The sequence below is a fragment of the Corvus moneduloides genome, chromosome 12, assembly GCF_009650955.1.
Source record: "Corvus moneduloides isolate bCorMon1 chromosome 12, bCorMon1.pri, whole genome shotgun sequence".
Classification (NCBI taxonomy): Eukaryota; Metazoa; Chordata; class Aves; order Passeriformes; family Corvidae; genus Corvus; species Corvus moneduloides.
In genome coordinates this window covers 13,708,837-13,969,929 of record NC_045487.1, presented here as the reverse complement: position 1 = coordinate 13,969,929, position 261,093 = coordinate 13,708,837, and the positions used below count along the sequence as shown (strand labels likewise).

At 37.9% G+C, this 261,093-nt stretch overlaps 3 protein-coding genes and 1 long non-coding RNA gene across 10 annotated transcripts; 1 reads left to right on the top strand and 3 right to left on the bottom strand.

Moving 5' to 3' along the window:
- Positions 1-24,463: 24,463 nt before the first annotated feature.
- On the bottom strand, positions 24,464-54,826 carry NETO2 (neuropilin and tolloid like 2). Its single transcript, XM_032121879.1, has 9 exons — positions 54,514-54,826; positions 42,539-42,595; positions 40,952-41,092; positions 38,874-39,122; positions 36,754-36,798; positions 36,537-36,664; positions 33,046-33,274; positions 29,121-29,234; positions 24,464-26,173 (listed from the first exon to the last, which is right to left on the bottom strand). The coding sequence occupies exons 1-9, from the start codon at positions 54,545-54,547 to the stop codon at positions 25,593-25,595; spliced, it is 1,578 nt and encodes a 525-aa protein (XP_031977770.1). The 5' UTR covers positions 54,548-54,826; the 3' UTR covers positions 24,464-25,592.
- A 6,972-nt stretch (positions 54,827-61,798) lies between these two features.
- Positions 61,799-133,896, bottom strand: ITFG1 (integrin alpha FG-GAP repeat containing 1). Its single transcript, XM_032121920.1, has 18 exons — positions 133,680-133,896; positions 130,221-130,293; positions 128,654-128,799; positions 126,822-126,879; positions 126,140-126,214; positions 124,525-124,619; positions 112,505-112,566; positions 110,547-110,631; positions 98,071-98,165; positions 89,993-90,165; positions 82,680-82,830; positions 82,322-82,430; positions 79,703-79,746; positions 77,756-77,834; positions 68,438-68,562; positions 67,485-67,567; positions 65,754-65,871; positions 61,799-62,347 (listed from the first exon to the last, which is right to left on the bottom strand). Exons 1-18 carry the CDS (start codon positions 133,867-133,869, stop codon positions 62,288-62,290), a joined length of 1,821 nt encoding a protein of 606 aa, XP_031977811.1. The 5' UTR covers positions 133,870-133,896; the 3' UTR covers positions 61,799-62,287.
- A 60-nt stretch (positions 133,897-133,956) lies between these two features.
- On the top strand, positions 133,957-204,165 carry PHKB (phosphorylase kinase regulatory subunit beta). Of its 7 annotated transcripts, XM_032121918.1 has the most exons (34): positions 133,994-134,109; positions 136,543-136,637; positions 137,488-137,609; positions 140,596-140,613; positions 142,712-142,801; positions 144,613-144,751; positions 145,403-145,502; positions 147,272-147,379; positions 149,296-149,376; positions 152,678-152,793; positions 158,725-158,788; positions 161,394-161,489; positions 163,115-163,312; positions 163,906-163,963; positions 165,854-165,931; positions 167,763-167,921; positions 171,843-171,937; positions 178,618-178,673; positions 178,839-178,932; positions 182,416-182,499; positions 182,688-182,792; positions 183,598-183,680; positions 183,761-183,851; positions 186,215-186,276; positions 186,363-186,525; positions 187,332-187,413; positions 189,526-189,583; positions 191,332-191,422; positions 193,012-193,214; positions 195,340-195,474; positions 198,817-198,946; positions 199,331-199,438; positions 200,767-200,907; positions 203,152-204,165. In XM_032121918.1, the coding sequence occupies exons 7-34, from the start codon at positions 145,461-145,463 to the stop codon at positions 203,287-203,289; spliced, it is 2,919 nt and encodes a 972-aa protein (XP_031977809.1). In that variant the 5' UTR covers positions 133,994-134,109; positions 136,543-136,637; positions 137,488-137,609; positions 140,596-140,613; positions 142,712-142,801; positions 144,613-144,751; positions 145,403-145,460; the 3' UTR covers positions 203,290-204,165. The 7 variants fall into 7 exon arrangements, with proteins under 7 accessions (XP_031977810.1, XP_031977809.1, XP_031977806.1 ...); XM_032121915.1 differs by lacking the exon at positions 137,488-137,609 and having other exon boundaries at positions 134,021-134,109; XM_032121913.1 differs by lacking the exon at positions 137,488-137,609 and having other exon boundaries at positions 134,022-134,109; positions 136,525-136,637.
- Positions 204,166-205,473: 1,308 nt separating this feature from the next.
- LOC116449941 lies at positions 205,474-228,580 on the bottom strand. Its single transcript, XR_004242595.1, has 3 exons — positions 228,498-228,580; positions 227,849-227,924; positions 205,474-205,714 (listed from the first exon to the last, which is right to left on the bottom strand). It is a non-coding gene; the product is annotated as an uncharacterized LOC116449941 (long non-coding RNA).
- Between the last annotated feature and the right edge of the window lie 32,513 nt (positions 228,581-261,093).

Below are 261,093 nucleotides of genomic sequence, written 5' to 3'. Positions count from 1 at the left end.
CCTGCAACCCCAACTGAGCATAGCTGAGAGAAAATCAGAAAGTTACTTACTTTTATCTGAGTGCTGGGTGTGTTTTCCTTACAAAATTAAAGCAGACATCAGTGAGGATGGGAATGCTAGCAGGTAGTGCTAAACAAGCTAAAAAGCCTGCACTGTGGGGATCTGTAAGAGAGAGTGGGGAGGGAGATAGCTTAAGGGATTTTCCTTCTGAGTTAGCAAGAAGAATTTAGGAGTTCTGCATTTTTAAATGCCAAGTTATCAAGGCACTTGGGCTTTACTACATTTTTTCCATCTGAAGGGTGGGTGGTAAATCCTTTTTTTCTTGTAAAGAGAGTGTTTTGAATTAAGATTTAGGTTTTGGAGTTTTTGGGTGTAGAGTCAGAGATCACAGAGCAACATGGATTGGGGAGAAAGGGATTTAATTTCTTCCTCACTGAAAGAGATTTCTGTGTGATGAACAGTGTTAGGTGTTAAGTATAGACCTTTTTCAAGGTTGGGAATGATCAAAAAAATATACCAATTAAATTTATTAGCCTTATCTCTTCCTAATAAACTCTTGGTCACAGACCTTCCTCTGTGAGCCAGAGCAAGATAAATTGAAAGTTTCAGCAGAGTTTGGCATATGGTGTCTGAGCTGAAGTTATGAAGTGCTAAGTTAGATTATCAGGCTGAATTTATAATGGTCTTTAGCAAGATGAAAAGCCTTTTTTCCTAAGCTCAGGAGAAAGCTCAAAAGGATTGTTATTTTATCTTATAAGTAAGAGCTAGATGAGTAAGGAAAAAAGTGTGTATGCATATAAAAAGCTAAAAAGTGTGTGCATGCATATTGAAAAGTTGACATTGCCAGTACCTTCCTTCTCCATTTAAGTTGCAGGTGATTGGAACCCATATCATTGATTTCCCTGAAAGCTTTGTGCTAAGCAGTGTTTGAGAACAGTCTGTGCATTTGTATCTGTGCTTTGTCTTAACTCTGGATAAGCATCAACACACTATTATTTTGTTCTAAACACAATTTTTGTTATTATTTGACAGGTTCACCTTATGTAATTGTTTGGCTTGTCTGTTATTCCTGATGTGCTAAAACTGTGCTTTGGGGGATTCTTATGGAATGCAGAGCTTATTGCAGTAGAAGTGTGATACAGGTATGTTATACAGATGTCAATAGTGAAAAAAGGTGGTGTGAAAATTAGTTTCTGTAAGGAATCAATACTTTCTAAAAAAACCACTTCTTTTCGTTTAAGGTAATTTTTTCTAAATACCTTTTAAAGACCCTAATTTAAGACTTGAGAATGTTTGTGAGAAGTTTATACATTTCAAACCCATAATTTGTATAAAAAAACCCAGCAAAACCAAAACATCTTTGCTGAAATACAATTTTGGAGGAAAAGGGAAAAATATCAAAATCAATGCTGAAAATAAATCAGCCAGCCCTGTTGCAGTCTCTATTATATAAGTTCCTGAATAAAGTCCAGTTTCCTTATTTTCCTAATGTAAATATCTCACTGCTACTGTAATAATAGTAGACAAAATGTTTTTAATAAGGTTTGTGTTTGGAAAAAGTGTTTCAATTGATTAAGATGTAATAGTGCATGTAACAGCTCAGATGTAAGAAGTGGCCTTGCTGTTGTTTGTTTTAGTTACCATGGCTTGTAGTATACCTGTGTTATACTTGCATTCACTGCTTTATATAAGAATTTTCTTTTTTCCAGTGTGCAGAAAGTCCCTGAGCTGTAAGCATGTAATCTTTTAACTTTACTAGCAGTTCAAGTTCACTTACTCAAGGATCTCTTCATGTGCATTACTCTGAAGCCCTGGTGGTTGTGTGCACTTCGGCCCGTAACTCTGTGTGAAGTCAGAACAAAAGACATTCTTAAGATAAAGGCTGCATTTGGTAAAAACACCTGCAAACCCATCATCTCTGTATGCAAACAGATTTACACAGGTTTTGTATTTTCGTGCTTAAAACTTGGATTCAGCAAAGGTTAACATCTTTTTGAGCTATATGCTTTTAACAGTCTCTCCTCTCAGGGCCTGTTTTTTGTAATGGGTGGAACCATTCTCTGAAAATAACATTCTCTTATTTACTACTTTGTGTTGTGTCTGTTCTTTGTGTGAAGGCTTGTTCTCAATAAAAGAAGAGTAACAAGGACATTTTCATGTCACATAAATGTAAAGATCCTGTTGCTGTACCTTTAGATGTATCTAAATTTTCCTGAAGTATGTTGCAGCTGTTACAGGTAAACCAGGCCCTCTAAAAGTAGGGTGTGTGGGGAATGGCTGAAGAATGGTAGTAAGGTAGTGCTGGGTAGACTGTATGAAGATTTAAGCCAGGATGAAAGAAACCATTAGAGAAGGTAACTAGGGACAAACAGCAGTAGTTTAATGTTTACTTATTTTAAGAATGCTTTAGCAAAAACCCAAAACCAACAGTAATATGGCTTCTGGAGGTAATATGCTGCCTCTAAAGGTCCATCTGCTATGCAACCTACCTTTTGAGAAGGAAGGAGACAGCAGTGGTGCATAATATTTCGGGGCTGGGACATGTATCAACTACAACGAAAGTATTCTGTAGAAACAATTCACTGAATAACTTATTTATTCTATAGAGGAAACCGCACCTGCTCATTAGCCTACCCATAATCCCTCTTAAATGCAGCCAGTCCAGCTTTTGACAGAATCTTGTTCTTCAACAGGGTAAACAGATTCCTGAAAGTTGTTACAGAATTACAGCTGGTGATGAATTGTAACTCTTTCCTCTATGCTTTAAGCTTATATTTGTAATTTTGTTATAGTTAAGAGTCAAATTATTCCTAGACCAACGCATAATCAGTGTTTAGGAAATACATAAGGAATTTATTAGAAACTGCTGAATATCAGATTTCTACATTTCCATTTTCTATTGCACATGCTCTCTCCAGTTTACATTGTCTCAGATAAATTAGTTTACACAAAATATTTCACTATTTTCATGAGTGCAAAGACTACAAAAAATAAAAAAGAATAACGTTTCATTTGAAGTTATGAAGGTATCTGCATTTTCTCTCTTCCCTTATATAGCCAAAATATTGATGTCTAGAGTTATGTGTTACTTTGGAGAAAGTGCATCTGATAAAAGTTTTATATACAAGACAGATCTTTCTGCTCAGAAAAAACGCAGAGGATTGTCACATTTGGAACTTCCCAAAATGAAACACTTTTACAAGTTGGACCAGTATTTCTTGACCAGTTCAAGAGTGCTGTTTCAGAGCTGTGTACTAAAGGGCACATCTATCCTTATATAGAGATTTTTATGAGTTTGTTTAAGTATGCACCAATACCTATTGCATTATTTGTTGTAGTTCTAAAGGTTACTTCATAACTTTAGCTTCCGACTTGTTCCAGTTGATCTGACATTTACTGTTGATTTCAGCATAAGTGCAAGTCTGGAGCTTTACCCAATGTCTGTCTGATCTTTTCCAATTTGAAACATGTTTGCATAACAAGTTGAAATTTGAATATTTTTTTTATCTGTCCTGAACTAATAATGTGGACAGAGTATCTGAAAGTGAGATTTTTACCTTTCAGCTACCACCTCTTTTAGCCTTCAGGAATAACATGTGACTTAGGGGAGAGAAATAATAAAATTGGTTTGCAGATCTTCTCTAGCACTAAAAGCAGGAATTGTTTATTCATGCATCTGCTACCTTTGTACTCTGTGAAAATGTGAAAAATAACTGTTAGCTTGTCATCATACTCCTCTTGAATTTGTGACTCATTTCTGACTTCTGAGAAGTCTGGGAAGGGGGAAAGGGGAGGAAATAGAATCTCTTCCTGTGTTATTTAATGACATACTTTTTTTTTTTTTAATTCAAAGTGGGGAAAAAAGGCCTGAATAAAAAAATAATGAAAGGGTTTGTGAGAAACAGTAATACTCACAGTCCTCAAAGATGGCTCTCCTGATTTGGTCACAGGATTCGCATAGAAGATTGGGAGTTTTAAGATCATCTGATAAAAATTCCCCCAAAATAAAGGCCAGCCTGCTTCATTCTCAGCTAAGACTATTTGTGATATTAAGATGTTATTCTAAAGAAATTGCCCCAGTGATGCATTGTGGTTAATGCTTCTAATAGAGCACAGTAGTTACCCCTTTCATGAGATAAATGCAGCATCTCCAGCTAAAATCTGATTTGCAAATTAATCAGGAAACAGGAAGTGTCCAGACAAAAGAAGACTGTGAAGGGAATCTGGCTTTTTTTTGTGTGCAATTTTCCCACCTTTTAAATGTCATTGAAATAGTCTGTATTATGCTGGACATGCAAGTTAGCGTATCAGACAAGTATTGGAGATTTCTTCCTTTTTTTTCCTTCTTTCATCTCTGTAAGGAATGAAGGAATTTGGCATCTGCTGCCTGTGAAAGAAATGCCAAGAGAAACTACAGCTATGCTTAGTTCCACTTTGTCTGTGCAAGTGGATACCCACTGCAACCCCCTTCAAGTCTACATCCACCTCCCTGCCGGTGTCCTGCACACAGCTGTGGCCAGGGAAGTTCCTGCAGCAGGGTTGTGGCTGAGCTCTGTTGAACTGGAGGTGGCAGTCACTGACAAAATGCTTCTCAGCTAGAGGTCTGAGGCTTGAGAAACCTAGGCTTTTCTCAAGGCCAGAGCTCTCCCTGGATGGAATGCTTTCGACCATCTCTGATTAAAGCTGGGAACAGTTCTTTAAGATCATGTGCCAAACGACTGCTGTCTTCAGGGTGTGCTTTGTGCTGTGTTACATGCTAGCGGCTCCCTCTAGGAAAAGTCGGTGGTAAAGGGCTTAAACTCGTTTCTCTTGCTGCTTATTTGCGTTTTTCCTGCGTCTCAGAAATTTTCCATGTGGCAGTGCAGCAGAGGCAGACTGGCTCTGTGATAAAGATTGTGAATATTCCTAGTGCTGTGGGAATGTACTGCTGAAAGCAGTGTAGGGTGGCCATGCTGCCTTGCTGAAGTCTTCCTCTTCTGCCTTGATCGTCAGAGAAGCAGGCACACTAGGAGAAGACCAGTCACAGTGGTTCATCTTGGGTATCTTCAGATAAACTTGAACTTTGAAATCTTATTTCTATCTGGAAAGAAATTAGTCCCCCTCAAGTAAGATGAAATGCATGTACTTGATTTCTGATAAAAGCTGAAGCATGCAGTTCAAAGAACATTCTTGTGTCTTTCTCATTTTTATCAGCAAATCTTGAACAAAAAAAAGTGAAAGGGAGAAAAGTATTTAAATTGTGGCAGTTTTCCAAATCTAAATAATGTGGCTGGTGATTTTTTAAAAAAAAATATACTCTGTGCGTTGTGACAGTTGGGGATGCAGCTGACCGGAGTTGAATTCAATTACCTTAAGGTTATGAACTTCCTTATCTTCTGGGTGTTATTTTTCCTTCTTAATTGTCTCCTATCATTAAAGGAATGATTTTTCGTGGGCAGCCGGGGAGCTGAGCCCGTGTGTCCCCTGCTCACTCCGGAGCCCCCGGCCGCCGCTCTCGCCGCTCGAGGGAGCTCTTGCTCGGGAAATGACTCCGGTCCCACCTGAGCCTGCCTCTACCGTGCCCACACCTAAAAACCTGCTTAAGGCCCCCCCCCTCCCCTCCCCCCACTTCACTTTGACACACTAAACATTTTACGTTAGAATTGCTCATCCTAAATGTTCAGCTAGGACAGCAGTATCAGGAATTGTTTCCATAGTAACTTGAAAATAGATGCTTAGAAACACAATCTACTAAACTGACAGTAAATTTGGAATAATTTTGCTAATGGGACTTCTGTAAATTTAACAAACTGTCATTTTCAGCAAAATCTGGTCCATATTGCCCAGTCAGATAGCTCTGGCAGTTGGTTATATTCTATTATGGGGGAAACCAATTTGAATACAACCCAGTGCTTCCAGTTTGGGTTTGGTAACAGAAACAGCAGTGAGAAGAATAAGGTCATACTTTCAAAAAGAAAGGAAAACTATAGGTAACAGCAGAAGGGGGGAGGGGGGGAAGGGGGAAGATTTGTAAAAGGCAGACAAACTGAAAGCAGAGGATGACTTATGTTTGCAATAGATCTTGCAGTAACAGGGCAGTGCAGGGAAGTGCTGTATCATGGAGAGTGGCAGCCAAAGCTGCTTTTCTGTTTCATTTCATGGGAAGTGCAACCACCTCTCGTGAGTGTCTCATGATCATAGCTAGGAATTGTAACACCCCATGTTGTCTTCCAGTAGACATCTAGCTTTGTTAAGGGAATTCTTCACTTCCTGATCTTTCACTTTTGAGGAAAAAAGAGGAAAAACTCACTCTTCTAAGAAGTTTAGAGATTATTTCCTAGGTATCCAGGTTATGACAAGGCCTGTATCTCCTTGCCCTTTTTAATGTTACTTCAGTGATTTTTAACGAAATAGTTAATCAGAAAATAATCTTGAAATTAAACAGTCAAAATTAAATTTTCTATTTTCCTACTGATTGCTAAGAGCTAGTGAAGACAACCTTTTCCTCTTTTTAAGTCTGTAAACTGTGAATGAATATTTTTTGGAGCCTTCAGCTTGACTCAGAAAATGAAACTAAAGAACTAAATGGTAGACAGGAAGCCTTTGCCTGGTATCCAAGAAACACACATTTGGAAATAATCCTGGCGCTTCTGATTACAAGTTGAAAGGGAAAACTTCATTATTTAAAGTATAGAAGACACCGAGAGAAGCTTTTTCTGTAGTATTCTTGGTTGTAGGAATATAGTCTGTCATTTAACAGAGATAAAACAGTCTGCTGCCAAATCACCGGATGGCAGAAACCAGAAATTGTAAAGTAAAAGTCTAAGGACAAAACAGGGTGATGCAGATTGTTAAATTCTAGGGTGTGTTTTTTGTGTGTGTGCATTTTAAAAAAGGGACATAGTAACAATATCAATAATATTTTAAAACACCCTGCAGAAACCATCTTGCTTATTTCTGGCTATTAATGTCAGCATATGTTTAAGGTAGCATCCTGAGTGAGTTATGCATATATAGTTCACTATATTATATATATATATATATATATATATATTTGTAATAGTGATTTGCTGTGAAAATTTTTATTTCTAGGTAAGTAGGTTAGCATCACCTCCAGTATAATTTCAAGGGATTTCAGGTTTCAGGACAGACTTTTAAAAATACATCCTTTTAAGAGGCTCAGATTTGCTCTTTCATCATTTATAACCTATATAAAAATGAAGCTAAGATTTGTGGCTTTTTACTTCGATATTCCAGCATAGAACTAGTGTAGTAGTGGTGCAGACTTGCTCCCTAACTGCATTCACTGAACAGTGGAGAAGAGCTTTTTTGAACTACATATGGGAAAACAGTCTGTGTGTTGCCAAGAGGTTGTTGCCTTATTAAGCTTTAAAACAATTTGGTTTATATAGGGGAAAAAAATCTGAAACCTTGGGGGTCTTTAATTCATTCAATTCTATTGGCTAAACCCGAGAACAATCACAGTTAATCAAACAAGCTGATTTGGCTCAGGTAATGAAATTACAGTACCTGGTTTTGACATGCTGACAATTAAGTAAGCAGCTGACTTAGGCTGAGTATATTGATAATCTCGGAGCTGAGGTGCCCTGGTGGGGTAAGGTTTCAGAACAATTCTCTCTGTTTCCAGCTGGAGAAATGAGTAATGAACCCAGCTGCCCTCTAGCATTGCTCCAGCTCACAAGCACTTTACCTTCAGCGTTGCCTGTTCCTGTCAAGTGAGGGAACATGTGGGCAATAACAGCTCAGTGCTCCTGACAGGAAGCATCTTGGCTAATGCCCTGTGACAAAGGGGGAGAGCCAAGCACTGCCTAACAGTGGGAGCAGGAGAGTTCAGTACTGGTTCTGAGCTGACAGAGGGCACAGAGCCTGCCGACACCACAGCAGCGTGAGCTAAATCAAATAATAGTTTCCTCCTACTACTGGCAGAGCTGTATCAAAAGAAGTGTGATATGGCTAGAGGAGATCAATAGAGGAGGGAGTCATCCCTTACAAAATGGTTTAGACATCCTTTGGAAAGGGAATATGCTGCATTAATTCTGAGAGACAAGTATTGGGTATAAACCAGAAATAATTACATGAGCTTTGAGAATCTTTTTTATATTCTATAATGCATGCATGCAGTCTTGCAAAGTTAAAGAGCATGCTCAGAGTGCCTATATACGTTTTTTTGGTTTTGTCCCCCTGCTAGTTGGCCAGCAGTGCCTTTTCTTAGTTCTGTATCTGTGCTGAACAGACATGAAATTACTCAGCTGAACTGAATGTTGGGTAACTACACTGGACTATCACATGTGAGGCAAACTGTATGAGAACCTTGGTAAGGAACTATGAATTAGCCAACTGTTCAAAGCAGAGGGTGGCAATGTGGGCTTTAGAGTACTTTACACGGAAATGAAGATTAAGGAGTTTCTAAATTTGTAGTAAACACCTTTCTCAAAGGGTTGTGGTGTCCTAAAGAGAAGAGAAATCAAACCAGACTGCTTTTTTAAAAGTAAATTAGGATTTTGGTGTCTGCTGCTTTTCCGAACAATATAAGCTCCTTAGATTTATGCGGCAAGATTCCAAACACTTCTACCCAAGTAGTAAATAACTTGTTTTTCAGAACAACCAGATTTACTTCATTCTCCGCTCTGACCCAATATCACCATGGATAGTAATAGCAAGATTTACATTGTGTGTATTTGTTCTGTCTCAATATACTCCAATTTTCCTTCCAGTACAAATAAATCTAATAATTTATACTCTCTAGGTGTATACAGCTGATATAAATTTATACTAACACTGTTCAGATTAAAATTTTGCTGGACATAATAATGGGGAAGGGAGGACTGAGCTATTTTGCATTTCTATATTAAGTATGAGAAAGGTACTGGCCTGGCCACTAACTCCTCCTCCGGCCCTTTGGCTCTTATTGCTATATTGGACTGCTGAATTTTATGTGCATTGGTGAAGAGCCTTCAGCTGGTTTGGTGCACACCTGTATTAGCAGTCAAAACTCAATGTAATTTAAAGTAGCTCATTAGCTGGTTGATTCTTTGCCTTCATTTCATGTTGTCAGTCTGAGCAATGAAAAAATGTCTGAAATCTTACAGTCATTTCCAGCATCTGAAGATTCTACTGGCTTGGTGTTTCTGGAGGGGTGTGTTGGGAGGAAGATTGTTCTAGAATATTTTTTCCATTTTTTTCTTTCATTATGCTTGCAACAAAGAAAGATGGATGTGATCTGGGATTGTATTTAGAACTTCTTTGTGTAGAAAATCTGGATTTCGTATAAAAATAAGTGTAATTGTGTACCTGTTTTAAGTGTATTATGCAGACTTCTCTTGAGTGAACTGATAGCTATCCTATTCAGTTTCAGCTTAGTGAGGAGGTGAAGACTATAGGGATTATGATGATATTTACTTTTTTCTGAATGTCATATTTTCTTTTAAATATTATGCTATAACCTTTCTCTCACTGTAGTTTTCTTTGTATGTTAAGGCAAAATTGATTCCTGAGCAGGAATTTGACACAAGACTTGTGTTCTTCTTAAATTTTGTGTAAACTCCAGCCGGTGCATGGAATTTAAACTGGTATTTTGTAGAGCTGAACTTCACCTTTATGACCTGGTTAAAGCATTTTAAACTTGATATCAGCAGGTCACTTGTGAGGAGAGACAACTAATAAGAATTGATTCAAGCTTCACTTTTTTCACACTGAATTTCCAGAAGCTTTGAATAACAGCTGTAAAGAGTAATCCCTGTTTCCTCATTGTCACAAGACTTTTAAACATCTGTTACCTCATACCTACCTACTGGTGCCAAGAAGCTGTCACTTTTATGCCCCAGACTGTCAGTACACCAGATCAGCCCACCATTTTATCTGTTCCTATGGCCAGTTTGACATGATGCTCATAAATGAAAAAATTCCTGAAAAATGCCTATCCTTAAAGGCTGATTTCAGAAAGATATAATTTGAGGGTTTAATTACAATTTGAAATTGAAGTTGTCATATACTTTACAATCCACTTACATTGGTGAGTATTTTAATTTTGACTCTATCAGTGCTGTCAGTCAGACATGCTTGATGTACTTATCTGTTTGTCTCAAGTTCCACAGCTAAACTATTGCATTCCTTATGAATATTGACCAATTCTTAAACTTTTTAAGGAGCTTCTCAGTTTTCACATGTGCTTTGACAGTGATGAATCAGGACATGTTTCTCTGCTGTTGCACTTGCTGTTATTTATTAGGCTGGGGATCTTTGGTTTCATTGTTTGTTAGTCCTTGTACCTGAGGCCAGAATTTAGGGCAATGCTATATTAGTATTAGTTTCAGTTAAAAATATTCTGTAAAAAGTCATGTTCTAGTTGACTTAAGGACTCCAGTAATATCCCTTACTTTATTGTACTGTCATTATTTAGTGCAGGGATTAAATTTTTTGTTATCCTTAAAAATGCTAGCACAATAGATCATATAACAGTGGATGAATTGTAGCTGGCATGGCCTTCGATTCTCCAAAAACATACATTTACAGATTTCTTTATTCTGCAGTCATGAACCAGTATAAACACTGGAAGAAAGGAGCATGTTCCTTTCATCCTCTCTGTAAGCCCCAGGGAACACCAAAGAAAGTAAACTCGTAGCTAAAATGGATCACAGAGCACTGAGAATTGGAGCAGAGCATAGAGGTGGAGTACACATAGTAGTTTTGCAGTCAAGGAGTTTAATTAGGGCTGGGTTTCAGCAGCTTTGATGTGCACCTGTACAAATGTATACTTACATGTCTCATGTCATTATAATCAAAACTGCCTTTAATAGATCTTAAACCAGCAGTGATGATTTGTCCTTTGGTAAATTTGGACAAATGCATGAGGATTTATGAGTATTTGCAGAGAATAATTATTTGAAAAAAACCCTGAATTTGTGGTTCCAATTATGCTTTCAAAATTTAAAAAACATTTCTATAAGACTGTACTGTTTGATTTAACATTGTCTGAATTACAGTCTTGCAGTCTTCCTTGTTCAACACAGCTCTAGGGCAGCCTCATTACTTCTTTTCTGACCTTTGTCCGGGAGTTGGTTCTGAGATAATGTCCTGGAAGACTCCAAGGCTAATACATCTTTCTGATTGAACAGGATTCCCTTGGTGTTCCAGGCTTTTTGGTTTTTTCTCTGGGCTATCCCAGTGACATGTACTCAACACAGCACTACATTCATTAGTGCTGGAAGTGTCCTGCTGATCTCATAGCTGAACAACTGAAATAAAAATTATTGAAAAAGGGCCAATCATCCTCTCTAACTTTCTATGTAAAAACTAGTGCAGAAGGTGCATCAGTGGTTTGTGTCTGTATCCTTTTAAGACTCTATGGCAGCACAAAACAAGAGCTGTTTCTCTAACCAAAATTTATGTTGGTTATTATAGGAATAGCTTCAGACTATAAATCTAATGCATTTAGAAATTGATTAATGCTTAATAAATCTCTATTGTCTTGACAATTTTATATGCTAAAAGGCAATTTTTCTTTGTATAAATATTGGTGTTTCAGAATTCAAACTTCTTGAAGTGAGTGTTTCAGGGGATCAGCAAGATCAATTGTTTAGTAGAGGGCTTTTGTTTTAGCAGAGGTTAACAAAAATCCAATGTACTGAAAGTTACTCATAGGATTGCATCATCCAAGTCTGAGATATCTATGGATAAAAGTTACAATTACCTCCTAGTGTATGTCTTTTCTGTCTCTTCTAAATCTGAGGCCATATTCTATAGGAGGAAAGCAGCTTGACCCAAAAATCTGTGATGTGTTATTTTCTATGGTGCTGTCAGTCGCTGCTACGTCAGCTGGGAAAGCTGGGGCAGAAAGGTCTGCAGCAAGCTGACTTTGCAGCCCTGTCTTTTCTCACTGCACACTTTTGAGGAGTTTTATTCAGCTGAGTTGCACAGATAATGATTGTTCATATCTTTCTGCCCTTATGTGGACTTTGGCAAGTGTCGCATTCTTCCTGTGTCTGCTTCAAATCTCTAAAGTGTGTTTACCAGCACCCTATAAATTCTAGATCTCCTTTAACTTGAAGGAGACAGGCAATGAGATGATACAGCTCTTGCTGATAAGCTGTTTACTGTCATGTGCTTTGTTAGTTCAGCTTTCTTTTTATCGACTTTCTATAGTTTGTAGCTTATCTGTAAATAATGTTGAGTCAAGAAAAAGAAAACACCGACAAATAGAAAAAGGACTGGTTTTATCCACTTTTGCTTAAAAACATAAGATCTGTATTTTGGTGCTTCTAGTGCTTAGGATATATAGTTTCACAGTACACAACTTGGACAGATGTGATATATGGTGCTTTGCCAAAACAAAGACTATAATATTCAACTGTCATCTCTAAACCCTATGTTTTAAGGTTGGATAAAGTAGCATTGAGACGGACTTGTTTTGTCAGGGCTGTCTGGAAATAAAATCTTCAAAGGAATAGTGATGGGAAATGTTATATTGTAACTGTATTAGAGCAGCATTGGTAAGCATTTTTCGCAGGAAAAAGAATGCAAAATCCTATGACAGAAACACATGAGCAAAGCATCACTGATACGCCTCAAAAGACAGAAATCATGTGAGCTCTTGCTTGCTGGTGGAGATATGAGCAGAATACGGCAATGTGAGCCCAAAATGTGGGCCTTACTGACAAGAGAATGAAGACTTGTCTTGTGCCAATCTTCCTTCTGCTCTCTCTAGAACCTCCTGCTGAATTTCCTAGAAGCAGACAGATGTGGATGAAAAGTTTGGGGGTTTTTGTTTGAGTTTTTTTGTTTGTTTTAATAGTACACTTTTGCCTAAAGGAGCCATGTTATTCCGTGGTCCTGTGGCAAGAAAGCAAGCAGGCTTTTACAGCTTATTTTCCTTATGGAGGTAGAGGCATTCTATAGAATCACTGCTCAGTCTCTAACTTTAAACGCTGAGACCCTGGAGGAGCAAAGACCCTCTAAGCTATAAAAAGCCCACAAACTCAGCTGTCAGGATCTCTATAGAGTTGATCACTTGTAGGAATAGCAGGTGGCAGCACTATTGCAGGTTTGCTGCCTCCAACAGCTTCCATGTTGGGCAGCCACCTGCTTTGCCTGTGTCTAGAGCTCCTTCTCCTTTTTGGCTAGAACATGAGTTTGATGAGCACCTGAAAGTAAGGATTTCATTTATCATAAAAACTACTCGTTTCTACACAGTTATTACTTATGTGACTAGATTTATCAAAGATAGTAGGCTGCTTACACAAATAACTGCTCAGCTGAGTGAGTCAAAATATATCCTTTATCTCTTTTCAAGCAGTCAGTTTCTTCAGTTGAAAGAAACTTAATTACCATAATTAATTGCTATATTATTTACTAAACTGTCTTGTATTTGAGTGTTGTCACTAGCAATAAATGTAAAAGGGCTTGAGGATCATTAAGAAATTATTTATACTAGACTTGATATGCTTCTTAGGTTGCTCTTAAAAAAGTACCAATCCACAAATATTTCCAGTACTAGAGCAGTTTAAAATCTATTATATATTTAGTTTGTTCTCTTGATAATTACCTTTTTTTAAAAAAACCCTCTGTTATTGAGGTATGTCTTGAAAGGATAGGGATCATCTCTGGAGTTTACAATTTCTATTCTAGTCCTCTCTTTCCCTGGGAGAGCAAAAATATGTTCATAGCCTTTTGAGCCTGTTGTGGCTCAGGATATGCAGGAGTGGAACCTGCAGCCTTTCATCTTTTTTTTAATCTGCTTTCATAGCCATGGGTATAAATGAAGTATTTGTTTCCATTTTCTCTAATTTTGTGCTTAGTTTCTACAAAAGCAGACTCTTCTTGAAGACTTTAAATATTCCATTACTAAGATGCTTTTTTTCTTGCAATGTTATGGGCTTTTTTTCAACAGGGAATGGACTATTTTGTACAGTATTGTAATCTAAAACTTCCCTTCTTGCTGGAAAGGCTGCTTTTACTTTCTACCTGAGAGATGTTTGAGCACTAGATACAGAGAAGTGCTGAGCATAAGTTAAAAAACAATAGATTTTAAAAAAAACAGTTAATAGATCTAAGCCAGTGAATGGAGACATTTCAATTTAATATCAAGTATAGTCACTAACCCTTGCTGCCATTCACTGTGACCATTCCAACCTTTATAGAATTGTGTTGATTTAAATTGAATCAAAATTCAAAGTTACTACAAAGTCAGAATTTTTGATGATGCTGTAGAGAAAATGAGTTTGTTCTTTTTCCCACCCTTTTCTGTTTTTTGCTAGGTTTTTGGTTTTGTTTTGCTGGCTTTTTTTCTTCTGAAAGACAAAGAGAACACAATTCACCTGGCTTTGTTAGCTGCCTCTGGTGCAGAGTTTGGTCATTCTTATTATGCTTCTTTCTGTGTCAAAACAGTTGAATCTATTTTGTGACTTCTTTTTTCTTTTGCACTTCTTGTATCCTCTCTGTTAGAAGTGGGAGGAACTGTGCCCAAAACCAGATGACATGAGTGTACTGTTGGCCAGGAAATGGCAATTTAATCAGTAATTTGTTTACAAATGTTTACTCTAGAAGAACATGACCTAAATAATGAATGTCACCTGTTCCTATGCTGCCAAAAGCTACTGTCAGCATAATCCCTATAGCAACAACAAGGCCAGTATTCTGGGTGCAGAAAATGGAAAAGATTTATCACTAATGCTCCTGTGTATTTGCAAGTTTGTATGGATGCTTACTTCTGATTTTTAAAAAATATAAATATAATTTATTCACTAATAAATACACTCCAATTGCTCATATTTCAGGACCCAGATAAAAGAAAAAGTAGAGAGAATTTGGGCAAGGTGTGATAGCTGTGTAGTCAGGATCCTGACAATGTCTTCAGATAGCTTAACATTTTGGCAAAAAGTTATATTTACCTTCTTGCTGTTCTGGTTGTTCACTTTGGATGGTTTTAAATCTAATTTTAAAGAGATCTTGTGATTGAGACTTGTGAGAAGCATCATGCCCTACATCATGAAAGGGACATTGTGGTCAGATTTTGTTTTGCTCTTTGTTGCTTATATATCATAACACAGTTTTATTGGTTTTTAAGCACAAATGAGAGTAGTGGTTCCACTTTGTCCAGAGACAGCAGGAAGTAGTCATATGTATGGAAGTGGAAGATGGTTAAGCTGTTTGGGAACTGGATAACTTCTGTGTGTTGCTGGTTTTTTTTTTCCCTCTAGCTTGGATAAAGCACTTATTTGTATGTGGTTTTTTAATACTCCTCTTTCTTCATTGTTGTTTTGGGTTTTTTCTATGCTGGGAAAATAGCTCTGGAAAATTGCCAGAGCTTGTTTTGGAGGAAAATATAATGAGGAGAATGCAGATTCCTGTTAGTGATGTGCATGCTGTCTTGTTTCAGGAGCACACAACAGTGTAAAGTTGAAGAGCCTAAGGTGAATATTTCATGTCTGCTGTAACATTTAGAAGCAAAACTGAATTTTATAGAGAACTGGTATTGGTAACACCATTGGTAATATTTAGGGCAGACAGTTGCATTTTATTACTGCATAAATTAAATTAATAGAAAAATTGGATCATTTGATCTCCAGCGTCTCAACCAAGAAAACACAGTTAACAATCGCAGAATTGGGAAGAAAAACCATGACTCCAGAGAGGAAAGTTATTGTTCTGTATTTTGGAACTTGTCTCCGTTCATATCCTTATCCAATCAGTATTATTTTGTGATAAGATTGTAGTACAGTTGTGTACTTAAAATTACAGTCCACAGCTGCAGACAAAACCTTGAAATGGTTGGAATACTTGATGCACCTTTATAGATAGGTGAATAGATGCACCTTTACTCACAAGCTTTACTGAATGATTTCGGAGTCTGCAAGTGAAGTGGGCACAGGAATTAGGTACTTGACCCCTGAGATTCTTCTTCCATGGCAATGTTGTGACTTAGTTATTACCAGAATATCTCATCACTGCAAGTAGGTTTTTCCTTTCTGTTCATTACTTATTTATTTTGCCCCCAGGGTGCTTTGGTTGGCCTTAATGGAGGAGCAGAAGCCTTTCAGTCGTATGCTTATCAGGATGTAAAGAGAATTTTGCTCTTACTTTCACCACTGTAAGTCGTGACAAATCTAATGAAATAAGTGAGCTATACAAGTTCTGTAAATGAAATAAAAAGTATTTATCTTGTCTCCCCACTCAGTCTTGCTAGGATACTGGATACAGTAAGTAACCTTTCCACAGAGATGGGAAAAATAATTAATGTAATTGTAAAAGGGGCATGGCATGCCTTTTCTTCTTGATCCATTTCTGCTTTGGCCCCCTGACTTCAAAGCCTCAAATGTACATTAATGTAGCAATTCAATGAACAGCTGTCTAGTGAAAGAATTTTCTAAAAGCTTCTGTTTTGGTAGGGGTGTAATTGAGGCATCATTCCTTCTTCCAGAGTAAGTCCGAATTTAGAGAAATATATATTTTTTTTGTTCTTTTTCCCTCTGTATGAGCTATGTATCCAGCTTAAAGGATTTATTAAAAGACTTTTCACTTGTTTGTGCTCAGGAGCAGGGGGGGGAAGTTGTTTCTTTGATGTTCCTAAGGCTTTCCACATAACTGGATTAAAATCTGACTCCATGTCAAGCAAAACCTGTGACAGTAACGTACCCTAATTTGTTTCCCTGAAGATTGATGTGATAGGTTATTCAAGCTTACCTCTCTCTTCAGTTGTTTGAGCACCTAACTTCTAGATAGTCATGCATTATTGATCTTTAATGCTGATAGTAAGGTGCTAATAAAACAAGAAATGTCTAACTCTTCTGTTACATTTTCCACAATATCCTTCTTTCATTCCTGTATACATACTTATTTAAATTTAGGTTGTCCAAGATGAACATATACATATTTTAAATCATATGTGTGCATTCTTATAGGGCTGCTGGATAACTGTTTAGCAGATCGTCTCTCCTATTCGTGACAGATATTAATGGGTCAGTATTTTAAATTACTGCTATGTGAACATAACATTGTACTTTCTTATGTTTATTTGCATTGGAATATGAATTATTATCTGCATACAGACAGCAGAGAGCAGTAGTCTGGGCTTGGTCAGATGGTGTGAAGGACAGGGATAGAAAGTAATTTCACAATCAACAGCTTTAACGGATGATAATACTGTAGGAAAAAGCAGAGCTGGCTGGCTTTGGCAGCATATTCAATCTGAGGGTACTTTTGTTATTATTTGAGCTAACGCTGACATGAAACTAATGAAGATATATTTATTTGTATGTGCTGTGTGCAGATATTACTGGACACATGGCCCCATCTGATGAAAAAATAGGTTTAGCCATTTTTTAAAATGTTTGCTGCTGGAGCAGGCTAAAGAGGACAATACTCTTGAATAATCAGATTTGTCTGTGCTTAAGAGGTTTTTTGCACTAGAAACGAGGAACTTGGTCATTTATCTACTTTATGCCCCGTCAGGACCATGAGAGATGCATCTCTGCAGCCAACTGCTACAGTGTAAAGAGTTCAGGGGTGTCAGGAAAATTAGACCCATAGATGAGGGAAAAACTTCACTGGTAACAAATGAAACAAACTGTGCACTAAAAGACTGGGGTGTTTCAATGATGCTGTAGTGTTTCTGAGTTCCAGAAAAGTAAACCTATTTTCAATTTTCAGCTTTATATTGGTGCTGGAGAGACACATGAGTTATGCCTCGGGCTACATCCACAACTCAGTTTTTCAGCCCTTTTTGGGCTGTGGTTGTGTAGTATCTATTCTCATACTTTTGTAACCTAACCTTTCTATGTTTATACTTTACTACCTTTTTTCCCTTTCTGTAAGAGGTTGTGACAAAGATTTTCTTCCAAAACCCTTTTAAAAATAGTAAAAATAAGCATTAGATCAGATGTGGCATTTTGCTAATGTAGCTTGCTGCTGGGAATGGAGAACCTGGTTTCATTTAATTTGCTAAATCTTCTTTCAGTTTGTCAATTTTAGGCATTATCCATTAATATTCATACAAAGTCTTCCTTATAAAGAAAAAAATCAATATGCACATCTAACCTTAATAAGAGGGGTTTGCTGTTAATCAATAGGATCATTAACATAGTGAATTACCCTTCAAAATAGCACTCTAGATGTTTGGCTGTCTTGAAATCTTTTAGCTTGAGTGTGCTTTTGTGTTGAAAAGTATTCCAGTACTATCAGTGAAACTAATGTCTATTATTCATAGGGCATCCAGATCTTGCTCCTTAAGAGAGTGTATGATTTTTTTTGGATGCTTTTACACTGAATCTGGTGGACTTTATATTAGACCCTAGAATTTGACTCCTGTCTGAAAGTAAATCAAAGCCATTTACTTCTTCTCCCTGGATATATCATACTGGGTATTTCTGTTAAGATTGGCCTGGGGCCCACAGGCAAGATTGTCATTCATTTCAAATATTCTCCCATCACTCCTGGAAGTGCTTCCATGATGAAAGAATGGAAGGTAGCCCCATGGTTAGGCAAGCAGGAGACAGGTTATTACATCTGCAAATATACAGCAGACAAGTGTTTCTGCTTTGAGATAGGCTTGGCTTTCTGCCACTTCCTTCAGTTGGTGTCAGCTGTTCTTTGTAACTCAACAAGGCAACCAAACAAGTTGCAGTTTCTTGCAGTTTTACAGAAATAATTTTTTATTATACTCGAAGTCTGACATGATTGTTCCTTATCTTTCGGGTTTTTGGCAAGATGAATTTCTGTGCGGTCCTATGGCAAGGATAAGCCATGACCTCCAGTTCTGATTCACATAAAACTAAATTCAATTACATCCATTTCCCTCAGTAATTGTGGTCCTTGTATGATCACCCTGCATATTTTTGTTTGTTTTTAAATGATGCACAAGCTATTTAGGAATAGGAAAATTAATGTAGAAATAACTTTTATTTTTTCTACTTTTTGTTGATGTTCCCCTAAGCCTTGAGGGGTGCTTCTTACCTTGAGCTCCTTGTTTGGTACTGTTGCTAAAGAACAGTTGGTAGCCTTTACTTATTTTCCTGAGGGGAAGAGAGAGTACTGAAAAAGGAATGCATTTATGCTTTTTATTTCTTTTGTTGAGCATTAGTATTTTTCAGCTGCAGTAGTGTTAGAGGTGGTGCTAAAATGTTGTCATTAAATCCTGATGTTAAACATCTGGCAACTTGTAATGGAAACTATTTTCTGAATGTATGTAATGCAGCTTTTTATACTTTATAAATTGGCATTTAAACCAGATATTTCTTAATTTTAAACACCGTCATGCAATATTTAAATCTACTTCTTATAGCTCTTTGTGGGCAAAATTCTACATTTGCTTTAGAGAGCATTTTATCTTATGATGTTAATAATAGAAGGAAATTAAAAAACAACCAAACACACCAAACTTGTATGTTCTGACAATTCATAAGTAAAGTTTGTATTCTGATAGTTCAAGTAAAGGATGTCTTTTCCTTATGCTAATGTCTGTCTTTTCTTCTAGTCTGACGAGGAAAGTGCAGTACAGTAAAGCTTTCCAAGTCTGAAGCTTTATTAGTTCTGGATCTTAAAGGCAAAGAACTTAGTTTTCTTTATTCCTACTTCTCTTGCACAGATATGAGAGCTTGTGTTCAAATGTATTGAAACAGACAAAATACAGAAGTGTCTGGGGGAATGTGATAACCTTAGGAGTCATACAGAGCTCTAAAAATTACCTAATATATGAGATTATTTTAAGTATCTGTTACTTTTGGTTTGTTTACTATACACTTGAATTATACATAGATATTTTGTGCTGGTTTTTTATATTCCAGAATTCCCTTTACTGTTAAAGATAACATTTAATGATGACAGAAAATTAAATGGCCTGTGCAGAATCTTTTGCCTCTGGTAAGTGAAAAGCAAACATCTTCACTCTACTAGGTCTCTTTGTTTTTCATTACTACAGAAAAATTAAAATTATTTGACTTGGCCTCAGGCCTTCAATTGCTCTATTGGGTTATTAAAAATACAGTGAAGAGCCAGTAATGAGTGGTATTCCTTATGTACCTTGGCTATTTGTTCTTTACAAATAGAAGATTGATTACAATGGTGAAGAGACTTGGGATTTATTGACTTGTCTTCCTAGGAATTTTTTATCTTACAATTGCTTTCAAGAGTATTTTCCTGCTTTTTTCACCCCCATTAACCACTGAATCATCTTTTTCTATAATAATCAGTAGTAGCTGAGAATGCTAGCCAGTAAACTCAGGCCTAACAGCTGGATTTTTCCAAATTATTAGAAGTATTTGAGGGTGCTTACTGAAGTGAGGGAACCTAAAATATTGCTTAGGTAGAATTATGGACTTTATTATCTTGAGAGTAATTCAACTGCATTGGAGGGCGAGTTAAATATTGTATCAGAAATATCCAGTGGTTAATATTTGATTGTTTCCCCTTTTGTATTTTAAACCAAGAATTCTTTAATTATCAACTCCTCTCCTCTCTCTGCAAATAGCTTAAACCCTGGATTCTTGTGTTACTCACAGGTGAATGCAGTAGTTGTTACAGGCGTGTTATGAGCAAACCAGGGGCAAACTAAATCCTCTCACAAAAAGCCACGGGCTCTTTTAATGCTGATATTACTTCCCCATGAAATACTAAACCTTGAATATTAGAACACTGATGTACTTTGTTCCAGTTTAGCCATATTCATTTGAGGTTAAGCAGATAATCCTGTGAGCTTTGAGTTTTCTTTGTAGTCTCTTACTTCTCTGGTGGAAAATAAGCTGCAGTACAGTCTTAGAAATTAACATAATGCTTAAACGCTCAGATGCTGTGGTTTAATGATAAATACTTCGCAGTATAATCCTTGCTCCTAAATAACATTTCGAAGGAAGACAGAAGCAACTTTATGTAGGTGATAATGAACTTTGAGGCTAATTATAAGCTGTAATATGCATATATTTCTATATATGAATTAATAAATTATTGAAATAAGTTTTAGCACATTAAAGATGTCTAGGAAACCTGTGTTTGGGATGAGAAGTAATTATTTGGGGAAAATGATGTGATATGCATCTTTTAAGAGCACTAACGGTTGACATCATTCCATCCTTCAGAAGGAATGATACAGATTTCAAATCAGGAAATTATTTTGCATTTTTGAGGTGTGTAGGTCTTAGGTATCTATTATTTGATTTATCATAATATTTTGTTTTTTCTTGAACAGAATTTGGCATAAAGTTTTTAGGGGTTTCTCCAGTACACAAGTTATTACCATAAATTATGAGATGGCAGTGGAGAGGGGTACAAAGACATCAAGTTCTTTGTTTCTCCCTGAGCCTGGCTCTGTAAGAACAGACTTATAAAAACTAAGCTGTTTTATCTGGTATATGGTAGATTATCTTCAATAGTGAGATAAGAGGGAACAAGTTGACCATTCAGAAATTACTGTTCTTGATCTATAAAACAGATGGGAAAAGATTTTTGTTAAGCTGATTGTGGAAAATGGAGTGTAGCAAAGGAATTTGAATATGAAAATAAACTTGCAGTTCCATGGTGACACAGAACCACATATTACAGTATATTGACATGTGATTTGTGCATTTACAAGGGGGATTTATGCTGTACAGAGATGCTTATTAGATATCAGATGACTGACTTTTTCAGTTGCAAAAATAGTAGCTTTTATATTGTTAGGTTGAGATAGGTGCTGTAAATACTAATTTTTAAAGCATGAATCAACTCATCCAGGTTTTTGATTTTAAAATCCTTTCTCCCATTATAATGAATATTCAGTGTGATCTCAGTGTAAAATCAGCTTATCTTTCAGGCTGACATGGATTAGGAATCTTGTTTTGATAAACAGTCTACAGACCTAAGCAATCATAGGACTTATACGTCAACTTTGAAATAAGGACATGTAAAAGTAAATGGACTTGACAGAGTTTTGCTGTGGACAGATACATAGAGCCTGACCATACAGGAAGCTCAGACTGTAGCTGTGGTTTCATACATCCACATGAATTCAGTTGTTCCATTTCAAGCAGTAATTTACTCATCTTCCTAGGTATATGTGCTAAGATATTTTTAAATTTTTTAGATTTTTTTTTTTAATTACTTGTGCTGTTGGTATCCTTTCAGATAAAGGACTGTACTTAAAATAATTTGGAAAATTAAATGTCATGATCAATGATATAAGAACCTTATTTAGGGACAAATTTGTTTTACAAATAAGACATGCCTTTTTCCCTCATTCAGCAGATTTGCTGCTAATGCACAGAATTCTTTGTACCAAGTGAAAAACAAAGCAGTGTATTTTAAGGACATAAAGATTCTGTGTTCACATGACAAACACCTTTTCTTGTAAATCAGTGACAGTTCTTTTCATAACCCTTCTTTGTATTGGTTTAGTAAAAATACACAGTCATTATTGCAATATGCCATTGTAATTTGTAGATGCTATGAGGTCATCTTGTCTATAGCAGACAAGAGAATCCAGTGCATTTTAAGTACACATTGGTATTTCTGTGATCACCAAGGAGTCAGGAACAGCATTAAGCCCGAGCTTCCTGTGCCACTGTCATTATCTCTGTAAATGCAGATGTCTGTTCACAGAACTCACACGAGTTCTGTGTAAACCACAGCCACTTTTATTTTCATGTTGGCTGTAGGTTTACTTATACAGTTTTCATCACAAATCATTCTTCATAGATAGTTTGCTTAGATAGTCTAAGCTACTATGCTAAAAGGAAAAATTAATTAGAAATACCAAAAAGTAGTCAATGCTGTCGGTATTTTCCTGGTCAGTGTGTGTCTAGTGAGTGTGTCTTTGCTAAGGAGCATTCAGTGCTAGCACAGGGTATTGCAGATATGGGTACAATGGAGTGCAAATCAGGATGCTCCTAGAAATGTATCAATTTAGGATGGAGACAATGGAAGTAGACTAATGGTACTCAGATATTGCATTAGTATGAAATGTGGTATTCTTCACCAATTCCCCAAAAAAGTTTAAAGACCACAACATCAGCTTCAACTGGATTGACACTGCAAAACCAATACTAGATTCTTTCACTAAAAGCCTAAGCTTTTTGTACTGTGATACCCAGCAGTTTATCCAGTTAGTTTTTCTCTACAGTGAAGGGAAGTTGATTATACTGAAAGTGGAAGTATGGCTGTAATAGTTAGGACTTATTTCTCAAAGCACAGCTCAGTAACTGAACCCCACCCTGTCATGGGCTGTGTAGGCAGATTGGTTTTCAAACACACCACAGGATATTGGAAACAGTTATGCTCAAAAGCCAGGACTGGTTGTGGGAGCTCCCCTGTATGCTCTGGGGTAGCCAGAAGGCAACTGTGTTCTGATCATGTAATCACAAGGCTGCGACAGAGACTGAAGTATTACTCAAGCCATTTGGGAAGTTCTTCAATTTCCCTCTTCTCCACAGACTTGGGCTCTGCAGGTTTCCTATTTGTTTTATTAGTACAGGTTTAATGTTCAAGGACAACATAAGTTGGGAAAGAGTAGGGGTCACATTATTTTTAGCACATGGATAAATATACCTTAAAAAGAAAATAAAACTTAAGTCATGCAAACCTAGCATTTACAACAGTTGTATGGATAAGAATGACCTGTGTAAAACTATGTATTACCTGTTGAAAGAATCTGGAAATAACAGACTGTCACAAATAGCATTGTGTGTCCTATAGGTCATGGTGAGATATTTTATCTTGAGATCAATGAGAAGTAAGTAAAATCTGCGAAATGTTTTGATTAAATATTCAAAAAATTTCAAGTAAAAATTAGCTATATTTTTAAAATATTTATTTTCTGCATTTTGTGCATCTAAAAATAAAGTCCATTTTCATTCTTTCAAATTGAAATACATTCTGGGACCAGCACAAAAACTGGTACCAGGATATAGCCTCATGGGGCTAAGATATGAGCTGATTAAGCTCTTTTTAGATAGGAGACAAGGTTAATTTTCAAGCTGGGGAGTGTTGAAGAAACTCAGTTCCCCTTTCTTTTTTCCCCTTCAATGTTGTACATTTTAAGCATTAAAAAAAAAAATCTTTATCATTCTAATGCAAATCTGTGATTACACCTGTTGTTCATATTTTATTTCAAAGAAATTATTTTTCAGTTGCAAGGGTCATATGTTAAGATGTTTTTGGTTTTTTTTTATACTACAGTCAGCACAACAAACACTATGGTTTGACATACATTTGTAAATAAAGGCTATGCCCAGTGCAAGCTGGGGGGGTCAGCTTTAGTCAAAGGTTTCCTGTAAACAAAATACCCAAATAAGCTCAAAGTACCCAGGGAAGAAAGTGTAGGCTAATGCAGAAGTTATGATAAGTATTCTTGGCAAATTGTGGTGTGTGCAGCAGCCACTGCAGGTTATTCAGAGCTGCTAAGAGGACACTGAAAGAAGCCTGCTGTACAGGTGCTAGGTTTGGATATAAGAAATAGTCTGTACAGTATCAAAGTATATCAAAAGCTTAAAAACCACAATGAGAATATATTTTAAAAATTTTTTCTATATTGTAAAAATTTTTAAATTAGGTCCAAACTACCATTTAAAAAGATATGAAATGTGCAGTTTTCCAAGTGGAAACAAGGGGCACAAGAAGAATTCCATAGGGGTTAATCAGAGTTGCTTTGTGATTTGTTTCCAGTACCTTCATATACCCAGTAATCACACAGACCTCAGAGCAGTTCTCTTCAGGCAAGTAGGACATGAGCTAAAAGTACCATCACTGATTTCAGTAGGGAAGATTGGCTGCAACAAGGAGTAAAACGCTATTTTAAGAGACAAATGTACAGTACAATCTATTTATGTAAATACTTGGAAAACTCAGGAACAAAATTGTTTCCTAAGTACAGAGCTGTGAAATCAGTGCGCCATATGGAGCTATAATATATGGCAGAATATTTTAAAATCCTAAACCTTCTTGAAAGAAAACTGTTGTAAAAGTCTGCATCTAGAATAAAATGACTACTCACTTGTGTTTTAACTGAAAACTGGAAAGCTATTTCCAAATGTACTAAAATTAATATAACTTGATGTTGTTTAAAGGCAGTAACCCTTTTCACTTATTTCTCACAAAGCATAGAGTGTGGAAATGATAACAAGGCAAGTGAAACAGATGGCTATAACATAATTCATGAGTCTTAACCGGCACTTAATACTAACTCTACTTTCAATTTGACAAATACAATAAGACACCTATGATGACATACACGTGGTGCACTTAACTACTTTTATTTAGGCAAGTGAGGTATTAAAATTGTCTTGAAAAGCAGACATCTAAAGAAGAGAAAATGGTATGAAGAAGAGAATAGTAGTCATCGTTTTCAGTGTTCAGTGATTAGTAGTTGTAAGGTTTTTTCTTCCAATATCCTATCTTATAATTTCCATGCACAAGTCTCTGTCTTACTCCTCCACTAGACAGCTAGCTTGGGAAGATGGGAGGAAATCCACCATTTTTTCAGTAAGAACTAATTATGAAGACTGGTTTTGTTTTTTGAAATGAATAAGCTAAAAGTGTGTGCATCTCACACGCTGCATATGGTACACTTTTAATATATACACTGTCATTGTACACGAGCATTTTGTATATACACCGATACCACCTTCAGCAGGAAGTTAAAAGTCAATAGATAATGAACCTTGTGCTGTATCTTCCCTTCCTCTAACATAAATTTCACATGGAATCTCCTCCATCACCCTGTCTTCTATGACCTGCTCGGGGCAGTCGTGAGCTTGCTTGAAAGTGTAAGTGCTTTTCTTGAATGTGCTGTTAAATGTTTTCATGGGCTGGGGCTGCGCAAAGTCATTGCGGAAGGGCAGTTCCATGGAGCTCAGGTTGGTCCTGCTCTGCTTGATATTGGAGGCCTGGGAGCCACAGTGGTGGTCGTGAATGCATCTGGAAGCTGTTGAAGGGCGGCGCAGTTTCTGATAGTTTTCAAGTTCCTCTGATAAATCTGCCAAATCTGCAGAAATTTCTTTGTCCCTTAGTGAAAAGAGTTCATAATGTGGAGGATCAAATACTTCCTGGAAACCAGTTTTATTGAAGGCAGTCTTGCAAGCCATAACCTTTTTGCGAGGTTGCTTTACTTGCACTAGAATTGAAATTATGAGAAGAACTAAAACTATCCCTGTTGTGATGCCAATGATTGTCCCATGGGTTTTGGTGATTTGTTCAAACAATCCAGCTTTTTTCTTTTCTGCAAAGAAAAAAACGATTATGACAAGACATTTATTAATTTCTACACTTTTGATAATGTATTTAAACAAAGCAAAACTGTATTGTGATTACCATGCAAGTGATAAAATTACTTAATAGGACTGGAGACTAGACCTGTATGTCAATGGGATTTGTCTAATTCCCTGTCATTAGTGGCTACCATATGATAATTCAGTGGCAGGTGCAACTCTGTGAACCAGTGCATGCTGACGCAGCTGGGGTGTGCCTTCCATCCTGAACCTTTACTGATGGTCTGCATTCTTAAATCTGTGAGTTAAATAGGCTTAAATTAACCTTAAATAAGCTAAATCCAGCTACAGATGATGTTTCTCTTACCATGGTTTGCTCCTGCTGGTAACATTCCCAGTGATGTCAGTAGAAGAAAAGCTAGATTTAAAATTGTCTAGTTCTTCTTTAAAAGTGAAATATTATCAGATATAACAAAGACTGTACTGTTTGTTTTCACATCTCTTGGAAATTTAATGGCTGTGTTTTTGTGTAAGTCTGTTATACCTAATTCATCACAGGGAGCTTTAGCAAAGCTATATTCCAGTTCTAAGAGTCCAAAGATCAAGTTACTTAAAAAAAAAAAAAAGGCAGGGGGACACACCAACCAACCCAAATCATATGGCAATTTTGGCTAGTACTTCATGTGAAAACACACAAGATGGCATCATCAGAACAAGATGGTTTTCCATATTTAAAATTCTTAGTTGAAGACTAAAGTTTTCCAGTTGGATTTCAGTTCCATAAACGTTCTTACCCTAGGGGACTGAAAGATTTGTACACAGCAACACTGGTTAGTGGAAGAAAAGCATTTAAGACTATGTAAAAGAAAATGTAGTAGCCTAAATCTTGCACGATATTTTCAGATATCTGGCTCCTGGCATCTGAATATGTGTGTTGTGCACCTAAGTACCACACAGTGCATGGGGAGAGCAATACACCATCACGTGTTATTTGAAACAACCCTTACACTAAGCAGAGACTCCCAAGGAGTTGGCTAATAAGAAATTACATTTCTGCTTCAGAGCTTGGCCTATTTACTTTGAGCTTCTTTCTACCTTTGTATTGAAGGAGGATATTGTGCCTTGTCCTGCCTAGCTTAGATCTCAGTGGTACCATCCATGGTGGGAGGTATGAATTTCAGTGCCGTGGAAGTTCTCTTGTCTGCATCTAGGTTTCTTAATTCTTGACAGAAATTTTAATCAGAAAGTTGTTTTGCAAAAGGCGATGTCTTCTCCAGTCTCTTAAAATAAATTGCACACAACTGACTTCTCTATCAATTTTTGTCTTACAGGGCTTAGGCATAAGTAGGTCACAATATGCTCAGATTTATGTAGCTATTGATACGGACTAAATGAGAACTCTGGGTGCCTGCAGGAACTGAGCACAATTGTGAGCAGCTCTCTTTTTAAGGCTAAGTATTGCTTATTTGGTTGCCTCAGTCTCCCTTAGCTGGCAATGTGGATCTAGTCTTCAGCTGCCTCTTAATTTTTGCTGTGCAAGTATTACAGCAGAATTTAGATTGCATTCAACATAAAACGTGACAGGTTGTTCAGCACCAGATACAGCAATTTACAAATATTGGGGAAGGCACGGTTTTTATGGAATTAATCTTTATAATACTGCAGTACATAAGTGAAGTGTGGATTCTAGGGGAGAGTCTAGAAAGCAGCTGGTAAAGATGGGAAAGAGATTTGGAAATTGAACTTAAGAGGGAATGATGAATATTATGAAAGGCAAGGATTATTTAGAGGAAGCTTAGTTTTACATTGCAAACTTGGGAATTAAGGATCAGTTTTGTTAACTGGAAAACTTCCACAATATGTCTTACATTAGAACATCTATTAGTGGTGTGAATTCCTTTGTTTACCTAAAACACAATTAAAAAGCAGGGTTTTTAAAATGTTTATTTACTTAAAAAATTCAAGCAGGATTTGTGCATTGAAAAGACATTTTCTTTCAAGACTTTCTGTAGAGAAGGTTTTGACCCTTTCTGCAGGGTCAGTTTCCCTTTGAAATGGAATACATATTTAAGTGTTCTGGAGTTTTGTGTTCAGAGCTATTGATGCCATTCTATTTGTCAAAAAACCCTAAGCAAACAAGCTCAAGTGGTTTTGTTCTATTGTTTTCTTTAGAAAGAAAAACTGTTAACCTTAGACTGGTTTTGCTCTAACTCTGACAACTGAGCTGTTCTTGAAGCACGGGAGAATGTTTGTGCTTTAACAGAATAACAATTTCTTCAAATTACAAGAATTTTTCCTACAAAGCCTGATGATTGAAGCAAATCTTTACTGTAGTTGTGATAATAATACTCCACAATCCATGTTCTAGAAGCAGCAATTTACACGTCTGTTTTCAGTAAGTGTTTATTTCATGCTTCCTAACAATTCCTCCTTTCTTCCATCCTTTTCCACATCATATACAGCAGTTGAATTTATCCTGAAATAGCCTATGATTTACAACTCTAAACAAATGTTTTGTAATTGTCTCTGAGGATCATTGCTTCTATTTCAGCCCTGAGAAAGGCTTTTTGTGCTTGAAAATTTTTCTGTGTTTTTTCAGCTCTTTATTTTTATCTCTAAAAGGTATTACTTGTCCCTACAATCCCTGCTTCAGTTAAAGTTTAGAAATTGATAGGATGCAGCCTCAAAAATACTAAATTCTATTTCTTATCAAGCTGATATCCTTTTAAAATAGAGAGTATATGCTGAAGAAGAAGAAATTTAGTTAAAAGCAGTAAGATCAATATTCAGAATGCTTTCATGTATCCTGAGTTTAAATAAAAAATTTGGAACACCTTCCTGAGATTAGCAGAATAGCTATCTTCAGCATATTTCCAGGAAAAAGACATTTCATTTATTTCTTGAAAGGCAAACTGACCAGCCTAGCTCATAAAAGGCTGTGATTTGCACTATATTCACCTCTGCAGTGATTCTCATCCCAAGGGTATGCACAGTTCTGAATGCCATTGCAGACTAAAGAATTATTGATGCACATGTTGCTATGGCAGAAGTAAGTGCTGCCTGAGCAGGGAGCTGCAAGAGAGAAGAGAGAGAAAACATTCAGAATTTTCAGTAATTGACACCTTACAATAAAACTAGTAAGCTCCTGTGTTTGGGGTTTTTAACATGCATTCTTCCGCTCTGTTTAAAACACAATCACTTCTCTTGCACAGCACTAATTATTATGATGCTCTTCTCTCTCTTCATGTGATTGCCTTCAGCATATTATCAATGCTACAAAACCAATTCTTGCTCCAAAGGGGTAGGTAGCAAATAGAGACAGTCACAAAACACAGGTAACGGAAGAAGGCTTTAATATGTGTCTTTCAAAACGTAATACTTAAAAATCGCATGCTCACTATCAATTATATATTTATTCTGCAGAGCATCTTCTGTGTAGATGTTGTGAAGCACTCCCTGAACATCTGCATTTTAGAGCCCATTAATATCTTAAGGCAAATCAGATTTCTGTGTGTGGAGGACTGTTTCAGTAATTGCAAGAGATTTCAATAACTAGAGGCATCTAAGTAAATCCTGCTTGTGAATCAAAAGCTCCCAAATCCTCCTATTAGAGCTAATGCAGGGATTGAGACAGTACAGTTTAGCTTTTTATATATCTATCTATATATAGTCAGAAATTTGAAGAAAGAATTTAACTAGAAAGCTGCCCTATGTTTTTGTGAGTATTTGTTACAGCTCCTTGACATTAGAAAAAAGATATTAAAAAATAGTAATAATTCTTTTCAGGATGTTATATAATATACATAAGGTATTATTTATGAATTCAGTGCATTGGACAAGAAATTGGTTTTCCCTTTGTTTCAGTAATGCGGTATTTTAATGATGGAAACCTCTGTTATTAGTGGAGTCAGTTATATATTCAACAGCAAAGATGTGTGATAGACATTCTACTATTTGGTTTCACAGAAAGAATGTGTTCTTGAGCCTTCTGGATTCTCTGAAACATAACAGGAAACCCAAAGGGTAGAGCAGAGGGAATGACTGCTCCTGAACACTGCGTTTCTCACTCGGTCCTTCTGTTAGGCTTGAGAATCTCAATGACAAAAAGAGGAATTATGCCTAAGAAAAAGAACATTCAAACCTTTCATTCTGATTTTGCATTCTTAAATTAAATATGTATTGTTTTCCCATTGCTTACTCCACTGAAGTTCAGTAACCTAGACTCATTGGTTTTAAGCTTTTGTATTTGCTGTTACCGCTTAACCCTGGCAATCTGGCAAGAAGTCCCATACAAGAACTTACTTTAATTGTAGTGCAAGTATGAATACAGAATATACTTAGAGTGTTATTCTGGAACAGTTTATCTATGTAATTTCAGTGCTTAAAAATGTCATGGTAGCTATCACATCACTTCCTTGCTCAAGTGAGTTGGGAATTTAATTGTTTGGAAAGTAGATCTAGTCTGAAGAACACTGCTTTAAAACAGGATCAGTCCTTTGGAAGGTTGAGATCAGGCCCACTGTCAGTTATGGCATAATGTAAGACATTTCCTTTTTTATTTCCCTGAACAGGTGAATTTTTTTACAGTTCTGTATGTTTGGATGATGCATTCTGCTGTTGCTTTTCCATCTGCCAGCATAGTCTCTATTTTATGTCTGTGTAGCCTCTTTAACTTTTTGTAGGCGTGGCTTTTGTTCACAATTCATGAAGATGGGAGAAATGGACTTATTCTCCTTTTGTCTGTTATTTGGGGAGTTTGAAGTCTAAAAGTCACAATAATTTATCAGTTCCAGCCTAGGACTTCAAGGACATAGCTGGACTCTTCCCATAACAGCTGCCCAAAAGTGGTGCAATGCTCACAGTGCTCTTTGTATCCAGCATTTCTTATGTATTGAATCAAGCCAGGAATCAAATACATTGATTTTTCCCATTGCTGTTAGCTGAATTACTTAGTCAAATCTGCAAGCAGCACTAGGTGTGTGTTAGGTGACTGTCATGCACTATTTCATTTATGGAAATCTTTCCAGAAATATTGATCGTTTTCAGGGTTGGCTTCATATAATTACAAATCATTAGCAAGGTAGAAGAGAAAAATATCTTAACAATCTGAAAATAAGATAAGCTCAGATTCACTTTTTTCAGTTAGAAAAGTTGCTTATGACTAGATTATATAAAAATACTTGAAACACTTTTCAGCCACATACTTTTCAATGACCCAATCCAAGAAAGGCAGTATCTCAAGTAAATAACAATAACCACATACCTTTGCAGATGTTTTTCTGCCAATGACTTTTGAGTTGTTTTAAACTCATAAATTTGGAAAGTTAGCTACCTTTAGGAGTACTTAGTGTTTCAACTTCTTGCATTAAAAAACCCCCCATAACCCCCCCAAAAACCCCAAAGTCAACAACAAAAAACCAACTCCAATATTTGTAATATAAATAGATCATTTCCCTGGCAAAGTTCATAGCAACTGAAAGCTGGAATAACTTGCATTATCACCAATGTTAATAATTGTATTGAAATAAAAGCTACTGGAAAAGCAGTTATCAATTTTTGCAAGTTGCACTTAAAACTGACATTTACTTAAATTCTCAATATCTAAAGCTTATTAAATGCCTCTTGTAGGTTAAGCAGTAGACTATCTTGAAACATGCAATTGCTCCTTATTACCCTGTATTCAAAGTAAGCTAGAAGCTATTTCTCTTCTACATATCTGTTACTTTAGAAAGATTGTTTTACAAAAAGCAGCTTTTCTCCTATGTTAAAATTTACTGTTTTATGGAACAGAACATAAAATCTACCTATTGCCTGTAACCTGAACTTTCTTGCAAGGTAGCAACCAGGATCTCTTTCAGGACTGGCTACAGATATGTTATCTTAGAAAAGGGTTTTTTTGTCAGCAAATCTGTACTATTTATTCTTCAAGCAAAACTTTTTGAAAACCTTTAGCACAAGCATAGGTCTGATTTCCTAAAATGGGAACATTTAAGAGCTCTCCCCATGTATCTCAGATCTGCTCTGCAGTTCTGAACTTAGTCTGCTTTAGTGCCATTTATTTCCAGGTTCTGCAATGTGGACAGTATTGTCCTCTCTAAATATGTGAGGCAACAAAATTCCATTCAAGGAGAACACCCTTAGAAGAAAAAAAATCTCACAAAAAACCTGCTTTCAAGAAACATCTTAATTTACAATGAGAATAAAGACTATGTCTAACCCAGGCTATAGAATCCAAGCAAAAACCCAGATGGCATTTACAACTCTGCTTTAGTTATAGCCATCTTGAAAAGCTTGAATTTAACTGCTTATTCATGGTTGTGCAACACCACAGGGCTTTGCTAAGGGAGCACCTGTGGCATCCTTTAGAGCCAAATGCGGCTGAGGGTAAGGGAGCAGCTTGACTGGACGGGGTGTAGTTCCAGACCCACAACTGAAGATAGAGCTGTGGATAGGAAGGAGAGTGAGACTTTAAAGGATCAGGCTTGTCTTCTACTCTTCTGAACAGCCAGAGTGGGCTGTCGTGGTGTCTGGCAGGGAACTGGGAGCTAATGGGAGAGCACACTTCAGTCCCACTGTTGTCTTTTTGAAGTACATTCGTGCTCATTTGTAGAGAAGGACATCTCTTTGTGAGAAGAAGGTAGACTAGGGCAGTACTGCTGAATTCAAATGGAAAATAAATCTTTTAAGAACAGAGGAAAGCTTTTCTGCAGGAACCATGTTAGAACGGTAATGAAGCAATTATCTAATTTACCTGCTACTATATGAAGGAAACAGATACAACCTTTTTCATGTATTCCTGCTGCCTAGCATTCAGCTGATGCTTTTCCTAAAATACTTGAAATACCCTGATACCAGGAGAATTGGCACTTTCAGATCTACTTACGATCCACAAAGGAGGTGAAGAGCATTCTGAACCTGCTCAGTCTGCTGCCTTCATCTGCCCACATCCGCACCACCCCTGTCCCTGTCTGCAGTGTGACATCGTTGGCCACTGTGCTGCAGAACTTGGCCTTCAGGTTTTCAATGGAACTGCTCCCATCATACACAGCAACGAAGTTCCTTTTGCATTCATTAGAGTGCTCCATTTGATAGTCCAGAAATCGCATATAGATCTGTTAGGAAAGAGGAATCAATATCTTTAGGAGAAGAAATACAGAGAGGAGAACTTTCTTTCTTAGCAAATCCTGAATGTTTTGTTCCCTTACACATACATATATATGTAATTCCCAATTCACAACTCTTTTAAACTTCCATTTTCTTATTAGACGTCCATGTGGAGTATTACCTGAAATTTGTCTTGGGTATCTGTTTCACTTCTCCCTGCTCTGCAAAACGTTCTTTATTTAAAAATTTACTTTGATTTATTTCTGCTCCCTTTGGAAAAACAGTACAAAGCAACATACTTGGTGAAGAAACCCCCAAGAAGTTCTGCTAAATTTCTCTGAAAGAGACACACAAGGAATGCATAAATGTACTGAAATAATTTTAAAAGTACTTTGCCTGTTCTCTTTCTTTTCTTTTGAATTCATAAAAACAATGTTAAAATATAAGGGAAGGAGTCTAGCCAGAAAAGCTCTGAAGTAAAAGAAAGAAATTAAAATTTATTGCTTCATAATGAAAGCTAATTACTGAACCATAGCTGTGTTATAGAAGACACAAACCATGAAGTCAGGAGTAATTTGAATAAAAATGGAAATGAGAGAAAAGTAAGCTGTCTGTGTAGGAAGAATTAATGAATTTAAGCTAATCTTAATACTTCTAAAAGCAGAAATTTAATCCAAGAGAAGGCAGCATATGTGTTAGAACACGTGCAGCAAGGAAATTAGAAGATTGAGATGGTATTTAAAGAGTAAGTAAATAATTTATTTTGCTGGGGCAGGAAACTCATGCAAGACTGTAATTCAGTTAAAATTACATGAACACATCAAAAGGTTTTTTAATCTCTTCAACGGCTGTATTGGAATTCTCAAAATTCTTCTGAAAGTTTTGAGATGTGAAGCCAAGTCACCTAAGCATGGTACAAAGGCCATTTTAAACTTAAAAAATTCCTAGATAGCCATTGTGTTGACAGAGAAGAAATGTGTCCAGGTGGAGGCTGAGATGCTCCTCCCCTATCCATGCAATCTCCCGTGTGTTCCTCACCTCAGCCCGCTCCAGCCTGGAGCTGTTTGAGCACTGCTCCCAACCACCTCTCTGGCCCATACCAGGGCTGCTGCAGAGCTTCTGCACATCAGGGCTTTTATGTGTCTGCCTAAGGACTCTGGGACTCCTGCTCAGGTGGGAAGCAGGAGGTCAGGGCAGATGAATCCCATACTTGTGCTCTATTACCCAGTTTGCTGCTCCTTTGCCATAGCTCGATTTTAGTCCCACTGAGTGCCAAAGCCTTTTATAACTGAGTTAGAAAGAATTTGCTAAAACAAAACCAACCACCTGTGAGAGACAAAAAAAGATATGCCCCCACCCCCTTCCTACACCTATCAGGCTTTATTGAAGACATGGTAAAAGAGCACAGGGAAAGACAGGTGACACTTGTACCCCTTGGCTTTTCCTTCCCAGTGCTTCCTGAGGCAGGTTGGCCAGCACTGCCTTCCCTTGCACCTTCTGTCTGAAGATGCAGCCTGTGCTGTATTAGCTCATGCTTCACCTCACTGTTCTGTGATTTTCAGCGTATTTTTTCTTTTTTTCTATTTTCTTTTTTTCCCCCCTGCCCTGCTGTTTTTGTTAGATTTACTGCTGGAAATTCTCAGCTACATTGAGAACCTGTCTTCCACTGATGACTTATCTCAAAAACATGGATGTGAGCTGCAATTGCTAGTATTTGGCCTGAGAGATGGTATTTTCTTTTAATGATTGACTTTATCTATGTGCTACAAAATTACAATGGAAACTAAAAATAATTTAGCACACTTTTAGTAGAGCTATTATTTGTATGATAACAAAGGAATAATCCCATTAAAAGTGCTCACCTCTCCACAAGATTCTTTGGATTAATGTGTTAGGCAAGTATAAAAGGTCCTTACTCTTACATTACACTGATTATTCTGGTAATTTTATGAAATATGGAGGTAATTTATTAAGTATCTGCTATACACATTTTAAAAGTACTTTCATTGCCGCACTTGTGTCAGTTTTAGAAGTTTATTTTTATTACAAAATTGAGGAAATTAAAAATGTCTGTGCTTTTTTTTTCTCAAGAGACTGCACATTATGAGATCTAATGGATTTTATCATAATTCTGCCTGAATTGGAGCTTGTGAAACCACTGTCAGAATACTAAGAATTATTTTTATGTAATGTTTTAAATCGATAATTTAGGATGATGATCTATTTTCAGGACTCACCCAACTATAACTCTGCATTCTGGCAACATTCAGTAATTTATTAAAATACTTAAGCACAAGACCTGGTGCATTCAAGTGGCAATGTAGAGAGAAAATGGGTTTGTTATTGTTTCTGGAAGAACTGCTTCTATTACTTAGACTAGTATAGGGCTCTTGGGAGTTGACTCACTTCCTCAAAGGCTCAAATATATTAATGGACTTTTAATTTCTTTCTTGTCTTGTCCTCTTATTATCATCTTTTTGGATGCTGTTTCAGAATGCACTTGCAAGGTGGTTAACTGGGTTGGTCAGTTAACTATTAGGAGTGTGTTAGAAGGCAGAGGGAAGGTTTGTCATCTTGGCAGCTACTTAAAAATATTTTTTAATTTTTATGCATGTGCAAGAAGAAGCAAAATTAAAGATATGTATGCTATATGGAGAAAAGTATGTGCTCTTCTGTGCAATTAATATTTGACAAATATGATTCTGAAACTAATATGATTCAGGTTGTAGTTATTGTATTTTGGGGTTGTGAATAGGATTTTATCCTTCTTTCTGCCTAACAAAGCCTTTCCATTTAGCTCAGACTGCTGATGAAAGTGGGTTTTAAGGTGCTGGTTGTGAATTAGATGGGAGAAGCAGGCCCATGTTCTGCTGACTTTGAACAGAAACAAATTCACCAATAGAACCACTGAAGGCAAAATGTTAAGCTTTGGCAGTGAGATTTACTGGAAATTACTGAAGATGTCAGCCAGAATTTCTGCCTGCAGTCTTCCAATAAAACCAGAGTCCAAGTCAAATGCCCCTGAAAATTGTTGCTTAAATAGCTCTCACAGTTATTTGGTGTTTGAAACTTCAAATAATAGGAAGCCAGCACTGTGGACTTGTATAAGTTTATTTTCAGAAACAATTCTCTCTCTGGATTTCCTAAGCCACTGCTACATGACTCATTTCAGTGGAAGTACAACATTATGCAAATCACAGTTAGTGACCATTGCCTGTTGCTAATGTCATGGAAACCCATTATATATTGAATTATATGAACAAAACCCACCTTAGCATTTGGAGTAGCTTTAATTGTCCATATACAGTCAACTGCTTGTCCTGGTTTTGTTTTTCCTTCTTGTTCTACTTGACTGGAACGTACTATTCCATCAGCTCCTGAGAGCTCAAATTGGCAGTCTAGGGAGAAGATATACCTTGCTGTCAAATGCAACATGACATTAATTTAAAATTTAATGTATAAAGAAAATGTTACTGTAACACTGTACCTGGGATGGGATTTAAAATACCTCCTAGATAAGTGAAGTCAGGATCTGTAATAGAAAGAAGTCATGAATCACAAGGGCTATCAGTGCTTGAGAATCACTTCAAGCTTTAGTATTATCTGCAGATTATGCCCATTTTTTATTATGTCACAATAAAAACTGCCAGAAAGTTTACTGAGCCAATTGGTGCATATAGAGACAAAGTTTTTTTAGATGAGAACATTATTCCACAAAGATTGACCTTATCTGAAAAAGGTAATTCTATCCTGACAGCTGAGATTTCTAGCATAACACCAAAAATTACTACTCGGTATTTTGTTCCTACATTATATTCTGAATTTAACTATGTCAGTTTTCACCGAAATCACTGGAGCTCCACAAGAGTATGGGGGATCTTTCTCTGTGCAAAAAGCTTATTTAGATTTATTTTATCAGACTGCTGTCTGTGTAGTTCTGAACAATTTGAACTGAGCTCAGCAGAATATATCAACACTTTGAAATTGCTAACTGTTCTTCAAAAAGTATGTGAAGAAGATCAGTTCAATCCTAAAGGTACTTTTTCCTGGGGTATCTGTGTCTCTTGTATTAGACCACGTAAAACAGTTCAAGACACGGTTTACGAAATGTTGTTCTATGCAAAGAAAGCACTAGTTCATGCAAAAGTGCACACCTGTTTGGTACAAATTTCTTTTCCAAATGAAGGTCCAGAGTTTGGATCCTGCTGTGATCCTATGAATGTTTTTTTTCTGTATAGGAAATTTATCACTGCCCCTACAATGCCTCAGTTCTGAGCTTAAGACTCAGCACAGTTTGGAAATGCCTTCTTTGCCCTCCTCTTTTTATTTACCTATGGTGAAATCTATGATCACTATATGCAAAATTCTGCAAGGTTTTCAACCTTCTTTGTAAACTGATTTTTTTATAAAGCAGGAGTATCCCTTTCATTTTCATAACTGTGAAATATTTTACCACACTTCATATAAATGTAGAGGAAGGAAAATACCAGTCCTTCAGTTGTTGCAATCTATTGTGAAAATAATATACAATTTATATGTATATTTAAAGTTCCAGCCTGCAACTATCATAATTTAGTTTTGAAAGTGATGTTGATGAAATGGCTTTGGAAACGGACTTAGCAAAATGCTAAGTATTGTCCCTTTGAAAACATTTTATCATGTTATTCCCGATGCTCTGGTCAACATGTTAATCTGAAGTTTCCAAGTTTAAATCCCTAAGCAGTAATACCATAATCATGAATTGTGTTTTCATGTGCTCTAGGGGTAGAGATAACATTAAGTTATGTTTGTGTATACATTTATCGAAATGGTAGAGCTGACACTTGTATATTTTCTTTTGTCCCAAAGGACAATAAAATGCTGATAACTACATGTGTAGTATCTATGAAGTACAGTAGTAGTCAAGCACTGCACAAGGACATCAGGTCAAATTTTCATGTAAGAAGGATGCCCTGCCAGGTTTAAGTAGCTCCACAGAGCAGATGTAATTTTTGTTTGTCTAAAGGCACTGTCAGCACATTGTCCTCTCCTTCGTACCTGTGAACTGCACAGCACTTGGAGCAAAGAGCAGCTCTGTTGCCTGAGCCCAAGGGTTGAGGGAATCCAGATACACTGAGAGTTTGACCTTAGACTGTGCAGATATTTGCTCTGGATTTTCAGAATGGTGATTCAAATGTTTTGAATCTGGCTGGAATGCTATTGTAAAGCTGCTTTGGGTGTTTTTATCCAGTGTCTTGTACTCCTAGAAGAGACACTGGTGAAAAGGCAGCTCTTTGTCTGCACAAATGCTCTTTCCCACCACTGGTGAAACTCGTATAAGTTAGAGCAATAAAGAGGGGTGCTGCTGAAGACTTCAGCATGAACAAGCTCAACTGTCTTCTTCACTAGCAAACTACAGACCTGTAATTTGCTTCAGTCAAGATTCCCCAAGTGTTTTTAGCCAAGTACCCTGTAGGATTAGCAGGACTGACACTGTGGCTATCACTTTGTCACTGTGCCTCCCTAAGTGCTTATGCTGAAATGCAGCTCTAGGCTTGTAGAATAAACACACCCACAGAGTTCAACGGGAGCAGATGGTCATTAATTCAGAATTTTAGACATCTTTACCTGGTATAAATGAGTACTTTGCTTGAAATCCTTTTCCTTCCAGCTCTTCATCAGAAATGAACTTGATCCACATAAATCTCCCTGTTGATCTAATTAGTGCAGGACTTTTCAGACCACAGTAACGATTAATTAGAGGGGAGAACCCAAAAGGTCCATCTCGAACCTCCAGATGATCAAACCGACATTCAAATGAGGGTTCTATGTAATAGGGTTCATCAAAGGTCAACTCAATTCTTTGTCGTGGAGCAGCTAGACATAAAAAAATTGAGCAAAATATTAAACATAGATCTGGGTAAAAAACACAAAGAGATGAAGAAATGAAGAGACAGGCCTTCAAAACAGCAAGATGAAAAAGAAACTGGAAACTTCTCAAAACACATCTGCAGTCTGCTACAAAAATTTTAAAAATTATTTTCCAAAAGATACTTTTGACTAGAATCATACAAAATTTTTTGCTTGCTGATCTTAATTGTTGAAAATTCAGAAATCACATTGATTTAATGCAGCACATATAACAGATATTAACATATATGCAAAGGTATTCAAACAAGGTTTAATATTAAGATATAAATTAAAGCAAGTGTTCTGTGAAAGCAAAATACATAAAAAAGGACAAAACACTGAGCTATGCAGGAAAGAATGGAAAAGAGAAAGGTATGAAGAACTACTCATTATTTCTTAAACATGAAGTCCAGCTCTGTAGATTCTTTTACAGAAGGCATCTTTTATTATTCTTTCAGAGAAGTGTAAGTGCTTCATGTATGTCAATAATATGCAGGTGACTACAGATGTTGGTGAGTCTGAGCCAGTGGCAGCCTAATATCAGGATTTGGATCAGAGCCCTAAATCCAGACTCTCACATCCGTGGTTTGGATCCCAAGACTTTCTCCTGTATGAATGGCTTTAGTGTTCCTTGTTCTTGGCATCGGCTGTGCTACATGAACTTCCCGATCCTCGCTGGGACGTGGAGTGACAGCACTGAGGCATCACACGCTGCCTGCTTTTCCTGAATGCGGAAAGGATTTACTCACACGGCTCCAGCACTCCCATCAGACCTTCTGCCTCACTCACACGAGCTACACACATTTGTAGCTGCTGTGAATGTTGGCAGTGGTCTGCACAAAGGAGCAGATCTTGGCTAGAAATTCCGGAGGACCTTGGCCCCACTCAGGCACCCACAATGCTCCTGTGGAAGGACTGAGGAGAGCTGAAAGCTGCCTGTGCCCCAGCCCTGCAGCAGGACAGGCTGCCTGCTCTCTGGGGCACTCCCAGGCACACAAGGTGCAAAACCAAGATGTGCATGTGAACAAGCCAAAGTGAGGGGTCTGTGAACCACTACTGTACTGTACAAATAAAAACTCACCAAACCTCATTACTTGAAATATTTCAATTAATTGATATGAATCTGATGAATAGGCTGACTAATATTTTTAGCTGACTTGAGTGGGTTTTGGGTGCACTCTAATAAGAGGAAAAATAATTGGAGTGTCTCAAGTCTTGCAGCCTTTATTTAAGATATTCTCATTGGAATATGGTTTTATTCTAGCTAATGACATTTTTTGTCCTCATCACATTATTTTAATAGTGACCTCAGCAGTGCTAACAAATCTCTGTATTTTTAGTACAGTGCTATGGCAGCCAGATATACCTTTTTTATTAATGAAGGACAGCGTAAAGGTTTTCTGCTGGTGAGACAGAACAATACAGCATAGTATGAAATAGTCTTCATCTTTTGCAATCTATTATCAGTGATATTAAGATAACCAGCTACAATTTTTATCTTAATAATTCTGTACCCTCACAGATTACAGTAGATATGCTGCTGCTTTTCCTGGCTGTGAGGGTATGTCTTATTCTACATAGCTAGTTTCTTAATGTTTGCATTTCTTATTTATTTGTTATTATTTCTTGAGAGAGCAAATTTTGCTTCTTGTTCAAGTGAATGACTGCAGAATTCATTATATTACCAGTATGGCCATGCAATACTTTACAGCAGTGTAAGATGACAGCTTTAATAGTTCAAGATTTTCCATTTAACAGTAAGATTACAGCAAAGCTAAACAAAATACAGCATGTACCTTCTAAGATATAGATGCACTCTTGATTGGGTGGGTACATGTTTGGGTAGTTTGGTGAAGCAAAATGTCCTCCATTACTGGTCCGGACCCAGTTGTCACACTGGGCGGGAGGAATGCGATTCACTCCTATATTTTGCCCACCTTAAGAAAAAAAAAAGAAGTGATCAAATAAGTTTGTTCTGCAAGCATGACACATAGCCTATAAAGAGGTAACTAATTTATTTTGGTTTTTATTTTGGTTGCCAGCCATCTTGTAAGCTGTTCATTAATATCTATCTAAGAAAATCCTATGTTTAATTTTGGGGTATATCCTAAAGATATCACAGTTTTTGAATACCAAATATGTCCAGAGATCCTTGGAAAGGAAAGAGAAGGAGTAATTTTTTTTTTTTTTACCCAACTCAGTTCAGGTTTTTGATACTCTTCTTTCTAGGTGAAATAGTCACAGTGGCTGCCAATACCATTATTTTATGGCTTATGTCATTTCTGTTCCAATGTAAATATAATCGGAAATACTTGTCAGCTTTCACTGGTTTTGACCCTGATTCCAGAATATGCTATACTTAGGTGGGATACCTATTTACAGTAATTTGTTGGAATACAGAGTGTTTATAACAGAATGAATTACAATATGCAAATACACTAAATCCAGCAATGGTAGTTAATAAAATTACTAGCAATAGATAGATTGCCCTGGTAGCTAAGGGTCTCATTTATGATCAAAGCTCCTCTTCTGGATGTACAGGGAAATGTGTTCTGTGACTGAGATTATGCAGTTTAGTAAGATAATTCTTCATGCTGGACCATTCACAGAAGCTTGGTTCAGATTTCCTCATCCATGGAGAAGAGGTTGGGAATAGTATGATCTCTGACATTCTTAAATACCTTTGACCCTTCTCCTTGGTATCAGCAGAAATGGAGAGAGTAAGACAGGATATGTGGTTTCTGCTAGATATTTCCTAAATCTCACAGTGTGCCCTCATAGTGTTATTTATATTTACACAGTTTTAATTTGCTGTGAGAGGACATCCATGCTGGTACAGGTCTTAGATGCCTCCAGTAAATTACATCACCTTCCACTGGTATCTTGACAGCTTTTTGATTTATGGGGGTGAAAACTCTCTCTCCTGCAGAGATTTTTCAAGGAAATTCTGTAGGTGGCAGTTCAAGGAATTCTTCTCCCTTAAGTGTAGGTAATCCCACATATGAAAAAAAATGGTTTGTGAAATTGATTCCTTCCCCACTCAGCAGGCTTCAAAAATGTTTGTGGGTGGACTATTTGAAAAGCTTGTTGTCAGATACAGAAAACATGAATTTCCGTGGTAGTTTCTTTCTCACCTCTAACATCTAAAACTGTAGAACATTACCTGGGAAAGTGAAACTTTCACGTTCTTTGTGACTGGATGGCTTTGTTCATTTGGGAGAAAATGCAGCAGATGGGGGGAAATGGAAAATACTACAATTCATGTTCGTAATTCAAGAGCTATTAAAATCTGAATGCAAACACTTCCTTTCACTTATAATGCTCAATTAGAAGTTAAAAAACTGTTACATTTTTTGAGAGAAAATCATTAAACTAAAATGTACCTTGTGTCTTCTGCGCAATGGCAATGCCTTCCACTACCAGGATTGTTACAAGCAACACTGATGAAAGAAGTTAGACAGGAAAAACATCAGTAATTCTTCGAAGTTACAGAATTTTCTGCAGTCACAACTCATGCAAATCCTGGCATCACTGACCAAAACAACTCAGAACATACAAAAATATGTAATTAATTAATGTGTTTTCATTAAAATTTCAACTTATGAAACCAGTGCAGTCTATATGCACTGCTGGTCCTTCTTCCAGGTTCCTCAAGAAAGTGTGTATGAGAACAGCAATTAATTGTTTGAGAGGACTTTAAGAGTATTTTCTAGAGTTTGCATGGTATCTGTTGTCTATAAAACTTTTATATTCTCAAACAAGATGTTTCACTGCTATAATAAATCATACTTATCTTAAAACTCTATTTGCATAATGTGTGTAAAAGACTTCTCCAGCTTCCAAGAAATTAATCCAGACCACAGGAGACACTGCATGGTCTTAACCCCTGCATAGATTTCACAGAACTGTGCTTGCAAGACTCATTGTTGTGATGTTGCCACACAATACCAGCAATTTCTGCAAATGATGGGGCAGTAGAAAATGGGCAGATGCAAGTTCTGGAGATGGAGAGCCTCCCTCCTCCCTTGCTTCCTTCCTGGCTGCTTTACTTTTGGCCTTTCCCTTGCATTTACACATTCCCTGCACTCAAGAAGCATCAGTATGAACAGCACATATGAAAGATTCCATATTCCACAGTCCATCAGCAATTTTAAAGCAGGCTTAATGTTCAGATTTTCCTAAAATGCTTTGTCACCTCAAATTGTTTGGGATTACCAGGAGGGGGAAAGAGAATGAAATAAGAGTATATTGATATGCCACTCTTCAAATGTTTCATTTGCATCCATCTGGAGTATCCCAGAAATTCTGGACACATTTCTTACAGAACTAGCTAAGCAGGCCTGGACTGCGCTGGACAAAAGCTGGCTGAGGGGAGATAGGATACAAGTTACAAAATCTCAAGTATCATTGAGAACTCAGCAACTACTACTTGTCTCTTCCATCAGAGAACCAGGGCGTCAGACAAAGCGAGCAGGTGGCTAAAAAAGACTTCTTTTTCTTCGTTAGTTTTTTGTTGGCCTTTTTTTTTTTGGCCTTTTTTTTTTGTTTTGTTTTTTTTTAATGCACATGCTTCATAATGCATCCTTCAGGTAGAAAATTCTGTTTCAGAAACACCTTAAGCCATAAATTGTTGGAAGTCTGGGATGTATTTGAGGCAAATATAATTTGCTCTTTTTATACTCTTTCTGCTTCTGTATCTCTGTAAAAGAAGATACCAGGCTAGATGGACCTTTGATGTAACCTGATTTGGCCTTTCCCATGTTCTTAATCTACTTGTCAGGCAGGCATGGCCTTAGCACTGCAGGGCAAAGAAGAGATTTCAACAGGAATTTTATTGTCACATTCAAGAAGTTAATTTTATTTTCCCAGCTTTTCTGCCTTGTTGCTCAGGCAATTTAGTGCTCAGTTGAAATGGCATTTTCTCCATCTGTGGTTTTCCCTGTGTTGCTGTTGGACTTTGAGCCCTTTAGAGCTCCAGAATGAGCATGCACTGACTGCAAACTACAGTGATCTTGACTCAACTCATCCAGATGCTCCTCTAACAGTGGCATGGATATATTATCTTGGGAAAAGATAAAAGGAATCAAAGTCTGCTCCTGAAAGTGTCCATCTAGAATTTATGTTTTATTATGTATGTTTCTGCTGGCCTTTCTTCTCTCTATCCATATTGAAGCAGACTGGGTTTCATTCTGAAACTCTCCTCACCAACAAGTGCTTTTTCTGTGTAAGTCAGGTTCATAACTGTGGGTGTTTTCTAAAATACCATATGGGTCTTGCAAACAAGTGCTATGTTCTTAGAAGCTTACTTGATTTTTAGGGATGGATTATGTTAGAGTAGGTGAAGATTTAAGTAGTTTTTCAATTTCCATCTTTGCAATAATTCTGCATTTTCATCAATATTAATATACTTAAAAATATACTATCTGTCATTATCCAAATACAAAGTATCTGCTGCTAATCATTGCTGACTCATCCTAGACTGAAAATTCCTCCTTCAGAAGAAAGTATCTAGCACCCATTACTGGTATTCAGGTTATGGACGTTCACTAGAGCCTTAAAGCAAATAAACAAATATCCCATCTTTATTAACATATGATTGACATTAGTATTCAGCTGGTTTTAGTTTTTACTATTTCTTATATAGATTATATTATTTCAAAATTATTTGCAGTTTATTTTTTCAGCTTCTCTGTTTAAACTCTACACTGAAAAATCTGAGTTTATGAGTTGCATGAATTACAATGCATTAGTACTCCTGAGATCATTTGTCCCTAACAGAGAATCTTGACAGTGGTTATGAAGTTGTCAGTTTCTTTTCTTTGGGTTTTTTCTACACTGGTTTTGGTGCAACACTTCAAAGCTGGCCTTTACTGTTAAAGTAAAGGCAGTTTCCCCAATCCTGTGTAAATCATGTGTCAGTATGTTCTATTGAATTCACCTTTCTTAAAGATGTGCTGTGCCCACTCTCTGTTTTGCAAGGAGAGAGAAAGCTCTGTATAACTTACGTCGCTTCTTAAAATGCAAAATGAGCTTTGACTTTTTTTCTTAAAACAAACACACAGAGAAACAGGAGTGAAATAAACATGTGACTAACAAAATTAATGCAAATAGTCACTTTCAAGTAACAGTGAAAAATTGAGGGTTTGTTGGTTTGCTTTGGTTTTTATTTAGTACAGCTCTTTACTATGGCTACCACTGTTACAGTATCCATTTTTTTAAAAATATCAATATGCATCTATGTTTATTTCAGTGTTGTACTGATGGAAACAACATAAGAATAGGTGTTCTGTTATACTAACCATTGATTTCCCTTCTTGATGATGTGGATAAAGAAACAAGCCCCCTAAAAGGACTTCAGAAAGCCTGATTGGCTTTCACTAAAGCTGTGCTGTTTCTATAAATAGTCCAGCACTTGTATGCATGTAAATGCAAACAAACAGTGCATATTCCATGCAGAGCTGCATGGTTATGCAGGCAACTGCAGAAGATTTGGGCTGAATATTTGTCTTACTGTCTTCCTTTTGTCATATTATATGGATGACTGGGAATAGTACGGGGCATCTTCTCTCTGTTCCCTGCCCTTTTCATCCTCTTCAGTTTTAATCTCTTCTACCTCATTCTTGCCCTTCCCTGGCAATGCCCATCCTTCTCATACTCTCAACAACCCTTAAGATGTATTCGGAGTAGGCCAAGTAGCAAATGTTCCAGGGTTTTCCTTTGCTACTACTGTTATCCAGGGTGACAGTATGATAAAGAAAAGGGGTGTCTCCAGCTAATGCTCTGGATGTGTGCTGTCCTTATCTGTGTGACATTGCTGGCACAAAGGTGGAGAGGACTTACCTGTTCTTCCTGAGTACTGGGCAGGATTGACTGAGGTAGTATTGCCTTAAACTGAGTGCATTGACATGACACAGTACAATGTGGGAAAGCAAACAGGAGTTTAGGGGCTGAAAACAAGGTCTATCAATATTCAGGATGAAGAGAAAAGGAAAAAAAATCAGGATATTTTTAGACCTTTCAGACTGTTTCCATTAACCCATTTTTGTGCGCATTTAAACAACAACAAAGCACTCTCCTGGTGTCCTGAATCCATACTACTTCCTGGAAAAATAATTTTGACTCTCAAAGACTAATTTGGACAGTACAAATCCATAAGAAGGAAGCTGTCTAGGGAAGAGACAAATCCTGGAAGATGATGTAGTAGAGAGCTAGTGCTGAACCACTGTCCTGGTAGTGCAGCAGGGACACAGACACAGCAATTAGGACATAAGAGACTGAACCACTTTCACTAAGAGTCTTGTAGCACTTCCAGAAGAATGAAGAATGATCTTGTTATTTCTAATAAACTGCAATTCAAATACTTGTACCACCCCTGAACTTACAATGGGACACAGTATTCCTCTGTTCCTTTTTTCTCTTTTAAAGTCTCTTACAGCTCTCTCTGACATGACTGTTCTTCAGTGTGGATGAAAGATAAGTCTAAGCTTAGCTCTACAGTCGATTATGGTACAGGGAACAGAAGCAGTGAATAAAAATGCCACTTGAACACGCCTAGCTGATGTAAGCAACAGCACACACAGTGCAGGACTGCACTGAATATCAAAGGGATGCAAGGGGAGAGCTGAGTGTTTTGTTTTTACTGGAGGAATATGGTGAGAATTCTACCAAAGGATACTGAGCTATGGGACACTGACCTGATGAATTTAGAGATACTTAAGCGATAAATGTAGTAAAAGTTCGTGCTTCTGCACCTTACATTGAGCTTCCACTTCATGATCTGTACCCTGCAGAAGAGGCCATCATTAAGCTATCATCAAGCAGCATGGACACTGAGGCAGAGATTGAGGAGCTTCTTTTATTCATGAATCTGGTATTTGCTACAGACTTGTATTTCATGAATTATGGTGCACAGTTTTGTACTACCATTTAAAGCTCTAATAGTTTTTACCTGTGTGAGCATGAACGAGGAATACAGAAAAAGCAGCAAGCTTCTGTCTCTGTTTTTTAAAAGAATGGATTTTTCATTTTCTTCCCTTCTTTGCATGAAATATTTTATATCACATAGCCTGCAGACAGCTATATAAATTTTGAAAAGTGAAGACACTAAACATACAGTGCAAGTTCTTACTATTCTGTTGTTGAAGTAGGCTTATGGCATAATATAAAAGAAGCCTCTGAACTGGTGTAATAAACTCTGCATTGTTTGCAGGAGTCAAGATGCTCTCTGTTGGCATTTTAAAAATTTTTTAAAATAAATCTAAGCTTAAAAAAAAACGTCAATTACTGCATTGGAGTATATATAGAGAGGTTCACAAATGTGTGGCTCCTACTTCTCTTTAAAAATGAGAATAATATAGTTAGTTTTGCAGTAAATGGGTGCTCAGCCCAATACTGAGAAATCAGCATGTTGCATAGAAAAACAAGTGCTTCAGGCTGCGAATCTGACATCTGCTTGTACTTTCTAGCAAAACACATTCTTCAGATTTCATGGGATACAGTACAGCTCTGAGCTCCCTATGATATGTCTTTCCTTTGCTCTTTCTGCATGCTCTAGGGATCTTCACACAGAGACAACAGACTAGATTTGCTGTGTGGCTCTGAGAGCAGTGTCTGTCTTCAGCGATGACAATGGGGGATCTATGCATGCAGGGCAAGCTGAATATCAAACTGGTGAGCAGTCAGGCACAACTGAGAAACACAGTGAAAAATTCCACCGTTTTTTAAAATAAAGGCTTAATCATTTAGAGTATTACGCATTCTTAGCATAGTGGTAGCCAGAATCCTAGGGATAAAGATGACACACTTTGCTTAAAGCAGGATTCATTGGATCTCTGTGCTCTGCTCCCTGGATTAGGCAGCACCTTGTACACACATAGTCCAGAGAGATGGTAATTGGCAACACACAGGTCATGCATGTTGGAAAGTCTTGCCAGGATGCCTGCTTCTTTCTGGCAGATACAGCCTAGAGTAACAAATGCTTGATCTTAATCATATACTCTGTTTTGCCTTATGGGAATGATTCCTTTTCTGTGTATTCTTCTTAAACCTAGCTCCTCATTTGCCCTGTGTGCTAAAATTAACATTACTTTCAGCAACTGCTCATCACAGTTATTTCAGCTTTTATATCCATTTTTTACTCACAGGTGTCTAAACATTAATATTCGCTATTAATGTGCTGGGGACATTTATGATGTCATATCCTATCCTATCCTCTGGCCAACATAAATTACATATGTTTTGGTTGCTTTTAAGGACTCTGCTCAAGGATTAGTTGCTGCACAAATTCAAAGTGACTGACTGACTGATAGGTGGTCTTGTAAAGAACTTGTGCAATTCAGACAGACAGGTAAAGTGTCCAGACACTTTGGATGTCATGCAATTCTGTGTGGATGGTCACCTCCTCTTCTTTCAAAGAGCTTATTAACCGCTTTTGGATTAAAGCCATTTTTAGCTCAGAAACACAAACTGTAAATTTCAAGGAATGAGATTTGTCTCTCTCTTCCTAGCATTCACTATGTTTGTTAATTGACAAAAGGAATTGCATCTGTTGCTGCTATATTTTAGGCTAACAATTCTATTGCTGAGGATGAAAACAGCAGTTTTTGAATCCCAAACATTTTTACAGTTCATAGTCTGTACACATTCTTTAATCTACTATGGTCTCAACAGAACATTTGCAGATAGGTAAAATGAGTATCAAGGAGCAGTTAAGGTGGCTGCCTACAACTTATGCTCCAGTGATTTCCTCATACTGGAACATACAGCACGATCACCACAGAATAAAGTACAGAGATGAAGGTGTGCATCAGGCAAGACATATTTTAGCTGGTTTTAAGTCTAACCCAGAGCATGCTAGTGGAGCTGCCAACACATTTTTAATCCTTCTCACAAAAGCTTGATAGCAGAAGTGGGCTTCACCAGCTATTAACAGTGACTTTGGCGCATTCTAAGATCCAAATCTTGTTAGCCATTAGCTGCCAGCAGGATATCTGAATGCACTCAGGTCTATTCTCAGATATAACAGTTTCATCTCACTCCAGCTGTTTCCAGTAGGGATTCCTTTCTTTAAGATTGCCAGAGGAACAAATTGGGTCTCTATCTCTGCAGAGAAACCAGGTTAACTGATTCAGGAAGTAAGTGCAGTTCTCCCACGTCCCTTTGATAAAAATCATCTCCAGAAAAATTCATGCTTGGATGGATCTGTGACAGAGTCCCCTCTAGGTTTGCTCAGAACATTTAACATTTCTGATCCTGTCCTCTATTAGAAATGTATAAGCAGCTGTGAGCTGCTTCATTTTACCAGTTGCTCCACATCCTGTTACTTACAATCCATCCCTGGGTGTGTCTGCCAGCAAAACTTCTGCCAGAAGAATGATAGCTTTCATTTTTAAAACAGAAACTTTCCTTTTTATATGGAAGAGCCTTTTTTCTCATCTCCAAGCTGTGTGCAGCAAGAGCCTGATGAAAAGCCTGCATGTGCAAACCATATTGATGAGCGGTTTCAAAGACCTTATTAAAATATATACACTGACTTCAAGTTCAGATGATTTCCCTCTAGCTGATAGAGCTGATCCTGCTGCACATGACTATTCTGAATACATCTTTCCCAGAGATAACTTATTCCTAGAGAAATTGGATAGTGATACTTTCAACTTAAAAATCGATCTGATTATACCAGACTTCTTTATCTTCTCTTATTTATTAGCAATATACTATGTTTTTCAGTGGAAATCTTTTCTGGAATGTCTGTTATGCAATTAATATTAAAAGTCCTTTTCTGCTATCTTCTGTCATGTCTGGCAAAAATTTATGTACAATTTTTTCTTTCCCAGCTCCTCACACTCAGTCCCTTAAAAAGAGACTTAACTTTGTGTTCATCAATTTTACCATATGATAAATAAGAAGGTTTTGTGAAATGATTTGTTAACATATTGGCCATCCTTTCCTGCTGCATAGTGGGGTCAGCTTTGTACTAACAGAAACCTGAGTGAAGCACAAAGATAATCTAAAAGAAATATGGATTTTTTAAATTAAAAGTTATCTGCTGATTTTTGTTGTAGAATTTACGCTCCCCCAACTCCCTATCTTGTGGTATTTGAGATGGCAGTTGCCAGTCATATACTGACAGAGGCAGCAAGCTGTTTAAATGTAGCATGCTGTTTAAATTGTCCTATACTGTAAGTGCTTCATTAATTAAAAAAACAAATTGGAGTATATAAGGCAGAAAAGAAGCATGCTTGTTTGCATTGCTAGAACCCCAACTTGAATCCAAGACACTAAAATTTTGCTTCAGTCCAGACCCTAGTGATGGGTTTGTTTTGTATGTAAACTACACGTATAAGAGTATGTGCAATTAGCAGCTCTCTTCATTTCTGCAATGAATTAAATTGTGACTTTCTGACAGGTTCATAAATGATAAATAGCTTGTAAAGTTTTACTTCAGGGGTGATTTTTTTCTGTCTAATCTCTCCCTGTGAATTAAACCTTAAGGAAGATGCTGAAAATCTTAACTTTTTCATTATACAGGGATACATAATTCAGTGGCTCCTCAAGCTTCAATCCAGTGTTATTCTGTACACTGGCTACAGCCACATATCTCATTTATACACTGAAATCTGCTATTAATATCAATGTAATTGTAACCAACTTGTTCTGTAAAAATTTTAGTGGTCATGGTCAACTATGTCTTAGGAAAGGGAGGGAGTTAATGTTTTTCAAGTTATGTTGCAGAGTGCTGCATTTTGAATACTAGATTTGTATGTGTATTAAGAGCAAGGTATAATACACACTACCAAATACTTGCCTTCTTTTTAACACTGCAGTTTTTTGAAACCTGTTCCGCAGTTACTTGAGTTACTTCTGCTGAACTGCTTAGCACTGCAAGGAGTTTGGGGCTTCACTTTTTTTCAGTGCAGCAGAAAAGGTTGCAAGTAGATACTGCTTATTAAGTAAAAAATAATATTCTGACTTCACTTGATACTGCCTTCATTAGGGTCACTGTAGCTTCTACAGTCAGTACTTTGTTTTTGGCTTCAATGAACAAATTATGAAACTATTAGGAGATTTTTTAATTACCTTTTTTCTGCTTGTTTTCAGCTTTTTGTAGCATTATTACACCTTTTGGTTTTGGAAACAGGCAGCCATAATTTCTAGCTTTTGTGTGGAAGGAAGCATTACTTCCTAACACTACTTGTGAGAAATTAACTGTTAAAATCACGCCAAAATGCAAATGGGAAGCCTGAGTAGAATGGCAGAAAGTTAAATCACAGCAGTCCACATTCTTGCAACCTGACAGAGTTGGAAATAATTCTGTAGTCCACTGGAAGGTTGGGAATGTAGCAGTGATTTGTTCTAGCCCTGGCTGCTTGTTGAATTATTGGGTCAGAAGCTTTCTTCTGAATTCTCTTTTTGGCTTTCTAAATTACACCAATGTATTAACTGAAATAGACCAAAACTAATATACGGGATGGATTTAAGTGATGGCTTGTACAGTTTTTTTAAGCAAATAACAGCATATGGAAACGAAAGAGGGAGCATATTTGAAGCATGGGAACAAGCTTTTAGCAAACGCATTTTGGGGGAATACCAGATAAGAGGAAATTCAAAATAGGTATATTTACTTCCTAAGCAGAACAGGGTCATGACTTTATTATGAAAGCAGCTGCTTTTCTCTCTCATGAAGTAGAGAGTTATGGTGCTTTATTGTTGCAGAGCAGTTGCATTTTGCAAGCTGTGCCAGGCTCAGGGAATGATTCTAGTGTGTTTAAGATGTCACTGGGAACTGGAGGCAGGAGGAAAAGGCTTTGTCTTCCAACAGCCCAAATGCAGCAAGCTTTTGGCCTCTGAGAGGTTACAGACCCCACTGAGAAAGCAGGTGGGCATTGGCTGGGCTCAACTTGAGCAAAAGCTGCAGCCACTGCAATCCCAGGGCTGTTGTGCTCCACCAGCGCTACCACTCAGCACTGCTGCCTGGGAGAGCTGGAGGAGAGCAAAGAATCCATGCAGGATGATGGGTCTCAGGATGAGACTTTCAAAAGTTTTGCTGAACACTATGGACAGAGACAGAAATAATTACATTAAGATGTTTATTTAAATCAGCCCTTGTTATTAATAGCTGAGGAAGAACAGAAGAATAGTTCTGAACAAGGTTAATATAAGAAATATCAACTGCCACGAAGTATGATGGGCTCTTTTCTGCCATGAGGTAACACAACCACACACAAAATAGAACCTTTGTGGATGACAGAAATGTACACATGTATTCCCTGTTAAGAACAGAAGACTAAACTGTTTCTAAGAAGTATTAAATAAAATATGATTTGTCACGATACACTGAGCTTCATGGTACTTCGTTTACGGTTTAGCAGAACTCCCCCAGTTCTGCACATGAAGCTATTTGTATGGAGGAAAAAAAAATTACTGCCACTGTAGGTAGAGCTTCCATGCAGAATTTAAGATGCAATTTGTAAAACATGGAGGGTTTATTTGCATTTTATTCCCAGCAGTTTCCTTCTGGAACTAAATCTATATGTCTATCTACAGGCATATACTTTTTTGTTTCTGATTAGGTGTAATAATGGGACTGTGTAATGACTTCAAGTGAAGCAGAGATAAAAGGGAGTGTATGATGCTAAGTAATGAAAGGTTGTTTCTGTAGTCATGGCAAGGGATGCATTTAGAATACTAACAGCTTATTGACTAATGGCTTTGTGCAATTTATGGATTATGAGTAATACAAAAAACTTCCTGTAGAGGGACTTTTTGCCCGGACACTAGTGTGATTATAAAAAATGTATAGGTCTGTTCAGTGGAAAACCTGTACAGTCAATTTTGCAGCAATCCCTTATTTCTGAAATGTAATTAAATCTGCATGTGTATAAAGTATTTAAGTAGTAGATACATCAGTTGTAGTTTATGGTTGTTTTATAGTGGCTTGTGATATTTAGATATGTTACTTAAAAGAGGCAGTAGAAAAAAAAATCTAAATGCCTTGTCTTCCCCATGTAAGCCATATGTTCCTATGTTGTCTAAACTCAGTGGATGGTTAACTATATAGAGAGAGACAGACATTTATTTAGAACAAGTTATCTTCTGTCTCTCAGTTATTATGCTAATAAATGAAAAATATTTACTGAAATCCTAAGGACATGAAGTCCTTCATGCCAGGAACATGGGATTTTATGGCACATGGAGTCATTCTGGATTTAAACCAGACTTCTTTACAACTTTCATACTGTGGGAAGACATCAATGTATACACAACAGTTCTCCACTCTGCAGTAATGCCTTGTTGGCTTCAATAATGCATGCAGTCACACCAACATCTCCTCACAGAATAATTTAAAATAATAATAATCATAAAAAAAATAGACTGGAATCCCCATCAAGTCTGCTATTGCTGAAGAAGATACAGAATGCTAGAAATAATCTCTTGAGGCACAAGGTTAAGTGCCACATCGAGCTTTATTTTCTAACAGAAAACCCTCGCCCATTATCGAGCTGTGTAAGTAATAGCATAGACAAAGAAATGGTCGGATGAGGAGCCTTGCTCAGTTGTTTACCTCCGAACAAAAAAATAAGTTAGAAACAAGATTTAAAAGCCTCAAGAAAAAAAGCACCGGTAAACACCGTCAGGGTGTAGCTTGTGACTCAGGTGACTGATTTTGTGAAAACCTTACTGAAAACAAATCTTGTTCCCGATAACAAGTGTGATAAGCTGAACAGTGTTGAGCTCGTCAGCAGAGTCCCGAAAGCAAAGAGTATTTTTACTGTGAAAAGACGAGCGTAGGGTATTGTCGCTGTGTCTCGGGAATATAAGGGGCACTAGGGTAGAGTCGCTGCTACTGTGACCCACGTTTCTGCACGCTGCGACCTCCCCCGAACCCGAGGTGTCCCTGCCGCTGGGACCCCCAAACCCGAGGTGCCTGCGCCGCCCGCCCGCGGGACCGGGAGCAGCCCGGGACGGGTGCGGGCCCCCGGCCCGGCCCCGCGCTGGGCTCCGGCAGCGCCCGCCCCGCAGCCCCGAGCCGGCGCCGCAGCGCTGTGTCTCGCGTGGGGCAGAGTGGAGCCGGGGAGCGGTGGCCGCTGGGCAGGGACGCGGGGCCGTGGGGCGGTGCAATGGGGAGGTGCGGGGCGCCGGCAGCTGCCCGGGAGGAGTAGCCCCGGCAGCTGCCCGGGAGGAGTAGCCCCGGCAGCAGCAGGGCGGCCGCCCCTGCACAGTCCCCGCGTTCCCCGCTCCGAAGTTTCCGCCGGCGCTGGGAGGGCATCGGGGGGCAGCACGGGGCAGCCGAAGGGGGGGCGCCGCCGGGGGTACCGCGGTCCCCTCTCCGGCGGGGCGCTGTGCCGCCCGCGGCTCCTACCTTCCAGCACCGAGCAGAGTTTGTGCAGGGCCATTGTCTCCCGGCGGCGGCGGCGATCAGCGGCGCTCCATGGCCGCGGCGGTGCCCCCCGCGAGGGCGCTGTGCCCGCGGCTACGGCTCGGCCCCCGCCCGCCCGCGGCCATGCCCGGCGCCCCCGCGGGGCGCGCTCAGCCTCCGCCGCCCGAGCGCGGAGCCGCCGCCGCGCTCAGTCCCATTGAGAGCGGGGCGCGGCGGGCTCCGTCGAGGCTGGCCTACCCCGGGGGGCTCCCCGCGCAGCGCTGCAAACGCAGCCAGGCAGCTCCCAGCCCGACTGAAGCGGCTGCTGCTAAATGAAGCTCATTTAAGATGTGAGGGGTGTTTGCCTGGATGAGCTGCTTGTACGCATGTGCCCGCCCCCGACGGAGCCCCGCAAGCAGCCACAGCCGCAGCCGGCGGGGCCGCTGTGCTCCTCCCGCTCGGCCGGGCACCGAGGCGGGGGCGACGGCGCTGGGGCAGCAGCTGTCCTCACCCCGTCCCCACGGGGAGCCGGGGCTGGCCCCGTTGAAGCGCCCCACCTCGGTGCCCCGCCGTGCCTCACGCCACAGGCCCATCCTGCCCCCCGTCTGCCGGGGTTTTCCCTTGCGCGGTGCTGGCCGCCCGGAGAGCGTCCCCCGCGGCGGAGGGGGCGAGCCTTGCGGCCCCTCTCCAGGACACGGTAGCTCGGATAAGCCTGAATCCCGGCTGCCCGGCTTTGTTTGGCATCTGAGTGGGTCCCGATGGGGTAAAAGGGACCCGGTGCTTCCCTTGGTCTTCTTTTGCTCCCCTTCGCCCCCTCGCTGGTGGCAGGCAGCCCGCGCGGCTCCGGCAGTGCGGCGTGCCCATCTGCCTGCCTGGCTGCAGTGTGCTCCCTGCAGCTCCGGCGCCGGGAAGAGCCCATCACAGCTAGTGTGCGGCTGTTGTTTGACAGGAGTGACAGCTAAAATGGAGCTATTACTTTACAAGAAGTTAATAAAAAGGCGCACTTAGCCTGCTGCCTGCCCTGGCTCCTGTCCCTCTGGTTATCCATCACATCGTGTTAGCTTGTGAGGGGAGATGTTACTTAGGGAAAGGGCCTGAGGTGGAGGCAGGTGGCGGTGTCGGGGGAAGGGCAGGGAGGGAGAGACCCCGGCCAGCAGATCCCGCCGCGGGAAGTCCCGTCCTGACAGACCCCTCCGAGCTGCCGAAGGAGGTGCGTGAGGGCGAGAGCCGCGGCTGTGCCGGACAGCCGGGGGCATGGCCGCGGAAGGGCGTAGTGCCCATAGGTTACGTGTAAAATGATAGCAACACGGTAGTCCCTTAGAGATGCTTTCAAATTTCCCATAGGCAACACGGGTTGAAGAATCGCTGGGCATTTCCTACAGGATGTCTCCTCCCTGGAACTGCCGATCAGACGAGGCTGAGATCTTTCGCTCAGGCTCCAGAAGTACTGAAACACGGAGGTGTTTAGACCTGTGCATGTTGCAAAGCTTTGCGCAAAGGGCAGGAGCCGTCCGGGCGCCCCCGGCCCGGGCCCGCAGGAGCTGCTGCGGTGCTGCTGTGTCCGGGAGCTGCCTCGGCCCCGCTCCCAGGACGGAGGAGGAGGTCGCGGTCTCCACTTCATTCAGGTCCTGCGCAGACGTGCACGGCTGCACCTCCACGTGCCCCACGCGGAACTCCGCTGTCCGAGCGCAGGCACTTCGTGGCAGCAATTTGGAACCAACCCACTCGCTAGACCCAACAGATTTTGCAAACTGTAAATTATATGCGTAATTGCCACTTGCGAGTCCGTCTGCTTAAGGAGTAGAGCAGCTCAGTAGAGTGTCTAACACGAGCGTGCCAGGTGAAGCTCTGATTTCCTTGTGGTTTAGTGCTGTGTATTTGAATGTTAAATTCTTTCTACAATGTTCAAAGGTCAGCCTATCCTGTTAGAAAAGGTCATTCTCTTGCTTTCAGATTATCTGTTAAATATTTCAGGCGCTTCAAGTCAGTGTGACTGTCAGTGAGGGCGAATTAAATGGAGAAGGCAGCAGAGAGCAGCGGGAGGGAGCGAGCGCGGGGCTCCGCGGGGCTGCGGGGCGGGGGACGGCAGCTCCTCCCGGACCCCCGGCGAGACCTCGCAGCAAAGGTCCTGAGCTTTACTGGGTATTAAAGATCCATTTCAGTGTTGCAAGAAGCTTCATGAAGTATTAAGCTTGATGGTCTGGCAAAATCCCAAGTTACATAATTATATTATTCTACTTACTTGAATTGTCCTTTCAGTTTCAAATAGAGATGATACAGTCCTCCTCAAAGCGTAGTTTTTCCATGAATTATGAAATAGCTGCTACATTCCAGCAGTGGATAAAGCGATTCCTCTGTTCCCCTCTTAACCATGTATTTATAGCTGTGTGATGAAATGTTAAGTTCTGTAGTGAAAACTCCTATACATAAAGAAGTCCTCAATAGGTGTATCTACTTGGCATTATTTTCTTTACTAACAAAAATGTTTACTGTAGTAATGCAAAAAAAATCAAAGACTACTGTATCTGGGCATCATCCACAATTTTTTATCCTCTCTGCAAGTACATAATTAAAATCTGACTGTGCTGTTGTGCAGATTGTTAGGAAACAGGGGGTTGCCGGCTTTTTTTAAATTTTTTTGGAATGCACAGCATAGCTGATGGCAAAATTTGACTTGGATATTTTTATTACTTGTGATGATATAAGAAATGAGAACCGGCCTGATTCTCAGATCTCAGGCTGAATTTGCATTCAAGAGAACTATTTGTGGTCAATTGTCTCTCACCAAAGAGACAGGAGAAAACCTTTGTAATGCCATGTGCTCAGTACAAGTTTGAGTAGCAACTGCAAAGACGCAATCCGCTACAGTCAGTTTAACTGAAGAGCTGAACTTCTGGTTTGTCCATTAGAAGGTTGAACAGAGCTATTACAAACTTGGGGAAGTGAGCAGCTTTTCCATCCTGTTCTCTTTCCAGGGCTGTGTCAAGCTGTCAGCGCGGGAGAGGCAGGGAGTAGCACCAATTTGTAGATTTGGGGCACACTTTGCCACTCTTTACTGCTGTTTTCAGAGACATTTCTCCTGTGGACATCCCTGTTGCTTTGTTTTTGCTGGAGTTCTCATTACAGGTGGTGCTTTCACTGGTGACAGGTCTGAAGACGCTTTCAGTTCCCATCTCATGAGCCTGCAGAGTGTAGGTTTCCAGGGAGGAAAAAACGCTTTGCCACCGGGTCAAACTGGCAGTAAGCTTGACTTAATTAAACTTGAGTTTGGGAGCCAAGAAAGGTTGAAGACAGCTTTTGGACAGCCAGCTGTGTATTGTTCTGATGCTCTATCGAGTCCTCATGATTATTTTTGAATAGCAGTAGCTCAAGGAAGGCAGTGGGACTCATTCTGATGGAGGTAAACATCTGCCTGAGCAGCTGATGAATGAGTCAGTTACAACAGTGCTCTGCTGCTGCTAAAGGCTTACATTTGTATTATTAGAACTGGGTTTGCCTCCTTCTTAAAACTTCCTTTGATTTGCTGTTCTGTGAGAAGTTTTAACTTTAATGTTACCTAAAATATTTTCTGCTCTTGAGTAGCAAACTGTACAACACAAACAGCCTTAGACCAACAGCTATTTGGACATTATTTTTAAAAGAGGTTGCAAAAATGTAGACATCAATAGTGAATAACTATGAAAGGGGACGAGGAGTTATGTTTTAACTGTTCTGGTACTTGGTTTTGTCAGTACAATTTAGGTGCTTTTGAGAAATCCTAATTTCATTATATTATTTCTAATTAGATAATTATAGAAGGTGCAAGTGCCTCAGTATTGTATTATAATACAACTGTAATTGTATTACAATATGTAATACATAATCATACATAAGTATGTACAGTTGGCTTTGTTATTTACTACTGAGTAATAAACACTGCAAACTTTTGAATAGTCAGGAAGAAAACTGATAGCCTTCAGAAAGCTTACAGTGCACTTCTCTATTTGCGAGGCAATATAATTAGATCTGACTGTTAGAATATACCTACAAACTTTTTTGGCATATGTTGAAAAATTCATTAATTTCAAAATTAGGTTATAACTGTTATGGAATGTATCATAGATGGGATCACATTTTTCACTGAAGTCAGGAATTATAAAAATAGTGCTGTGTAGCTGATTATTTTCCAAGTGACAGGGAGGCCAATATTACCAGTGCCTCAGGAACTAGATCCTGTCCCCAGAATGGATAGTACGGTTACTAAAGCAGCATAGCAATGTTTTACTCCTCTACTGCTCTTGATTTCTTAACATACTTCTTTGAAAAAACATTTCCCCATTCCTTTAGGATTGGTACTAAGTATTTGCAAAGTATGAGATTATTTTAAGAATAATTTTATTGTCTAAATTTAAAAAAAAATATTTTGGGTATTAATACCTTCAAAACAGAGATAGCTAATGTTTTTACACTGTTGATTATAATATAGCAGAAGCTTATGGATTGACTTCTCCTGCTCTATTTTGGTGTCATTGATTTGAAAGAAGTTATATATATGTATCAATTACAATATATTGGTATCTATTCAGGTATGAATATCAAATACTGGTACAGGCTGGGGATCAATAGGTCAAGAGCAAACCTGCAGAGAAGGACTGGGGCGGGGGGGCAGTAAGGGAGTGGGGATTCTGTCCCTCTGCCCCACACAGGTGAGACCCCACCTGAAGAACTGCCCCAGCCCTGGGGCCAGCCCAGGAAGGACCTGGAGCTGCTGGAGCCAGGCCAGAGGAGGCACCAGGATGATCAGAGGGATGGAGCAGCTTTGCTGGGAGGAAAGGCTGAGAGAATTGGGATTGTTCAGCCTGGAGAGGAGAAGGCTTTGGGGTGACCTAATTGTGGCCTTCCAGTGCATGAAAGGAGCCTACAAAGAAACATATACAAGGGATGGAATGACAGGACAAGGGGGAATGGCTTCATACTGGCAGTGAGGAGGTTTAGATTAGGTGTTAGGAATAAATTCTTCCCTTTGAGGGTGGGGGGAGACCCTGGCACAGGTTCCCAGAGAAGCTGTGGATGCGAAGTGTTCAAGGCCAGGCTGAATGGGGCTTGGAGCAACCTGGGAGAGCGGAAGGTGTCCCTGCCCATGGCAGGGGGGCTGGAACTGAATGATCTTTAAAGTTCTTTCCAACCGAAACCATTCTGTGATTCTATAGAAGTCCTGAATTGACTCGGTGCATGTGTAGTGATTACTTCTCAATTAACTGTAGTAAATGTTTTTAATGTCTCTGTTAAGCAGGATGGCCTCAGCACAGGAGGAATATCATACTATATAGAACATGCCTGTTAATCTGCAGCACAAAAGTTGGTTCTTTTGTTGGGGGATTATAGTGCATTAATGATAAATCTGGTAGGAAGATTCAGTCTTAAAGCTTCTCATGGAAAATGAGAACAAAGAAAGATGGTATTTCAACAGCCATCTGTCAGTTGGCCTGTCAACAGTATTTTTATATAGGTGAAATTTCACACCAAGGAAGCTTCCAATAGCATTTCTCACCAGGGCTGTGTTAGAGTGGCTGCAGTTTGAAAATTTATGTAGCTCGAACTATTTCTCACTTCTCAGTTACTGTGACAATCACCTGGAACTACAACTTTCTAATTGATGCTGCTTTCTTAAACTTCCTGGTAGAAGGGCAATAACCTTCCCAAACATATGTTTAATGCTTATAGAAGAGAGAAGCAAAGTACAACATGAAACCTCTGACATCAGGTTTTACAATATTTAATGCCTTAATTCAAAACAGTATGCACAGACTGTGTGAGCCATGCTACAAGTACTTAGAACCTGGGGTAAACTTTATTATATTGTATATAGCGATGCAATGATGCATTACTGAGCATGCAAAATACCTCAGAGCAAAAGATACCAAGTTCATTGTTTCATACAACAGCTTAAATGTCAGCATGAGGTTATTTTATTCCTAATTGCTTTTTCAAAAAACATAAGGAAGCTAATCTATGTGTATTATATTGTGATAGAGGGCTACAGACAACTTTGCTGCCACAGTGCATTATGCATTTAGCATTATTCTCCAACCATCTGAAAATGACAGGAAAATGTACTGAACTGTGCATCCTCCTAATCATGAAATTGTTCTTTCTTTTGCTGGTGGGAACCAATTCTATCAATGTGGTTTAAAAAGTCCAAAAGCATTAAGTATTTACCTATGAAAAAAACAACTTACCTTTTCATGAGAAAAATTGAAGGTGTGCATTAAGGAAATACTCTGTCCTGAATAATAACAGTAATGTGATATGAGAGTCTCCTCTGCTGGCATCTGATCAGTGCATATTGGAAATACCCAGTGAAACTTCAGAGCTCAGGACACTGCTGCTCTGCCTTTTGGCTTGGTGCTGCTGCATGAATGGGGTCAGTGTTCAGCATTGCCATGGTAACCCAGGGTCTGACTGGTACTCAGGGTGGGCACCACTAGCCCAGCTTTGGACCTGCTCCCTCTTGTCTGGGGCTGCACTGCCAGGCACAGGGAGCATTCCAGGCAAGTGCCAGACGTGAGCAGGGACCCACAGCACACGTGAGTGCCTTGAACACCAACACTTTCAGTTTGTTGAGAAAGGATGTTCTAGTTTATCAAATGGTGTAAGAAATGCAAAGTAACTGATGTAAATGCAAAATTAATCATGTAAACTCATGTAAAATAAAAGCATGATTATTCTCAGAGATTCTTCCAGGATCCCAAGTACACTGAGCAACTGTAACTTCATCACCACTTAAAATACTTGAAGTTGAGCGACTCGTCTTCTGTCATTATTACAGCCTTATGAAATTTGGGCATAGCAGTGTACATAGAAAATGTGCATTGATTATTCTGAGTGTCCTATTACACTCTTAATTTAATCTTTGTGTATCTCATCACCTAGCAATACATTTTAGGGTGTCAATTCTCAATCTCTACTCAAAAATGTTTCTTTTAACATCTTGAAAAACAAAACGAAATAAAAAATCCCATACCTTTCTTATGTTAAAAAAATAGTTACTTTCATAATGACTTTGTTCCTTTCTAAAATAAATGTGGTTATAGTTTAATTATAAAAGCAGTTTATGTAATGCTGATACATTTTTATGATTTTAATTTTTTAATGCGTTGTCTTCTCCCTAGAACTAGCACACATAAATACTGCATTTATCCCAGGATGACTGAACTAGCATTACACTGCAGGTTGCTTTTGGTTCCCTACTTCCTAAGTTCTTTAACGATTGCACATATAGATTTAAACAAAGAAAAATACAGAATACTTTAGGTTAAGCACCATTTAATACGATCAAAATAATTAACGATTAAGTCATCTGAGAAATTGCACAAGTTTAATTTTCAGAAACCAGGTTGTTTTGCAGGAATGAATAAAGGACAAGACCAATTCAAGCGGTACAAGGTATTCTGCTCGCTGAAATGCTACACTTAATTTACACAGCTTTCTTTCTATCAAATATTACTAAAGAATTGGTACATAAACAATGATACATGCAACTTGATCCCTTTACTAAGAAAAATAAATTTACAGTTCTGTTAAATAAAGGCCAAATTCTATTATATACAGTCTCTTAACTGAAAGGCCTTGTGAGACATTCAGGTCTAATTTTAATACTTTCCAAATAAATACCAGATAATGCAACATTTACAAATAACACACCAACAGTACTTTCATGGTAATAATTAAAAAAATCAGAATTTAGTCTTTCAATTAAGCAAATGAGTAGCAGCTCCTTCATAAATATTAAGGCATGTCACATAGCATCAAAATGGAACCGATGAGCCTCCTGTCGCTTCTCTCTGTCATCTGCTTTCTGAAAAATAATAATAAAAAAACACTTTGTGGAATCTAGAGCAATACTTTACAGAAATGAGCCATCAAGTGTCAGAGAACGGTTGATTTTTTTCAAGCCATTTGACAAAAGGCAAAAAAGCTTAGTAAAAGCCCCAACAATTAACTTTTAAATGATATCAGCTTGAAATAGCAATAATCTACGCAAAATTAGCTTCTGCTGTTAATGCTCACTGTTTTAGTATTTATGACCCATTATTTTCTGTTATTTCTAATAATGCTTTTCAGAAGGAATAATTCAAATCTGAAGACTGTTTCCTGGTACGCATTTTGTCTGCATTATAGATATAAGATGAAAGTACTTTGGACTAACTGTAAATGTAATTTATGTTACAGGTACAAAGAACCTCATTTAACAAACATTCTGTTAAATACAACTTTAGAGCAAGATGGCAGTTCAACCAACAATTAACAGCACCAAGTATGTGACAAATGTTCTGTGTTTTTTGTTTGTATTATGAAAATGTGAAGTAGGATGCATTTCCCTGCTTATTTATGCAGAACACACATTGACCTGCTGATAGAGTAAATTGGGTGGTGCTGGGGAAAAAAGAAGCATATTTAAATTGTACCTATAATCCATGTCATGTGTAAAAACATGTCCTCTCCCACATGTCTCCTCTTGTGTGCTAAAGCACTTAAGAGAGGATGGAAGCATTTCTTCAAGGATTCTTGAACACACAGTGCAAACTTCTTTAGAAAACAGTGCTTTTGTCATGACAGACAGTATGTGTAAATCCCAGCATGAGAGAATTTGGCAAAGCAGACTGAAATGCTTTTTAGCTTGCACAGACCCAACTTCTTTCTTTCTTTTTTGTTTTTTTAAGGAGTAAAATGAAGAGAAGCCTCTCCAGTAGGTGCTGTGTGGGCATTCACATTTGTGTCTCAGTTGATAAAAATACACAATTGTGGCAGAAATCGGTGCCCGTCTTCTGCCATGAGAGCTCGTCATCTGCTTTGGCTCAAGGCCAAAGATTTCCTCATTATACAATGTTTATGTGTGATAGCAACTCCATTGGATTAAATATGGATTTTACTGCATTTTGTAGCAGCAGCGGAGCTGTCAGTGAGGTTTAAGATATATCAGCCTGGCTTTTTTGGCAGGGACTTTATCAGTGTCAGTAGTATTCTGGATGTCAAAAAAGGGGTGGGAAGGGGGGAGTGGCACACTCTTTCCTACACTGAAATGCTTGTCACATTCCGCAAAATTTCATCGTCTCACTCAGAAAACAATTTCCACTCCACTTCTTGTATGCTTCCTGAAAAAATTACTGCTTCAAATTTGACAGTAACTGATACTCTGCTGGATCCAGCAAACCCTCTCTAGCAGTATTCCATCACTGTGCAGTGTTTCCAAAACCGGCCTCACGACCCCAAAGCAAGTTATCAAGAATGAGAATAAGGACTAATGATGGCTGCAAATGTAGCAAGATGTTATTTGTTGTAAGACGGAGAATGGTGTCAATTCTTCACTTTCTCTTTCATTTGATGTATCAAAACTAAAATCTAGTAACTGAGATTTCAAAGCTTTTTTTTCTTCAATGCATTCAAAATTTCTAAGGCAGGACAGACCAACACCTACCCCTAAATCCTACTGTTATTTCAGTACTCCAATACTTAACTGGCAGATGAGTGTATAAGAACTACTGTGGACAAAGGGCTCCTGTTACTACTTATCTGCAGAGGTCAGAGTACAGGGTTTATTTAAACTGCTGAATAAAACACTGCATCTTACAGACACATTCATCCTCTGGGGGAAAGAAAAATATTTTAAGTGCCAGTTCATTTCCCCTTCCTTTCTTTGTTACACGTACTCCAGAGAACTGCAAGGGAAAGTGGCATTTAGCCTGGACAGTATTTTTATGAGAGAATTGCTGAGAGACAGTAAACTAGAACAAGCTTAGAAACAAGGAACTTTGGAGTTTAACTTTACACATGTCAGTGATGCACAATACAGCCTTGGTGAACATTCTTACTGGTTCAGTATCTCAACCACTTCTAAAAATTGGGAAGGTAAAAATCCATCAGAAAAGTATAGGAATTAATGCATGTTTATACAGTGGTCTGAAAATACACATAATTTGTCCATATATTTGTGCCTACTTTGTGCTGCAGAGTTGGAAATGAAATTACAATATAACCAACACCACTTAATTCACACACCTGGGGCTTAAAACAGCTCTAAAAGCACTCACTCTGGGCTGAGTCCTTCCTTACACTACAATGCTTGAATTGCTGTATAAAAACTGTTCAGAACGTTGCCATTAAATCTCCATTTCTCCAGACAGAATTAGGCATAGTTAATCCTTCCCCAACTCAAAGTCCAAGTACCTTTACTGCTACTCTTGCTTGCTAAAGATATGTTGGAGAGAGAATTAAACCCAGGCAGTGCCCAGCCCTGAGCTACCAGTAAGCAGTGCTTTCTTGGTACAGCAGAACATGCTAACGACAGCCATCATAAACTTTGTATTTCTTTCCTTTGTGTGTCTTATTCCCAGCTTTATTATTAGTTGGAGACTGTATTTAACATTTTGAAGGGTGAAGATTGACAGACAAATAACATTTAAATATGAAGCATGCACAAAGCTTATCTGAATGTTTAACAAGGTCATTTTATTTCCATGAGCACAAAATAACAAACAGTGCTACCGTGCCAGAATGTGCAGTAATTTTATCTGACAGCTAAGATTATGGTTTGGGTATGTAGTAACATTTATTGGCAACTCTGCCAGTTGGGTATGATTGTGAACTGAGCATAGTTAAGAAAAGTGGGAATGTATTTCTTTTGTGACATGAAAGGCCCCTTTCAAAATGCTTCTTCAAATCAATGGATTTCTATACCCTGCAAGTATAATTCAGACCCACAGAGCAAAGCAGGCAATATGCACGATTGACTCCCTATACATTCCTGAATGCTAATTTCAGTGCAACCAGTAGAGAGAGATACACAAAAAAGACTTTCTCCTTATTTTTAGATTGCCAGTGGAACTCAAGGTAAGTAAATGAGTTTATGTTCCATTTCCCAAAACAGTTCTCCTTAAAGCTGCAAAATGGAAAGCTTAGATATGAAACAAAGATGTCTCATTTAAGTTGAAAATAACAGCTTAATGGAAAAAGGAAATGAAGAGCAACATGGACAAGCTTAAGTGTCTTAGAGCTTAAATAAAAATAATGCCAATTTTTAAACGTGTAGTAAATATTTAATTAATAATAACACCTTTTGGGACTTAATTCAGACTGTGTCAGAAATTATTATACTGTAGAAAAATAGTGAAAAAAACCCAAACCAATGTACAGGTCTTTAAAATATTAGGGAGTGCTAAATAGTATAGAAAATACACAGAAAATATTCTAGTAAATTAGCTTACCTTTTCTTGCCAGTGTAATATGCCAATTATTGCCAGGATGAAAACGCAGACACCAATTAAGGCTATAGCTGTTAGCAGTACAATGTTACTTGGGGTCAAATACAGCTTGGCACTCCAGCTACACAAAAGAAGAAAATCCAAGGAAACATTAATACCCTTCATTAAGAAGCAGAAAACAGATTTAACTTACAAAGATGAAAAGAACCTGTTAGGGTAAGACAGGTGACAACTCGGTCTTACAGAAACAAGCAGCTCTACTTAAGAGACTGAAGCTTAATGATGTTTACTTGGAAATATATGGCTTAATATAACTATTTTTGAGTAATACCATGTCTAAGTACAATCTCTGTTTAACTTTTCATGAATGCTATGGATATCCTCAGGGAATGAGTTTTTTCTCATTAGGAGATTTATTTTCTGCCCTTGCCTAGGCCGAAGTAAAATGCATAAGGAAACCTTTCACAGGAATGCCTGGGGCCTGGGGCCATGGAGCAGCAGGAGGAAGTAAGCCTGAAAGATTTTTCCTCCACATAAGAAGCTCCTCTTGGACAGGCTCATGGGTCCAGTTCTCTTTGTCTGAAGTTTACAGGGACAACTGCAGTTCTAGACAACAAAACCAGTTGATTATAGCTGAAGATCAACAAAATTAAGCACTTTAAGGCTCCTGGAAAACATCCCTCAAATCACGTGGGGTTCTGAGGCCCAAGGAATCCCCTTTTTGTACTACAGGTTTCCTATCATGGGAAAGCTGTCAGCAGCAGGTTCTGTGTTGAGGCCTCTCAGAAAAACACTTACCTATATTAAAAAAAAAAAACAAAACCAAAAACTTTTATTATGAAATCTGATTTCTTCTGGGGATTCCATCCTCTGTTATTCTACAAGGTCCACAAACCCACTTTATACAAAAGTAAAAATAGTTTAAAGATACAATAACAGAAATTGTTTTGCATAGCACATACCTCAAGACTGTAACTTACTTTAAGACTGTTAATTTTCATCTGGCAGATGTTATTTCTGTGGTTGTTAATTAGCAACTCAAGCAGCACATCACTTCTCCACTGTTATTTGTTCTATAGTAAAATTAACTGCTGAACTGATGTCAGAATCATTTCTGCATGATAAATGCAACTGACCTCACTGGTAGATCAAGCGGCAAAACGCAGCTGGAATATTTGACTAATGTTTTCTCTAAAAGCAAAAAGAGAAACGTGCTCTCTTTCTGGGAGAAACATTTTAATTGCAAAGCGGATTCTGTGTTCAAGCTCTCGTGCAACCAACCCATTCACCTTCCCTTAAAGGAAAACATTCATTCCTGTAGCAACAGCTACTGCATTCAGAAGGGCTGAAGCAAAGCTTTTCTATGGAACCAGACTGAAATTGCATGTTTGGTGAAACAAAAATGCTTAATTCAACCATTACCATGCTTGTAATTTGTCACTGAGGATGTTGTTAAATCTAGCAAGTATGTTATTATTTACAGGAGTGGAGCTGGTAATACTTTTTGATTGTTTGTCTGAGCTGGTAATAGGTTTTGATTGTTTACGGGCACCATCTGAGAGGCTGTGTAAATACCTCAGCAGCATTCTCAGCTTCAGCTCAGAACTGACCCCCTGCTCTTGTTCTTCAGTAACTTTCTATACAAATAACTATTTCTAAACCTACACGTAATGCCTAATGTAAACTGTGTATTAATGTAATTTTGGGAAGTGCAAATGCAAATGATGACATTACCTTCGAGGAACATTGTGAGGATAGGGAATGACTATAAGCTGGGAGTTTGGTATGATAGCTGTCCATTCTTGTTTTCTTATGGACTGAAAGAAAAACAAAGGCTGTGTCAATTCTTAACAAACCAACATACCTAAAAGCAAAGAAATTCTTTGTTGAAACGTACAAAAGGAGAAATAAAGAGTTGTAAGGTTTTTTTAAAATTTTAAATATAAGTGATTAATCCCTTATCTTTTTATAAACCTGTTATTCTGAAAGCTCCAAAATGCTTTAAAACCCACCCCCCAAAATTAAAAAGCAGAATAACTATTGCTGACATGAAACACAGCATCTGCTTTAAAAGTACAAAGCAACAACATAACAGGGAAAGAAGAAAAGAACTGATTCTACAAAGGAGGCAGGCAAAGCAATTACCTAAATCAGAATTTGGCCAATTTGAGTACCTCACTTTTCAAAGTGGTACCATCAGATCTTTAAAGACTGAAAATGGTGAGGACCCCACTTTTATGTTTCACGTGAAGATTAGAGAATCACAGTAATCTCCCCCTTCCATGACACTGACCATGGTTTTATCACCAAGGCAGAAGGGACTACGTGAGTCCCAGCCTGGCCAGAGCGACCCCGGGAAAGCCCTACAGCTACTGCAGCCCAGAATAACTGAACCCTCAGACCTAATACCGATTTGCCCTACAAACAAGCACTACATACCTGTGCTAACATTTACAGACAGTTTCAGTCTTCTTTTGGTTTTATTTTGGCTTCAGAGCTTATACACTCCCCAAAAAACTGGGCAAACTGGTTCTTTTGGACAAACCTTTCTGTATGCAAACTTACTTCTTTGATATTCTTACTTCAGAAAATGAAAAAAGAAGTGTCCCAGCAGTATTCCCATCCAAAGTCTCTAAGGAAAGGTAGCACCATAAATATTAGCTTGACAATCTTAAATGTCAACCAACCTTTTCTCCTAAGGGACGAGGAATGCCAACGTACAAGTGGTCGAGGAAATTGGCGCTGCGGCCCAAGCCCAGCACGTTGTAGGGCAGCTGGAGAGCGTAATGTGCTGACTGGCTGAGCTGGCCAGCTGGAAGGAAAGCAGAAAGGAAGCACAAATAGGTATTTTAGGGGGAAAAAACCCTCAATGAATGAATGAATGAATGAATCAATCTCCAAACTACCAACTTGTTACACAAATACACATTCCTCAGTAACAAAAATGTTTAAAAAATTTTAACCAATTGCATGAGTATGTAATTCTTAAAGGCTCAATCCCACATTTCCAAACTACCTGTGAGCACTCACCTGGAGAAGAGCTTAAATGCTTTACATTTCTAGGTAGATAATTCTTTTGAGCATCATTCCTGTGTTAAACCGAATCTCCATTATTCGTTACAGGTTGAGAAGAAATCAACTATCTGCATTTATTTTTATATGATTAGTCTCAAGTCTCTCGCCCCACTGATTTACAAGATCAGACTCAACATGTGAAGGTTCACTTTAATTCTTGTCAATGTTAATCAGTAATTACTGTGTCACCAAATTAGCTAAGTAAATTCTCATGAACAAATTTTCAAAGAATAAATTAATTTAATGAAAACAGGATTGCAGTGATTGCAAGTTAATAATAACAATTAAAGGAGAAACTGTCGGTGGAAAATAAGACTCTTGGTTTCCTGAAAAGGCAGTGAGGAAACAGACAAGTGCTGCAGTTATCAACAAGTTCACTGGCATGCCACTTCCAAAGTATCCAGTATTCCATTTATATAAAAAAATCTTGTAATCTTTTAATTTCTGGCCAACAGATTCAGATTCTGTGTGGGTTCTTTGTTCTCTAGAAGCCACTTAGCAAGTGAGCAGGTTCCTCAGCAGGAATGGTATCAGCACCTCAAGAAGCACTGCAGTGAATGCAGCCTTCACCAGATTAACAGGAATGAGTTCAAGGGACACTTGACAACCACAAGTGGGTTTCTGTGACCAACAGAGACAGCTTTTCACAAGGATGTGGTTTAGTCAGTATTTTTAGAGCTTCTCTCTCTGCTTTGACCCCTAATATATTATGCCTGAAACTGGAAATTATAAGTTAAACACCAAAATGCAACAGAATGTGAATTAAAGAACAGGAATCCAGGTTTTGTAATGAATTTACAGACAACCCTTTTTACCTCTCCACACTCCCATCCAAGGCTCAATTCAGGAGGCAGCACTTTACCTCAGCCTACCAGCTGTGGGCCAGACTGGTGACACCACATCCTGCACAGCTGTGGTGAACAGAGGGGCAGCAAAAACTCTTAACTGACCACCACCACTTCTTTGGCAAAGCCAAATACCCTTTCAAGAAAACCCAAACCCAACCTCCCATTCCTGGGTCCTGGAGATGGCCAGAAAGTGCAAGCATTGGTGACAATACAGCAGCACTTCACCAAGGGACAAAGACACGACACCCACTTCCAGAAGCAGCTCTTCAGCTCTTGTATGCTCCTCTGGGGACAAACTACTCCCTGTATTGCAGGCTGGTAATTCTGAACCCCTGCTCATTACAATGATTACTTCATGGTTCTGTTTTTTGTGATCCTCCCTGCCCCTACCAGCTTTTGAGGAAGCCACTTGCCATATGCTGTCAGGGATGTTTTGAAACAGGCCCGTTTAATCAGGAGGTAAATATTCTGTATTACTGTGGGTTTAGAATTATAATAATTTATTTTAAAAAGCAAGATAAATGTCAACTGATATCTGAAAAATCAGCTCGATGCAGTTACCTTTTTATTAAGCTAAAATGCTATTAGTAAAAAGAAACAGTAACAGTCTTCCTAAAGATTATACACATTTTAGATTTACTTTTTCCCCACCCAGAACCATGTAATGAGCAAGCAGATGAGGAAATATTTAAGTTGGGTTTGTACTTTCAGGTCTCTATTGTGAGAAGAAGGTGTACTGTCCACATTGTTAGGTAAATTTCTGGATTACAGATGATGTGGCACAAAGCACTGACTGAGCAGCTTTTCTCTTTAACAACAGGGATTTTTCCAGTAACTTGAGATAACACAGAATAGGACAGCATAGGATTTGAGTCCTGAATCGGTTCCTGCCTTGCCACTGACTTCCCTAACATGATCTTGGCTAAACTGCTCAATCTCTAGGTGTCAACATTCAAATCTAAAATGGGAGTAATTCTCAAATTACGTACTATCTGCAACCTCCAGTTACCAATATACAAGTAGTTGGCAAAGGTGGGTTTATTTAATTTGACTTCATTATAGAAACAAACCAGATGTGTTACTTGATCATGCTGCAACATAAAAAAGATTTTCTTTTAGAATTTGTTTCACTAATGCTGAATGCTGAAGGACTTTCCCCAAAAGAACAAGGTACTGTTGTAACATCAAAAAGCTTTTAGAATTACTTTTGAGTGAAATACTTAGGATCATGAGAAGACTGCAACTAAGATATTGCTTTTTTCTTTCATCTTACAAATGAAATGAATGTCAACTAAATTAAAGGGAATAAAAGAAAATGTCATATACTGTGTGCAGTCAGCCTTAAAGAGGTTAGAGAGTCACATAATGCAGCTAGAATTCTTAAAGCACTGCATAATTTCATGGCTACTAATGCTGGTTCTTGTGCCTACTAAGATAAGGATAATGAAATCTTACCTTCAGGATGTAAACAGATCATTTGCAAAGGTCAGAAAGGAATGTTTTCTTCTACACAGCAGGCAGAAAGTGTGCACATACTTATTTTTTTATTTGCCTTTAAAATGGGGATGTGTTAGCTAAGCAGGATGATAGCATGTAGAAGGTTCCAGTTTACACTAAAGCTGACTAAGCACACGAGAACTTTGAGACTCTTGCTTTCCTCACCCTATATCTATCATAAATTCTGTTTGATGCTTACTGAAAAGTTCCGTTTAGAATTGCAACCAAATAATTAAGAATGACAACTGCTCACCTGAGAAACATAAAAGCCCCGGACCAAGATGAAAAATAAAAAGAGAAATTACAGAGAGTACTGTCAACAGTTTATTGACATTATCTGAAGTTCCCAGTCACCAGTAAGTAATTTACCTAAGAAAATAATTCAAATTTAATTTCAATAGCAACCATAGCAATTTGCCCTCTTGTGAAACTACTCGTAACAGCTTTCTACTTGTTCTAAGAAAACTTGAAAATAGTTTTGCATCTTCCAGGCGGAAAGTGGGATTTATTTCTTACATTAAAATTGTTCTTTAGGTTTTTTGAAGTCAGTGTAGGCAAGATGGAAGAAGTGGCTGTTGCTTCACAGTTTGTTTTACTTCCTCAGTAGAACTGTTACTATAAACAAGAATTAAAAAACCTTCTCCTGACCATGCTACACATGGTTTCTTTTTAATGCTGCTTTTAAGACTATTCAATACTATTGTCTTTTGCCTTAAGCTTCTCATTTCAAAAATGCTATTTAGAAGCACACAGATATCATGGGCTATGGTATTGGTACCAGTGGTGGTGTTCATATTCTCGTTTTAGATCGTAAGTCATTAAGTTTATTGCTTCAAAACACCTTGGGCAGAGTAAAATCCTCAACACTTTAGGACATGCTTTTCCATGGTTTCAGCCTGTCAGATATCAAATTTGTAAGAAAAAGCTAATGATGTTGGGCAGCTAACCTCAGAAGATTTTGCAGAGTTTGATATTCAGAATCCATTCTGGACCTTTTGGAATCAATCTCCTTACCTCTGAAGTCTGGCATATAAAATTGGAAGCAATTTGTATCATTAACCTTTCTAAAGTGTTGTCTGAAAACCAGAGCCATGTATTGTCTCTGACACATCCAGTACTTGTTCTTTTATACCTGAATTAAGTAATTTTCCTTCTGTTTCCATTATCCTGATATAAACTTGCTGAAAACCCAAGGGTAGCCTGTTCTACCCTGAGCTGAACTGAAATGTCCTCAACAGCTTATTTCAGGCTGAAGAGTTTAACTTTATGGGGAAAGTGGTTGCATTTACATGTAAAAGCAATGCTTTCTCTTGTTTAAACAGCACTGACAACATGTAATATTGGATTTAGGAACAGCCTCATTGAGCCTACAGAAATAGATGTACAATACTGATAGTGGTCAATCAGGTTAAATAAACTTATTTTGTGAAATAATAGAGCAGAACATGTGAGATCACACAGAACTGAAATATTAATGGAAAATCTGATTTCAACTCGTGGTTTTCTGAAGCATTCCTTGTAAGTTTTTTTATTATGCTTTTCTTAACAAAATATTATTTGCATTTAATTAGTCAATTAAAAGCTATTCTGAGCAATTCAAAATTCAGTAATACTATTTAGGATTCCAAAGTGTATCCTTTAGTCTCAGACTTGCATGTAAGTACCATCACCTACTTGAATACTGAGGTCAGCACATCAATGACTTTTTTTTATATAGATTAAACAAACATATGCATCCTAGAAAAAGTAAAAATTAGTCCAAAGCCTGCTATGCAGAAGTTGCATCGATTGCTGCATACCTGGGAACAACACACAGGCAACAGCTGGAACAAGACAAAGGCAGTTCAAGATTTTGGTACAATCTCACAGTGACCGTGTGTCACTTCCCTGCACAGCTGAGACACTGCAGTGATGTCCACTCTGCAGCCATTACCAGTATTGGACTAAACTGCACTGAGTATTTCCCCAATTTTTGAAACTGGCAGCTCCTTATTTTATTTGAAAATATGCCAGAACCACTTACTGCAAGAGAAAGGGAAAATTTAACTGATAGTAATGAAAAACCCACGGACTATGCCTAAGAATTTATGAAGAAGCTTTCAGGAAAAGAACCCAAACTAACAAAAATGCAACAACTTCAAACTTGGAACCTTCATAGAAAGTTGGAGAAATTGATTTGCTTGGCTTCAGTTGAAAGCTTTACTCCAGTTCCTTTATTACTGCCTTTGGAGGTCACTGGTTGGAAAAAAATGTAGTGGTCAAAGAATTCTTTTTCTGCTTAAAATATGCAATGGTAACTTGAGTGTTCTAAGGGCTGGGGGTGTCTCCCTGCTTTCCCCAGCTGGCTGCCTCTTTTCCTTAGTCCACCTAATAGGAAATTCCAGATTAATGCAGTACACAGCTTCACCTTGCAACCTTTTCCGCAATACCTGGTTCTGGCGTACCAGCAGTAACGTGGGAAAGGCAGTTCAAAGTGCACTCTTGGGACTTGGGACATCGATGATTGCTGTGCTGAAAACACTTGGGATACTTCTGCAAGCCCAAACTCCAAACCTGATGCATTTATATGAGAATATGTATTTTTATGAAAAATACCTTTACACCATAAAATTATAGAAGTAAAATTGGTAACTCTTTAAAACTCCTCAAACAATGAAATTATCATATTGCTGATAGGCAGAAGCTGTGTCATTTGTAATGCCCAAATATCCAAGGTTTGGTAATATTGCAAGCAATATTACAAGTTAAAGTAAGATTTTTAAACAAAAGAGAGTTATACAGAAAAACATACTAGCAGGCAATTCCCACCTATAGCAACCAGAAAATCCCTCTTAATAGAATCCAGCTATTCAATTATTAAATTATTCCAGCTTGTTCCATGAATACACTTCTTTCTGTATAGTGGAATTCTACACAATGAACCTTGCAGTGTCAAATGGCCATTGAACATAAGCTTATTTTGCTTTTTTTTGGGTACATATTGCAATGTTTATGTTTAAATTCACGACTATAATAGCTGCTAGACATTTGTGTTCACCTCACAATTCAATTTAGTTAAACAGCAGGAGAACTCAATGCAACAACAGGGAAGAGTAAGCAGATTTCAAAAAACCAGAAGGGCACTAATTCACAGCATGTGAAAGGTCATTCTGCCATGGAAGGTTTAAAACAAAACAAAGCAAAACCAGCAAAATGAAAGGGCTCTGTAACGAGAACTGCAAAGGCCATCAGTCTACACAGCTTCACTCACACAAATGCTTAAACAAATTATGACTTGATCCATATGAGCCATTCAGGGAAGCTACTCTTGTCATCTTCCTATGGATATGGAGCTTTGAAGAAACCTGAAATATTTACTGCCCCTTGTTCCTGGCCCACAGAATGCATATGTTTGGTAGACACAAGCTGCAAGTATGAGCCTATTTATTTCAAACTCTATCAGCATATTTTTACTTCAGAAGAGACAATTCAGATGTGCATAGCACAGGCTGAAACACAGAAGGTATTCTCCCAATAAAAGCCTGGAAATGTCTATGTAGAGCTGAAAATCCTGGCTGACACTCATACTTAACTGTGGGAACTCCCTAAAAATAACAACTCCAAAAGAAAAGGGAGAAAGCAGTTTGCAGGACATGGATCAGAAAGCATGACTTAAATTTGAGTTTGTGTACTTCTCCCAGATTTACACTGGACCTGGTCTGATCTCAAGCATGAAATTCCTTAAATATTTGAAGAAGCTGTTGCAGTTGATTTTCCGCTCAGGAAGAGAAGGTCTGAGGAGATATTAACTGCAGATGTAAGGCCCAGAACTTCTCCATTCTAATGCCCATGTTGGCAATTGCTATTCCTTGTAGCTAATTTAACAGTATTTCTTGTAAGATTACAAGCGAATTGAACAATGTGAAAAAAAGAGCACAGAATACATGCTAATTGTTATTCTGCTATCTTTTAACAACATACTGGAATGTTAATAGGAGACAGAACAATTCTAACAATGTTTTTAAGAAAACCCTCATAATTATGCAAATTTCCTGTAATTAAGGCTTGGCAGATCAAAGAACCTTTAAATGAATTAGATAAGGACAGCCATATGGGCCTTTTTATTTTACTATTTGCACAAATATTGCCTACATGAAAGATGCCATAACTCACAACTAAAGTCCTGCAGAATTTAGGAGATCAGAAGCAGAGTGAGGGCCATGGCTTTGAGTACTTAGTGATTTACTTAAGCCCAGGGCTGGAGGGATAACTTCACGTGACTGGTTGCAGTGGTCCAGCCAACAACTGTTCCCCCACTGAGAGCAGCCATAAAGGCAACAAATAATAGCAGCTGGCTTTGGAGGGGGACACGAAAAGGGGATGGTGAATTTTGTTTTCATCAGAAAAAGAACTATGTTTTTACTCAGGTTACCTCTTGGGAAAGGGATTAATTCTTTTAAAATTTTGATTAGCTCATTACACCTTTCAGATAATGAAAAGCTTCAAGTATGGATTGTCCCATAATACTATATAAGGAAGGCAAATAAGTTGATGAAAATTTGTTTTAAAATAGCATATTGATGCTAAATAAATAAAAACTTAATGCGGAAAAGATGTTTTGTAGGTTTATACATGGCCCAAAAATACCATGTGGGTTTGGTATTCCCTACCAGTACATAAGAAGTATGGCTTGATGATTTCTTGATAGTCAAATAGAAGAGGATTGTGATGTAATGGGCTGTTTTTCAAGACAACAATCTGTAGGCCAGTAATTCTAGTTAGAACATTTACTGAATCTTACACGTAACACTTGCAAGATAAGAAAATCTAGCTACAAACTTAATGTAATACCCTCAGAAAACATGACTTTGAAAAGTTCTTGCAGGAATTATACAGACTCAAAAAAATCTATTAACTTAGTGTTGAGAAACTGATCAAAGACAGCATTAGAAAATTCCATGTTGCAACACTGCTGGGGTCATAAATGCACTTGGAATTCATTACTGATATTTCATAATGTCAGAACAGAAAGGGAAATTCATCATGCCTGGACTCTGTTAGGTTTTTATTATGGTAAATATGGTAGCTGTGAAGGGAATATAGCAGTATTAAATCACATTTGATAACAGTTTCTTAGAGTAAGTTGTAAAAACACTGCATTTCTAGAAGAACTGCCCCCCCAAACCCAAACAAACAAACAAACAAACAAAGCCACAACCAACCAACCTCAGCAAACCCTAAAAAAAATGTTTAAGAAAAATGCATTTGCTTTTGTTCTTGGAAGAGAGAGAAAAAAAAAGGAAAATGATACATGAAATAGGTCCAAATTTTAAGCTTGTTTTATTCCACACAGTTGTAAGATGTGAGCACTGTTCCATGACACAGAAGAAGAAAAATATCTTTATTTAAGCATGTACAAGTACAGAAGTGCTAGGGTATCGAGATATGTTTTTGCAGCTATCTGGTTTGTATTTCAGGACATCTTCTTTCTCTTTAATTTTTTTCAGATGAAATTAAGTCCTGAGTACACTATTCATGGTGAGAGCATTGCTAGTGATTCAGACTGACCCAGGACCTTAACATGTTGGCATTTTCCCCCCTAAATTACTGCTTTTATGTAAGTTAGTGTTATACAGAATACTGTCTTCCCAGTGAACTACTGGAACGTTTTTCTTTTAAATCTGAGACTGGAGGGACAGATGCAGATGACTGCACTTACGGACCTTCATACTCTGATCATGTTCAGCTTTTGAGTTTCGGATTTTTTGCCTAAGCAAGAAGTGAGTCTATTATAAGTCCTAAGATTAACAGTCATAAATGAGACTAATAAACCACTTTGTACAGTCTCCTGCTTTTTCTAGGAGCCACTAGTACACACCTAGGAAGGCAGCATAAACCCCAGGATATTCTAACATCAGGCACTGCTTGTACCATGGCCTAATGGATTATTCTCTCTTTGGCTGCTTTGTTTTTGGACTCCTGCAAACTGTGGCATCTGCGCCATCTCAGGCCATTAAATCTTTAGTTACAATACAAGTTGCACCAAGCACTCCTTCCCCTTGATTTTGACCCTGTTACCTAATGATTGAGAACCTGTAGCTCCTGTATTACCTGAAAGGACACAGGCATTTCCTCTCCAGCTTCCTCAGGCTACTCAGAATTTGATTTTGTTAGCCACCAGTTGTAGTGAACAACTCCAGACAAATTGTAGTGTTACCCTGATCCTTTGTCATTTGGCTACTAGGATTGTATACAGGTATTTCAAGACCACTGCAGTCTCTTAAAACATAATTGCTTAGGAAGAAATTAGAAGCTTATGCTATTTCACAAACTGATGATATTTTACCCAAAAATTTTTCAGATACAGCCAACTGTTCAAACCTAACTGACACAGGACAAATGAAAAAATAATGCAATTGCAATGTTTGTAATAAAAATGCAATCTGTAAAGAAGGAAGAGAACGGCAGGGGGTTTGGCACTGTAAACTGAAGGCACCATTGAAACCATTCCCATTTCCCTCTGTCACCTTTCCAACTCTTCAGGTTGCTGAGAAGCACATACACAGACAGACTGCCTTGGGTATTCTCACAGTGAGTTTCTCTTACCTGACCCATTTTTCAGGTACCCATTTGCATCTACAGTGGTGTACATGATGTAAGGACCAGGCTGATTAACTCCAAAGGGCTGCAAGAGATAAAAACCAAAGAAAAAGGAAGGCAAAATTTTAGGAACAGACAAAGCTATAGTAATTAAACAGTAAACTGAAGAAAAATGTTTTTACATTAATAATTTATTTTTTATGTTTTAACTTCAGAATCTTGCAACTGTTTTGGTCATAGCATTATGTGGAAATCAGTTTTCAAAACCAGGGTAATCAGTTGGCTAAGTAATGTTTAGTTTCCCATGAAGAAAGCAATACTATTCAGTCATCTGGCAAAAGGTTTCCTTGGAAGCTACAGCTAAAATAAAAAACCCCTAAAAATTCAAAGAAATGACTGCATGTTCTGAAAAAGCAGAACTCATTCATACCGAGAAAATGCACTATCTTGATGGTATTTCTGAATTGAAAAATACTACACAAGTTCCATCTTTTTTATCATTATTTAGCTGTGTTTCATTTAATTCATGAAAGTGAACAGTTATGTGTTGAGTATTGGTATCTAATTTAAGCAGATTTTCTTGAGGAAGGAAATGTACATAAACATCAATATACAGTCATGAGGAAAAATAATAAAACCAAACATCCAAGGAAGTTGCGCATTACTGAGTGACGAACCATAACAAATGCACCTAAGTAGGAAGGGGTGGGGAAGGGAGAGGATGAGACACAACTACAAGAATAGATTTTAAAGAAATTTTTTGTTGTTTTTTTTTTTCCTAGCGCTGAATTCAAGATGATATTAAGGCATCAAATCCAGCAGAGAGCTTTCAACTAAGTTACAGAAGAACACTAAAAGAGATGATGACATGTTTCACACCATGCCTCAAAAAATAGTAAGTTTAAACCACAAGAGTAAGTGATAATGATGACAGATGAGATCAAAGCCTGAAAACAATAACTGATTAGAATGAAAAGTAAGGAGACCACAAAGGTGATGCTAATGCAGATCCATGAAAGGTGAGTGAATAAGGTGAAATTTAGATTTTTTTTTTTTCCTACCACATAGCTGTCCTCTGGCATAATGTACCTTATGTTACTTTCTGACAGAGAACTCCTATTACAATGGAGGCAATAGTGTTTCAGTGATCTCAATAATGAAATGTTCACCAACATCTGCTGTGAAGATTTGCTTTTTAAACCCTCCATTTTTGTAATAAAGTTAATGATGCTACCAAACCTCATTATTTTATAACAGAAATTAAACCCCATGTCTTCAAAATAGTCTTGAAGCGAAGGTTAGCCCCATTTGAAGCAGTTTTTCTATTTTCAAGTCAAAATTAAATGTGAAATTTTTGCAGAGCTGAAGTGCTACTGCTGCCACTGATTCCTCTAAGTTCTTCTCTCAGGCCAACTTTCACTGTGAACATTGCTAAACAATTTGCTAATTGGAAGTTTGGTGGGTGAGTTGCAGGATCTCTGGAGATAAATAAAGTAATCTAAACAGAAAACAGCACATGTGTATGGACCTGTCCGCAGAACCATCAGAGCCCAGTGCACTTCCTTCCTTGGCTGTGCCCACTGCTGGAATTTAGCCAGAAGTGGCTCCATGGCTGGATCTGCCCCACTGTCAGTTTTGCCTGGACTTTCTAAGTGCCCACCAAGACATGGCACAATTCACAGTTTGGGCACCCAAGTTCCTCTTGTCTCTGGTATATCCCGGCCCCCAGTGCCAGGTAACAAAGCTCCTGCACAATCACTCAGTTGATTCCAGCTCTAAGCAGCAGCTGCCCAAAGTTATGGGTCACACAGCAGCAGAAGTTGGCCAGTCATGATTTGGATTACACATTCTTCCAGTTGATAACTCTTTTAATATGCTGAAAGCTTTTGGTATAATTAGACTTCAGCTTATTTGAAGCTAAATACCAAACAAAGCCATAGTTATTACACTTACTGTTATTTTCCGAGGACAGTCATTAGAACAGAGGCCACTGAGAACTGCAAGAACAAAAAGTGAGCTTGTTGTGTTTATGTTCCCAAACCATCTTAGAAGTACCACCTTTGAAATCTGGTGAAGTCTAGTGATAGTGTCAGGTAGCCATTAAAACACAAAGAAAACAAGTATCTTCTCTGTGATTTATGTTAATACATCTCCTAATCTGTTGGAAGCATACTTGGCAGAAATTCATCAGTCACTGTTTTATCCCACCTTACTGGTTAACCATCTGCAAAAGGACAGATTTGCCACTTAGAAAAATTCCAAATTAAAACATTTTTAAAATAGTGATCTATACATTTTATTCATTAGTCTTAATTTATAACCATTTAAAACACTGGCAGAGATTCAGCTTTACTGTTTTAAATGATAAAAACATAAAGGCTTTTCCTTCTATACAAGGCAAAATTTTGGAACTTGATTTAAAGCAATTCACAAAAGCTGTAACAAGCAAAAATCCCATTACCCACTTACTCTATTAATTCAAAAGTATTATAAGCAGATGTATATAATGCTAATTAATACCTAAAGCCCGTGACAGTTGTTCCAATTACTTGTTTAAAACTTACTAGTTCGAAAAATCAGTTATATTCAGAAATCTCTGTTGAAAACCTACACGAGGGACAGTGAAAGCCATCTGTTCTGTAAGCCAGGACATCCTGTCACACTGAGTATTAGAACAAAACAACAAAACCCACACACATACAATAATCTAAGGTCCATTCTGATGCAAAATCTGGGCTTCTAATGACAACAGTTTGGTTGAGCAGCAGGCCAGTAATGGGTATGGGCAGGGAAGAGAATACATACCAGGTACACAAGCCAGGGAAAAACATTACTTCTCCATGAATTATAGTATCCCAAAGCAAGTGTGGCAGACAAACAAGGAAGATTTGGACCAGATTTAAGGGCAGGTCATCCTAACCACCAGGAGTTTTTAAAAGCATTTTCCGTCTTCTTTGAGGGTCCATAGAATTAAGGGTACAAAATGTTTGGGACTAGGGAAATACCGAAAGGCGCATGTAAGATGTTCACAGTCTGATTAGGAATCATTCCCTATGTGAGTCAGAAATGGCACTGCTCTAGCCAAGGAATTTTTCTAATAATTTGTGTGTGAATATCAACAACTGTCAAGATTCCTAAATTATCATTCTTCACTTGTGATTTAAAAATGTTGAAATTTCTAAATACAGTAAGAGCTAATATTTTATACAGTCCAAATCCCCCCAAGATCCGGACAGTTAAGATGAACATGTGGCAAAGTAGAATTTGAAGACTATATGTATCTACAATCAGACTTTTAAAGCTACAAGCTTATTTTATCTGTTACACATAGGTGAGTATGCAAATGAAACCAACTCTCCTCATTTTGATGCAAAAGGCCACACTGAAATTTGCTGTTCAGTTTCACTCCTGGAACAAATTACCTGACCAAGTACATTTGACATCAGTTATAATGAACAAAGCTGCTCTCATTTGCCAAATAAGTGAACACAATGCATTTATTGATACACTAACTCACACAAAGCACATTTTGTTAGAAATACCTTCCCCTGTATCACAGTAAAAATATTTTTAGACACTCATTAATTCCCATTTCCTGGGGTTTCTATGCAAAAATACTCACACCCTAAAAGGGTGCTAAAAAAAGGCTTGCCCCAGTTTTTAAGATAGATTTACACAGAGTGAATCAAAAAGCATGTTGCAAATTACTCCCTTCCCCATTAAAATATCACACAATTATTATTCTGATATGGCTTTGTGAAGTGTAAGATTTTTCCAGAGGATCTTCTGCATCCTTTTGTGAATTACTCTACAGATACATGGTATTATTTAAAAGAAGGCTTCCATCAACATGATAAATTATTAAACACTATCACGATGAGAACAGAGCTCAAGCTGTGGACAAAGTAATAACTCCATCAGCCCCCAGCAGTAGCTGCAGTTCTGTTCTCTTATGGTGTGCAGAATGTATGCTCCAGAGGATTGGATGCATTTAAGTAACGTGAAGGCAAATACAATTTTTGAAGGTGAACCTCTGGTTGTTGCTATTGAGCTTTGTCTTCATAGGCTCCCATACAGCCTCATTTTTCACTCATTCGCGAAGAGTCAAGGAAGACAGACAAGGAATGAGCTCAAAGCTCAACACCTTTGCAGTTGAAGAGCACAGTAGGGCATGCAGTTTAAAAACCTAATTATGAACATCCTAATCTAACTCAAGCCTTTTAAACCAACTCTCATTAATTCACATACCCTGGCCGTGTTTATGGCCACTCTGTGCTCTCAGGGTAAGATTTGGGCTGGAAACACAGAACTGACTCCCACAGGGGTGCAAAGTGACCCTCAGAACAGACCATGCAGTGTAAGCAAATCACACTACACCAGAGGCTCTGAAATTAAACCAGCCTGTTTTGAAGGCGATTCTGCATCATTCCCACATGACACATGCACCAACTCCAGCAAAGCAGGCTCAATATGGCAGAGGTACAGAACTTTACCATAATGTTTTCATATGCAAAGGTTCAAATATTCACATTCTTCTCAACATCCCATTTTGATTACGTATTGATAACTTACCAATAACCTTAACAAAATAGGCATCTGCTTCGAAGTTATTTTTCAATGTATGGATAGCAAAGTCCTTGTTGGAGTAGCCTTTGCTTAGCACAATGATATCCAAGATTCCCTAGAGGGAAAAAAATCCCAAGTTTACATTAGAATACTTATTTACTCTTGAAAAAAAATGCTGTGCAGCAAAGTTTACACTTTCACTATTTATTTTAATATCTTCCAAACATTATGAATATAATCCTAATCAATTTGGGACAGAAAGGGCCATCCACAGCTAAGCAGGGATGCCAAGGTTTGTGCAGGGCACAGGCACAGGTACAGGCACACTCAGACCCTGTTTGCTGGGGTGAGGAGCTGCACTTACATCCTCATAGATGTCAAAGAAGGTCGCTACCACGGCATCTTTGATCTGATTGAGATCCGAGAGCTCCCAGAACACCTTGAACATGCGCCGCACGCTCTTGCAGCTCACGTTATTGCACGGGACATTTTCTAGTAAAAATGCTTGTTGATTGCTGTAAAACATATATATAAAAATATATAAACTAACTTACTCGAGACAAAGTCTAAATTATAGATATTTTAAAAATATTGTAATTAAATAGTTTAAGTGTTCTAGAGTTTAATGTAATAAAAACAAAGATAGCAGCCACTGGGTGCTTGAAAAATCCGTAAGTACTTACAGGAACATTACAGATAGAATTACAATCATTGTCATGACTGACTTAAAACAATGAATCCACTAAATAAATAGATTGAAATCAACAGGAATAACTTAATTAACCATCCAGTCAAGGACTGAACATATCCTTACATTATTCTGAAAAAAGTACAAGTGAATTTATCTGCCATTTTTCTTAATCCCCTTCACAGTCCTTCAGCTTAAACACTATTTAAAACATGTCCATGCTTTTCCATTATTTCATGACAGCTTCTTCCCATCCCAGCTCCATTAATACTTTTTCGTACACACTGCATATTTTACATATATTTAATATTAAATCAAATCTCTATTTGTATGTTTTCCACTGTTACAAGCAAAATATAAAACACAAACCTCAACCTAGTAGTGCAGTAAAAATAGAGCAAGACAAACCAAATTGGGCACTTGCTGACATCTAACACAAAGACAGGCTGCAATACTAAGCAAGAAACATAGAAACTACGCAGAGTACCAGAGCTAGTGTAGAAAAATCTCCCTTCTGAAGAGTATCCAATAGGTGCCTGTGGGTCAGTGGGAGACTGACACTTTATTGCACTCTGAGTTCCTACAGGAGACACAAGGTTCCCACTCTCCCTGATAATGTATCAATGCTTCTGGAATGGGAAAACCTCACACTTTGCCAACCTGAGTCCAACTCTTCAGGCAGGTTTGTATCCTGGGAGCCTGCTAGAATCCTTCACTGCCTCGGCAATGGAAACAGATGAAGTTTCCTCCTCTCCTTCTGTGGGCAGAGCCAGGAGCCAGAGCAGTGTTCTGTAAAGGCAGCTCAGCTGTCAGAGCCCAGGGCAACAGCCAGAACCACGTCCTCAGTGTGACCCTGAACACGCTGCTGGCTGTGTGGGGACAGAGAGGTGCTTTCTGTGTCTCAGCAGCATCCAGGATGCACAGGCACACAAAGGCACTTCTCCTTAGGGAAACCACTGAATTAACGTATGGCCAAAAGGAAATGAGGTCATCTGCAATATTTAATGTGTTGCATTATCTGTATCTGAGAACTCATAATCACAACGTGAAATTCTTAAGTGCTCACATTCATTTCATGTACTACCTAAGTATCATATCAGAACAGCCAACTACAAGACAAGGTGACAAGCTGAGCTAAGCAGATTGTTTCAATTTCTCTTTTTCCTCATCTCAACATAGCTATTTAAAATTTGGACAAACTTTTACAAAGATTCTTTCAGTTCAGATTTTTTTAATTGTCAGAAGTTACTTAGATGATAATTATTTAAAAGACAAATGTCAGGTTTGCATTACACTCTGCACACTGCTCAAGTCTAAACTAGAAGCCTTGTTAATGAATAGACAAAAGAAGTTTATTTACTACAGGAACCTTTTTTATTTTCTTTCCTTGCAACTGAGAAAAAAGGAAAACATTAATCAAAGTGCCACTGAGTATGGAAATGCCACGTTCCTTCACTCTTCTGTATCTACAAGAGAAACATAAGACAAACAGCAGGAAGAAAAAAGCAAACTCAAACCCTAAACAGATGCTGAAAACCCAAGAAGTGCACTGTAGGAGAGGTCTCTTGTAGAGGAAATTAATTAATTCATAGATGTAGCATCCCCCGTCCCATGTGCTGCACCTCAGCCTGCGAGGAAGAAATGTTGCTGCGCAGGCCATGCTGCAGCAACAGGGAGTTCGAGGCCCTGACTGTCATCAGACGGGAGAGAATGAGCTGTTCTCTGCCTCCTCAGCTGCTCAGGTAGTTCCTGGGAGACATCTGGATTTGGCCTGTGAGCTGCCAGTTGAATCCTTACATGATTTAGGCCTGTCATACAAAAGCAGCTCTAGAATCCAAGTATCTACTTCCATGTTTCATTTCTGCTAGATAAATAAGTGCAAGCTTATGACCTGTTATTTTGAACCAAATTTTGAAGATTTCCCATTAGAAAGAATCTCCCTGTAACAAAGATAATCATCCGCATCCTTAAAATGACAAAGCAATGTCCTTGAAAGCCTATAAAGGAAGACATTTCGGTAATGGTAAAATGTAAAAAATCAATGCTGAAGTGCTCTACAAACGTGTAACAGTCAATACCAAACAATTCAGCTTCAATGCTACAAGAGACAGAGCACAACAACTCTGAACTAAAACCAGCCTATTGCCCCTAACATACCATTTGCAGCACTTCAAATATTGAGCTATATGCACCAATACACAGCTGCAGCTTAATCATTCACTACCTACGTAACTTTATTCCAAGTATGTTATATGCCAATTTGGAACCTTCTGACCAAAGTCATCTGTGCAGGAAAGGTAGATTTAATAAGGCTGAATAACTATAAGTAAGGCTTAACACCAAAAAAGACTGAAGACTTATCTCAGTTTTAATTTAACACATTCCTTTGCAATTAGAATTAATTATTTACTGCTAATTTCATACATCTCTCATGCTGTCAGTTTTAGGCTAGTTCATTTACAGTAATACCAGGGACATCTAAATTATCAATATCTTACTCCAGACATTCAGAATAACTGAATTTGCCTCTGGTTTTTTTAGATTTTCTCAATTACAAGGTGCTCATCAATCCTTCCTTTAAAAGAAGTTCTCTAGCCAGCCTTCCTTTTGACAAGTGGCAACTAATAATGATTTAGGAAGAGATAATTTGGTCAAATAAGTCCTTCCATATAAAGGATTAATACATATACATTAATTTCAAACTGAGCATGAACACCTAGAAAACTTTCTAGAAGTCTATCGTACTTAAAAGTTTTTTATTCAACTTTCCATATCCAGCTGTTTATATCCAAGTTTCAGTCTTTACTGCTATCACCAGCGTCAGAGAGAAAAGTATTGCCAACTTGACCATGAAAAACATTCCCTTTGAATAAAAATGGATTTGAAAGACTTAAGATTACATATTTGCAATGCAAGATGCCAATTACTAGCACCTAATTGGAAACAACGGTTAAACAAAATTTGTTTCATCTAATTAGATGGGAGAAAGATAGATGTTTATAAACTCACATGCAGTACTTACACTTCCAATGTCACCAGAGTCAATTTAAAATCAGCATGTGAAAAAATGAATTCATTTAGGTAAGATAGGAGGTATAGCTGAACCAATTACTAACTATTGATAAAATCCCTTCACCTATTATTATTCTATATACACACACAATTTCTAATACAGAATTCATGTATGTATCTACCCTGAAGAAAAACCTGTGGACTTGAATTCTAATGTGCAGGTTTCTAACTAAAGTCAAAAGTTAAAAGAATTCAGACTGAACAGACAAATATGTGAGGACCTACAGTGCATTTAGCACCTTCACCTGCTGGAATTCATTGAGTCTTAATAAAGGCTCAAAAGGTTCAAACCCCCACAACACCTGCAACCACAAATGACATTCCTTTTTTGCTGTTGGTAAGGAATGGCTCCACACTGTCGGAATAGTACACACTGTAATTTGAAATCAAGGGGTTATGGTGATGCCATGATGATTTTTACCTTTTCTTTTATACCCCTTTTATATACCTTTTTATAACTTTTTAATCTTTAGTGGTTTTTAGCTTACATTCTTAAGCTTATTTGTCAAGCTAGGAGACTAAACATCTTAGAAGCTTCATAGTTAGGGATCTGAAAGCCCCAGACCCCAAGGTCCTCTCCAGAACACATTTTGTAAACTAAGATAGAACCATCCAGGGGAAGGTTCTTTGGGGAGGGGGGCTCACTCAAGCCTCTCATTGGGGAATTTTTCATAGATATGCTAATTAGTAAGACCTATAATGTTACACCTGATCTATCAGGAGTGTGCATTGCAGTGTGCATTTTGGCACGTTCCACCTGGATGTAGTGGACCTAAGGATCCTTAAAATAAATACAGAGGTAAAATCCCTTTTTCCCTTCTAACCATGTTTGATTCTTGATTTTAAGACCAGGAAAAGGCATCAATAGCAGGAGATGAAACAGCAGAGTCTTACAACAGTTCTGACAATACTTGAAGCTATTGACCATTTTCCTGGCGTGCCCACTGGGCAGGACAGTCAATCAACCTTATACCCAACTATGGTATCTTTATTTCAGTCTTTTGTAGGGATTTGTAAGGATTTGATCTGAAAGTACTTTCCTGAATTGTGATGGAAGCATATAATTTATTTTAATCCTTTTCTTCCATTTTCATGTATTGGTATACTTTCAGATGAACAAAATTGTTTCTGCCTGCTTTAATTTCTTTATGTTACAGGCAGCAAGTAAAAACCAGGCTTCCTAAATGATAGCACAGATTGAGGTCAAGAGTTTACAAAAATGCTTTTATCATTTAATCACAGTAATCAATCACTGAAATTAGATCTCTAGATATAGCATGAAAGGCTTCAGAGAAAGAAATAAACAGCTTGATCCAGAAGTGTTTAAAATCGATTAAATAAGGTTTTCATTTTAATTTGCTCTAATTTAAGGACAGCTTTTAATTTAATTCCCACACTGTTTTAATTCTCTCCAATCAGTGATCCAGTTGCACATTTTAAAAGGAAGTATTTGCTTAAGTCTCTCAGAACCAATGAATTAATATTGAATGGAACATTTCATAGTGAGTGCAAAAAAAAGTGACTTTCGTTCCCATCCCAAACTACAAAGCATGTTTCCATTACTTTTCTGTAAATACTGGATATATACAATGTTAACATGCAATGTATTTCTTCATTTTTAGGTTACTTACTTTGTTTTTGCCAGAATTCCTCAATTTTCTGAACCTCCTTTTTTTAATAGCTTGTCACATCATCTGCCAGTACCTTCGGTCCTTATGCCCTACTGTGTCACTCAACTTTGATGTCGAGTTTAAAAATAGTTTTGAATGCACTCAATTGAATAAGCAAACAAATTCAGAAGCAAGGAGAATAAAAGTGTATCACAGTAGTTCATTGCAACAAGACATATGTGACTTCTGAGCTTCTACTGGAGTAACTATTTACAAACACGTTAATGATTTTACATGATACTACATTGCAGTAAATTATACACCAGCCAGAGGACAGAAGCTCCTAAGACCCTTAAAAGTCAAAACAGCTTCAAGTACATTTCTGAACTCCATAAATCTTCATGCAGCCCTTCTGAAGTGCACCAGCTATCAGCATACACGATAGTACAGCTCAAAACACAGGATTTCTGAGGCTTAAGCAAAAGCAAAGACAGCAACTTTACAGTTTCTATGTCACCGTGTTCCTTTGGCAAAAGGAAGGCTGGTTCTAGTTTGCTCTCTAGACTGTCTGCAGTCTTTATTCAATGACTGCTGAACAGAAGATGCGAAGTCCTAGCTGAGGAAAGTCTGGAGTCAAACACCTGACATTCAGGGCCTGAGTGCTTTAACTTTGCCTGGCAAGTTCTGGGCAGTAACAGCATCACCTCCTTCTTGTCTGCCGTGTCTGAATAGAAACAGCTGCTCTGCTGTTATTTTAAGGCTCAGAGGTACAGACAGAGCTCAGCTGCTCACAGCCTTGTCATGAATCACATCACGTAGGCTGAATACAGGCACGCTACTCTTCAAACTGGGTCATTTTTAGGTGTGTCACTATCTGAAGAACTCTAACACAAAAATGTCAGTGGGTGACTCATGTTTAGGCAACCACTAGAAGACCTGAATTGACTTCTTGGACTTCAGCACCAAATTCTCTTACTGTCTGAAGCATCAAAGTGAGCTCCTCACTTGTTTTCCTTATTGAGTATTCATTCGAATTGTGAACCGGCACCCAAGCTCATCCAAAACACCACGTAAAGGAAGATAACAAATACATCTGTATGAGACACTTACTCTGCTTTGTAATGCATTAGTGCAAGTATTTGTCAAGTAAGGAAGACATTAAGACTCCACAAAGTATGCGTTAAAATACCTCTTACAAGTGATGACATGAAGAAAAAGGGAATAGCACAGATAATCTTCCATCTCTGCAGATGCTGGCAGAGTCAGTTGTGCAGCACAGACAGACTGCAGGATACGTGCACATATCCTGTCTGTACTGAGGTTCACTGACACCATGGTCTCTAGGGCTCTCCGTTTTTCTCCGAAGTGAACAAGCCTATTCATCATCCCTACTGTCAAGCAAAAGCATGTTCACATGCAAACGTGCTGTACACTTCAAGGTAAAGATAAGGACATGCCAGCAGCAGCATCCCCAGGTGCCAGGTGAGAGCTGCCCACAGGCTGCTCCGTTGCGATCAGCCGGCTGCGTTTATCCGGCAGCACGTGTGGAACAGCTCGGGAATGCACCTACTCAGGTCAGCTCTTACATGGATCACTGACTCCTCTGTGTACAACAGTCTCCCTGTGAGCATCCCCACATGCCCTCTCCTACCTAGCACCAGATGGTAGCAATAGAAAGTATTGGGAAAGCAAGCAAGGAGGAAAAAAAATTTAAAAAAGGAGGATGAGAAGATTATGCTGAAAAATTTAATACGAAGGGTTAGAAGTTTCTTTTTTAGGGGGGTTGGGGTGCGTGTGTTATTTATTTTCAGTTAGACTTGGACAGTAAAAAAATCACTGGTAAATTCCTGGTTCTCAAAAAGGGCAAACCACTATTGCATTTTTCAGCAGAGTCACCAGTCAGTGCTCACTCCATGTGACAGCACGGAACAGGTTCCCCAGCTCTCAGCAGCCTGGTGTGACTAGTCAGAACTGACAGCTGAAGTCAGGAATTTACAGAAGATTATTTGGGAAAGGAAAGGGAGAGAATCAGCCCCTGAGCTCTGGGAGGAGTGCCTAAAATGCTGCCTCATACTCCAGTCCCTGATGCAATTCCACACCCAGAGTCCCAGTTTAAGCCTATGTAATTATGCATTCTGAATGTAGCATGAAAAATGCACACTTTTGTTCAAAGGGAAACAGTTAGCAGAGATCAAAAGTCTTGTTCACTGGATAAAATGGATGAGATGCACTGAAGTTAGTAATTTCTATGACTGATGATTGAACATTAATCTGATAGCTTTATTTCTAAGTTTGCATATACTCTACCTTCCAGAAGTGTTCTTTAGTATAGCAAGTGCATCTGGGTATCCATCCATATTGTAATCTCCAATATGAAGTGTAATTGGAAATGAAATTTCTGTTGAAGATTTGTCATTTTGATATGGTACAAAGCCCCAGACAGTGTCTTTATTTCTGAAGTCTTGCAAGACTGGAATCCACTGTAAAACAAAACAAAAAAACCCCAGCAAGGTAAATAAATCCATTTTACTTACTTAAACAATGTAATTCTATTTAAAACAGCTGCCACTTCTTCACTTCATCAGGATTCTTAACCACTTACAAATAAGGATTATTTCCTAACTCTGTCACCAAATGAAAAAAATAATTTGAAGTATTTCTTATGCACTCAGTTATTCCAGAACAGGAAAATATAGTTAAGGTTGTAAGAATACAACCAGCATGTGGGGACATTCACGAACCCCTTAACTGAAATTCACGCTTGCCTGGAATTTATACAAATCTTTAAGTGTAGGTAGACCCAAACCATCAGGGCCATGAGATCCTGAGTCTCATTTTTTCCCCTGGAATTGCAAGGCAATGCAATAGACATTGTAACACTGGAGGATGGATGCAGCCTCTTTAGGTTTGTGGCCAACACCAAACTGCTGGATACTGTCAGTATGCTGCAGGACAGGATGGCCATTCAGAGGGGACCTAGAAGGGCAAGAATAGGCAAAACCGACACTCAGCTACAGACACCCTGCACCAGCAGTAAAGCCCTGCACTGGCACAGGCTGGGCAGTGCTCAGCTGGGTACCAGCCCTCCTGAGGGAGGGGAGGGTCCTGCTGAGCAGGAAGGTAAAGCTGGGCACAGCAGCTTGGGCAGCAAACCAGCTCTGCACCAGAGCTGCTGCCTGTGCTCCTGCTCATCAGGATGACCCAGGATTTCTCTTTATTCAGCACTTGTTCATCTGCATCTGCATTCTGTGTCCAGTTTTATGCCCCACAGTTCAAGAAGGATTTGAGAATACTGAGTGTGTTCAGAGAAGGGTCAACAAGATAGTCGGGCACTGAGTACTTCCTCAGAGGACAGGCTGAGGGCACGGGGATTATTTGGAGAACAGAAGATTAAGGCAGGATCTTGCAGTGTCTGCAAGGAACCAGCTGACGAGATGGAGCCAGGCTCTCTACTGTGATATATGGCAGAAGAGCAAGAGAAAATGGTCAGACTGACACAAGGGAGGTTCTGACTAGAGATAAACAACCAAATTAAACTACAAATGAGGCCCTGAGAAGTTGCAGGGACTTTGTCCTTGGGGGTTTTCAAAGTCTGACTGGACAAAGCTCTAAACAACAGGGTCTGAATTCAGTTTGTTCCTGCTTAAAGCTGGAGGCTGGATCTCCCAAGGTTCATTTCAACTTGAACAATTCTATTATTCATGGATATTTAGAAGGTCAAGATTAATTCCCCTCCTATCTCCCCCGAAGCACCAGATACTGAACTGTTTGATAAGAAATTAAGAATAAAGTATCAAACTGAAAGTACGAAAGAAATGAGAAGTATAATTTCTCCAGGACAAGAAATAGAACGCATCTGCACTTACTTTCCAAAATGCTGCAGAGGTGCTAAATAGGAATTTATCTTAATTAAAATCAAGGTAATTTTGCAAGTTAGTATGAAGCTGAAGTGCCAGGGTTAATATTTCAATGCTACAGAAAAAATCAGTGTCATTTTAAAAGTCAGAAGTAATTTTATACGTCAACTAACTGACAATGCCTTCAAAAGGACAGAGGGGTGCCATCTTAAAGGATCACTATCAGCAACATCAAAAGCACTTAACAGATCTTACATGTCTCTCACCCAAGCCTTAATTTAGCTATTTCAGGAACCAGAACGAGATCCATGACAGTTCATATCCTGCCATGGAAAGATTCCCTCGCTAGCACAATCCAGTAATCAACAACATTCCTGCCACATGGCAATCATGTCTGACACTTGACTGCTCCCTTGGGATTACAAAAAAGCACAGGCAGTTTAGAGAAGCTCCCAAAATGTCTGCAGAAGTGCAGTGAGGTTGGTGTTGTGTGGATCCCAGAGATGGCTGAGAAGCCTGGGGCAGTCCTGCCTGTCACTGCACACACCCAGCGCGTGCTGCCCGCGTAGGCCATGGCTTTGAACTAAATCATCATCTGCAGCACCTGCTGCTAACTCAAACCTGAAATGAAACACACTTGGACCCTCACACCAAACAACATGCATATGTCTAGTTAGTTACTCTTACTTGCTGAAGGTTTGGAAAAGTCTAAGAAACAGAAAATAAGGGAAAGACTCTTACCCTGAGGGAAATTTTTCAAAGGGTTGGATTTCTTAGTACTTACTTGTCATGCAGAAGACAGATGAAATAATATTATTGCAAAATAGTCTAATTTTGAAAAACAGTGATTGAAACCAGAACCATGAAATATAATATAGCTTTTACTTTACACGGTATCGTTCACACAGTCGTTGCAGTAAAATCCAATTATATCCATCATATACTTTCTAAATGTTCCCAGGTAACACTATCTTAAAGAGACAAAATTAAAAATGAATTTTTAGGCACAAATACAAATTTGTTTCTCTTTTTACTCTATTCAGAATGGTTCATAGAAGGCAATTTCACATTCCTAAGGTCTATAACAAGAGACAAAAAACAACAGGTGAGCAAAACATCACCTGTTACTACCAAGCACCAGCACCATTGATGCACAGAGTAAATCCATCCATGCCACTGAAGCAGCTGTGGGACTTTTCCTAAGAGCAGCTGTGTCACAGTTCAAGAACATCAGCCTTGTTTGATGCACAACCAGATCCCATTCCAGCACTAGATGTAACTTGCTCTGACAGTTTAAATTCAGAGTAATCCACGCTTTTGGCGAAACTCCTTCTGTAGATTTCTATTACGAACTGCACTACTATGTAATGTAATGCAAGATTAATTGTTCGAGTGCCTCGGGACATATAGTTCAGTACAAAAGGCAAAAAACTGAAAATGTGTTTGTCAACAATACAAATCCTCTGCTTATTTTGTATTTGATAATCCAGACAATTACTTTAAGCTTCCTGTTTCCTGTTACTATTTTAAAAGGAAAAGACCAGAACTAATTTTTAAATTTCTATCTAAGATGGAAATAGGTGGGTATAATGAGGACACATGAAGCTATTTTTTCCAGTTTTCTGATCATATGATTTCTCCTACACAGCTCAGATGAGAAAAGACTGAAAAATTGAGTAAGTGTATTTTTAAAAGAAATTTTAGATGAACACATAAAATCCAGTCAGAGAAATGAGATTTACTTCTTCCTTTTCTGTTAAATTCCATTGCACAGCATCACTAATATCATTACTTAAAACATTTATATAGATATTTTGGATGCTTCAATTAATGATTTGTAGGCTACAATATAAAAAATATTTAAATGCTTGAATATTTGTTTTTAAACTCTTCAAACATTTGTTTTTCAAGAAGTAGAAAAAAGAATGTTTTCTTGCCCTGTGGAAACAGCACAATTTTCATTTTGAAAAAGATCTAGGGATTTGAGAAAAATGTAAAGCTCCTTGCAGTCACTGTAAAAGGGCTCATTTCTTACAGAGCCCACATTCTTCTATACATTAGGGAAGGGACTTCTTTTGCTCGAAAGCTTGTGAGCAGGTCTTTGAGCCCAAACTATGGGATTAACACATCTCCATTTTTAAATTATGGCCAGAAACCCATGAAGCACAAAACCCACCCCCAGCCAGCTGCTGCTTCCAGGCCACAGAACACAGGCAGGGAGCCAGCTGCAAGTCGCAAAGTTTGGAAATTGGTAGCCCATTCCTGGCCAACACATTTTCTGGGAATGCCAAAGATGAGCATCAGGAGTGGGCTAAAAGAGCTATCACAGCACCAGAAGTAACACAAGCCCTTTCCCGGGGCTCCCTCTCTCAGTCCCCATACGCTGCGGTTCAGCTGCACACAACAAATAACCGGCAGGATTTCAGCAAGCTTTAGGCTTTCAGTGCATACAGCGGTCACCTGAATCCCTTAGACAGCTGAGGAAATGACTGTACTTTACACCACTAACTTCTGGTGTTCAAAGCCCAGAAGCTGACAATCCACAGCAGTGGTTTAGAATCATAGAAAAAAACTAACCAAAGCAGTAAAAGTCATGTTTTCAATGGTCACAGCCCCACAGCTGCTTTCAGAAAGACAAGCAACTTAAAAATGATGAGAAGATCTTGTAGAACATGACATTTATGAAAACTACAGCAGCTGAATCCATTCCCCCCCTTTAAACTGTTACACAGGAATGAAGAAAAACTTCTGACATTGACTGACTGCAGGTGATAATCAATGCTGTCACCTCCCTCTCTGGCCTAGAGAACGACACCACAAAGACCTGGGGTTTGCAGTAGGATGCACTGCTGTGTTCTACTTCAGACCTGCTAGATTTCCAAGAGGAATAAAGCTATAACCTTTCTATTGCACAGAGAAAGGTTGTAAGAATCATCAAGCCCACAAAGAAACTCTCAGATGAAGGGACTGAAATAATAGTGTTTGCCTCAGGAAACAAATGAAAAATCAAACTGAATACTTGGCAAAATTAAAGAAAGATTAGTCATCTCTAAGAATATCACAGTATCTAGAGTTCCTATATTAAACAGTACCAACGACTTTAAAACATTTCCCAGATTAGACTGTAGCTATTGCAGGTGAATGTGAAGAAGTCTGAGGTGTCCTAACTCCTGCCACAATCTGAAACAGTGTATAGGATTCTACTTGGATCTGACAGCAATTCTGCTGTTGCTATGGAAATCATTCACATTCCATTAAAACCTTAGGAGGTCTGTATCTCCTTAAGTCACTCGTGCGTATTTTGTTGGCCTTTACTTCTGCTCCACCATCCGAAAGAAGAAAATCTGAGACATTTCTAATACTTAAACCCCCCCAATCAACATTACATAAATTAAAACCTATGATGAAGGGTTATCCTTGAAACAATTCTCCTAGCTTGGCCTGGCTTTCCAGTAGCCATCCAGTTGGGCCAAAGACATCATGAGAAATATACTGACAGACAGGATCTTACTGGAACAACTGCAAAGCCTGACATGCCATTGCCTGCCTCTCCTCACTATAGGCTTTAGAGCCACTAATTGTACAGATGTGCATTTCTTATTGTCATGCATTTCATCTCAAAGCATCATATTTATCATGGAACTGCATTAACTGTTTCTCATTGGGTTTCATCAAACGCAACAGCAAACAAGCAGGAAGGACAGAACCAGGCCCAGTAGGCAAAGTATTTTTTTACAAGACTGTCATCTCATTTGAGATTTTTCAGATTTGAGATCAGTTTCTCTAAAAAAATAATTAGATTCTGAGAAGAAGAATTTGTTGCTACAGCCTCAACTAAAAAAAATAAGCCACAAAACCCTGCAGCAAAAACTGAACTAAGACAATGGAGATACAGAGTCTTCTATTTTTTCAATAATAGACTTGCAATTTCTCAGTTTCCCACAGACTCCCTATAATTACCTACCTGCTCCACAAGGGATACCACACCCTCGTTGAAACACATTCTGCACAACAAGGGCTCCTTATTATTTCCCTCAAATTGTAAAGTGATTAGTAAACAGAATTTATTCCAGTCCGTTGCCACAAAGTTTAACATTTCTCATGAAGATTAACCTTAGTCAAAGCTTGTCATATGACCTCACAATGACCAAATGCAGTGAAATGAAACATTTTACTTTCAAATAAATGTAAGAATTGATATGAATGAAGCATGCAACGCATGGGAAAAGCCGCAGACATATGAATGAAGACACTGATACTTTTCACTGTTTCAGAACAGAAAAGAGAAAAAATTTCCAAAGAAAAAGCTCCATCACCTCCAGATAAGTGCAAGAAAGGAGTATTCTAGATAGAATTCTTTAAAAAGGTTAGGCCAGAACAAGTCATTATTGCATGCCATTTGATACTGTCATTTTTAATTAAAGTCATTCTAAAAATAGGGAGGGATAATTGCTTTACAGTTTCTAGGCAAGTCTAAATTAAATACTATTTAATACTTTTTTTCTAGCAGGCTGAGAATCTCCTGGATTCTTTGTTGTTTAAAATAAAGTGACAATATTTAACTGCTAATTTTGATGTCGAAAGTCATTATCTTGGAAAGTATTCTCAAATTGAAACTACACAGTGAAATTCCTAAATTGAGTAAACAAATTAAATATAGGTTAACTATCTGATGTATTTGTGACTAAACAAATGAAGTAATGAAGCAAGATGAAAACTGGCTGCATGCAATGTTACTTCAGAGCAGGTTACAAAAACAGACTCTAACTTGGAAAAGTTCTGATATTAGGCAAATTGACCCACACTTTCCTCTGCCACCACTGCACCACTTCCTTTTGGGAACATATCCTGAACAACAGCTACCAGAACTGGTCCTCAGACCCCACTACTCTCAGTGGTTCCAACTGTTTGTGTGGGGGTTCACTTTCTACAGTGAAATTACTTTAATTTAGAATATTTGCCTCAAATTTACTTGAGCAACAAAACTCAAACGCCTTTTAATTCTTGTATTATCAAGAGTAAGGAACTAAACTGAGAGCTGAAGTGCAGCTGTCCTTTGCCAAAGAGCATCCCAGCTACTCCCCCATTCCAGCATGTGGCTGCAGCCTGAGCTCTCCCCGGAGCAGAAGCAACGCAAGGATCCCAAACTGAGCATCCACTTGCTTTGTACAAAGGCTCTGACCCATACCTCAAACTCTGCTGTACCCCTGTGCATCCAGCAGTGCTACAATCTACTGTCTGTGTTCTGTGTTTACAGGGGATCAATGTAAAAAAAAAAATCCAAATCAAAACAAGAAACCAGCAACCACAACCAACCAAACAGCGTGCACAGCAGAACGTGACTTCTGAGAACAGAGCTGCCAAGCTCAGAAAGCTAAAAGATACAAAGTACCAAATTTAGAGTTACTCTTTCTTACTCTGATGGCATGCTCCATCCCAGTCATTCCTCCTGCACTGACTAGGAGCTGTGTGCTTTCCTTTCCTACACAGAGTGATTTTCCTCACTAGTAAGCTACAGCCTGTGTTCTATAAATTTTGATTCCTTAAATGAGAAAATCTATGCTCTAAACTTAGGCTACAGACTGTAACAAGTTCAGCTATAAATTCCGAATTATAGATCAGAGAGTATACTATCAGCACAAAATTAAACTTTCAATTTTTCAGTGAGGGAATAATCAGTAATTCATATCATGGTAGCAACATGTATGGCACACATTGTAATTTTCTCTGAGTACCCTACAGTGGGTTTTGCTGTCAGCTACAAGCACTTTATAGGTCACATTGGCCTTTAGGTTCACATCGCTAAATATGAATTTAGTAGAACATTTATTAAGCCATCCAACAAACATCTGGTTAATTTACTGTATGCTGCAACTTTATTATAAATCAGGGTACTGTAAATACTTCAACCAGACGATCACACACTTAAACCATGTCTCTGAAAGCCAGTAGTGTCATGAACAAATGAACCTCCAACAGTTTAACAGAAACCCAGCCCTGAAGATACATAGCCTAAGAAAGTGTTCTATACCACCTGGAAATTTACTTCATTAATAACAAACAAAGTAGAAATTAGGGGTAAGAGGTGTGGGCTGGTTCAACTTGATGTATGTGTGTGTGTATATATATATATTTATACTCTAAAATAACACCCTAAGTTAAACTAAACAAGCTCATCATTTGAATTAGATTTCTTTCCAACTCTTAACACAAACCTTGCTTTTCATCTTATGCTGGGACAGTTATGGTGCTTTGAATACAGTGTTTTGCAACCAAGAAAGCGACTCTTCAGGAGTGTCCATCATTTTCTTGAGTAGAATTATCCATTATAAAGAATTCTAGGTTTGCAACCTCTTCCACTAAACCCGTATTTTTTCAGATAAGGAACACAAGTGAATAAATACAAGTCCCTCGTATTTCATAATTACAGGTGAGGAGGTTTCATTTCCTTCCTGAAAAATTTCTATTTCATATAATTTCATAAAGCACAGTATTTTGCTTTGTCTTTGCTATTCAAATTTGCATTACCTGATCCAATCCCAGCTTGGTTAGGTAGATGGCACTTCTTTGACATGTTTCATCCTCACAGACTGGTAATAAATGTTCACTTTGTCCATCCCCATCTGTCAAAGAGAAAAAAAAAAAGCCTGTCAGCTTTGTTTCTGTAATCAGAAACCCTGTTTACATGAAATAATCAGCTGTGAATAACTTACTATTTTTTTAAATCTGAAAAATTACATGGGATAAACTAGACCTACTCAAAATCCTCAACCTAATAATCTAATTTGGGTCTTTTGTTTGAAGATTGCCTTCGCTATTGTATTTTTACCTTGACCCATAATATTGAGGAAATTTTAAATTTTACTGAGAAGAGTAAGTCCTTAGTAATTTAATCGATCCCTATGTTCAGTTGGGAAGAAAATTACTTTTAATACAAATCCACCATTACAAGTCCACCATAAAAACTTATTTAATTTTCTGAAGTAGTTTTAAACTCTTCTGCTGTCAGCAAGACTAAGAAGAGTCATGAGTTTACATGTAATATCTTAATCTGTACTTAACGCAAAAAACAACACTGGAGAGTTGATTAACACAATGCCTAATAAATCCCAGGCTTACAGAATTAGGTAAATTTGAGTAAATTACAGGTTTTCAGAAATGTTCTTTAAGTGCCTTTAATCCATGTATTTCCAAAACCTTTAGCAGAATAATGACCTTTTAATATTTAAACAAGCAATGACTATTTGCATCTAGAGTTCTGACACACAGAGCATATAGTGAGGAAAAAAGTAATAATTTACTGTCCATTATCTGCTCCAGGAGAAATCTCTATGTTGCCATTCTGACCTTGCAGCCCTCCCAGGGGCCAGGTGAGCACTGGAAGCTCCCTGTCTGGGCTGGGAAGGAGAACACAGAGGGGGAGTGGAACACGAGCACCAAGAAGCAGCAGCAACAACCACGGCTGTAAGATCTCGACCACAACCAAACCTGGCTTGCCACAGAGATGGTATCCCCAGCTCAGGCAGACTTTAGGTAATCTACTTTTCCAGGCTATGAAATCAAAGCTCACAGTGTAATAAAAAAAATTCACCCTTTCAACTTGCCCCTTAGCCCTTACAGTTCTGAGGAGCTGGATATTTCATTCTGAGATAACCACTGTTCACTGTGAACACTGAAATAAAGAGAGGTCCTCATCTGGCACGTTAATTACTTGAATCATTTCCACTACTGGATTCTATCTTATATCTATCAAATATTGCAGGTTACAGTCACAAACATCCTCTCAGCCTGGCTCCCTGACAGCTGCTCAGCTATCCCACAATAAATTACATTTTCACTGGTTTGATGTTTCAGAAATGCAGCTTATGAACATGCTACAAAACGGATTTCTGTATGAACCACAAAGGTGCTCAGGGCATCAAGGGGCTTCAGGCATACCTATTGCTTGGGTTTGCAGAAATCCAAACCAGCTTATTTAGGCAAGTGGAAAAATTGCTTCATGAAATCTCCTTAGCCAATATGCAAAAACTGGATCATCTGCCAAAGTCACTGAACCCCTTATTCATTTTTCAGTACAGTACTGGCCACAGCCTAGAGGTCCTGTCGTAATTTACCTGTACCGTAAGAAAGGCTTTCTCAGCCTGCCAGCTTGTACTTCCATGAAGCTGAACCTCCTTTTGGGGGTGTGTTTACATCTATATCTGTGCACAGCTACATTTTCTGGGTCCCTCCCTTATTTCATCAGGAAGTTGGGAGATGGAAAGGAGGGTTATAAGGGGAGGAGGAGTGATGAAAATATCAGACTTCCCCAAATATCTCCAAGTGATAAAGCCAAACTTTTAGTGGCTTCCTACATCCCATCTGCCTCATGAATTACTTTACCTCACCACCAAACCTCTCCAAAATCCTCATGGCAGCTCTGTTCTCAAGGATAGAGAAGTTAGGATGTGAAGTAGCCTAGGTGACAGAAATCCAGTAAGTTCACATCCAAAGAGATGGGAAAGAGAATTCCCACTGGACAGAGAGAAATCAACATAGCAATTATTGAATCTGACCATCTGAAATCAGCACCAACTTTTGAAAGTGTTTGCTTTCCTTCTGCATCATTCAAAAACAACAATTAAAATGTTACTGTCTTGAATCTTTGCTTACATGAACTAGATTAAAATGCTGTTGGACTACCGTTTTTTTCTAAACTTAAATGGAAAAAAGTGTTCAATTTGCAAATTATAAACCATAGGAATATTGAAGGGTTTGCTAAAATTGAATTAAGTTGCAGAGATACGTTTCTGAATATAAAATGTAAGTTAAGCCCTAATATTTTAATTGCATTTCTACAAAAGTTTTCATCTGAAGCGATTTTAGAAGATTTTCAGTAACATGCAAGGACAAAGAACCACCTTCCTCTGTTTTAGAAAGGGATAAGAACAAGGATGTTCTCATTTTAAATTATGCTATGGAGCAGAGAGGAATATAAAATGTTTGATTCTACTTATACTGCAAACATTCATCTTGTTATGCCAATAACTCAGTTTGACGGTGTGGGTAGTTAATGTTCAGAGCGGAGCAGGACATTGATGAAAACACCCTTGTAGCTTTGAGGAATAACCAATCCTAGGACAGTAAGGACAGAACTGGCATATAATTACACATGTAGCCATCACCTTACAGATGCAGGTGTTCTGGATAAATTGCTTAAGACTTGATTAAAAAATTCAGTATGATCAACAAATGAACAGAAGGCAAATATGCATCAAGCAACAAGCCTTTGTCCCTGCAAAGAAAATACTACAAAATACATTCTATATTGGAAGGCCAGAGTTTCCTCAATTCCTTTGACCAGAAGATAAACCCCCATTTACATAATTTCTTTTACAGGATCATGTTTTTAGTTGCAATTTCTCTTCAATTCTGCGTAACATATATTTAAGAATCCAGTAGTTAAAAAAATAAAGTTCAAGATATGAGAAAAATCTGTTGAAAATTTACAGCACAGTTTTGAAAAAAAGATTTATTTTAAAAATAAATTTTGTCAAAAAACATCTTGAACACAAGATGAGAGGCCATTCTTAAGCTCACATATCTCAAATTATTGTTGTATCCACCTCATGAAAGTTTTTCAGACAGAGATATCCATCCTATGGATACCGGACTGGTTTGCTTGGATTTTGTTTGGTTGGTTTTTATTCTCCTCTTCTACACTCTGTGCTCAGCTGAATTTAAAGATCACAAAGATGAGATATAAAAACATTAATTCAGTATTTAGAGCAGACAGAACAAATGTTGAACTTAAAAGGCTTCAAGTAAAGCTCCAGCATTGAGAATGTAGCTGGAAATAGGACATAAATGAAACAAGAATATCTTCTGAGTTGTAGCAAAATAGTTTAAGAAAATCCACAATTAGTCAAATTACAGAAAAGTAGAAATCAAAAGAAGAAAAGCCCAACATTTTTCATCTCTATCATAATATTGTATCTTATTTCTTCTCCAGTTTTTATTTCTAAAGCACATCTTACAATGCACAGATTCATCTTTTATAACCAGAAATGTTTCCTGCATTTCTGAAGCTTTTTCAAAGACACTGTGAAACCAACAAATCGATGCAGCAGCTTTTCCAGTTTTGAAAGCAAGTATTTCATTCTTCATCTTTACATGATTCCACCTTGGAAGCACCTGCTGGAATGCAAACTACTGACATTGAAGACCACACAAAAAACACCCCCAGCAGTTGCTCACTTAACAGCTCAAACTCAATGACAATAAATTCACCTTTGACCTGAGTAACTCTTCTCATCTTCATGCCTGGTTTCAATCTCAATGTAAATAAACATCCTTCAATTTTAAACTCTGATCTTGAAGTCAAATTTCTCCACAAAGGAAAAGGAAGACAAACATTCAAAGGAGTATCATTAGCACAACTGATCAGTGCAATTAGGTGTTCACAGGTGACAAAACATGCACTGGTGACAATGGCTGGATGAACCTCTAAGACCTACACTGGTTTCAAGTATTTATAAAAAATACCTTGCATAACATGTCTTTAATAATCTCCTTCAGCCTAGGTCTACTTAGGAAACCTATTTCTGGAGACCCTCTGTAGCCTGCACTTAGTTTCTGGGGTCTACTAGTCTCTCTTTCTATCACTGTATGGATTTAAAAATGAAATCTCAGTCCAAAGTGGTGGAAATTGTGTTTGTAATTTCAATGTAATTTGTAGCAGTAGGTGTGCCCAAACACTCCAGGCTCCAAATGTCTGCGCTAGCACCACTCAGCTTGGAGCACCTTTGACATAGAAACAGAAACTCAACTGTTAATGAGCACGTTCTCAACTCATGACTCTGTCTTGACTGTGATACAGCGTAACTCCATGATTAGTAAAGATCAAGTTTTGTAGGCAGTGGAACAGGCTAGAAAAAGAACAGTCCCACGTACTCATCACCTGCAAACCTGTAGTTATGTCTAAATATGTAAAGACAAAATTAGAAGTCTTATTCCATCTAGGAATCATGTGAGAATCATTACTTACAACTGCCTGCTTGCTGTATTTCAAACAAAGACCATGGATACAGCGCCTTCTTTCCAATACTTTGCCCATGTTTGCCAAGTGCAGGCAGCCCAATCCAAGTACTCCAAAGCCACTGCCTGTGCAGGTCCCTGAGAGCACACCTTGCAGAGAGATTTTGTGAGAGACACTGCTGAGCTTTAACACTGATTGTGAATGTTCACACTTGCATAAACCACAGCTCAAGTATTTTCAATCTGTTCTAAAAGTAAATTTGAATGGGAGAGAGCAGAAAACATCTTGTCAATCAGATTAAACCCAACATAATGTTATTAGAATTGTTAGATGCTCCAAAAGCAATACTGAGGTACTGCAGCCTGAGAACACATTTTAAACTGAATTCACAAAGAGCAAATGGGTAAAGGAGTTCCACACAACAAACTTCTTCCCAAACCCAGAGGTATCAGAGAGGTGCTTGTAAAGCAAACACACCCGTACTTTATGTAGCATGAGTAAACCTAGGCAAAAGATTCTCAATCCCAATGTTCAAATTCCTTTACAAACATAGAAAAAGGTGTCACAAAAGTGCTCCTTTACAAGCAGGTTCATGGGTTATTAGATTAATGCTTGTGCAATGTACTTTCCAAAATGGGCTCTGAAAAGAAAATGGAACCTGGGGAAATGACAACTTCTGTGATCACTCACTCCAAAACTGTTTCATAATCCAGCAAGATAAAGTTGTAGCTATGAAGAGCAAGACAGCTTTTGGTGGGTGTATGATCTAAACCTTTTTAATTTAAATGCTCTGTACTTCTGCTGCAGCGTAATCTTACTTACTGCTCCTTTAAAAACAAAAATAGAATCAACTTTTTGGGGTTATTCTGAGATCATAGACTGATTATGGTAACTTATTATGGTTCTGTTAAATAAAAAGAAATTGTTTTCTAGCAAGTTGGGGGTTGGAGTTGATGATCTGTCGAGGTCCTTTCCAACCTTAACTATTCAGTGAAATAGAAATATGGTAACTATACAGGCTAAGAAAGTCAGCTTTCATAATTCTGAACATAAAAACAAGACCCTTCATATACCACAAAGTTCTCACTCATACATCTCTCCCTCTTGTCTTTGCCCAGTTCTCATTCTCCTCTCTCATGAGTCTTTAATTCACAGTTCTGAAGAACAGTAAGAGGATAAAGAAGAAAGAAGCCCTGTAGGGTTATACTGTAGCAGTACCCTTCTGGCGCAGGCAAGAAGCCTACACTAAGTAAAACTGAGTTTGATATTCAAACAAAATAAAGGTATGTTTGAAAGCTCATTATCTTAAATTTATCTTCTCAAGTAATTAAATCATTAGAACTCTTGTCACTCTGTGCCTTTAGGTGCTCAATGAGATGGTCATGACAGAGACAGTTATAATAAATTACTAAGATAATTACACATTACTAAAACAATCAGTGTCAGCTGCTTTTAGAAAATGTGAATCATAACTTCAAAAAACAGATGCCAAGAGATTTTACAGATGATTTAAAGTACTGTGGACATTAAAGAAATCCTCATCATCCTCTCCTTCACACTAAATCAATTCTGATTTTAAGTCCTTCCAAAGAATCCATATTCACAGCTCCACTGCACAGAAGCACTTAAACACAGCATGCCAGCAAACTGCACACAGAGACTTCCAGGCTGCACCGGAGCCAACAGTGCGGCCTTCTGCCTCAAATGTGATCCAAGCAGGGAAAAGAAACTGCATTAAATACAGTGTGAACCCCCCCTCCACACGAAACAAAATCATCACTGAAACTCCTGTTGCAGTTTATGCTGAAAGCTGCTTGTTTCACCTGTTTCATTTCAAAACAAACTCCCAAGCCTTGCTGTACGTTTGGAGCTCTGTGATATTACACATGTTCAAAGCTCCCATGGCAACAAACCTCTGGGTGCTGCCAAACCAAGGGATAACAGTAACCAAGGCAAGCCACTGGTATAACTGCCTTGGGTCAGCTCAACCCAGGTCGAGAGCTCCTCTTACACCAACCATGAATTCAATCCTGTGATGAAGCTGTTCGACAAGGAATGAATAAACAAGTGACACAAGCAGCACTCCACCAATTTTATTGTTGGGAAGAAAGCAAAGTAATTCTTAATTTACAAGCCCCTTTGACAAAAATCAACATGAAGCAACAGCAATTCTTTTTCCCAGGAGATACTAGCATTTGTCAGCACATGTGAAAGACCTTGGCGAAATATGGGAACCTGATTTCCCCCCCTCAGAAACGGACACAGTTTGGGAACTACATGTAAAACACTGAGGCATCACTGAAGAGCATTACTGGTTACCAATTAAAAAATAAGACAGACTTAGCTCCTAAATACGCTTTCATGGACTCAAAACACAAGTTAACTTGGTATGGCTCTATATACTGCTGTTTCAGAAGTGGATCTGGTACTAAAAGAATCTCTTCCACATCTAAAGTCACTCGGAAGGCTTCACTTCCATCAACTTTCGTATCTTTTTCATCCAAACTGATCACAGTAAACCCAGCTTTCCTCATATGCAGAGCATTTCACACACAGAAGTATTGTCATCCTGCACCTTAAGGTTCCTACAGAATCCTTTCTACAGGAGCACTAAATATTTTCACAACACAGTTCTCAAAGGAGAATGGTTTTCTTAAGGGGTTATTTACCAGATGTACCATTAAAATTTCCCTTTGATACATTGCTACTGCATCTGAGGATGCAACATTCTGAAGGAAAAAAGAAATTCAGATGCTAAAATGAAGTTGACAGACAAAATTAAAAGGTAAAAAATCAAAATGCAACTGCAGGCAGAAAAGCAGTGCATTTAAAGTATATTCAGCTGCAGGATAATTAAGGTCTACTTTAAATAAAAATCTTTCAACAAAATGCATTTGGCACAGTGCAGTGAAAGGCTGAAAAACCCCCAAAGGTTAGGCACTATGTTATCCTGTTTAAACATAATTAACTGGCAATAATGAGCTATCATTTCTTACAAGGAAAGTGATAATTACTACCACATGTCATACAAGTAGTTAACATACATGAAGTAGTTCGATTACTAGGTAGGGGGGAGAACAGAGAAGATTCTCTTAGGATTATTAGTTGCATAACTGGATTTCAAATACAAGAAAAAATTGAGTTCAGGTCTCTAAAAGACTTTGACAGAACTTTAACAAACCCAACCCATGTTTTGTCAAAAAGCAAGCAAGTGTGCATAGTAGGGGTGAACGCAAACTTATTAAATTAGAGACGGGAAAGGGCAGTAGCTAAGAAATCCAAGTGGTAACTAAAAAATAAAGGACTGAGTTAACTAAATGCTACCAAGAGAAAGGAAGAGTTGTGCTGTATTTACTTATGAGGACACCATGACGAAGTTTGATTTCAAAAAGCTATTTTTACTCTCATTTAAATACAGGCCACAACAAAGTTCTTTGCCCTAACTAAGCAAAATCAATGACTGATTAATCAAAAGTTTGATTAATCAAACTTTTACAATCTCAGATACCAACGGATGATCTATCAATCTCGCTATCCAACTGAACCAATCATAGTTAAATAGCAATTATGACACCAATTTCCTATAGAAATGAATTAATGGACTGTATAATCAGCACAATGCTAATCATTTCTGACTCACTACTTGAAAAACATATGTCATTAATCTTTAAATTAACAAGAAAATAGCAGGTTTGTGTGTCCGAAAGATGGTTCACATTCATCTCATCCCAAAAAAATCACTCATTTTCAGATTGTCCCATTGAAATCCTTCAATTTCTTTAAAAATACATTTTCCTAGTCCTTTTAGTGACAATTAATAAAACTCTCTATATACTTGCAAGTATTTATCAGAATTCTAGACAACATCTATGATTTCCTCTAAAGACAGTACAAGCAGATCTTATAAAAATCCTCTGCTGGCTCACAGATAACAACAGTGCAGGATTAATCATTTTTGCTATAGCAACCACTGCACTGCAATTACCATAGTGACATGAAAAGAATAGAAAAAGTAATAATGAAGAGCTCTTACTTGTTTGGAGCAATGTGGCAGCTAAATAAGTGCAGAATCCTCTAGCGCCCAACTCTGCTCACCTTAATCAATTGAAATGCCATTTGTAAGAGACGTCAAAAAGCATTTCTGATTCATTTTTAAAAGGGCAATACAAATCTGTCAATTGTTCCCTGTCCTTTGGCCAGATTAATGTACGAATCACTGCTATCATGTAAAAGAGGGGAGTGCTACTTATTACAGAGGTTCCAACTTAGACATAAAGTGTAAAGTCTACTCCATTACCATAAATGTATTGATATATACACACATTCTTCTATGTAATTTTCCATTAAAATATACGCACATACATATATATATATATAATTGTAGTAGACTTTCAGATATATACAAACATACATTTGCATATTCTTTTAATGAAAAAATATATCTTTATTTTTTCAGTACTTCAGGAACACTTGGTACTAATATTATACCAACATCTGTGACAGTTTCTCATGAGTCACCTAATTGCTGTTTTTTCCAACTCCACTTATCCAAATAATTTATACTTGATAGCTGTTGTTCAACCTGCGTAGCTCAAGAAAGGAAATCTTACCCCAAATTAGTTGTTTTTGGAAGTTCTCAGTCAGAATATTATACAAAGCTCTCCCCTTTTTTCAAATGACAGGTAAATATTCATGGCTGGAAAGGGTACTTCAAATAAAATTTTCAGAAGCAGGAAAGAATGTTAGACAAAGTGACCTTTTGAAACAATGCTTATTTTGCTAAGATGCAGGTGTGATCAGTAAACCAGAATCTTGCACTGCAGGAGTGCAACAGAGCACAAGCAGAAAGGTGGGTGTAAGAGGGAAGGCAGCAGCCCAAGTGGCACAGCCCCAAGCTCACATCTGGACCTGACAACACTGCAGAGTCAACATACACAAGGTTAAGTTCATGAGAAGTGGCAGAGAGAAAGCACAGAGATACAGAACCCTTTGAGACCTGTAGCAAATGGCAAAGCTGGCATATCAGCTGTGAGGTACAGAAAATGTCAAGGAAGGGGAAGAAAAACAGAGGCAGGCAACCCAGAAGTAAGAATGTCAGAGGCTTGTGCCTGTATTTCGAACATTTCTAGTGCCAGTGGCTGCATCCCAGTGCCAAGAGGAGGATGCCTGTGGCAGAGCAGAGTGGGAGTGTACAGCACATTCCACATCACACACAGCTTGGCAAAACCTGCCTAGGTAGAAGGCAGCACAACCTTCTAACACATCTCATTTTCCATTTCATTGTGGTATTTTGATTTGTTGTGCAACCAATCAGGCCCCACTACAGATAGACAAATTATTCCAAACTGGAAACCATCATACCTTAACTTCCTTTGACTTACAACAATCATTATTCTGTCATTTTTGAAATGGAAAACTGAAAACAGGAGAGGTTAAAGTCTGACAATCCATTTCTAATACTGCATTGTCTTTTAACTCCAGCTCAGTACATGCAGCTGTACGCTCAAAGCCAGCTTTTTGAAGTACTTAAGCAGACACAGCACAGTGGGTAAATAAATGCAGTTACTGTGATAGAGCATTATAGTCATAATGTGAGATTTTTCCCCTTTGTTGTTGGACTGGTGCAGAACAAAAAATACCAGAATGAAAATTAAAGCTTTTTATCTTCCTACCACCATTTACTGTACAGCCACTCTCACAACCAATTATTATGGTCTAAGTATGATTTTTGGATGGCGGGATATTATTCAACTTTCTTCAGACTGCCTTTCATAAAGAACATGGAGTTTAGGATTATATCCCTTCATTACTCATATGCTGCTTTAGTACCATATTCACTTCAACATCCTCAACTTTGTTCAGTGAGAAAGTAACTATTTGTTGCATTAAGTGTCATAAATTAATGCTAAGAAGATGGAAGGGAAAAAAAATTGATGCTCTTCTTCAATTTGTACCCTGGTTTGAAATCATAGTTCTAAGTATTTCCATAGTTGTCAGGATGAATTCTGTTCCTTTATCAAAGCACACATTTATAGCAATCTTCTCACTCACTTAGAAAAATTCATGGGCAAGAAACACCATGAGACCTTTCCTTCCCTCTGGCTAAGGTGGAGTGATCTGGAATGAAGATGAAGGTGTGTACGTAGTTGTTCATGACGAGGAAGCGGGACCCTCACATGGCAAGATCTGAGTGTTCTCAGAGGTGAAGGGGCTGAGAGCTTTCAGAGTAACCAGTTCAGAAGGTCAGTGTCTCCTCCATGGTGACACTGGTGGTCCCTGGCCTCTCCCTGCTCTGGCAGATGTGCTGCCCCACTACACTGATTTACAGGTATTTTTCACATCCCTGCACACACTTGCTCTCTGATATTCACCCTTACTAGAGAGGTTGCTCCACCTTGCCTCACAGCAGTGCTCTGCCTATGAATTTGATGATAATTAGCAGAGCAGGGCATTAAACAAGTGGTGCTGGAACTCCAGCCCAGCAGCCCCTGGGATGCTGCCGTTTCTCCCAACCTCAGCCCTGCCATAATGCTGCACACTCCATTTAGCTGCATGTTCAAAATTTCAACTTTAGCACTGGAACAGTTCCACTTCTCTTTGCAAACCTATCCCAGGGTTTATTAAAATTCCATTAATTACTATAACTTTCTAAAATTATGATGTATCATTTGGGCTCACTAGCCACCTAACATAAAATTATCCTACATTAAGATAGCTTTTCACATTGCCATTGTTAAAAAATTATAAAAAAATTTCTATTTAGTACCTATTAAGACACATTATTCAGAACATCAGCTTGGAAAATGATTACAAAAGACCCAGCACACTTAGTTTTTTTTTAACTGCAAAAACTGTATTATTCTATTCTTTCCTTCATATACCATATAGATAAGTATTCAAACTTGAAGATAAATAGTAAAATATTGTATTAAAACTTTGTCAAAGATTTTAGAAAATGGGGTAAACATTTCACAGAAGAGCCTAGGGCACAGTTCAGGTTCTACCTTACTTCATTCCCTGTAGATCTGATCTAAGGACCATTACCCATCCAGCAGAGGTGTCTTGCATTCACATGTCATCCTCAAAACACTTGTAAGTGGCAGCATAGAGTGAGTCACACCCTGGGTCTAAGAAGTTTAAAAACTGTCATTTTCTTTAAAATAAATTTTTAAGAAAATGCTGAAACAAGGCTACCATTTGACAACATTTAAAGACAGGCTCAGTCTCTGTTAACAAGTGTGTTGAATAAATACAGAAAATTACATTTCCAAGCAGTTATTTACAGTCAATTATGTCAGCAGAATCAGGCCTGCAACACTTTGCTTCTGGTTGGAAAATTGTTAGTGCACAGAAAAATAGTATTTTTTGCATTACAAAACTAACATGCCCCATTCTCTGTAACATGACACACATTGATAAGCCACAATTGACTGGAAAGGTACATTCTAATAGAAAAACATAGGCTTTCACTAACCCTTGCAAAAATAGATTTACATATAAATTAAATTTTTCTCCTGTCCAAAGGCCTTCCAGAAATTTCAGTTACAACCATTAAGATTTTACCGTGTTCCAGCAATCTTTCTTCAAGTAATTTTATTTCATTTATATTTTGTCTTTATTAGTTCATACAAGTGAAGAATTTAGAAACATTTAGTCAGATAATGTTTTCTGAACAAGATTAGAGAAAAAACCAAAAATCATGACAAATGTTTGATAAAATTAAGTTTAAAGCAACAAAGCATCTCAAAGCAACAAAAATTAGCTACGTGAGGCAGAATGCACTGGGAAAACCAAAGCTGAATTTGTTAATAATTTTTCCCAGACACTTCAAGAGTTACAAATAGACATAACACATTAAAGCAGAAAAAGTAGAGAAACATAAAAACTCCATTTAGAGCTAAACACCTTTATTTGTTCTCCAGTGTAGAGTACCTAACCAAAACATGAGAAAGCAACACTCAGGTCAGTGTAAAAGAAGAAAACTCACCAAAATCTGCAAACACGGACTGTCCAACGACTTTGGCACCACTGGGCATTTCCTTACTTCTTCCAGTTTTAGAGAAGTTCCCATCCTAGCAAACAGGACAAAGATGATGGAAAGACTGAATTGCAGACTAAGTGATAAAAACTGACTTTTGAACCAAAGAAAAAACAGATTACTAATGAAGGGCTTTAGCAGATAAGAGACATCTCAGCTATGGAAAAAACTGCACTTTTCAAAAATTAGGACTGAGCTTTTGCATTTCTAAGCCTTCCTGTATTCTTACGGAAATCCAGCAATAGTAATATTCAGATACGATTTCCATATATTTTGCTGTGCTATGAGGAAGAGATTGGATTATTTCAGCAACATTATCTAAATGATAATTAAGTGATTATGAATACTACTGTGCATTTTTGCATATTGACATGTGAATTTATAGACATATGTAATATATAACAACACACCTACACACCTGTTAAAAATAGGGTCCTGATTTGCCTTCTATTAGGAAATAAACTGATTTAATATTAGGTTTGGCTTAGAACTTGTTTTACTTATCTGTTATTAAAATCCAGGCCTACAGAAAGTAATAGTCCATTATACCATCAGAAAGATGAAAAGTGCTGGATCACTGTTTATCACAGAACTGGATCACAGCTGAACAAACCCATTTAAGATGTTGAGTTTTCATAGCCATGTCAGATGACCCAAGGCCCATGTCCCCAGTCACTGCCATCAGCTCCTGCACAGTGCTCTGCCACAAATGCCCAGGAAGGCACGGAGCCAAAGGCTTGGGAACGGAGCACCGTTATCCATATCCAACATGACTCATGTCATATTTAGTTTGTAGACTTCCATGCAACTCTGGACACAGTTAGTACTGTTTGTACTGGATGTCTGACTATGTATCTTTACCTTGACATATAATTTATAATGACTCTGATAAGAAAAATTAAAATGGATGCATTTCCATGCAGTGAAATAGAAGAGGCCCTGCTCTTAGTTGGCCCCAAAAGCATATCTTGTATAGGCAAATATCAGTGAAGGGAACTACTTTTTTCTACAAAGAGCAATTTAACAGCTTTTAATGGATCAGTTAAGGTATTTGTAGGTTCATACACATGTACAAGCATTTCACATGTATGACCTATTTTACTGGGTTGATTGATTCCAAAGAACAGAATTCTTTCTAAAGATAAGCAAATCTATCAATACAAAATATATAATGCAGTCTAGTATTTGCAAGAAAATCAAAAAAGACCCCCACTAACGGGAGACAGGACAAACACCTTGTGTACTTACAAACACTTAATAGCCGGTGATTTTTAAAGTCTACCTAAAGCTGTAAGAGCAAGATCCATGACTCACTGCTTTCATTACTCCTTCCTACACGTTATCTCAGACAAGACTCTGTTCTACAGTGACTCACTGTGATAGGATGGATGCATTTTCAGGTAAACCCTCAAAAACTCATTCCTTAGCTAATAAGAAACACATTAAGCACTTTCTATTATCATAAAATAGTGAACTTTTAGCTATAGTCATTTTGGATAACAAGGTACAAAGGATGCCCCTGGCCAGGTCAGGCAATACAAAAGCAGAATCTCAATAAATAAATAAATAAATGTTAATCCATTGATCTGTTACTCCTCAACCTGAATTTCAGTTATGATATTTAGTTAACACAAAGGAATTTCCCCAAATGTAACTTGCACATGTATTGTAATAGTCAGAAGCAACATTTGAGCCTCTGTCCCAGAAAATCTTACCCAAGACCTGGAGTCAGAAAAAAGCTTACTTTAAAAAAAAAAAAAAAAAAAAAAATCTTTCAGACATTAAGAATAAAACCAAACTGATCAGTCTCTTAGCTGTAAATCACTATAAATGTCACAAAATGACTCTTTGGGGTTTGTAACTTGTCTGTGTTTCAACAGAATGGTTATTTGTGTTTTTTCTCTTACCTTGTTTACCCAAGTCTCAAACTGAATGGTTTTGGAATTTGGTGATGTGGTAAGGAACAAATCTGTAAGAAAATTTAAGAGAAATAAAATATTTAACAGTAGACTACATACAAAAATATTTGATCAATTAGTAAACAGATTTAATTTTAAAAATATTACCTATCTTTTAGAAGTTACAAATATATTCCAGTGATGTTTAGAAGTAAATATATACAATAAGAAAGATTAAAAACACACCCCTCAAAACTATTTTCCTGTCTTGTACTCTTCTGTTTAAATAAATATCAATAAATATAAACTAGCCTTTTATTTGGGATATGTCGAATTAAGCAACAGATACACTACTGACAGGAGAAGAAAAGCAGATGGAGAAATATTTCTGGCTTCCTATACACTAAAATTTTCTCAAACATCAAAACAGTGCAAAATAGAGCTTCAAAGGATTTATCTGGCAAGGCCTAAACAGAAGCTTATTCACCACCATTTAGAAAAGTCCCCAAATTAGGAAAATGGAAAGAAAAAGCCTTTATTTAAAACAAAAAAAAAAGTGGAGGTTGAGGAATAAGAAAAAATTAAGTCTAGTATCAAGAAATCCAGATTTAAGAAAACTACTCTTTTAAAAGCTTGTTTTTCATTGTCTCCTTCCTCCCGGCAATTTCAATTGCCATTCTTTGAGCTAGAACACAATGGTTACTTTGCAGGGGAAAAAAAAAAAAAAAGAAAAGAGAATATTAATGCTTTACCCTAAACTGTTTTACGGAATAAGCAGGTAGATGGCTGGCCGTACAGGGAACTTCAAATGGCACAATAAGGGATATTGTGTTCCAGGGAAAAAAACCCAGCAACAAACAACAACCACAAAACTATAAACCTCCCCACACCTAACAAGCAAAACCCAAACAAAAATCCCACATACACACAAAAACCAACAAAGATTTTGCTTATAGACTTCTCTCCCACAGCTTAAAAGCTCTACCATTTAATTTTATTCCTCCGAATATGTGAAATGGGCATTTCCTTTACAGCACACACATGAAAAGCATGATAGCGCACTTGGAATGAATTACAGTGATACTTAAGGACTTCTTGAAGGAGAGTCAAAAATAATGAAAATAATCTGAAGACAGCACAAATGTAAGTTAGAAAACTTATATACACTTTCAAATATTAACTTTGCATCTAGAAGGAAACTTGTGCAATACTGTTGATTACTATCAGATATAAACCAGAAAAATATTAAAATATCCAAAACATTCATGGAGGGTAAAAGAGGAACATGGAATAACAGAAGCTTTAACTAATTTTCCTACAGGCCAAAATGCCACTACATCTTAGAAAAATGTTTTTGAGGTTTAAATAATTATTTCAAATAGGGTTGTCCTTGCTGTACTTGGTATTGAAATATTCCATGCTGCATATGGGTTATGCCACAACATGCTCTGAAGTGTTCTATTGAAATACCCAGCAAAGGATGAGCATTTGATCCCCAGCTGGGGCTGGCTGGGTGACCCCCACAGCCATTCTGTCTGCAGTGTAACCTTTCCCTAGCATCTCTCTGACACTGTCTCACACTGCAGAGCTGACCTCCCACCTTCACTGCTGAGTCAATCCTCTCTCTGCTCAGTCCTTGGTGCAAGAGGAGATCTTGGGGAGCAGTAACTCAGCACTCCCACTGTTTATACATACTTTGGGACTCTATCCCAGACTGAGACTAAGTGGCATGGCTACCAACACCAGACACAACTCACCCAGTGTCACCATGCTAGATCAAGGCTTGACACTGAACAGGCTCAGCTCCCTCAGCCTTTCCTCATCAGAGAGATGCTCCAGTCCCTTCATCATCTTGGTCACCTTCCACTGGCCCCACTCCCTGACCTGCTCCAATGCTCTTCCTAAAGGCCCCCACGATCCCATTGGCCTTATGGTCACAAGGACACGGTGCTGGCTCATGGACAGCATGGCTGTCACCAGGACCCCCAGGCCCTTCTCCTCAGAGCTGTTCCAGGTCACCCCCAGCTCGTGCAGGTGCTGGGGTTGTTCCTCCCAGGTGCAGGACCCTGCACTGCCTTTCTCTCCAGCAGCTTAAGGATGATTACATTCAGCAATGTTCCTGTTTTGCACCAAACTCTTTCCCCCAAACCAGTTTCTCTCCAAAGTCAGTAAATTACTTTTGCACTCTGTTCCTCTCCGTGTCTCCTTTTTCCTAACTCAAGGCACACAACATTATATAGAATGAATGGAACCAACACAGCAGAGACGTTCCAAGGCTGCTGCAATATCACACTGCACTGGCAAAATGCAAAGGCAGGCAAAGAGAGCAAATAATCTAAAAATAGTGCAGAGGAGCTGGTGCCACGCTGCTCTTACATAAAGAAACAAGCTGTGATTTCCCATAGGACAACTTAATACAGGTACAGCAACACCACCTCTAGCTCTAGAGCCCTCTGAACCAATCCCACTGGTACCTTATTGCCAATTGTCCTCCTTTTTATCCTTAAGCCTTCTTAGAAGCTACATGTTTGAAATGCTCATGCATGATTCTGGGATTAAACTCTCTTGCACTGCAACCAAATCAAATTGTTACTATTTACAAGTAATTTTCCATTTTGATCAAGAGTGTCAGAGATGTCAAACCAAACCAAACAAAAACATTTCTTTGCAGCAGCAGTATAAAAAAGGTAATGCAATTTAGACACTCCAAGGAACTATTCACAGATTTGTATAATTCAGAATTACAAGTGTTTTCTCCCAAGTTTGTGAAAGAAATGTGTAAGAAAAAACAAGTCCTGTCTGGACCAGTGTTCTAGACCAGTTAATTCCCAAATGTTACTTTCAATCTACCTTACTTTATGATTCTTTCTGGTTTGACTATGTAAGTTTTTAACTCCAAGATTATCTCAGAGAGGAAACAAGAATCTGTGCAATCTATAAATATCTAACAGCCATAGCAAAGCGAGCCTTTCCTTTCCAAAGGAATGGGGTCCATGACATATCTCCCACCTCACTGCTATGGCTTTCCATATCTATTGTAACTAAATTCTTAAATATCTAAGAGCTGCAGGAGAACAGATGGAGCCAACAAATGCATTAATATCCGTATGATCAGTACTGGGGCTACACAATAATGAAGACACAGATCTTTTCTACACTTTTTGCTTCTGGCTATACCAAGAATACTCAGTCCCTTTTTCCTACAAGGAATGCCTATCATATTACATATGCTCAGCAAAAGTCACTTGTGCATAGATATGCTGCACATTGCCTTTGGAAGGCAGTTCAGGTTGCAATTTCAGCTGTAAGAAACAAAATCTATTCCATAAAGATCTCTACATTTAAAAAGCACAGACAAGGTATTGAGGGGTGTTCAAATTCTTATGAACCTAACAACAGCACAGTGAGAGGTATTTCCAATCTGAAGTTATAAAATCAACTAATCTGGAGCTCAACAAGCAATTAGTAACAGAATACAAAGGTGATGGTTTTACTAGACAACAGGTACATGAAGGGATGCTAAAAACAAGGGGGTACCTTTAACAGCTCTACAGTAATTGTAGATTCTGTAGATATACAAATGGAAATATTAAACAGGAAGAGGAAAAAAATCCACTTCCCCGCTGCTACTGTCAGAGAAAGAATTGAGCTAGTTGGATGGACGACTAGACTAAGCCTGCAGGGCATTTCTTGCGTCCTTAATTTGTGACATGATGGAGCAAAGATAAGGAAAATACTCAATAGTTGGGATGGCGGAAGATCTCGATGCCAGATTCAGGCAGATTTCCTGAGATGTAGCACCCACAGCCGAAGTGAATGGTTTTTTGCTAAGTAGTAGCAAAAAACCAATACTGCCTGAGAGAAAACCTCTCTCTTAAACAAATGCAAAGCAAAGTGTGTTCACATTTAAATACACTATCCTATTTAGGATTTAACAGCCAGTGATTAACATAAATACAACATAAGTAATTTGAATATTCATCAACAAAATTCAACAGCCTGGGAATACAATAAGGAAGCATGGAGGTTACCTGGCATTTTAGATCTACAATAATGAAAATCAGACTAAATATATACCAAACACTTAATACAGAAGGTATCTGATAATGCTGCAACACAAAACCACTGTGTACTAGCATTTTACTTACCCTAAAAAGTGAGTTGGTGAGTGAATTTGGCTATAATTTAATTTAACTGGCTTAGTAATAAGATGCTGCTATCCAAGTTCTGCTACATCTGGTCACCAGCTAACATATATATGGAAAAACACTGAATTCACCATTCATTCTTACAAAAAAAGGAAAGAGATTATTAGAATGTATGTTCCTGCCTGTAAAAGGGAACTTATTCAAGTACTGTGTTCCAAGCTCTAACCTAAAGCTCGTTATAGAGGAACCACAGCACTTCATCCATCTTTACATGATAGGATCAGAGAATTTCAACATTGTATCAACATATGGTCCACTGAAGACTGAAAAATTTCTCCCAAAAGCTACATAAAACTTGACTGGCTAGACTGCATTGAGTTTATTTAGTGCATTTAGAACTATCCTGTATCAATGTCCAAGTCACCCCAGACACAGCCATAAATACTAACACTGTAATTTGAATACAGCACACCCCATCTTGAACTAGCCACATTTCTGGCAATGCTTGTGCACTATATCTAAAGGAGCTTTACCTACCTACTAATGCCTACAGTGGCCCAGCTCGGGCACCAAGAGCATGGGATTTGTGCCATGGGGCTCAGGAACCACCGATCTGCACTAAAGATAATCAGCTACTGGGAACCCAGCACCTGGAGAAGGGCAACCACACTGGATCCAAGGGCAGGAGCACCGCTCCTGGGGAGATGGGCTGGGAGTTGGAGCTGTTCTGGAGAGGAGAAACCTTAGAGCCCCTTCCAGAACATAAAGAGAGCTGGGAAGGGGCTTTGGACAAGGACATGCAGAGATAGAGCAAGGGGGAATGGCCTTAAACTGAAAGGGCGCAGGTTTAGGTTAGAGGTAAGGAAGAAATTCTTCCCTGTGAGGATGGTGACGCCCTGCACAGGTTGCCCAGAGAAGCTGTGGCTGCCCCATCCCTGGCAGGCTGCTAGTTTTGATGAATCTTTTAATCAGAACAGTAAATAAAACTGATACTATTACAAACTCACCCTACTTCCACTGATTTTACTTACTAGAACTAGAAATTGCAATAAAACCGAACTATACAGAACCTGCTCCAAGTTTACTTCTCATGATCCTTGTTATTTTCTGTCACTTTTGAGTGTTATAAAAAATGGTACTATTTTTAGATGGAGCATTCATTTCACTAATGACTGATTTGACCTTTCTGTTTAATGTCAGAGGGCTTTATTTCAGAATAAAAACCCTCAGCATCTGACTGTCTTGAGAAGCCACGAGGGTACAAGCAACATTAAATTACTGCTTGATTTCAAATTCACTTCAGAAGTTTAAGTTAATAAAGGAGTGGGAGAAAGTGCCCTTATTATAAACACTATCACCATGGACAAGGCAAGTAGTCAATTACAACATACATGTGTACACTCCCAACATGCCTAAAAATGTTTTCATTAATGTGGAAGAACAGGGGTGTCTGTGCATATTCTCTAACCAGAAGTTACTTTTGGAGATGAACGTGCCTGCTTGTATCTACATGTAAATAATGTGCTGAATTAAAAATCTCTGCTTTGCAGTGTGTTGACAGAATGGTAATGTAGCAACTGTATTAAAAACATTAAATGCTATAAAACCTAAGGCAAAGTAAGAGAGAACTTTCCTCTATTTATATTACAGATTGAACACTGGTAGGAAAAAAAGTATTTAAAACCAAAATTAAAAACATTATTTACAATTTTTTTAGTTGTAATTATACAGTTTTAGCTGTAGAATACTCCTAGTATGCACAAACCTAATTTTATACAAAAAAGTTGGATATAGTCAGCTTTATTTCTCTACTACGTGGAAAAAGAAAACAAAATCTTACATGTTTCATGCTTCTGCCCATAAGTTTTTCATTCAGGTAGAGAAGCCCTCTACATGAGGTATTCAGATTTGTCAAACTGGGATCAGGACTGTCCTAGAGCAAATGGAATAATCTACTGCCCAGCTGTATGATTTAGCTATTATAACACAGACATGGCTACAAGTACCAGTGCTAAGGAGCCTGCAGTTCACTTTCACAAATTTTTGGTGCTAGTTACATGAAATAGTAACTTCCTCCTCTGAAAAACTTAAGCAAAACAAAAGGACTTCATACGTTCCAAACAAGCTAATTTGTGTTGGTAAATTTTTAAGAAATATGCATATAATAAGAGATTGTGACTTTATTCTGTTCAAATGGGTCTTTCAAAATTTATTAAGTTTTTACTGGAACTATTTAGTAAAACAGGTGATAAACAATGATAAACAACATAACTAAGCACTAAAATCCCTTTCATTATTAAAAATTACAATGGAAAGAATTCATATATATTAATTCAAAAGCTTTGCTTAATCGGAGAACTTTAAATTAGATTTCAGCTTTAGATTTATGCTTCTGAACACACAGAACAGGTGGGACTATCCTTTTGGTTTTTAGCACTTCAAACATGAGCTTTCAGACAGAAAATGCTCTTTATTTTCAGAATAAGGGCAACAACATTGTTTCAAGGAACAGAAAATGACAACTCTCAAGAGTGTTTTCAGAACCCATTTTTACATTCATGTTTTCTCAACAAAATGCTATTTGGGGCAGAACCAATTTACTTCTCACCTGTGTTAAGTTATTGATGCCCATAAAAATATACTATTATAACTCCCTGGTGTATATAGTTATATCAGTATATAATTAAAAATTGCAAAAGGAATAGCTTCTGAGACAGTTCATAATGGCATTAAAACTGCTAAGCAGATAGCAGAGATTATGGGCTCCTTTAGAAAGATTAGGAAAAAGAAGTTAAACCTAAAACTCTTTCTTTTCTCTAACAATCTCTACCCATCCTTTGGTTCTCTTTGTAAGGAACGCGATGAGTAAAGCCATTGGCAAAAGCAGCCCAGCCCCAGCAGCAGCAGGAGATGCAGCTAATTCCAGCTCTGGTTTGATTTTATGAGCAGGAACTTTCTATGGTATTGAACACTGTGAAGGAACAAGTGGAGGAATGGAGGTGACAGGAGATCATATCACCCAGAGCATTTTTAATTAGAGATAACAAACATGTAAAGAGTTGAAGTAATGAAAAACAAACAAAACTTTACAGACTGAAGTCCTCTGAAATATATCCTATCTTATATGATACATTTTTTCCCTCCATTATTTGCTGTAAACTCTGCTATCAGAGCTAAAACACTTAAGAAATTTAAAAAATTGTAGCTCTTCAAGGAATGACACACAGTGACATGGCTTTACTGAATATTTGCTCTGGGAGAAATGTAGGGGAGGGGGCAAAACCAGAGAGAACAGTTTGACTTCAAATATATACACACAACCCCCACACCCCACCCAAGTTTTAAAATGCCACTCAGATACTTTGTTTGCCAGCTATTTTAATAGCGAATAAATGCTGATCTACTGCAGAAAATAAGCTTAGCTGGTAATATGAGCTGCAGAGAGGCTGCCAGCTTCCATGAAGAGGAAACTCACTGAAAATAAGACCAGAGAATCTGACACTGAGCATTACAATATCTTCGGAATCCAGGTTTAAATGACTACAACAGAAATATCACCTATGATTTGAGTGATTGATTTTCAAGAAGAAAACTATCTACATTTATGCATTTAAACTAAGTGGGAATCAAAAAGAAAACACATTGTTAACGTTCTGGTACATTAGGTTTCTGAATTCCCAAAGCAAAACAACATAAGAAAATTAACCACCAGAAATCAGTAAAGAGACTAACAATTAGCTTACAGCAAGCTGTTTCTGACTAATGATTTTTCCACTTTAGTTTTCCCAAACCCAAATCTGTGATTTTTCCTTCATTTTATATAAACAGCTCCAGAAAAATCTCCAATTATATACACCATGTGCTAGTGTTTAACACAAGATCAGTTGTAAAACCAGCATTTCCAAACTGTGGAATCACATAACCAAGTGACACAGTATTTAATACATCAGCTATTTTTCATAGCATTCAAGGATACATTGACAGATGTACAGTATGAAGTTACAGTGTGATTCACAGTCCAAGGCAGCTCGTCTCATGCCTTTGAGCACTTTAGAACTATGCATAGGGCCTGACTTCTTGGTAGAAGACTTGTAACTTTGAATGCAAACAAATTTATTGTTTAATAATCCTGGTTTTTTTTCCCCCAAGCAATTAGGAACTATATTTTTGGCCTAGAAAGACGGCATTAGCCCTAAGTGAACATCTGACATTTTAGGACGCTTACAATAAAAGTAACAAAGTTGGCTAATTAGAAAAAAAAAAAAAAAAGACACAGCAAAATAATCACTATCCTAAAAATTTCAACGGTGACATTTTAAAGACAGGCCTCTTACTTAGGATCCTGCTTTGGAAATGCTCTCCTGGACTGTTTGCTTTATAAAATACACTTGACATTAATCTGTTCAGCCAAGCCTATTATTATCAGCTTCAAGATTATTTTCCTAAGCCAGCTGTTAAAAGGTATTAATGACAAGTGTGAGTATGAATTACTAGACACCCAGTAGCCCTGATGTAACAAGGACCACCACATTTGCTCCTCATCTTGCAGCCTCTCTCAGCGCATGTACCAGCAGTAACAGTGATGGGAGGCTGCTTGACCAGACCATTTCCAGACATCTCTTCCCAACTCAGCCACTCTACAAACCAGATACTCCTCCCTGGAGCAACATGTGCTTAATATGCATGCAGAAGACACTTAGAAGTTTTGTACTTAGTTTATCCATTAAGCACATACAGACCCTTTGGTAAAAGGTTTTGTACTGCAAATTTTTGAATGTTTTTTATGAAATTCCTGGTGTAACTCAGAATTACTTACTGAGTTAATCATTATAGGGAGCTGAGACTTTTGCATGAGGATGCTTTTCTTTAAGAACAGCAGCAGCATTACCCTCCAAAACAGCCCAGTTTATCTCTCACCAAGAAAGATTAGTATTATCTTTGTTGTGGTTAGAGGATTTTTGGATTATAAAATCCTTACACTGTTAGCCTTTCATGAAGCACTGTTAGGGATTAAACACATCTTTATGAGCAAGTGCTCATATAATGAAATCATAACAATTCAACTTCTTTTCACCCAGAGCATGAGAAGTGTGGCAATTAAAAGCTCCGTTCTGAGTGTTTAATATCAGCAGGTTGAAAACGGGTTAGGCAATAAACTAGCAAAAAGCTTCTCAGCCCAGAGAGGATTGTTTTTTTAATGTCAAGCACACTTTAAATCTCCTAAGCTGTTTATAATGATAGAGTTGCCAAAAATAGCCCAGCTAAAAATCATCAAATTGGCTGCATCTGTTACAGAATACAAAGAGCCCCAAAATATTGCAGAATATTAGAAAAATATTTTTAAAAATCTGCAAAAAATCCACCAAGAACAAGTAAAATGCCATGTCCTGGTGATCTATTTGTAAAAAAAAAAACCACTGCATCCTTTATTAGGTGCAACTCTATAATCATGAATAGTAGCATTGCCTGCAAGTAAACAGCCTGAATTTTTCAGTCCAGAAGTCCCACAGCAGCATCAAATGCCATGATTATTAAGTGTTTCAGACCACATGATTTCAGCAGGCAGTTTATTCCCCTGCATCTCGTCAATGCCTCCCTTTTAATTAATACAATTCTAATGTGCACCAAGCCCTGTTCTTAATGAGGCTTTGTTCCAACTGAAGAATGGCTGTGTGGGTGAATACTGAGTCACAGGAATGCTCTCCTCCTCACCAGCTCTCTGTGACCCAAGCAGTGCCAGGCTCCATGGAAAAACACTCTGCTTGTGGGCACACACTGGTAACCCAGTACTGCCTCTGCCCTGCCTGGTAGAGTGCATTTACCACCACAGTCCCACCAGTACAGCACACACACTTACAGCTTTTGTTGTTTTGCCCTTTTTTCCCCTTAATTTCTATCACCTGACTACTCTGATGACTACCTATGAGTCACTTGCCCAGCTCTGTACAGACACATAAATTAGAGCACACATGGTGAGAACACTGCACAGGTATTTCTTGGAAGAGGCACAGTGAGACTCAAGGTACAATTTCATGCTTGGTTAAAGACAGGCTACAACTGCTGCTACTAGAAGAGGAGTCAACCTTTTCCCTCTGTTTACATTGGCTCTGACAATCCTGCACGGCGAGTAGGATCAACTTAATAACCCCAGCGACAATGAACTGTGTTCCTCAGCAGCCCCAGTTCCAAGTAGTTACTAGAGCTGATGTCAGAAAACTGCCATAAATGTGCAGGCAGGACCAGATGATTGGTGACTTTTCATTCTGGCAGGAAGCACTCTTGGAAAAACACATCAGTCATGAAATATCAGATTTACTGATACTACTTTTCAGCAACATATGTCTTATTCCCAGTTAGTCCCATCTTGATAGGGACAGTAAAAAAAATGTATCATTCCCACCTTAGAAGTAAAACATTACTTTAAAAAATAATAATACTGTAATATTTTCTCCAGTTTTCTTGTGAGAATGAATTATTTTCCTTACAACTTTCCCCAGGTTCCTGTAACATAACACTTCCCACAGCACTCTACATAACACTGTAATGTAGTACCTCAGCCTGAGGAGTCACAGCCTTGCTGCTACAAGCAAGTAAAAGTCAGGATCTTTATGGGAAGAGCTTCACAGAAGCTTCGACTCACATCTTGAGATATAAAAATAGATGTGAATCCATAAAAGCTCCCAGCACTACCCACACAAAGATACTGACTCTCATTTCTTTTTAATAGAGGAGCTTCCACATACCAGCAGTACTACCTAGAACTCTCGGAACATTCTTTAGCCTGGCAACTGTCAACAACCTTGAAAATTTGATCAATCTCTGACCGATCAATGTAAGAAACTCAGACTTCCTACTTTTACTCACCTTGGTGTTTAGATTTCAATGTACTCAACTTAAAATGCTACCTGGAATACTCATCTATGCTGCTTATGCCACTAAAACAAAATTCCAAAATGCTTCTAGAGCTAAGTGTGTTAGAACTGGTTATTACATGACACTGATTATGGTAAGCAACCATATATTTAATTTTCCAGCTGGAATTTCCACTTGACAGCTTCACATAGCAATGTGCCAGAACTGAATATTAAGGTTTGACTGCATGCTAAAGCAATTAACTTAATCCCCAATGTTTATAAGCATCTTAATTAAATTTATGGACTCATTCCTCTCTCATTCCCATGCAATAAACAGGAAAAAGATAAGCTCTCTTTCCAAAATTACCATATATGAATTGATGTACATTGCACACCTAGCAGAAGATAAAGCACTTCAGAATTAATTTAGTGTGTGAAGAAATTAAGTTTAGCACAATATTTAAATGTGCTTGGAAGTATGAGCCAGGTATGTAAGTGATAAATAGATTCATCATGGTAACTGAATTGCATTGACAAAATACCTGAAACAAAATAAAGGAAGAATACAGTTAATTCTATCAGTGATAGAGCTGCACTAAAATAAAAGCAGTGTCATAACGAAATCTTGAAAAAAAAATTTAAGTCCAGTCTTAAAAACATTCTGCTGAATCAAATTATCAAATTATTTTCAGACTCAAGATGAAAAACTGCAGCCCTGATGCAGTTGCCAGCTGAATACTAGAGTACAGCATTGTGAAGAGCAGGAAACAACACTTTAAGGATGAACACAACATTCAGAACAAGCAATAGTTATGATTATCATCAAGAAGCAGAATATGCTATTTATTTTAAAAGTTGTTTTTTAAAACCCAGAATTTTCAGATTTCAGATATTAGAATTAAGTAATTAAAATACTCAAATCAGAAGTAGCAGTATCATATAATTACTGAAGGAAGCTGCAATACATGACATTGTATACTTAGTGATAATTATTTTTAGGATGGCATTTACCACTTCTATGACTTACCAGCAGTGAAATCATTATTTAAATCTATAAAGGCATGAGAGTGTGGTATATACATTTTACTTTGAGTTTCCAACGCAGGGTGCCATGACAAGTTCCTACAGACAGGAATAGAAAGCAATACATTTCACCAATGTGTAGGGACTGTTAATCATAATAATACAGCTTTAAAAATTGTGAAACTTTAAATAAAATTGGGCAGAAATCATATTCTCCTAATGCTAAGATAAAATTACTACTTAGCTTACAACATACTAAGTAATTCAAGTAATTGCTTGAAAAGTTCCATGGAGGATGATTCACAGCACAGGGGCTTCAGTTCCATTTCATGAACTTTCTAAAGCAATTTTTTTTTTGCACAGAACATTATCACTACCCACAAAGTTATAGTTAGTGCCGAGGCTCCAATTGTAATGCAAATCCTGAGACACTGATCCCTGTCTTTCCCAGTTTCCTCAAGCAGCTTGACTTCTGGAGTACTTCTGGAATCTATTTTCTGATTAATAAACCTGAGCAGAAGCGACCACATGCTGTTAGAGCAACTTGTGCCTGCTGCATGTAAATACACTTTATTTCAGCTCACTAAAAAATCAACACATGAATTAAACCCTCACATTATGATGGACTACTAGCTAATTATGTAATTTCCCAAGCAGGTGATACTTCTATTTATTTATTAATATACATGCCCTGCTGGTTTCTGTTCTAAAAATGGCTGAACTTCCAGCAAACCTCCCTATTAGCAGTGATTTCAAGTGCAAAAAAATCCTTCAAAAGTCACAGTGGCTGAATCATCAGATATGTAACTTTCAGAACCCTTAGCTAAAACACTCAGGAAAATCTCAATGTGCACTGTACAACAGCAGGCACAAATACTACTACTACTAGTCTGGAATTGCTTTATTTATTCCAGTGACATTACATACCTATTATTGAAGCCCTCATCTTCCTTGACTAATTTTATGGTAAAAAAAGAAATAATATTCTGATTACTTCCCAGAGATCATAACTGTCTTAGAAATGTTAAAATGCATCAGTTAATCTTAAAGAAATAATTAAATATTTTCTCTAGGTTTTTCTGTGTATTGAGTCTTGAAGATTGCCAATTAAATTTGTCATACAGATCTAGAAAATATTTTAAAACATTTTAGATTAAAATAGAAAAGTGCTTTTCTAAGCAGATGACAAAGCTGTTTTCCATGTACAAGACATGGCTTATGCTGTTACCTACAGCACTCAGTCTTATTTTGAGCTATGATGAGTAAGTTTATTTGTGTCTTGATGCAGATTGTAATACTAAATATCAAAAGTGTACTAAACAAATGAGACTGTAACTTCTTGGAACTAATTGTTCCAAGAAACAACTTTCCTATTTCTGATGTCAAATATCAGGGGTTCTGTTGTCTCAGCTCTCACAGAATGTCTACTTAAAATGCCCTATAAAATAACACTTTAAAGATCAGATGCACAGTGTCACTGACTGTTTGACGATACATGGACAGAAAGAAGATTCCCATTTGCACAGATGAGTTGAACATGAATCTTACACTTTAATGACAAGTGGATGCACAATGCCCAAGTTACCAAGCCCATGCTGACACTGAAGCCCTCAGCTTACCCGCCTAGCAGGATCTGCGGCTTATTTGAATCACTTGTGACACCAAACACATCAGGAATCAAGTCTCCATTAAAGCTGAAAATAGAAAACAATGTCAGTACCACTTCAGTAACTACAGGAGTTCAAACCATCTGTTCTTAAATTTTTCAATACTTGTACATTTTCCCACTGAGTCACGACGAACTCTCAGCTGTGAGTCTGATCTGAATTTTGGCTCTTGTCCGAGTTGCTGGTAGCAGCAAAGGTCTATCAGTATTTCACACTCTCTGCCTGTACTTTGGCTTTCCAGATCTACTTCCCCCCCCCCTCTGGTTCAGCATTCCACACAGAGGCAAGCACATTGTGAAAGGGATATTTGCTCATTTTGGTAAGCCAGTAAGGTTTTTGCTTTACAAAATTCACTGAGAAATGAGTAGCTTTTTTTCCGAATAACGCAGAGTACTGAAATTAAAGAAATTATAAGATCATGTTGTTACTATTGCCAGGATAACATAATATACAAGACTTGTAAAGATAACTGTTTTGGTTCATCATCTTTTGTTAGATCAGTTAACATTACACAAAACACCCTGTCCTTAAAAGATAAAGAGCATGTGTTTCAAATTCTAGCATTAAAACATATTTAAGTTGCTCTTAGTCACCACTTTAAATATGGTTTTCTAAAAAAGTAGGTCATACTTACTCCATTACTAGAGGCTCATCATGAAAAGTCTTATTTAACATAGTTTTATGGTTAAGATCTGAAAACAGAAAACATTAACTTGATTCGGTTACCAATATATTCTGATATTTGCATTTTCAACTAAGACACCATTCTTCTATTCATTTAAAACCACCAGTTTTATGATTTTAAAAAAGGCACCACTTAAAATACAAACAACTAAATGGCTTCCTGAAATTTTGCAGGAAAGATGAGTTATAGTTAAAATACTGAAGGCTTTTTCCCTCTCCACTAAACTCCTCAACAAATTATTCTAAGTAGATCTTAGTGAAACTTACTTCTGTGTATGAATGCAATCACACAGATACAGGAAATCTGAAACAGCTGGGATGATGACAGGCTAAAAGTTTAACATTTTATGTTAGACTTCTGTTTAATGTTTTGTCACTGTAAAAAACACTCTTAATTATACACACCGAGTATCTGAAATAAGCATTAAAGGTAGACTTTCTAACTGGGAAATGAGGACTAAGTTCCAGTCAGATTATCACCTTAGACTTCACTCTACTTGTAATCCAAACTCCTTGCCAGATTATTCCCATTTCCCTCCTCTCTCCATAATGTTTTGTCTTTAAAATTTCCACATTTTATACAACAGTCCCCTCCTATTGACTTGTCTGTCATACTTCTATTACCCAAGGAGACACCCCATACCTTCCCAGTAGCCTCAGCACATACCAACCACTGCCTGAATTTTTAACCTCTGACTCCTCTTCCAGGCCTCATATTTGTGCTTCCGCCAATATCTGGGGTTTTTTTGTGAAGCAAGACAGATTAACTTAATCCGAGTCCTCATAGTCTTCCCAGTACTAGAGATATCTGCTATTCTCTTAATATTTCATCCATTGCACTTCTCCAGGTTGCTTGGTTCAGCTCTGATTAAAGCCAGAAGCAATGGTATCCAAGGCAAAAGTGCCTCACCTGTAACTATGCCTTAACACAGTTGTTTACAATAGTGATTATTCTTCAGTGGTTTTGTGGACTCAAATAGTATCTTCTTTTGCTTATCTGTCCTTGTTCAAACCATAAATTCTTCCTGAAACCCTTTCCTACCAAAGTCAACAGAAAACAAAACAGACCTCAAGAGTTCACACAGTCCATGACTCTACCCCAAGACAGGATCAGCTATACCAGGAACACTGCTAATAGACTCCTGAAAACTTCATTCCAAGGTTCTTGAAAACTTGCAGCAATAGAGACTCTAGAAACCTCTCTTCCAACACCCACTTAAGTGTGTCACTGTCTTTGAAGAATTTGGTTTAACATAAATAAGCGTTACTCATAGTAACTTTTATTACTGATAGTAATATAAGTTACTTATTATGGTATCACTGATATTACTGATAGTAGTATATGTTACTTATATAATAACTTATATTACTGATAGTAGGTTTAGGAATGCTACTTGCAAATCGATGCACTGAAGTTCACACCAGGCTCTCCGTGCATTCTAAACTGAAGATAAATCTTTTAAGATAGTCTTTGTGAAGCAGACATGCATGATGGGGAGCTGTGAGAAGCAGCTCTTCAGTTAATAGGTACTGCCGAATTAGAATAATGTTTGGTTATATCTGTTACATAATATAGTGCAAACATTTTAGCATTGTTCTCTTTCATTAATTATTGAACACAGTTTAACAGCAAGATAATATATGGGTGTGAAGCTGAATAGCTGCTAATCCCTATTTTAATTGTAATAAAAATCACGACACTGTAAAAATGAGTTGTAACTTGACAATACTTTGAATTAAGAAGTTTAACAGTCTTATTAAGAACCAGTCTCAGCAACTCACCTAACGTTTGGTTGTGTCCCCAGAAAATAAACACTGAAAGTTCATCTTTGCCATGACTTGGGGCCTGGGTAGTGAGGAGGACATCCATTTGGGAATCTCCATCATAATCTCCAGGAACCACACTGGTTATGGTGACACCGAGAGATCTGGAATTAAAAACAAAAGCCCCTACATGCAAATAATTGTAAAAAGGTGTGCCTGAAAAAAGCACTTGTGTGGCCAAAGGCTTGCCCAATTATAATTAGTTGATCCAATACAATACTACCCTTCCACAACCTTATTTATGATAAAGTCCTTATCCATTGCAAAAGTATCTCAAAATCAGGCACCTGACAGGCTGTCATTGTCTAAGGAAAATGACATTTTAACTCTAAACTTCAGCTATCAGGCATTCTTCAGCCATATCCTGTTTGTTAATGCTATCTACACGTCATTAAATCCTTGCATTTGTTGTAGAACCAGTCCTCTAAAATGTGTTTCAGTGAGCAGGATCTTTTGGTTTCATTCCAAGAGCACGAACATAAAGCAACAGCAGCTGTTTAAACAGCAGGCGTCAGGCACAAGTAGATTTTTTAAAAGACAATGCCATTTCCTCCTATCTTCTGCCAGGTCTTACCACTCCTTCCTACCTTTGATTGTTCTTCCTATCTTTTTTTAATTGCTTACCTACTCAGACTCTGCTTTACACACACAAACACAGATCACTGTTAAGGATTAAAAGCAGGTAATTTCTAATGCATTAAACAAATTAGTTCCTTCCACGACAGGAGGGAATAAGGAAAAATAAAAATATGTAGAATACAGAAGATGAAGCTGAGCTGTAAAAGCAATTTAACTTTTAACAAACATAATACTTTTGGTAAGCATTATTCATAAGCAATAACTGTAATAGCATTACAGGATATTAAAGCTAGACATATATACGCACATAAACAGATTGGTTTACATTTATTAAAAACTGATGTTTTTTTAAAGGCCACATGTAAATTTGAGAAAGGAACAGATCTCTACATAGAAATACCAGAACACCAATCTTCATATCTCTTCTAAAGCAGATGGTATTGGCTGGATTCCATTAGTAACTACAACAACTGCATGAATTTCCCTGAAAACATGTCTTGGGATTGAGACTAAAGATACCCACCACAGAGACCTATGTATGGTATGGAATGACAGTTTGCTTCACTCAGAAATAAAATTATAAAGATCCAAATCAACAGCAAAAATATTTCAATATATGGGTATTTTAAATACTAATTTGAGGACAAAACCTAAACCATAAAAATTCCATAAGGGGTGGGAAGTCACACTTACTAGTTAACAACATGAATGACAAAACTCATCTCCACAAATTCTGTCATCTGACCCACAAAATCAAAACAAAACAAAAATGTATCAGGAAATGAATCAGGAAGTTGTTCAAAGAACTAGAGCTCTAAGGGCAAACTGAACAAGTCAAAGAGGTAACAAGAGCACAGACAATTGCAGTCAGTTCCCACTGAGTGCAGAGAGGCACTTTCAAGGAAAACAGCCTTAGGTTCTTTCAGCATTGAATATCCATACTTACTTCATTGGTAGCTTAACACGGGGCTTGAAGTAGGGTTCCTTCTGGTCAGCCAAGAAGATAACCAACTCATTTCCTGCCAAAGCAAGCAAGACCATGAGCAACAGAGGAAGACTGTAAATGGCTTATATACAAACCCAACCTTGAAACAACTGTGCCCCAAATGACCATTCCCCACAACAGCAAAAGCTTTGTGGTTATGCCCCATACCACTACTTCCTTCTCATTCAAAAGGAAGGAAAAGGAGCACTTCTTTAACCCAATTTAAAGCCAGTTGCATCTCAAAGGAATGCTAATATCACTAATCTTCTTTGGGGGTTTAGTGTTAGAACTTCTCTCTGTCATTTTTATCACATCACTTAAAATAAAACTTTCTGTAATGAGTTAAGAAATATTACACTTGGAAAAGTAATAGGCAGCAGTTCCACAAAACTAATTAAAGCTTAAAAGCTAACTCAAATTAATTCTTTTAATACTTGACGATAGCAGGATCTGATACTGCTTTCCCATGTCAGCTGCCAAAAGCACTTTAAAGGAAACTCAGAAGTTACCTGGTTCCCTGCAGCATCTCCTCACTTAGAGGCAATGATACAAGCAAGTATCATTTCATTATTTCAGGACAATCTAAATAAAAGCCCATATTTTATGTTGCAGAAATAACTGAAATTTAGGCAAGAGAAAGAAGAACTTTAACCTCAATGATGAAATAAAATTTTCAGTCAGTAAATCACAATACACATGCACTTACTTCTGTAAGTAAAACAATAGCTCACAGTGAAACAACTGCATTTTTTCTTTCTTTCCTTCACTCTCTGATAAACCTACCTGCAGCATCACAAACCTATTACCTATAAAAGAACAATTCTAAGGCTCCAAACTTGAGCTACCACAGTACTTTTTAAGAGCATTGTTCTGTAGCAGAGTTCACAGCTGTGAAATAGCAGACTACAAGGTTCCTCACTAGGAAGAAAAGACACCTGCCAGAAACCTGTTGAAGAGAAGGAGAATACACCACCACACGAGTAACTGAAAAGGAGCCCTTTCAGAGAGGCCAGGGGAGACCAGCTCAGTCCCACCCGGCAGGGATGGGACACATTCCTGGATGGGGGAAAAGCCTGGCACACGATGAGGGGCAGGAGTGTGCTGGCTGCCTCAGCTTTGGACAGCATATCTGGGGGCTGACTGGTAGAACAGTCCAGGTATTCCCATTTCACACCTCAGACTCTCACCTGCCTTTTTATTGGCTATTTGGTAAAGTAATGATGAGGATGAAGAAGCAAATGGGTTTTTACGCATACCAGGTTCCAAGTTAGTTGCAACACTGAGAAATGAGATTTTTTTGGTCATTAAAGATAGATATATGAAAATTCCAGCTCAGTGCTTACCAATAGTCAAAACAAATTAACTATTAAAAATTATTACATGAACAGAAGAAAGAATTACTACACCACTACATCAATCCTAAATGCTGTTTGCAGTTCTGTATTCTTTCTGATATGAGAGGACAGTAAGAAAGAAAAAAAGTGCATTGGAGGGTGTGAAAAAACAGGAACAGTTTCCATACAAACAACAATTATGTAGATTAGAGGTCTTCAGGATGAATATCTGTGTGATATATAGCAGATATATATATCACACACACACACACACACACATATATATATATATCAGAGATAAATACCACGGAAGTTTCCCAAATTCCCCAAGGAAATGCAGCGGGTGATTAGGGGAATGATCACTCATTGCCCAGAACTACCAGCAGAGGCATCAAACATAACCAGGAGATGGTACAAGCAACCAGCAAGAGCTTCCCCACTTACCTGTCACATGCATAGACTCACAAAACAGGTGAGTGTATGCACAATTCCATTTATTTGTATATTCTGAGTTTCAAAAAGTGACTAAACCCAGAGTCCACTGGTACTTTTGAATTGGTCTTGCAACAGGATACTTCTGGATCTAGATTACCCCATACATTCAGCGACTTTATCATTTCTTACATGAGCACAACCTGATTTTCTTTTATGCATCTGAGCACATGGAACATTACTCTCATTCAACTGAAGTAATGCAAGATCAGAACAATAATATATATCCAGCAAAAGGCCCAAGACATCATTCCCATTTCCTTATTAAGGGTCAGGATGCTTAGAACTGGGCAGCTTTACATACCCCTCTTCCCCAAACTCTCATGTCATCTCCAGTGCTCATTTCCTCACTCTGTTTACGATTGGCTGCCATTTATCCCACCATTTAGAACTGTCTATTACCTTTTGTTTTGAAGGCATTCTATAGTTACTTCTTATCAAGACTTAGGTTATGAAAAATAATGTTTTCAGTTAGGTTATTTCAAGCTGATTTTTACAGTAAGTATCACATAGGAAAATGATTTATCAAGTGCTGCTATGGAGACAGAAATAAATAATGAATCTCCTTTCTGAAACTTCCATGTTTTTATATGAAAGATAAGAAAGTAAAAACTAAATCTCTTATCATGGACATTCATTTTAATTCTGACCATTTTTTCAGTAGATGAGCCAGTGGAGCATTTTCAGGGAGCCATGCATTTCAATACCTCAGCTAGATGGGAAAGTCACTCATGCTTTACCAAAGCTACTTAGAGAAACATTTCTGAGATTGAAGGAATAAAAAGGTGAATTTGAGAATAAATTTATTATCTTAATGTGCAACTTCAAGAAAATAACATAATCCAAGATTAATGTCTGCAAATAACACTGACCACTGAAAATAAGCCCTGATTTGAGGTCTTTCCATATCTGAAGCCTTAAGAGAAACTTGTGGCAGGTGGTAGCTGTGTGTAACAAATTTCTCTACCCTGACACTTTAACATAACATTCAAAGTAGGATAATGTGCAATTTATCCTCCTCACATCCGCAAAACGTTTCCAAAAACATTGTGAAAGCAGGAGCAAAAAACCAATGTATGACCATTCCACTTGTAGGAATTATTTCACGACCATAAATTCAACTTTAAAGAAATATATGCCCTATATGAACCCTTACTCCAGTGCAAATTGAATACATCGTATTCCACATAGGAAATACCTCAGGAGCAAAGCAGCTGTCAGTTTCATCCTGCAAACAGTGTAGTGCTCACTGCGCCGGCCCTCGGCGACACAGCCCCGGGCACTCAGGCCGTGCTCGGGGAGACAGCGAGCAGCCGGTAACCCACAGATCCACAGGGATCGTAGGGCTCAGCGAGCCCACCTGCTGCTCCTCGCCGGGCAGCTCGCCCCGGGAGCGCCGTCCCGCACCCCCAGCCCCGCGGCAGCCGCTGTCACCCCCTCCCCCCGGGGCTGCCGGGGCAGAGGGGAGGCGATCCCCGGGGCTGTCCGCGCCCCGCGGGCCCCGGCTGCGCTGCGAGAGGACGAGGAGCCCAGCTCACAGCGGCTGTGCCCCCAGAGCCCACGGGCCTGCCGCCGGTCCCGGCCGCGCACTCACCGCCGCGCAGCACGAACAGGTCCGTCTGCTTGTCCGAGTTGAAGTCGCCGAAGGCCGCCAGGGTCCCTCGGGCCTCGGGCCCGAAGAGCTGAGCGGTCACATTCTGCAGGGCGCGGGCGGGCCCCGCCAGGGCCAGCAGGACCAGGGCCAGCAGCGGGGCCAGCGGCGGGCACGGCCCGCGGGCCCCCATCGCGTACGGCCTCGCCCCGCCCGCGCTCTGACGGCAGCGCGGGGCGGGCCCGGCCCGCGGTTTGCGGCAGCGGCGGCGGAGCCTGCGCGAGCCGCTTTACGGCGGGAGCCAGGCAGGGCCCGGCCCGCGCCCTGCACCCAGCGCCGGGGGCGCTCCGGGATCGCTCCGCGATGGCGGCGACTCACATGGCTGATGTGAGCTGGAAGATGCTGGAGTTGCGCGCTCGCTCCAAACGCTCAGGTCTGACCTCTTGGCTAGCCCGGAGGAGCTCCGGGGATCCCTCTGCCTCCTGTTGCTCACCGCCCCGTTCCCGCACTCCCTGCCCCGCTCCCGGCCCGGCCCGGGGCTGTTTCCCCGTCCCCGCCGTGTCTCTCGCCGGTGGCGGTGCCCGGGTGGTCCCGGCCGTGAGGGGCACAGGGGACGCCTTGGCGGGCACAGCCCCAGGTGCCGCTCAGGTGTCATTTGTGCCCACGGGTGCAAAGGCAGCTGCTCGTGGCGTGTTTAGTACCGCAGTTGTATAAAGTGTTGCAGCTGTGGAACAGATGAAGTGTTTAGAGGAATGCACCAGCTTTTGCCAGGTTTCTTTTAGGTAAACGTAACCTTTTTACAGCATGGGAGTTTCTTGTTCTGAACGTGGACTGTGTGGCAGCTACGTTCTGGCCTAAACCAAAGGGTGATGTTTGCCCAGTTAGCCTGAATTTCTGAACTTCAAAAAACTCGGAGTTTGAATTTTTATTTTTTTTAAAGTAAAATACAGTCCTAATAGGGCTTAATTGTTCTAATGAAAAAAGTTTTCGAGAAGATCCCAGTGTTTATTTATATGCCATACATGCTTGTAAAACTCAATTGTTTCTTATTTGCATGTTTGGTTGGTTTTGTTGTGCTAATGACTGATCAGACAGTGTGGGAGGAAAATGGGGCTTTATGAGGGCTCTAAAGAATTGGTTGTTTAAAGACTGGCCTGATTAATTTGGCTTCAAAAGTTCCTTTTAGGTATAGATTGATTGGCAAATCCCACGATTAAGACTGCCCACTAAAGGAGGTGTTACTTTGCGGCCGGTTACGATTACACGGTGCTGTCATCTGAAGGTTGATTGACAAATGTAGCCACAGAGCTGTACAAAACGAAGGCTGGCAGCTGCATGCTCGGAGTGTGTGAATCCCAAGTCTCAGGGCAGCGCACGAACTTTGGGAATCCCCTGCAGCAGAGTCAGGCCTGCGTTTGCAGAAGGCATTTGGGTGGTTGCAAACTCTTGACCTTTTCTTAACTGCTGCTGCCCATTACATTTTTGTTAAATGTATAAAGAATTGTCTTCTGTGCAATGACAGATTGTTACTATAGTTCACTTCTTTCTTTCCCAGTTCATACAGATTTTGTCCAGAGATTGTCTAGAGATTTGTTCATGGCATTTTATATAATAACTGAAGAAATTTACTCAAGAAATAAACATTATTTTAGTTGAAAAGTTCTTCTGATAAAAGAGCTTATTTAAAAATCAAATTTTATTTAATATCTTTCAGGTAACATTCATATCTAAAAATAAAAATAATGTTATTCTATTTCAAGCTTACTGCTGCATCTTTATGTTGAAATTTGTATAACTTCAGGGCTTTTTACTTCCTTTCTGGCCCTGTCAGAAGGCAACGTGGTTGGGATTATCGTAGAAAGTGACTGAAACTCCCCCATGTGTTTCTGGTTTGGCTGAGGCCTGTGCTGGAGTCCCAGCTCACAAACAGCACTCTTTGGTTTGGTTTTGGTTTTTCTTTACTAGTGTGCTGCTTGGAGTAAGTGTAGTAAACATGGAGTACAGGCACATGTGCCTGAAATGCACAAGTGATTCATGTTTTATAGCCTGCAGCAATTTATCTTGTAAGACTCAATCCTGTGGGAGGTAATTTGTATCCTCATGTTTATGTGTATTAAATTATGACTTACTTTTTTTTCCAGTAAAACCAAATTTTATTTAGAAATTTTCATTTCCCTTCCTGAAACAATAAAATACTGTTTCATTTGTTGCTAGTCTGATTAGGAGCAGATTATAAAGGTATTCAGTAGTTGACTAATCTAAAGCCCCTGAAATTTTGGTTACTTAAAAACATGTAAACTTTGAAGATTTGGAAAAACTTGTCATCATAATTGCAAACACTTTTTTTCTTATTGTGTATTCCAGAGTGGAAGATGTCCTACCTCAAATAGCTGAGATATTCAGTGCCATAAGTAATATATAAGACTGCAAGAAACATCCTGGTGTAGATTTCACATGGGATGAAAGCAGCACTATGCATAAGCAGAGTTTCAGCTTCTTGTCATTAATGTTGCTTCACACTTTCTTATGTGCTAGTTAAATCAGTATTTTTATTTCGTCTTGAATATATCAGATTGCATTCATCACCTTTTGGTGTTTATAGCAAATTTTCTATTGAATAACAAAGCTCACATCAAATATCCAAAAGATGGATTTTTTGTAAACTGTGTCCTTTTACTCAGATAAGTTTCATGGAAGTAAAAGCAAAATAAAACTGAGAGGTCAGTGTAGAAGAAGGAAACATTAGATGTAATGAAAGTTTGTGCTGTGCACTCTGTCATGTTAATAACTCCACTAACATTGCTTTCACTTAATTTAATGCTGATTGCCTTTAACATTTACTAAACAGTTTTGAAACCTACTGTAGCTTAGCCTGAGACGTTTGTGATTAGCTGCACCAATTTGAAATGGCCAATTTGGATGATGACAGAGCCTCCTCTGCGCATGCTTTTTTAAAATTTGGTAAGTGTGCAGTTCTGTGTTTTGTTTTTGTTTGTGGCTATTTAATTCAACAAAAAATAATTGTGTGTTTTGTTTCAAGCAGTGTTTTGTGCTAGTAGATTTTTAGCACTGTACAGTTGAACTTAAACTGTAAGTTTAAGTTAAAAATTTGAACTCTTTTTCAGTGTAAATTTCTTGAAATTGTAATCTACTTAGATTGAAATCTGCTGTCAAATCTTCCTGTTTTGTTTGTGTTTTGTGTTCCTGTCAGCATCCCTTAGTGCAACCATCTCTGAACTCAAATTTCTCTTTTAAGATGACAGTCACGTGAAAGATGCCTTAAGAATGGTGTTTACAATTGGCTCCTAAAAAGCCCCAACGTGACTGGTTTAGAGATAAGTAAAATTTCCGGTCAGTCAGTCATCATTGGTTACAAAGTTTGACTTGTGGAAATTAAGTGGAAGCAAAGTAAAGGCCCTTGGCACAGCTTCTCCTCAGGTACAGCAGAAGCTAGTGAAGTCAAGACTATTACTGTGTATTTTGAAAGGAGTTTGACTGGGATCAGATATATCCATATGTGAAACTGTGATTGGGGAAGACTCTTGTGTAGTCCTTGTTGAAGCACAGTAGTAGTCCAAGTGCTAGTGAGACTAACCAAGTAAGGGGATACAACTGGGTGATTTGGACTCCCCTGCCTTGCCCGTGGCTTTTCAGTTTTGCTTCTCTCTACATCAAAGAACATATGATGAATTTACAGTGTAAAAAAAAATAACTCTTTCCTAATTATTATATAGATACTTGATGTTTCTCTTGTTATGATGCAAAATAAACATTTTTAGTAGTTTTAACACTTACTGTTTTGAATTCTCAGAAATGGCAATGCCTGCCTTGAATATCCTGAATGGTTTCCTGCCTTGGTTGTAGCATTTGCAAGGCTTGTGTGGTAGACTTTGGCATTTTGGTTATGTGAAGTTCCTGTATACTGGCACAATGGTCAGTATTTTATTTCTGGTGTTCAGTAGCTTTTGTGAGTTGTTAGTTACTGTAAATCCTGAAATCAGTAGTTTGCATTAAGTGTAATACATGGCACAGAGAACTACCTTTAGATGATTAGGAAACAGAGAAAGGACAAAATAAATTGGTAGATATTTTTTTCTTTTTCCTCTCTGGTGACCTGTGACAGGACCTGAGGGAATGGCTGGAGCTGTGTCAGGGGAGGTTTAAGTTGGGTATTAGAAGGAAGTTCTTCAGCCAGAGGGTGTTGGGCACTGGAACAGGCTCCCCAGGACAGGCCACAGCACCAAGCCTGACAGAGCTCAGAAAGAATTTGGACAATGCTCTCAGGCACAGGGTGGCATTCTGGGCTTGTTCTGTGCAGGGCCAGGAGCTGGACTTCGACAATTCTTGTGGGTCCCTTCCAACTCAGGATATTCTGTGATTCTGTGAAATACTAATTGAATTACTTGCACAGTGTAACACATGATTTTTGCTTTGTAAATGATAGTTTAAAAGCTTTGGCACTTCAGTCCTATTTTAATGAGACTATTGCAAGATTTTACTCATTTTTACCTGTGTTATCATCACTCAACCTAGGTAACAATTCATACCTTTTGTTTACTTCTACTATGTATTCAGGTAGAGGAAAACTTTAATACCTTTTGCATCTTCTTCTCCAAGCCCTTCTCCTGGTGTTTCCTTACCCTTTTTTCATTGAATTGTAGAACAGTTCAGTCTGGAAGGGTTGTCAGGATGGCACCTACTCCAGCCTCTTGCTCAAAGCAGGGTCATCAACTATGAAATCATAGTTTCCTCCTGTATGTAGTCATTAAAAATCCCCATGTGATATCATTTCTTAAACTTTGCTGTGAGTAGAAATAAAATCCTCTTTGGTCCCAATGACTTCTGTAATGTGAAGATGTCATTGCCCTTACTAATGCTGGGTAATGAAAGTTACAGTGTTCTGAGGTCCAGAGCTTGTTCCTGGCTCAAGAGTTTGATTATGTCCAGACCTAGTGTCACATTAAAGGCTGTGGTCAGCTTTCATTCTTATCAAATCTAGAAAGAAATCTTGTATTCTCAGCTTTTTTCTTTTGGTCTGTCCTGATTTAATTATGCAATTCAACATTTTCTTGTGTTCTTCTGGCATGTGAAATGTTGGGAATAAAGTTCTTGCCATGTTGCTTCCATTTGTTTGGGATTAACTTTGTGCAAGTGTTTGCTTATATTAATTCTGTACTTTGAAAAAATTGAATAAACCGTGCTTGTTGAAATCTTTGCTTCTTGAAAGCAAATCTTTATCCATAGACTCAGTACAGAATTCCATTCTAATCCCTATTTTTCTTTAATATCCACAATTCCTGCCATCTTCAAGGAGGTGTGTGTGTGTTCAAAGCTTCTGTATATACAAATTTGGGAGCAGAGTTGTTTTAAAGTCATTTTGGTCATAGCTTCTGAGTTGAAACATTTGGACAGTTTATATCTCTTCCCTTAAAGAGCAGTTAATGCTAATCTCAGGTATAACTGGAATAAAAATGAGGTGGATGGGAAAGTACTTTAACTTCAGGATGACATAATATTTTCAGCCTCCAGAGCTTGTGTATACAAAGGATTGAAGTTTCTTCCTGTTCTTTAATACTTTGAAAGCAATGTCTATCATTTTTAGTAATCATTCAACTTGAAGAGTGGCAAAATCATATTACTCTGGAACCTGTAAATGGTAGGAAATGAAAGGGGATTAGTTTTCCTTCAGATTATGAATATAGGATGTTTAGTCAGTGCAATGTCTAAAGGCAAACAGGGTTTAATTGGACTTGGGATCAAGACTTTGAGTGTTCTCTTATCAGACATTAATTATACTAATGCAGGAAGTGACACTTTGATTTTCTATCAGTTTTTTACTGATCTTGAAGTAGGTGCTGCCTGCAGCAATGCACTTGTGGTGTAAGGAAATAATGGGCACACTTCATTCTTTGTGGAAAAAAAGCTGAACTCCCATATAACCCTATTTAAATATTGGATAGTTACACCACTAGACAGCAGAAGAAACAGTAAATCAACAAAATGGGTTTTTATGTTCTTCCTAGCACACCTACTTATTTACCCAAAATAAAACTCACACTGTATGGCTACAACAAAGTGATGTATTTATGAAAAACAGTATTTAAAATTAATGTCCTCATTCTGTTCCTTCCAAATGCTAACATACAAACTGAGACCTCCAGGGTACTATTTGCATATGTCATTCTGTTATGTTTAGAGTGCTGCAGTCTTGCTGTTGTCATTTTTTAAATTTTTTTTTTTTTTCAGTTTGAAAACCTATTTTAAATATGTAATTGAAAATAGCTTTCAATGACAGGTTTTTATATTGCTGAACTCTTAAATAGATTTTGGATGAGACTGTAGACAGGCTTTTTTTCCAGCCATCCTAAAAATAGCTTCCTCTGTGTTACAGGCTCACTCCAAAAGCACAAGGAAGGAGCAGCTTCGTGTTTGTCCTGACTGTTCCTTGCTTTGATTAAGTTGTGATAGTAATGAAATGTAATTTACCACATCATTTCTCCAGGAGAATGCTGTAGACACCCAAGCAAAACATAAACTATATAGATGCTAATGAGGAATTAATGAAGAATATGTGGAAAACTTTGATTAAAGCAAGTTCTCCTCCTTGTAGTAGGAGTAATTTTAGGGAATACTTCCAAAGCATAAAACTTTCCTTTTTGTCAGTTTTTCAAACTTAGAATTCATTTCACCTTTCTGTTCCATCAACAGTCTACTCTGACTGTTTTACTATATTTCTATTAAAGTTTCGAACATCTAGAATAATGTAATTTGTAGATGGTGGTGTTTTGACATTTTCATGCTCTCTATTCTGTTTAATCTTCTTTCTGCACAAAGTTGAAACCTTTGAATGCTCTGAAATAGAAGAATATGTTTGCTTTTTGTTCTTGATAACTTTGTTTTGTTTCTCTGTTGGCCACAGAGGGTCACAGTTTGTCTGGTAAGTATTTGAATTAGAACAATTTTAGTTCAGGAACTTTTGACTTGTGTGTGTGTGTGTGCCTGTGGATGCTCAGGTGTGTTAGCAGCCTGCAGGAAGTGGGCATTCTGAACCTGTTTCACACACAGATATGGTGGTGGATATGCATATGATATATAATTTGCTAATCTAAGAGGTAGAATCTTAATTTTGCCTTTGAAAATCTAGTAAGTGAATTTCTCATAAATTTGCTGCTTTTTATGCACTGACTTCCTGAAGATTTTTTTTCCTTTGTGTATTCTGTCCTTTCACTACAACACTGTACAAAATTACAGTTACTGCAGCTCACTGTGTTGTGTGCTTTTGCAAGATAACTGAATTAATTGTATAACACTATAAATTATGAATCATCTCATGGACAGGGATTTGTAGGCTAAAAGTAGAAAAACGAAATTGCTTTGAAAAATGGATTTAAATTGGTTCAGAATGTTCATTATTTATTTATTTATTGTAATAGAAGAGACAAAAGCTGTGGTATGTTACAAGTTTTTCTTTTCCATTGCAGAACAATTTCATTCTTTTGACTTTGTTTTTTTAGGCAGCTCAAATAAACTGGGCTCTCTGTCCTTCCCTTTCAGGCCCTTTCCCACATGCAGGTTTTTATTTCTAACTTAACCTCACCCAGAGAGGAAAGAAAAGGCTGTAGGGGAAGCTCAGATGTGTTGGGAAGCATCACCAGGGCCTCCATGCAGAGCAGACACCCAGGGGTCTGCTCAGGGAGGGGTGGATATTTTTCCACTCCTGTGCTTGCAAAGCAAAGGTAATACTAACCTGGGTGAGGTTCGAATTCTTGAAGGGCAAGAGACATTTTGTTCTCTCCCCACCGAAGGACTTGATTCATAAAGCTTCTGTCACCATTCCACACACATTTCAATTAGGTTGGAAAAGACCACTGAGGTCATCAAGTCCAGCATTTGACCAAACACTGTCTTGGCAACTGGACAAGGCACTGAGTGCCACATCCAGTTCTTTCTTGAACACTTTTCTTTTTCTTCATTTTGTTTTCTTGATTTCATGGGGATGAGAGTCCTGTGTCTGGACAATCTCATGTCTGATGCTTGGGAATGTGCTGGGATTGCCAAAGAGGCACTGTGAAAAGGAGCACTCACTGTGTCCTGCCAGAACTGCTTGGCTGGCTGGGCTTCCCTGGCCCTGCATTCCCTGAGCTTTTCAGAAGGGCAGCATCCAGTCCGGAAAGGGGGAATTCTCATTCTTCCTGTTAGCACATGGCTTTAGGGGAGATCTTGCCGTCCAGAACACTGAATAAAGCCCAAGTGATTTATGGAGGAGAGCAAGATGTTACTCTGAAATTAGAACTTGGAAATGGTTCACCCCAGTAATTTTTAATAGGTAGCTCAAGTCAGCTCTCAATAAAACTGACTTCTCAGGTGCAGATAGGGAAGCAGTGGGACAGTGAGAATGAAAGACGGTGAATTGATAGCATTGTATTTCTCTGGAATACAGGTAATTTGTGGGCTTTATCTGTTTAATAGCTCGTTTAAGCTTCAGTAGCATGTGGGAACAAGCCACTCTTATTCTGACATGAGATCAGCTGGGCTGACTCTGGTGGTGGGTACAAACAAGGTTGGGATAGGTGAAACCCTGATAGTATTGAACATCTTCACCATTTTAGAAGGCAGGTAGGGCAGTAATAATTGACTATGGTCTACTTTTGTCCCTCTTCTCTTTTTCTGCATATCTTCTGGAATTTTCTCTGTAACGTACTTGAGTGCTAAGAAAATGTTCCTAGAAAATTCTTAACATTTAATGGTTGTCGTCAATAATTAACTATATATTTATGTAGCATTTGCTGTAGTTGAGTATCTAGGAGGCATTGGAGATACAGATGGAGGTCTGGTTTGTGTAGACAGGCACTGTAGAAAAAATTCTCTGAGACTGTAGAGATAACAATTTTTTTGTTTCAATTAAAGTTCAGTAAATTGTGCTTTTGTATAACAAACATGAAAAAATACCCAATTGCAGTAATTTTTAGCAGTATTAGAATTATGAAACTGATTCTGATCTTGATTTTGGTTTTCCTTTTTTATTCTTATTTTAGGTTCAATTTATGAGCCACTTAAATGTATTAACCTTCCAAAACCAGAGGGGGAAACTCTGTGGGATAAATTAAATCATTACTATAGAATTGGTAAGTTAATAATGCTTGAACTAACCTGGATGTGAGTTAGAATTGATATTTGCATGATAAATACCGGTGCTACGTTATTCCTACTTAAAGATAGTTTCCTAAACTTCTGCTGGAAGTTTGGAAGGTGCAAAGAGGAGGGCTGAGTTACACTTCTTGCTGAAAATCATAATGTCTATTGAAAATCCAGTCCAGCTGTAAGACTGAATTTAGTATTATTTTGCATAAAGGGGTAGCTTAGGATTGGAGCATTGACCAGATACAGCTGAGGAAAAATTTAAATGGACAAAAGCTTTCTTGCAGCACTTGGAGCAGTTTGGTAGGTGATCAGTTAGAAGTTCTTTTTTGTTATTAATGGTGCCATAATGTATTTTTGTGTTGAAATTTAATTTGTTAGCTAATTTCAAGCCAACTTTAGTGCTTTTCTTTTCATTATGAGGCTATTTTACGCCAAAACCATTCAAGAAGCAATGATTGCTTCTTGTTAGATTGTTTTGGGTTTTAGTGTGTTTGTGTTATAATGAAGTCCTTTATTCTAAAATACAGAAGTCCTGTATTCTAAAATCAGGGTTGCTTAATGGCTGTGCAACTGACAGTTTAAAATTTAATTTTTACTCAGGTGGGGGTATAGAATAGAAACAATTTTCCCATCACTCTAAAAATGTGGGATGAGACTCCATTCAAATGGCTTTTTGAAGTGAAATCTCAGTTGTACCTGGTTTATCCATAGATGTGTTGCTTTTTTAGATGCATTGCTTTTAGCTCTCTTACAAAGGAGATGTTCAATTTGCTTTTTTAACACTTGGCAGCAACAAATCTGTGATGGTGCTTGCTATTTATCTCAGGCAATTATGCTGCTGCTACAGTAAAAATCACTACTGAATTTATGCTTCATTTATAATAGTCTATATTGACTTTTTCAGGTCATATTTTATCAAAGTTTTTGTTATAGGGTATCAAGACACGGAAGAATATAATGCAAAAAACTGTAAAACCTTGTAATTTTCATTTAAAATACTTAGTTTCTAAGTATTCCACAAGGACAATAAAGAGGCCTTCATAAAATTGATGCTTGATAACAATCTGTGGAAAAAAAACCTGCTTTCCTGTCTTATGCTGAACAAATTATTGTTAGAAAGGTCACATTTGTGGGCATTAAGCCCAGTTTCAGTCTTGTAGCATTCTGGTTATTATATAGCCTTATGAAAAAACAATTCCCCAAATGCAAAATATTGAAGTACAAAAAGAATTAAAAGAATATTTAGTATTTTTCTGAACTCAGTTTTAGCAACTTGAAAATTCCTGTCTTACTCTGTTTTTGTATCAAGGTACTGACTTAAGTAATTGTAGTTGTCCTTTTCCTCACTTACTCCTTTCTACTTCTATAAATATTGATGCAGTTGTCTGGCCTGAATTAAAAATGTAATTATTATGAATGTAGAGTTCTGGAGAGTTTAAGCATTTAACTGACTGGGGGGGCAGTTGACATAATGTAGTCACTTTTTACTTCTGTTTGCATAGAAAGGAAATTACTGGGTTGCTTTGTAGGAATTCTGTACAAAGTGGGTTGTGCTAGAACAGAGTCATAGAAATAGTTTTGAATTCTGCTGGGGTTTTGTGTAAAAAGGTCTAATTTGACTGTAAAAACAATGTAACAAATTTTGTGTGTGTTTCTCCTTACCTTTCTTTCTCTTATTTTATCTCGTGTATGTTCTAACAGGTTGTTCACACCTTGATCTATTCCTGAAAAGCTATTCAGAAATGGGAAGAAATACAAATGTTGCTAACAACCTTTTTATTTTTCCTTCTTCCAGTTAAATCAACGTTGCTGCTCCATCAAAGCCCAACCACAGGTCTGTTCCCTACCAAGACTTACGGGGATAACCAAAAGGCAAAAGTCCACGACAGCCTTTACTGTGCTGCCTGTGCCTGGGCATTGGCCCTTGCTTACAGGTGAATAACTTCTACACTCGTGTCTCTGCCAAGTTACATTCCCTCTCTTATTCAGTTCCCTGGGAAAGTTTTAAAAGATGAAAGTTTATTAAAAGTACATTTGTAAACCGGTAGAGAATGGTGTGTTTCCGAATCTCAATAAAAATATTTATGAAGGTGCTAGGTTAAAAATGTCACTCTACTTTTGGTAAGTAAACATGTTTTCATATAATGTAATTGGTACCAGTATTTGTTACAGAGGAATTAATGCATGCTACTAAAAATAGAGGTTCTTCTGGCAGATTGTACTCAAGGGATACTGCTTGTTTTAAATCTAGTAGGAGAGTTCAGGGCATTGGCAGGCTTGTTGCAAGCACTAAGAATAATTTACTTGCAAGAGACTGGATGTTATAATATCAGGAAGAATTTTTTTTAATTCTTAAATTTTGAAATATGAATGCTTGTGTAAGTCGCATAAAAAACCCCTTTTTTTATTATTATTTTTAATAAGAAAGGATGACCAGAGCAGTAAATATGTTGATATGAGTGAGGGCACCACTATGCAGCAACATTAGTTAAATACTTAATATTCCAAATCATTAATGTCTCCTTTTTTCTTCGCCCCCTCCAATGCATTTGCAATTTGTTTTATGAGTTATCTCTCTCACCCAGGCGTATTGATGATGACAAGGGAAGGACTCATGAGCTGGAGCATTCTGCTATAAAGTGCATGAGAGGAATTCTCTACTGCTACATGCGCCAGGCCGATAAGGTAAAACTGCGCGGCGGACGTGAGCACTCGCCTCATTCGAAGGGATTAATTAAACTGGGAAAACTAACTGCTAAATAGAGATCAAATTCAGTGTTTCTGTGTGCCCCAGCTCAGAACAGCTGCTTTATTGTTGTCAGGTCACAGCATTGTTTTAGGGAATAGAAGACAGGAGCATTTGGGGAAGGAAAGTGCAGTGTACGCTTGAAACTTCTTTGTGTTCATTTTGCAGTTATTTGTCCCATTTAAATATTACACCACTGGTAGTTGTGGGGGGTTTTATGTCTTTTTAGTGATTAAATGGAAAGATGTAGAACTACTTTTTGTTGAGGCTGGAGAGTTTTTTTTGCACTGTTATCTTGGTTATTGTGTTTGCAGTTCTTCTCCTTACCTAGCTGATAATTTTGATTGCTTTGCTTGGTTTCTTTAGCAGACATTTCCCAGCAGTATATTACTTAATAACATAAGTTCACAAAGGCACATGTTTCCAAAATGAGTGGGGAAACAGAGTAATTTATTTGTGTTGCAATACAGTTGATTTATTCAGCCCATAATTCTCTTGTGAGTATACTCTAAATATTCAGGCCTTCTCCTTATCAAAATTTGGGTGTGGTGGATTAATTTTGCATAGTGGTTAGCAGCAGATCTAGAAGTAGTTAAATATATATATTCCATGTGGTTATTTGAAGTTTCAGGTCACTGACTTTTAACTGTATTATTGGAAATAGTTTTCATGAAGCCCATAGCTTCCATTACAGCTGAGCACACAAACTGAAATGGGAAGTCCACAGGTAACAATAAGCAAGTATTGCATTGCCAGTTGTATTTATGCTGACATACGTTTTCTGGGGGGTTGGATTGTTTCTTGAGAGTCTCACATCTTTAAATAATCTTGACCTAAATTGATCTTGTTACATTTGAGCTGTTGTTTTTCTCTTTGATGTACAGTTGTTTGTTTTGGGGATGAGTGCAGATCTGAATAATGAGTGTTAAATTAACAGAGGTGTCACACTGCTGGCACACTGCCTGTCTGGTTTTGCCTTGTTTACTACAGATGCTTTTCTCTTCCTACAGTGTAGTAATAAATGATTTCTGGTACCTAACAGACAGAAGTCAAGCTGGACTTTATTCTGAGTGACTGTGTATGGCCTCATGTAAAAGGAAGATATTTTTTAATAACATGGATTATATATGCCCAAGACATGACCTGAGCAGATTCTGCTGCTTGTAACAAAAATGGCAGATGTTGTGTTCTATTGCCAATGAACATATGAGTTCTGACCTGAAGTGTATTTAATGTATTTGTGGAGCGGATGTGACAACTCCACAGTACAGTATTTGTTTGCTTGTTCTGAGGCACGTGCTGTATGTTTTGTTGGTAGAGAAGAAAATCTCATGAAGGTAGCATCAGTGTTGAAAATACTGTGAAATGTGGATCAGGTACGGGCAATAATGGTTAGAAAATTCTAAAATTTGTTGGAGAGTGTAGTGGTTTGGTCCAAAATACTCATTACTCATAACCTATGACAGAGAGCAAAGCATGACTTGAAGAGTTATGGAGTTACCTTGGTTTTATTTAATTGCCAGCTATAAAGTAATTGTTCTGAAAAGATACTGTTGATTGTAAGGTTTACATAGTGGTCAAACGAAGAAATTTTTTAGTTTGGTAGTAATAATAATAATTTAAATAAGGTATATGATGAATTTGTGTTTGCTAAACATATTAAAATGATTCACTTTGCTTTTATGTTTTGCCTTTAATTCACTTTTAGGTTCAGAAATTTAAACAAGACCCCAAACCGTCTGCATGTTTGCATTCTGTGTTCAGTGCACACACTGGAGATGAGGTTTTCTCCCATAAGGAGTATGGTCACCTTCAGGTAACACATGCCTGTAGATGTAAATCCAAGTTTGGCTGATTTTTTTAATAATATTATTGTTGTATCCATTCTTCTGTAATGCTGCTGTCTCATTTTGGTTTAATTTGTGTTAGATGTGCTGTATGTGGTAAAACTGAGTTGCCTTTTGCATCTTCTACTGAAAAAGGCAAGAGTGTTTTGAAACATAACTCAGTGGTATGTTTTGGCAAGAAGGTACTGAAATAACTGTGTGATTGTAGAGGTAGATGGTTGGTTGTTTACTAAGTTGCTTCTTTTTGAGACCAACAGATGGCTGTCAATAAATAATCCTGGCAAAAAAATGTTGTAGTCAGTAAAGTGGAAGATTTAATATAATCGTAACAGTTAATATTAACATTCCCAGCTTAATTTTCCATAATTTTGAGCAATTTTCATTCATTTAATGTACACTGACAACAGCTTTGCCCAATTGGGAATTGTTCACTGCTTTGCATAGTGGTTCCTAGTCAGACTCATTGCATAACTGATTGTTTTGTTTTCTCTCATTTTCTAAATTCTAATCTACTCTTTTTATTTCCCCTTCTCTTTACTTTCAGACCCACCTTTGCTTTCATGACCTTGTTATTTTGCATTCCATAAGTCTGCATAGTCCTTTTAGCTCAAAATTTGCTAGTGAAATTAATCAGAACTGAGACAGTAGGTTGATGATTATTTCACTTCATGGTGACAATATTACTTAAATATTTTGTACAGTAAGTGTTCCGCTTTCAGAAAGTGTATGTTCTAGGAAAAATGCTTTATGAAGTTACCTTAAGTTAGCATTTTGGACTTCTAAGTGGAATTTCCTGAAAAGGCATGTTTTATCTACAGGAGGAGACAATTTGGGGACCTGGGGAGCACTGTATGACAGTGAAAAGTCTGGTTTTTGTGGCAGCTCAACCCTTCCCATAAACATGAATGCACATTCCCATCTGTCATCAGCGTACCTCAAAATTAGAGGGTTTTCAGCTCTGTGGAGACAAGAGTACAGAGTAACTGAAGGGGGCTTAGCCGGGAAAAATTGAATGTATTATGTAGCCCTTATTGCTGTACTCGGTGCTTTTCAGTTTGCATAAGACACTGGAGTCAGTGGTCTTTAAATACTTTCAGATTTTTAGAACTTGGACCTAATTTTTGATCTGCTGTGCTCCAGATAAGAATCCACTTTTTTGTTCTAGATGGTTTCTCTAAATTCCATATGATGAGATTGTGGTTTATACCTCATACTTTGCTAAACTTACTTTCTCTATTGGAGTTATATAAATTCTCAATTATAGTAAAATTCTGTAATAAAAAACCCAACCAGCAGTTGCCTTTGATTCCTCAGTGAGTTGGCATTATGATGCACATCTGTACAGCTGCTGAAGGTAATTACTGTTAACTATATGTGCTGTGGATGGGTACAAAAAAAAATTAGTTTTTCACATATCTGATAATACCTAAATGTTGTAATTCTCCTGTCAGCTGATAACACCACAATTCCCACTAGGGCTGAAGTGATTTGCTTTCTAGGTGTGCTGTGCACTATTCAATATACTGCTTGCCTTTCTGGTAACCTACTTGCTAGTAAATTGTCATATATGGAAGCACAAAACCAGCTTGTGACTAAAGTGATTACCTAGGGGTCAAAGCAGTGTGCCTAAGGGAAAACCTTTTCCTAGCACAGTTTGAAATTAAAAAATCATAAAGCATCAGAAGTTTTAGAGGACAATGCTTGTTTGTGCCATCTTTTCCTATTGATCATTTCCACATCATTAGATCCAGAATTTTTGAAGGAGCAGAAGTGGGTTACAGTGGGACCATCTTTGTTAGTGAATTATACCATGTTTAGTTTGTTTACATGACTCCAATAAACAGAAAGTTAATTATAGTTTCCTTTCTGTGTTTAATTACTTCAGATCAATGCTGTGTCGTTGTTTCTCCTCTATTTGGTTGAGATGATCTCTTCGGGGCTGCAGATTATCTACAACACAGATGAGGTACAAATCGATTTCCCATCCTAAAACATGCCTCAAATTGTGTTTTTTCTTGTTTTTATTTCATTACCAGCTGTAAAGTAATTGTCCTGAAAATACACTGCAGGTATTCTATGATTTGAGTGGAACTCAGAAAAAGTAATGGAATGAATGGATAATAAAATAATAGCTAAAAAAGTGTTCGATGTGCAAAGAGTAAATGTAACATGACATCAAAACTTTTGTAGTTCTCTGCTGTTTCTGATAGCTACAAAGTCAAGAATTAAAAGTTCTGTTAGGATTATTAACTTCTACTTACATTGTTCTCATTTTTCATATTATTTCAAACTCTGTCAGTGCATCCTGTCCAGTGGAAATTCAATATAATAAATAATGGGGTTAATTTTCAGGGAAGCCTGAAGGACTTTACCTTCAAATATAAGTGTATGAGGGTTAAGAAGTTTTGCTTTATCTTTAATTGAAAATAAAACAATTTTATATCTTAGTAAGAGATGTTTGTAGAGAGTGTTAACTCTTCTGTAAATAAGATAGTAATAGCCTTGGCTTGAGTACAAGTCATGTCAGGACAACCTGCTGGCCTGCTCTAAAATGAGGTTATGTTTTGAAACTGGAATGGAAAGCACAGATGTGTTTATATATACTTTTTTAATTCTTTTTTTCTCCAATTTTCTTAATCTGGATTTGTTTAAATTTACTCTGTTCTGTTTGATAGTTGCTGCTGTATTGCCTTAAAAAGCTTAAATGCGCTTGCAGTACTACCATTAAAGAAAGGGAGATTTTTCCAGTAATAGTGAATTTGCATTATTTTTCTGAAACATATATATTCAGTAATGATTTTTTTTAGATAATTAGGAAACTAAATATTGCAATATGTCTTCTTTCTTTCTTTCTTTCTTAGATCATATGATAGGTCTGTATTATTTCCTCTGAATTGCCTTTATATCTGTGAGGAGGCAAATGTATATAATTAAGTATTTAATTAGCTTGATATATAATTTATCTTATCCTCCAGATGTTTGCATTTAATTACAGATTCTGCAGAAAAAGTGCACGTTTATAGACTCCAGTCAGTGGATCTTCTCCACTTCCTTGCCAGGATGTCATTTTCCTAGCAGCTGTCCCGTCTAAATCTCTGCACTATGGAGATTCATAGATTTTTTTACCACAGACCTGCATGTTCTGTTGGTCTCTGCGTGGCTTCAGCAATTGTCAGATCCTGTTAACACCACATAATGATGAAATGTCCAAGGTTTCCCGCGTGTCTAGAGGATGTGGCACTCTGCTGCCCAAACCTGCAGTTGGGTGTCCCTCCCCAGTGCCACCATGGAGGGCTGGATCCAGGCCTTCCCTTGCGGAGCAGCGGTGCTGGCGCGGTGCAGGGTGCTGGCAGATGGGTGCTGTTTGCCAAACCAGCTGTGGGAATGTTTGTACACAGAGCCCTTGGCTTCAGAGGCAGTGCTGCCTCTCCATGGCAGGCGTGGCAGCTGTCACCGAGTTACCCTCTGGTTCATCTGTTGGCAGTGGAAAATTAATTTAATTGCTCTTTGCATCCACAGCAAAGATAACAGTGTATCTTTGTGTGAGTGAATGAATGAGAGCAGTTAGCCACACATTAACCAGCACCATGAGTATTTGCAGTTATCCATGCTGTGTGTGTGCTCTTTATAATGCTTCCATCTCCACGTGCTCAACTTTGCATAAATAAGCTTAACACACAACCCATAATTTCTGTAAGTGCCATAGCATTGGTCTGGTTATAACATTTACATGCCTGTCATATGAATGATTTGTTCTCTGAAGATTTTGGTTTGCAACAAGCTATTTGATGGCTTTTTTTGCTGTAAATCTGCTGTTTGGAAACCCTAGTTAGTGTCATAAAATGTCTGTAATTGACAATTTTTTTCCTGTGTTCCAAACACCATCACTGGTAAAAAGTAATCAGTAAGGTTATATATTTCTATGTGGTGCTATTTGCTCTTCATATAAATTTCAGTTACTGATAGATGTGGGAAAGGCCACACTTTTAATCCCTGGGTCTTCTGGCATCATTCAGAGAAAGTTCATTTTAATACAACCAAGTGCTAAATTACAGGGATGAATATACTGGGCATAGCTGAAGAGTAAGACAGGGTTTTCTTGAAAGTAGTAGCTATGAAAAGATTTAGTGTGCAGATAATTGTACGTGGGCACCCCACGGTGAAATTTTAGCATAGGCATACTATATACAGAGAGAGACAAGTGTGTCTAGAATTATAATGTTGCTGCTGGACTGGTATTGGCATAAAGAGTGTATCTGAAATAGTAAATTTTTTAAATTTAAAGAAAAATGGAGAAAAAAGACAAAACAGAGGTATATACAGGTAACTTAAAATAGAAGCAAGTACCTTTCAGTATAGTCATTAAAAAAAAAATCACTTGATTGTAGCATAGTGGATCTTTCTCTGTAGTTCCCCAATATGGTTGTGTTTATAGCCATTGCAATATTTTCCTTTCCACAGGTCCCTAGAATAATTTGGATGGGAGGGAATGGAATCCCTGCTTTGGGTGTAAATCTCGTGCTTGTGGTTAAATTTTCTCTAAGCTCTAATCTGTGGACTCTTTAAAGTGAACTATAAAACTTATGCTCAATTTCATTTTTCTACGGTCGAGCAACTCCAAATATCTCTTTCAACAGTGTAAATCAGGAACAAATATCTGCTTAAATAAGTTCCCAGCTATAGTTGAACACACCTTAAATACCTTAAAATACCCTTCAGTACTTTAGTATTCAGTTGAAATGTGTTGGTCCAAGAGGAGATTTTAATTATAATAAATTGGTATAGATTTTAATTTATCTTTATAAAAGAGTGTGTTTGAATCTGCATAAATATGTATTATCTGGAGCTAATTTAATAAAATTTTGGCATATCAATTCTCTAAAATTAATTAAGAAAAAGCACCAAGATTTTTGTGTTGTAATTTTGTTTTGGTTTCTGATGTTGTTAGGAGAAATCTTTTTGAAAAGATCAAAACACCACCTTTTTGGAGCTCTTCAAATACGTGTCTTGAATATGAAATCATTTTTATCCCTGCCTTTGTTGGAACTTCTTTGTAAATTCACATTGACACCTCAGTTGGGAGAGCTCTTAACATATTGTGATTAAGAACTGGTTTTAAAGAAAATAATTGAACTTGGGAACATCATTCTTTGGGTTCAGTCAGAAAAGGATGGAAAGAACAGTTACAAGAGAGAGCAACTTCATCTTTTGGATAAAACAGAAAAACTGTGCTTTCATTTTCCTTCAGTCACTTTTCTTTCCTACAGGTGTCCTTTATCCAAAATCTTGTGTTTTGTGTGGAGAGAGCCTATCGTGTGCCAGATTTTGGTGTCTGGGAAAGAGGCAGTAAATACAACAATGGCAGTCCAGAGCTGCACTCAAGGTAGGTGAGAAATTGTAGCTCTTTTAGTCAAAGCAAGTAAATGAATAAAACGGATTCATGGGGTGAGCTAAAAATAATAATGCATGAAAATACTGTTTGAACTAAATTAAGGTTCTCTAAAGACTGAGGGATGTATTTTGGGAAAATGTGAAGATCATTTCATCATGATGTGCATGCTGAAATAACCACACGGATGCTTAGCTGTTTGAATATTCAAATTCCAATAATTATGTGCAGCTGCCTGTATATAATTCTGAAAATTGTGTTCAGAACAGTTCAGGGTCTTGAGGCATGTGCAATGGGATTGGAATCAGATTCATAAAACTGGTTAGGATTATCCTGCTTTAAAAAGGCGTTGAATTATGAGTTGAGATTTTTCTCATCTCCACCATGGTGGGAAGATGATGCTGGGCACTGGAGAGCAGCCTAGTGCCAAACGCTTTTCCAGGTTCTTCAGATGCTGCGAGTTCTGAGCCCTGTCCCAGGAGACAGGGAGCAATGTTGGTAGCATTTTAATGCTGGAGTGGTCCTGCTCACCTCACTGGAATTGCTCATGTGCTGTCTGCCTTGAAGGATCAAATCTGTAATCTGACAACTTGATTTTTCTAGTTTTACTATTGTTTTCTTCACTTTGTGACTTCTGAGGTTTTATTAATCATAAAAATGGATATAGATCGGATATCTCAGGATTTTTAAAACACTGTTGACCATCCTAATTATCAAGGGCTTGCAAAGAATACACGTTTCTTCCAGTCTTCAATATTGTCAAACAAATCTGTGGTGTCATTTGAGAATGAATTTTTTTTTTTAGTCCACATGCAGGCATGTATATTTTAACCTGTTGGTATAGTTACATGTTCTTGCAGCAAAACTCTTAATTTAGTCCGTTTTTTCAGGGCTTTTATAGAACATTTGTATCAATATGAGAGCTAAAAAAATACAAGTTGTTGTTCTATAATCTGCTTTATTACTTTGCTGGTTTTGTTTTCTCCTACTGTGTCTGCAGAATTGTCAAATGCCAGACTACATGAGCATTCACATAGAGAATCGAATGCTTCTTTCCACATCTCATCTCATAGAAATGTGCAAAAGGAACACTGAAACTCCTGTGCCTGCTGTTGTTTGCAGCATTCTGGTTATTCAGTATGTGAATTTCCTCCAGGGAAAACTGAGCATCTTTTAAGCAGATGGAAATGGGCATGTTGTTTTGTCTTAATCTAGACTGACATTTATAAGTTGGATTTTTTAAGGGTAAAGTTTTGTGAGATGGACTGGGCCAATCTAACAGATCATTGAGCTAGCACAAAGGGAAGCACAGAGCTTGATCCTAATTTAAGAAGTAGACTTTGGTCATCAGAAACAGGTATTGCCCCTATTTATCTTTCTTTGTGTATGTGTGGGCACTGTGCTTCATTGTAGAAAGCTGGTAGGCAATTTCCCTTGTTCTCATAAATCAGGAAAAATGGACAGGAAACATGCATCAACAGACATATTTAGATATTATTGAGGAAGGCCCTGGGTACACTGAGATACTCTTTATACTTTATGTTCCAATTGTATCTACCAAAGAGAGCTATAAAAACATTTTTGTTTTAGATTGGTGAAGCAATTACGAGTATCAGGTCTACTCACAAATGATGTTGTGTGTCTTCTGTGGTTTTGGACCCCAGAGTGGTCTCTTCAGGGTCAGTGTTATGGATGGTGCACTCCTGACCCTTAAAGCCTCTGCTGGAAATCTCCATACAGGCTGTGTTTGCTTTCAGAATGAGTAGGGAATTCTTGTCTTTTATTGAAAGAGGCTTTCTTTTCCAAGAGGATATTATACAATTGGAAGTCTGTGAATAACAGCTGCACATTATGGCCCATGATAAAAGATGCAGATATTTTAAGCCTTCACAGCCTCGGTATTCTCTCTTAGTACAGCTCCAAACACTTCTAATAAATGATAAATAGCAAAACACTCTGTGGAGCAGGTCTTCACTGATGTATGTAAATTAATGTCTTTTATTGGTTCAAAGGCAAGATTTTATTGTAGTGTGATCCCTTCCCATATGGCTGAACTTCAGAAAAATGATTTGTCCTGTAACCATTTGATCAAGCTGCTCTGCAGGCATCTGCTGAGTACCTGTGCAAACTGCCTCTGACGCCTCCCATATGCACTGTGAGAATGAGGAAATTGCCAAAGTGCAGCATCCTCATATTCTGAATGCGGGACTGCAGAGCCTCGGTCTTGCTCTTCTCTGGAGTGCAGGTGTTACATTGCTATAGTGCTGTCCTTCCTTCTTCATTTTGGGTTATATAGTTACAAAATTATTAGTGATGTAGAAATCTTTTCTTGTTTGCTTATTTTTCACATCCTCTGTGGTGTTTGGTATGCCAGTTGAAATGCACAGCACTCGGATGGAGGCAAGAAATTGAATGGGAGGAGGATTAAGGGTGGATATACTTGAAGGTGTATTTTGATTTATATTTGCTAAGAATATGCGAATTTTAGTGTTTGCCCTCAAGTATTTTACTGAGGAGGTGAATCTAACAATTAAAAGTTAGTGGGAATTATGAATGTTGTTTTAGTGCATTTACTAAACCTCTTTTAGCAAGCTGTAAGTGGTTTCTCTAGGTTAGTCTCATCTTCCCCTGCCCTAAATATGGCTCATGGTCAAATGTTACCCATAGCATTATGATTGCAGGATTGCTTTTGATAATCCTTGACACATTAAAATAATTGGTGGCTCCAGTAAGGTCTAAGGATTGCACCTGGTGAGGTTCAGTGGGGAAATTAAGGAGAAACCTTTTCATTTGAAGCACAGTGAAGGAAAGAACAGGATACTCAAAACAGAACCTCCATTCTTGCAGGTTTTTGAGACTTGTCTAGTTGAGAATGTGGTTTATTTAAATTGGTCTTGGTTATGTTATATGGCTTCGTAGGGCTAGATGAGTTCAATATGTCCCTTCCAGCCAATGACTTACTGATCCTCTGAAATTTTCAGAGGAACGTTTCAAGAGGGTTTGGGTTAGGTTTTGTTTTGGGACCACCTCCAAGTAAGCACCTTTTTCTCCAGGCAGAGTCCCACAAGTTGGTACAGTGTGTTCATAGTGGCTTAATGAGGAGGAATGTATTTATTAAATACATTTTGCCATTAATTCATTTTGTTAAGACACTCCATTTCTTTTGTTACTAAATTGTAGAGTATGAGGAATGTATTTTCTATACAAAGACATGAGCATAATGTTTATTGTAAAATCTCTTTAGTAATTTGCCCAACAGGAGGGCATGAATCAGTAGGAATGAAATGTGTGAAGTGTGATCACAGTCCTGAAGTGCGCTGTGCTGTGTGATTGTTCACTCTTCTAAAGACACACTTGATACAAAGGCTGTTCACAGACTTCTTTTTTTCTTTCAAAGTTACTTCCTCCTGTCATTTACCCATAAAACTTTTGATAACCCAAGTAGTACTTGTGTCTGTGGTTAAGGGAGTGATTGACAATGTTGGGACATTTATATGGTCACTTGCAAGTAATTGTGACAGTAGTGAAGTCTCCATGGGCTTTCAATAACTAGAGATAGAAAAATGGTGATCAATGACAGTAATTATTAAATTATTCTTACTGTAGAATAATGACTGAGTCTGCAAAGTAGAGATGATTTCAAGGAAGCTATACATATTTGCCTTGAACTTCCCTCAAGCAGTATCATCCTATTTTGTAGACAGATTAAGTAGTTTTATGTTATCTGAATACCAGTTGAACATTTATTACTTCTCTACCTTTTATCAGTAACTTTTTTCTCACTCTGAAAATGTGTAATGTTGGTATTAGTACTGTTACTTGAAAGGGAAATATGAGATTTTAACATGTGATGCAGCCTTCAGTGTGCAGGATTTCTCTGATTTTCATCTTCTGTATATGCAGTTTGATAATAATATTAATTCCTCTGAAAAGTTCTGTTCTGAGTCATCATGTCAATTTTTTTGATTAATTACTAGGTGATAATTAGAATAGAGCAATTTTTTAGAACAATTACATTGTTTTTTGGTATTTGAAACAAAGCCAGAAAAATAATTACATTCACAGCACTTCTGAGTTCAGTTTATTTCTTCATCTCATTCTCCAGCTCTAAAAGCTTTCAGCATCAGAAGACACCGAAGTGAGGCAGCTGCTCAGAGCAGGCTGTGGTTAAGCTGGTCAGCTTTCTCTTGTTGCACCAATTAGAACTGACACCCAGGAGTATTATTTCTGGCAGTGTTTCAGAAAGGAACATGGAGGTTTATAAATGATAAAGTGTGAAATCAGTCTAAAGTATTTCTAATATTAGAATGAATACAGGTAAAGTAATATTTAAAAAACCAAATCCTGTAACTGCACTAAATTTTTTTCATTATTTTCAATATTTTCTGTGTAATATTTAAAATTTAAAATTTAAAATATGGGTTAGTTAGTAATTTCATATTTTGGGTTAGTTAGAAATTTCATATTTTTGCATTAATAGATAGTAAAAATCAGTTTATTTACAGTAAGGTAAAATGTTTGCTTCCATCTCAGAGTGCTGCATGGAGTATAGAAAAATAAAGATTGAAGCACAGTCCCTGTTTGCAGATTTCTGCCAATTTGATTCTTGTAGATTTTTTTGGGGGGCGGGGGGGCGCTGAGTGATGAAGTTGTTTGTCAATACAGTCACAACTCCTCTTCTGTAGAAGTTGGGAATTGTTAGTGCTTATTATCTGAGTATTTACTATAACTCAGTGTTTCATTAGTTATTTTTATAAACAGACTATGCTTTGTTTCACTGGATGCTCTGAATCTGTTTTACCAGACTGCCTAGGAGAATGTAAGAGGTGTTTGTTTAATTAGCTGGGCCTCTGGAGTAATTCCAGGTCATACACTTGTCTGTAACCACTGAGTGAGCAGAACAAAGGCCTTTCCCTACCTGCAGTGTTTGCATTCGACAGAACTGTCAGAAACCTGGGACTGCTGCACTGGGACTTTCAGGAAATAGCTCATGTAACATTTTACTTTTGGATGCCATGTGACCATAATGTCTGGAATTTTGGAATCAACATGCAAAAAATGTAGTGTTTTATGTGTATGTTAATGCTTTAGTTCCTTACTGCAGTTGAATGGACGTAAGTGAAATTGGCCTCTCTGTAATTATATATTCTTTAAAGCTGAGAAAAAGAGAGGAGTGAAACTGAGAGGAGAAGAATGCTTCTTCACTTTTTTTTTTAAGTACTCACAAGGAAAATAGAAAACTACACTTTTTTAATGAAAAGACTTTGTTAAAATGTATATTTTTATTTGTACTGTAGAATTTACATGATAGTTAATAAACAATTTTAATATAGAATTTGATTTTTAAATTGTATAGTTATTAGTGATTTTAGTCCATAATGTCTTTAAGTGTGAGTGCTAACTTGAAGTCTTGTTGATAGAATATCTGGGTCCTGTTTTCTTCGTGATGGGGTGAAATAAAAGATGTGGTTCTATATAGTTGACATTGGAAAATCCTTCTCTTATGAATCTGGATTGATGAGTTCTTTTATTATATTGAAAGCTAGAAATCAGTCTTTTGAAGTTTAATGCTTGAGAGCTGGTTTGAAAAATTGTGCTGAAGTAAATCCTCTGTCTGTACGCTATTAGCAAGACCTTGAAATACGTAATGCCAGATGTCTGATAGCAAGGTGAGAACAGAAGTGCTTTTTTCAGATGGTCTCTGACATTTGAAGGCAAATAAAAATGCTGAGTAGTATTTCAGAGAAAAGAAAAAAGAACCTACCACCAAAACAACCCCAAATCTGCTGCTTCATCGTTTTATTAACATTGAGGTTAAGCACAAAATGCAAATCAAGAAAAGATCATGGCACTGAAATCTGTCAAGTGTGAAGTTTTAGCCTGGGCTTGAATTGTGATATCTCTGTGTTTTTGTTTTGTTCTCAGCTCTGTGGGGCTGGCAAAAGCCGCTTTAGAAGCAATTAACGGTTTCAATCTCTTTGGAAATCAGGTAATAAAAGTGTTTGGTTTTCCTCCTTTTTTGTTAGCAATAATGATTTACAGGGTGGATCAGAGGATATTCAGAAGTATCCAGCACATTTGTTGGATTCCAGCTTTAAAGCGAGTTAGTTTGCAAACTGATTGCTACTGTTTCAGGTACAGAATTTATCTGATAAAATCATTAGTGCTCTTACTACAAGAATTACTTGGGATTTTTCCTTAAAAAAATTCTAAATCAGTGGCAGCTTAGTCTTAAAAATAATTTTGTTGCCAAAATGGTTTTTTCCTTCACAGCTTTATCTGTTGCTGTTACTAGAGTATTCCTCCACCTTCAAGCATTACCTTCCTTTTGTCTGCTTCCTTCACGTGGCTTTTGATCAAGACTTTAACCAAGCTGCTTTTATGTAATCCCACTTTTTAACCTGTTTTTTATTTCAGTGTGTTGCACAGCCATAAAGTCTTTTCTCATCCTTTCATATGGCTTGGATCAATTAGGAAAGCAAACCTTTTCTGAGACGTTTCTGTCTGCCTTGCATTCCCCTTCTATGTGCATCTTTCGTTTTGGTGCTATACCTACAGTAGTCTGTAGCTAAAATAAAAGAATACTCTTCCAAATTAATGGTTTAGAAAATGCACACATGGAAGAGAGATGCCATACGTTCTAAAAGCTGATGTCAAGTCTTAAGAACTAGGAGCTAGTAAGGATCTTCAATAATGATCAGACACTATACATGCATTGTTATTATTTCACAAATGATATTTATCTATAATCTTTACCTTCCCAACAGTTTCAAGTAAACATGGCTGCTGGGTTTCCAAATTATTCTTGGCTGAGTTCTGAAATGGATGAATAAATTGCTGAAGCAAGACCAGTTTAAATGCTTTGAGAGTTTGTTTCTGAGATCTGTAGTTGGCATTAACAGAACCCATTTTGACCTTCAGTCTGTGCAGAGTTTGCCTTTGTGCTTACCTGCAGCTGTGTTCCAGTAGCTTTGAGAAATCCCACTGAGCCCCTCAAGAGACTTGTTTGCACCTGCAGCTGCACAGGTGCAACCTGCATAAATCACTGCTGGGGAATCACTACTTACAGCAGGAGGAACATGTTAAAGGCTGACCTGGGCAGAGTGGGACCAGTCATTTGTGTATGAGCTGCGTGTCCTCTATTGGTTTGGGCAAAAACAATTTAAAAAGATTTTTTCATAAATCAAGTCTTTGTAAGGTGTTCTTACTACAGAAGTTTACAGTTCTTTAGAGGAGTGAAAAGTAGTTCATTTGTCAAACAAGGTGCTTGTGGGTTTACAAAATGCAAATGAGCCTGCTCCTGAATCCCCAGAGAATCCTTCCCTGCATCACAGATTTTGGAACTGTGTGTGTAGGCAGGTTGTGTTCAGAGTTTGTAGATGAGTTTAGAGATTTGTGAATAATCAGAATCTGGATTAAGAAGAAAGTTAACAAATCATCAAAGCCAATGTGATTATTTGTGTACATTCTTACTGCAGCACTATTCAGGGTATATCTTGCTAGAATGACTGAGAAAACAGATTATATTTTCCATGAGGACAGTGAACTAAATGTTTTGCTTACCCTAGTAAAGCAAAAGCTGAGTATTTTTATATCTGTGTATACTTAGAGTGCAGTTAAAGAGTAAGAATAAAACCCTTTGGAAAGGTGTCTCAGTGGATGGTAGTACTGGCACACGAAGAAGTGTGGTGAGGTATTTATGTAGAAACTTCACTGGAAATTAAAGTTTTTAATAAATAGAATGGTGGGCTCTGGAACAGTCTTCCTAGGAAAGTAGTATACTAAAAAAACTGACTGTTGTTTAGAAGAAATTTGGTGGATTTATGAAAATTTCTGGTATTTATGACCTTAGTGGAATGAATTCACATTGAATGTGTCTTCCAGTCGGGGAGTGATCCTGAGATTCGTTATCAGTTGCAACATGTATGAAGATACCTGTTCATTAACAAACCAGAGTTTGCCAGAAGTTGCTTACTGGTAATACTTCTAAATGTATTGATTCTGTTTAAACTCTATCTCAGCCAGGGGGATTGAGTGTTTCAGGAAGCATCAAGAAGTTGACAGAGAAATATAGTGTAAAATTACTGATTTTATAAGGAAGTAGATTTTGCTAAGGAGCAAAATGTTGATAATGCAGTCCTTAAAATAACTGAAAAGCAGAACATTTTTATTTGCTATGAAAGTCCTTTTCCAAAGCATTACCTGTGGTGAATATCCAGTTGTTTGTTTGCTAACTGACTCGTAGTGAAATATTCAGCATCACTGTTTAGAACATTTCCTACATTCATAGGGACGAACAACCACTTTTGTTTGTCCTTAATACAGGCCTCATTCTTCAAGAATTAATGGAAGAGTTAATAGCTTGAATGAATCATATAATTACTAATCAGTGATCAAACCATCTAATTTTGGCTATACTTCAGTATATTTGAAAACCAAAATATTTTCAACTTGATGTTGTGCTATGTTTTCTGATTAAAATTTTCAGCTATCAAGCAATGACAACACAAATTAAACACAGAACCAGTGAGTTTCAGCAGGATGCACCAACCTTCTTCCCTCTCCCTTAAACAAATGCAATGTTGTGTTCACAGGGCTGCTCTTGGTCTGTTATATTTGTGGATTTTGATGCCCATAACCGGAACAGACAGACCCTGTGCTCATTGCTGCCCCGGGAGTCAAGGTCTCATGTAAGTCATTAAAAGAAATTCACCTCAACAGAGTGTGGAGAAAATGAATGGATGTGAATTTTTAGTTTTATGATGGACCTTCTGATCTGCTTGATAAAGGTGACATTTGCTGGGAACTTGTTAAATCTTTGCTTCTTAAGTGTCACTGTGATGCAGTAGTTTTTCTGAAGAGGAATTAAAATGGTGTTCTTTATTTTTTTAATACTTAGATTAAAATGTTAACCTCTTGGTAGCTTTCTAAACTGTTTTGAAATAAAATTTGAAATAACTTAAGTGAGATTTGCAGCCTTGGTAATTTGTTTTTCTTTTGGCCTAGTTTCCACTATACACTGTGTCTGCACTTTTGAAACCCTTTGTTTTAGCTTTAATTCTTTCTTTTGTCTGGGAAACAAGCCTTTAAGGTTAGCTTACCATAAATTGCTGAATATGAGTGATTTCTTTTTGTTATAAGCTATTGTTACAAATGTATTTCCTCAGTGAGTAAATCTAAGTGACATAAGTATAGATTAGTCAAAAAAACATCTATTTCAGTACTAGCATCAAAGGTAAATTTGGTGTTAGAAAATCAGTAATTTAAACTGAGTGATAATAGAGTTCTGCTTTTTTATTCATTCTGGAATATAATAGCAGTTTTGTTCATGAAACAGGCTATTAATCTTATACATTAATAGTTTACTTATTGTGTAGAAGAATTACAGCAGAGTTGTAATGTGCTGGATAATTAAAATAAAAGGCACTGTCAGCTACTTTTTTAATAGTCAAATGGTCTTTTAGAACTCTTGTTGTTTGTTATTTGCTGGAGACTTGAAATATTCCAACAGAAGCTGATTTTATAACTTACTTGTCCCATAGAAATCTTTGTGTCCTTTTCTTCCTTTTACGAGTTCGTGTCAGTCATGTTGGAAAAAACAGTTATTTTAAACAGTTGACTATCTTGGCTATATCAGCAGAAAAGAATACTTTCTTGTGTGTTTCTGGAAGCTTACCTGTAGAGGTGATGCACTAGTTAGTAATTTTTCTTGTGTTTTTAATTCCGAATAGATCCACGTGGTTCCTGAGAAGGTTGCTCATACTTTTTTTTGGAATTATTCTCTTTTCTTCCTAATTGACAGATAGGCTTGTTTGTTTCAGCACCCTAAGAATATTTCTGGAAAAGCTGTTCAGAAATGATGATTTAATCATAGGTACTTTTCAGCATTGCACCTTCATAAAATATTTGTGCTTCTTTTCGAGCATATGATACCCAAATGTTTGTGTTTCCTCCAGGAATAATCTGGAGAATATATTTAAAAAGCAAACAAACAAATAAAAATCCCCAAACACAAAGTGTTAGAATGTTTTCAATTATGCCTGCATATGATCAGCTGTAAAACAGGTGACATTCTGAGTCAAATGGAGTTCTCTTCTAAATTGTGTATCTGCACATTTGGTTTGTAGTTTATCCTGATACTTGCTAAGAAGTCTTATTTTGCACACTATTTCCCTATATTAGTGCTATGATTTTGATAAGATCATGTTCCAAATGTGTATTTCACTTAGTGAGTTAAACAGTCTTTGTTTGTGCATCAAATAATTGTCAGAGATCTAATTAAATTTGTAATGTCCTATTTCTCCCTCTGCTACAGAATACTGATGCAGCTCTTCTGCCCTGTCTTAGTTATCCTGCATTTGCTTTGGATGATGAGGTTCTGTTTGGTCAAACACTAGATAAAATTATTAGGAAGTTGAAAGGAAAATATGGGTTTAAAAGATTTCTGAGAGATGGGTACAGAACAGCCCTGGAGGACAGAACGCGGCGTTATTATAAACCAGCAGAAATTAAGGTAAAATTCCTGTCCCAGGTACCTGACACCCCTCCAGGCCCTGGAATCAGAATTGCACAGGGATTCCTAAAATTGCACAGGACTCCACAGAAGGAGATGCCTTCTGTAATTTGCATGTGCAGTTTTCAGAGATTGCTAAGTCAGCAAGTGAGTCATTGGTTTGTTTTGTAATGAATGTGCTTTCATTTACATTTAGGGTACAGTTGATTTCACATAACAAATAAGGAAATTATTTATCATTTCATTTCACAGCTGACTACAGTCTGAGTGTGTGGAAAACAGTTTTGCTTTTGATCACAGTATTTATCAGTTAAGGTTATCTAAATGAAAATTTGTTTCTTTTTTCCCCCGTAGTTTCTCTGTGAAAAATAAAAAATAGATTATTTAAATATTCTGCTTGAGAGTGAGCCACAGCAGACATAAAGGCACAGTTAAAGTGCCCACAGAATTAAGAAGCGATAACCTAAATGTACTAAAATATTTTTGCATTCATGTTTGTCTTTTGTTGCTTAGAAATTATTCAACTGGGTTATTCAGATACATGTCCTTAAATGAAAATGATGAAATGTCTGATGAATTTTCCTTCTTTGCAGCTTTTTGATGGCATTGAGTGTGAATTCCCTCTGTTTTTTATTTTTATGATAATTGATGGTAAGTATAGCTTTACATTCCTGTTCCTTAAAGGCATTAGAGAGATGAGCTTTTAGAGGAAAGATACAAAATTATTTTCCTGTCCTGCCAAAGTAAACCATAATGCAGTGACACTAAACATCTCACTGAGAGTTCTGCCTCCTGGGTTAAAAAACCCCAAGCATCCCTGTATTTCAGCATTTCTAATGTGCACTGGTTTTAGAATGTAACTCAGTAAGGGTTTGTTACAAGCTTCAATCTGTGGCATTGTCCTGCATTGCCTTTTAAGCCTAAAAACTTTCAGATGTATCAGAACTTCACAGCAGCACGGGAGAGAACAGGGAGGGAGAACACACTGACATGCTCAATGTGCACCAGGGCTTTTCAAGTTCAGCATTGTGTGGCAATTGAATGAGAATTCAGAAGAGAAGAAAGGGAACCAGGAAAGGTCTAATTTCCTCCTGGCCACGATTTTTCATGTAGTCAGTCTGAATAATAAAATAAAAATCAAAACAAGAGCAACAAAAACAACATTACCTAGCCCTTGACTTGAGGACAGGAGACACACCAGAGAAGTTCAAGGGATGATTTCAGGGTAGAAGCTAAAACTTGCATAGAACAGAAGTCTGGGTAAGAAAATGAGTAGGGTTACAACTGTCAAAAAGATTTTTAGATGGAGTAAAATCTGTCCATCTTTTCTTTCTCCTGTAGCATGTTGAATAGTTTTCAGATAAAGACAGCGAGGGGCACAGAAATCTGCCATCAGCCTCGACTCCTCTGTCTGCGGCCACCCACAGATTAAAGTATTGTGTTTGAAGATCTAATAAGGTTTCACAACTGATATTTCTAAAGAAATGTTTGACATTTTTCGAACAGTGAGGCCCAAAACTGAGGAGAAAGGCACTGACATTTGATGCTGCCCACTTGCAGTTTTGAGAACAAAAATACAGTCATCTTCAACTGAAGTTAGCAAAAGAATAAAAAAAGCATTTTACTCTTCTTGTATACAAAAAACCCTAAAAAATACATACTTTGCACATACTGTCCTTGTCCTTTTTGCTTGGCCCACACTTCTAGACAGTAGAACAATTCTGTTAGTAGATTTTGTGCAAATGTCTCCAAAGCCACAGGCTTTCTTAATGCAAAATTTGAAGTGTATACTCAGCAATGGCAAAAAGACAATGACATGGGAGGAGCAGATACTGCTCTTACGTCATGACTATCCTTGAGTGTTTTGAAATAGTCCGGTGTGTCACTTAAAACAGACCCTTTTTTGTGTGCAAACTTTGATTGCATTTGTGTCTCTTGGCAACTATATATACTCCTGTATATACTCAGGAATATTTGAAAATGTAGTGAACAATACTTGTCAAGCTTTGGGTTTGATGGAGCACTGAAGAGCCATGGAAAGAAAAAAAATTTGGTGGTTGAAAAAGGGAATATTAGTATAAGATTTATGATGTAAAGTTTTTATCTAGCTTTTTCCCCTTTAAATGTTAAAAAATATTCTACTTTAAAACATCACCTTGCTTTTCAAATAGATGTGTTTTCTTTGAGCAGAAAAGGGTTTTATATTGTTAATATATATTTTCATTTAAGAACTTTCAATAAACTGAACATTGATCATGCTGGTATTCATCAGATTCATCTTGGGAAGTTCTGCTAAAACAACTTTTAAGGGACTGGTAGTCCCAAGCATACCAGTGCCTCCCGAAAAGCAGCATCAGGGAGTTGACTGTTGTGATTTACAGATCCATCTTTTACTTTTCATGAGCTATTTAGTGTGTAGGCACTAAATATTTAGTTTTGAAAAGTAAACACTGGAATTTTTTTTCTTCTTCTTTTATGAACTTCAAGGTCATGGAAAAATTATTTCTTCCATTAAATCAATTATTGTTTGATTATTTTTAGGCATTTTTAAAGGAAATCCTGCACAAGTAAAGGAATATCAGGATCTTCTGGACCCTTTGCTTCAACATACACCTGAAGGTATTATCTGGAAATTGTTCTTCTGAAACACTTGTAGCTTTTTATTGATCTGAAATTATAAAAAAATTGACCTTCCTATTAATGTATATTGTGGTCAGAGCAAAGGAGAAGTAAGAATATCAACATGTTTCCCAATGGCAAAATACTAATTCTAAAATAACCTCTTTTGTGTAGATACATGGCATCATAAAGTGTGATAATAAAAATAACGTTATCTGGAAAAATGCTACTGATACTAATGTAAGATTTACACTGTGCCCACTCATTCCTCCCCTCCCCTCCTTCACCTCTGCTTCATTGTTTACAAAGTTCACTTTGACTTTTCAGGCAAATGTTAACTACCAGCAGTCAGAGTGTTTCACTGTCCCACTTGGACGCATCATTCATTGTCACTTAATTCTGAAAGCTTTAAAAAATAATTTGGTATATGCATGTGAAATTGTTTCCAGCTTAGAGGTGGGAAAGCAGCAATATAATCATTTAAATATAAATGTTCTCTTATTTAAATTGTGCACTTCAGGATTTTTGTGGCACTGCAGATAAGGCTAATAGTGACCTTGGCAGGTACATCCATCCAAAATTTAGTTAAAAAAAAGAAAAAGACCGTAAGTTTGAGTGGGAGGAAAAGAAATGGCCTGAGAACAGAACAATCCAGTTTTAAAACTCAGCATTTTAGTCACCTGTTCTTACATCTGTGGTACAGTTATGCAAGTACATGCAGAGTATGACTTGTTCTTTAAACTTTTTGAAGTTAATTTTTAAGACAATCAAACATTCCCTTACCAAATTTGCATTATGTAGCAAATTTTTCTTGCTGGTTGGTGCTTTTTTCTGATTATTAATGAGTATTTGAAGTTTTGTGGACACTAAATTAATCTTGTGGCTCCTTTTGTTGAATGACATCACAAATGCCAGGTCTTAAAATTTCTGGATGTGTTTTGGTGCCTCACTCATTTGAACATTGTCTCTCTAATAACTCTCTCTTCTCCGTTTTTTCTTGGCTTCTTCCCAGTAATGTTGTTTTTCTAAGCAAAGAGTAAAACACTACAACTTTATTCTGTTTATCACCTGTTCTTTATCCAAATTAATTCAAGAGTAGAGCCATATTAAGGTGGAATTAAATTATGCGGGAAGCATATTAATTTGCTTTTCGATTTCATGTAATTAGGTCAATCATTTGTAATCATGTCTCGCAATTCCTGATGCATGTCCACTTAAAAAGTTTTGATATAACGTTAATTGATCTCCAATGATCAGCAATACTTGTGGCATAATTCTAGATACAAGGTATGTATCTTCCAGTAGAGAAGTTATGCCATTTTGTTTCATGTTGTTTCAAAGTTCAAGTGCTGGTTTTAAACATTTAATGAATAAAAGTGTGCAAAACCAAGTTGAGTTGTTTTGAGCAGGAATTTTAGTTGGAAAGAGTTGTCTGATGCTGAGCCTGTGTTAACTGGGGGGCACAATACCCCAAGTGTTTCACTGGGACCCAGCGTTCATTGCTTTTGGTTAAGCCTTCTTAACTGAACTGCATTTTCCTTCAGGTGACTTTTTTAGTTTTAGTTTGCACAGAAGGTGCTGCACAGATAACATACCTGTTCTGGGTAGAAATTCTGAGGAAATGTCTGGTGAAATACAAAGTAGTTTAGTATTGTCCTGGGATTCCTCACTGCAGAGATAACAATGAATGACAATCTCTGTTCAATCAAACTGTTACTGGGGTGCAATTTTTCCTGGTTTGGATCCACTTCAGCTTTATATGGGGATGCCAGTCAAATAATGAGGAAAGTGATATTTACTTACTGGCTGTGCTTGCTGTCCAATTCTCCAGGGTGCCCTGTTGTCCCCAAGTATTACTACGTGCCTGCTGACTTTGTGGAGCTGGAGAAGAAGAGCCCTGGCAGCCAGAGGAGGTTCCCCAGTAACAACGGGCGTGACGGGAAGCTGTTCCTGTGGGGCCAGGCCGTGTACATCATTGCCAAGCTGCTGGGTGAGAGCTGAGCACCTGCAGCAGCTGTGCACTCTGTGTTCCTCTTGAATCTGAACAACATTCTGGCTTGAGTTTTGAATGGACCTTGAGTGGCTTGTGTGTCCTCTGTCAGGCAAAAATTGCTTTGCAGTCTTTTTTTTTTTTTATGCTGCCTACTATAAAGCTCAGTGGAATATTTCATAGAGTACTGAAAATCTAAATAAGATGATAGATTTATTTTTTTTCCTGGCTTTCCCTCTTATTTCTTTTTCTTCATGACAGAATATATTAATGTGATGCTTTCTGGGTTAACTGTATCAGCTGCACCTCTACAGTAATGTTTGTAAGTGATTTATAGCATTGAATTAAAATTATTGACTGTTTTAATCAAGACAGGTCGAAACTTTGAATAGCTGCAGTCTCAGAGAAAGTTAATGATTTATTCTTGTGTTATTTTTACCCTTTTAAAAAGAAGAAACTGTATGAGCAATTGAAAGTGTGTATCAAAGTCTGACCATTGAAGGTTGTTACGGTGCATTTCAGTCACAAACGAACTCTCAGTCTTACTTGAAGTGATTTTATTATAGGCTAATGCATAAAGAGTGGTTAATCCAGAAAAATCTTCACAGTTGGGTTTTTTCTTTAGGATTTCTTGTAGGAGAAAGATTTATTTTAACATGATCAGCAGGTAATCAGTAGATGGAGTTCTGGAAACTATTTTTCCCACCCAAGGGAAACAGGCTATTGGTAACAAAAATGAGAAAAATTGAAGGGGAGTTTAAAAATTCAGCAGTTGGCAAGAACAGTGGATTTCTCTTCAGCTATGGAGGGACAGGGTATGTCTGGTGCTCCACCTGTTTGGTTTTGCTGTATTCCTTGCAAAATTCCTCTTTTAGCCAATGTTTCAAAGGAAATGCAGGCAATCCCACTGTTAATTAAAAAACTAATTTATCTTCTAAGTGTATTAGCCAAGTAATTCTCCAGTGTGTGTGTGTGTGTAGGTATACTGTAGTAGTTATACTAGTATTGATCTTATGAATATTTGTGTGTTTCTGTACCTGCAGAATGCTGGTTAAATAAATTCTATTTATAGTTTGCTAACTGTTATTTGTGTAACATAACATTCTTGTGTTTCAGTTCTTTGCTGAACATTCTTACACACTGCTTTTTCTAAATAATTGTGCTAAATCTTTTTTTGAAATGTTGTCTTTAGTAACTGTTTCCTTTATTGTTTCAAAACTTTTTTTCCACTTTATTTGCTACTTTTCATTCACCCTCTCTTTTTTTTCCCAAAATATTCAAAATTTCAATGTAATTTTTTCCCGCTTCTGTCATAATCCTTGCAAACAAGGTTTGGAGATCTTATAGCAATGTGTTCACCACTGGTTATATCAGGAACTCCATTTACTCATACTAATTTAGAATTGGTGCATTCAATTTTGCTCCTTACTGGTGAAAACCTACCTGAATAACAATCTTGTCCTTGATGAAAGTGTTTGTGTGTTACTTCGCTTGTTGGTGGCCGCTAATTAAGCGGAAGCCTGGCTCCAAATACTTTGATATCTGGGAAGGTATTGGTTTCCCATTTCATTATCCATTCAGAAATCATTGTGTTACCTCCAGGGTATCAATTAATTTGTGTTTGTTCAGCCTTCTCACTCCTGCTGTGTAGGCAGCACACAGTATCACCTTTGTAGCTCCTGCTGCTGTCTCTGGGCCTGGGCTCTGCCTCTTGAGGTCCAAATATTTCTAAATGCAGCAACACGAACCTGAGTCAATTCTTACCCTCCCACAGAGGGGCAAACAGAAATAGGGAAGTCAAAATTTTGATCCTTCTTACAAATGCTCCAAGTAATAGAGGCAGTAAAAGTGCCTGTGTGTCACTGTTGGAAGGCACCCCATGTTTATGCAACTGAAAAACTTGTTTATGAAGGAAAAAAGCATGTGTTTTGCAGGTAGTGATGCTGTTTTTCACAGAATTTCCTTCTTGCTTTGGATGAGGAGGTTTGTAAAACCTTTATGTTAAGGTCCCCATTTTGGAGTAAGGGAAAGGAATCTCAGGTATTCAGCTGAACTGAAAATTCACTCAGTCTTTTGTTTAGTAGCTCTCTTTCCTTTGTTTTTCCTTAGAATTTTTGTATCTTGTTCTGTGGATTCAGTGCTGCCTGGAACTAAGAGTTTTAGTAATATTTTTATAGACCAAATGGATTGAATGTTGTCAGCTTCTGCTGATGCAGATAAGGAGCTAACAAAGGAATCTGCTTTTGCAGTCCAATACTTGTATTTGTGATAATGGTGATGAATATTCACTAGGAGTTAGCTTAAGTTTTATATTAGTCTATTGATACAGTTCTTTAAATATGAAATTATTCTGACCATATATTTTAATTACTGAGCAATGTAAATCAGTGTTAAAACCAGTGGGAATAGAACACAAATCCTGGAAACCTCTCGTTTTTCAGAACTATGAGGCAGAGCCCATTGATCTTGAAATCATTTGGTTAATTTATTTCATTGCATCAGCAGTACTTCACATAATTCAAGTAGTTTCCATTCCTTTAGCCAGCATAAGAATTCTGTGTGGACTGGAGCTTAGATGAGTGGTTTGCTCAGATGTGGTTTGGTAATTCATGTGTCAGTATATTAATCTATTGTTCATAGCAATCTTCTATCTTCTAGCTTTGCTTGGGTTTGTGTTCATGGATCATGGCCCTGCAGGAGCAGTGCAGAGCCAGGAACAGGGTCCTCTCCTGGCTGCAGTCCAGCTGCATGGTCCCAGCAGGAGGCTGAGGACAGGACAGCATCCAGGGCTGGCAGAGCTCCCGGCAGCAGAAGTTCTGGCAGGGCTTCCCCCTGCGCTGCCCAGCCAGGGCCCCTCACTGCTGCCCGTAGGTTTGCTCCCCACTGCCCCATTACTTTGTGCAGTCCTAGCCCTGGCAAGCTTCAGGCAGGGCATATTTTGAGCTTTAAGCTGTTGCCTTCATTTACTCTATGGTGTAGCATTCAGAAACATTCTGATCAAGGCAGAGCTGGTTTTCTCATGGAGCTGAGTGGAGCCATGAGTCACTCCTGGTTTAGATTAATACCTTATTCCCTCGGGTTGGGGCTTTTAAGAATAGGTACAAAATTGTTGACTTTGAGATAGAAGAAATGAGAATGTGTTTTGACTTACTCTGTAGCAGAAATTAGATGAAGTTTGGACAGTTTCCTGTCAAAATACAATTTTGGCAGGGGAATGCTTATTTTAAGGGTATAATAGCTCATACTAGATTATGAACCTGTATTCAAGGAATTTGCTGAAACTTTTTAATAGTATATTTTTATTGGAGGGCTTAATTTTTTTTTAAGGAGAGGGTTAAAATACTGGGGTTTTAGGTTTGGTAGGGTTTCTCCACCCTCCATGTAAAAAACACCACATAGACTTTGCTAGTTTTCAAATACCTTTAGTTAGGTTTTTTTTCACAATTTCTTCGTGAGATACCATACTGAGAGGTACCTTTATCTCTTGTCCTTTCCAGGATTCACGTCATGTGATTACCTTGAGATAGAGGCTGTCTGCTTTTCTTCAAAGCTAAACAATTTTTGATGGTCGTTAAGTTTATAGTTAAAGCTCTAGAGTAATTCCATGGTTGTGAATTAAGGGCTTTTTACGTGACTTGTGTTGTGGAGTATGTTGTCTGCATCTAATCTACTAACATACCTTTGTGACCAAATAAAGGTTTGGTTTTATATACTACAGTATTGTAATTAGCTGTAGCAAGAACAATGCTTTAGTCACTCATTTTAAAATTAATGGAATTCTGAATTTTTCAGAATGTGCTTTTATAAGTCAATCTAAAACAAAGCAGAACCAACTACAACACACAAGTTGACATGACTTCTTCACAAAAGCTGCAGAAAGTACTCAAGTCATTCTGTATTTTTATTGTCATTTGCTTTCAGCTGATAAATTAGTGAGTCCTAAAGATCTCGACCCCATTGGCCGGTATGTACCCCCCGAGGACCAGCGGAACATCAGCATGAGATTTTCAAATCAGGTAAGCATTAGCTTAGTATTACAATATTTTTACAGGAAAATTGTCATCTAAGTGCTCTAATATTGCAGTTAAAGTTCAAGGAAAGTATTCAATGTGTGTACATTTTCTGAATTGCTGGAGGAGTGCTTTTAAAAGGAAGATTATAACAGCTGCAGTTTTGGGGAAGTGATGCACATTTGCCTTCAAACTAAGTGATGCAGTCAAAATGATAGATAAAATGTATGTTTAAATAGGTGCTAATAAGTATGTGTCTTTGAGTTATGTCAGGAAGGCAAGAATGAGCCTGCTTTTCTTACACCTTCAAAGTAATTTCAACTGCAACATATTAATATTTTTTGTATTCAGAGCTCCTAAGAGCTACAAGGATGAGGTTCTTTTTTTGGTGTGGTTGAGACACCATCCCTGGAGGTATTTAAAGGATGTGCAGATGTGGCATTTACGAACAGGGTTCAGTGGTGGGTTTAGGAGTGTTGGGTCAATGGTTCGACTGGATGATTGTGAAGGTCCTTTCCAGGCTTAATGATTCTGTGATTCCATGTGCTCCTGTATTTGGATTAAATGCATGGCAGGAGTGAGTGACCAGGGATGGGGACTTCTTGAAACACAGTTAATTCAAATCTGTAGTGGATGGGATAGCAAGATATGAACATGTCTGTATGTAGGGGAGTTCTTTTATTAAAGAGGTAAGAACTGTGTGTATGGAAATGTGTACTAAAAGATGTGTTTCAGCTTTTTTTATTTCTTGGTATGAGGCATGTATATTTAAGAAGTTCCTTGTTCAGCATGGTGAATTTCTTATTGAAGCATAAAAGATGAAGTATTTATCTTAAGATTCACTCCAAGTTCAGAACTGAAGAATGTTTTTCTTGTTCTACCCAAATGCTGCTTATCCCCTCAGTTTCCTACTATTTCCTGTTGCCAAGGTAATTCATGTGCCTGGCTGTTGGTTCATTCATAATGAGACTTTCATTGTTCACAGTGCAGCACTTGTGCCATGTTCCTGTGAGATAATGAAAGCTCAGTGATGTCATTTGTTCCTGGTTTCTCTGTTTGTTCTTACATCATGGGATTATGAATGTGACAGAACCTGGGAGCTGCTGGCCCTTGTAGGGGTGCCCTCAGGAGGAGCCTGTACTGAGTCAGGGTTGCTGCAGCCCATCCAATTCCTCTTTCTTTGATTCTTCAAACCAGTCACTTTTAATATGCCACAGCTGAGCACTTTGAAGAAGATGAGGCTTTGTTCTAAAGGCACTCTATGACTCATCAGGAAATGTCTTAGTAGAAAAGTATTTTTACTGCTATTTGGGGTACCCAGTATGTGATAGGCAATTTCCACATCCTCAGAGAGAAATAGCCTCTGCCCTGAGAGCTTCCCAAAACTGAGAATAAATAATACAATGGTAATTTATTTTCTCTTAACTTACTCATCGAGGGCCACTTACTGAGTCACTAAAGAACTTAGTAAAATGCAGCTACCCGGTAAAATTCAGCAATGTAATAGGGACTTCAAAAGTCAACAGTGTTGAATGCATTGAAAATAACTTAAACAGCTTTTTGATATTTTACTTCATCTGCAGACAATGCATGAAGAAGGAAGGAAATTCTGGGCATGCCTAGGTCTGCTTATAGCTCTGTTCTTCCCAGTGGTGATATTCCTTTGCCATAGATGACTGTGCACGTGTTTCTTCAATATGTAAATGACAAAACTATCCAAGATGTGGTTCCCAGTGTGGGTTAGAAGGAAGGGATGCCCTTCTGAGATAGTGAGAAATGGAGCCTCTGGCATCAGGCCTTTGGCATTGCAGCCTCTGAGCAGCAGTGTGACAGAGACGGTGACCAGAAGGGTTCATGTCCCGGTAAGGCCAGCCAGGTGGTTGTGGAATTTCTTTGGGATTGTTTGTACTGAAACAGCTGCTGAAGTATTTTGGGTGGTTTTACTGCTACAGCAGTATCAGGGCAAAATGTTCCTTCATGCAGATGTCAAATGGGTCATCATTAAGAGAAGGTTAAAGATGCAAAAATGTCCTGACGTGACTCAGGTGAGCTGTATCAGCAAAGGTCTTCAAGTTCCAGCCAAGAGTCTTGAGTTTGGCTTTTTTTAATCCACATTTTAGATTTGTTTAAACAGTTTGTCTGAATATTTGATTATGCCATTTTATCTAATTGAGCTAATTTATGCAAAATCAGTATCTAGTATTTGCCTTAAAGTGCAGGGAAAATGACTAAAAATACCATACAAAATGAGAACACAGCACATCTTAATGATGTCTTTAGAAATCAAAAGTAGTTTCTTCTCTTTAATGATGTCTTCTCTTTTCCATATAGCTAAAGAATTTCAGTTAAATTGAACAGAAAAGTATTTCCACTTGTATTAAATTTTATTCCTGTAAGCCATAAACAAGGATACACAAAACTTTCAAATACCTATGTATATAAATTTTGTTGTGATACAGTGTTTTGGCAGGAGATGTACCAAAAAGAAGGCTTTTAAAATTTTTATTTGAAACTCTGTGCTGAGTAAATATTTCTTCAAGAAATGTGTTTTCCATGTAGGTATATTTTCATACTGTGGTTGCATTGACTATAAACTCTAAACACTTGCCACTGAAAAAATGTGATTAATTTAATATATTTGTGGCTTTGGTGCCTCTATAAAAATATGTTCGATACCCACATAATAGTGTAGATTTAAGCAAGCAATGGAAAGTATTTAAAATATGCCAACCTTGCTTTTACAGCTTGGAAGCATCAATGAAAAATTAGGCAAAGGAAAGTAAGGTAATGTAGACCCCCAAAGGCAAAAGTGCTATGAAAACTGTATATATAACTATGTATAATTACAGCTGTGAGTGCATCAGAAAATCAGATCAGAGGACAATCTCATTGCTTGTGGAAAACTGAGGCATCAGTTGAGCAGTACAGTAAAAACCTAATGGCCACTAATATTAATTTGGTCTGTTTATAGTTTGAAGGAAATGTTTTTTCTCCTAATTCAATGCCAAAACCCCCTATTTTCCACTTTCAGGAGGCTGTGTTCATATGCCCTTGGGCAAGTGCCAGTGTGGTGCCAGGGCAGGGCTGCCTTTGCTAGGTTTTTTTAGTCTGTGTTCCAAAGCACAGTGAGGTCTAACAGCAGTAAGAGAGGTTCTTTCTCCTCTGCTTTGCAGTCCTAATGGTCAGCTTAGAGCCCATTCAGGAATTTAAAAAAAAAAAAAAATTGAATCATCCATACTCTGTTTGCTTTGAAAGGAGATAATGCAGGGAATTCTCGTTCAGAGTGACTCTATAGAACTGGATTCCTTAGAAGAGCTTATTTTATTACTTCTCTTTACTGTCTCCAGATTTGGGAGAGATTATAACTCAGTCTGGGTTGTTGCATTCTGTTTTGGGAGGATGTAGTGTGGAGGAGGGCCTGGATGGTAACAATAATGTTTGAGAAATGAGGTAGGGTGAGGGTTTTTTGGAATTGTTTTGTATTTTACTGGCACATGTGAAAGACGGTTTATTGCTGTCTCATGTTTAATTTCATTTTTAACAAAAAATCATAATCTGACTAAATTGCCGGAGTAGGACTATTTTATCTTCTGAGTTAAGTTGAAATATGTGTTTATGGTTACAATTAATTGACTGAATTCTCTGCATGTGATGACTGTATTCTTTTAATGTTTTGCTGTGTGGAGTTAGCAATCATTTGTAAGGATTTCATTTCAGTTACTGGGAATTAAGATGAAGAGAATTGGGAAGAGAATATTCAAAATAATAGACTGCTTTTTTTTTTTATTTTCAGGGAAATAGATAACGTGTAAAGAAGGAACTAAAATTATTAATTGTAGGTAGACTGAGATAATTTAAGATTTTTTATGTTTAGGATTAGAGCATGTCTAATTTGGATGGAACCATATTGGATGATTTGTTTTGTCATATTAATTATAAACATATTCTTGCTTTCATTCCTGTTAATTCAATTGTCTACCACAGTTAACACAATTCTAAACCTCCAAACACTCTCTTGGAATTTGAGGCACATAGGTGTGCTGTGTTTGATTTCAGGGGTCTGGTGTGTCAGTGCCAATGGGCACAGGGTGGTCAGCAGTGGTCAGTGCTGCCAAAAGCAACTCAGTGCCAATGGGCACAGGGTGGTCAGCAGTGGTCAGTGCTGCCAGAGCAGCTCTGTGACCATTGGGTTGTGGGTCAGGAGCAGCCAGGTGGGTCATGGGGGTGCAGTGCAGTCTCTCCTGTTGTGAGCTGTTTCCGTTGGCCTCTCCTCGCTCCGTGTGCTTGGAAAGCCCGGTGGGTACCATTTCCATCGGGGCTCTTCAATGCTCTGCCCCCTCTCTCACATGCTCACAATGAATGGGGTTTTTTCAGAGTTCTGAGGTTTCCTGGCAGTGTAAAGCAGAAAGCCACTGTGGTAACATCTGTGCAGAGAGAGTGCAGCAAAAGGCTGATACTGAGTTGCTTTCTCTGCTTGTGCCAGGAAAGGAGTAAGGGATTTTTCCCTTTATCCTACCTCCAACAGTTTATAACCTTGTTAAAAACTATGATTTTTTTTTTTTTTTTAAGTTCTTCTTTTTGGAGAGGAAGAACAACTAATCAGTCTTTTATCTTGTTCTTCTGAGGTATATTTATCATCTGCACAGCATGCAGAATGCAGCTGAAACCGACCCTTCTGCCAAGGATCCAAGGTGGAAACACAAGGCAGGAGGGGGAGCCTGGGCAGGGGGGCTGTTGTGGTGTCTCAGGGAGACAGTGATTGATGTTATGGGAATCTGAGCTGGCCTTATTAGACAAATGAGAAAGCCAAGACATTAAAATGGAACTTCTAACAACAACCAGATTTATTTAGTGGAATATTTAGCAGTTTAATGCTTTTCCGTATCTCTTTTTTTAAAAATATACAGGAAATGCTATCTAGCACAATCATTGTTGGAAAGGGTGACTTACATTTTTGAGTGTTTTATCTGTTATTTTGATCTGTGTTTCTCTAGGCCCCTACTTGTGATCCTCCAGGCTGTGACATGTCAAATGACAGTGAAAGTAACTATCTGTTTAATGTTGCAGCAATCCTGTAGTTGTGCTGCAATGATAGTTACATTTTTCCCACAATACTTTGAAAGATCTAGTAGTTTTTAACACAGACTTTGTGTTGTGCCAGCTGTGCATTTGTGTAGTCTTGGCCTGTGTTAGAACCACCATTTAATGCTGTAAATGAATCCTGTCCTTGGCTGTGTGTGAGAGGCAGAACTCATGGGTTATATACGTTTTACAGGCTATGGTTACACAGTCCTGCTAAGTTCTTTATTTAGAGGGTAATAATTGAGTCTGAACTTGAAGACGACTGCCCAGGTTAGATGACAGGCTGTCTACAAATCAATAGTCTTGGAAGGGGCTCTCTCATTTTCAGGTGGGGTATTTGTTTTATACACAATGATTATGGCCGAGTTTTGGGTTGAGTTTTCCTACTGTTCATATTAATGCAAGTGATAGCACAATGATATTCTGAGCACGAAAATCTTTTAATGTCACTTCCAACTTCTTCATCTGGTGTCTTTGTGCATATACTTTCATCAGAAACTTATTCCATGTGGCAAAAAGTCCAAAATTTTTAGTGCAAATGTGTTGCTGACAGACTTCTGGGAAAATGTTACCAAGAATTTCTTCTGCAAATCCCTGAGATCTTTATTGATACCAAGGCTCACAGATGCCTGAGCAAGCAATTGTTCCCTCTGAACTTCTTGTTCTGAATCTTTGTCTACCCTTCTATCATCACAAAAAATGCTGTCCTTTTATACAATTGATAGAAGATGTGTTTAATTTCTGTCATTCATGTTCTGGTAGTCTCTATTCAAAAGCAGGCAAGAAACATTTTTAGCAATGAAAATGTGAGCTGCTCTTTAGTTCTGTCATTTTACAGCCAGTGAATGCCAGAGGAGTGAACAAGGACTAGGGTGGTTGTTCATAGCTCATTCTGCCAGTGACAGAAAAGGTGCATTGCCAGTTCGAGACCCAGGGAGTCGAGTCAATGATCTCACCTAGCATGTTGAATTCACTCCTATTTGCATGGCTTCCTGATGTAAAATGCTAGTATTTATTTCAAACATGAAGTGTCTGTGTAATAATGCAAGGAAATGCAGTTGTCCTCCGTAAAATGTAATATGTCTTTCATGTCACTAAAGAACAGCTGTCTGATGACAATTTTTCAGAGTAAAGGGTTGAAATCATCAGGTCATTATTCATAAGTGAATTTTATTGTTTACCCAAAAAGCTGAATAATTTCACTCATAAAAAAATTATGTATCAAACCTTTAGGTCATATTAGGCATATAGGAGATATATTGATTGGATAAATTCTAAATTTTTGTATGAAATAAAATGTTTTCCCCATGTAGTTCTTCTTAATTAAAGAAACGCCCAAACTAATCCAAAAAGTATAATGATTACCAGAAGTCTATTTATTACTAATTCCCAAAATTGTGTCCTGCAGAGTATTATTGGTAGTATTCCTGTAGTCTTGAGGTTTACAAATCTTTCAATTTGCTCACACCATAAAAGAAAGCAATGCAGACAGTGGTGTCTGTCATAGCTGGGAATTGTTTAAATAGCTGTTGTCCCTGGTCATGCTATATTGAGTAAAATCTTTAGTTAGCAATGCTAGTTATGATTTTCTCATTATTTTCTAGGGTCCTTTAGAAAATGATGTGGTGGTACATGTGGCCCTGATAGCAGAAAGCCAGCGGTATGTATTTACTTTTGTTAAGTACCTATATATTAAGGAAGGGTCGAACAATACATCTGAAATGGTGTAGAATAAAATACTGCTACTTGTATGTATGTGCTGCCAAGAGAATTGTTAAAACTATTCTGTGATTTGTCATTAAATTTATCTGTATTTCATTTCTAGCCTCCAAGTTTTTCTGAACACATATGGAATCCAAACTCAGACCCCCCAGCAGGTGGAACCAATTCAGATATGGGCTCAGAAAGAACTTGTCAAAGTAAGGAAATGATTAATCCATCTGTATATTTCTTTTGTAAAAATAAGGATTTATATCAAGCTATTACCCTTGTATCTCCCTAAGCTGTTACCTACATTTTTGTGTTCTCCTCATGCAGTTGCAAGGTGTGCTGGCACTGGAAGTTACAGATGCCTGGAGCTTTCAGGGGAACGTGGGAGCCCATATGTTCTATATTATCTGATTAGGCTTATTGCCTGAGCCACTTTCAAAGTATAATGAATGAATAATAAAATTTTAATAATATTAGTAGGTTGGTAAACTAAATGAATCTCAATGGAGAAACAAGCAAATGAGCAATAGTCAAAGAAATGGGTTAATGCAGTAGGCACAAACCATCATAGGATTTCATAGTGCAGCCCCTGTAACAGGCATTATCCACATCTCTGTCACTGTTTTCCCTTCGATTGACTATATCCAGGAAGTTTTGGTTTTGAAATCCTTTTTGGTTTAACTCTTTCGCTGAGCACATTTAAAATCCCACAGTCAGAAATTACTGGGATGAAGGATCATCTTCAGGATCCCCTTCATCCTCCCTGAAGGCCTTGTTTTCTATAGGGACAAGAAGTCTCCTGAGGGACTTGACTCACAGTCCTAGGCTGGCCCTTCTAGGCCTGTTTGTAGATCAGGTCCACAAAGCTCCTGTCTCACCTTGTGTTGTGCAATGGTCTCACACAAGAGCGATGAATGTCTGGGGGCAGTGCAGTGACAAACTCTGGTTTGTCAGTCCCGAGGTAGGACAGACCACGCATCGTGTGGGGCTCTCCCTCAGAAATCAAGTCACATGGCCAATGCCATGATCTGGATCAGGAGTCTGTAGGACACAGGAAAAAAGTAAACTCACAGATAGAGAATATAGCGACGTATTTCAGGTCTCGTAAGTTTGCAAGGATAACAGATGTACTAAACCTGGCTGTGGCTTATTCAGAAAAATGCTTACCCTAAATAATGGCTGCCACTAACACTTGAGAAGTACTGAAACAGAGAGAAGAGAAATATCCATGTTTCCATTCATCCTTGTTCATTTCTGAACCCATTTTTACTCACTAGCTTTCTTGATAATATATTCCAAAATATGTTCACTTTGTCTGTATCTGTCCTGGAATTCTGTACCTGAAACTTCGGTTTAACAAATGACTACTCCATAACTTTACCATAGAAGTATATATTGTCTCTGTCATCCATCACTTCTTTAGTTTCCCTGACAAAAAGACGAGACCTTCATTAAGTTTTATTATCAATTAAATTCCTATCTATGAAAATGTCTGTGTTAGGATTTATTTTTCTAAAGCTGTTGAGATATCTGGCAATTCTGACACTTCCCTTATCCTCATGATGGGTAGGTACATCTGCCTCATCAAAATTTACTTTTCAAAGAATGCCATAAAAATATTAATTCATCTGCTACAACACCTCTTCCTAATGGGCTTCTAATAAAGGCTCCAATAAGAGCTGTGAAGTAGAGAGAGTGTTTGGGGTGTTATGAGAACTGGGTTTGATCTCTGGGCTTATGCCAATAATCAGTATGAACCAAAAAGCAAATAAACAAAAACTCTGGTATTATTTGTCATCCTTTGTGGGGAGAGGAAGCCAGTGATGGAGAAGTCATTGTATTTTGGGGAACAGAAGGTTGATCCATGGAAAATATGGATCTCAGTATTTCCTACACTGATGCTGTCAGTTCTAAGGAGTATTTAATTTCATCAGAAACCTTTGAACTGCTCTAAGTAGCACGTGGTAATGGTTTAAATCTCTGGACTTATTAACAGGCACGTGTCCAAAAAAGCGCTGTAAAACAAATGGATCGGGATTGAAAGTAGAACTTGAAGTCAAGTAAACATATCCACAAAGCGGAGAGAGAAAGAAGAGATAAACAATAAAATGGGACAAGACACACGTAATACATAGGAAAATGTACATCTGGAGTGGAAGTATAGCACAGGAGAGGAGCAGAATACCCCTGGCATGAACTGAGAGGAGGAAAGGGAGCACAGAAACAGATGGTGTGCAAGACCACTGCAGTTTGGTTCATGCTCATAAATCAACCCAACAGCCCAGTCTGCTTTCACAGCCATTTCTTGCTATTAGCAGCTTTAGTAATCCAGAATTGAGGGCTTTTATTTTATTAAAAATAAAAGACCAAAGGTGCTTGAAGCAGCTGGACTTGAATGAAACTGTGCATTGTTACAGTGCCTGGTGCTGCATCTGAGCTTTGATTGTAACAGATCAGGATGGAGAACTATCACTAGAAGAGGAAACTGCTTTAGTAGCCTGTGCGTAAACATGAGGCCTCAAGCTAAAGAGTCTTCAAGGAGAGAGACAATGTCACAACGCTAATGCAGCTCTGCTTTTGTTAAGAAAGCATTTGATGTTCTGCATTCCAGAAAAATGCAGCTCCTTTAAGTGTTAAATTGCCCTGTCTACTGCCATTCTTCCAGTCTCCCTTATTTACCACAGAAAGAGGTTCAGCACTGTTTGGCTTTGCTATGCGCAGATGGGTTATTGAAAGCTATCAGTGTTCCGATGTCTCCATCCTTTCCCACTTGAACACTGTTCCTGACTCTGGATGAACAGGTCATGTGGGTAATTTTGTTTATTTTCTTTTTAAAATAGTTCTTGGTATTAAGGCAGAACCATGGGTAGGATCAGGAAGGCCCAAAGCTGACAGCAATAGAAAGCTGTTGAGTGTAATGTTTGTTCAAGTGTTTGCTTCCATTTGCTTCTGAATTACCTTCCTATAACATAAAGAAAGATTGGACTTCAGAAAAATTTCAGAATTCTGAATATTCTGCAGTAATGATGGGTTCCTTACCTAAACCGGACCAAATAAGGAAAAATTACATCTTTCAGTCAGGTTTAGCTGATACATTTATACTCTATTGCTCCCAGATTAGTTGTTTTCTTATGGTTTTATTTTCATACACTGTAATAAATGAAGATTATTTTTTGCAAAATTTTATCAGTTGAAGTAATGCTAGGCATACATAACTCTAATAAGAATCAAGCTATGAATAATGAGATAGTTCCCTCTTGCTTGTGTTGCTGATGCATTAATTTTCCAGATTTGTACTAACATTTGAATAAAGATCTTTAAAGGATTTTTATGTTACTCTTCTAGTTATGTATCCACACTGGAAAAGCATTACAGAAGGCAAATTCGGCTAGCCAATACATGCAAATGATCTTTAAAAAAATTATTTCAATAAGCAATTTGAAAAATCAATAAATATTTTACTTATGTAGAATAGAAAAGTAATAGGAGCAAGAAATTAAAAAGAAGACCTAATATAGGAAACAAGAAGTGTTTTTTAAAAAAACCAACCCTGAATAGAAATAACAGCCACATTTTCTGAATCATTTTCTAATCAAAGCAGACTGCACACAGCCTTCTTTGTGAGACGTGGCAGGAGCATGAGAAAGGCTGGTATCTAGGTTTATATCAGTTTTCATGGTTCTTTCTCACAGGCTTACTTCCATTTGGGAGTCAATGAGAAACTGGGATTATCTGGAAGACCGGACAGACCCATAGGCTGCCTTGGGACATCAAAGGTTGTTGCAAGAAAAGTTTATATTCTTGTTATTGCTATGTATTTAGATAAACATTTAGTCTCCGTATGATTTTAACTAGAATTGACATGTAGTGTTATTTTATGCATGTATCTGACTTTCAAGTCCTTGTATTTGGCCCTTATGAATGTTTTAAAGAGAAGATAAATGGAAGTTTTCTCTCTCAACAGATTTATCGAATACTAGGGAAGACTGTAGTTTGCTACTCGATCATTTTTGATCTCAGTGATTTCTACATGTCTCAGGACGTTATGATGTTGATTGATGACATTAAGGTATTTGTAACTTCTCATCTGAATAACTGACAAAAACAGTCTGTAGAAGAATAAACTGTGCAGTCTGATAAAACAGAAGACTGACGGAGGAATGCAGTACAGTGTGTATTATTGTCATACAAAAACTTGCTGCTAGAAAGTGTATTGAGACAAATATCCTGTCAGCCCAGTGTGAGTTCTAGTGAGTATCTCTGTGTGACAAAAAAACTGCCCCCAAAGTGATTGGGAGTACTTTAGGGCAGCAAGCAAATTATCATTTGTTTCTTTGGGAGAACAAACGTTCTTGGCTGAAAAAACGAACAAGACTGGTGTTTACAGGAAATATGAAAGCCTTACCTGGAGGAAACACTACTTGATTTTGCACAAATAGTAAAACCTCTCCCCCTTCCCTGTAAGGTCAGCAGTAGTGCAGAGCTCACCTGCCACGTGCCCTGGGCTGGAGCAGCGATGTCAGTGCACGGAAGGTGGACCTGGTGATTCCATGCCCTGGCATTCAAGCCTTGGATCCCCTCACACCCTTTCTAGGTCGTTGCCTGTAGTTCAGAGCACTGCACTGTCTCCTGGTTTGCTCCCTGATCCATACATTTGCTTAGGACTATTTTCAGAACACTTAGGAAATAGCAGGGCTTGACCGCAGCTTGTACCTGTCGCAGAAACCTGTTGGTGCTTTAGTAGCTAAGGTGTTTTTAACCTGTTGGTGTTCTCAGGGCTATCAGTCTTTTACTGTCTTGTACTGTGTGTTCTGGTAGGTTGTGCTTGTTGTGTTGTTTGGGATTTTTTGTGACTGACATGCTTTCCTGCCCAGAACGCCCTGCAGTTCATTAAGCAGTACTGGAAAATGCACGGCCGGCCCCTGTTCGTGGTACTGATCAGGGAAGACAACATAAGGTAGGGAGAGAGAAGAGCAGGATTTGCTGTGTGGGATTTACCCAACTGCAAGATTAATGGAATTCTGTTTCAAATTTCAGAGGGAGCAGATTCAGTCCCATATTAGATATGCTGGCAGCCTTTAGAAAGGGAATTGTTGGAGGAGTGAAGGTTCATGTTGACAGAGTACAGGTAAGATGTTTCTCCTGACTTTTGTGTTCTTACCTTCTGGTACTGGTACATGTATTCTTGCTATTTTTGGGGTTTATGTGACTTCCAAGGATTTTATTTAGTTCATAAAACTAAGGAGTCAAGACTCGAGACATTTGGTACTATTTTTTTTGTATCAACAGAAACATGGGTTTATTTTAATTCCTTTTGATGAGTCTTTTGAAAGTCATAATCTTCACAGAGGATTTTCAGAAGGGAAAACGGTGTTTTTTGTTAGGCAGTCTTGTGAAATGACTACCAAAGGATAAAGCCACGGTGTCAAGCACTAAGGGATTTCTTTTGAGTAGGTAATCACGGACGGGAAAAAAAGGTGCTTCACATATATTAAAATTCTTACAAGAACTAAGATCTAGTTTGAACATCTTTGCTGTTTGGATGAATCTCAAAGCAGGAACATTCCTTCATTAAAATGTGAAAATTACCAAGACAGGTGCTGATTTTACATAGTCCTATGTGCTAGTTAATCTTAGTTTACACCTATTGAACTATTGGGGTTTTTTTTAAGAGAGAAGACTAAAGACAGAGTAATGACTTCTTGTTCCCTAGAAAATCGTTAATTTGTAGAAGAGCTGGGTCATTTGTAAAGGAAATGCTCCTAGCTATGGTGGTTTAAGATATCCTTGGAATCTTTAAGTATTTATGTATTTCTGCTGATCACACATAGGTCGTGTAGTCTCTCCTGGTACAACTAAGTCTTCCTATAGCAAATGCCATTACTGCCCATGGAAAACCTTTCATTTGGCTGCAGGGTTGTTGTTGTGGTTTGGTTGGTTGGTTTGTTTGTTTGTTTTTTAAATTTAACTGCAATGACCTTCTTGCCTTGCAAGAAAGATTTATCAGACATTTTTCCATCTATCTGTGTCCTTATTTTAAGCACTACACTGGACAGCCATCAGGGAATAAACTTTCCCTTCCATATTCACTGACCTTCTGGAAAGATCTTTTTTCTAATATAATAATTAAGGAGGAGTTTTAAAGGGTTTAAGATGTTGACAGCCACTGGTCTTTGCTTTATTTGTTAGCCATTAAAAAGAGCACATGGGAAAACTACAAACAAATCTTTGTTTGGCTTGAAGGCCAGTGGAGATGGTGGTGGGTGCCTTTCCTGCTGGGATACTGTGTGCTTGCTCCAGCAGCTGAACTGGAATCTCTGTCTTACTGCACAGTTGTCACATTTTATTAACAGTCTTGTTTCATTATAGGGGAGGATTTGGGGAAAAGAACAAGGGACATGTCTAATTCATGGCGTTTTCTTGAATAATTCATTTATTCCAACAAAATATATATTGATCTTTGTCAGTTGTATTCAGCTCCTTCCTTTAGGTGCACATGTTAAACATGCCCAGAGAGAATCTGTCTCTCTAATTGGGTGAATACTCTTTTTTTCCTGTAAAATGTACCAAATCCGATTTAAGATTTTTTATGCTCAGAAGATTTGTGGCTCTTTTCTGATTTTTACCTTCATTGTCATCATGTGTTCAAGCAGATAGGCAAGGCAAAGAATGAATGGCACCAGTAATAAAAGCAAAGCAGGGTTTTTATATTCTGTCATCTCAGAGCGTAACAGATCAATGTTTTACTGCAACTCATGTACAATGAAAATGGAATATAAAAGTTCACAAAACACACTCAGTTGTATTTAGCTAATGAGAACCATCAAAAGCAGTCTTAAGAATGCTGTAGTACAATACATTTCCTCTGGCAGTAGATAAATAGGGAATTCGTATAAATGCAGAGTGAGTGAATTGTAATGACTACATCAGATAAATGCAACACTGCGTTTCAGGTGTGTAATCTTTTGAGATGGAAGTATTTGTAAGATGCATTTGATGTGCAAACTTAGGCCAGGCCTGCTTGGATTAGGGAATGAATAGAGTGTAGGAATGTTCTTTGTAGTGTTTGCCTGAAACATCAGTGAAAATGACAAGAAAACTGCCTGGCCTTCAGCCATCCCTGGAATAATGAGCATTGGGATCCAGAACATGGGGACTGTACAGGACTCTGAGGAATGCACATCCTCCATCTCAAGTGTTTTCATCAGACTTGGATTTTGGGGGTTGGGCATTGCTCGATGAAGCTGGCCAGGGCAAAAGAACAACAGAACATGACCAAAAAGGAGACAGCAGCCCCAAGAGACTTCTGCTGTCTTAAGCTGTCTTTTTCCTCATGAAAGAGGGAAGATATTCTGAAAGTGTAAAAATATTTGGAACTGTAGATAAAAAAACTACTTTCTCAGTGGAAACCACCAGCAACATAGTGAGATGAAAAGATAGCTGTATAGTTATGTACATACTTTAAAATTTGTTTTCAATTTTTCATTTCAGACATTAATATCTGGAGCAGTTGTTGAACAGCTTGACTTCCTAAGAATCACTGAAACAGAAGAGTAAGGCTATGTGTAAATAGTAGTGATGACTTATTTGATAATTAAAATTTTCTGAACTATGAAGAAATTAAATACTTATTTTTCAGGGCTCCTGTATTTAAGAGTTTGGAGGAGCTGGATCTTCCAAAACATTCAAAAGTTAAGAGACAGTCTAGTACTCCCAATGCTTCTGAACTTGAGCAGCAACCAGATGTAAATATTAATGACTGGAAAAACAAGTCAACGTATGAGATCCTGCAGAAACTTAACGTAAGAAAACTTGATAAAAGTACAGTGTAACTTCATTCTCATGAAATAAGAAATTCTGTGCTGATACTCTTTTTACCAGCAGCCTACTTAGATCAGCAAGATCAGTGTTGTGGCACAGCTAATAACATAAAATGTCTGAAGTTCCCCTTCATACTCAGGGAATCTTCCTCTTTATCTTATCACAGAACTTCCTGGCCCTTCACGTGTAGCTGTTGGCTCTCAATTCTCCCAGCTGCCCCAATCATCCTTGGTGCTAGTGACCATCTAGGAGGGCATCCACTTGTCATGTGTCTTAAGAATAGATATTTTATTGACAAACTGTAGTTCAAAAGACTTGAGCAGTGGGTATTCACTTGGATGGACTGGGAACTTCTCAATGGCATCAAGGGATAGTTGCAATCTGGCATTTTTCCTGCATCTAGAGGAAAACTACCAGTAACTGTTCTGGATCTAGTGTTTGATACACAAGTATTCTGCTTGGTTCCCTATTTCATTACAAGCATTTCTGCTGTAAGTGACAGGACCTGAGAATGAAAAACCAGGAAACTTTTCCCAGGTTAAATTATTACAACTTAATATGATCCACAGAGAAGCCTCTGCAAGCAGCAGTGACAAGGATACAGCATACATAGGGTATGGAAGAGTTGTGAAATCCCCTTGAAAATAAAATACGTAGACTTTTCCTTAAATTGAAAAGAAAAAAGGCCCTTTGGTTTCACCTGAAATTTTTAATAGCTGTTCTGGTTTTGCTTCAGTGAAAATCTGAAGGCTATTTGTGGTTCTGTTGTTGCTGTTTTTTATTTAAGGACTGCAATTGCATGGCAAGTCAAGCGTTACTCTCAAGTATATTGCTTAAAAGGGAAGGGCCGAATTTTATCACCAAGGAAGGTAAGAACTTCTTCCATTTGACTGTTCTGAGCATTGAGGAAGCAGCTGTGTGCTGAGTTGCAATGAACATGAATAATAGCTGTGCATGCCAGCAGTTGTGTAGCTGTTTTCTGTGCCATTTAAAGCAATTTCTGTGTTAAATAGGACATGCAAATTGATGGTGTGGTGGGGAATGAGCTGCTGGATATATGAACTCTTTTAGATTGTTTGTAGGCCAGTGCTGTATCTGGTTGTAATTTTGAATGCATAGATTAAAAAGAAATAGAGGATTTGACCTTACAAAGAAAACCAAAACGTAAGTCTATATGTCTGTAACAGTCTGAACTATATGAGGCTTTATACCGAATTTTTATTCTGCTTTGATGTAATCTGACTTCAATTCAATGTATCTGTGAAACTGTTTTGTATTATGGCTTTGTTTTAAAGCACAGGGTCTAAGTTCCTGTAATATAATTCTGAAAAGGCTACTGAGGCTTTAGGATTTTGTGCTGGAAAGTTTGGTGTTTTATCTTTTTTTCCAAAGACTGCTTTTTAGCTGCCTTTGTATATATGAATACTCCTCAGAAAAAGAGGACTTATTAATTAAGCAGTAGGACTTCCCACCTCCTGTTACAGAGCCCTGCTTCTTAATTTTCATGTGAGATGGCTGGTTCATGTGGAGAAAAGTTGTCATTTTGACATAAACATACATTACATCCGTATTGCTATGTTAAAAATGTCATAGAATCCATAGGATATCCTGAGTTGGAAGGGACCCACAAGGATCATCAGAATCAGCTCCTGGTCCTTCACGGGACAGCCCAACAATCCCCCCGTGTGCCTGAGAGCATTGTCCAAATGCTTCTTGAGCTCAGACAAGCTTGATGCTGTGCCCACTGCCCTGGGGAGCCTGTTCAGTGCCCAACCCCTTCTGGGTGAAAAACCTTTTCCTGCTATGCAAACAGCCTGCCCTGACTCAGCTCCAGCCATTTCCTCGAGGCCTGTCACTGGTCACCAGAGTGAGAAGACCTGTTCCTGCCCCTCTGCTGTCCCTTTAGAAGATGTTGCAGACCACAATGAGGTCTCTCCTCAGTCTCCTCTTCTCTGGGCTCAACAAGCCAAGTGACCTCAGCCACTCCTCACGTGGCTTCTCTGCTAGATCCTTCACAATCTTCCTGTGTCTCCTTTGGATACTTTCTAATGTCTTTTTATTTTCCTTCTGTTGTGGTGCCCAAAACTGCACAAAGGAGTGGAAAGCCACATAAGGCTGATAACCCAGTGCATTGGTGCAAGTCACGGCTGGAATCTGCACATTAGGCCCATGTAGCCTCTGAAGTGGCCTTTTCCACCAGTTACCTGGAGTGTTGTGAGGCTTTGGGAGCCTCAGGAGCTTTCTTCAGTCCTTTGTATATTGTGTTCCTTACTCTAGAAACACCTCAAGGCAGATTCCCTAACCTCTGTAAGCAAGCAGCATTACCACCTACAACCATTGGATCATGATGATGAACTTAAAAACTGTTGAAACCAATTAGATCCAACGAAAGTGCTGTTGTGCCTCTGAGTATTCAGAGATAACTTGTACAGACCTTTTTGTGCCATCCCATATGAAACAGTCGGTGATGGTAACCTTTTTAATATGCACCCTGTATTAAATGCTCTGAGTCATTAAGACAAAGAGTTCCCTGCATTCCCTGCATGGAGACTACTGAGACTGACATTAAATAATCAAACAATCAATAAAACATAAATCTAAAACCAGAACCTGCAGAACCCTGGGTTCTGCAGTTTGAGGATGCACCTTATGATGGGGTGTACCTTTATAGGCCAAATCTGTATATGGATTAATCTTCCCCAATATATTGTAGGAATAGGTGATATTATAGGTGTCTCTATAGCAAGAGCAGCAAATTTAGCCGAAATCTGGTTTGGCTTTTTGAATTACAACATATACTGGGAGACAGAGGACTTGATTGCATCTGAATTTTAGATGTTGAGCATAATAGATAAGTGCTTTACTCAAGCAGATTCAGAATTAACTGGTCTCATCAAACTTGCCTTATTACTGTTAAATTAAAACTGTGCATCTTTTTTTGCTTGTGTTTTGTTTTTCTTTTTTCTGTTAAATGCCTTTAGGTACTGTTGCTGAGCATATAGAAAGAATCTACAGACGAGCTGGCAGCAGAAAGCTCTGGTTTGTATACAAATATCGTGTTCCTTCTGGCTTACACCAATTTTGTTTTCCTAATGTGTTTATAGAAAGTAAGGCTGAATTCTCTCACACTTAAAGGAGGGAAAATGACAGCTTTCCTGACAATTGTATTGGTGCATGGCAGCTGCAGGTCTGGTTTAATAGACTTTAAAAAATTAAGAAGCAGTTTCTTACTGTTTTCTTTTAAAATACGAAAGCAATAGGCTGGTTTTGCACTGAGTGCTATTGCCAATACACAGGCCTCATTAAATTAAAAGAATGTGAGTAGAATGTTAATACTCTTATTTCTTACAGGGCATGATAAAATATTGTCAATAGCTTTATGTAGGATGGCTGGTGATCAGATATAAATCACTTAAGCTGATGCACTAACTCAGATTTATTGCCCTGAAGTAATTTGCTTTGAGCCTGACTTTGACACAATAACTTTAAAAGGTTTCAGCAAGCAGATTGATATTTACATGTTATTTATTAATTTCTTTGCCCTGAAGCTCAGTAGAAGTTTAATTTCTTTTTATCAAAGTCAAGCCTGTCCTGAACTCTGTTCTCTCACTCTGTAACTATTTGTAACAGGTCAGTAAATATAAAAGCTGTTTTTCATTTTTGTCTCTTTGTACAGTTAAATGGGCCTTTGCCAATAATGAGGTAGAACCAAAATACCTTGGTGGTATTTTTTGTAAATAATAAAAATCAGAAGTATTTTTCGAAACAAAATATGTAAACTATTTTTCATTTCTCTTCCATGATTGCCATGTGACACACATATAGGTTGGTGTTGCGCTACAGTGCTGCATTTGCACAGAAATTTTCTTCTTCTATAACCCCACATATTACTACTTTACTGGTACATGGGAAACAGGTAAAGTGCCCAGAAATCTGAAGTGCAGCTCTGTGAGATTATTTTTTTTTTTGCTTCTTTGCATTTTGATAGTATCAGCTAATGCATTTTTGAAATGCTTTGCTCTTGATCTTAAGAAGTGTGTAGCAGTTTTCACAGGAATCAACATCAAATGTTTGAGTTTTTTACTAACACCGTACAGTATTACAGCTTGTTCCTCATCTCTGCAGATAAATGGTTTTTAGTAGCCTCAAAATCTGTGCTAGAAAAGCTTAATTACAGGTCTGTTAGGTTTGTATTTTGTCAATAAATTGTTATTAAATATATTCTTATCTCTGACTATCAACTGCATATATGCAAAAATGTGGTTCTTAGAAGTTACAGCTTGTTTTTAACCTAGCAGGTGACACAAGTCTCTTCTTTTCATGCCATACATGCAAAGTATTACCTCAGCATGGAACACACAGCAAAGCCTTGGTGTTATGTGTTGTACTTTCTCTTGCAAAATCTTCCTGACTCTTCCTTAAATAGATTTAAAAATTACCAAAGTTATCTTGCAAAATGATGAAAATGTCATAAAAGAGGAGCTGGGATTTCTTACCTGTCTTTGTTCAAGATGATGTCGAGAAGAGAACAAGAAGCTTTTTATGGAACTGGTAGTTTAATGAGTTCTATCTAAATATATTTTTGATCCATTAACCTGTATCTAAACTAAAAAATGAAAATCTACAGAAGATTGCATAAAATCTGATCTGAATTCCACTTTGTAAATAATGTATGTATTCACTGAGTTAATTTTGAGATCTCTGCTGTTGCAGACTTCAAATTGATATCTGAATTCATTAAACTAGCATGTGATATGTAGTGGGATTGCTCTGTTTTCTGCCCTCAGGTCTGTTGTGCGCTTCGCAGCAAGTCTTTTAGGTAAACTAGTGGACAGCCTTGCACCATCTATTACTAATGTTTTAGTTCAGGGCAAGCAGGTAAGTCTTTGCTCCTCAGAAATGTATTAAGGAATGATAACAGAAACTAAACAAATGGCTTGTTCATTTTGAAGGCCTCTGATGCTTCTTTTAAAAGTACCCAATGGCTAAAAAAAAAACCTTACCAAAGAAGAAAAATCCAGAGAAAATAGAGATATGTTTAATAATTGTATTTGGAATTGAATAATAATTTTAATTAATGACAGGATAAGACTGAAAAGACAGTTCAGGTTTTAGGGAAGAGGGGAAGAGGCCATGATTTATGTAACTCCTTGGGTTTAAGGTCTCTGGTGAGACCTCAGAACCCCTTCAAATGCCTAAAGGGGCTCCAGTAGAGCTGGAGAGGGACTTTTGACAAGGGCATGTAGAGACAGGACAAAGGGGAATTGCTTTAAAATGAGATAGGGTAGGTTTAGAGTAGATCTTAGGAAGAAGTTCTTCCCTGTGAGGGTGGTGAGGGCCTGGTGCAGGTTCCCAGAGAATCTGTGGCTGCCCCATCCTTGGGAGTGTTCAAGGCCAGGTTAAATGGGGTTTGGAGCCAGGAACGTTGGAATGAGATGATCTTTAAGGTCCCCTCCCACTCAAACCTTTCTGTGATTTTATCTATATGCCTTCTTATTTCACAAAAGTAGAGGGAGTGAAGTAATAAGGCATCTTTTGAAAGACCTCTTCAATGCAAATCTCTGTATGATTGAGCATAAGACAACCTGTGGGTGGCAGCTGAGCAAAAGGTCTTTCAGAGTTTTCTGTTTTAAAGAAAGTTTGATCATCAGTGTTTTTTCCTTTCCTAAGGAGGACATTATTTTTCTTCCTGAGCATAATAATTTTAATTAAGTTCACGAATAGCTGCTTCCAAATAATACTAATTGAATATTTCTGTATTTTTGTATTAAATATATGTATGTGTATACTTGCTTATGTGTAATGTTGTTGTCTTACTCCAGACTGAGGTCTGGGTTTGGGCTTCTAGTGCTACTCCGTGGTAGAAGAAACTACACCTGCATGCAGCATAATTTGAGGCTATTTGCAAGTTTTTAACCTCGCTTCCCTTCCTTGATCACTTAATAACAATGATCTTTATTAGAGCAGAAAAACTGTCTTACTGACAGTAGATTGAAAACAAACCAGAATTTTAACAAAATTCCTTTTTTTGTCATTAAACAATCCAGAACCAGCAATACATTTTATTAAAATCAAGGCTGTAACTTTTAGCATGCTAGTAGGAATAGGAAAACAAAATATAAATTTAATTCTGAATTTTAATTGAGCTCCACATCTAAAATGTATGAAATTATATAACTGTCTAAACCTAATGTACAGTCCTGATTATAACCAAAGCAATGGTCTTGTACTTGGTATTTTAATTTGGAAAAGTATGTTCCATATTCACTGCGGTTGTTAGTGAAGTTTATTACTTCAATAGCATCCAATTAATAGTATTAACAAGCATCAGCCATTGGCGTAAAATTACCCTTGTATTGTGAAATTGTTAACAAGCAAGGCAGAGTTGATGCAGTTTAGTTTCTGAATTGCTTTGCAGAGCTTTTGTTCCTGTCCCTATTTTCTGAACTGTTTTCACTGTACCACAGGTGACACTGGGAGCTTTTGGCCAGGAGGAAGCAGTTATTTCTAACCCCTTATCACCAGCAGTGATTAAGAACATCATCTATGAAAAATGCCAATTACAAGATGAAAGAGAAGCTGTGGTGCAGCAGGAACTTGTCATCCATATTGGCTGGATCATCTCAAATTCCCCAGAACTGTTCAGTGGAATGCTGAAGATACGCATTGGGTCAGTAAAGTATCTGCTCTTCTTTATTACTGCTGGTATTGCAGGGCAATGTACAGACTTCAGAGAACCACAAACTTGAATCGAGGTTAAAACATCATTTAGCTCCCACCTGTTCTATTTAGTTCTTTGGCAAGGTGACCTACAACGACGCTGTGCTGGAATGTTGTCACATTCCATGGTATCTGCATTTACTTTGCTACCCACAGAAGTTAATTAATTTTTCACATTTAGGAGGAGAAATGCATTTGAATAAGCACTTCTTTGAAGAGGCCAGGTGCTACTGACTGAGATTTACAGAATCAGTGAGCATGCTTTAGAATCAGAACTTAAGTCTTTCATCTTCCATATTTTTTTCCATAAACGTGTAACATTTCAGCACTGGAGGTAGATACCAGCAGCCTTTTTTCTAGCACACAAGATTCATATATCTTCTTTAGCAGTACATTCCAGTCATCATAAAACCAAAAATTGCCTATATTACGTTTAACTGGAAGTACATCTATCCTTTTGCACTTAAATGCTTTTCTGTCCTCTCTACAGATCCACGTTACTCCTCTTTCCTCCCCTTCCTTATTCTCTGTAGCTAATCCTTTTCGCAGGTTTTTTTTTTTCTCCCAAGGTTAATGCTAGAGATTCAATTTCCTTTATTTCAGTGTTATCACCCACTCCAGTGAGCAAAATTAACCTTCTCACAGAAAAGCCGTTCCAGTTTGATAATGATTTGATTTAGTGTCTTGTTATTGATTTGTTTTCAGGGTTTCATGCTGAAATAGATCAAGTTTCTGACAGCCCTATTACTGTAAAAACTCCCAGCCAACTGACTTGAATTCACCTCTTATCAGTGAAGAGCTCAGCAGAAGGTCCGGTCTTGACTTTGGTGTGGCTTGTAGGCCACTGCAAAGGGAAAATACCAGCAAGGGACTCAGACACATTTGAGTCATGAGTGGGGAAAGAATTCCTGAGCCAGTTGTGTTGTTAATCTTAGTAACAAGAGAAGGACTCTATTCACCCGCTAAAATAAATGAAAGTACTATGTTCTGCATAATGTGATGGGCCCATATTGCTTAACAATCCCTGGTATCTTGCACGTCCAATGCATTTGAAACCTCAAATGTTAACCAACACTGAATCAGCTGGCCAGACATGTCCAAATTCTGTGTAGTTACTAAGAATTCCTTAGAGAAGAAATAACTTGCTTATATAAGCAAAAACATTCTGCACCTTGTTGGCTAAATAGTAAAATGACCACAGAATGTGGCTATAGAGATGACAGCCTAAATCTCTTAAGAATACACTGCATTTTCAGATAAACACAGAAAGGCTCTGACGTAACCAAGCCTTGATCAGGTGTTATGGACTATTTGAAGAAAAAACAGTTACATTGCCTTTTGTTGGTAATGCCTACTTGAACTGAACCAGTGTAGAGGGTAAGAGGCTGAGCTCTGTGCTTATCTGGCTTCAGGTGTATCTGTACGTTATTTCATCTTTGATACTGCATCAGAGGCTGGAGCACTGGTTTTACATAATGTGCACAATAAAACTCGGCATTTCCCTTCACCACTTTGCCAAGTTCTGCCTCTTTGATACCTAAAGCTAAAAATCTTCACTGTTGCTATATTTTTATTGAATCAAATTTTCTTTAAAAAAGAAGCAGAAAAACAAAGCGTGATAGACTGCAAAAAGGAATTTCAAAGGCTAAAAGTAGACATAAGCCCTGAAGTCTTTTTAAATGTAAAATATTGTAAATTTTATGGCTTTTTAAAACTCATCAGCAAAATGCATATATTGTCAGAGCATAATTCTGAGCAGGAATTTTAACATCAAAAGGCAGGTAAATGTTTGTCTTAATGAACATGGGATATAGGGAATGTAGTCCAATCAATTTTCTCTATGGAAAACATGCTTCACAACACATTTCTTAAAATCTGTGCATTATCCCTTTCAGCTTGTATCATGTTCCAATCAAACAGGAAGAGTAGGAGAATATTTGTCTGATATTTTATGCATGTCCTGACAGCCAAATGGCAGGATTGTGTGGAATTCTTATGAGCTGTTTTATTAGACTAATTTTTCCTATTTGGAAACTTTGTATTTAATGAATAAATATATTCCTCCCCTTATGTAGATGGATTATCCATGCTATGCAGTATGAACTCAAAATCCGTGCTGGGGATATGCCAGCCAAGGACTTGTACCAGATGTCCCCCAGTGAGGTGAAGCAGCTTCTGCTGGATATTCTTCAGCCTCAGCAGCCAGGCAGGTAATGAGCTGTGGGGTTGTGGCTCCTGTTTTTATTCAGAAACTTCTGTTCAAGTACATTTCATTCCTGAACTACTTTGTGTGCACCTGAAATCACCACGCATCTGTAGTCAGTTATGTAATTATTCAAGGGATGGTAGCAAAAAATGCACTTTTTCATTCTTTCACATGGGGCCAGGTCCTAGAATTGTTTCTTTTCTATTGCATATTCCCTTTTCAGCTCTATCTATGTGGAAGTCTCTTTACTGCCACAGAGAAGAGATCTGTCTGCTATAATGTGAACCATTACACTCTTTGATGTGGGGAAAGGAGCCAAAAATTACCCAATACCTCTACTTAAGTAACTTGTAAGAACAGTTTGTCTGCTGTTCAGCGCCCTCTTTCTTCTAGGTTATTATATGAATAAGAGCAGATGTTCTCTAGAATTCTTAGAAGATAGTGGTACTGCCTGAAACTTGGAATCTTTTCTCTGAGCTGTAACCAGCTGCCAAAAAGAACATTCATTGTGATACAAAGTATGCAAGACAAAAGTTAAAATTGCAATATTTCCATTTAACTGTATGGATAAGAGTGAAGTTAAAACTCTTCCTCTTGGTTTTACTTCAAGTTAAGTTCAACTTTGGCACATGATATTGCTGGTAATTTCCATAGTCCTTGACTGAATGGATGATGGGTCTTTTCTCTCAACAAAGAGGAATTACACCACACATTCTGCTGCTTATGCTCCTGCTTCATTCAAAACACACCTGTGTTTTTCCCCAATCTATAATCCCTGAGAAACAACCTCCTTAAATTGGTGCCTCATCTCTCAGCCCCACTGGCTCTGGTCTGTATCTCCCAGATGCTTTTCAGATTCTTGTTTGTGCTTATCAGTGCTTGCTGTTTAGTTGCTGTCTCTGCTCGTGTTGGTGCTGACATTGTCCTGTAAAACCATAGCAGAACAACCCCTCTGCAGCATTTTCCATTAAATATTAATGCTCTTTAGGAAACAGTTTGGTCAATCTCAGTAAGCAATTCAGGCACCATCCTTCATCAGAGATCTTACCTGAGTTGCCACAGCTGCTGCTGCTTTTGATTCCTGTAACACGTGATGGATAGGTCACTGAAGGGCACTTGGGTTGATTTTCTGAGGATGAGGATTCTTTTTTGGGTTATCTGAGTACAAAAGCTCGCCAGCATATCCTTCAAAACTTTCAATCTTTTGACTTCTTTTCTAACTTCTTCCTGTACAGTATTACTAACTCATTTTTCCTTGCCCATTAGTGACTTGTTTTTAAAAGTTCTCTTCCTGCCAGGAAGTACAAAATATTTTTTTTTTTTTCTTTTCCTACTCTTGTGATTTTCTTTTTTTTTTAGGAAGAAAAATCTCTGCTAATGTGATACCATATCTCACTGCCAGTTAATTTGTCATACAGCAAGGGCTAATGGTCTATTTACCTCCCTAACAGTCTCTCCACAACTCACCTCTCTCCAGGTTTTCACAGAGGGTAAAATTTTTGCAAGCACAAGACTCTACAGATTACACTTTTTAATCTATTTATGTAGGTCACAAGATTGCAAGTAACCCTTTTTAAATGGAGCATTGTTCTTTTAATGGTCCAAACAGTTATAAAACTCACTTTACTTATTCAGTTTGCAGGACTCTCTTCCTTACTCTATTAATGTAGATGGGTCAGAGCATTTTGTCATCTTCAAACACATATTTTTTTGTATTAAGAAAACAACTTGTTATTTTATCACACCACCTGACTTTTTGCTTTTATGGAAGTTTTCTTGTCCTAATCCAGGGACAGAGCTGTGCAGACAATAGGATGAAACTGTCATAGTAGACACAACTTTTTGGTAGTTGAGCATATAACTGAGAAGTGATTTATGAGACACTTTTCCTTAACTTGTCATGTTTATCCAGTACAGTTATACAGAAAAAAAGCCCCACTGTATGTTGGGTCAACCCTGGCTTTATCGTATTAACTTTAAACATCTCCTTTGTTCTGACAAAGTGTATCCCAATTACCTAGAGATCAAACTTGTTCAGAAAACACACCACTTAGTGATAACTTTTTTCCTTTTTTTTTTTAAAAAAAAAACCCAACAGAAAAAGCCAAACCAAGACACACTAAGAAACTTAAGTGTGAAACCATGCATGGAGTTGTCAGAATTAGTGTTCTCTTTACTGGCTGTATCTCAGAAGGAATTCTCACAATTTCTCTCCAGTATTTAAGAGTAAGGGTTTTTTAATGCAAGGTATTTTAGTAATTTCATCAAGCACACTGGTGGCTGCAGGAACAGGTAATTTTGCAAACAAGTGATTTTATTCTAAACGTGTCATGTTAATCTACCAATACAAATGGAGCAAAAACTAAAATTCCAAACTTATTAGTGCTGAATTAATTTGAGCTAGGCTACAAAAGTTCTGCAAAGCAATATTGTTAAAGTTGATCTGGGAATTTCCTTTTTTTCTTTCTTTTTTTTTTTTTCTTTTTTTTTTTTTCTTTTCAAGCAGCCTACCAGAACCAGGTCTTAGAAATATAGAAAGGCATGTTGCAAAGCAGTAATTTAATTGTAGTTTTTCTAAAAAATAATGTGTGTGTTTATTTTTCTACTTAAAATTCAAAAAGCAAGTAAGGACTAAGTAACTTCAGGAAGTCTTCTCTGTCAAATACATGCAGGACTGCCACACAAAAGTTAAATCTGTCTTGTGAATCCACCAATTAAATCATACCCATGGATGCCACTTTGTCAAGTTCCATTGCTGGTGTCTTAAACATTTTGGCTAAAGCCCCATTCCTATAGTAACACTGAGAAGAAAAAACCATGAAAATTAAATTCCAGACTTCATAGTTTTAAGTAAAAAAGAAAAAGGTTGGGGACAGTATGCTTCTGAAGGCAAACAGGATTTGTGATTCATGAAGAATATAACTCAGTTTGTTCAAAGCCTTAGTTTAACAAAAGCATTCTGTTGAATTTTCTAAATTTGCAGGCCACTTGTTTTCTACAGACCATCAGGAACAACCCCTGCCTTCAACAATTCTGCTGAAATGCATTTTTCTAATATGGTTAGACCCGATGAGTTTGATCTGTTACCATTACTGACCTGCACTGGATGGATTTCACAGTTGCTGGTTTTTCTGCAGTTCCATAAAGCACAGACACCCCCAAGGGTGCCATGGTGATCTCTGCATGCTGAGCCCTTGTGTTTGCTTTAGGGTGCACCTCAGCAGGGAGCACAACCTGTGCTGTGAGTGCAGCAGGAGATGGCTTTGGGGTCACTGCTCACCTGCCTGCTCCCAGGCCAGGGCTTTGCAGTGCCAGGTTTGCTGAGGCTGTCCCTGTGTGCCCACAGGAGCTGGCTGAACAGGAGGCAGCTGGATGGCTCCCTGAACAGAACTCCCGCCGGCTTCTACGATCGTGTGTGGCAGATCCTGGAGAGAACCCCCAATGGCTTAATCGTGGCAGGGAGATTCTTGCCCCAGGTAAACCAGCACAGAGTCTCAGGTATTGCTGTTCCACCTGACAATAATGGTGAAATGTTTTATCATTAATGGTTATTTTTACTTAGAGTAACTTGTTAAGTGGGGGAAAAAAATGTATTTTCAAGTTTTCTTTTTTATTTGGAGTAAAATACAATTAGAATAGAATAAAAGCAAACTATTTCTCTTAAACCACATTTATAAAACCGTAAGTGTAGAAGATTCTTTCCAAGTCATGGACTCTGAAATATGCTCCCTTTTTGATCCTACAGCAGTTATTATTTCTTAGTTGAGTATTATCTGTTCAACAGGCAAGTAGGCTCTGCTGCAGGGTGGTTTTGATTTAATGCATGTGGTCTTTGAATAAAAGTATTACTTGTTTTTCAGCAACCAACCTTATCGGATATGACGATGTATGAAATGAATTTTTCCCTCCTAGTTGAAGATATGCTGCAAAACATCGACCAGCCACAATACAGGCAGATCATCGTAGAGGTCTGTGGCCAATAATTAATGACATTTTATAATGTGCCTTAGCATGTTACAGCCTAAAACAAAAAAACAGATTCATGTATTTGAAGAAATAGCATTGTCCATATAAACACTCGCTTCAGTGGTTTCTCCATCGATTGCTTATGAGTAACCAGGTTCCTGTTACATGTTCAGAATAGAGCAAGTTTGTGATGTTCTTCCCCTTTGGCAAATATTAATGACAGTACCAATATAATTAGGTCAGAGAAGGTAAAAATCTAATAATTCTGAAGTAGCTTTCCTTCAAGTCCTTAGCCTTTTCCTAACAATTTTCTAGATCTAAGGAAAACTGCTCTAAAATAACCAGTTTGCCTTCTGAAGGGTTCTTCTTTCCCTTTTTGCTGAGGCTGTCTAGTAGCTTTTAGCTGTCTAGTAGCTGGTGTAAGTAGCTTTACACTACTGAATCAGCCACCTTCCCGTTTCCTTGTGTTCCTCATCCTAACAGTAAAGCAAGAGGCTGTTTAAATCCTTCCCCACCACTGCATATAATGTTTGCTTTTAGAACAGATCAGGAGCAGCTGCACCGTTGCTGGCATCTGTGCTGTCTATTCATTGCAGCATTCATTGTTAGTCCCCAAGTCCGTGTCCCTGGTGCTTGTGAGTGCTCCTCCCCAGGAACATCAAACCCTTCTCAATTCTGGCTAACAGCTCATGGTCAGGCTGGTTGCAGGAACAGCCCCCGTTTTTGCTGAAAGATAACCAAATTACCAAGCCCAAGGTGGCCAGAGCAAACTCCACTGCCTACCTGTAGATACTACAACAGGACACTCATCATGTTCACCTTCCTATTTTAAAGCCATTTTAGATATAAGGAATGTAAATTCTGATGAACAGAGGCTTTACTGCTCACTGTTGTCTTTGGTTTTTATAAACTTTGTCATAACAGAATTTTACCATCTGTGATTATGCCTCAGAAGACCAACTGCTGAGGTTCAGTGTTTGCTGCCTTTCACTCTCTCCACCGAGCACCAGCATTTGTGCAGCCACACAGTGAACTGAAGAAAATGGAAAATAACTTCCCTGGCTCCCAGCCAAGTTAGATGTTAATGTCAATCATTTACACTATGCCCTTACATAGGCAGTCACCAGCAATTGTAACCTTTATAAAAGCCTGCTTTTCCAGTGATTCTTTTATCAAAGTCAGAATTCTATTATCTGTGCACTATTACCTGTGCCATTATTAAATGGCTTCCTGCTTCAAAGAGGCATATGCAATTACTAGCAGTGCTATTATGTAACCTGAATTCTAAAAAATGAAATTTAAAGTCTTACAATCTTTTTCTGCCTTCTAGTTGCTGATGGTTATATCTGTTATTCTGGAGAGAAATCCTGAACTAGAGTTCCAGGACAAAGTGGACTTGGACAAAGTGGTGCAAGAAGCATTTCATGACTTTCAGAAAGATCACAGCAGTCCAAAGGGAGCTGAAAATCAAGTGAGTGAAATATTGCTGTTACAGAATTTACCATTCTTATTGAAGTTAGTTCTAAGTGTTAATTCCATGCAGTTCAGAGTAAAAAGCAATTGATAGAAGTTCAGAATGGAACACAAACAAGAAATTAATATATCCAAGTGCTGCCTAGGTCTGCAAAGAGCCTCTAAGCAGAGATGAAAGAGGTGCACTTTACTGCTGAGTTGTAAATTCAAAATGTTACGGTAAGGAGAATACTCAGTGTTCCATGGCTCTGCAGTAGAGTCTCAGTAAAGCTGGAAGAGTTATCCTCAAAGGGGGAAGAATTCATTAGGAAGGACACTAGAACTGAGAAGAGTTAAAAATAACAAAATAAAAGAAAAAAAGTAAAGCTCAGCAAGGAAGTGTGAACTGAAGATCTTATGTACACAGAGACTAAGAAAACTTTAATAACCAAAGGAGTCATACTGACAGTATTCAAGTAAGAACTTGCAATACAGAACTGTTCTTAGTTACTGATTTTTCTGCTAGAGTTGCATTCATGATCTGGCAAACTTTTGGTTAAAATTCAAATAAAGGAATAAAGGCTTTTAATATTTACTTGACTAGAATTATAGGTTTTATGCTTTAAAGATCTCTAAATATTCTCACTGCAAGTTTTGGTGCCTCAAAGCTCTGAAATTCTGTAATAAAGCCAGGTTTATTGGACTGGTTGAAGGAGAAGATAGGAGTAAAGCAGTGGGCCAAGTCCCAGATCTACTGAGGATGATCTTCCTCACTCCAGCTGGCATTTTATTGTGCACAATATATTTGAAGTCATCTGTGCTAGCTCTGAAGAATCTATTGATTCATTCATTGACATGCACCAGCCCTTCCTCTTGCTGAATTTAGCTCCTTTAAAAGATGAGGAAGGATGTGCTGCTAAAGAACTCTTTCAAATGTTTCAATGTTCACTTTTTTTACCACTCATTTTTTGTACTACAATTTGAAAGCAAGCCAAATACCCAGCCCCAGCAATGTGTCAATTTCAAAATACCTTTGTTTAGAAAAGAACACAATTTTCTTGAAATTATGATCCTTTTGGTCCATGTTGGAGGGTAGTGACTCTGTGGCCGTAGCAAAACCACCCATCAGCTGCACAAATGGCTCTCAAGTGCCAGCTCCACGCAGCATCTGGAATTTCCTACTGACTTCTGTGACAAGCTGCAAATCCCCAATGGCTAGAAACAGAAAGGAAAGTTCCATGCAAGCCCCAGTTTTTACTGGTGCTGCCCTAGCCTCTATTGAAGTGATGAATTTTTTTTCTCCAAGCCCAGACCTACTTAGAATAATGCCTTTTTATCTCTTAGAAAGAGCCCCCAGTTTAGAGTTGTGAATAGTATTTAAGATTGTTGTTGGAAATTCAGCTCCTTGCATTAAAATTTTCTGGCACCTGACTCTCCCCTATTCCCAGATGGATTCTGCTGGCAGTTAACTGTAACCCTGTCTGGGATTGTTCTTAGGGTGTTCTGTCTCAAGGTTTCCTAACACTGCTAAAAATTCCTCAGTTGTCTGAACTATGGTCTTCTATTAACTGACTTGCAAATATTCTGAACTTTGTTAATTCCCTGTTAACATGTAATAAATATCAAAATTATTTATTCTAGTAAGTTTAGACACACCCTAAAGCTACAGAAGTCTTGTATTTTCTCCATACAATCTCTGCCCTTGATTTAATAAAAGTAATCAATTTCCTGAATTAAAGCATTGAACCTTTTTTAGAGCAGCTAGTACATAATTTGAGAGTAAGCAGGTGTTTTAATGTCACTAACTGTGAAAAACAGGTGTTCAGTGAAGGACACCTATTTTGGTGATCTGATTAATGAATGACTTCATGTGCTACCTGTGGTTTGGATCTTGGATTTTTTCCTTCTGAATAAATCTTCAGTCAGTTTACACCTCGTGTACACCCAAGGCCCTGGCTCACCATTCTACCACACAGGCATCACCCAGCTGCATGTTTTAGGAGAGCAGTTGTTCTCTGTCAGCTATGACATTTTAAAAAATGTTAAGAAGGTGGTATCTGTGCAGTCCTGGAAAACTCAGTGGGAAAGTAGATGCAGGTAAGTACATATGGGAGAATTCTGAAAATTGAGCAGAATTTTTCTCTAGTTTTAGAGTCCAAAAAACACATTTGCATTTTTAACATATTTGATTTTGTTCTTGTTTCTCTGGGTTTGGCTGCTTTCCACATTCACACTAATGGCAGCCTCCTTTCCCTCTCTGCAGAGTGACATGACTGCATTCTACAACACCCACCCACTTGGAAAAAAGGGAACGTGCAGCTACTTGAGCAAGGCTGTGATCACTTTGCTGCTGGAAGGGGAAATGAAATCAACCAACGATGATCCTTGTACCATTAGCTAAAGCTTGGCACACAACACAGGAATTGCTGTTTTACTTAGTGTTCTATGTATTTTTCAAGTATACTTAGGGTACTGTTTTGAGGGGTAGCCCTGGCTAGTGACACAAACGCATCCTACCCTTTGCTGAAAGAAGTGCCATTAAAGATACCAAGTGCCACCAGATTTTTTCCTTTCTCAACTATGCAGCATGAAACTGAGCACATGAAGTTAGTCCTGTAGTGTTTAAGTTGAATGGGAATGTATTTATGAAATTATGCATTTACTGTAGCTGGTAAATTCAAGGGAATGGCATTATGAGATTTTGTCTTTATACCTCTATTCATTTATAGTTGCAAACAAGTAGAAGATAAATTAACATGCATACCAATCAATGTAGAAATACAAAAACTGGATTATTTTCTTATTATTCTACAAACAAATTGGAGGGGAAGTATTTGTTATTCTCTTAAGGTTTTCTTTATCAGTTCAAGTGACAGCATTCATTTAATGTGTTGGGTTTTTTAAATTTATCAGTTGATAACTTGATATACAGGTTTCATCCTAATAGAGCAATTTTTTATCTCTAGCAATACACATCACTGTATTTTCCCAGTTGTTATTTAAACATCTATAAGTTAACAAGGGAAATGTATGGTAACACAATCAAACCTTGTTTTTAAAAAAAGGGCAAATACGCTGTATTTAAAATTAAAATCAATGAAGAAATAACTTTGTATTACATATGGTATCATGGCATTAAAGAATTCAAGATATACTTATTTATTTCCTAAATGTGTGAAAACACTATATGCTCTATGCTTTATTTTGGTGAAAATAATAAAAAGCAAATGCTTGTAAAAAAACCCCGTAAATAAAAATACTTTAAGTGACATGCAAAGAGACTCCTTCTGACTTTAAGGGCAACCTTTGACCTGCTATTGCAACCACCTTGAATCACAGAAGTGCCTCTTTTAGCAGCACAAAACATACTAAAGTTCTAGAACAGGTCTTTAAACGATTTCCTAATTAAACTGATAGTGAGGAGCTGCAGCTCAGCTGTGACTGATTTATTGCCATGCTGATGTCAAAGGCAGGTGCTGTTAGAGGGCAAAGCCAGTGGTCCTGCTGCTCCCCTTGCTGTAACACATTTATCTTTGCAAGCAGGGGGACAGGGATGCCGATCCAGAGGACAGCCCCAGTTGCTCGGGCGTGGGCCCAGCCTGCGGAGTGTTTGTCCTGGAGCAGTCCAGTGCTGGCTGCAGCACTGCCCTGACTCCAGCAAGGTGGGGACAGTTCAGCAGCACAGAACAGTGGCTGAGCCACTCCTTCAAACAATCCGTGGCCTCGGGTTTTTTACTGCATTATTGCCCGAGGAGTTAGCAGCTGCAATAGATTCCACTTGCTCTTTTGTTAAGCGTTGCCTGCAGCTGGCCATGGCTCAGTGATAACATGAGTAAGAAGATCTCTGTTTCTAGTGGGTTTTAACAATAATATTAGAAATGGATGTATCTCTTGCCATCCAAATACAGAATATAATTCTTGTCTATAAACTGTAAATGCTATTGAAAGGAAACAATCCTTTACATACAGAACCTACACATTACTCCAGGAGCACTGGCAGTTTCTTTGACAGTAGCTCTGGTTTTGGTTTTGCAATTGCTTACGATTTAAAGTGTAACTCACTTTAATTCTTACCACTACTTTCTCCTTCTCTCTTGCTCTTAGTCAATTAGCACCTCAGTTATTGGTAAGCCTCAGGTTTGCTGACCTTGGTCTGAACTTTAGAACTGCAAAGGAATGAAAATGCCAGTAACCACTTACTCTTATACAACTCTGGAATGAAAATCCATGCAAACTGTTCCTGTTTTCCTTTATAGCCTTGAACATGTGGTTTATGAAATTATGATTGGGACAATTTTTCAGCTGCTACAAAATAAGGATAAATTAGAAGATGAAGATACCAAAATCCAGCAGAGTTCACATTCTCTGAAAAAGGTTCTTGAGTCTGGAGGGACAATACCATTAATTTTTCTTAGGGTGAAGTAGGAGTAAGATAGAGGAGCTTGACACAAATGGCTCTCACAGAGTGTTGCCTTTTAAATTACAGCTTTATAAAAACATTTTTCCTGTGCTATTAGAAAAAGGGGAAATACCAACCTCCAGTGTCAACTCCTGATGTAAATACACATAACCCCACCCCCCTCTCCACCCCCAAACTCAGTCACTTTCAATTTTACCAAAACCATTATCTTCACACTGGATTCCTGTGCCACTTAATAGGTGTCACGTTCCCAGTGCATCAGACATTTCAGACTGCCCTAGTCCTCAGGAGAATTCAGGAGGGAAGAAGTTGACACAGGCATTTCAAGGCTTTCTTGGCATTTTTGCTGTTGGCTTTGTTGCTTTCCTCCACATGCATTTTCAGTCTTATTATCTTACACATCAGTCTGTGTGAGTGATACAGAACAGATAAAGAAAAAAAATGCACAACTAGGTTAATAATAATTCAGTTTCTGAGAAATCCTCTTCATTACTTTCTAATCCACCACAGCAGAAAATGTACTAAGAGATGCAGATCTGAACAGGGGTTTTTTTAGCTCAAGTCCTGGAGCAGGGCATGTGATGGTATCACAGCACTGATGGGGCATTTTTCTGAACAACGTTTTCTCATCAAGGTCCATCAACAAGCAGTGTCAGATAACAGTAGCTTTAGGATTACTGTCATAATACCATTCTGCTTTTGTAATTTAGGTCTCCTATTTTTTGTTTTCTCTTAAAATACTTCCTTTAAGCCTTATACATTGAGTTCATGCCATGAAAATAAGTTCCTTAAGAAATGGTCATCATTCACAATAACTGTTATTTTATGTTTCTGTACCTTCTGCAGTTTTCAAGAAGGTCTACCTGCTTGGCCAGTGGCATTTTTAAGACTGAAAATTATCCTTCCATAAAAATCCCTTTCAGCTACATGGGTGTTACAATACTAATATCACTGTAGGTGGAAGACATGGTTAATAAAAAAAATCATACAGTCAGAGTATATACCTAGAAGGGACTTTTTATGTAGTTGGTAAGAGGAAAAAAATAAATGTACCAAAGGAAGTGGGAGTGGTGGGGCAATCTGATGCTTAAAACATTAATTAAAAAAATACTAGGATGCAATTAATTCCACTGAAGCCTGTATATCTCATCCCAAAAATCAATCAAAAAAATGGCTTGATTGAATTTTTAGATAATTACTATCCACAAACCCCCTGCCAAATATATTCTGTTCTCCAGAAGCGTGACCGTCTTTTAAGCTAATGAACTAAGCCTTGCAGCATGGGAAGGGAAAATTAAATGAGCAAGGAAATCTTTGCTGTGCTATAAACACAAATGCAACAGTGTTGGAAAACATGCTGAGAGCCCAAAGGAAACGTGCAGGGTTCTATCCACTGTCCATACTTACCTCTGCTCCTTTCACTCAGTTCAAGTCATGGGTTGTGTGTGAGAGTATGGGGAGAAGGTAAGAAGGAAACTCAGCTCAGATCTTAACTAGAGAGAACTTAAAGGATTTCCCCTTTGTGTTTGTTTTGTGGGACTGGAATAAGGAAGTTGCATTCTTTTCATTTACCCATGTAGCACTCTGCCATTAGGAACTATAAATGGTATTTTCTCCACCAGGACATGCTTTTCCTTTTGCACATTAGCAGGAACTGGAACAAAAACAAATGCAGAAAAAACCAGATACAAGGAATATAAAAGTCTACATGTGGTGGGTCTTTCATGAATCCTAAAGGCTTGCAAGGGTTCTTTCTGTAACCTTCCATAATACTGCATGTTTCTGACAAGGGAAGGGGAAAGAGGAATTAACTCCCGTCTTCACCTAAATAGATACAAGATAATTGCTACTTTTTTCAGATCAGGTCAAAAATTAAGACTCTTATTTCATAAAATAACAACCTTCTGAGACAAGAGATGCTCTTTGGAACAGGTGGTCCTGCTAGCACCAGACAGTAAGGACTGATCTCACCTGAGCCTTGTTCTTATGGGCAAGTGACAGGAAGCTCAGACAGCCTTTTCAGAATGCCATAGCTGAGGTTTCTAGGGATGAAATGTTGAGGCCAGACAGAGGGGGGAAAGGGTGACATCATGCATAGGAACCATTTCTTACTTAACTTTCACATTAGTGAAACTAAAGAAAGAGGTCTCTGTGCCTTGGCACTTCAGGAAATCCACTCAGGTGCAAGGGCCTGTATGAAGAGAGGGCATCATGTTGGTTTATATCTGTACCACAGACCTAAACCTTGCATATCACACTATTCTGCTAAGAAATACAGTTTACTAAAAAATAACTTGCAAGGAAATAACACCTCCTAAACCCACTTTCTACCCCATCACAGAAGAATAATGTACAGATGTCCCCCTGGGTTATGTTCTAAAAACTAAAACCTATAATCTAATTCCTCCTTGAATGGGACTGGGACTATTTATTCAAGTGTATATTTTTTGACATTGCTGCTCAAGCTGCAAACAAACATCTCACATTCCTGGTTTGCTTATTGAAGGCTCCTCTTTCAGTCAGTGGTCCCTGCAGCAGGGCTGTCAGCTGTGCCAGTAAAGCTGGAAGTACTGGTGCTGCTCATGGAGGAGTCACCTGGCTGCACCTCAGACCCTCACAGGAGGTGACTGAGTTGTGGGCAAGCAAACCCCACAGATTTCTGGGTTCCAGTGACAGGCTACGTGTATTTAGTGAGGTCTGCTGCACAGCTGAACTTGCATTGCCTGAAGGTAAATAATGCTGCAACATTTCTAAAGGAAACATGAACCATGTGCTTAGAGAAGTTTGTACCACATTCTGTTAACCTGCAGTGTTTGTGCATCCGCTCTATAATCAATGATAAATAATAAAAACAAACCAGAAAGAAAATGTTAACAGAGATTCCCATATACTTGGAAGGTGTTTAACATTGCTGGCTAGGACATAAAAGCATTGCAAGGAAAAAGAAAACTGACTGTAAGAATGCAAAAATGACTCCCTACAGTTTCATGCCATGTCTCCAGACTGAGCTAACTAAATCCAAAATGCTTTTCTTAGTGAACAAATGTCCTTCCCAATGATGTTTTCTCTGCAGTAGTAGGGATCTCAAGAGGTTTAAATACAGGTGAAATGATTTAAGTACTTGCTGTGCTTTGGTCTTACTTTTGGTGATTTCCCCTTCTCCAAGGATGTAGAAGACCCAAGTGTAAAATCAGAAAAAAAGAGATGGCTAGAGAGCCAGGCAAATGAACTCAAGAAGGGTGTTTTGTCACATGGCCAAGCGTGGCTGCTGTAAACCCTGCAAGCACTGGGCACAGGGAAATCACTTTTAAAACGTGCTTCCTGGCCTCCTTACCATCTCAGAGTACATGGGGAAGATATGATGGTAAAAATATCAATGAACAGTCCCACCTCATCCTTACCTGTGTGTGCTCTACCACTGTTACCAGCCAGACCCGCACTAAAGGCCTTGGACTGACAAGCCCTGTGCCCCACTGATGCCTCCTGTTGGCTGGAAGGCCAAAAGATTTCGGGCAGGATCAGAGGATATTTTGTAAGCTGTTCCTGTACATGCAGACAGCAGAGGCTACCACTAATCAGCCTCATTCCAGCTTTATTCCTGTGCCTGATTTTACTCCAGCCAAGGCAGTAACATCAAAAATATTCCCAAAAGACTGTACACACATCACTGGTATGCTGCTGGAAATGGTAAGTTATTGTATTCACAAGAATCCTCCAAAATGGGACGTCGAGGTTGGCAGTCTGATTTTTTGATCTCTGCTGGAAAGAACCTGATGTATGGTTAGAAATTTTTCTTCTCTCAACCAAATGACAAGTAACTACCCCCACAGCACCCAGCCAAATATGTTGTATATTTCTAGCTGCAATAAATGCTCTCTCTCTTCAAAGCACAGATGTTTCACGGGAAAGATGCAAGAGACTTTTGCTCCAGAGCCTTGACAGGTTCCCATGCCTCTCCTTGATGAGTAGGAAGGCACCTGCTTAACTACCATGCTTGGGGAGGCTACAGTCCCTCCTCCTGTATGTGGTCTGCTAACATCTTTTATGCCACATATAAACAAGAAGTATTGGAATAATTTAATATATATTTTAAAAATGCAAATATATTGCGAGATCTTAGCCTTGAAAGTTTATTTTTGTTAGATGTATTAAAAAATTTTTATAGTGAGATATGAGAACATGAAAACAATTAATAGTATTTGGATCTAATTTATCTTTTGTTTCCAAAATCCTCTTATCATGCAGACATCATAATGTCCTTCCTGTCCTTTGACACATTGGCCAAGACAAAGAGAGAGTGCACCAACCTTCTCAAATTAAGGTTTCTTCACAATGCAAGTTTTCAGATTCAGACCTGTCAGCCTCTTTCAGTTCCATGATTCACACGAGCTTTGCATCAAGCCTCAAGTGACAAAATGAATCTACTGCTTCTGGATATTTTTTTTTTACCTTAATGCCACCTGCCTCCCAATACTGGAGTATTCATTACCTTAGATCAGGTTAATAGTGTGCTTATGAGAACTCATTTGTATCTTGAAGCCTTTATATTAAATATCTCATCACCTCAATTGGCTAAAAATCTCTTTACCCCATTACACTATCAAGTCTTGTACTGGAGATGACTCTGCTTTACTTTAAATGCTTTCATTTCAGAACACTTTACTTGTCATGCAAAAATAAAAGAAAGTGTACGAAAATTGTACGTTTTGGGATATATAGAACAGAGGTTAAGAGACAGCTGGAGTGGATGTTCGTGATCAACTGAGACCTTCCCTCCCATACCGATTGCAGTGGCACTGCCCTAGCAACACTGCAATTTGCATATAGAAAAGGATAAACCTTCAAAGACAGCAGCAGTTTATTAATTTTAACATAAAGCACCAAAAAAATGCATAAAGCAGAGGCAAGTATTTGTCTATGGGATGTCAGCTATCTCTTCTAGTCCATCATGCTACATTACTATTTCCTCTGTACCTAAATGACCTGTCAGACTGGAACACTGTTCTGAGCCAAGCTTCAGTTAGAGAAATTATTGCTTCCAAAAGTATTCTGCAGTTCCTTGCAAAGCAAGGATTCAAGATGGAAGATGTTATGTAAGAGAGAAGATAGAGGACAAGGACAAACAAAGAATTGGTTACGTCTCTTTACTATTGCACAGGCAGTAGTGATTCATTCTTTCAAATAATTTTAAGATTTTTGTTGTCATTGCTTTTGAATAGAATCAGCTATGCCTTAACAAACAACTAAGCAATCACTAAGTGATTGAAGTCAGTATCAAGAGACTAAAAAGCAGCATAAAAGACTTAAATTTAATTAATTCAAAAAACCAGAAAACACTCCTGCATGTCTTTAAGCTGAGTTTTAGTTCTACACATATAATTTTTACGTGCAAATACTTAAAGCTGATATCAAAACATTTGGCTTCCTACAAAGGAACAGACACTGCCTAAATGCCTTTGTGGCATTTTGTGTTAGTGGCACCCCTGTTTACATGACCAAAGTAATTCTTGCCTGAGCTGGCACAAACCTTTGTGCAGCCCACCCTCAAAGCTGTAGCTTTTTAATGCTGTGTTTTTGCACCAGATTGTTACATGGCATTACAGACTAGAGCCAATAGTTTCAACATCAGTGCTTTATAATGACTGCTGATGCTCTCGCAGAAGATGGAATGACATCTCCATGAAGAAAGAAATACCACTTTGATATAGTGCAAGCAATCTTTCCCTTTTCACTGCACTCATAAGCAAGTTACACTGTAGATAAACCACAGGGAGACTTGGCCTGTGCTGCAAACCCTGTTGTAGGCTTCAACCCAAAGCCAGAATTCTATCCCCATCCCTCTCCTGAAAAGAGCTTTTGCAGAGGATTTTGTCATCGGTACAAAGGCCGCCACAGAAAATAGGTTCAGTGTAAGACAGGGAAGCAAAAAAACCCACTAAGGTGTCATTGCAGGACTTGAGTCTTCTTCCATTTCTTGTTCAAAAACCAGTTAATGTGTAGGAAATTATTTGTATCCTATTCCTACAGAACTTTTATAGGTACAGAATCAGAACTTCAATTTCTACTGGACTTTTAGAAAAACAATTCCTGTGTTCATTCCACTGACAAGATGTAAAACATTTCATTTGCATCTCAGTCAGGGATCTATTAAGGCAGTAAGATTAATTTACTCAGCGCTTCCTACCAGATGAACTTAAATCAATTTTTGATTGCTGAAAAACAGATCTTGTACTGAAAGGTGACTCCAGTACAATCTCACTGACAAATCACTTTCAATTAAAAATTTCAATACAAAACACATTTCAGTATTCAAAACTTCCTCTGAAATCTACAGTGGTTTTGAACAAAGAGTCAAGTAAAAACTGATACAAGCCTTACAAAGTTCAGCCCTCAAGAACCAACATAGTTTTGGGATAGAAAAAGGTGAAAGCAGTAGAGAGAGCTTTATTTTAGATCTTCCCTTAGAGGAGCCCTGGTAACACAGACTCAATTAGGACTGCTCATGAATAAAGCCATGCCTGTATTAAAGTACTAACTAGACCCAGACTTTCCTAGAACTGCTCTTTAATGCAGAAATACTCAACAGACTATGCATGGTAATATTTTAAAATATCACATTTTACTTATTTCTGGTAAAAAAAAATCTGCCATGAAGTTACAACAAATACACGAGCTTTACTACAGTACAACTAAACTACTTTTATTAAAAATGCACCCTGGTACCATGCCAGCAAGTGGGGCTATTTTTGGATAGGATTTTCAAATACATTCACTTGAACTGTGGGATGCTGCTCTCTCCTATACCAATAGTAAAGTTTCCCTCAGTGTCTGAGTCAATAATGAACAATTTCCCGAGTGTTACCCATATTCTTTTTCCCCAGAGGCTGCCACTGACTTCTCCTGAGACACCAGTCACTCCTCTCTGCTGCTTGCTCCACCCGGCTGTTCCAAAGGTCACAGCATTATGTGTTTGAGGCTGTCAGCTCAAATTTTTAATTTGTTAAATAACAGTCTACAGTGGGATGTGAAACAAAAGATTACTTTAGAAGATTCACCATGCCTTTTACATAATCTCACAGAAAATCTCCAATATCCAAGCCTGCAGACTGGGAGCTGGCCTATGAAGTTTTGTACTGACAAACTTCAATAACATTTTAGAAGAGAACTCGGCAGCTGTCTGGCATTAGCCCTCCGGTTTCCATGGATACAACAATTAGATCAGCACGAACAAAGCAGTTGAAATTTTCAAATGAATTGTATTTTAAATCACACTCACACAAAAATCCTGGTGACAATAGACATGTTAGAAATACTGAAATTTCTTAGTTGAAAGCTCACTCACAGAGGCAACACTCTTAAAATAAAGGTTGTACAAGAGAAGAAAATAAATCCAACATTTTACCTTTTCATTTTAGATAAGGAAGACTACATGGAGAGCGAAAGATTGTTATTAATATTTACTGGAAAATGATTTCCAGTTACTTTTTTTTTTTTTCGCAATACCAACAAAATTTAGAAAGAAGCTCACCTTTGTGGGGGGCAGAAAAATCAACCCAAACCAACAAGGCCAACAGAGAAGGTATATGTGCTTTTAGGTGAACTGCAACAGGTGCTTTGCACATACATCCAACTTGTTCATGGTGATCCCAAAATATGATACTCACAGACAAATTCTGAACCAAGCTAAAAAAATTTATTAAACTCACTGGAAATACTTAATACAACGAAGCAAGTAATAGGAATATGCAATGACTGCAAGCAGGTAGCTTGTAAAGATAGAAGGTTGAATGAAAATCTCAAAACAAGAATAATCTTGGGTAATCAAGACAGAGTTTGTCACAAGATTTGCCACCTTTGGTGTCCAAGAAGTCTCATTTTAAACATCCACTGTGCTTTCTGTATCATTGTGTAAGCAAACCTGATGCCTTCTGTTTGTAGTGAGGAAACAAGCTAAAAATGTCAACCTTCTCAAAGATGGAGAAAAACATGACTAAATGCAAGGAAGCAAAGTTTAGATTCCCTTCTCATCAGGCACTCTTTTTATAGACAGAAATAAATACACCAGGCTTGCCAGGAGAGATTTCTCTGTTGATTTCTTCTATAATTTATTTTGAACCACAAAAAACTTCCTCTTACAGATTTGATATTAATTATTAAATTCTATGAGAGGAGCTGTTATGCTAAGATTGGGTGTTACTAATTCTTTCATGACTTAAAAATGTTTGTAACTCAAAAATGCAAAGCCTATATCCATTAAGCAGCCCAAACCAAGGTTCTAATGATCTCTTTAAACTGAAAGTGTAATATACTGTGAATATTAATTACATTTTGTTGTTATTACATTAAATAACTTTTCTATACTAGTGGTTTCAGATTTCTCTGAGTTTTCCCAATTGAAGGGCTAGCAACACTTAAACTAACCACCCTTTCAGCATGTTCTACCCTCAGACACTTTGTACAAATTTCACAAAGCCCTCTGGATTCTTTGATAGGCAAACAGGCAACATATACTGCACCAGAGAGCACACAGTAAACTGACTGTGGCAGAACTGAGTTTTAAGTGATTCTCACAGCATGCAAATTTAAAGACTGAATGTCTCATACTAAATTAAGAGACAAATTAGATTTATAAGTTATGCTAGACTCAGATATCATAGAGAGGTAGCTGAATATTGATGCAAACCAAGCCTTTCTAATTGTTAGTCTCTGAGTCACCAGAGAGAGCAGTGACAGGACTGGCACAGTTCCCCTCTGTCCCCAGCCTCCAGCCCTCCACGTGGCACCAGTCCAGAGCACACAGCCCGCCCTGGAGACAGCAGGAAGAGGGAACAGCTAAAAACATCCTGCACCTGGTTCACTTTTCCTCTGGGGTCTTTGAACTAAGAAGGCAGCTGCACAAAACAGCTCCAGTTCAAAAGATTTTTGTTCCTCCTCTTCTCAGACCTCTAGGTACAATTCATTACTTTTGCTATTTACTGTTGCAAACCTGGTGCTTAGGCATATTTTTGTGCCCACCACTCCATTCCATAAAGATTTCCACCCAAATCTCTGCTGTCTGACTGCACCAAAATTTTCTACTAGGAATGACCAGCAGTCTATCCCAAATCCAAACAAAGTTACATGAAACCAAAAAGACCCCCCTTGCTCTACATTTCAAAGAGAATCACAAAAATAGTTAGAAAACTATATATAACGTAACAATTAGGATAGAAGAAGGGAAATGTGAAATCCTCATTCTGGAATGACAAAATGCTTCAAACATGATTTTTTTTTTTTTAGACAATAAGGACTGTTCAGGTTCCCCTCTAAAATAGCTTTCTCTATATTCACTATTAATGAGAGTCAGCAAGGACCAGCAGAAGGAAAACAGGCACAGAGAACTATGGGAAACTGGAAAAAAGGAGAAATCCACCAGAGACTGGCATGGCTTCACTAGCACAGCTGTATTTTCTTTTCCTGTCTCTGCAGTTTAACCAGGAAAGTTTACATTTCTCCTTTTCTTTTGATAAAGGAAGAGAGCACTAGGCCATTGGAAAAGGACCAATCTATATTATGTGCTTCAAAAGTTAGTCTAATAACAGATTACTTAATTTTCAAGGCTTTCTTTACAGACTACTGCACGGTTTTTAGTGTCTAACTCCATAACCAGAGGGAGGGGGATATATATACATATTCATCAAAAGTCTACATGGCAAGGTTGAAAAAAACCTAAGACATTAATGTGGAGACTGTCAACAATTCAAGACAGGAACTATTTAAATTAAATGACTTAAAGACTGAAATAGCATCAGCTATTCTGGGGAAGTAGAATTTATTTCTGTAACCCAGATAGCTTTCCCTGTATAATCCTGCCACTATGTTCCTGGCTTGCTGTCACTATAAAGCTTGCTATTACAGATTGCTGGGGATACCTAGAAGCACATAAGGATAATTTGTCTACCATGGAATGCTGTATCAGTAAATATCCAGGCTATATCAGTTAGATAAATGGGGGACTCAAAGCTTAACTCATGAAAATTTTGATTGTTTACTACTTCTTCCACTGAGCTTTTTAATGTTGTGTAACATAAAATGTTATAGGAATAAAAGGAAAGCTGGGCAGCAACTGCACTTCTGCCAGGCAATTTAACCCAGAAATGAAGTGGGTTTCCACTACTTCCAAAAAATTAGTTTGATGGCATGTATTGCATCTGTTCATTTTTCCAGTACCTAAACAGGCCAGAATCGTTTTCAAATCTTATGAGTCATATTAGTTGTTTTATGGTTTCCATATAAAGTACAAACTTTTTTGACACTAAAAATTTTAAGTTGTAAGTGAAAAGAGGCCAAGTTTAACCTGCATTATGAAATCATACATGCTAGTCAAAAGAAGACCCAATATGTTATTTCAGATTCATTGCTGATCAATGGCACCCCACTCTCATACAGACATTTGCAAGAGATAGCAAAAGAAAAACCTTTCAAATTAAACAAGAAAGTTTGATTAATCTACATCTTGACCTGGACATTTCACATCCTTCCCCAATTCCCAGGTTTTATTTAAATATGAGAGCCAAGTCAATGTCTGATTTCCACAAACCATGTCTCAGACCCTGCAGAAAGAGGAAAATGTTACTGCTGAGGAGTTTCGTGTTCTAAAGCCTGAATTTCAAAAGCAAAATATCCACCTCGGGTTAATGCTCCTGTGCTGGCTGGCCTCCACACGGGTGTGTGTATATCTATACATAGCTGTACACAAATTTATGTGTGCACAGGGTTAAACAGGCCTCTACCTCTTGCCATGTCCATACAACAGCCTCTGCTGTAGTATCTGTGTGTGGTTTTTGGTCTGCAGAACCAATTTGCTTAAAAGCAAACTGCACAATGTGACTTTAGGGTGTTTAAGTACTACACCCAGCTTTCTGACTAATTCTGTAAAGCTGTGCTCAATCCCCTTGCCTTCTCTGTGACTCTGTTTAGGCTTCTGGAAACTGCAGAGAACAGCTTATGTTTCCCCAGTGTAGAATACTCAGGAACTGCTACAAAGTAAGTAAAGAAGCTTTCATCAAAAACCAAATAGAAAGGCACAGTAATTTCTTCTTCCCTCACAGTGAGTCAGCAGAAGTCAGACCTCTTTCCCAAACACAACTGGCCTCTCCAGGACGGATTTACCCCTTTATTTCCTAAGCTGAGGCAATCACAGCATTTCCTGCTTCAGCAAAATATACTCTGCAGAACAACAAATCTATCCTCAGCCAGGAGGTTTCCATTTGCCCTTATACATGGTAATTAACTCATGGATTTTGTCATTCCCTGATAATGGGAACAATTTTAGGGTAATCAGTAAGGCATTAAGGTTCTACTTTTTTTTTTTTTTTTTTTTTTTTTTTTAATTCATTGCTTTCTTTACAATATCTGAGGTAAACTTTTATCCCTGCTCTATGACTTTGGTGGCTAATGTTTTATGAAGATCACATTAAATACTCTTGTGCATGAGAAAAGATGAGGTGCAATTATCCTGAAAAGATTATCCTGATCCAAGATACTTAAGGAATTTGAGTCCATTTAGAACCAAAGCCTGCCTTTAGTAACATCTTCTCCTGATGTCAAAATGTTGCTCTGACATATACATTAAAACAGAATCATTTTCAAAGACATACATTTCCAAAAGCTTTATTGTTCCCTGTTCCCACAGTACAAACTTTGGAAACTTGCTGGCAAACCCTCTAGCCTTCACATATGACATTGATACAAAAATCATGTAACAACCTTAATGGTCTTCTGCTCTTCAGCAACAGCGATAAACCCTCAAGTCCACTATGACCTGGAACATAAAACCCATTAAAGCTGGAAAATTAATTTCTCAGACTAACTCCACAGAATATAATGTTCAATGAAAGTGCCCTAATCTGGGGTCATGTCCATCTCAGTTATACTTTTCCATTACATTACACTAATTTCTCTTGAATTGGGATGTTAAGGCCCTTAATGCATTAATGCAGGTTCTTTGGGCAAGCATTAGATTTGTGTTCTATGGAGTTTTGCAAGAAAACATTTACATTTAGGTTTTTTTATTCTTCTTCTCAAATTTGACTTGTAACATTCCTACAATACGATTATTTTAATGTAAAAAAAATAGTTAATTTCATGTGTATTTTCAGACAATTCCACAAAGAATGGATGTTGTGGCGTTACTATGAAAATATCATTAGTTATGTTTGTAGCTTTCAGTGGAAACACAGTCAGGTATACAATAAATGCATCTAGAAAAATCTGCTAGGAATTTCTAGGCCAGCGTAATTCATAAGCAAATTAAAAAGAAGTTTTGGAAATAAAAAAAGGCACATTTAATAGCTTTCATATATGAAAGGTATCTGGTGACAGAGAGCTAAAGAGTATCAATTAATTAATTTTTTTTTCATACAGAGCCAAAAGAGGCTCTACCAATGTCTAGCTTTCACCAACATCAGTTAACAATGCAAATATTAAATATCTTGAATGAGCTGTTTGGTTGCTTATTGATTTATCCATTGTTCTGTGTGGCCTGGTAAATTATTAAAAATTAAGAGAGCTGAAATGCAGAGAATGGAAACACATCAGGTTTTGCATCATTACAGAAGAAGTAATAACTAAACAGGTATTACCACAGAATATGGAAGCATAGAAGTATTCTTTGCTAGTAACTGGGCATAACAGTGAGCAAAAAGGTGCATATTTTGAGGAAATACAGAAGGAAAAAACCTGTCACAGTGAACCAAACAAAATTCAGAGAAAAACCTCCATCAACAAGGGCTATAATTCACTCAGTGAAATTATTTTTAGCCTTAAATTAAAAAAAAAAAAAAAAAAAAAATCAAACCAAACCAGAAACCTCTTCCCATTATAATATTTTTTTTTCTTCGTGTTATTTCTTATATACGGTCGATAAAATCAAGGGAAGACTGGAGACCAGAATGAGAGGTTAATTGTCCAAAATGGAAAAAAGGGGGGGAGAAGGGACACACGTCACACAATACCAAAAAGAAAGAGCACAAGTGATGCAGTGCATGCAGAGGGCACACCCTGTATCTTTGTTATGTAGCCAACTTGCTATTCTCATTTACACAGACTCCTTTAGTGGTTTGGTACGGTGGCAGAGAATTCCTGGAGCCTGACACAGGTAATATCAATGTTAAAAACAACCACCATAAAAGGACAGTAACGATTCCAACCCATAAATATGTGGGTTTGATCTTTCAAAGACCAAAATTGTCAAAAACTTGTTCAGCATGTAATGGAAGAGCAGCTGGAAGCTGCCGTTTGAGCATTATAACAGGGATTAAAGCAACTGCAGCACACATTACCAACATGCCGCAGCAGTGTCTCCAGCCTCCACGGCTGCCCACGCGTGAGGAAGAGATTGAAAATGACCCAAACTGTAGCACCTGTCATGTTGCACATTAAATCACAACTGTCAAGCTATGACTTTTAAACACAGGAAAAGCACATTTTCTGCAGCAATCCACTTTTGTGGTGTGCAGTTTGCAGCAGTCACCACTACCCAGCTCTGCAAACAGACGTGCTGGGCTCACACTGAGCTGGTGTCTGTGCTAAAGGTGTCCACTGTGTCTGTTATTGACACAGTGGACAACAGGAGTCACCAGTGCCAAAGTGTTTAACACTCAGGGACAGGGAACAGGCAGGAAAAGAGCTGCCATGACTGCCCTGCACACGCATGTGCTCGTGTTCCTTATCTGCCATACGACCAAATCTTGAAGCACGACTTAGACTCGGAATATTTTTCCCAGCAATTGCACTCCTGCCTTCCTTCTGAGACTAATGAGGGCATCACTGGAGCTGCTCCGTGCCCCAAACTGCTCTGCCTGTCTCTTTCACTAAGTATAGAATTAACCCTGAAAGGAGATTGGTCTCCTTCCTCCAGAAAAGAATTCCACATAAAGGAGAATCAGAAGGATCAATTAAAAGTTCAAAGAGCCAGAGGCAAGAAAAAGCAGGTGCCTCGGAATTACAGGTTTATACCCTCCCTCCTAAGGCAAACTCCTGAAAATGTCATCCTGGAACACAGGACAAACTGCACAATGCTGCTTGTAGAATACACTGGGTCAGGTCATCCACATGAAAGGACCCAGCACTGATTAAGAAACCAGCTGCACCAAATGAGAAATTCCCAGTATCATCAGGAATTCTTTTAGTCCACTGCATACCATCATTAGGCCAACCCCAGTTCAAAAATAAGGTTTAGTACAGCTTATATCTTATTGTATTTAATACTGTGTTTTTCTAGAGTATGTGCAATATCTACAGTATCTACAGGCATGATTCTGTAAAAAAAACCAAACCAAACCTAACAAAAAACCCCGTCTCAATAGATTTAGAATTGAGAACACAAAGAATAATACACTCAGATTTAAGAGGTTTATGTTAAATTAAAACATCAACATTTCAAAAATCTGTATTGGACAAAAATTAGGAAATTATTATTTGACATGCTGTAGATTCTGAACATATGAAGAAACAAAAAAGGAATTATATATTAAAGGACAAAGAGCAAAATGAGCCATTAAGTTGTTTCTATGGCTGCATCTGCTAGTGCAAAACTACCTTGGAAAGAATACTTAATAAGAAAATAAAAGCAGGCTAGGAGAATAATCTAAGCACAAAATATTTGGGTTTTAATTCTGAACTAGGAAGAGTTAAATATGTTTATTGAAAGGACTGCTTTAAAGACATAAATAAGAGGCAAAACAAAACTCTCTCATTGGCACCACTGAAGCAGAATTACTTGCATGGAGCAGTACTTGGTGTACAAAGCAGAAAACCAGTTCCAAGACATCAGCAGAGTTATTTCTGCGTAAGAGCCCTCTCCGTACCTCTTTAGTACTTAAGAGTACCAAAATGCTTCATGAGAATTTGGATTCCTTCTATTCCAGGTTTGAGGAAACTAGATTTTATTTCCATCCACAGCATTCTGTCAGTTTTTATCACTCATATCCTGTTATGTAACAGAGAGGGGCTGACACAATCCATCCTGATTTAACAGAACCTGAGCCATCATCTGTAAAATCTGAAAAAGCACTTCTCTAATGCTGCAGTGACATGAAACATATTTTATTTTTAACATCAGCTTATTTTTTAATACCTGAGGCAACAAACACTATCAAATAAAATACTTCATTGACACCTGCATTCTCTAGACAGTGCAACTGCATTACCATCATGGTTATTCTCCTGCACAGGGGTACGTAAATTCCACACCAGTTAAGCTGACATTTTTGCTCTATGTGTTAGTTTATGCATAATCTAGGGCCAATTATCTATGAATACACATCAACAACAGCATCAATCACACACAGAAAGCTCAGTTAGAAACAGATTTCCACCCCGTTTACTCTATTGTGACCAAGTACTTAGATATCAACATCATACTGAACAGAATTTTTAAGCTTATTAAAGTGAAGCAAATTGATATTTGCTCCCAAGGCTTGTGTATCTGCATTTGTAGTTAATGTGATGAGAGTCATAAAACTCCTATATATATGAAACTAAAACCTTAAGATACAAAGCGTGAATGCAGCATTTTGACACACATTTCAGTCTGTACAGATTGCCAGAGTGCCCTTAATCTGTCAGCTACTACCCTTGGTGATGGTGAAGTTAATAATGTCAGTAAATTGACATGAACCAGTACTGGCACTGAAGACACAGTACTACGTGACCCCATTAGAAGGGAAAAACCAAAAAAAAAAAGATTCAATAAGACACTTCTTCATGGACTCATTATATTTCTCTAGGATTCTCATGAGGAAATTTAATGAGCCAAATGGGCTCCTAATTACAGCTGTTAAAGTCAGTCCATGTGAGATGTGGTTCTGCTCTCCCTGCATCAGTTCAGACACTTTTTGACACTTCACCCAAAAGCAGGAGGCTCCAGTAGAAGAGTCAGCAAGGACCATAACTGCTTCTGAGCCCCAAAATGGATCTGTTCTACTCTGTTCTTCTGCTCCTCATTTCTATCTGGTTTTAGGTTACAGCACTCTCAACTCTCCACACAATTTAATGCAACAGTCCAGCAAAAAAAAAGTGTAACTATTGACTCTGGGAAGGCTCCAACACTCCCCACCAGGTGAGACCAAGTGAGGAGAGGAGCCCAGTGCCCCCTGCCCTTCTTGTAGCAAGCGCCCATCCTGATCCCGATGTGGAAGTGCCACCTTGGCTGTCCCCTCAGGCTGCTGCCTGATTTAATCCTCTGCCTCGCTGCACACACATCTCTGCCAGCACAGCTGATAAAACACAGCAGGGAAGGGAAAAGAAAGATGTTTCTGGATGGCAACACAGTCTTATAAACCACTGCTTTAAAAGTAGACTGGTATGAAAATCAATCACTCAAGATAATCCTAAAGAAAAACTAAGAGAAAAGCAGAAAAGAGATAAAACCAGCACTAAATAGAAAAAAACGTGGTAGAAAATAAATGATGTACGGACACTTGGATATCACAAAATTTTAAAAAAGGATAAACTGAAGCAGAAAGTAACATTTCAAAACTGAAGTTATTTGCAGACATGCTATTTTTTAAAAACAGCAAGTGAGCATCTTTCTCAGCAATTCTCAGATACACTGATGTAAATCCATTTTATTTAAATATATGTTGGACATTCTGAATGTATCAATGCAAGTGCATATTGTAGGACTCACTGAGAGAAATAAAATGCAAAATAATACTACTTTTAACTTCACACACGTGGAAAAAGCTCAATGGCCCCTATGCTTTTACAATACAGCTCACTGAGAGGTCCTGGTACATTCCATTTCAAAACAGTCAGACCAGACAACAGCTTTTCATGTTTAGTTCCTGTCATGTTTTTCCTATTGATGACAGGAACCATAAACCCCTGTCTAGCTTCTGTCTCAAGACATCAAAAAGTAATCTTTGATCTTATTCCCATGGGTCCCTATTGCTAGTGAAATATTTGATGTTAATATATTTTTTTTTATATGGCAATGTTCTCCAAAAATCCCCTTGAACACACAAAAGCATGAAACAAGTGTTTTGGTAGAATATTTTACCAGAGGAGTTGAACAAACTGTTAAATAAACTCAGATCTGCTAAACATGGATATTGCGATACTTGGTTTGCAAAGATGTTTTGATACCAACATCTGAAGTCCAGTAACCCGGGGACCTATTGTCAGATCACTGTTTACATAACCAGAAAAGTGCTGCTGGCATCTTCATTTGGATATGCAGCTGCTCCTGGCAAACTGCTTCCACATGCGGCCACAAGTTATTTGCGGCCCAGGACTTGAAAGCAAAATCTTTAAGCTTACATTGCTCTACTCTTACTTTAGGTTTCATCAAAAGGTTCTGCAAACTGCATAAAGCAACCAAACAGAACTGTTTTTGAGGCAATGGCAAGGAGGAAAACCCCAAGCCAACAAACCCAATCCCCAAATGCAAATCAGCCTTCAGTTCTAAACCAGTAAAGAATAGCTGGGATGACAGAGTACTATAAACTTTGAAAGTTAACTAGGAAAAAATCCAGTAGTGATTATGCACAGAAGAACCATTTCCAACAGCAATGCAGATTTCTCTTAGCCAGGTCCTTACAGATACATCTCCCACATGGAGGGATTTGGGAAGTTTTACATGTTACCACATTCTGCTTCCTCTTAAACTGTGCTACTGACAGAGGGTGGTAACACATGGCAAGAAAGGACTGGTTAGTGAAGGCTGGCATTAGCCTGTCTCTAACCTAAAGAAATCAGATCCTTGCCTTGTGTTGCCAACAAACCAATCTGAATTGAGAATATTTGATTTTGTTATACAGGTAAAACTTGTACTACACACATTAGGATAACCTACTGATACCTTGATATATCACTTCAGGTACTGCCGCTAGCATGAAATCTGACATATGTTATATACATAATGGGTCTACCAGCAAATTTCAGAGTTAATGGGAGGGCTTTTCCTGACGAAAACTGGCTTTGAGTTGCATCCACTGCTTCTTAGGAGGTGTTGTAGATGTACAGACTCTGAATGTAGAGATCTTTGAGGGGCTTGCTGAAAATAATATGTTTCTCCTGCAAACTTCTCACAATACAAAACCTTTTTAAGATGCTGCTTTATTTCTTCCCTTATTTTTTGCAACTTAGAAAGGTAAAACAAGTAGACAACCTGCTAGATGAATGGAAATACCCTGGCTGGAATCCAAAATGGTATCAGTAACACCCTTTAGTCTGAAAGAAAATAATTCTCAAGGATTAATTTGATCTCCATTTTACTACACCACACTGGTTCTTCATTTGGCAAAGTTCTTGAATCAGGATATTTATTACCAAGTAATATCCTTGAGACAACTAATTTTCCTTCCTATGCACAAGTGTTCAAAGGAAAATGGACATTTCCTGCCCACACTGTGGAAGCTCCGGATTTTATTTTAAATAAAAAAGAGGCTCCTAAAACTGGTACATAAATCTCAAAGTCCATCTGAAGGGAAAGGTACCACATTTAATACATTTCCAGTCAGCCAAACAGATATATATAGAGATATAAAAACTTTTTTTTTTTTTTGGTGTAGGTTTATTCCCTTATAGAAAGCTGAAATCATTCAAAGCAAATATGTTCATAATTCCAGGTTTTTTGTTGGGTTGGTTTTGGAAAGACAATACATACGACTTAGCATTTTGTATAATGCTTAGCAAACTGCTTAACAGCTCATTGATTGCCAATAGTTCATATAGAGACACTTCTGCTATAACAATTCTCAGAAAATTTAATGCTTCATAGATTGTGCACATGAAGAAGCGTTCAAAAGCACACTAGGTGTATTTTGAAAGCTTTATCTAGAATACAAAGGGGCCAAAAGTCTTTGACAAAAGGGCTGGGAAGGGCTATCACTGAGACTGCTGCATAGTTTTCATTAAGAACTGGCAGCTCATTGTTAGCCATTAGGTTCTCATAATTCTGATATTACACAGCTAGAGGAACACAGGTTTGGGAAATTGCTTCCTGTGCAGTTCTCTGGTTAACAACTGTTCCAACTGTGACAGGGCAGAAGCACTATTTTTATTTCTGGAGTAGAAAAAAATTTAGGTTACATCAACATCAGAAAGGAAAAGTCCAGCCTGAAGGCATTGTAACTGAAGGTAAGAGGATACAGAGTCTGAACAAACATGTATCACTTGTATCTCAACTTGGAATACAAATAAAACAGTGACAGCATGCAAAGAAACAGTGCTTAGAAATGAAGAACTAAAACCACTGCAGTCATTTCAGACAGATGCATTTTGCCATAAATTTAGACCCAGTAAATTGAAAGGGAAGAGGAAGTTATCCTGTTAGAAAATCCTTCAACTATTTGACTTCCCAACAGCAAAGATGTTGTAAAACTGTGTACTGACATTTACAGCTCACACAAGATTAATTAAAGCATCAGGAAATAAAACTCCATAATTAGTCCTGGAAAAGCCGCAGGTGCCAAACTGCTATTTACAGACTGAGGGGATGTAATATTTTAAAATTAAAAATTGTTATGCATCAACTACAAGGAGACAGAAGGAGAAATGCAGAGCTAACTCAAAGAAAATAACACTCAAACATCTGCAAAAAAGTAACAAAAACTTTGATTATGATAGTTTTGTTAAACTTTTCCTGGTATTTTGATAGTGAGAACCTACCACTTCTAGAGGGCTTAAAGCTTTTCTGAAGTTGATATCCTCCCTCCCACCTTATTTCCTAATTTTGTCTGCAAACATTACTCCTAGCCATTTCTTAAATATCTGTGCAGTGTTTTAGAATAGTATCTCCACCTCTACCAGTCAAAGGGATGGAAGAAATGTCATCCATAGAAACACCTGTAGCAGGTTTATTTTATTTCTTTCCCCTCCCTACACTTGGTGCAATCTTACGTAAGTCAAACATTCTCTTAAGATTTAAATATTTGGTGTCTGTGTCTGGCTCTTGGGGTCTGACTCTTTGGTTTCATTTGGTTGGTTAGTTTCAGGGATTTTTGTTTGTTTGTTTTAATTTTGAAACTAGGACTTCCTTAGAGCAATCTGAGTCACCAAACATGAAAATTCATCTGATAGTGGAGGTCTACTCTTTTTGCCCTCTACACAAATTTAATATAAGATGCCTTATTCTTTGAATAAGAATGCTTCTGGGGTTTGTGCACCAACCACTCCTGCTGGCACAACTTCAATGTGCTTTTCAACACTTATTGATCATGTATGTTGGATTCAGGAAGAAAAATGGCTATTTTAGAGATATTTATCAGGCTTAGGAGTGAGATAAGCAGCAAATGGTCCTTAATGCCAAGCACAGCTCTACACATGCACAGAAGCAGAGCTTTGAGTTGCACATAAAACTTCGTAGCTACTCTTAAACTTCAGCGCTTTCATTCTGTCTAAAGTTCACTTTCTACCTCCATCTATTCTTTGTGTCTCAAAGTTGGCTGTAGAAATGTGCTCATCACAGAAATATAGATAAGAACAATGGAATTAAGAGAAATGAGATAAGCATTCTGTCTTGGAGAAAGAACAATATGGAATGAGTGCTGTGGATGGATTTGAAAGAAAATTGCAGTAATTTAAAAAATTGTATTAACTTGCTGTGTTCTACATAATGGTTCTACATCCATTACTGCCTTGTTTAGAGCTTCATTTTCCTCTTTTCTATCCTTGTTACTCATTATTTGTGCTATTTACACAACCTATATTGTCAGCCACTCTAATATAGATAAACATCTTGACTAACAAGATGTCAGAGGAGTGTAGGGGAACATAATATCTCTATGAAGTAAAGTTCTTCAGGGTCTCAGCAAGGACAACAGTCATTTATTTAGGACAAAGTCCACATTCTGCACAAAATGTCATTACTTTCTTTTCAGGTCATACTTAACTTCCATGACCAATTCCTAAAGCCAGTTGCTCTATTAACATTGTTTAAAATTAAAAATAAGCAGTTTACAAGTAAGTAAAACCCCCTGACACTTCCCTTAGCTCACAGGTGGGTTCCAGTGGGCTCACTGTGCACAAGTACTTTGCATTGGAACACTTACCTCATTCCTTGTTTGTGTGTTACAGAGAATGCTCATATTTTTCTTTACAAATTTCAGTTCCAAGTAGTGTATTACTCATTTATACATTTGACTGCCAAACATGAAATCTGGCAGTTAGGAAAGCCTAAACATTTCAGTTGGTCTCTTCAAAACACCATTTCAGAATTTCATACAAATGAGTTCTTCCAGGGCTATTTGGTGAGCACTGTCAAATAATACTAAAATATTAGTACAACAATAATACAAAAATAAATTCTTTTTTTCTTTAACTATTCACAAGTTCTTGATGTTAGAATTGTCTGAACTTTATAGATTAAAATAACTTCTACAACTTTGAATTACTAATTTTTTTAATGGAATTTTCTGGAACAGGTTGGTTTCATATTTTGAGACACTTTGAGTAGTAGGTCTTGAATTCAAAACTTTTCAAAGTGAAGAGCTCCTCATCTGTAATCTAAAGCACAGCAGGTATACTTTTTTATCCAAATGACTTGAATCACCATGGGAAAATTTAATGTGGGTTTGTCACATGAATTAGGTATTTTAAGTTCAGCAAATCCAGAACATTCATGGCTCGATTTTCAAGCTTTGAGAGCCAGTAGCATTCTCCACTACTACAACTGCTCACCTAAGCAAAAACCAGATTCACAACCCTCTCTTTTGCACTCATTCAATTCCTCTCTGGGCAAAAGTAGCAATCTAATAATTGTCAGAAGAAAAAATTTTATGCCTTTTTAAAATACAAGATTCCACTTAAAAAAAACCCTAAAGACCCCCAAACCCCAAAAGTACAGAAGATAAGGAGTGCGGATCAGCAACATGGCAATAATAAATCACATTGCAAGGACAAGGTAAGCACCTGCCAATGGAAGAGAAAGAAGACAGTCAGGTTTTTTTGCCTGAAAGTATGCTGGACAAAGAAATAAATTACTAGTACTGAAGAAGGAAAATCTATTTACTGTGAAGAATGTTCTTCTTCAAGGTTTGTATCTTTTCAGCAATTAATCAAGATACCTGCTTACTTATAGCATTTCCATAGCCCCCATTTATTTCTGCGAAATTAAAGAGAGTAGGTGAAGCAAAGTCCATTCTATTCTTACATAGTGTCAACATTTACGATTTTGTCAGCGCAGAAATTTTGCACAATGTAAAAAAAAAAAAGGGAAAAAGCCGAGATATTTAACTATTGAGGAGATTTTTGTTGCCAGAACCACTGACCAAACTAAATAGGGCAGAAGTTACCGCAGTGCAAAAAAACCCCAAACCAAACAAAAAACCCCAGCCAACCAACCCCAAGTATCTTTATTCCCTTCTACTAGCTGCACTAATTTTCATTCTACTGCATCTAAAATGTTGCTGCCTACACCTAGAACTTTCTATACATCACCTTATGCAATCTACCTACTGAGAGTTACACATTTATACATCTAAAAAAACAACAGGCTTGCCAGGACAGTAAAACACCATGTATATATACAGTAACAAAAATAGAAGAATTGTACCTGGGACATTTCCTCAAAGCTGCTCTTTCCACAGTCATTGGAAAAGCTCCAGCTGGGCAAGCAGGAACGCCAGCCCCTGTGGGATAGAGGAGAAGGAGCTGCACACCTACCCGAAGTCACCTTGTCAGACAGAGTTGATACAACCGGGGAGAGGCAAGGTCGCCCCAGACCCGTTGCAGGGCTTGTTTCTCAAAAGATTAAATGGTAAAATGGGACCCTGACAAGAAGGGGCCGCTAACGGGAGCTGGTTTGTGCCTCCCTGAGCACCCTCCGGAGGCCTGCCCGGCACGGGGAAGGTGTGAGGAGTCGCTGGGACTCCGTGTCGGGGAGCCCGAAGGAAGTACCTGAAAGGAGGAATTTCCTCTGGGGCTCGCAGCTGCTCCCTGGGAAAGCCGCTGAGCAGGGAAGGAAAAGCCATCCCTGCAGCGGCCGCCTCAGGTGGGGCATGAGCTCTGGGCTGAGGGGCCAGGTGGCGCCGGCCTCCCCTCCGCACCCCTGAGGGCAGGGATGGTGCCCTGGAGCAAGGGGGAGAGCTCCCGCTTCCCGAGGCTGCCTCTTTGTGTCGGCTGCCATGTACTCACTCTTCTCTTCGGGGCTATGGTCCCTTCTTAGGCCGTGCTTTGGGAAAAGCTTGAGAGAACGTCCTTACCTGAGCGGCTCTGTGGTGAGGGAGCAGAGCAGGCGTGCCCTGGGTAGTGGCTTTACTTCAGCCTTCTCCTTACAAACTCCTGGTCTCAAAGAGAGTGAGGAATCACTGAAGGCGTGAGGAGGATTTCCCATTTTTCCCCACTCAGCTGAGGAAGCACCTTGAGGAGAGGGAAGCTACGGGATGGAGGTGGGTACCAAGCGAGTGAGGGAGGGGGCACTTCCCAGCAGTGATGGTGGCCCTGCGTAGGGAGGAGGAGGAGGGACAAAGCACCACAGGGTTGTAAGGCCCCTCAGGACTTTTCTTAGGGGTGTAGGGATTGGAGAAACTACAAATTTCAAAAGATAAAATATATGTATATGGTTTATGAAGAGAAAAATAAGTCGAACAAATGTAGAAACACTGATGCTTTAAGACAGATACTCTAAAATTTTGTAATTCCCCCAAAAAGTTAATGTTTGTGCTTTTTACTTTGTAGACTCCAGGAAAGAAAAGCACTTAGCATGTTTCATTTAAAGGATATAAACATTTAACTAAGAGTATTTGAGATATTAACTTAAGTATCAGTTTCAGTGATGTTCATCAGCATAACTTTTTTTCAAAATTGGTTATTACACCTTTAGACTGTATTATCAGACTGTAATTGCCAAAGCTTTCTGTGAATGCCTACAACAGATTTTACTAAACCAAAAATGTTTATACAGTTCTTTAATATCAGATGCCATGTGTATAATATTTGTGGTTGCAACAGATATAATAATCTGGAGACTACAAAACTGCAAAGGAGTAGAACTGAGCAAACTAGAAACAATTCACTTCAGATTATTTGGGTCTGTATTCAAACCATAGTAAGGGTGACTCTGATATGTATGTAATTTGGTATCAAGAATGGTCTCTTTAATAGTCTTAATGATCTATAAAAGTCTATAATTTCAACCATTTAAATTAACTTGAGTGTGTTATCATTCAACAGCAGAGAATTTATGCTAATAGGATTATTGTTATATTAAAAATGGTGCTAATTTGAGGCTTTAAGAATACAGATGCACAGCTCAAATGTTGTGTTCTTGTTAGCCATGCAGTAGAACATGACATAAAGTAGGTATTTTGTCATTGTTAGAAACAAGAGGGCTGTAGCGAACAATGGATTGCACATCTTTTCATTAGGGGATGCCATGTCAGCAAATCAAAGTGACTCAGAAAACATTAGTGGATAAAAGTAATAAGGGGAAGCTGTTGCCAATGGAAGGAAAAGGGGGCGATGTGACTCTCAGCAGTGGTATTATTTGCTGGAAACCAAAGCTGTAAAGCTACCTCACATATTAAAAAAAAAAGAATCTGATTTTAATGGTTTGCTTCCACTAGAGCAGAAACAATGCAAGTGAACGATTTGTTGTGTCAAAGATTGATTGATTGGTTTCCAACTCAAAAAAATAAAAAAAGAAGACTGTGTCTGAAGGCATAAGAAGGAAACTGCAGCCAGGTCCGTAGTGATAAAGGTGCTGGAGATCTGCTTCAGAAATCAGCAGCTTGAAATGGCACGACCACATTTGTTTACGGATACCTGGGAAATAGCTTATTCTTTCAGGGATCATTTAAAAATGTATTTTGCTTTGTGGGGAATATTTTAATATCAAGAAATGAGCCAGAAAGTAATATTCATTTTGTCCTCATCAGTATTCTAGCAGAACCTTTCATGAATCTGTTTTAATTTATAAAGCAATAGAACAGTTTGAGAAAAGCGTATGCACTAAATATTTTCACAAAATTGTAACTATGCTAGGGCAGCTCTGCTTTAGTTCTGTTCCAGGCTACTGATACTTAGTGCTTCTCCTTGGATAAGCAACCTGTTTTAATGAACTCTCACTGCAGCAAAATTCAGGTTGTTTTTCAAGAATGAGTAGAAGGGTGTGCTCGTGTAGCCACTACATCCTGTCCTCAGCTGTCCCATCCCTGGGGAAGCTGAGGATCGGAGCATCCACACAGTTCACTTGGAGCCTCAGGTTTTAACACTTTGTCACTGTTAACTGAATAGTTATGTTGGCTTCGAGGAAATAAGGAAAAGTATCCCTTAATCATGGATGAGTTGTCTAAGTTTCATTAGCATCTTGCTTCAATAAAATATTTTTCCTCATGATGAGGTTTCATATGCACAAATACCACTTTTATAGTCATGGGATGAGCATACTGCATCCCCATGAATGTATTATATTGGTCAGTTTGTGCTGAGAATGTCTAACAGCCACTGAGCATGAACATAGTGCAAATGTTCGAGGGTCAGGAAAACCACAATTACTCTTTATTAATTTATCAGAAGTAGTTTTGCGTTATTAGGAGATCTTGTTTGGCCTCCACTAAAGAAAGGTTTTAGACTGTAATCCCAAGTTATGTTAAGATGTGACAGTTTTGGCTCCAGAAAAGCTTTTTGTATAGGAAGATTTCCAGAGGAGAATTTATTTTGCAAAATAAAAATTAGATTAGCATCCTGTTTTGCCGTGGGATCTGGGAATAATTCAAACGATTACCCACTGATAAAAAATTTTCTGTCTGATGGATGAGCTGTCTTTAGGTAATGGGACTGTGGGATTCCATTCTTTCACACTCTGTGCTGCAGTTCAGCAAAATTTAAAGATGCTGGCTTGTGAATTTTTTGTGTAGAAATTTTATTAAGTGAATGAATGCCCTGTTTCTTCACCTATTTGAAGTAATAGTCTTGCTTTTAGAATTTATCATAAATTATGCCAGTTTCATATTTCCCAGTTTAATCAATAAAGTCATGCAGCACTTTGATGTAAACAAGATGACCTCACTGTTCAAGAGTGTATTTTCCCTGCCTTTTGATAAATGAAAGACATATTTATATTGATTTTCTCTTTACATAAGCATATCCTTTCCTATCATTTCTTTTTAGCTCCAGGCATTCAACAGTTAAATCAGACATTTAGAACTGTAAAACCAAGGCTTGAGCCTGCAATTTCTAACCTCACCTGGCTTTTCCCTGCTTTATTTTCCTCACTTTGATGCAAGGAATTCTCTCAAATAACATCAATCCTGATCCAAGTTATTTTTCTTAACTCCCTTTAATCAGTATGGTGGAACAATGCAAACAAATGAGGGAAACCATGAAGATAGTTTCAGTCCTTTTTTTTTTAATGTCAAAATACTTTTTCTGCCTAAACATTTAATAGGTATTACATGGACCTGAGAATCTTCTGGTTTTTTTCCCCAAAATTTTTCACTTTTCTTCTGAAAAAAGTGTCTAATGAATATCTCACACATATATAAATACAGTGGAATCCTTCATCTTGACTAAAACTTACTGCTTGCTTCAGTCTTCAATGGCTTTAAATATACTTGGAAAAATCTAGGTGTAATCAAGCTGCCTGAAAAATGTCAGTTCTTCCTGGAAAAAGCCACAGTTATTATTATCAGATTTATTAAAATTGTTTCACTCAGAGTAGCAATGTGACATTGCTGAATTCTAAGAACATTGTTCAGTCCTCAGCAGTGAGTGGGGTACCAGATAAGGAGGAGGAATACATGCATGAGATGCAACAGTAGTAATGGAGTCATAGCAAACTTCTGCATGAAATCAGAATTTAAATCTGTTGTTCATGCAGAAGGCCATTTTGGATACTGTGAAAGGAAAAACAATTCACTGAGAAGCAAATCTTAAGTGTTACAGGAGCCACTACTGATTGATATAATTTAAAGTCCATTTCGAAGTGGGAGGACTCCATACTAGGCTGTTCTCAGTCCCTATTGAATCCTGTGATGCAGCTTCAGTCTTCAGCCTGTGGGTAATTTGACAGGCTCTGAAAGCAGTGGCATCTAGGGTGGATAGAATGAATTGGAAATATCAACCTTAATTAGGAATTTTCTTGCTTTTGTGAATATTGTTTTTGTTTAAAGTGATCACTGCTAGTCTTACATCTGTAATGATAACTATTGATTAGAGGTGTAAGCACTGAGGGAAAGGACATTTAGCACGATTTGTAATTGTCTTATTCAAGTTCTTTTTTTGAAGGGATTTTGTCAGAACAGCTAGAAAGCTGAACAAAGAACACATCTGAGCTGAATTGATGTAGTGCACATTGATTACAATTAGAAAACTTTGTGTCTGGCATATATTAGTTGGAACTTCTGCTGAAAATGATTTAATGTGAATCATTTGTCAGTAACAGTATATTTGAATTCTGTTGAACAATTTTCTTGATGTACAAAGACTGGCATCCTTAATGTTTTAGCCATATGGAGCACATTATCCTGAGAGAATGATGTGCTTTTTGTACGTTAGTATGTATGGTTTATATTTTTTTTTTCAAGTTGTGTTTGTTTTGGGGTTCTTTTTGGTGGTTGGATTTTTTTTTTTTATTTATTTGTTTTGTTGTTTGGGGTTTTTTTTGTGGAAGTAGACCACCTGATCCCTTTGTTGCAAATACTTTTACATTTACAGGCTTTATTGTTGGAGAACTTGCACAGGGAGTTAATGAAATAGCATATTTAGTGCCTGGCAGTAAAGCCAAAGTCAGAATTGTCAAAGATGAAGCTTTTACTATCAGGGTGACTGCCAAAACAGGATTCCTGAGAAGCTGGATGGTCTGGCTTGGTGTCCAAAACACGCTTCTACAAACATGACTATGGCATCTGAGGGATAATTTGTGCCTAATGTAACTGTGCTGATAAAAGCTGCTCGCTCTATGCTACCAAAAATAGGGCTGTGATGATGCTGCTAATTACAGCCCTCTTGTATCTGTGATAAGTGATCCTCATACAGATCAAGATGAGACATTACAATGTGAGCAAGGCCCAAGACTTTGAATACCAGAAATCATGGTATTAAAAATCGTATGTTAGTAGCTTTGAAGTGGGTTCTTGGGTTTTTTATACCTAACCTGCATATACCTAAATATTCCTACTATTTATGTGTTGTAATACTGTTAAACAATAAAAAGGGCAGAAGAAAACTGTAGATGGGCCCATCTTGCCTCTATTTTGGCTCGATGTTCATCACTGACAGTAACACAAGGTCTGTGCAAATCTTGTGATCCTCTGTAAAGCCACTCAGATGACGCGATGGTTCTCATTCTATCCTCTATTTCAGCCGCTTATACTGCCAGTGTTGGATCCTGGTTCTGTGCCATATTGTTATGCCTGAGCCTTTGGGATTCCACATTGAGGAGAAGATATTTATAATTTATTATTGTTTATTGCTCATATCCTCTCATCTCCATGACAGTGATACAGTAATAACAATAAGAAGCCCTGTCTTACTGAGTTACCATATTTCACAATTGTCATTATCATCTCTAAAGTGTTATATTTTACAGAAAATTACATTGTTTCTTAAAAAGAAGGAAAAAACTTCAGCAACTCAAACCAGCCATTTTTTTGTATTGTTAATAATGGTTTTGTTTTACATCCCACTAGATATTCTAATGTGGCTAGAAATGCAGTTGGAAAAAAAATGCCCCAAATGGTATTGAACCCTAGAACTCAGAATCTGTCTGAAAATATGGAAGAGAAGTTGGTAAGAAAAAATAAGAGAAGGCAAGAAAGCCTTTCAAGCTATTTAATGAGAGAATACTTGGAATAAAAACAATAATAGAAAAAGTTCCTTTTATCAGTAGCTGTGTTCTAAATCTCTAATTGCACTGCTTAGCTGGGGAGTGAAGGAAATGAACTGAATTCATTGTCTTAATGATACACTTAGCAGATGGGCAAAATGAATACATAATAAATTGTGCTTCATTTCTTACACAGACAGCAGTTTCATAAAATATAACAATGTTCTGCATTTTCTCCATCTGTTTCTACAAAAATGAATTTATTTCTTCTGTTTTCCTTGCTCCCCCTTCAAAACATTATTTGATTTGAATATCATCTAAACTTGAAGGAAATGATCCTTGCCATAAGAGGTCTCAATCAAAGCCTTGTCATCAAAGGAAAGATGTGTCACTATGGAATTGTGACTGTATACAGATGTAGATGCAGAATTTGGGATTTTTAAAAATATGTCTGGAAGAACTGGAAAATACTGTAAAATTTGCCTGTGTTTAGCCATGCAGATAATTCATTTAATGCAAAACCTTTTACAGTAACCTTTAACCTCTTAACCTTTATGTAAGTGCTCTATACTCCGTTCTAGCAGATTTAGATTTTTTTTTTGCATCAGTTTCATACCAGTTATAAAAAAAAATTACGCCTGGTAGTTCTGTGAATCTGAATGTATCTTAACATTTAATGAATATCACTGTGTTCCATAACTACTGTAGTGGTCTTCTCCCCCCCTCACTCCCCCTTTTTTTTTTTTTTTCTTTAATATAACAAGATATAAGATGAAATATAGAAACAGATGTTTGTTTCTGATGCTCTGCAGTAAAATGCAGTTTTATTTCAGATATGGCCACATCTGTGAAGAGTTAAGCTCCTGAGAGTTCAGAGTTTCTCTGAGGGGTTTTTTTCCTACATATTGGGGACTGTTAAGTTGTCTGCATTGGGAAACATGTCTGAACAATAGTGGAGTTTGGAGAAAATGACCATAAAGGTCAGGTTCACAAATACCTTCTTTTGTATCTAAGTGACATTATATTGGATGTTGTTATAAGAAAAGGTTTTACAATCATGTAAAACAGTTTCTGGTGTTTAAAAAATAAAAAAGGCCTTTAGTCAAAAATACTCGCTGCTTTTCACAGAGTGGTTTTGTAGTTACTGGCCTTAATTTCTTGCTGTACTTAATAAATCTAGGTCTAATATTTTTTTCCTTTTTATTTTTAATTTATTGTGAACAAGAGTAATGCAATCTAGTAATCAAAAACATAGTATACAAAATATCTACTAAGAACCATACTGTACTGTCTAAAAGTGATTCTGAATGAATTTTGTGCTTAAGTACATCCAACTTCCAATAAAGAATCCTAAATACCATATATTTAGCCTTACAGTTTAAGAGGCTCACAAAAATGTACATAAAGGAACAAAGACATTGTATTCAATGGAGTGCTCCCCTTTGTTCCTGTGCTAATGAAAAATAAGTCTTAACAAAATTTTGGTTGTCTTTGTCCTTTTTATTTGTGTTAATTAATCTTTAAAATGAATGTTTCTATTCCTGTGAGTGATTTGAAGACATTGAAAACTGCTAATAACCATATGCATTAGACTGTATGCAAAGTGTTTAACTTCCTGTCAATGCCTTACAGGCTTCAACAATGTGACTTCTCAAGGGAACTTGCGTAAAATTTGTGCTCTGTAAGTGGCACTATGGCCTATATTTGTTTCCTAAGGGCCTCTATTCAGCTGAATAGTACCCCTATATGGAAGGAAATACCATTATCTCTATTTTATAGAGACCAAAGTAGATAATAATTTACCCAAGGTTATTCAGGGATGCTTTCACAAGGTTTAAATTGTGCTCTTTCTACCAGGTTTCTTTGATAATTATTTAATCACACTGGAGTGAGGTTGCTTAAATCACATGAAGTGTTTTGCTACTGAATTTGAGATTCAGTGGCATCTGTCAACTGGGAGAAAACATATTTCTACAAATGTGTCTGTAAAGTGGGGCCTAATGATATACTAAGGCATATCAGGAATCTCAGTAGGACTTGGCAAGTGCTAATAAGGCTTCTGAAGTGGTTTTCCTCAGGTTACCTAAAGCAGCCTAAAAAATCTTTCATGTTCTCCAGGCTCGGATAGGCTGTGTGACACTCAGAGGGCTAGATGTATGGATGAACAAGGTTCTCACATGAGTTCACTGTTATAGATCACTGAATAGCACAGTTCAGATGTGGAACAAAATGGTTTGGTGGGGACAGGTCAAAAACCGTATGAGGAAGGAAATAAAAGATCATGAGAGCAGCAAGATGCACAGTCGTAACAGATTTAGTGTTTGTAAAGGAATCAAGTTAAAGAGGTGGGGAAATTATGGTTTAGAGAGGTGGGTTTTGTATTACAAATGGAGGGAAGAGCTGTATTGAAGGGTGCAGTGACTCCAAACGGCCGAGATTTGCCTAGAGCCTGTCAGTGCTTACAAAATGCTTTGCCTTTGCTTTGTTACTCTTCCCGAAGAAGTGCAGGCCGCACTGAGGGATCTGGTGTTCCCATTCACACATTCCTACTGTCTCCTGCTGACTCCCTCCCTCCTCAGGCTCCCTCTGCTGTGCACTGCTGCACAGGAAAGATTTAACTGCCAGAGTCGTTGCAACATCTGTAATTTCCACAGATTCGACAATGTTTCTACTGCAAGTTTAATTTGTAAGGATTTAATTTATTGCAAACTAGTTCAAAAAAACCCCTCTTTGGAAAGAAAAAAAGCTTTAGAAGATCACGCGACAAAAGTTTTCTGTTTAAAGACAGTGAAGACAAGAATTTAAGCTTGAAAAGAAATGGAGATGTATTAAGAATGTATTTATAACAGAAAAACATAATTTTTTTTCTTTTTATTTTTCAAGAATTAATTGAAAATTTTCTTGTTGTCTTTCTCCAGTTTTTCTATTTGCTTGAGTGAATTTGTACTGGGGTCAGAGGCTTGGCTGGTGCTTTATTAGGCACATTACATGGCTCTGAAAATGGAATCCAAGAACTGTAAAAAATTTGTATAGTAAGTCTATTAAATGTTTTAGTAATACGGCCATAAGGAACCCAGAACTGAAATCAGACCTCACATTTTGATTAATTGTGTGGTAAATCAAAGGAGAAAGTGAAAAATGACCTTCATTGAGTGTGCTTTGTGGGAAAGAGACGAATCAAAGGATGATTTATTTTTTCCTCTCCCTCTATGTGGAAAGAAGAATTTTCATGCAGAGAAGAGTTTTTTTGTGGCATCTGAGAAGTAATTTTGTTTTCTTGTAGAAATATACTTTTGATTGGAATGATTTATGTTAAACAAGAGGCTTTTTGTTCCAAATTGAGCAGTTTTGGATAGAGGATGAGGATCACCTAACAACTGGGGAACTGGTTTGGTTGCTTTCTCTAAGTACTCAAAAATGATCCTTCTGTCTTCACTGCTCATATCAAGAAGGAAGAGGGAAAGGCACAAGGAAAGGGGAAGAACACGACTATAATATTCATATTTATTTGGTTAATATTTGTCATTGATCTTGGTAACAAAACTGGCTGTTCATGCGATGATCACACACCATAATTGCTTATTCAGTGATTCCATATTCAGCTTGAACTGATTAATACATTGATAACCTGAAAAATTAATAAGTTTACTTGACTCTATTTGGTTATAACTTAAAATTCATATTTGGTGCAACTGTATTCATAAGAACTATGCATGTAACCTGCAAAGCAAGGAAATGGTGCTGTCAAAGGTAGCCATAATGATTATAGCCACAGACTGCTGTGGTCACTTACTGTCCCAGTCAGAAAGAATCACATAACAGGGAAAAACCATATTCCATAAAAGAGCAAGGCTAGGTATGGTCCTGCTTCTCACTATTTCATATGGCATTACTCAGGTTCCAGAAGTCTTAGTGCAGGATTTTGATGATCCAGACAAGAACCTGCTTGAGATTCTTAGGACTTCAACAAAAAGTAGAGCATCAGTGAGGAGGATTTGGCACTGGAACTTAATTTCCTTTGGTTTTATTTGATTTACAGTATATTAGACATAGCTGTGTATCTCAGTTTTCAGCTGAACGTTGCTTGTCACGTGGTCCTAGAGGGAGCAGCTGTGACCCAGGCTGTCTGCTGGGGATAGTCCTCTGGGAAGTGTGCTTAGAAAGGCACCTCCACTGAGCTGTTCTCAAACATAATTTTTGAAGTCTTGTAGGCCTGGGATTGGGACACAGGCAGTGCTGGCTGTGCATACACAAGTGAAGACATAGCTTTGAAATGGTAATTGGTATCTTAAAAAGTCCCTGTCCACTGCTTTATCCGTAAGATGGAACTTTGTTATTCCAAATGAGAAATATGTGATGCCAAATAATAAAATCTTACAGAAAAAAAAGTCAAATATCCTTAAGACATTATTTCCTTTAGAAAAAGTACAGTGAAAGTGTATATTATGTCTCTCTTTTGGAAAAAAAAATACAGAAGTAAAAAAATTTGAAACTCGAAATTTAAAAGGCCCGATACAATTTTTTAAATTTAATTGCCAATGTATTGTCTATTGATCTGATGTTTATTAAGAAATCATGCTTGCAGCATTACTCTCTAGAAAGCCTCTGAATAAATTGGCATGAATCAGGTTATTAGAAATATCTTGATTCATTCCAACTGCATCAACTTTTTTGTTCTGAGAAGTACTAGGCATCTTATTGGAAAAATGTGAATAAAGATGAACTCTGAAGTACTTGCTAGTTCCAGAGAAGCTAATAAAAATGAAATTAGCTTCTCATCAGAAAACAAGGCTTCCTTTTATTAAAAAGGAAATATTGCATATATGCGTGTTGAGTGCAAGAGAAATGTTATACAATGATTTTTTCAGAGATAACCAGTGGAATACTTTTCCATACCTATGCAGAAAGAAACATGATCAAGTATCCCAGAACGCTACTGATGTTTTCTGTGTGAGTCTGTTGAGAAAGTATTTATGTCTCCTTATGGGTTCTATCTGAACGTGTTTGTATATACCTGAACTATTTTAAGAAATGCCCAACCTGTACTTTGTACATGAAACACCTTCTTAGATTTTACAGGATTTCCTCAGTCAAAAAGGCAATGGTTTAATGTGCACAGAATGAACCTTATCATGCATAGAATATCTCTCACTGAACAACTCCCAGAGACATATTTTGTTCTACATTTTTCATGTAGAAAATGAACATTTTCATTTTAGTGCATATGACTGTCAGAAATTACGATGTTGTTCACTGACTACTTGCTTTTCTAAACTTTATTTTTTTAATTTTTTAATTTTTTTCCCCAGCCTGCATAGTATTATTTCAATGAAAAATTCAAGATGCCATGGCACAAGACAAATGCCACTTGTGCAGCTGATGCCAGATGTAAGAGGTAACTGAAACAAATTTCGTTAAGACTCATTGTAACTCACCTTGTCTTTCCAAAAGAGCAAAGTGTACTGTAAGAGTCAGGCTTTGTTGCTTCAATCTCTCTTGATAATGATTCTAATTAGTGTTGAGATAATTAGATACAGATGGTTTGCAGGTGGGGAATGCCAGGCTTCATCTTTTCTAAATTGCTCAATGTGTCACCTGTTTGACAAAATAAAGAAGCCATGGGGCCTGTTGATATAACTGAAAGACTCCACATAAATTCCACTGTTTTTTGATCTTAATAGCTACTTTGCAGAGCAACTTGTGTAGTAGTGGATATATTCAGAACTGTGTGAAAACATCATCTTCAGGAGAGATGTCTGTCTAGACAAGTTAGTTTATGTGATCTTCCTCTGATTGTACCATTTCTCTTCTGCCCCTCAGTCCTGGCGAAAACCCTTCTTCCTGCTCGTCCTCATCTTTCACAATCTGATAAATCACTTGATCCAAAATGCATGAGGAATACATGAAAATCCTCTTCAGCAGAGCTACTCATGGAAATAGTTGGGCATTCTATGTATCTTTTAGATACTTAAATCAGTGACTTTATTTTACTAGTTGGGATATTCTGTGTAACGATGGTGACAGAATTCCAATGAGATTTCCACTGTCTCTGGAGGTGGGGGGAGGAAGAAGACTGAAAGCTGTTGTATCTAAGTCCTCACTTCATTTCCCAAGACAAAACAATTTCCATTTTAGTTGTGTTTCATGCAAAGGAAATGTTTTTAGATATGTTGCTTATCAGATGTGAATTTATGAACAAGGTAAAGTGAGAGAAAGGAATTGCTATCCAGAGTTGGCTGCATTTCTTGAAAGGTTGTCAGTGATCTAGAAAATTTAAACCCAGCCCTTGTGTTCATCCAAGCTTCTATTCAGGGCACTTCTCAGATCTACCAGAAAAGGTTTCCTGTTCTAAAATGGCATTTAAAAAGTTAATTTCATTTTCTGAAAAGTAACCTGATTAAGCTTTGCAATATTGATTTATATTGTTTGTTTTGTAATGGTTTTTGTATCCAAAATTGCCACTGCCCGGAAGACCATACTTTGCAGAATTCATTGGTGTATGATTCAGCATGGCCTTTAAACCTCAGCATTGCATTGTTCCTCGCTAGTGCGTGCTGGCAGGATCCAGCTCTTTGGCAGTGAAATGAGTCCTTGGTACCAGCAAAGGACACTTAAAAAGGAGAAAAAAATTCTTTAAATGACTGCTAAATACCTATGACATGATTATTAAGTGCTTGCAGTGTCCTATAAAGACAGACATGGAATATTGAAGATCTGTCTCCTGGATTTTGCCTTCAAGAGCCGAGCCATCTACAACCATCTTTACTAGATCTACAACCATCTTTACTGGATCTACAACCATCTTTACTGGTATCTGAATGCTAAAAGTGCTACTTAAGAAATCTCAGCACCCTACTGCAGCTGTATACATACATCTATCTCTATATTAGCACACTGAAATTTGTTGAGTAATGTTTATCTCTGCCAAACTCTTTGTCTTTCCGTATTCTAAGATAAGTTTCTCTGAACTGAAACTGCCTTGGTTGTGATGCTTTGAACTTTTTATATTGCAAAGTCTGTTTTTGTTGTTTGTTGTTTTATATAGGAGACACTTCTGCCTTGATTATCCACTTGATATGGCAAAATATTCTTGTCACAGGGTAGTCAGATCCAAGGAGGGTCTTGACCCAAGATAGTGTTTCTGCCACAAGGCAGTATTTTAACACATGGACTTCTCATTAGATATTCATGTCACATCCACCAGGACTGTCACCTTTGGATCCAAAATGAAATTCAGTTCTAGCTGCAGATAATTACTTCCTTACCAGGCAGAAATGAGAGATCAAAGATCAGAAGTCAAAACTTGTCAGATACTTTTCCTTTTGTATTATTCCTTCTCCCCTCTTGGCTGTTGCAAATACCAAGAAATTATGCAAATTAAGATGCATATATACAACTTTATATAAATTAAGCATATTAAACATTTCATAAGTTTAGATAATGCCAGGTTTTAACACAATCTAAATAATAGTGTTAGCATTAAGAAACCTTTGTATTGTTCCTTGCTTTACCAAGAACTTTCCTTCAATTCTATGAGACTTACTCTTTTTTTTCATCCTGTCATAATATAAATTCTTCATGCCAGGACTCTCTTACCTGGATGTCTGTGATAGGGACATTGCTGTGACATAGCTCTGCCTAGGCCAGACAGCTTGTGGGTGTGTGTATCCTGAGTGTCTGTCCATCTGTCTGTTGCGCTGGGAGTACTGCAGCCAGAAACTCACTGAGAGTGCTTTGAGTATTTATCCAGCTCCTTGAGAGGTTTTGCAGCTTGCACGGAGGTGTCTGATCCTGTAGCTACTTTGCTGCTGGTGCCTAAGCAGCCCATTTAAAGCTAACTGCACAATTTCATTTAACAAAGCTCTCAACTTATCGCTGTATGAACTCCAGACCTTGCTTATTGTTGTGTGCTTAATAAATAGGAGTTATATCCCAGGCTTAGGTGGATGGAAAGTTTGGGCTTTTATTGCAGATTCAGTAGTCCCTCTTGCAGAGTAAATGTCAAGTCATATTGTGGATTTCTCTGCAACAGCTATGAAACCACAGCTTTTTCAGTCCTTGAAACGGACAAAACTAATATAAGTCCCTACTTGGGGATGTGTTTATTATTTGAAATACAAATATTGTTTGTTTTTCTATGCATTTTATGAATAGGGTTCTATGAAGGGTTTTTTTTTAATGTCTATTTATATTATCACAAATACTTTTCCATTTACTCTCCCTCTACAGTACTGAGAATATCTTATTCCTCCAACATAGAGGTTTTTCCAAGGTTAAAAAAAAAGTTTCAAATTACTATCTTTAAAGCATTCTCCATTATGTTGCAAGGTGGTCCAGGAAGACACCATTATCCTTGGAAAATGTACAAGCTTAAAAATAAGCATTGATTTGGCAGGAGTTATAACCTAATTTATTTTATCCTGTACTAAATTTCATTGTGCAGCTGGCTGATCAGCTGTGGCCTGATGATGCCTGAGAGGCACAGTGCTGTGCGATGGACCATATTTCCATCTTTTCCTTGACTCTCCTCATTCTCTTTCAGAATTCTCTTTTAGCTCCTGAGGGACAGAGAAATGGCTATTCTTTTGTTTTGGAATGAATGTGCCTCTCCTTGGACTCCCACACAGGAACTAGACATTAGAGGATCTAACATAGTGATGTCAAAAAACCTGCAAACCTCCTAATTAGACATGTCTTAAGTGTGAAACAATCAAACTTGAGGTTCTACCCACCTCCGGGGAGCAGGCAAAGAGAGAAGGTGCTGTTTCACCACTTCATTATCACCCAGTGCACTGAATAGGAAAACTCTGATGTCACCCGGTTGCTATAGCAACACCATCCTTGCTTATCTCTTTCTCTGGCAACAATCCCTTACTTGCCGCTGTATTCACACTCTCTTTGTTACTATAAAATTCCTTCATCATGGTTTATATATTCACTGACATCAGGTCATCCCTTAGACTCGGGCTGTGACTTACTTATCCAGACTTTTATCATTTCACATTAATTTTGGTACGTTTTGAAACTGGAAAAGAAAACCAAGCCATAGCCTATAGAGAGGCATGTTAAATTCAATTTCATTTTATAGTCTGTAGGATTCATTTCAGGCTGTAGGGTCTGTGTTTCATTTGGGAATTACCCTGTTTTGAAGTTAGAGACCTGGGAGTCCTTGGGAGAGTTTAATGTCTGTGTTCCAATTGACTGTTCTCCCTCAGAAGTGGATAAAATGCATAATCTGAAATCACAAGGCACTTGAGGAAAGCAGCCAGAAGTGATACTTACGGGCTGGGATTCTGTGAAGGGTTCAAATGTGTGTAGAATCAATTACAAGATAAGAATCTTTATACAGAAATCTGGATGTGTAACATTTTAAGTTAGAAGGGACCTCCAGAGTTCCCCATCTGTTCTAACCCCTTGCTCAAAGCAGATCGAATTAGATCAGGCTGCTCAGAAAAAATTTTTAGCTCAGTTTTGAACACTTTCGAGGATGGAGATTTCATAAACTCTCGGTGTGACTGTCCTAGTATTTGACCCATCTTATTTTTTAAAAACTTGTAAAAAAGGAATTTCCACTCTTGCAACTTGTCAGTTGCTTTGCACCTCATGTCCTACTGTTGTTGTGCACCTCCAAGAAGAGTCTCTGTCTTCTTTGCATCCTCCTACAGGTCCTTGTGCCCCTGACCATCACAATGACCCTCCACTGAACACAACCCTATATATCTGGTCCTGCAAAGCCCACAGCTGGACACAGAACTCCACATTCAGGCTTGCAAGTACCAAATAGAGAGGGAGGGGAAACCTGCCCTGGACCTGCCAGCTCCCCTCAGCCTGGGATGCAGGAGGCTTGTTTTCTTTTCAAGGAGGCAAAAGTGTGTTCCTCGCTCGTGTTCATGGTTAAAGGCTGTAGCTACTAGGGACAAACAACATGACTCAGAATCAGATGACGAAACTAGGAAAAGTTTACTTCTTTCTCTTCCCGCTATCTATTTTCTTTTTAGTTATAATGGAGGATCTTGTTCAAGCAATGAGGGGAACCAGAGAGGAGGAAAGGAGGAGGGAGGAAAAAATTAACACAACCAAGAATTTTCAGAGCAAGTTAAATATTTTTCTTTCTATGGCTAATAGGTTGATAACAATGTTCCATAACTGAGTGTTTATATTTATGATGAACTACTGATAATTAACTGATTTGGTAGCTGAAGAGAAGGTAAAGAATCTTGATATCGTTGGTAGCATCAGCTTTGGTCGTCCCTTCCAAAAGATTAATTTGAACAGAGTTATAGAAAAAATACCCTTGCCAACATTCTTTTGAGTCTTTCATGTAAGTATTCGTGTTCATTTCGGTGAAAATTTATCAGTTGGTATTCTACAAGCAGACTTACAACTTGCATTGCATTGTGTTTCCATGGAGACAGACATGTTTATGTTCATGTAATACATGACAATATTAATCATTGGAGACATAAAATGACTATTCCTAAAGTTCTTATTCGCAGCTTTTACATTAGCTCTTTTCAGATTTATGGATTGATGGATACTGCATATTTATGTTGTGTCAGCACAGGAGCAGTTTATCATTTAACACTTATCTCACTGAAGAGTAATTTGTTCTCTCCATATTAGGTAATTTTTGAAACACTTGTGTATAATAAAATGCATTCTCTATAAATTTATAAAGACAAATTTGATAGAGCTTCATAACTGATTACTTCCTTTTAGGCAGAGTAACTACTTTGTCATTTCTGTTATTATTGCTCTCTGATGTTTCAGTATTCTGTCATTGTCTGTACGATCACTGCAGCCTCGTGATGGTGTAGAGGAGATACAGAATCACAGAATCATTTAACCCAGCAGTGCCAAGGCCGTAACTAAACCCAATCCCCGAGTGCCACATCTATGTGTCTGTTAAGTGCCTCTGGGGATGGTGATTCCACCACTTCCCTGGGCAGCCTGTTCCAATGCTTGACAACCTTTTCAGTGATTAATTTTTCCCTATTATCCAATCTAAACCTTCCCTGATGTTACTTGAGGCCCTTTCCTCTTCTCCTCTTGCTTGTTACCTGGGAGAAGAGGCCAAGCCCCACATCACCAAAAACTCCTGTATGGGAGTTTTAGAGAACAATAAGGTCCTCCTGAGCCTTCTTTTCTCCAGACTAAACACCTCCAGCTCCCTCAGCTGCTCATTAGATTTGTGCTCCAGCCCCTTCTCCAGCTTTGCTGCCCTTCTCTGGACATGCTCCAGCCCCTCAATGCTTTTCTTTCAATGAGGGGCCCAAAAGTGAACCCAGTGTTTGAGGTGTGGTCTCACCAGTACCCAGCCCAGGGGAAGTAATCACTGCCCTGGTCCTGCTGGCCACACCATTGCTGATACAAGAATCAATGAAACACAGTTTCATTTCTTGGATAGAATAGATGCTTGCTATCAGTGTATTTCTAAGAGAATTGTGTCAGGGGATTTACCTGCCCTAGAACTCCTTTAAATAGCTAAATAGCAGTTAAGGTTCCACATAAACGGAACAAACAGAAACGAAAGTGAAACAAAAAGAATCTACATGATTTTTTTGACACTGTTTGTCTATCATAATGAGCATTTGAAGTAATTCAGCTACTAATTGGACAGATTAATATAATCTTTCCTTTAAGTTCCTCTCCATGTCACAGAGTCTATTTTTCCAACTTTCATTATGGAATTAGAGATTTCCAAGAAACTATTGAAGTGTGGGCTGGATATTTCTTGCTGATAAGCTAGGTTTTTTTGTTGGTTTTGGCTTTTTTTAGGTATTCCTGTGTTCATGCCTGTTTCTCTTACTGGTTTATCATCACTGATACTGATTAAGACATTAAGGATATGTTTATATCCAATTGCAAGAGCTATTAAATGTAATATTTCAATGACTACTCTAGAGCCTGTCTCACAGCAACTTTTATTGTACTTTAAATATTGTTCTGTTCAGGAAAGGCACTTAGCACTGCACCAAAGGATTGTCAGTGAGTGAATATTAGAACTGTCATCCAAGTATTGTCCTACACCCCCTTAGCTAGTGATCCTCCCCCCGCTATACCCACAGGATTTAGCAGAGGAGGCAGAGTGGCTGAAGCATGTCAAGTTGAGCATCCAAAGTTGAGTTTGTACCAAAGAAAATAAGCTGTCATCTATGTGACAAGGAGCCTGAAGAGGAACAGGGGAGATATTGCCTAGTCTGAGACATTAATTGAACATTTGCTTTGAAATTTAAAAAAAAAAGAAAAAAGTAGGATTAGTCCAGGGAGAATGCAGGGAGAATGTTCTCTGGCATCCAAGGCTTGGATTTTTAAAAATAATTACAAAAAGGAAATAAATCTGATTCTTGCCTATTGCATTTTATGACCCTTGTGTGTTAGTCATTGTTCTTGAGTTGGGAACAGAAATAATAGTTGAGAAGCAAGCAGAATTTATAGTTCTGAACAGCAGTCTTGACAGTTTCTCAATAAAACGTAATTCAACAAATTGCCAACACTTTTCCTGATCAGAGTACATAATGCAACAGTTAAGTGACATCAGGCTCAGCAGGCAAGTAATCAGCATCCAGCTCATAATGATCTCTGTAATTTGGTGTGTGTCTGCTCTGTCACATGGGCAATTGGTGTCATCCTGTGTCAGTTTGGTTCCTTGCCCTGCAGCACGACTTTTGAATGTAAAGAGCATCTTACAGGAAAAATAAATGAACCAATCAACCACCTCCATTCTTGTCACGTGTGATTAAAAGAAGAACTTGAGAATTTAAAATACAGCTTAGAACTTACATTTGTACTTTATGTTTCCATGAGTTATATTTCTTATCAGAAACTTCGGAAGTATTTATTCAGTCTATGAATTTTGTGTTTTGCTACTCTGAGTAGTCAAAAAAGAGTACATTCTGGTTAATTGAACTTCCTCACTTGTTTTTCCCCTCTTTTTCTCATGTATAAAAGATGTCTCAGCAATTTAGCACTGTCTTAGCAAGATTTCACTTTGTGGTATGTGTGGTATGTTTCAGATTGGTTTTGCTTTGGTTTGGTTTCTTGGATCTTTTTTTCGAAGGTCAATTACCATGACAGTGGGATCTTTTCATGCTGGAGGAGCATTTGAGAGAGACCATGAAATGAGGACTGGATATACCGTAGATTGGTGGATTAATTAATTATAGCAACAGAAATCACATTATTTCAGTTAGTACAGTTGCATTTCTATAGCTATACATAAATTATAAGGCATTACTTAGTTATTGCAGTGTTATGCTGCTTTTAGTTTCCCAGCTTATTGGGACACCAAATACAAGGTGTTCAGGACGTATGTAGATTTGTAATACTAAAGCAAATTCATCATCACATTTGTGTATCTTCAGTTGTTTTGTTCTTCAGTATTCCTGCTGTGTTTTGCAGAGCATCTGAGCACATCTTCATGCACCATCTTTCTCTGTCCGTAATTAAATGCTGTCACTTGAAATGGTGGTTGCTCTTTATGTATCTTGGGTGGACATTTTGGAAAGTCATTCTGCTGTCCAGCTGTTTGGTTTTAAGTTAGCCAGGTAGGTTTCACAGACTTGCTTTTTAGCCAGTGTAGAAGATAGAGAGGATCTGTATGGTGATTAAGAACCTGATGCAGGCTTCCTGTCTAGATGATCCTCTTTTTCCATGAATGCTGCAGGAGTTTGGGGAGATTGGCAAGCCAAATGAAGAGCCAGAATAGTGTCATGGGAGTACTTTCCTCTTTTGCTGCATATTAGACCTGAAAGCATCTTAAAACCACTCTTTGGCTGTACAGATGGTCTCAGAGCTGCATATCAGCTCCCTCTGGTGAAAGGAAAGAGGTGTGAAACACAAGGCCTGGCTGGGGAAATAGCTGCTGGTGAATAATTTATAGGACTCTCCCTTGTTTTTCTTGACATAATTATGACTGCTCTTCTGAATGCATATTCAGGTTGTCTGCACTGGAGGATTGTGTTCCTCAGTGCTGAGGAGTTGCATTCTACAATTGCTTACTCATGTCTTCCATGTGTTTGTCAAGCTGTTGGCTTGACACAGGTGAATTCTTAGTTACTCTTTGTATAAATACACCCAAATGTCTGAAAATGCTTAGTAAATCATCAAGGTGGCACTTTATAGCTACTGCGTATTTTGGACCACATCATGCTATTCCTGTTACTTCAGCCTATAATTAAAAAGGCACGATGACAGCGTAACTGTTGAGAGGAAATGTGTTATGTAATTCCACTTTTGTTTGGCAACATGGGAAGCCAAGACAATTAAGTTCTGGCACCTCCTTTACAGAGTTTGTGTAGCTGCATTTTTTAAATGCTTGGGTAAGAGTGGGTATGGAAAGCATTTTTAAAATATGCTTCATTCTTTTAAAAAAGGAAATTTAAAAGAAAGAAAAATGAAAGTTACTGTTGATAAATTGCTAGAGATAGCTGGATGGATCAAATAAATAAGATTTGCTGGTGAAAATATGTGGTCATTTAGATAGTAAAATCGACTAGAATGTGGTCTGTTTAGAGGAGGAAAGTAAGGAAGGATTGGAAGTAGGAAGTCCTATTGCTGATTCAGCACATGGCACTCAAATGTGACAAATTTTCTGTGAATTTTCACTTTCTGGGTCAGACCGAATCACTTGGCTGGGTTTTGTTTGCACATCTTGTTGGTGACCTGCTGCTTCCATTTAACACATACTCTAGAATGCACTTTAAAAAATATAACAGTTTTCCATCTGCTGTTCTCACTGCAGACTTTATAGCCCTGTCATCTACTTGCATCTTCCAGAGAAAAGCAGTTGCCTGCAATCTTTTCTATGTGTCAGTGGTGTCAGAAGTATCTGCTTGGGTTTCTTCTTCTGTCCCATAAGACTTGGGCAACACAGGCATTCTAAAATGATCTCCCCTTTTGTGGCTATTGGGATTTTAAGGCCTATTTATGGATCAAGGAATGCAATGGTAAACGTTTTTATTACCAAATAGATCTGATAGTAATTCCTATTGTGGAAAAATCATCACATGCTTAAACATAGAATGCTGCTCTGAGAAAAGAGGTGCTCACACTTTATTGGTATGCAGAATACGTGAATGTCTTTGCATGCTAATTTTAGCATTCTTTGCACCTTTGTCACTGTTCATGCAATGCTGATGCACTACACCCATTTTACATTATTCCAATATAAATCAGTTTCTACATAACCTTTTAATGATGTTGGCTTATAAAAATGTCAATCATATATTCTTTGTAACACAGCAAATGTTAAACATTCAATTTCAACTTCTTTACTAGGCTCTTCACTTTTCTGAAGAATTATTATAACCTACTTGTTTAGAAAATAAATTTTTATTTTAAGTAGCTTGACAAACTTGGTAGTAATCTCTCGTGGTTCAGTGTAACAGCAGCCATATGGAACTATCATTTCCAAGTCCCACAGATCTAATTTAGTTTTATGCTATGTTGGATTACATTTCAAAATTATCTTCATGCCATCTGTAAGACTTCTTACATTCTGAATTGTTTTATTGTAGTTTTACTGTAGTGCTTGCTATCTAGAGATTTGTTCTTACATCAGATACTGATGTTTGATTTCTTAAAGGCCCAAGACATCTTAATTTTCCCCATACGGTGTCTTGTAGGTGAGACTCTAGGAATCTCCTGAGAAAACCAGAGTGATGTTAGAGATGAGTTAATGTGCATGTAAGTGAATGTGGTAAACCCCAGGAATTTATTTGGTTTACCTTCATCATTTGAGAGTGCTGTTTTGCTTTGTTTGTACTTGTAATACACCAAGACCTCTTCCCTTTCACGTGCAGCTGCTTGGCCTTTCCCACTGACAATGCCTCCTGACAACACTTACACATATGGGCATGAAGAACCTGCTGAAAGAGAAGAAATGTGAGGAGAAAGAGGAAAAAAAAGTGAATAGCTGTTAAAACAAATTAAAAGTTAGCTGCTTTAAATGTTATTTTTGAGTACCAAAGGAGGAAGGTTTTCAAAGCCAATTAGGTGGCAGGTATGGTTTTTGTAGCCTTCAGTTTTGCCTTATTTGCACAGTCGTCTTTTCTTTTACACAAATGCCCCATGTCCCCTAACTGGAGTTAGTTCCTCACTAACTTTGCAACCTGCCCCTGTTTGTGTGTGCGAAGTTGTTACTGTGATCAGAAGTTGGGCAGGAGGTTTCAGTCTTCCCTGTAGAACTGCTGCATGCTATGCAGTCATCTCAGAACACTTTGGAAGGGGAAGAGTGGGAAAATCAGAACAGCATCTCAAGTGGCAGTTTAGCAGATGGTTTAATTCTGTGTTCATGGTCAAGCTTTTTTGTCCATCAAATCATTGTCTTGTGTTTTCTTTCTGTTTCACCATCCTCTCATCAGAGCTCTATTGAAAATATTAAGCACATCAGCATACTAAGAGAGCAGTAACCTGCAGCATTAACATGGCAATTGGAGACCTTCTAGCCCTTTAGCTTATGTTAAAGTCTTTTCTTTTTTTCTTTCCCTTTTTAGATCTCTTCTTTCCATGTGGACTAGTAAGCAAATTCAGAAAGGGTAATTCATAAATTCTTGCTATGTGCTTTTACAGCTTTTGATACTGTGGGTCACATGTCAGTTACTGGTCTTGGATGCAGTTATAACATGAAAAAATAAAATCTAACATTTGCATGGTATTTACATTTTTTGGATGTTTTGGGGTTTTTTTAAGGAAGCAGTTAAGAGCAAAGATCAAAGATATATAAAAAGATTTGCTATAAAATAGTATTTTGTAAGATGTGTACATATTTCCTTTCTTACATATTACCTTATATATGCATACATATTACCTTTCTGAGGTATGTGGTTTGATAAGATTTTAATAGTACTTTTCACTTTGCCATCAGATCTACAGACATCTTTATTCCATTGGGTCTGGAAGGTGCTGTTGATGCCATCACTTCCAGCGTTAATGTTTTGGGGGTTTGTTTCTCTGCGGGTTTTTTGCTTGTGCGTCAGCTTTAATTTAAAGGCACTATTTTAAGTTATAGCTGTAAGACAAACAGCAACTTGTGCTTCTGGATGGCTTATTTTTCTATTGCAGCAGATATGAAGTATTGGCTGCTGTAGGAATTCAGTCAGGATCTCTTGCTGTTGACATTGACTTCACACTGCCTTCTGAAAAGCTAATTTGTACACGTAATATGTGGATGCAATTTATTGTCTGAAAACTATAATAATTTCAACTATTTTTAGATCAACAAAACAAAACAGTCCATGACTGCCACAAAGAGAGGTTTCTTGCCTACTGCCAGATATAGTTTATAGTAAAACTAACTGCATTAAAAATTTGATACATGGAGGCACCTCATTTGTAGTAGGCTTTAGTTAAACATGCCAATAACAAGATTACTAACCTCTGTCTTGGGTTCTTCCTGAACGGAAACTTTGTACTAAGACTGTATGAGGACAAGTCTAACCCTTGGCATCAAAATTTAGGCCTATGCATTCCATCTCCTGCTTTACACCACTTACAGTTTCCTTTCTGGGTGGTGTTACTAAAGAAAAGTGATTCAGTGTAAGACGCTCTTCGGTGGAGGTCTCTTCACCCCTCCATCCTGGAGTCTGGTATCAGCTGTACCTTTAGTATGGCCTTTGTGAAAGCCTTCATTTTGCAGTGCTTTGGAGAGGTTACAATAACAAGACAGACCACGAGAAGGTAGGACAGGCGAAATAATAAGATCATTTACAGAATTTGTAAAATTTTTATACATGTATAAGAACATCTTGTAATATTCAAATCAGAGCTGTAAACCCTAAACTTTCTTTGTTTAATCCTATCTTTGTTTTGGTAAAAGTGATAAATGAAATTTTCATGGCCGGTTGCTCTCTGAAGTGAATGTATCCAAGTAAGTGGATATGGATACTGGTTTTGTTCTTTTCGTAGACAAAACAGAAGATCCTGCTGCACAAAAGAAATATCAGAATATATGGGATATTTTAAACACTTTGGATGCTGAGGATGGATCCAGCTTTATTAGACTGATAACATTTGAAGGGATACTGAAATCAATTGACTGTCATTTGATAGTTGCATTTGGCTGCAATTATGTTGATATAAACCAGCCATAACTTATGTGGATCATCATCATCATTATCAGTGCTTCTCAATATCTACTTTCTGTATTTCACATTTTATTAAACACCGAACTTAGTACAATTCTTAGGGCTATCCTTTCTATTGTTGTTTCAGCTACTGTTAAAGTAGGTGTTTCATCTGCAATTGTGGGCTTTGAGCACTATCTCCAAATAATAGTTTTTATTAAGAACAAACTTGCTCTTCAAAATCAACATTTAGTGTTAGAAATACCAGCCTAAAGATGCTTTACAAATATATGTAGTCTTGAATTTACAGATAGATGTATAAGTTTCTGCCTTGCTGAAATATCTCATGTCCTTTGTTTTGACAACCTGTTGATGGGATATTGTCTTGTTAACTACAAAGGGGCTAAAATGTTTCTCCCTCTGCCCAATAGGGTTTTTATATTTTAGTGAGAGAAAATTAATTTTTAATCTGATTCTTTGCTCTATGGGGTCACCCACGACTACTTTTTCCTGATAAATGTAGTTACATTTCAGGGACTCAGTGGGGATTTCTTGAGAAACCTTGACCTACATGTGTCTCTAGAACCAAAAGGGATGTGTTTGACTGAGCTGAGAGAACTGGCAGATGTCATTACAAGGCTGTTTTCTGTTAGATTTGCCAAGCTGTGGATATTGGGAAGGTTGGAGACTGGGGGAGGTGGGAACTTGCCCCAAAAGGTTGTGAAATCTCTGTCTTGGGAATTTTTCTGACCTTTTTACACACAGATATAAGCAATCTAGTCAGAATTCAATGCTTCTCCTGTTTCAAGAAGAATGTTGGACTTAAATCCTATACTAAGATCCCCTCTGACATGAAAGATTCTACAAAAACAGATTTGTACTGATTTGGAATGTCCAAGGGAAGATGTTGGATTTTTTTCTTCGCTTCTGAGATAATTGTGTTTTATTTGTAACTTTTCTCTACTAATAATGAAAAAATTGAAGCAAAACACAAAGTTATTAAAACACATATTATTGCTTCAAAATTTTGCTTTATCTATTTGTCTTTTGGTAAATCTTTTGGGTGTGAGGGTTTTTTGCCCTCACTGGATCATTTAGGCAAAGGAAGATCTTGGTGCTGTCTCAGATTTGTGTGATTTATAAAAGCCATATGTATACAGAGATTTCTAAATGCAGATTAGGTACAAAACAAGCTTTGAAAGAAAAAGAGAAGACAATGAATACATAAGTGTAGATTTGATAAAGTACTCTCCATTCTTGCTTAACAAGACAGGGCTGAGAAAGAATCCACCAGCAATATTTTGTTAAGAGAATTATGAAGGCTGCAGTCTCAGTCATTTTAATGTCACACCATGAATTTAGTGACTTTCAGAGAGCAACTAACGATATTTGGAGTTGCAGAAGCCAGACACTAGCTAGGGTTGTATCTTTACACGTACGTGTGTAAAGAGTGGAATAAAAGCATATACTCTTCAGTTCTTGCTGATTGATAATCAATACAAATTTTTCCAATGCTTTGTATGAGCTATCAAGGTTTCATCCATAAATTTTTGGAAGGCAAGAGAATTCTTGGGTGTTATAGGGGAATAAAGAGAACCTGTGTTCTTTCAGAAAATGTGTATTTTAGGTTTTTGACTGAATAACATGCCTTCTGCTTATTTTGAGAACCTTGCTAATGTTTCCCTTTTGCTGGCCTAAGATCAGATAGCTGTTTCCAAGATCTCGGAGCTATTGATTAAAAATGCCTTCCCTGCATGTGCCTGCATTACCCTTGTGGCTAAAGGCATTACTGACTCACAGCTGTCATCACTGCTCACTCTCATTTCCTCCTGCCATTCACACAGTTCCCATGGCTCTGTTATAATGTGTGACCTCTGGGGTTCCCGGCATTTCTGCATTTCATAAGGCTTCCTTCCATTTTTGTCTGTATTTTCTTTCCTCTAAAAGTCTATATTCACAGTATCTCTAAATCTTGTTTTGCTTCCTTTTAGAGCATTATTATTGCTGTGGCTGTCTAAAGTCTTACCTCAAGCTGTACTTTCATATCTGTTTACTAAGCTATTGTAATACTTCCTCTCTGAACATTCCCCACTGACTATTTTTACCCTGTGAATAAACACTGTATGCTCATTTCAGAAGCAAGGAGCTAACCCATACATTGATCAGTTTAAAAAGCAAATGTCTGAGGCAGTGCAAAGGTATTTCATGAGGCTGAAAGCCAGCTGCACTAAGGAGTTTGATGGTAGTTTACTGTGTAATATTTCTGCACCACAACACAGTGCAAAAGTTATTGATAGTTCTGAGTGTGAGTCTTATATATTATGCTTATTTTATATATAACTGCATATACAATCATCCATTATATGTGTATTTTTATATGTATTTGTATGTATTATATGTGTATTATTATATGTATTTTTGGAGACTGCTTAGAGACGTGATTGTCCCAATGAGTATGAAACATGAAAAAAAAAGATAAGCATTCAGATAAGTAATGCAGCAAATTACAGGTTGGTTAGTGTGTTTCTAGGTAACAAAATGTTTTTTGACATTTCTAGAACAGAAATTGCAGACCAGTATTCCTATCATGTGATATACAGCAAGCATCTAATACATAGAAAAGACACAAGTGTAATTGGATATGATTTTAGATCAGGGTTTTCCCCACACTTAATTACCTTACAAGCTAACAAAAGAAAAATCCTAGATACTGCTCTAGAGAGAGATTTCCTGCAATGTTTTAGGAAGTGATTCTGCTCATGGTCCAGAAGAGAAGACTTGTAACCCTGGAAAACACACTGTTTGATTCATGACATCATCATCATTATTATTAGATATTTTTATTTCTAGCTAAGCAGCTCTAGTGATCTTGGAGGTGATTAGTGGCCAAGGTCTTCTGTCTGTGTCTACCCAAAGAAGATGGACTCTGCATCTTCCCAAATAACCCAGTTCCAGGACAAAGTTGTTGGAGCTCTGTCAGAAGTCTATCGTGATTATATTAAAGGTTCAAAAAAGTTGAGATACTTCAAGTGAACCTGCTGTGATGTCAGTCAAGGAAAGTTGCTCATCAAACCTGGTTTGCTGAAATGTTTCATACTGGGAAGTTTCATTTGTGTGCATTCTGCTATTGTACGTGTGAAACTTTTAGGGGACAAGGACCCTTCAGATACAAGATTTTGTTGCGTGATGGTGCCAGTTCTGCACAACATAATATGATAATGAAGAGTGGTATGAAAAACAGGAGGGAAAAATACTATACATGACATTAGAGATGTGACACAAAACCCTTGCAAATTTAAATGTTTGCTGTGTTACTCTGCTACTGTTTTGTGGGTCTGTGTGGGTATTGCTCCCCTAGGGATTTATTAAGGCGCTTGAAATAATTCAGCGCAATTCTCAGCACTGCTGGGGTTGGTTAAAGTTAATACCATCTCATGTAGGATGTTTTTGCTAGTCAAAACCAAGCATGTAATGCGTGACTGACTCCATGAAAACTCCTAAAACTCACTAAGTGCCACATCTCCTGAATTTCAGTGAATTTGAACTTCAATGCAAGAAACAAAAGGGTTGTAGGTTGCCATTTGCCTACAGCATGAAAACCCCCTCCTGCCAAACCACTGTGCTTAGTTATATAAAAAACATTGTTCCTGCTGTGTCTTTTTATGCCAAATGTTCCCTGTGGTTGGGCATGCAGGCTCTATCTTCTCACAATTGCATCAGAACAAATGAGCTACGACACTGCTTGCCTATTTTTAAATAAGTTCAATGTTGTCCGTCTAATGAAATGCTAAAGCATGCTCTGCCTGTGGGGAATGCAGGCTTTGCATGAAGGAATAATTAGGGAGAAGCTTTGTATGTTTTATATTTAAAAAAGCAAAACAAAACTCAATGTGTGTTCTGAATGTTGCAATAAACAGCCACTGTTTAACTCAAGTAAATCCAGAGCTGCTGATTTTTATTCAGCATTGGTAATCTTAAAGAATTATGTATTGACTGTGAAAAATACGTTACCTGCATTTAGAGGGCAACTCTGAAATTGTAAACACAGAAGTTCTTATTGCACATGAAAGTAACTCTTTACCTTTGTTATGGGAATGTATGGCTTTGCTGTGGCTGATGTAGATTAATATCTGTAGATTGTATAGATTGATATTAATGTCTGTAGATTAATGACTAGATGAAGATTGGAAGATCATCACTGTTTAATGTTAAGCCATGTAATCCTGATATCTTGGCCTTCTATCTTAAAGTTTTGGGTTTGGCCACTTAAGATCATCTCCATATTCCTTTGCAGTTTTGGCAACTGCCTATTCTATTTTTACATTTTTTCATTAATCTTTTTATTTTATATGAAAGTCTACTGATAATCTGTCACAGAGTATGAGCTCATTTCTCTCACTGACCACAGGACTGCACTGATTAAAGACTCACATTTTGGCTGTGACTGATGCAGCTGACTGACAAGCATGAGATCAATTTGTAGAAGTATCATAGAGAAGGTTTTCAGGGCAATTCACGGAAGGTGATACAATCATAATTATGTGCCAGTTACATTTGGGCTAGTTACATATCTTGTTTTAGGATACTGTCTCAATTGGTGGTCCTTTATATCTGTAGGGAAAAAAAGATGCCGCACTGATGTTAGATCAGTAACTGTCCTTAAATTTTAGAAAAAAGCAGTAAGGAAAATAAAGTTTAGTTTAAGAAAAAAAGTTTTGCTCTAATAGGTTGTCTTTTTAAAGATTTACAGATAAAAATTACAAGAGCAGTAACAGATTCTGACATGCATAAGTATTTAATCATATTACATGATTTTATTTTAATTTTATGTAAGTTGAAGTACATATAAATGAGACGACTGCAAGACTCCCAAAAAGTCAGGTCAGACCCAGTAACAGAAAGTGTTTCTCCCATGTACCCATTGTAAGGAAAATTTTGTAGAATATCACAGTTTTCCAGAATTACAAAGAAGGAATGAGTAATATGGGAAAACGAATACAGAGAATCCAGCGTTTTTGTGGGATGGCATGGCTACATCACTTCATGACGAGAAATTATTATTAGCAGAATTAGAAATTGAATATTACAGCTCCAAAAAGTGATCAGCACTGAGGTTTTGGGATAAATTGTTTAAAGTGTCCCTGGCCCTGGCAGGGGGATCAGAATTAGATGATCTTTAAGATCCCTTCCAACCCAAACCATTCTATGATAATCATCTAAAATAATCTGGCTATGAGTGGGTTGAAATTGAATGCAGACAAGAAGGGGCTGCCTGCCAGAGAACGTGTCCTGGAATTCAGTCATGGCAAGAATGTGACAAGCAGAGAGAGAACAATCAAGTCAAGAGTAGCAGCCTGTTCTCATTGATCATTTGATGATTAGAGAAAATTACCAGACCGTTTCAGATTTTCAGATGGGTACATTCATATTGTTATATTGAGAGTAACTAAAGCTGTGGTTTGACAGCTATACAATCTAAGATGGGAAGGTTTTTATATGTTCTGCATATAACACCTGACTTCTAGAACTGTTAGACTTGCACTCCTGTCTCATTTGTATGTGTTATTCAGGCAGCTGAATAGTAGTTCATGGAAAGACTTTGGCCTGTGAAAATTAGACATGCATTTTAAAAATCAGACACTTGATGTGCAGTGTACTTCTCTGCATATGCCACTGCTCTCTTACTGGTGCTACAGCCAGATAGAAACTTCATTGATAAAGCTTTGTGTAATCAAAGCAAAAGATGAACACCTTAAGTGCGACAGGGTGGGCCTGAGATGATGATTGCACTTCTCATCTCATTAGCAGCTTTAATGTAAAAGGCACAGAGCATTTAAAACTTCATTTTAATAATAGCCATGAGAGCGTTGAGTGCAGTACAGCCTTTGCATTTTGTAGGGAAGGTACCAAAGGAGAAAAAGGTTCAAAAAGTAACCCAGCAAACTGCTGACCCAGCCAAGAGCAAGCCTTTTTACCGCTCCTGTCCTTTAAGAACTAGGAGATTTCAGCATGTGTTTACAGACCACAGAAGAAAGGGTGTTCGTGCTCTTTTTCAAAGTGTGACAAAACATTCCTCTCTGTCTTTATGTCACTTGCTAGGATCCAGCTTTCCATCAGTAAATACTTAGGGGTCTGCACACTGAAAAGAATTGAATAACAGGGAAGTAGGCTATCGCCAATAATATCCTGGCTGAGCCAATGTGGATGGAAGAAGGTAGAGATGTGAAAACAAGGGGTGAAACTAACAGGAGAAATAGGGGGGGAGGCACACAGCAAATCTGAGAGGGTATGTGAATATAGAGAACTGTGGCGAGCTGTTAACCTGTAGATACAAAAATGCTGCTAGCAAGAATTTTCTTGCTATTTTCTAAGCCCGTGAGAGACTTTTCTCTCATGGAGAAGAGGTAGCAGGGAATGTAAACAACCAAACCACCTGCAACCTTGAAAAGTCTTGTTTATGGTACAGTAGAAAAATATTTTGACAATGGATGTTTTAGGATTTTAGCCAATCACCCCCAAGGGGTGGCTGATCCTTTGTCCAATTAGACTATGAAGAAAAAAGTCTATAAAAGAGTTTGTAAAATAATTAAATAAATCAATCTTGCTGCACAATTCCTGCCTACTGGATCTTCTCTCCTCCTCCTCCCTACAGCTGCGGGACATGGTGATATACCCTAGGGCCTAGGCCAGCAGTAATATTAACCCATTGCTTTTCCTATTTCACATTGTTCTCCCACTGTTCCCTGCCCTAACCCTGGCCACTCCCTCAGGCTCTCCCCATTGGCTCCTGTACCCCAACCCCACCCAGGGACTGCCCCTGGGTCCCTGACAAAAGCGCCCCGCGCCCATACCACGAGGGCTCTCTGCTTCTGGGGTTTGCGGGGACAAGATGTGAATAAAGTCCTCTCAAGCCCTCATGGGACTAGACACCCTGTTTGGTTTTTTTGCTCAAAGACCCAATTTAAAGCATTCTCTATGTGCTTTGGAGATGAAAATGTGACATTTGAATGGGTCAAGTACCTTGGTACAAGGACAAAGGAGAGTTTGAGGTGACTGGGCAGAATCTCAGTAGGCTTTTCTGTTAAATAAAAAAAAATATTAAAAAAAAGAAATTACTAACCTGCTTGTTGGTTTTGAAATTTACCAATCTGAAGGTGAAAATACAGCTATATTATTGGCAAAATGAAAAAGAACAGAATAGCAAAGTAGCTCTTTTCCCTTCTACGAACAGCTGCTCTATTCCTCTGTAATCAAAAGCTAACACCAGCTTGAGGTTTTTTTCTAGCTGTGGGGTATTCTTAATGGATTTTTTCATGACAAATTGTAGATGTGATTTCTTATGGCAGAATAAAGGATGTGTATTCCTGTTTAGATAGTCTGTTAGACTCCGTTTCCTTCTCTCTTACTCTTTTAAGGGTTATTGAATATAAACCTAATTTTTAAGTCCCATGATAATGAATCAAGCTTGTTTCATTCCAGCCTACAGCGAGCTGCTAAGAAATCAGTGTGTGTGGGAGGGGGGTTGCTAATTGGAAGAGCAAACACTTTGTAGGTAACCTTTTTTGAACTTAAATCTTTTATTTAATTTAGTCTATTTCTGCAATAGCTGTTTTCCCATGAAGACAATCACTGTAATATAAAACATTCAATATTAACAGAACTATTATTAGGACTCTAGGGGAATTTTGTCCTAGGCCAAACTAGAGTTATGGCTAGACTTTGGCTATCAGCTTATTCTAGTTTGACTGCAGACCTAACCATGATGAGTTATGTTGATCAAAGTGTCTGTGTACACGATATTTGAAGGCAGATGCTGGTTGCTCTGTCTGACCTTCAAGCTATCCAGATGCAAACTGGAGCTATGCACCCATGCTTAAGAAAATGCTGGTCCTGAGTTTTATATGAAGCCTTGCAGAGCTGGGGCTTAGGACTTGGCTAAACTGGAAACACCATTTCTGGCTGGTGCAACACCTGGGTGAAAGTGCTGCAGTTTGTTCTCTTACTCTGATCTGCTCTCTCTGTAGTGTGAGCTTGAATATCCATAGACTTGGGTCCTTCTGCTGTCTTCCAAATAATTAATTTTCTTGTGAATTCATAAATACTTACAGTTCTGTTGTCAGCACATGCATGCTGGACCTATTGACAGCCCTTTGCGTTTTGACCTTCTCCTACTCTCAAACCTTGCATCTGAAAGAGTTCACTATTACAAAGGCAATGCATGTTTGTAACTGCCATAAAAAATTTCATTATTTGCTTTCAATTTTGTTCTGATTTATATGTGATTGACTTGACTTTCACGGGGCTCTTGTCCCCTGAGCATGAACAGAAGCATGAATTGGGTGAAGGCTTTTTTGTTTGTTTATTGCTTTTTTTAAAAAAAATTTCTAACTTGTTCTTTGCATTTAAAACTACAGTGACTGGAAAACTGGCAGAATATTGTCATGTAATTGCAGTGTTTTATTCAAATAGGTGTTATTTATGGTTGGTTCTTAAAATGGCACATCACATTTTGAAAAATCTCATCCTCAGAATTTATCTGCAGTCTAAATTGATGCAAATTGTGTAGTCTGTAAGATAAAATCAAGTGCAATAGATGTTCAGTAAATTTCCATTGTTGGCTACATTAAAAATATTGCCAGTGGCTGATAATGTATTTGCTAGTTTGCATTTTTTTGTTGCTTTTGAAGTGTACAATTTTCTCTGAGTAGTATTTGCTTTACTTCAAAGTAATTAATGCACGCTCAGAATTTTTATTTGACCTCAGCTACTCCTATGGGAAAATCAAAGGTTTTGAGACTTCAGCATTTTGTGTGTTCATCTGTTGTTCAGTAACGTTTTGTCCAGCTTGAGAACAGCTGCAAAAGGATTTTACCAGGTAGTGGGATTTCATTAGGAATTGAAATTTCACTTAGTCAAGTGAAACAGTAAGATAATTTCTTAGCATCTTATTTATCATGATATCTTACT

What these genes read in the sequence shown, in the direction of transcription:
- NETO2 (XM_032121879.1), bottom strand. Translation starts at nt 54,547, where the DNA reads ATGGCCCTGCACAAACTCTGCTCGGTGCTGGAAG. An exon ending in AAAGTACTCATTTATACCAG is followed by an intron (nt 36,799 to 38,873) that starts GTAAAGATGTCT and finishes TTTCTATTACAG; the next exon opens with ATCCTGACTTCACTTATCTA. An exon ending in GGATGAGAATCACTGCAGAG is followed by an intron (nt 26,174 to 29,120) that starts GTGAATATAGTG and finishes TTTTCTTTGCAG; the next exon opens with AAAAGAAAAAAGCTGGATTG.
- ITFG1 (XM_032121920.1), bottom strand. Translation starts at nt 133,869, where the DNA reads ATGGGGGCCCGCGGGCCGTGCCCGCCGCTGGCCCCGCTGCTGGCCCTG. An exon ending in CCGCAGATCCTGCTAGGCGG is followed by an intron (nt 124,620 to 126,139) that starts GTAAGCTGAGGG and finishes TCCTGTCTGTAG; the next exon opens with GAACTTGTCATGGCACCCTG. An exon ending in CTCGTCCCTTAGGAGAAAAG is followed by an intron (nt 67,568 to 68,437) that starts GTTGGTTGACAT and finishes TTTTTCTTTCAG; the next exon opens with TCCATAAGAAAACAAGAATG.
- PHKB (XM_032121915.1), top strand. Translation starts at nt 136,583, where the DNA reads ATGGCCAATTTGGATGATGACAGAGCCTCCTCTGCGCATGCTTTTTTA. An exon ending in GCATTGGCCCTTGCTTACAG is followed by an intron (nt 144,752 to 145,402) that starts GTGAATAACTTC and finishes TCTCTCACCCAG; the next exon opens with GCGTATTGATGATGACAAGG. An exon ending in CAGCCTCAGCAGCCAGGCAG is followed by an intron (nt 195,475 to 198,816) that starts GTAATGAGCTGT and finishes GTGTGCCCACAG; the next exon opens with GAGCTGGCTGAACAGGAGGC.